The 247,843-nt window shown below is 42.1% G+C and overlaps 3 protein-coding genes and 2 long non-coding RNA genes across 13 annotated transcripts; 3 read left to right on the top strand and 2 right to left on the bottom strand.

The window, feature by feature from the left end:
* Positions 1-52,659: 52,659 nt before the first annotated feature.
* On the bottom strand, positions 52,660-61,279 carry MAPK13 (mitogen-activated protein kinase 13). Of its 3 annotated transcripts, XM_086706693.1 has the most exons (15): positions 61,027-61,279; positions 59,958-60,164; positions 59,858-59,890; positions 59,754-59,764; positions 59,130-59,175; positions 58,943-59,038; positions 55,923-56,031; positions 55,698-55,727; positions 55,262-55,309; positions 55,031-55,145; positions 54,816-54,887; positions 53,917-53,996; positions 53,571-53,649; positions 53,284-53,460; positions 52,660-53,000 (listed from the first exon to the last, which is right to left on the bottom strand). In XM_086706693.1, exons 1-15 carry the CDS (start codon positions 61,143-61,145, stop codon positions 52,918-52,920), a joined length of 1,305 nt encoding a protein of 434 aa, XP_086562819.1. In that variant the 5' UTR covers positions 61,146-61,279; the 3' UTR covers positions 52,660-52,917. The 3 variants fall into 3 exon arrangements, with proteins under 3 accessions (XP_086562819.1, XP_086562817.1, XP_086562818.1); XM_086706691.1 differs by lacking the exons at positions 59,130-59,175; positions 59,754-59,764; positions 59,858-59,890 and having other exon boundaries at positions 58,980-59,038; positions 60,035-60,164; positions 61,027-61,255; XM_086706692.1 differs by lacking the exons at positions 55,698-55,727; positions 59,130-59,175; positions 59,754-59,764; positions 59,858-59,890 and having other exon boundaries at positions 58,980-59,038; positions 60,035-60,164; positions 61,027-61,257.
* A 1,169-nt stretch (positions 61,280-62,448) lies between these two features.
* Positions 62,449-67,340, top strand: LOC112862045 (uncharacterized). Of its 3 annotated transcripts, none has more exons than XR_015251197.1 (4): positions 62,449-62,717; positions 64,049-64,360; positions 64,698-64,993; positions 67,061-67,340. It is a non-coding gene; the product is annotated as an uncharacterized LOC112862045 (long non-coding RNA). The 3 variants fall into 3 exon arrangements; XR_015251196.1 differs by having other exon boundaries at positions 64,000-64,360; XR_015251198.1 differs by having other exon boundaries at positions 62,451-62,717; positions 64,164-64,360.
* A 4,972-nt stretch (positions 67,341-72,312) lies between these two features.
* LOC147580909 (uncharacterized) lies at positions 72,313-74,825 on the top strand. Its single transcript, XR_015251195.1, has 3 exons — positions 72,313-72,422; positions 72,965-73,180; positions 74,162-74,825. It is a non-coding gene; the product is annotated as an uncharacterized LOC147580909 (long non-coding RNA).
* A 5,074-nt stretch (positions 74,826-79,899) lies between these two features.
* Positions 79,900-156,619, bottom strand: MAPK14 (mitogen-activated protein kinase 14). Of its 3 annotated transcripts, none has more exons than XM_086706689.1 (12): positions 156,093-156,613; positions 131,002-131,131; positions 123,544-123,602; positions 109,136-109,247; positions 108,378-108,407; positions 108,001-108,048; positions 106,477-106,591; positions 105,833-105,904; positions 88,555-88,634; positions 86,133-86,211; positions 83,141-83,314; positions 79,900-82,324 (listed from the first exon to the last, which is right to left on the bottom strand). In XM_086706689.1, the coding sequence occupies exons 1-12, from the start codon at positions 156,206-156,208 to the stop codon at positions 82,257-82,259; spliced, it is 1,083 nt and encodes a 360-aa protein (XP_086562815.1). In that variant the 5' UTR covers positions 156,209-156,613; the 3' UTR covers positions 79,900-82,256. The 3 variants fall into 3 exon arrangements, with proteins under 3 accessions (XP_086562815.1, XP_086562814.1, XP_086562816.1); XM_086706688.1 differs by lacking the exon at positions 88,555-88,634 and adding an exon at positions 92,650-92,729 and having other exon boundaries at positions 156,093-156,612; XM_086706690.1 differs by lacking the exons at positions 79,900-82,324; positions 83,141-83,314; positions 86,133-86,211; positions 88,555-88,634 and adding exons at positions 88,767-89,609; positions 92,650-92,729 and having other exon boundaries at positions 156,093-156,619.
* A 52-nt stretch (positions 156,620-156,671) lies between these two features.
* Positions 156,672-242,142, top strand: SLC26A8 (solute carrier family 26 member 8). 3 transcript variants are annotated; one of them, XM_086706687.1, is made up of 20 exons: positions 156,672-156,992; positions 169,081-169,267; positions 175,623-175,762; positions 187,443-187,559; positions 189,246-189,427; positions 196,965-197,129; positions 197,832-197,981; positions 204,075-204,157; positions 214,961-215,108; positions 216,401-216,514; positions 222,015-222,092; positions 224,618-224,737; positions 225,859-225,965; positions 226,047-226,116; positions 226,550-226,642; positions 226,758-226,889; positions 230,852-231,223; positions 235,056-235,110; positions 235,207-235,391; positions 241,306-242,142. In XM_086706687.1, the coding sequence occupies exons 2-20, from the start codon at positions 169,083-169,085 to the stop codon at positions 241,765-241,767; spliced, it is 2,958 nt and encodes a 985-aa protein (XP_086562813.1). In that variant the 5' UTR covers positions 156,672-156,992; positions 169,081-169,082; the 3' UTR covers positions 241,768-242,142. The 3 variants fall into 3 exon arrangements, with proteins under 3 accessions (XP_086562813.1, XP_025781528.2, XP_086562811.1); XM_025925743.2 differs by lacking the exon at positions 156,672-156,992 and adding an exon at positions 158,968-159,098 and having other exon boundaries at positions 224,618-224,713; XM_086706685.1 differs by lacking the exon at positions 156,672-156,992 and adding an exon at positions 158,968-159,098.
* The last annotated feature ends 5,701 nt before the right edge of the window (positions 242,143-247,843 follow it).

The raw sequence follows: 247,843 nt of genomic DNA, 5'->3' as shown, positions 1-247,843 counted from the left end.
TGGGTTTCACACTGTCAGCAGAGAGCCCGATGCGGGGCTTGAACTCACGAACCGTGAGATCATGACCTGAGCTGAAGTTAAGACTCTCAACCTACTGAGCCAACCAGGCACCCCAATTTCCATCTTTTAGCAAAAGAGCCAACCTTGCAAGTAGCCATTTATTTGGTATAATTTTACAAAGAGAGGGAAAATACACAAAAACATGGCACCTCCTGAGCCAGGACCTGTTTTTTACAAGATCCTCCCCTAGGTGATACATACATGTAATGGTTTAAGTGTCAATTTGACTGGGCTAAGGGATGCCAAAGAGCTGGTAAAACATCATTCCTGGGTGTGTTTGTGAGGGTATTTCCAGAAGATTAGCATTTGAATCAGTAGGCTGAGTAAAGATCATCTTCACCAGTGTGAATGGGCATCATCCAATCTGTTGACGATTTGAATCAGACAGAAAGGTAGAGGAAGGTCAAATTTACTCTCTGCTTGAACTGGGACATCGTTTCTCCTGTTCTCGGATATTGGTGCTCCTGGTTACCGGGCCTTTGGACTTGGACTGAATTATACCACTGGTTCTCCAGCTTGCAGATGACAAGTTATGGGACTTATTGGCCTCCATAATTGCTTGAACCAATTCCTATGATATCTCCTCTCTGCATATACATATATATGTATACACACATATTATTTCTCTGGAGAACCCTGACTAATACAATATGCAAATCAAAGTTAAGCAAGAAATTAGAGCATATTAGAGAATTCAGGAATAAAGTGTTTTAAGGTTCTTGAATTGTCTGGGAAAAGAGAAGAGTTCAAGGATTTAATATCAGCCTTTGATTAGTTAAGAATACTAGTAACATAACATGATTTCAAAGTGCAAAATCTATAGTCACAGAAAGATTGGTAGCTGCCCACAGGTGAAAGAGATGACTGACTGACTATAAAGGGGCATGAGGGAACTTCTGGAAATAATGGAAACAATATGTAAGTTGATTGTGGTGATGAGAAACATTTGTCAAAAGTCTTTGAACTGCTGAATAGCTGTAGCTTATAGAAATTGTACCACAATTAAGTTGATAAAAAAATACCTGTTGTCATTTTTTTAGACTAATCATTAAGAGAATGAAAAAAAGAGGACATAACTCACAAACTAGTGGAGAGGAAAAAAGGAATAGTAAAAGACTCAACCAACCAAAAAGAAAACAAGGAAAAGGAACATAGTAAAGGTGAAACAAGCAATGAAATAAAGGGATAAATTTCTGGGAAAGTTTAATGATGGGTGGTTAGAATGTGTGGATTAAACACATATATTTATCCCCCAAACTTCACTACTATGTTAGTAAAGGATTTAAAAAAAAAAAAAAAAGTCCACAAGAACAAAGAGTATGGGGAAATAGCAGATGAGAATTACCAATAAAATTCTGGAGAATGAAAGTAGATGAATATCAGAGAAAGCTAAAACAAGTCTGCAAAGAGAGCCAGTAAAAACCTGATTCACATTAGACCACTAGAAAGGCTTAAAAGTAGGAGACTGTAGATACTTCTGAAGGAAGGGTGGGTGGGGGTGGTAACTGGGAGAATAGACCTGAAGGTAGAATTGGCTGAAAAATCTGTTAAAATGGGCAGTTAGATGTTGCCAGATCTCCACACTACTCCTTGGAGATGTACTATCCCAGTATCATCTCGAGAAATTGAACTAAAGAGATCTGGACTTGGGGACACCAGTTACCAATGATGGCAGGGACGAAATGCCATTTTGAAAATGGGAATTCAAATGAAACTCTACATGCTGAATGGTGAGATAGCCCGTTCCCCACTCTCATTTCTCTTCTTGGAGCTGATAAAGAGGAAGGAGGTAGCTGGTACAAATTGCTGGGACTGGTGATCCAGAAGGGGGCTGAAAAAAAAAATCCCATGAAAAAATTTTAACCAGCCCATTTTTTCAGTGGCGAATTGGAAAAAAAAAAAATGTTTTCATGAGATCAAAATCCTCAGTGGCCCTGCCCTTTTCTCCCCTCGTATTTCAGAACACTGGAAACCAAGTTTATATTAGAGCCACGCTACTCAGATATTATCCAAGAACCAGTAGTATTGACATCCCCTGGAAGGTGGTTAGAAATACAGACTCTCTGGGCCCCACTCCAGACTTAACAAACCAAAATCTGCATTTAACAAGATTCCTCCTAGGTGATTCATGTGCATATTAAAGTTTGAAGGGGCGCCTGGGTGGCGCAGTCGGTTAAGCGTCCGACTTCAGCCAGGTCACGATCTCGCGGTCCGTGGGTTCGAGCCCCGCGTCGGGCTCTGGGCTGATGGCTCAGAGCCTGGAGCCTGTTTCCGACTCTGTGTCTCCCTCTCTCTCTGCCCCTCCCCCGTTCATGCTCTGTCTCTCTCTGTCCCAAAAATAAATAAACGTTGAAAAAAAAAATTTTTTTAAAGTTTGAAAAGCCATGGATTAGAGGATATTAGAGAATTTCAGGATTCCTCTATGAAAGTAGGGATGGAGGAACATCTCTAATAAAAAAAAATCCAGCTTGCCACTTTGGCCTTGTACTGAAGCCCATCAGATATCAAGTGCTGCCTCACCCTACCACAACACACACAATTTTAAACAGCCCTTTTTGTTTAAACCTCTTAAAATTGAATAGACAGTTGAGAACCAATAGATGAGAAAAATCTCTTGAAAGAGCCCAAAACAAAGGAAGAGAGGGAAACAGTCAATGTAGAGAACCAAGAAATCTTGACAAACAAAAAAATCTCTTAGCCTCAGAGAGTAACATCCATGGAATGGGAACATGGTATTGTTAGGGAGAGAGAGACAAAAAAGAAAATAAAAGGAAAGTCTGAAAAATATGAAAGATTTTTGAAGATATAAAGGGAGATTTGAAAGGTGAAGTTCAGGAAGTCTCCCAGAGAGAAGAAAGAAATAGAAATGTAAACAGAAAAGAGAATTTGAAGATGAATTCAGGAAGCCCAACATCCTATTTATAGTAATTCTAGAAAGAGAAATGAGGAATTTTCCCAGAAAGGAAGGTAGTGAGTTTTCAGAATGAAGACTCCCCAGTTCTCTGGTACAATGAATGCAAAAATACCTAAACGAAGAACACCAGTGCTATAAAAAGGGAGTATCCTAAAAGCTTCTGGAGAGAAAAGACAGGTCACATAGAAAGGACTGGGAATCAGAATGATATCAAGCTAGAAGCCAACAGAATAACCCTTTCAAATGCCGAGAGGACATTGTTTTCCAGGTAGAAGTCTATGCCTAGCCAAAATATCAATCAAGTGTACAAATAGTGTAAAGACATTCTCAGACATGCAAGTTCTCACTTAACTATTCTTTCTCAGGAAGCAACTGGAAGACACTTTCTTAATTTTTTTTTTAATGTTTATTTTGGGGGGGGGGCAGAGAGAGAGAGAGAGAGATAGGGAGACACAGAATCTGAAGCAGGCTCCAGGCTCTGAGCTCTCAGTGCAGAACCCAACACGGGGCTCAACCCCACGAGCCCAACTATGAGATCATGACCTGAGTGGAAATCAGACGCTCAACCAGGCACCCCTGGAAGACACTTTTCCACAAAAATGATGGAGAAAATAATAAAGAAAAATCCAAGTCATGGGATCTATAAAATAGAATCCAATTCAAGAAAGAAACAAAAGGCAACCCCAGGATTATGGTGAAGGGAAGTCCTGGGAAGAATTGTGCATCACGCCTAGAGTACAACCATTGGAGTTGTAGGGCAGAGGGAGGACTCAAAAACAGTTGGACTGGATAGATTACCAGAAGCATTTGACCATATGGCGGGAGGTTTTTCAGTACTGATGGAGAGTTTAGAGATGAATTTAATAATGAAAACTTTAAAATAGACACTTACTGGGGCACCTAGTGGCTCAGTCGGTTCAACATCTGACTCTTACTTTTGGCTCAGGTCATGATGCCAGGGTCCCAGGATTGAGCACTGCATCAGGCTCTGCACTGAGCATGGAGCCTGCTTAAGAATATCTCTCTCTGTCGCTCTGCCCCACGTGCACGTGCACTCTCTAATTAATTAAATAAATAATATTTATTAATAAACAGGCACTAAATCCTGGAAAGACAACTCACATGAAAAAGAAGTATAATTTCAGTTGAGCCAATGTGGCTCACTTGCAAACATTTATATAATTATAATAATGAGGGGCGCCTGGGTGACTCAGTTGGTTAGGCGACTGACTTTGGCTCAGGTCATGATCTCGCAGTTTGTGAGTTGGAGCCCCGTGTTGGGCTCTGTGCCGACAGCTCAGAGCCTGGAGCCTACTTCAGATTCTGTTCTCCCCCTCTCTCTACCCCTCCCCTGCTCATGCTCTGTGTCTCTCTGTCTCTCAATAATAATAAATAAACGTTAAAAAATTGAAAAAAAATAATAATGAAAACAGAATAGAGATTTAGCTAACAATTGTAGTAATTGTTTTGGGAATATGAGGTAAGTGGTAGGAGATATAAGAGGGCTATTTAAATCCTCATTGTCTATAGTTGAAAGATAATAATGTATAAAATTGAAAGAGCAAGAACTAACAGTAAATGCATGCTATTTAGAAATGAAAAATAAGAGTTTGAAATTGCTGCTTTTGAATTGGGAGAGCAGGAGTTGGGGTGAAGCAGGGATCTCTGGTTTTATTTTGAAGCCTTGTAGTATTACTTGACTTTTTATAACGATGTGATTTCAGGGGTGCCTGGGTGGCTCAGTCAATTAAGTGTCTGACTCTTGATTTTGGCTCAGGTTGTGATCCCAGGGCTGTGGGATCAAGCCCCACATTGGGCTCCATGCTGAGCATGGAGACTGCTTAAGATTCTGTGTCTCTCCTCTCCCTCTGCCCCTCTCCCACTTGTGTGCATGTGCTTGCTCGCTCTCAAAAAATAAAAATTAAAAGAAACACTACGTAATTTCATAGATGTTAATATGAAATATATTTAAAGATAAATGATATTATTCCAGAACTAAGTAAATGAATTGACAAGAGGCTATAATAAATTAGCTTTCTAATTCAATATGGCAGAAAGAATGCACATTGTGCAGAAAAGGGCTAGCATAGCAGGCTTGACAGCCATCCTTTGAAAGGCCTGCTTACTAGGTTGGCCCATGGCTGACATCTGGGATTTCGTGACGGTTCTTACCACCCTAACTGATAAGAGTGACTCACTGTGCTTAAACTATTTGTGCAAACAATATAGTTGATGCTAAACATCTGCTTCCTTCTGGAAGTCTGGAATTTGAGTACATTCCAGAAGGCAGAAGGTGCCTGTGTGACCAGGCACCTGATAAAAACCCTGGGCAGTGTTTCTAATGAGCTTTGCTTGTAAACAACACTTGCTTGACATGTTGATGCAACTCTGTGCTGAGGGAAATAGTGTCCTGTGTTACTCCGCCGGGCAAGGACTCATGGAAGCTCCGGCCTGGTTTCCTCCAGACTTAACCCCATGTGTCTTTCCTCTTTGCTGATTTTGCTCTGTATCCCTTTTCTAATTAATTAAATAAATAATATTTATTAATAAATAAACAGGCACTTACTAAATCCAGGAAAGACAACTCACATGAAAAAAGAAATATTTCAGTTGAGCCAATGTGGCTCATATTATGTGGCTCAATAAATAAATCACAGCCATAAATACAGCTGCATGGTGAATCCTATGATTCCTCCTAGCCAATCATTTAATTTGGGGGTGGTCTTGAGGACCCCTAACACATATTTTATTCCAAATACCAACTAATACTATAGCATAATTACAGGACGTGTGCAAGCAACAAACCCCCAAATCTAGCCATTTTCAGGCAAGAAGAAAATGTATTGGAAGGGTCTAAGGAGGGCTCACAATTGACAGGATGACTGGAGGACAAGTTAGACATCGAATACAATCTAGCCAGGTCATTGCCACCGCTGCCTGTATTGTAAACAGTATCTTAAATATTTTTCTGTTAGTTGCTGGTATTGGAAAGACAATGTATTCTTGCATATTCATCTTATGTTTAGCCACCTTGCTAACCTTGCTTATAATTTCTAATATTTGGTATGTTCTTAAGGATTTTCTCTTTAGATAATTCTATTATCTAAAAGTTTTAATCTTCTCTTTTCAAAAACTAGGCTCTGTCTGTCTGTCTTACCGACCTTCAGCACAATGTTGGCCAGAAGCAATGATCATAGAATCCTTGTCTTTTTACTCAGTGTAGAGAATCCTTCTGAAGTTTCCCCATGAAGAATGGTATTTGCTTTAGGTCTATGTTAAATACCCTTTAACAGATTAAGAAAGATCATTTCTATTGATAGCATGCTAAGTGTTCTTTTATCATGATGAGTGTTGAATTTTATCAAATGCTTTTTCTGTATCTATTAAGATGATAATTGGTTTTCTCCAGTACTGTTAATGTGAAGAATTGGTTCTCTAATAACAAACCATTCTTGTATCCCTGGAATTGCCTGACTTTGCCATTATTTATTACCTGTTTTATACATCACTGATTTGATTTGCTAATACTTTAATATATTTTGCATCTAGGTTCACTAGTGAGATTGGCTGTAATATGATTGCTTTGGGAATTAAGCTTTATTAACCTCATACGATGAATTGGGAATATTTCCTCTTTTTCTGTTTTCTGGAAGAGTTTATATAAGATTGAAATGAATTGTTTCTTGAAAAGTTGGTAGAATTTGCCTAGTAAACTATTTAATCCTGATGGTTTCTTTGTAAGAAATTTTAACTATCCTCAGTTTCTTTAATGGGCATAGGATTATATGAGATTTTCATTTCTTGAGTTGTATTTTTCTAGGATTTTCTTCATCTAAGTTTTGCAAAGTATTATCTTCAAATCTCTGCTGCATCTGTAATTATGTCCCCCTTTGCATTACTAATAATATTTTCTTCTCTCTCACTCCCCCCTTTTGTGAATTTTATTAGTTTTTTCCACCTAGATTATCAGCGTTTGGCTTTGTTAATTCTCTGTATTTTTCTTTCTTGATGCTCTTCATTTTTATTTGCTTCTTTCCATTTTCTTTGGGTTTATTATTTTTCTAATTAAGTTAGGTGTCTAGCTCTTTCCTTTTCCAACGTTCTTCATTTCTAATATAAACATTCAAGGCTATAAATTTACCTTGAATTATCACTATTGTTTGTTTCTCAAGTCTTGATTCATAGCATTTTTGTTATTGCTCAGTTCTAAATATTTTTTACACTTCTATTATGATTTCATCTTGGACCCAAGGGCTGTTTTTCGTGTGTGTGTGTGTTTAATTAAATTTTTTATTTTGAGATAATTGTAGATTCATATGCAATTATAAGAAATAATACAAAGAGATTCCATGTACACGTTACCCAGTTTCCTCCCAGTTGAGAATATCACAACCGGGATATTGATCTTGATGAGAATTCAGCTATTAATCTTACTGAGGCTTCCTTATATGTGATAAATCACTTCTCTCTTGCTACTTTCAAGGTTCTCTCTGTCCTTGGTTTTCAACAGTTTAAATTTTGATGTGTCTAGGTGTGTATCTCTTTGAGTTTATCTAACTTAGAGTGTATTGAGCTCCTTGGATATGTGGATTAATGGCTTACACCCAGTCCAGAAAGCTTTTGGCCATTACTTCTTCAAATATTTCTCTCTCTCCTCTCCGTCTGGGACCTCCATTATGTGTGTGTGTGTGTGTGTGTGTGTGTGTGTGTGTGTGTGTGTGTGCACATTTCATGGTGTTTCATAGGTCTCTGACACTCTGTTCCTTTTCTTTATTCATTGTTCTTTCTATTCTTCAGACTGGAGAATCGACTGACCTGTCTTCAAGTTTGCTGATTCCTCTTTCTGCCAGCTTGAATCTGTAGTTGTGCCCCTCTAGCAAATTTTTTTATTTCAGTTATTGTACTTTCCAATTCCAGAATTTCTCTTTGGTTCTTTTGTAATTCTGTCTCTTTACTGATGTTCTGAGACATTCTCATACTTTCCTTTAGTTCTTTAGACATGATTTCCTTTGGTTCTTTGAACATGTTTATAATAACTGATGTAAAGTCTTTGTCTAGCAAAGTCTATCCATCTGGGCTTCCTGAGAAACAGTTTCTATTAACTGCTTCCTCCCCCTCTCCCTTCATATATGTCATATTTTCCTGTTACTTATCATGTCTCATAAGTTTTTGTTGAAAACTAGACATTTTAAATAATATAATGTGGCAACCCTGGAAATCAGATTCCCTTCACTTCCCAGAGTGTGTTGGTGTTGCTGTTTATTGTTTGTTGCTGCTGCTGCTCTTTGTTTAGTGATTTTCCTGAACCAATTCTGTAAAGTCTATTCTTTGTCATATGTGGCTACTATAATCTCTGCTTGGTTAGCTTAGTGAACAGGTAATGAATGGACAGACACTTCCTTACATGCCATTCATTAATAAGTTTCCCAGCCTTTGCCAAAGGTGTGTGTGTGTGTGTGTGTGTGTGTGTGTGTGTGTGTGTGTGTGTGTGTTAGGGTGTATCTTCAACACTCTAGCACACTGTGGACAACTCTTTAGTCTTTACTTCCTGTTTGTGCAAAGCCTCAAGGTCTGCCAATGGTGAGAGAAATTAAGTCTTCTCAGGCCTTTCCTAGGCAAGCACACAGTCCTACACTTGCATATGCTCTTCTAGATTTCCAGGAATATGTCAGAACTTTTCAAAGATAGCCATAGATATCCTACTCCCAAATTTTTCCTTTTAGGTTTTTGTCTACTTCTTTGCCCCACCCAATTGTTATCACCTAGAGCACCAGAGATGTTAAACAATTGCCACTGATTGTTTTCCATAAATGTTCCAGGGAAAAGGACATTCACCCTGAGTAAAATATGAGTCAGTTCAAATAAACACAAGTCCTGAGAGTGGTGCTTTACCTGGAACTGCGAGACAGGTCAAATAATGACTATCTTTGAGGACGGGACCTTTGAGAAGCTCCAAAACCTCTTTTGTCCCCTCTAGTGATTACCAGCCGCCTGGTTTTCATGGATAACATGATTGCTGGGCTGTTGGTTTCCAATGCCACTGTGAAACTGAGAGAGGGATAGGAACAGAGCAAGTTAAAATGCCACAAAGTTCTCTTGTTTACTGAGATTCAGCCATTTTTCATGAATAAATACTCAGATTGTTCTGAGCTTTTGGTTAATTTCTAGAGTTCTGAAAATGTTGACTTTGATCATTTTTACCTGTGCTTTCATTGCTTTTATGAAGAAGCAAATTTTTGATAGTCCTTACTCCACCATTTTTAAAGTGGCTCTTATCATACTGACTTTGATACAGTCAAGATAAAGAACTGTTCATCACCACAAGGATCCCTTATGTTGTCCTTTAATAGCCACACCTATTTCCTTCCCAAGTAACCCTCTTAAAATCCTGGCAACCACTAATCTGTTCTTTATTTCTGTAATTTTTTATCTGTAGAATGTTTTGTAAATGGAATTCTACATTATATAATATTTGGGGATTGGCTTTTTTCACTGAACATAATTCTCTGGAGATTCATCCAGATTGTTGCCTTTATCAATAATTTGTTCCATATCATTGCTAAGTAATAATCCATGATATGGATATATCACAGTTTGCTTAACCATTCACCCATCGAAGGACATTTGAATTGTTTCCAGTTTGGGGCCTTTGTGGATAAAGTGCTATGAACATTTGTGTGCAGGTTATTATGTGATATGTCTTTATTTCTCTGGGATAGATGCCCAAGAGTGCAATTGCTGAGTCATATGGTAATTGCATGTTTCGTGTTTTTAATAAGCTGCCAATCTAGAAGACATAAAAAAATAGATATTCCATGCTCATGGATTAAAAGAACTAATATTGTTAAAATGTCCATACTATGCCAAGCAATTAACAGATTTAATGTAATCATTATCAAAGTTCCAATAGCATTTTTCACAGAAAATAGAACAATCCTAAAATCTGTATGGAACCACCAAAGATCCTGAATAGCCAAAGCAATCTTGAGAGGCATCACACTCTTTTATTTCAAACCATATACAAACTATAATCAAACAGTATGGTATGGTATGGTACAGTATGGTATTGGCATAAAACAGACACATAGGTCAATGGAACAAAAGAAAGAGCCCAGAATAAACACACACATAGATGGTCAACTAATTCGTGACACATGAGCCAAGCATATACAATCGAGAAAAGGCAGTCTCTTCAATAAATAGTGCTGGGAAAACAGGACAGCCATATCCAAAAGAATAAAACTGGACCACTATCTTACACTATGCACAAAAATTAACTCAAAATATATTAAAGACCTGAACATAAGACCCTGAAACCATAAAACTCTCAGAAGAAAACATAGGCAGTAATGTCCTTGACATTGGTCTTGGCAATGAGTTTTTGGATCTGACTCTGAAAGCAAAACTAAATAAGCGGGACTACATCAAACTAAAAAGCTGTAGCACAGCAAGGGAAACCAATAAAATGAAAAACAATCAGCTGAATGGACGAAAATATTTGCAAATCATATATCTGATAAGGGACTAATATGCAATATGCATTAAGAACTCATACAACTCAATAACAAAATTTTAAAATAGGCAGAAGATCAAAAGAAATATAGATGGCCAAAAGACACATGAAAAGGTGTTTAACACCACTAATAGTCAAGGAAATGCAAATCAAAACCACAAAGAGATATGGAGACATTACTTGATATCGTTTAGAATGGCTAGTATCAAAAAGCCAAGAAATAACAAGTGCTGACAAGGATGTGGAGAAAAGAGAATATTTATGCCCTGTTGGTGCAGGCACAATGGGAAACAAAATGGAAATTCCTCAAAACATTAAAAATAGAACTACCAAACATTTTTTTAAAAAATGGGGCGCTTCAGTGGCTCAGTTGGTTAAGTGTCCAGCTTCAGGTCAGGTCATGATCTCATGGTTCATGAGTTCAAGCCCCACTACCGGCTTTCTGCTGTCAGCGTGGAGCCTGCTTCAGGTCCTCTGTCTCCCTCTCTCTCTCTGCCCCTCCACAGCTTGTGTGCTTTCTCTCACAGAAATAAAATAAACATTAAAAAATAAATTTTAAAAATTAAAAAAATAAAATAAATTTAAAAATAGAACTACCATGTGATCCATTTCTGAATGTAGTCAAAGGGAATGAAAACAACTTGAAAAGATATCTTCACCTCCATGTTCATTGCAGTATTATTTACAATAGTCAAGGCATGAAAACAACCTGAGTGTCCATTCAGTGGATGAATGGATAAAGAAAACACAATGGAATATTATTCAGCAATAAAAAAAGAATGAAATCTTACTATTTGCAACAACATGGATGAACCATGACAGCATTATGCTAAGTGAAATAAGTCAGACAAAGAAAGACAAATACTGTATGATATTATTTACATGTGAAACCTACCAACTCATAGATACAGAGAATAGGTAAGTAGTTGCCAGAGGTGGAGGTTGGGGTGGGGTGAAGGAGCTCAAAAGGTACAAACTTCCAGATATAAAATAAATAAGTCCTGAGGATGTAATACATAGCATGGTGACTCCAGTTAATAATACTGTATTTTATATTTGAAAGATGCTAAGCTAAGAGGGTAGATCTTAAAAGTTCTTATCACAAGAAAAAAAATTTTATAACTGTGTATGGTGAGAGATGTTAACTTATTGTGGTGATCATTTTACAAAATATATACATATATCAAATCATTATGTTGCACACCTGAGACTGATATAATATTCTATGTTAATTGTATCTCAAATTAAAACAAAGGTTTCCCCAGTGACTTATTTTTCACCCTGCAAAGCAGATACTAGATCAGGAGAGAGTTGCCATCACAATATGAGATTTATTCAAAATTGGTGAGGATATAAGAAAAATGTATCTGTTATATACTTTTAAGTCAAAGTTATGTTCTTCCTGAACAAAAATTTTTCTAACTCTTTGAGTAGGGATGCATTATTTATTTTCATTCTCGTTCACTGACAGCTATGAATTTTCCTTTCAGCTTTAGCTATATCCCTCAGGCTCTAATATATGGTTTTCTAGAAATTCTGTAATATCAGTTTTGAGTTTCTCTTTGACTAAAAGATTGCCTAAGAGAGTGTTTTTAAGTTGCCAGGAAGAAGCTTTTGTTTTCAGATTTTATTGTTAATTCCTACATTTGAATTCAGAGAATGCAGTTTGTGTTATCTTTACTTTTGAGAATTCAGTGAGCTTTAGTGTGTGTGTGTGTTTTGATAAGTACCCATGGTCTCTTGAAAAGAAAGTATATTCTCAATATGAGAGTATAAATTATGTGCACACACTAGGTGTGAATGTGTGTGTGTGTGTGTGTGTGTGTTAGCTTTGTTTTTATTCATAGGGATCTTACAAATACTGAAAAGAATGAATTAAAGTATCATCCTGCTAGTGTATTTCTTCCTATATCTCCTGACAGGTCTGCCTTATTAATTTGATTATTGTATTATTACATAGATATTCAGAATTGTATCTATACTGTGAACTGTGCCTTTTAGAATTATGGAGCAATCTTCTTTGCCTCATTTGATTCTTTTTTAATGCCTAAATTCCACCTTTCTGACATTAAGAGCAAGACCCCACTTTTCAAAAATTTGCATCTACCTCTTATATTTTTAAAATGTGCCTTTTGTATATTTTCCCTTTCTGAATTATTGTTTGGGTAAAGAATTTTCTTTTCATGGATGATTTAAGCTCATTTATATTTGTTGATATGATGGGTATATTTGGTTTGAATTATCATGTATTTTATATTATATTTTTCTATTTAAATCTTTCAGTATGTTCACTATGCTTTGCTTTTTGTCATATGGCTCTTCTGATATTTAGAGAGGTTTTCATTTTTGTTTCATTGTTCCTTTTTATGATTATAATTTGATATAATAGCCTTAATTCTCTATTTCTTTAGATAGTATAAATTACCTACTATGACATATTAAAATCAGTGTTTTTGTCTTCTTTCCCATTGCCCTCCTTTTCTTCTACTGTCCAATGTTAGTTATAAAAAAATACCTTTCTTTGTGTTTACCTTTGAAATGTGAAATATGGTTCTACTTCTGTCACTTGATTTGCCAACTCTGAATGGGATTATTGGACCCCAAGATGTTCCAGACGAGGCAGTTATTCAATGTAATATATTTTCCATCTTCTTTTTCCCCTCCCTTCCCTTCCCATTTTTTGTTTGTCCTACCATTTCTGTGTCATCAGACCATATTACATCACATACTGATTTGCCATCCTGATCGCAACATTTATTTTAATCTTATTCCAATGATTATATATTAGGTTAAATGTTCATCACCACACTGTAGTCATAGTCTTTGCAATCATCTTTTAGTTGGCTGAAGTTTAACCTTTAGATGTTTTCTTTTTAACGTTTTTTTTTTTTTTAATTTATTTTTGAGACAGGGAGAGACAGAGCATGAACAGGGGAGGGTCAGAGAGAGGGAGACACAGAATCTGAAACAGGCTCCAGGCTCTGAGCTGTCGGCACAGAGTCCGACGCGGGGCTCGAACTCACGGACCGCGAGATCGTGACCTGAGCCGAAGTCGGCCGTTTAACTGACTGAGCCACCCAGGCGCCCCTAGATGTTTTCTTAAGGAGAGCTCGGGGGAACAATATCCCCTTAGTTTTTGTGTGTCTGTAGTCTTTATACTTGAAAGACAGCCCAGCCCAGCTGGATGGTAAATCCCTGGCTCACATTTTAAGTATCTTTCAGGTATTGCCCTACATTCTCCTGGCACCAAGTATTGCTTTGAAGAAATCTGAAGTCAGTCTGAACGTTTTCTTCTATAAGTGACTTTATTTTGGCCAGTGGGGGTGGGGGGGGTGGGGGGGCGGGGAAGATAACCTGGCTGCCCAAACATTTCTTTGTTTTTATGATCCAGTGATTTTACTAAGACATATTTGAATCTGTTTTCCCTGTTACATGGTGTGTATTTTGATTTGAAAAGAACATCCAGGGGTGCCCGGGTGGCTCAGTTGGTTAAGCGTAGGACTCTTGGTTTCAGCTCAGGTCACGATTTCTTGGTTCTTGGGTTCCAGCCATGCGTGGAGCCCCACATTGGTTTCTGTGCTGACAGCAGAGAGCCTGCTTGGGATTCTCTCTCCCTCTCTGTCTGTCCCTCCCTGACTTGCGCTTGCATTCTCTCTCTCTCCCTCTCTCTCTCTCAAAAAAAATTTAAAAAAACGTTAAAAAAAAAAAAAAAGAACATCCAAATCTTCTGTATGATTTCAGGAAAGATCTTTACATCTATATCTTAAAAAAGTTCTCGAACTATATCATAAATACTTAAATGTCCATTGGTTTGGTTTTCTTCTTCAGGGATTCCAGTTATGTGTGGGGTCCTGTCTCCTTTGCCTGTCTTCTGCTCCCATCATTTTCTCTCTCATCCTACACTGCCCAATACAGTAGCCACTAGCCCCATGTGGTCATTTAATTAATTAGAATTAAATGAAGTTAAGAATTCAGTTCCTTGGCCTCACTGCTCACATTTCACATGCTCCATAGCCACACATGGCTAGAGGCTACCACAATGAACACCTTTATTTCCACTGCATTTTGTTTTTTTCTTTTCACTTTTGTCCTCTATGTCCCTTACTGTATTTTGTATCATGTCTATTCTCCCTTGGGCCCTTACTAACTACATACTGAATTCAAAGATGGTTTATTTTTTCCTCTTCTACTTCTTTCTTAAGTTTGGCCAATTTATATTCCATCTCCTGTTTTCTTGCTGTCTCTTCCTTGGTTTCTTGCATTTCTGCTATGAAACCTTTCTTCATTGAGGCAGTTACTTATTTTGTTTTGGTTTGGTTATAATTAACTTTTGATCTGAATTTTAATCTGTTCTTTGTTGGTTTTCATCTCTTTTGCTATCCCTTCCCACCTTTTTTCTTACAGTATTTTTGTAATGAGGATGTGCCAGTTCCCTTTTTGTTATGCTTTATGCAATGAGTTGGATTTTTTTGGCCCAGCCATTGGCAGGAGGCTCCTTCGATGGGTGTATTATGTGGGCATTTTCTGAGATCTGCCACCTCTGTGTCATTTTTCTGTTCTCCCTTCATCTTTATTGTACTTCCAACCATACAGTTTCTGACCAGTTGCTTTCTGCCTACTGGTTTCCAGCTCTCGTGGTGTGTAAAAGATGTTGGTTGCTCATTTCAAGGTGAGTGTTCTTTACCCACAGGAAATGTAGTATTACTAATATTTTCTGAGATCTGTCACCTCTGGCCTCTTTCTGTTCATTTAATCTCCTGTAGTGTCTATTGTACTTGATCTCCATGTAGTTTCTGTAATGCTTTTGGCAGCATTTATGCCTTTTTGAGTATACATATGATATCTGTCACTCAGTCTTGCTGAAAATGGAGTTACTGGTTTTTAATGCCGCATATATCTTGTAGTTAATACAAGACATATATATTTTTTTTAATGTTTATTTATTTTTGAGAGAGAGAGAAAGGCCCAGAGTGTGAGCAGGTGAGTGGCAGAGAGAGAGAGATACACACGCAGAATCTGAAGCAGGATCCAGGCTCTGAGCTCCAGGCTCTGCACAGAGCCTGATGCAGAGCTCGAACCCATGAACTGCAAGGTCATGACCTGAGCCAGAGTCAGACACTTAACTGACTGAGCCACCTAGGCGCCCCATGCAAGACATCTGTAAGAAGAGAAATTGCTCTCACCAATCCCTTCTTACCACAAGTCTTGACCTTTTATTAACTCTATGCATTAGACATTTTCTTTTTTTTAACTTTATTTATTTTGAGAGAGAGCACGGGTGGGGGAAGGGCAGAGAGAATAAGAGAGAGAGAATCCCAAGCGGGCTCTGTACTGCCAGCACAGAGTCCAATGTGGGCCTCAAACCCATGAAGTCAAGAGATCATGACCTGAGCCAAAACCAAGTCAGTCGCTTAACTGAGCTACCTAGGTGCTCCTGTATTAGACATTTTCATTATTATCATTTTACAAAGTGTTTGTTCAGATTGGCCTACACATTTACAATTCTTTTTAGCCTTCAGTTATTTCTTGCATCTGAGAACTTCTTACTGGGATTATTTTCCCTCTTCCTGAACTATACCCATATCTAATGTGTAATTTTAGGTTGATATTTGCTCTCAGCTCTTTGGAAACTATTCCAGTATTTTAGAATTTGCTGTTGCTATTGAGAAGTCTGCTCTTAGTTTGTTTTACTTTGTAGGTAATCGGCCTGTTCTCTTTATCTGCCTTGAAAACCTTCTCTTTGTCTTTGATGTTCTGAATTTTACTATACTGTGTTTAGGTGTTCTTTAAAAAAAAAAACAAAAACTGTAATGCATAGTACATTCTGCATCCTAGATCTAAAGACTCATGTCTTTCATCTGGTCTGTAAAATTCTCAGTGATTACTTTTCCAAACATTGCTTCTCTCCAGTCCCTTTAATCTCTTCTTCTGTGGCTTATTAGATGATATTAGACTTTCTCATTCTTTCCCCCATATCCCTTAAACTGTCTTTCTGAGTTTTTCCAACATCTTAGCTCTCTGTGCTCCATTTTGGGTCTTTTGCTGTTCACTCATAGTGTGATTGTATTTTTATTGCTTTAAGTATTTCATACATTTAAAAATATTCTATGCCAAGTGAAAGATGCCAGATGCAAAGGGGAGCATGGTGCACAAGTCCCTAGATGACGTTCTATAAAAGACAAAAGTTTAGGTTCAAAGGTCAGATTAGTGGTTGCCAAGGGCTGGGTGTTGGGGAAGAAAATTGACTTCAAAGAGGCATGAGGGAACTTTAGAGCTAAAAAAAATATTTGATATCTTGATTGTGGTTGTGGTTATATGACTGTACACTTGTCAAAATTCATTGAGCTATATACCTAAGAAAGGATGAATTTTACTATACTAAATTATACCTCAATAAACCTGATATTTAAATATCAGATATTAGATTTCAATATCGTATAATTAACTACTACTTACATGCCAAATATAAATAGTGGAAGTGGAGGAGAGGAAGACGAAAATTTATTGAAATCTATAAACATTTATGCAACAAGGAAAGAAATATGTGTAGAGGCGACAGTCTTTATTCTGTAATGACTTATGAGGATGTAGTTGGTATTTGTGACTTTCACCCACTATAATTTGAGCTATGCTCCCTTTGCCTTCACAGAGGTACTCAATGAGTTGGGGTTTCTTACCATAATCACAAGGGATCTGAGCCCTTGATAATTCTGTTCTTATGGGGACATGGTATTCTTCCATTAATTTTTCCATTGGATGTGGTAGTGTAAGACCTGCTCCAGAACCACATATCTGAGTTCTGTTAAGATTCTTCCATGCCCACTTTGAAGCTGAAGTATTTTTCCCCCTTGATAGACAAGATTATTCAGGATCAGTCACCCCAGGTAACATTATGGCCTCCTTTTTTGCCTAGTCATTTGTGGTATAAAAGCCCAAAATGACCAGCAGCAGAAACATTATTTTTTCCCTTACGGAAGCAGCAATCTCTCGTATGCCCAAAGCCCAAAGCAGCAGATCCCCAAGTCATGGAGAAGAGAAGCAATTATTTGACTTAATCACAAAAGCCACTATCTCACTTTTACTTCATAGTTTTCATACTTGCATATCCTAATTATAGGAGAAGCGGTGCTATAGATACATTGGTTCATGATTCTGAACATATAATACTTCCTGCAGGCCAGATCCCAACTTCATGAGGTGTTGTCCCATTTGGAAGCTTAACTGGATCTTCAGTAGGCCTATCCACTGTCCTGTAAGGCAATTTGCTGGTCTAAGCATGGAGGAGTATTAGTGACATACTCATACCCCTTAACGTGTCTTCAGAAATGGCTGGAGCCTAATCCTATATATTCTACTTCTTCTAGCTAATGATAAAGTGTTGCTTAGAATGTCCAACTTTGTAGCTAGATGGCTCAGATAACTCCCAGTGGGCAGCTTCAATATGTACACCAACATTTGGGCTCCCCAAGTACCCAGGAGCACAACAAGAGCAGTTTCTCAAAATGAAAAGAGTTACTTGTCTGACAGGTCATAGTTTTGCTCCATGACTCTAGGGGCTTCTGCTCAGATTCCTACTGAGGCCTGCCGTAAACTCCACATGGCTTTCTCATCTGCCACCCATTCATGGAACATTTTTGGATACATTGGGTCATAAAGTCTAAGTGAAAGAATTCTCTGCCTCTTCACTGGGGTTTTTCAATATATACGTCAAGTAAGACTTGAGTATATTGTCCACCTTCTTCCATCCCAGGGACACATCAGAATGTTTTTAACTACAAGAAAAACTCTAATTCAAACTGTCTTCAATGATAAGAAATGCTACAATCTGACATAAATTGAAAGTTGGGGCGCCTGGGTGGCGCAGTCGGTTAAGCGTCCGACTTCAACCAGGTCACGATCTCACGGTCCGTGAGTTCGAGCCCCGCGTCGGGCTCTGGGCTGATGGCTCAGAACCTGGAGCCTGTTTCCGATTCTGTGTCTCCCTCTCTCTCTGCCCCTCGCCCGTTCATGCTCTGTCTCTCTCTGTCCCAAAAATAAATAAACGTTGAAAAAAAAAAAAAAAAGAAAGTCTATAGAGGTCGGGTGAGTTGTGAGTCATAGGGTGTGAGTCAGTGGGGTTCCTTATGATCAGCACTCAGTACTATCATCACAGAGGTTCTTTCTGTTGCTCTACTTTCCATCCCTCTGTATGGTGGCCTTGCTCAGGCTGGCTTCCCTCAAGTTCACAAAGTGGTTACAGGAATTTGTGTGTCACATCCAGACATAAAGTCCACAGGAAGAAGAAATCTTCCCTCCTCTCCTCTTCCTGTGTTGGGGTAGGTGTCTTACTTTAGGACTAAAGAGACATTTTCCAAAACCTTCCAGTAGAATTCCCTTCATAGCTCCTTCTCCAGAATTGACATGTCCTAAACCAATCAGTGGCAAAGGGAATAAGAGTACCATGATTGACTTAGAGATTTGGGGTGGAATAGATGTTAGAAAATCAAACACCATGACAAATACAGACTCAAAGTAAACACCTCTAAGCTCTCTTGTAGCTTATTTGGGTAACAATACTCACTATTTGGGTAACAATACCCACTTTGCCTCTGATGGTAAAGTGCCACTGTGTGACCTCTGCCACCCTGGAAGCTCCCAACCCCATTAAAATTAGATATTCCATCTCATTTCTATGTTCCAGCAGCATAGGTGGCTTCCAGAGAAGAGATGTTAAAGTGCTTTTCAAAAATGGTGACACTCCTTCATCAACGTCTTAACTCTTTGGTGAAGAGAATACTTCTGGGCTGTCTCAGGGCCCATAATTGTATGTACATGGTGGTGATGGTGGTATTTACATAAATTGTTCCAAGCTTTCTGTCTCCCTAAGTCTTGAAGTTTCTTTTAATGCATTATTTCAAGAAACTTCTGGCACCTGAATTTGGTGTGGTCCATTGTTAAATGGAGGCCATTGTCAATCTGGGTTTTGGTTAACCAGCTGAGCAAATTATTATAACTATTCTCAGCTGCCAGCACAATGAATTTAAAATCTTCAGTAAGGACACCAACATCAATAAATTCAGTCCCAATCTAAAATTACATTCCTCCTAACTTGGTGGGTAGACACAGAATCCAGTCCTGCTATAAATCAGCAAAATCTCTATAATTATTTTTTGTGTATAGGCTACCTTCTCCAAGATTTGACTTGAATTTTTCTCTCCCAGAGCATGCCCACATCTGACTCTAGTTATAGAGGACTGTCCTTCTCTTGCAAGGGAAGGGAGTAGATGTGTTTTCAAGCAAGAGAGGACAGCTTCATCAGATAAGGGGAAAGAGATTGTTTTAATGAGTATAAGAGTAGACGTGAACATAAGAAGCTAAATATAGGAAGGCAATTGACAGTCCCTTCCACCAATTCCTAGCACAAAGAGCACAGAATAATTCTCTAAAAAGAACTGAAGACAAAGGCAAGAGGGATCTAGGGTAGCTAGTGCGATTTTGGCACCTCAAGTAAAGCCCTCCTCATTCTGAAATTTGAGAACTTCATTCAAAACAAGATCCCAACATTTTACCCAAAGAAGTGCAGGCCTTCCATGTGTATGGCCCTCATTGAGCTGTTCTCTTTTGTATTTTTATAACATGAACAGAAAACCAAAAATCACCCAACATTGAGGAAGGCCTATAGCATGAACGTGGAAAGCCAAGATAAAAATATATATATAGAAAAAACATCTGTTGACAGGGGTGTCTGGGTGGCTCAGTTGGTTAAGTGTCCAACCCTTGATCTCAACTCAGATCTTGATCTTGGGATTGTGAGTTCAAGCCCTGCACTGGGCTCCATGCTGGGTGTGGAACCTACTTTAAAAAACAAAACAAAACAAAAAAATACCCACATCTGACAACAGAGACAATTTAAGAAATAGGGTAGAAACAATAATAGCAACAACAGGTAATTAATAGTCCCAAAGATACAGGGTTTTTTTTGTGTGTGTGTGTTTTTTTTTTACAAAAACAAGTTATAATACTATGAAGAAAAAGAACAAGTAAAGAATCTTGAAAATCAGAAATATGATTGCTGGATTTAGGAATATGATGATAGCATCATAGTATTTTTTTTTTCATTTATTTTTTTTCAATGTTTATTTTTGAGAGAGAAAGCGTGAGCAGGGGAGGGGCAGAAAGAGAGGGGGACAGAGGATCCGAAGTGGGCTCTGCGCAGATAGCAGTGAGCCTGATGCGGGGCTCAAACTCACAAATAATGAGATCATGACCTGAGCCGAAGCTGGATGCTCAACTGAGTGAGCTACCCAGGTACCTCAATACTTTTTTTTAAATTAAAGCTTTTTTTGTGGTGTAATTGAATTAAACTGTACATTGTAAAGTATAAATTATAAATTTTGACTTATGTATATACCCATGAAACCATCACCACAATCGAAATAATGAACATATCCATCACCTCCAATAGTTAGGTGAGACCAATTTGTAATTCCTTTCTGTTATTCCCCTGTCTCCCCTTCCAGAAAACCTATGGTACATAAATGGAATGATACAGTATGTACTCCTTTATGTCTGGTTTCTTTCATTTAGCATAACTATTTTAAGATTTATCTTGTGGTATGTATCAAATAGTCATTTGATTGCTGAATAGTATACCTTTATGTGGATATACCACAGTTTGTTTACCTTTCACTTGTGGATGGACATTGGATTATTTCAACTTTTTAAAAATGTTTATTTATTTGTTATTTTGAGAGACAGAGTGAGAGAGAGGGAGGGAGGGGCAGAGAGAGGGAGACAGAGGACCCAAAACAGGTTCTTCTCCCTGTCAGTGCAGAGTCTAATGCGGGGCTCAAACTAACAAACCATGAGATCGTGGCCTGAGCCAAAGTCAAATGCTTTGCTGACTGAGCCGCCCAGGTGACCTGGATTATTTTAATTTTTTAAACATTACAAATAAAGTTGTTATGAACACTTGAGAACAAGTTTTTATGGGCATATATTTCCTTTCTCTTGAGTAAATTCCTAGGAGTGGAATGGCCAGATCATATAGCAGATTTATGTTTAACTTTTTCTTTTTAATATTTATTTTTTGAAGGAGAGAGACAGAGTGAAAGTGGGGGAGGGGAAGAGAGAGAGAGAGGGAGACATAGAATCTGAAGCAGGCTCCAGGCTCTGAGCTGTCAGCACAGCGCCCAATGTGGGACTCGAATTGTGAACTGTGAGAGCATGATGTGAGCAAAAGTCAGATACTTAACTGGCTGAGCCACTCAGGCATCCCAGATTTATGTTTAACTTTTTAAGAAACTGTCAAATAGTTTTCAAAAGTGGTTTTTACATTCCCACCAGCAGTGTGTTAGAGTTCCAGTGATTCTACGTCTTCACCAATTCTTGATATAGCAAGTCTTTTTAAAGCAGCTTTATTATTTTTTTTTAATGTTTGTTTATTTTGAGAGAGAGAGAGAGAGAGAACACACGTGTGCTCACATGCACATGAGCAAGCTGGGGAGGGCAGAGGAAGAGGGAGAGAGAGAATCCCAAGCAGGCTCTGTGCTGCCAGCATAGGGCCCAATGCAGGGCTCAATCCCACAAACCATGAGGTCATGACCTGAGCCAAAGTCAAGAGTCGGACGCTTAACTGGCTGAGCCACCCAGGCACCCCTAAAGCATTTTTATTGAGTTATAACTTACATAGCATAAAATTTACCCACCTAAAGTATACAAGTTAATGATTTTTAGAATATTCAGAGTTGTGAAACCATCACCACTAATTTTCAAATATTTTCATCACCGCCCAAAAGCCTCATATCCATTAGCAGTCACTCCCTACTCTCCACACACACCCCCGTTTTAGGCAACTACTAATCTACTTTCTGTCTCTAGGTCTGTCTATTTTGGACACTTCATATGAATTGAATTATATAATATGTGGTGTTTTGTGACTGGCTTCCTTTACTTAGCATAATGTTTTCAAGGTTTATCCACATTATAGCATGTATAATATTTCATTCCTCTTTTTAACATTTTTGAACTCTGAAATAGTTATAGATTCACAGGTATTTGCAAAGATGGTACAGAGAGACAGGTGTCTTGTACTCTTTACCCAGTTACTCCCAATGGTTACATCTTAACTAATGATAGTACAATATCAAAACCAGGAATTTGACATTGGTACCCATTGTGTGCATTACCTTTTTTTTTTAAGTTTATTTATTTATTTGAGAGAGACAGAGACAGCGTGAGAGGGAGAGAGAGCATCCAAGGAGGTTCTTCACTGCCAGTGCAGAGCCCAGTGCAGGGCTCCACATGGGGCTCAAACTCATGAAACCACGAGATCATGATGGGAGCGGAAACCGAGTCACATACTTAACTGAATGAGCCACCAGGTGCCCCTATGCATTATCTTGTCATATGTGTAGATTCATATAACTGCCATACACTCAAAGTACAGAGCTACTTCATCACAAAGATCTTCCTTGTCCCTCCTATCACCCCTAACCAGTGGCAACCACTAATCTATTTTCCATCTCTTTAATTTTGTCATTCCAAGAATGTTATGTAAATGGAATCACACAATATGTGACATCTTAAGATATCATAATGAATTTCCCCTAGTGTTAAAAAAAACAAGTACAACTAGATAGTGAAACCAAAACCTTGTGGGTAATACTTATTGTAAAATTAAATGGCAAACCCCAAAATAACAGAGCTAGGGGTCAAAACAACAGCACCAAACCTGCCCAGTATCATCATATGTGTGAGAGGAAGCAGAGGGAATAATGGTGTGTCTGGAGGGCCTTAGAAAAGGAGAATCCCAAAATAGCCCAAGGAAGTATTACTGGAAAATGAAACAGGAATTCTGAGAACAGCAGCAGAAACCTGAGTTTTGCTCACTCCAGTAGCTTGTGAGTGCAAGGCTATCCCCCAGGAAAATCTAAGGGTGCTGGAGAATTCTATAACTATACATTCGTGAGATTGACCACGCAGGACCACCATACTGAGGAGAAACTACAGAGTGGAATCACAGTTGAGCAGAACAGGGACAATATAAGTAGCAAAGGAAACATAAAGGCAAAATAAAATTTGAGGGGGTAAGGGGAGGAGAGAGAGAACCAGGAAATCCCAGAAAGTAAGCTGCCATTTTTTTTAACACTACACAAAAACAGAAAAGAGAACTCTGCTAGTTTAGAAAAGCTGTTCTGGCCACACCTCCTTTTAAAAGTCCAGGGAGGGGCGCCTGGGTGGCTCAGTCGGTTTAGCATCCGACTTCAGCTCAGGTCACGATCTCATAGTCCGTGAGTTTGAGCCCCGCGTCGGGCTCTGGGCTGATGGCTCAGAGCCTGGAGCCTGCTTCCAGTTCTGTGTCTCCCTCTCTCTCTGCCCCTCCCCCGTTCATGCTCTGTCTCTCTCTGTTTCAAAAATAAATAAACGTTAAAAAAAAATAAAAAAAATATATAAAAGTCCAGGGAAACCAGCTCATATAAAAATGAGCAACAGAAGGAATAAGGTATGGATGACTGTTTTTAATATTTCTATTCAACATAGTGTTGGAAGTTCGGGCCAGAGCAACTAGCCAAGAAAAAGAAATAAAAGCATCCAAATTGCAAAAGAAGAAGTAAAACTGGGGCACCTGGGTGGCTCAGTTGGTTAAGTGTCTGACTCTTGGTTTCAGCTCAGGTCATGATCTCATGGTTCATGGGTTCAAGCCCTGCATTGGGCTCTGCAATGGCAGCATGGAGCCTGCTTGAGATTCTCTCTCTCTCCCTTTCTTTCAGCCCCTTCCCTCTCTCTTTCTCTCAAAATAAATAAATAAATAAATATTTTTAAAAAGAGAGAAGAAAGAAGTAAAAGTTATCTGTTTGCAGATAATTGGTCTTATATGTAGAAAACCCTAAAGATTACACACACACACACTCTGTTGCAACTAATAAATTTAGCAAAGTAAGAGTATACAAAGTCAACACACAAAAATCAGTTGCTTCTCTATACATTAACAACAATCTGAAAAGAAAATTACAGAAAAAAATGTTCATTTACAGTAGTATCAAAAACAACAAATGCTTAGGAATTAACCAAGGAAGCAAAATACATTGAAAACTATAAAATATTGCTGAAAGAGTAAAGAAGACATAAATAAATGGAACAAAATAAAAAGGCAGTCCACAGAATGGGAGAGATTAATAGCTAGAATATATAGAAAACTCCTAAAACTCAACAACAAAAACAACCCAACTCAAAAATGGACCAAGGACTTGAATAGACATATCTCCAAAGAAGATATACAAATGGCCAATATGCACATGAAAAGATGCTTAGCATCACTAACCATTAGGAAAATGCAAATCAAAACCACAGTGAGAGACCACGTACACCCATTATGATAACTACTATCTAAAAAACAGAAAGGTGAAGATGTGGAGAAATTGGAAACTTTGTGCACTGTTGGTTGGAATGTAATGGTATAGCTGCTGTGAAAAATAGCGTGGCAGTTCCTCAAGTAATTAAACATTGAATTACCATATGATGCAGCAATTCCACTTCTGACATAACCAAAATAATTCAAAGCAGAGTCTCAATGAAATATTTGTGCACCCATGTTAATAGCAGCATTTTTCACAGTAGCTGGAAGAGCTAACACATGCCAGGAGAGGCCAAACAGTAGATCAAAGCTATAACATATTAATTAATTAATTTATTTATTTATTTATTAATACGAAATTTATTGTCAAATTGGTTTCCATACAACACCCAGTGCTCATCCCAACAGGTACCCTCCTCAATGCCCATCACCCACTTTCCCCTCCCTCCCTCCCCCCATCAACCCTCAGTTTATTCTCAGTTTTTAAGAGTCTCTTATGGTTTGGCTCCCTCCCTCTCTTTTTTTTTCTTTCCCCTCCCCCATGGTCTTCTGTTAAGTTTCTCAGGATCCACGTAAGAGTGAAAACATACGGTATCTGTCCTTCTCTGTATGACTTACTTCACTTAGCATTACACTCTGCAGTTCCATCCACATTGCTACAAAAGGCCATATTGCATTCTTTCTCATTGCCAAGTAGTATTCCATTGTGTATATAAACCACAATTTCTTTATCCATTCATCAGATGATAGACATTTAGGCTCTTTCCATAATTTGGCTATTGTTGAAAATGATGCTATAAACATTGGGGTACAATTACCCCCATGCATCAGCACTCCTGTCCCTTGGGTAAATTCCTAGCAGTGCTATAGCTGGTTCATAGGGTAGATCTAGTTTTAATTTTTTGAGGAACCTCCACACTGTTTTCCAGAGTGGCTACACCAGTTTGCATTCCCACCAACAGTGCAAGAGGGTTCCTGTTTCTCCACATCCTCTCCAGCATCTACGGTCTTCTGATTTGTTCATTTTAGCCACTCAGACTGGCGTGAGGTGGTATCTCAGTGTGGTTTTGATTTGTATTTCCCTGATGAGGAGTGATGTTGAGCATCTTTTCATGTGCGTGTTGGCCATCTTGATGTCTTCTTTAGAGAAGTGTCTGCTCATGTTTTCTGCCCATTTCTTCACTGGATTATTTGTTTTTCGGGTGTGGAGTTTGGTGAGTTCTTTATAGATTTTAGATACTAGCCCTTTGTCTAATATGTCATTTGCAAATATCTTTTCCCATTCTGTGGGTTGCCTTTTAGTTTTGTTGATTGTTTCCTTTACAGTGCAAAAGCTTTTTATCTTCATGAGGTCCCAATAGTTCATTTTTGCTTTTAATTCCCTTGCCTTTGGAGATGTGTGAAGTAAGAAATTGCTGCGGCTGAGGTCAGAGAGGTTTTTTCCTGCTTTCTCCTCTAGGGTTTTGATGGTTTCCTGTCTTACATTCAGGTTCTGTATCCATTTTGAGTTTATTTTTGTGAATGATGTAAGAACATTCTTCTGCATGTTGCTGTCCAGTTCTCCCAGCACCATTTGTTAAAAAGACTGTCTTTTTTCCATTGGATAGTCTTTCCTGCTTTGTCAAAGATTAGTTGGCCATACATTTGTGGGTCCAATTCTGGAGTCTCTATTCTATTCCATTGGCCTATGTGTCCGTTTTTGTGCCAATACCATACTGTCTTGATGATTACAGCTTTGTAGTAGAGGCTCAAGTCTGGGATTGTGGTGCCTCCCGCTTTGGTCTTCTTCTTCAACATTACTTTGGCTATTCGGGGTCTAATTTGATAACATATTATTTTAAAACAAGCTAAAAGATATTAAAATAAAATAAAATAGTCCATTAAAAAACCCTAAATCAGGATTACAAAAACTCAGGATAAAGTGACAGAGTTCAGGAAGTAATTCAAAATAATTCATTCCATAAACAAAAGTCTAATTAAAAGAAACACAGTAGTGAAAAAACACAACAGATGAAGCTTTAATAATGATAAAAGGTGAAATGAAAGAAAATTTTAAGACTAAATGAAGAAAAAGTTAAAAAAATTTTTGAGAGAAATAGCAAATATTGAGGAAAGGCAAAGAAGAACCAACATACATGTAATAGAAGTGCTGGGTTATTGTTTTTTTAATTAGAGGATGACAAATACTAAAACTATAACTCAACAAAACATCCCAGACACTAATTTTTTTAAAGATTTAAAACTACATTTTGAGGGGCGCCTGGGTGGCTCCATCGGGTGGGCATCTGACTTCAGCTGGGGTCATGATCTTGTGGTTTGTGAGTTTGAGCCTCCCATCAGACTCTGTGTTGACATCTTGGAGCCTGGAGCCTGCTTCGGATTCTGTGTCTTCCCGTCTCTCAGCCCCTCCCATGCTCATGCTCTGTCTCTCTCTGTCTCTCAATAATAAATAAACATTAAAAAAATTTTTTTAAACTACATTTTGAAAAAGCCAACTTCTCCATCATCATCTCTTACCTCTTCCAACCCTTACATTCTGTGTTGCAGCTTGCTGTGTTTTCTGAAATTCCTGAAGTGTGCTTTATTATCATGCCACCGCTCAGACCAGTCCTCTGCCTACAATATCTTTCCCTGTTTTCTCACCTCTCACACTACAATGTGTCCTTCAACTCAATTCCAATATCCTTATCTCCATAATGTATTACCTGAATCCTCTTTTCCTACCTCATCCCCAGTTCTCAATTATATGCCCTCCTTTGTGCTTTTATAACAACTGGTAAAAGTGTCAGGTCTATATGCACCATATTTTAACACACACACACACACACAAAACTGTAGTCATGTCTGCACTGACTATGTCCATTCCCTGCCCTCTGAACTATAAGTGTTTCAGGGCACAACATGTCATTATTTCTCCTTAGAGCCTCTTTTTTTTTTTTTTTTTTTAATTTTTTTTTCAACGTTTTTTTTTTTTATTTATTTTTGGGACAGAGAGAGACAGAGCATGAACGGGGGAGGGGCAGAGAGAGAGGGAGACACAGAATCGGAAACAGGCTCCAGGCTCCGAGCCATCAGCCCAGAGCCTGACGCGGGGCTCGAACTCACGGACTGCGAGATCGTGACCTGGCTGAAGTCGGACGCTTAACCGACTGCGCCACCCAGGTGCCCCTAGAGCCTCTTTTAAAAAAATTTTTTTTAAATGTTTATTTACTTCTGAGACAGAGAGACAGAGCACGAGCAAGGGAGGGGCAGAGAGAGAGAGGAAGACACAGAATCCCAAGCAGGCTCCGAGCTCTGAGCTGTCAGCACAGAGCCCAACGTGAGGCTCGAACTCACAGACCACAAGATCATGACCTGAGCCAAAGCCAGACGCTCAACCGACTGAGCCACCCAGGCGCCCCTAGATCCTCTTTATCTGGCACAATATATGGCAGTCTGTCACTGTTAAATAAACAAAACAGGATGGATTTTGTGTAAGTGACTAGTACAGAGACAAAATAGCCCAGCTATCCCATTTGTTAAAGAGACAAAGAGAAGCATCAGCCTACAATATTTATATGGCCAGTATCATTATATTAAGAACATTTTTTGCTCTAATCTAGCAAATAGTAATACCGTGACAACATTTTCTCAGAAAAAAAGTCCTCAGTAAAAGACAAAAGTGTGATAATAAATACGAACTTCCCAAAAATAGTGAAGGAAAAAGTATGCGTAAGCCAAAAAAGAAAAAAAAAAGGTATTTAAAAAAATACTTGGCACTGATATTTCATCAAAGGTTTCCACTCCCTGTGTTGGAACCTCTATCCTCTGATTAAAAAGGAACTGATCAAGTGAGCCAGAGATAACATGGATGAGCCTCTTCCTACTAGTCAGTGGTAGTTCATCTCAAAAATGGCTGAAAGACTCTCATATCTCATGCCTTTGTATTGTGAGTGCCTTTTTCATGTGCCTTTTAAAAAAAATTTTTTTTTTAACATTTATTTATTTTTGGGACAGAGAGAGACAAAGTATGAATGGGGGAGGGGCAGAGAGAGAGGGAGACAGAATCGGAAACAGGCTCCAGGCTCTGAGCCATCAGCCCAGAGCCTGACGCGGGGCTCGAACTCACGGACCGCGAGATCGTGACCTGAGCCGAAGTCGGACGCTCAACCGACTAAGCCACCCAGGCGCCCCTTCATGTGCCTTTTAATGAAGAAGGAGCTAGATATTGATATTCATAGTCATTTAGGTACAAACAAGGTGATAGAACAGACAAATCCATTGTCTGGGGTTGTTCCCATAAGCAATGCCACACTAGGGTACACACAAAAGAGCCTGGGGAAGCTGGAGAGACTTATTTGTAATCCAGACTATGTACTTACATTTTTTGGCAAGCATTTCTGTTTATTGCTGCTGGGAAAAAAAATGATTGATGCTCAGCAAGGCTGAAATCGGTTAAAAGATAAAAATAAAGTTATCTATCTTTGTCCACCTGAGTCATGACTATAATTTTCAAATGTGGTACAATAGGGTGATGTTTCCTTTGGTCCAAGATTCTTCTTGCACAATAATTCATATCTCACTAAAGCAATTTCTTTTTTTTATTTTTAATTTTATTTATTATTTGAGAAAGGGAGAGAGAAGGAAGGAGAGAGATGGAGGGAGAGGGAGAGAAAGGGAGGGAGAGGAAGAGAGAGAAGCCCAAACAGGCTCTGCACTGCACAGAGCCCAACTGGGGGCTCAAACTCACGAACCATGGGATCATGACCTGAGCTGAATTCAAGAGTTGGACGCTTAACCAACTGAGTCACCCAGGCACCCCTCAGTAAGGCGATTTCTTAAGAGAATAATCAGTTATGACAGAGCTGTTTTCTCATCATTAGTAAGTAATAGCTTAGGGTCCATAATTCTCACACCTTTATTGATACTATTTTCCTCACTTAGTATTTGCTCATATTATAATTCATTTGCTAATGTTCTGACCAGTTATACAGCTTCTCAACGCCTTCCTGCAGCTTGTCCCCTCTTGCTTGGTACATCACCTAATGTCATCTCTAAACTCACTTAACTTTGCACTCCTTGTCCAAGATTTATGAAAAATAACAAATACGATTATATCTGCATTTGTTCCTAGGAAATCACACTCAACTTCTCCATCTAAAGAACTCTCCATTCACCCTTGCCCACTATCTCCACCGTTTTAGTCTACATTTGCTCTCTCATTATTTGAGTCAAAATACCTTTAAAATTTAACTCGTACAGCTAGGCATTTCCTCATAAAGTTAAACATAGAACTATCATATTATCCAGCAATTCTACTCCTAGTTATGTACCCAAAAGAATTGAAAACAGATACTCAAACAAATGTTTATACGCCAGTGTTCATAGCAGCCCTATTCACAATAGTCAAAAGGCAGAAATAACCTAAATGCCCATTGGTGGGTAAATGGATACACAAACTGTGGTGTATACATACAATGGAATATTATTCAGTCATGAAAAGAAATGACTTAGCGATACATGCTATAACACGGATGTACCTTAAAAGCATTAAGCTAAGTCAATGAAGCCAGACACAAAAGGTCACATATTGTATGATTCTACTTATGTGAGTGTCTATAATAGGTAAATCTATAGAAAGCTTGGGGTTGCCAGGGGCAAGAGGTAGGAAGGAATGGGGAGCAATTGCTTAGTGGATATGGGGTTTATTTTGGAGTAATGAAATGTTTTGGACCTTGATAAAGGGAGTGGTTGTACAACACTGTACTAAAAGCCACTGAATTTTTCACTTTAAAACGTTTAGCTTTCTGTTATGTGAATTTTACCCACCCCCCCAAAAAAATCCTCTTTGCAAATCTTAACTGTATCTCAGAGATGTTCTCTAAAACTTCAACAAAGAATATTCTTTCATGAGGGGCTCCTGGGTGGTTCAGTCGGTTAAGCATACGACTTTAGCTCAGGTCATGATCTCACGGTTCATGAGTTCGAGTCCCACGTTGGACTCTGTACTGAACGCTCAGAGCCCGGAGCCTGTTTCAGATCCTTGCTCTCTGCCCCTCCCCCACTCATGTTCTGCCTTTCAGTCTCTCAAAAATAAATGTGTTTTTTTTTTAAAGATTTTTTTTTCAACATTTATTTATTTTTGGGACAGAGAGAGACAGAGCATGAACGGGGGAGGGGCAGAGAGAGAGGGAGACACAGAATCGGAAACAGGCTCCAGGCTCCGAGCCATCAGCCCAGAGCCTGACGTGGGGCTCGAACTCACGGACCGCGAGATCGTGACCTGGCTGAAGTAGGACGCTTAACCGACTGCGCCACCCAGGCGCCCCTAAAAACAATTTTTAAAAAAATGTTCTTTCGTGAGACCACATCTGGCTGTGCACTGGTGGTGTGGAGCCTGCTTGGGATTCTCTTTCTCCCTCTGTCTTTGCCCCTCCCCTGCTCATGCTCTCTCTCTCTAAATAAACATTAAAATAATAATAATAATAATAATAATAATAATAATAGAATGAACTAAGGAATATAAATAACCGGAAAGAAGAAAAATTTATGATTATTTTAAATGGTATAATTGTTCCAACTGGAAAACCTAGGGGAAACCATTTAAAAAGTACAATACATAGTAAGAGACTTTACTCAGGTGACTGGATGCAAAATTAATATTCAGGAATCAGTGGGTTAATGGAAGAAAAGTTTTACTTACAATTGCAACCAAAAAGACAACATTTCAAGAAATAAGTTTAACAAAAAATGTGCCATTTACTGAGTGACACAAAAGAAGGCTTGGACAAATAGGCATACCTATCATATCTTCTGGATTTCATTTTTTCCAAAATAATAATATGCAATATTTTGGTGAGTATTTAAAGTTAAAGGCACTTGGCACAGCATACTAAGTGATACAAAGCATACTAAGTGATGTGATACACACTTTCCCAAGTTTGGATTAGCAGTATGTGTCAGTGGGTAAACTATACATTTTGTGTAGCAAAGGGGAGAATAAGAACATATAATAGCATTGGGGAGGGTTGCATTAGGAAAACTTGGGAAATCTTCACAATAAAACGGTAGGTACGGAGTGGATCCAAAAAAAAAAAAAACCACCCTTCTAGAACTAACAAATAAATTTGAAAAATCTCTGCTAATTCGAGAGATGACCTTTTATTGATACTGTAATTAGTCAATAAAATTTGACATTTAAAACGGTTCACTGTAATCTCCAACGCCGTAAGAGTTGAGACACCACGAGACCAGTGGGTTTTGGCCTCAGCTTGTCACTCACACTCAGAAAGCACAATATGTTCGTGATTACAGGCCGAAGATTACTAGCTTTGGGACAAGACACAGAGCAGAGAAGACAGCACTATGAACAGCCAACCCTTCACAGACACGTGTGACACCAGTGGGAGATTCAGTGGCTCCAGTTGCTTCACGGCATGTGTCTTAGTCATGAGGAGTGACAAGAGCTGTATGCATATGGGGCACATTAGATCAGGGAAGCCATGGTGCCAAGGGTCCGCCAGCCTATATGTCCTCCCAGTCACATAGCTCCTGGAGGGAGTGTGTGCAGTTCACATTCTTTAGTGCACCACACTGCAATCTTCAATCACCAGTGAGACAGGAAACAACAACCAGAGGCCACACGAATCCCAGGTGTCCTTGGATGAGTAGTCAGCACAGAGCAACTCCAGCAAGATGGTCCTTTCTCTCTACTGGATAATCACTTCACTCGCTGATGGAAGAAGTTCCACTCAAGGTCAGACTTGTCCCTCAGCTGGAGGAAAAAAGTGACTCACCCTTTCCTTCCAGGTACTTCTCAGTGGACTCTGAAGTCTTTCCCCCTTAGACTCCCACGTGTCTTGAGTGGCATGATAGCACGACCAGTGCTTTTTGAGACTTGAGCAAATGGTTGAGGGAAATGCCAACCCGTAATATGGATGAGAAATGGTTACCAGGCACTTGGTCAACTGACAATGAAGCCAAACACAAACAAGGAACAAAAGGAAACAAAAATTAACGTATAGTGATTATGTTGCCCTTTATAACTTGGCTGGTGACCTCATTATGAGACCTAGTCTCTCAGGTCCTGTCCGTGTGGAGCTGCAATTATTTTGCTGTTAACTGTTACTAACTTTGATAATTCCCTTTAGTTAATGTTGAAGATTTGGGTTCTTTGTTTTCCTCGTTATCCTTTTCAGGGCTAAAGTCAAACATAAATTTAGACCCTGTTTCTCTTAGAAGGTTTAGAGTAGGCACCTTCTTTGTCTGAAGTAGTCCTTCTAAGCTATAACCATACCACCACCTACCCAGTTGTTCTCCTGAGGCACATTTTGTCCTGTGTGGTTTTCTCTTTAGCGTATCTCCTCTGAGTTTGATGTTTATAGCCTAGGCCTACAGCATGAACTCTGTTGTGGGTTAAATTGTGTTCCCCAAAATGAGATGTTGACATCCTAATCCCCGATACCTGTGACTGTGACCTTATATGGAGAAAGGTCTTTGAAGACATAATTAGTAAGATGAGGTTGTGCTGGAACAGGTTAGGCCCTAAACCCAATGACTGGTATGCTTAGAAGGAGGACTTTTGGAGACACACAGAGGAAAGATGGTCATGTGAAGACGGGGGCAGAAGCTTAGAAAGAGGCCAGGAAGGATTCTTCTTTGCCCAGAGTCTTCAGAGGGAGCACAGACCACCCTGCTAACCTCTCAATTTCAGATTTTTTGGCCTCCAGAACTGTGAGAAAACAAATTTCTGTTGTTTAAACGCACCCAGTTTGTGTAAATTTGTCACAACAGCCCTTTGGAAACTAACACATACCCTTTGTCTCAGTTTGTTTAAATTGAACATGTAAGACAGACATCCTGTGAATGGTTTAGTTGGTTATCTGTATAAGAAGCATGCTTAGGGGCGCCTGGGTGGCGCAGTCGGTTAAGCGTCCGACTTCAGCCAGGTCACGATCTCGCGGTCCGTGAGTTCGAGCCCCGCGTCAGGCTCTGGGCTGATGGCTCAGAGCCTGGAGCCTGTTTCCGATTCTGTGTCTCCCTCTCTCTCTGCCCCTCCCCCGTTCATGCTCTGTCTCTCTCTGTCCCAAAAATAAATAAACGTTGAAAAAAAATTTTTTTTTTAAAAAAGATGCATGCTTAATCAGGGGCACTGGGATGGCTCAGTCAGCTTAGAAGCTGATTCTTGATTTTAGCTAAGGTTATAATCTCGCGGTTTGTGAGTTGGAGCCCTGAACTGGGCTCTGCACTGAAAGCATCGGGCCTGCTTGGGATTCTCTGTTTCCCTCTCTCTCTCTCTCTGCCCCTGCCACGCACGTTCGCCTGTGCTCTCTCTCTCCCTCTCAAATAAATGAACATTAAAAAAATAATAATTAATGAAAAATTAAAAAAAAGAAAAAGAAGCATGCTTAATCAGAACTGGCAGTCATTTATAAAACCACTTACCGACCAAGTCTCTGAAACACATTTCCTCTTATTGTTTCTGAATGAAAAATAAAGGTATGATTGTTAGAACCTTTAGGAATTCAAATTACTCAGTTACCAAAAAGGCAAATAAGAAGAAATGAGTTAGGTTTTCTTTTCTGATATAAGAGATATTGTCAGTTTAAATTCTGTAACTGAAACCTTTTCTTACAGGCATTTTCTTGCTAAAGCTGCAAGGAAGATCAATAAAGAAGGCTGTTAATTAACAAGGGGGCACTGCATTTAAATTTAGATCAAACAGGCTGGAATTACAAAGTTTGGGAAATGTTTGTTCTTTTATCTCCTGAGGCAGGTTCTGGAAACTAGCAAATGCTACCTCCTTATCATTTGCTTTCCTCCCTTTTTTGACCTCTGTGGCAATGTTTTGAGGATTTAAAGAGTGGAATGATGGTTTCCAAAACTCAAAGAACACAGCTGTGAGACCAGAGACACTAGAAAACTGAAAAAATACTGAGCCTTGGGGCACCTGGATGGCTCAGTCAGTTAAAGCATCCAACTCTTGATCTTGGCTCAGGTCATGATCTCATGGTCTTGAGATCAAGCCCCACATCAAGCTGTGTGCTGATCGTACGGAGTTGCTTGGGATTCTCTCTCTCTCTCTCTCTCTCTCGCCCGCCCCCTCTCTCTTTGCTGTCTCTGTCAAAATAAATAAATAGAAACTTAAAAAATAGTTGACTTGGGAGATGATTACCCATGAGGGAAGAAAACTGGTACCTGAGCAATGAGAGATTCAGAAATATGACTGCTAAAATAGGAACAACTAGAAGGAAGAGCTCAGAAATATCTGAGTCAAAAACAAAAGTAAATTATACTGTGAAGAATGAAAAGCCAAACATTTTAATTTTTTTTTTCAACGTTTTTTATTTATTTTTGGGACAGAGAGAAACAGAGCATGAACGGGGGAGGGGCAGAGAGAGGGAGACACAGCATCGGAAACAGGCTCCAGGCTCCGAGCCATCAGCCCAGAGCCCGACGCGGGGCTCGAACTCACGGACCGCGAGATCGTGACCTGGCTGAAGTCGGACGCTTAACCGACTGCGCCACCCAGGCGCCCCAAAAAAAAGCCAAACATTTTAAATCAGACACGTGTGTAATATAGGAGAACATCTAGATGACCTTGGGTTTGGCAATGAGTTTTTAGATACAGCACATAGAGTGTGATCCATGGGAAAAGAGATAGGTAAGTTGGGCTACATTAAAATTAAAAACTTCTGCTCCACGTGGAACCTGCTTAGGAATCTCTGTCTCCCTTTGCTCCTCTCCCCTGCTCACATGCACACACTCTCCCAAATTAAAAAAAAAAAAAAAAAAAAAAATGCATCTAACTGAAGAACATGAAGAGTGAATCCTAACGTAAACTATGGGCTTTGGTTAATAAGAGTATATCAATATTGGCTCATTGATTGTAACAAATATACTAAAAGATGTCAATAATAGGGGAAACTTTGTGGGGAGGGAGAGAGGGAATATGTGGAACCCTCTGTACTTTCAGCTCAACTCTGCTATAAACCTAAAACTGCTCTAAAATATTAAGTCAATCTTCAAGAATCATTAGCACGTGTTCTTTGACACAATGCAGCTGAGGTAGAAATGCATAGGGGTACCTGGGTGGCTCGGTCGGTTGAGCGTCCACCTCTTGATTTTGGTTCATGATCCCAGAGTTGTGGGATCAAGCCCCACGTCAGGCTTTGTGCTGGGCATAGAGCCTGCTTAGGATTCTCTCTGTCTCTTTCCCTCTGCCCTTCTCCACCCCTTGTACTGTCTCTTTCTAACAACAACAAAAATTAGAAATGCCTGACAGAAGGATACATTTCAAATGTCAGATGTTTGGAATGTAAAAACTTATTATAACTAGCCCCAAAAGAAATCATAATGAAGATTTGAAAAAAAAATTGAATAATAATAATCAAGATATCATGTGTCAAATCTTATGGAATACAGCTGAGAAGTGAATTCATGGCCTTAAACATGTATATTAGCAAAGGAGAAAAATTGAAAATTAATGAGCTAAGCATCCAATTTAAGAAGTTGGAAGAGAACAATAAAACCTAAAAAAAGAATGAAAGCTAAGAATAGAAATGAACTTTTTAAAAAGAAAACACAAAATAAATATATAGCAGATCAACAAAGCCAAAAGTTGATTTCACAAAAAGAAAGACTAGTAAAGTAAAAAAGCTCAGGCAAAATTGAGAGAGTGAGCAACAAAATGCCAAGAGCAATATTAAGAAAGAAAAGAGATACATAACTACAGATAGAGCAGAGATTTTTTAAATCCTAAGAGAATACTATGAAAATATTTATGCTGATATATTAAAATCTTAGATTATATATAATACATATAGCTTCTTATAAAATACATAGTATAATTTCTTACAGAATTGCAATTTACCAAAACTAATTGACAAACACTATCCATTTGTTGCCTCTTCGACAACCATATTTGTGTGCACACACACATGCACGCATGCATGCACAGAACTCCAATTTATTTACATAGCAGGTAAAGATTCCTTGATCTCAGAAAAGATCAGTCCCAACGCCCACTGCTGTCCCAAATGAAAAGACAACGTTTCTCAGCCTGGCCCTGTTTGGATCCACACGGTGCCTAGAGGTGCTGTACTCAATTTGAGAACGCAAAGTGACAAGCCAGCAGCTGAAGATAAGGAAGTGAGGACGTGGAAGGAGACTGTGTCCTTGAGTATCTACACCAGCCTGCAAATATCTCCTCTGCACTCTGGTTGTGCGAGGCAGAAGGATGAGAGGGACTTGTTACGTAGGCCACTGTTAGGTTGTGGGTTGCTTACTGCCAAAAGCATCTGTAACACTATGACACAACACAAACCAGAAAATCTGAATGAACCTATAACCAAGAAAATCAAGTCAGTTGTTAAATGCCCAAATGGTTTAATAATCATTTCTTCCAGACATTTAAAGAACATATCCATCTTTCCTTCCTTCCTTCCTTCCTTCCTTCCTTCCTTCCTTCCTTCTTCCTCTTTCTTCTTCTTTCTTTCTTTCTTTCTTTCTTTCTTTCTTTCTTTCTTCTTTCTTTCTTTCTTTCTTTCTCTCTTCCTTTCTCTCTTTCATAACCTCTACCCCCAATGTGGGGCTCAAACTTATGACCCCAAGACAGAGAGTCACATGCTCTATCTTCTGAGCCAGCCAGGTGCCCCTCATTTTATTCTAATACAGATATATAACCCTTCCAGAGAGAGAGAAAGAACTCTCAAAGTCATTTTATAGATTAAAAGAACTTTATCATTAATCAAATGAAGCTAGTGGGGGAGAGGAAAATGGCACACCAATTTCACTAATAAACATAGTACATGTGTGTGTATGTGTTATGACCAAGAAGAATTTATCATGGGAATCTGAAGATAGGTTAATCTTGGAAAATCTGTTAATATATTTAGCATATTAACAGATTTAAAGGGGGAAAAAACATAATTTTTATAGAAGAAGGATTCAATACCATTTAACATAGGTCAGCTTCCTTCACCTGATAAAGTGTATGTACCAAAAATCAGTAAATATTCATACTTTTTTTTTTTTTTTGGAGGCAGGCAAAAGTTTATCAGAATATAAGATTAGAAAGGAAGAATAGTAGGAAAGCTCTTTTTTCAGAGAGGGGACATCCAAAAACAAATGCCTGAGGACTATAGGCCAGGGTCTTTGTTTTATACGGTTCTGTCAGCCCTTCCCCCTTGTCCCTTCTCAGGGGCTATTGGCTTGATGGTTCTAGGTGCTGGTTGTCCATTCCTGATTGGCTCATTTCCATTGTATGAGGCGTGGTCTATGGCCATACCTAGGTCTTTTGTCAAATTCCTGAGGGGGAACCTGAGGGGGAGTAGATGGGCTTTGTTAAGTTCTTAAGAGGAACCTTATGCCTAAGGGGGCTTGCTCTGGTCAGACACTCCCAGCATGGTTCCAAAATAGGTGTTTTTCCCACCTGGGGACCTCAGGCCCTGATCTTTCCCTCTCTGCCTAGGGAAACCTATCTTCCCCTATCACATTGCCCCCTCTGAACTGGTGACTCCTAACTGCCGAGTAAACGTTCGTACTTAACCACAACATTAAGTATTTTTGAAGTGCCTCCTTTGTGTTTTTTTTAGTTTATTTATTTTGAGAGAGAGAGCGTGTGCACATGAGTGTGCCAGTGGGGAGGGGCAGAGAGAGAGGGAGAGAGAGAATCCCAGCAGGCTCTGCGCTGACAGTGCAGACCCCCAACTCAGGGCTCAAACCCACAAACCCATTAGATCACGACCTGGGCCGAAACCAAGAGTCAGACGCTTAACTGACTGAGCCACCCAGCCGCCCCTGAAGTGCTTCCTTTAAAACAAGGCAAGGTTGCCCGCTATCTCCTCTTCCACTTAGCATCATATGAGGCTGTTTGAATTGATGTGTAGGGAAGGAGGCAAAGGAAACCAGTGGTCCTGGTAGGGTAAGTGGGATAAAAGCAGTCTGAGTTCTTCATTTGCTTCCCAGTTGTCTTAGGACAATTGCCAATCATAAGACAACTGGAGGTAATTGCTCAGTTGGTATAAATTTTTAAAAATTCAGGTTCACTCTTCTTTCATGTTCAATATTCTATTAAGTATTTAGTAAACTGTTTACTAAACAGTCTATTTAGTAAACTGTTTACTAAACAGTCTATTTAGTAAACTGTTCACTTCGGGTACTAAGCTTTTTAATTCTGGAATTGCCATTTGGTTCTTTCTTAGTTTTTCCTTCTCTGTTGAATCTGCCCATCTGTTCATTCATTATGATTATATTTTTTTAAGCCACTTTGAAATCTTCACCTACTAATTAAATAATCTGAGTTATCTGAGGATGGTTTCTTTACTTTAAAAATTTTTTTTAATGTTTATTTTTGAGAGAGAGAAAGAGAGAGCGGTTGGGGGAGGGCTGTGAGAGGGGGGCAGAGGATCTGAAGTGGGCTGTGTCACTGACAACAGCAAGTCTTATGTGGGGCTCAAACCCACAAATGGTGTGAACATGAGTTAGATGCTTAACCTACGTAATCACCCCGGTGCCCCTTTGAGGTTTGGCTTCTATTGACCAGTTTCTGTGGCATTCACATTTCCCTGCCTATTTGCAAGTTTAGTGGAGTTTTTAAAAAAATCTTTTAATACTGGGCATGGTAAATGAGACATTGTAGAAAATCAAGATTCTAATATCTTCCTCTAGAGAGTGTTTATTTTTAGTAGGCAGTTAACTTGATAGGCATATAATTCCAAATTCTGTGTTCTCTGAGATGGGCAGCACCGAAATTTCTACCTTGTTTGTTCAACTTCCAGTTATTTATTTACTTTTTTTTTTTTTTTTCTAGTTGTTTTCTGCTAGGGTCCTTAGAGTATCCCCTGCACATGCACAGATCAGGAGTCAGCCAAGTGTTTGGCCAAGTTTTATATGAACTTTTAAAAGGCCTCTATGAGGGACACCTGGCTGGCTTAGTAGGTAGAGCATGTGACTCATGATCTGAGGGTCGTGAGTTCAAGCCCCACATTGGACCTACAGCTTACTTTAGATAAATAAAGAGAGAGGGAGAGATAATAGATAAATAGGAAGCCTCTGTGAATTCTTCCTTTCTTGGATTTCTCTTCCTTCCTATTCTCTGACTTGTCGAACAAGTAAGACTAGCAAATTTATGCTTGAATTCTGGCCATCACATGCTACATATTCTACACAGTGCCTTCAGGCAAAAATTTTTATAATCGCAAATCTTACTCACTGCCCCTCCCTTCTACCAATGGTTGGCTCTCCACCAGTCTCTTCCTGTTTATGTTCTCTCTAGTCCCTTCAAATTGTGTGTTTTAAAAAATTTTTGGGGCGCCTGGGTGGCTCAGTCGGTTGGGCGTCCGACTTCAGCTCAGGTCATGATCTCGTGGTCCGTGAGTTTGAGCCCTGCGTCGGGCTCTGGGCTGATGGCTCAGAGCCTGGAGCCTGCTTCCGATTCTGTGTCTCCCTCTCTCTCTGCCCCTCCCCCGTTCATGCTCTGTCTCTCTGTCTCAAAAATAAATAAAACGTTAAAAAAAATTTTTTTTTAAATTTTGTCCAGAGTCTATCATTATTAAAATACAATACAGGCTAGTTGACCACTATTGAGAAAAAAACAAAAAACCTTCAACTTTGGTTTTAAAACACTCAAGGAAAGGGGTGCCTGGGTGGCTCAGTCGGTTGAGCATCTGACTTTGGCTCAGGTCATGGTTTCATGGTTCCTGAGTTGGAGTGCTGTGTTGGGCTCGCTGCTGTCAGTGCGGATCCTCTGTCCTGCCCTCCACCCCTCCCCCACTCACTCTTTCAAAAATAAATAAAACATTTTGAAAAAAACCACTCAAGTGAAGATGTTGACTTGTCTGAAATTCACAGGGATGATAAAAAGTAGCAATATGCATCTAGTATTCACTGACATATTGATGGTGTTTAAAACCATGAGAAGAGAAGGGACCACTAAAAGGTGAGCATAAACAGGAAAGGGACCAAGAATAGAAAGAGAGAGGTTTGGGGGTTTGGGGGTTTTTGTTTTGTTTTGTTTTTTGTTTTTTATTAAATAGTTAATGTAATCCTCTTGAAATTAGCAGTAATTACAGATGCCATTTATTGAACCTGGCACTGAGGTGTTCCATGCATGTCACTGAATTCATCCAACAGTATCACAAGACAAAAAAACTGAGGCTGACAAGGGAAGTGCACGCAAAGAGGAACTTTAGGAAGAGATGAGCAGAAAGGAACATTAAGAATGGATGAGAACAGCAGAGTGAAGGAAACTGCTGAGGCAGAGCACAGTTTACAGGTAAAGGAAAGCCTTGGGGAAGTTTTTTAAACCCTCAGACACCCAGTTTCCACATGTGTGAAATGGGAATAATAATTACCTTGCAATTAGTGTGAAAATTAGAAATAATATGGGGATACCTGGGTGACTCAGTCAGTTAAACATCAGACTCTTGATTTCGACTCAGGTCATGATCTCATGGTTTGTGAGATCGAGCCCCACGGCACGCTCTATACTGACAGCGTGGAGCCTGCTTGGGATTCTCTCTCTCTCTCTTTCTCTCTCTCTCTCTCTGCCCCTCCCGCACTTGTGCTTTCTCTCTCTCACAAAAGTACCCAAAACACTGCACCTAGAAAACATGCAATAATGGAATAGCTATAAGGCCTAGGAATGTTATTTATTGTATTTAGCCCTATTCTGTCATCCAAATAGAATGAAGGTCCCCCCAAATCCTTACTAGGTGTGGGTGCACATAGGAGTGGAAAAGACTGAAGAGCAACAAGGGTGAAGGCGGACAGGAGAGGAAGGGCCTTCAGGGTGTGCATCCAACGTGGACTTTGTGGCATGACCAGCATCCAAATGGAAGAAGTGAAAAATGTTTCCCAAGACCTCTAGGACCCCATTCGTTTGCATGATCAGTGAGTGGGCTCACCTCCTGGCTGTGGACAATATCTCCGGATCCTTTCAAGGATATGGGCTCAAGCCACATGAAAGGAAGAAAATCTACCAATCAAGTCAAAGGTAAAGCTTTTGCCATTTATTATTACTATTAATTATTTTATTTTATTATTTTATTTATTATGTGAAGTATAAAGCTACATCAATGAGTCCATGCTGATGTCGATAAATTGCTGAATAAGTCTCCCATACAGAAGGACTCCAAATAGGTTTTTTAGATAGTCTCTCCTCAAGAAAGTGGAGCATAACTGCCCCTCCTGAAGCGTGGGCTGTACTTAGTTGCTTCCAAAAGGAATAGCATGAAAAGGGCGGGGATGTAACTTCACAGTGGAGAAATCTGGCAAACACAACCTCAGCTAGGCAATCAAGCTTGACATCAACAGTGATAAATCATATTGATAGTATGTGTGTTGATACAATGTAATAAGAACGGCATTTTACCCCCTTGGCCTTCATCCCCAAAGCACATGAACCCGGGTAGGAGAACATTGACAAACCCCAACTGAGAGACATTTTACAAACTACTTGACCAGTGCACTTCCAAACTGTTCAAATCACTGAAAACAAGAGAAGTTTGAGAAAATGTCCCAGCCAAGAGGAGCCTCGGGAGACATGTGGCATCCTGGATGGGACTCTCGAACAGCAAAGAGCATTAGGTAAAACTAAGGAAACCTGAATGAAATATGGACTTTAGTTAATAATATATCAATATCGGGGGCACCTAGCTGGCTCAGTCAGTGGAGCATGTGACCCTTGATCTCTGGGTTGCAAGTGCGAGCCCCATGGTGGGTGTCGAGATTACTTAAAAAATAAAAATCTTAGGGGCACCTGGGTGGCTCAGTCGGTTAAGTGTCTGACTTCAGCTCAGGTCATAACCTCGTGGTTCATGGGTTCAAGCCCCGCATCAGGCTCTGTGGTGACAGCTTGGAGCCTGGAGCCTGCTTCAGATTCTATGTCTCCCTCTCTCTGCTCCTCCCCTGCTTGCACTCTGTCTCTCAAAAATAAACACTAAAAATTTAAAAAATCAAAAATAAAATAAAAACAAAAATAATATATCAATATTGGTTGATTGGTTTTGACAAATGTACCATACTAACGTAAGATAATAATAACAGGGAAAGTGGGATCCAGGTATATGGGAATTCTCTGTACCCTCTTTGCAGCTTTTTTGTAAATTTAAAACTGTTCTGTAATTAAAAGTTTATTTTATATTTATATATATATATATATACATTAAAAAATTTTTGTAATGTTTATTTTTGCGAGAGACAGAGACAGAGTGCAAGTGGAGGAGGACAGAGAGAGAGGCAGACACAGAATCTGAAGCAGGATCCAGGCTCTGAGCTGTCAGCACAGAGCCTGATGCAGGTCTTGAACTCATGAACAGCGAGATCATGATCTGAGCCGAAGTTGGACACTCAACCAACTGAGCCACCCAGGCGCCCTATGTATACATACTTTTACAAGTAAAACACATATATAGATATAATACACACACACACACACACACACACTTTTTTTTTTCCCTTTCTCTCTTTCTTTTTTTTTCAAGTACAGCTTGACACAGGACACAAAGAATGTTTTTTGGAATCATTTTATTCCTGACTCTGGAGGAGGTGGCTGAAGTCCTGGTTTCACTGTAAAAACACAGGAAACAGTGGGGGACAAGTGTGGACAAAGGCATGTGGATTCCTGGACAAGCAGAAGGGGGTGCCAATTAGTTGGAACAATGGAAAATGTCAGAGAGAGGCAGAGAGACCATATCTCATCCCACCTACTTTTTTTAAAATTTATGTTTATTCATTTCTGAAAGACAGAGAGAGACAGAGCACAAGCAGGGGTGGGGCGGAGAGAGAGGGGGACCCAGAATCCGAAGCAGGCTCCAGGCTCTGAGCTGTCAGCACAGAGCCCGACATGGGACTCAAACTCACAAACCGCGAGATCATGACCTGAGCCTAAGAAGGACACTCAACCGACTGAGCCACCAGGCACCCCGAATCCCACCTACTTTTAAAAACTCATGCCTACTCTGAACCTAGTAGAAGAAGTAGTCCAACGCTGGGTAACACTAGCTTAAAAAATGAAAGGAAGGAAGGGAGGGAGGGAGGGAGGGAGGAGAAGAAAAATAGAGAAAAAGAAGAGGGAGAGAGAGAGAGAGAAAGAATTTCCTTTTTAAAAATAACTCTCATTTAAAACAACTTTCTGGAATGTTAGCAGTATTTCACAATGCAGACATCTCAGTTTGGCAGCTTGATTGATTTCCTGATTTCCAGGAAAACTGAGCTGTCATCTGGTCCCTACTAGGCTGCGTACCCTCATGAATATGCAGTTCTTACAAAATGTGAAATGGTTGCTGAAGAAGAGAAACTTAATTCTTTCTGACATATCGCTCCAAGCCCTCCATTGTCTCAAAGAGAAAGAAAACCAGTAAAAAAACTTTCCTCCTTTCCACATAAAGGAGAGGGTGAAGAATTCGTGACGATCCGTTTCCCTGGGCGTCTTCCCACGCACCAGAGGTTCTGGACCCCTCTGTTGGGTGACGAGTCAGATGGGAACAGTGCACCTGCATGGTTTTGTGTGATACCTACTCAACCGAAAGCCGGAGAGCAGCAGCCATGGCTTCTGTTCCCTGGAAGCCCGAGAGCACTGACTGCCATCAGCATGTGTTTCGAGCACCTCCTGGTACAACCATAACAACGGTGGAAAAGACTAACATTTACTGTGCACTCTGTATGCACTCACCTCTCACCAGTCCTGCACGGTGCACTCTTCTATTATTCCATTTCAGACAAAGAAACACAAGGCTCAGAGAAGTATCCTGCCCCACACACCTGGTATGATGGTTAATTTTATGGGTCAACTTGGCTAGGCAATGTGCTCAGTTATTTGGTTAAACACGAGTCTAGATGACGCTGTGAAGAATTTTTATTTTTTTTATTAAATTTTTACTTGTTTATTTGTTTTTTAAGTAATCTCTACACCCAATGTGGGGCTTGAACACACAACTGAACTCCATCAACTGAGCCAGCTAAGCACTCCTGCTTCAACGAATTTTTGAATATGAATAACATTTACAATCAGTGGACTTAAAAATTTTTTTAATGTTTATTTTTGAGAGAGAGAGAGAGAGACAGAGTGCAAGTGGGGCAGGGGCAGAGAGAGAGGGAGACACAGAATGTGAAGCAGGCTCCCGACTCTGAGCTGTCAGCACAGAGCCCGATATGGGGCTTGAACCCCTGAACCATTGGCTCATGTCCTGAGCCAAAGTCAGACGCTTAACCGACTGAGCCACCCAGGCTCCCCAACAACCAGTGACTTTTTTTTTTATTTTTTTTTAACGTTTATTTATTTTTGAGACAGAGAGAGACAGAGCATGAACAGGGGAGGAGCAGAGAGAGAGGGAGACACAGAATCTGAAACAGGCTCCAGGCTCTGAGCTGTCAGCACAGAGCCCGACGCGAGGCTCGAACTCACGGACCGTGAGATCATGACCTGAGCCGAAGTTGGACGCTTAACCGACCAAGCCACCCAGGTGCCCCAAGTGACTTTAAATAAAAGCAGATTACCTCCCATAACGTGGGTGGACCTCATCCAAACAGTTGAAGGTCATCAGAGCAAAAGCCGAGGTTTCCCGAAGAAAAAGGAATTCGGCCTCATGAGTGTAATATAAAACTCCTGCCTGAATTTCTAGCTTGCCAGCCTGCCCTACAGATTTCAAACTTGCCAACACCACCCCCTCCCCGGGCAAGTGAGCCAGTTCTTTAAATTCCACTCTTTTTCTCTTAACCCCAAGGCTTTTTGTCTGCAAAGCCCCTGTTCTGCCCTCCACACAATGCAGCCTCCCAGACCCCAGAGTCATAAGATAAGCCAAGAGTGACCGGGACGTAGTCTCTTGAGGACCTACTGAAGGAGGATTTGATGAGATCAGGTGAGTGAAGAAAAGTGCTGTTCCTTTCTTTTTTTTCTTTAATTATAGTGTTGTAATTTTATTATTATTATTTTTTAAGTTTATTTACTTTGAGAGAGTGCCTGCATGTGCTCACACACATATGCTCAGGGGAGGGGGAGAGAGAGAGAGGGAGAGAGAGAATCCCAAGCAGAGCTCGACACAGGGCTCAATCTCATTGAACTGAGAGATCACTTGATCGCTTGATCAAGTCAAGAGTTGGATGCTTAACTGACTGAGTCACCCAGGCACCCCGGAAGTGCTGCTTCTGAGAAGGAGGAAGGGAAGATGTCAGGAAGATGGGGTGAGCAAGGAGAAAAGAGGATGTGGTAGAAAAAAATCACACTTAATGCTCAGTGAGCGCTTCTTATGTGTCAGACACTGTCTTGAATGCTTTCCTTATATTAATTTCATTTTTGGGGTATGGAAACAGACGCCCAAGATCACACGGCTGGTTAAAGGCAGGCAGCGCACGTCCAGAGCCCAAAACTTAACCAGTGTTGTGCACAGGGAAAGAACGGGGATAGAAAGAGGCACCGCTCTTCTGATGGGGGCTAAAAAAGAAGAGGCCGGACGAAGTTAGAGCTTCTAAAGCCAAGGCCCTGTTCTATTGGGCTGGGCTCCTCCTCAGAATTAACACAAAAGTTCTGGGATCTTCTGGACCCCACGACACAAAGAAAACATCTCTGATAATCCATCTGTGCCTAAAACCACTGTGATGGTGCACTAGTTAAGAATGTGTGACCTACACGTAGGAGAATCTCTCTGAGTGATGGTGCCTTCGGCTACAAAGTTATGTAGGTATTTCATATAATAAGAAGCCTGGAGGCAGGCAGTCCCTGGAGTGGTGTCATCAGCTTCCTGATGTCTCCAAGAAATCAGGACCTTGGCATCCTTACATTTTATCATCCTCAGTGTATGGACTTTTTAGCCTTGGGCTTGTTTCCTCGTGGTTACAGAATGGCTGCCAGAGCTGCAGAGCTCACAAAACCATCTTCAGGGCAGATGGCAGGTACACACCACCTAGATCTCCTTCCCAGACTTCCCCTAAGTCCTCTTGGGCAGAACTGAGTCCTAAGCCCACAAGCAGCAGAGAGAATTAGCTCCTTTGGTGTAGAACAATCATGGGTCACCATCTGGGGCTGGGGGAGAGGCCCATGTTTCCGTGCAGGTTGCAGCCTGAACAAAATGTGGGTTCTTGAAAGAAGAAGGGAGGGTGGCTGATGGATAGGAAACCAACTGTGTCTGTCACAGAAGTCCCCTGTCCCAGTCCACAGGGCTCTTTCAGGTCCATGGTTCTGATGCCACAGGACACACTTGTCACACAGGAATTTCAGCCAAGACTAGGAGCCCTGGGCTCCCAAGCATACTCAGCAGCCTCCTCTTGAGTTTTGCAAGGGTGTTGACAGGGAGCTGGTCACAGTCTCAAAAGAATATCGGGACCAACAGGCCCACTACTTCTCATACCTACTCACCTCCCAACCTGTTCTCTTCCCAGAATCCTAGCAAAATATTCTCAAAGATGAGACCTTGGGGATAACAGAGAAATAAATGCCTTTCTCACAGCTTCCTCTGTCGGCCAGTTAACACAAACCCATCTCTAGGCTTGGCTGTCTTCATGCCTGTGGTGGTTGGGGGGACAGGGACAGCAATGCAGTTCTCAATAAGTCACCACACCACTGTCACAGTGGAAAGAACAGTAAATGGTAGGTAGGAGGCCTGGGCCCCATCTCTACTCTGGAACCCAATGTCTTCATCACTAAAATTGTTTAGAGGAAATGCGGTAAAGTTGGGATGGGAGAATTCCATGCAGTTTGCAAACTAGTTATGGAGGCCTCAGCAAATTCCCGAGCAAAATGCCCCAGTCAGACTTTTCCTACTGGACTGTGAGGTTAGGAGACACAGGGAAATGGGGAGGGGGGTGTAATATGTGTTGTAGGCTTCCAGGTGCAGATGTGAAAGTTTCCAATCCAGCTCTGTGATTACACAAGACGGAGGACGGGGTGAGAGGGAGGGGGTGCGGGTGGTGGTGGGGCTGGGGGATCAGTTAAGAAATAGCAGAGGTTGGGGCGCCTGGGTGGCTCAGTGGGTTAAGTGTCTGACTTCGGCTTAGGTCATGATCTTACAGTTTGGTTTGTGAGTTTGAGCCCCACATCAGACTCTTTGCTGCCAGCACAGAGCCTGCTTCAGATCCCTGTCCCTTCTCTCTGTCCCTTCCCTGCTCACTCTCTCTCTCTCTCTCTAAAATAAACACACACACACAAAAAAAAAAGAAATAGCAGAGGATATGTAAAGTCACATTTTAGGGGTAGCTGGGTGGCTCAGTCAGTTATGCATCTGACTGCAGCTCAGTACAGGATCTCGCGGTCCGTGAGTTCGAGCCCCACATGGGGCTCTGTGCTGACAGCTCAGAGTCTGGAGCCTGCTTCACATTCTGTGTCTCCCTCTCTCTCTGCCCCTCCCCTGCCCTCTCTCTCTCTCTCTCGCTCCCTCAAAACTAAATACACATTGGGGGTGCCTGGGTGGCTCAGTCAGCTACGCGTCTGACTTCGGCTCAGGTCATGATCTCACAGTTCGTGAGTTTGAGCCGCGCATCGGACTCTGTGCTGACAGCTCAGCCTGGAGCCTGCTTTCCGATTCTGTTGTCTCCCTCTCTTTCTGCCCCTCCCCCATTCATGCTCTCTCTCCGTCTCAAAAGTAAACATTAAAAAAATTTTTTTTAAAAAGTCACATTTTAGTTTCTATAGCAAGTGTTCTTCACTGGGCCCACCAATCACAGACTGCACCCTGTAATTCAGACTCCGTGAACTTGGGTTGAAAAATATTACGATTTTCCTGCCACTTGCTGCCATGTCCTCGGTTCTGAACAGAGGCTGCAGACTGAGGTCATATGAGCAGCATCGATAGGAAGCACAGAGCTTTTCATTCCCCTCTACAGTTGCTTCGGTTATCTTGAAACATCGTTCATGCTCATTTCGACTTCAGATTTGTGGTTTATCAGGCTCACGGCTAGATCTTGTTATTTAATGCGTTAATAAAGAAACCCATGAATTACAACATCACACATTTAAATGTTTTCACAACTGTATTTCAACATAACTGGCTTCTGCTGTAATCCTGTGTATTTCAATTTATGTTTATGAAAATATTGTTTTGAGAAGGGATCCAAGGCACAGAAAATGGTTAGGAGCCCCCCACCCAGAGGTGCCTTGTTGTCACTGGCCCAGAGTGAGGGCAGAGGTGCCACATCTGCAGGAGGGATTAGATGGGAATTCCCAGGAAATCTCCGGGTAGGGGACCAGGGGTGAGGCCTCCATGGTGACATCTCACTGAGATCTTCGATTTGGTTGAATGGTGTCGGGTCTCTGCTGCCCGTTGTGAAAAGGGAGAAAGTCACTAGCTTCTTACCTTAAATCACAGGAGGATTTAGGGAGGATCACAGAGCCCCGAGCTCACTGTGGATTAGAGGGAGGGGGGCACCCCAGCACTAGTGCTTAGGGAATTGTTTCAACTGAATTTAACGACACAAAAGCCTAGAGTGGGGAGAACAGGCGGGAAGACATTCCTCCCTCCTCAGAAGTGAGTTTCCCACACCCTGGTAGGGAACCAAAGCTATCTCTCTGTGCCGGGGGAAAGCTGATCCCTTCCCCTTTCAAACAAGCCTGCAGCCCCTCAGGCACTGGGTCATTCACCCACCGGGCTCTTCCCGGCAGGGAGAGTTCCAGCCTCCCATCAGCTGCCCTTCGCTGGGAACAGCGCCACCCCTAACACACCAGGCAAGCCCTGGCCTGGGTGACACCGGTGGCCGGGCCCCGGCTGTAGGCCCCAGTGGCCTTGGGAGAAGAGCTGCACATTGACAAGGACACCCTTCCTTTCACAGGAGGAGATCCAGCGTGCTGTTACTGAACTGTCTCCAGTCCCTGAGTTCGGCTTCCCTATCTCTGTCAGGAAATTTCAAGCTTCCCTGCCTATCGCAGGCAAATCCCAGCCTTGTCCACCAACAGGAGGGACACAGAGACTCGTCAGAGGTCCTGCAGGCCGATTCTGAGAGTAGCTGAGCCCAGTCCCCCAGCCATCCTATAATAATTGGACTCGTTTCCTGTCCCTCCAGCCATGTGCCTGATAGGCGAGGCCAGAATCCATGAACCCCTTCCCACTGCCCGGCATTGTCACCTCCCTTTGGAGAAACTTCCCGGGTTTGAGAGGATTGTAGGGAAGGGGTTGAAGGGACACACAGAAGTTTAATTCTGGGCTGGGGAGGGACTGGAGGGACACTGGGATGATGGGCAAAGGCCTGGGAGTTTGAAAGCCTAGAAATTTTCGGGGGAGCAACTCTAAGATGCAGGCCAGGGCCACCTGCTTCTGCTTCCTGCTTTGTTCTCTGCCCTTGATACTATGCAGTCTGGTGGGGGCAGAGACACAATCGGCAGGACCCTGGGACGACATGTGCCCATTCACAGATAGCTGTCCCAAGCGGGGCTCACAGTGTGCTATGGGGAGGGGAGGCAGAACCACACGGACTGTAACAGACCGTAGCTACCGCCCACAGAGGGCCTGGGGCAGAGGGAGGAAAGCACCCATTCTCTTAGGGAGGATTACGGAGAACTTCTTCTCCCATCCAAGTACTAACCAGGCCCGACCCTGCTTACCTTCCGAGACCAGATGAGATCCGGCGCGTTCAGGGTGGTACGGCCTTCGATGGAGAACTCCCTTCTCGATGGCGGCCTGAGGCAGAGTCTCGAAGGCTAAGGAGGATTTTCCTAAGTGAGGAGGGGGGCGAAGGACCTCCTAGGCAGAGGCTCTGCAAGAAGCTCCAGGCCCACCTGGGGAGCAGTCCTGGGACTTGTGCCCTGGGCTTCACTGCGCACATGGGGGCTGTGTGTGTGATGGCTCTCAGGAGATGGGGTCTTGTGGTTAAGGACATTTGGCAAGTTCAGGGTTAACGTTGAGCAGACCTCTTTACTGAAGGGCTTGTCAGAACCTTTAACCTGTTCATGTGCAGAGTGAGCCCCGTGGTGTATCCCAGGACTGGTGGTCTGGCAGGTCACGCTGGGGGGAGGAAAATAGGCAGGAGGAGTGCATGATGCTCGGTAGGATGCAAGGGGCTTTGAATGCCAGGCCAAGGACACTGGACTGTGTCCTTGGGACCGGTGAGGAGTCTCAGAAGGCTGAAAGATTTAACTGAGGGATTTTGACGCAGGGGACTCGGGGCAGTTTAGTACCCAGCAAGGTGAGGGCTGTGGCAGGACATGGCCAGCCCCTCTCTCCTTGACGGCAGGTTCACCCTGTGGGAGAGGAAGCAGAATCCATGGACATAGGCAGAGAAGTTCAGAGAGGCAGGCTAGAAGGTACAGAAGGCTGAGCCACCATTGAATCCAAGGGTGGGTGAAGTGTCTTGGGCCCAGTGGTCAAGGCTGCTCGGTTCAAATCCGGACCCCCCTACTCCCTGGCTGTGGGTATCAGACCCTATCTCCCTGGGACCTCAAGCTTTTTGCTTCTCTTTTTTTTTAAAGTAGACACTGTTTCTTTAGAGCAATTTTAGGTTTGCAGAAAACTCATTCCAAAGTACAGAAAGTTCTATGTACTCCCTCCCCAATACTCCTCCCGCCCCTGCCTCACAGTTACCCTATTATTAACAGGTTGCATCAGTGTGGTCCATTTGTTACAAGTGAGGAACCAATACTGCTACATTATTATTAACTAAAGTCTATGGTTTATTTGAGGGTTCACCCTGTGGTGTTCAGTTCTGCTGGTTTTCACTAACGCATGATGTGATGTGTCCACCATTATAGTCTCAGAACAGTTTCACCCCCCTAAAAGTGCCCCGGGCCTCAGTCTTCACTTCTGTAAGTGAGTGTGTGAAGCCCATGTAAGTCCCCGGTTGCAGGCCTCTTGACAAATGGTACTGAACCCAACGAAATGTCTTTCTAAATAAGGTCTGGCGTCCATCAGAATCCCTGGGCATGGGTCACGGAGGTCTTCATTTAAATGTTCTCAGGTCTCAGCTTCAGACCTGCTAAATCAGAGTGTCTGGGGTAGGGCCCAGGAATCTGCATTTAACCCCAGGCCCCAGGGCTGGAACAAGGCCAGGCTCCTGGCTCCTTCCCTGTGCGTGGGAATTTGTTCTTGCCAAAGCTCTTCAAATGTAAACAGAAAAATCCTATCCACTGTCAGGTTAAAGCTCAGGAGAGATGTATCATTCCCAAGAGGAGGCCGGAGTGGAACAGTTTTCCAGAAAGCCCGGAAAAAGCCCGTTTCTGCCTTCTGCAGCTCCCAGTCAGCAAGCCTGCTATTGTTTCGTATCTTGATTGCTTATCACTCACCCAAAATAACCTGCATGTAATGTCTCACCAGCTGCAGCTCTCTGCAACTCCCTTAATTTAGCAGCCAAACACGTCTGGCTCGGCAACAGAGCTCGGGGCCCACGAAGGAGCCCCTCCCTCGTGGCCATCGGTAGTGGGTCCAGTAGTGTCCTCCCTGAATCCATGTCCATCCAGAACCTCAGAATGTGACCTTATTTGAAAACAGGGTCTCGGTAGATGTAATTAGCAAGGACCGAGATGAGATCAGACAGGATTAGGGTGAGCCCTAAATTCAATCACTGGTGTTCTTATAAGAACAGGCGAGGCCAGACAGATACGCGGAGGGCAACAGGCCACGTGAAGACAGGGGCAGAGACTGGAGTGATGTAACTGCAAGCCAAGGAACACCAACGGTTCCAGAAGCCACCAGCAGCTGAAGAGAAGCAAGGCAGGATTCTGCTCTGAATCTTCAGAGGGAACATGGCCCCTCTGACACCTTGATTTCAGACTTCCTGCGAGCAGAGCTGTGAGGGCATAAAGTCCTGCTGTTTTAGGCCATCCGGTTTGTGGGGATTTGTCACAGCAGCCTTAGCGAACGAATAAGCCGTCACTGCCCAGACCCCCTGCCCTGGCTCAGTCCGCCCCTCAGCCCGAAGGAAGGACCCCACACATAGGCAATTCTCCAGACTGGCATTTTAATGTGGCTGGTTGTGATCAGAACTGTTTTCTCCCAGCCAACATCCCTGAATTCTGCATGTACTAGGCCTGTTTCCTACCACAAGGACAAGGGCCCTGTGTCCTCCGCCTGGAAGGCTATAATCCAAGAAGAGCTGAAACTGTAGTAGTGACAAACAGACATCGGTCCCAGGGGCAGTGTCTGGCAGGTGGTGCTGGGTTGTGGTCCCTGGGCTCAGCTAAGGGTGAGGCTGGGCAGGTCACTGCAGCTTCATGCCACACCGGCGCCGTGAGTCCTTCCGGGCAATGGGGCTGAAGTTCACAATCTCCTTGTAGATGTGCTCTGAGAAACACAGGGTGGCCCGAGGTGTGAGGTGGATGGGGGGGCGGGGGCGGGTGCCCAGAGCAAAAGAGAGGCCCCCTCCCCGGATGTAACATGGAGCAGAAGTCAGCTAAGGGAGTAAGAAATGCACACAGGAGACAATATCTGCTCAGAGAGAAGGAGGTGTTGATAGTGATCCAGGAGGGCGGTGGGGCCGCCAGAGGCCACGCATGGAAACCGTGGAGGCAAAGGAGAGAGAGGCTGCAGGCAGAGAGAGGACGAACCCGAGGCCCCCAGCTCTTACGCTTCCATTCATCCACTGTGAGTTTCTCATGTTCTAAGGAGTCATCAAATGGCTGCGGGGCCTCTGTCTCCTCCTCTGGGTCTCGGAAGGGTTCAAAGAAGGGGTGGGCGAGGGCCTGCGAGGCCGTCAGACGCTTGTCCACATCCAGCTCCAACATCTTCTCTAGCAGGTCTGTGGCTGCAGCGACAGAACACTCATCTCACATCCCAGGCCTGGGAGAGCCCGCCCGCTGGGACAGACGTCAGAGGCCCGTCAGAGACCGGTGGAAGGCAGGGCCCAAGACTCACCCTGGGGGCTGGCCCGTGGGAAGAGCTGAGAGAAATCCTTCTTGGGGCTCTGTGGCAGGGACTGGATGTAGGATTTGGCCTGGAAGACAGAGAAGCACTGAGTAATCTCCACCTGTCAGCCCCTCGGGCTCAGGACTTGGGGTACAGAGCAGGGGGGACCCCAGAAACGCCCTGGAACTGGGCTGAAGGCTCAGGCCAAAGCCCAAAGTGGGATGAAGGCAAGAGCATCTGCCAGGGCAAAAAGGAGGCAACGGGGGAGCCCTTCTTCCCAAAGGCCCACGGCCCACGTGACCCCTGGTTAGCCAAGTGCACAGCCGAGGCCAGTCTAGACCCATTTGCCACTCACTGCTTTGTCATTCAACTTCTGCACAAACTCTGCACCCGGCACCCCGGTCACTTTCAGGATCTGGGACAGCTGGTCCAGGTCTTGGCAGTGGGTTAAGGCTCCGCCTCACTCTCTGCTGGTAGATCTGAGGCTGCCCTTCCCGCCGCCCTTCCGTCACTCCCACCCAGGCCCCGGGGCAATGAGCCAGGCTCCAGACGTGCCTTCCTTCCAGGGAGGACACAGGTCTCTGGAAGGCTTCCCACCCACCAGGCTGGGTTAAGAGTCCTTCGCCACAAATGTTCCTGGATACGACCCCTTTCCAGCTCCCGTCCCGCCCAGCCACCTTCATCCCCTTCTTCATCACCGTCCCCCCTGCCGCACACTGAGTTCGGCAGTGCAGACTCCACATATTCTCCTCCTGCACAGCACACAGGGGCTCAATTAGTGTGTGTGATGCCAAAGCATGATGTATTTTCTACATGGTGCCGGAATGACAGGTGGTGCTTTTCATCAATTCCCTTACCTGCATTTTAAAATTGTTCTAGAGTCGGAGGGCACCCGGGTGGCTCAGTCAGTTAAGCATTTGACTTTTGATTTCAGCTCAGGTCATGATCTTGTGGTTCATGAGCTCAAGCCCTGCATCAGGCTCTGCACTCTCAGTGCAAAGCCTGCTTGGGATTCTCTCTCTCTCTCTCTCTCCCTCTCTCTCTCTCTCTCTGTCTCCCTCTCTGCCCCTCCCCTGCTCTCTCTCTCTCTCAAAAATAAATAAATAAGCATTAAAAATAAAATAATACAGTTGTTCTAGAGTGAGCAGGTACCACTTCTGCAAAAACAACAAAAAAAAGAGGGATTAAAGTAATAAAGTGTCTGTTGAAGGAATGAATCCCTGGATGGAGGTGGGCTTTTCCAGCAAAGGATACAATCTTTCCCCTTGAACAGAGTTTTCCCGGTCAGCATCTCTGCCATGATACAGCCCACAGACCAGATGTCCACTGCAGAGGGAGGGAGGAAGCATCACCTGGACCAGCTGACCAGGACCCGGCAGTCAGTCGACCCAAAGGAACTACAAAGGCCCTGGAGAAGCTTCCAGAGAAGATCCCCAGCCCCTGCCACCCCCGAGCAGCTGGCCACTGACCAGTCTGGTTGTAGTGCATCCAGCTGAGGATCACCTCAGGGGCCCGGTACCAGCGGGTCACCACATAGCCGGTCATCTCAGCATCTGCGTGCCGGGCCAGCCCAAAATCCAAGATCTATGACTCGCGGGACAGAGGGACAAAGAGTTGCTGCAGACAGTCCTGGAGCAGCTTTTGGGGGCTCCCAGGGGAGAGGGGCCCACCCCAACCCGCCCCAGCCCACGCCCACTCACCTTCAGCTCACAGTCCTCGTTTACGGCCAGGTTGCCCGGCTTCAGGTCCTAGATGAGAGGAGAGAGGAAGCACTGGGCCAAGAGGCAGAGATGGGAGCCTGCCCCCGCCCCTCCCTGGGTGTTGGTCTCCTCGTGTGTAAAATGACGGCTGCACCAGGTGTCCTCCTGGGCCCATCCAGCTCTAAGATCCTCCTGATTCCTGGGGCCTGAAACAGCTCAAGGCTTGCTTCATTTGCAGCACCCAGAAAGTTCCCCAGAACACAACGTTCTTCTGAGCAGGCCTTCCTGGGCCAAGGCTGGGGGGGAAATATCCACACGCCAGGTTCCAGAGGACTCTCGCCTCCCCACTCCTTTCCTCCTCCCCGGCTGTGGAGAATCCTTCCATGGTGCGGAGGGTGGAGGGGCCTCTGAGCACCGGAGCAGAGAGAGCACTCACCCTGTGGACGACCCCAGCTGAGTGGATGTACTGCGTGAGAGAGAGGGAGAGAGTGCGAAGGGTGAGTCCGGCACCCGGCTTCCACACCAGGTGGTTCAGGCTGGCTCCAAACCTCCTCTTCCCTGTCACAGGGTGCTCTCCCAGCCCCCAAGTCCTGGTGTTCTCCAAACCTCAGGTGTCAACACCAAGGCGCCCCCCTCGGTCACCTTCCGGGCCCCCACGCACCTTAAGACCCTTGAGCATCTGATACACCAGGTACTGGATCTTGTCCTCACTGAACTCCATCCCCATGATCTTCTGCAGGTCTGTCTGCATGAAGGGCATCACCAGGTAGCTGCAAGGCACGAGAGCTTCTTGACAGTCCCCAGTCCCGCCCGGCCCCAGGCCTGAGATCACAGGAGGTGCAAAGGAGCTGGGGCAGAGCACAGGCCTTAGAGGTGGCCTCCGTGTGCAAGAACCAGCCCCCGCCATAGCCAGCCGGACCTCCACACGGGCCTCTTGGCTTCTGGCCCCCAGCCTGGCCACGGTGGCCACCCAGCTGGCAGAGCTCAGGGTAAGCATTCTAGCTGGAGCGTGCTCAGGAAAACCAAATGGAGCTGTGTTCCCTCTCTTCAAAGGTGCCCTCGCCTTGCCCCCTTCCACGCCCCACAGAAAGCCACAGCTGTGACTTAGAAACATCTGCCAGAGTTCCCCTCTGCTTCTGTTCAAATACTTTTTCCCCCAGAGGGTCATGCCCAGCTGGGAGAACTCCACAAACAACCAAGGATGTGTGCCCTTCCAAGAAGGAAATAATAAAACATTTTATTTTTATTATTATAGAAGGGCAGAAGAAGGAAGAAGGAGTAGCTGAGCCATTGTACCTTCCTGTGGGATTGCAAAACAGGTCAAGGTCAGCAAAATATAGCTGTTGCTCAAGGTAGTAACAGCAACGTCCAGAACAAAAGATGATTTAAAAAGGAATATCAAAGGGGTGCCTGGGTGGCTCAGTCAGTTAAGCATCCGACTCTTGATTTCTACTCAGGTCATGATCTCCCGATTTGTGAGATCGAGCCCTGCATCGGGTTCTGCGCTGACAGCACAGAGCCTGCTTGGGATTCTCTTCCTCTGCTCCTCCCCAGCTTGCGCGCTCTCTCTCTCTCTCTCTCTCTCTCTCTCTCAAAATAAATAAATAAACTTAAAAACAATTTTTAAAAAGGAATATTAAAAAAAAAAAAAAAAAAGGATGTGATGAAGGCCATCTCTATGAGCCTGTGATTTTCTGAAACTTTCTTTTACCTGATCATCCGCCCTCCCCCATGGGGGACCCTGCTTCATGCACAGTCCCCTCCCCAGTGTTGTCTTTCACCTCTACATGGACCCTGGTTCTTTCTTCTCTGGTGACAAACTTGAAGTCTCACCATGCTAGAACCACCTTCCCTTGACTTGGTTCTTCAAATAACTACCCTTTCTCCCTCCTTCCCTCCCCAGCCAAACTTCTAGAAAGAGTGGTCCACACCTCTTGACCCTCTGCCTTAACTTCCAATCCCTTAACAATCTGGTGTCTGCTTCAGCCCCTCCGAAACGGCTCAGATCAAGATCACCAATGACCGCCCCCCTCCCCACACACACACCTGTGGCTCCCTTTCTTCCTATTGGACCTCTTGCAGTCTGACACCTCCTCAAGATTCTCTGTTGATCTCTTAATCAACAGTATTATACCATGTTCTACCCTAGCCCAGACCTTCCTGGGCTCCAGATGTGTTTGCAACTGCTGATTAAACACTGGAACGTTCATAGGCTCCTCAAAAGTAGTGTCCAAAATGGAGTTCGTTCTTTCTCCCAACGTCTGTTCTTCCTCCACTTTGTATTTCAAGCAGGAGCCTGGCATCTTGACCTACACCCCCCTCTCCCAGCCACTGCGTCCCAACAGATAGGGCCTTTTGACAGGTCTCAGGTCTGCTCTTTGGCATCCCATCACCTCTGCCTTATTTAGATCAAGGTCTGGGTCTGGGACACTACTCTCCAGGCTCTCTCTCCCGCCACAGTGCACCCCAAAATCTTATCTGACCACATCACCCCAATGTTCAAATCCTCCCTGGACTTGAGGCTGCCTGTGGGATCAAGTGTGGACTCTTCCCTTGACCAAACCAGCCACTGGCCTTCACTAGCCACAGTGAACTTATCAACATCGCCCCAACGGTCCAGTCTCTTTCATGCACCATGGCCTTTGTCCATGCAGTTCCTTCTGCCCGGAATGCTTTTGGCACCTTTACTGCAGGCAAACATCTACTCACCCTTTGGGGTTGAGTTCAAGCTTCCTCTGTGAAGCCCCCTGAGGCAGCATACAGTCCCAGCACTTGACCATACATAGAGCACCGACCACACTACTGTGAGTATTCATTTAGAGACTACACCCCCACCCTTCCTGGTGGGCTGGTCCACTTTAAATTCCCCACGTTAAGCCCAGCAGCTGGCTTTATAGGAAAAAAACTCCATTCGGAATCACCGCATTAAATTTAAAACAAAAGCATCCTAACAAAAAGACCTTCAGCTGCATTTGAAATAGGGTCAGTTCAGAGAGCCTGGGTGGCCCAGTCGGTTGAGCATCTATATGACTCTTGATTTCGGCTCAGGTCATGATCCCACAGTTCGTGAGTTTGAGCCCCGCGTGGGGCTCTACAAGGACAGCATGAAGCCTGCTTGGGATTCTCTCTCTCTCCTCTCTCTGCCCCTCCTCCTGCTTTTGCTCTCTCTCTCTCAAAAATAAATAAGTAAACTTAAAAAAAAGAAAGAAAGATTGGGAAAAAAAGAAAGACTCCATCTTCCTAAAGATTCCTACGTTTTAGACCAGGCACTGGTCTAAATTTTCTGGTTCTATGTGACTGTCAAACACCCCGTCAGCCAGAGGCAGCCAAGCCTTCCCGCTCCTCGCTCCATGCCCAGACCCACACCTGGGACCCCACAGAATGGCGAGGTAAGCCAGTGCAGATCCTGTGAGGACTGGCAAGGAGGTCTTGGTTGTATTAAAGCGGGTAGTAAGCGAAGCCGACAAGCAGACAGCTCTGTGTCAGTCAAGAACCCCGCTAAGCCCCTCCCACCTCTTCCTGCCTGCCTTTCTCTCCACCCTTGGCTGGATCCAGACAGAATCCAGACAGAATCACGCATTAGTGGACGGCCCAAAGGGACTAGCAGGACAGGAAGCCCCCCTACCCAGAAGAGAGAAATCTGGACTCTCCCCCAGCTTGCTCCCAAGGGGCAAGTAAGGCCTGCAGATGCCCCGGAACCCAGTGCAGCCCAACTCACAAGTCATGGAAGCCGCGCAGGGAGGAGGCTGGGGTGAAGACATCCAGGAGTCCGATGACCTGGGGAGAAGGTTGTCAGTGAGGCTGGGCAGCCACCACAGCCCTCTCTCCCCCCAGCCCCGGGGCCCCAGCCATGCCTATGACCACCAGCCCTTTCCTAATACACCGTCTCCAGCAGGAGGCAGGCTCCCGGCCTTCTCAGAAGCAGTAAAAAGGGGCAGAAGAGGAATCCAGGAGCAAGATCACCTGTGGCTGGGGGCCATGGGGAGGGGCTGGCTGAAGAGCAACGGGGCTTAAAACGTGCCCAATGTTTTGAAATCATTATTTTAAATGTTCACCCTCCAACCTAGGTATCCTGTTCCAAAGCCCAGTTGCTAGGCCCAGAGCTGGGTGACTAGCTTTCCCAGCTGCTTCTGTCAGACAAGATGCTCTCATAATTCTGCACTGAGGCCCCAGAGCGTAGGTTCAAGTCCCAGCTCTGCCACTGACTAACCATATGACCTCTTAGTCTTTCTGTGCCTCAGTTTCCTCTTCTGTACCTGGGAGTAATAGTACTTAACTCTTGTAATACGGTGAGGATTAACAAATCAGCTTCTGCAAAGCTCCGAGAAGAGCACTTGGCACACAGTAGGTGCTCAACTGTCTGTGGTTATTGTTGTTATTATCAGGGCCACGTGTGCAAATACATTAACCGGGATGGGGGGCACCACAGCTCTGAGACCTCAGAACAAACGACAAAGCGCCTCTGTGCCCATGCAACAGTATGTTTGTGCACCTTGCAAAGCTCTCTTTTGCTCCACTGCCAAAACTACCCTTTGCACCCTTCCTGGGAAGTAGGCAGGGCAGGTCCTGGCGCCTCGCTTTAATGAGGTGAGGAACAAGAGTGGGAGGGGCAGGGAGGAGAGTCCCCTTCTCCTGGCCCTGTCCTGAGCTCCCTGCACCCCTCAGGCCGGCGCCCTCCCCCCCCCCCCACACACACACAGGGAGGGACCTGGTCAGGACCCCTCCCTGGCTCCCCCTCCCCCTCTCCGGAGCAGCCCCCAGGCCCAGCCCTACATTCTCATGCTGCATGTGCTTCAGCAGGCGCAGCTCTCGGTAGGCCCGCTTGGCAAAGATCTCCGACTGGAAGGGCCGGCTCAGCTTCTTGATGGCCACCTTCTCCCCTGACCGCTTGTCGATGGCGGAGCTGTAGGGCACAGACAGGTGAGCGGGCTGTGGCTCTCCTGCCCAGCAGCCCCCACTCCACATCCCGGGTGGAATCTCCCAGGTCACTCGGGGGAGTCCAGGCCATCCACCCCCCCCCCCAAAAATCCCTCCTGGCCAGGGGGCTAGGCTGGGAGGCATGGAGCCCGCGACCCCCCCCCCCCGGGGACATGGGGGAGCAGCCTCAGGTACAGTGACAGGTCAGGGGTGTCAGAGGGGACCGGCAGTAACTGACAGGGGTGCACGGAGCCTGGCGATACACAAGTTAATGCCAACAGGATCCAGAACCTGGAGGGAAGCTCACTCTTTGCAACTTGGCAAGTCACTTCTCCCTCTTTGGGCCTCAGTGTGCCCACTTGTAACATCAGGGATTCACCTGGATGAACTCCGGGGTCCCCTATAAGGTTCAAGTCCTGGAGAACCAGACCCAGTCCTAATTCAATCCACAGAGACCCCGCAAAGTGAGAAAAGTGAGATGGCGCCTGTAGTGGCCTCAGGCCAGCCTCTGCCAGCCTCTGCCAGCCTGAGGCTTCTTGCTCGTACTCCGCTGCCCAGTCGCCTCCTCCCAGCTCCAAGCGCTGGGCTCAGGAAGAGCCCCTGCGAGGGCCTTCCAAGCCCGCAGGGACTCTGGGCCTTGGGGTCCTCGCTCAAGGCGGTTGGGCGAGCGGCCCCGAGGGCCCAGCGGCGGAGGGGACCCCCAAGGCGGGTCTGGGAAGGGAGGCACTGGCCCGGCTTGTCCGGGAGGCTCCACCTGCGTCCCCGTGCCTATGCGCCCGCCACGTGTCCGGCCCGACGCCCCGCGCCCCCCGCGCCCCCCTGCGGCGCGCAGGCCCGGGGGGTCTCACCACACGGCGCCATAGGCCCCGCTGCCTACGTGCGTCGGCGACACGTAGGTCTTGGGCAGCTCCCAGGCGGTCTTGTTGACGTCCTGCTTGTAGAAGCCCTTTTTCCGGGTGAAGCTCATCCCGGGCACCCAATCTCGGTGGCCCCGGCGCGGCGCCTGCGTTCGCGGCCCGCCAGGCTCCCGGCACCCGGCCCCCGCTCGCGGTCACGGCCCGGCCCGCCCCGCCGCCAGCTCCTCCCCCGCGCGAGGGCGGGGTCCCGGCTCGCCCAGGTGCGCGGTGCAAGGCCACGCCCGGGCCTGCCCGACGGCCCAGGCGGTGTGGGGACGCGGCGGGAGACCCAGCCGGGGCGGCAGGTGCGCTGCCCTGCAGAGACGGCGGGGGGCGGTGCAGGGGCGGCGCTGGCTACCTGGTGGACCCCAGGGCGTCCCGCGTAGGGCGGAGCGGGACACCACAGGGCCCCCTAGGTCCTTCCAGCCCGGGACTTGGCAGGAAGATCTGCCTGGGGCTGGTGAAGACAATTTTGGAAAAGCAAAACCAAACCCCACAACTTTTTGATTGTGGAAAGTTTCAAAAATGCACGAAAGTAGAATAGCCCAGTGCTTCTCACATTTGAACGAATCCCCTGGGAATTTTATTTTATTAAAATACAGTTTCTGATTCAGTTGATCTGGGGTGGAGCCAAGATTCTGAATTTCTAACCCGCTCCCAGGCTCCGGGGCTCTCTGGACGGCACTTCGTCGGTGAGGTTCTAGTGAACCTGAATGACCCCAATCCTTCAGCTGCAACAATGATATCAACTCTTAGTCAATTTTGTTTTCCATCATTTTGAAGCAAAACTAGGCCTTATATAATTTCACCCATAAATATTTTTTGTATTTCTAAAAGATAAAAACTACTCTTTAAAAAAAATGTTGTTATTTTTGAGAGAGAGAGAGAGACAGAGTGTGTGTGTGGGGGGGGAGCTCCAGAGAGAGAGGGAGACACAGAATCCGAATCAGGCTCTCAGCAGGCTCCCAGCTGTCAGCTCAGAGCCAGATGTGGGGCTCGAACCCACAAACCCTGAGATCAGGACCTGAGCTGAAGTCAGAGGCTTAACCACCTGAGCCACCACGTGCCCCTAAAAGTTAAGGACTACTCTTAAAACATAACCACAATATCATTTTTAAGCTTAAAATTAACAACGGGAATTCTGTAGCATCAACTATCCAGTCCAGGCTCAAATTTCCAGTTGGACAGTTTTTTGTGACTTCCTACTGCCCCATGAGGGCAATGATAAGCCAGGGCCTTCTGCCACCTGTGTCTGGTGGCTCATGAAGCCTGAAGAAGATTCTGTGCTGGAATTAAAGCACGGAGGCCTCCCAGGAAGCGGGGGTGGCGGGGTGGGCAGAGAATAACCACAAGAGGTCCACATGCCTGACTTATCTTAAACTGCACTGGTCTGGGGAAGGGGTGGGGACCTCTTCTTCCATGTTGTCAAAAGGAGAGAGGGTGACTTGGAGAAGGAAAGCAACTTGCTTGTGGCCTACAGCAAGCTGGGGGTCCTCACTAGGGAGTCTGCAGGCCCCAAATCCTGTGCCACAGTCCCTCCCACAGAGTTGTGCAAGTTATGCAGCATCGGGCACGGTCTGGAAAACCACCGCAGGGTGAGGACCGTGCAGAGATCCCACTGAAGTGCCCAACAGGCATTGCAGGTAAGGAATCTGCCTTATTCATGTCCGGCACACGGTAGGAGATTGAAAACTGTAGTGAGAATTAAACGGAATGGAAAAATCAGCCCATTCGAAGTGAAAAGATATTTACTGAACACTTGTGTTTGCCATGTGCCAGTCATTATTCTAAGTGTTTTACGTAGACAACTCCCTTAACCCTGGTAAGAGGTCTGTGAGTCAGTACGATTATTATCCTCATGATAGAGATGAGGAACCCGAGGTACAGAGAGGTTAAGTAACTCGCTGAAGGTTGCACAGCCGGCAAGGGGCAGAGCTGGGTTGAAGAAGTGAGCACAGGGGCACCTGGTTAAGTGTCCCATTTTTGATTTCCGGTCAGGCCATGATCTCACGAGTTCGTGGGTTCGGGCCCCACATCAGGCTCTGTGCTGACAGAAGAGATCCTGCTTGGGATTCTTCCTCTCTCTGCCCCTCCCTGGCTTGAGCTGTGCCTCTCAAAATGAATCAATAAAAAGTTAAAAAAAAAAAAAAAGAAGTGAGCTATGGTTCTAGAGGCTATGTTCTCAGCTCCAAGTCTATGCAGCGTCTCGGGGTTGAGAGGCCTTGCTTCTTAAAGGAGATGGTCTGCATTCTAAATCATCCCCCTCACTCACATCGTGAGGACATGTCTACTGATCAAACCATGTCTTCCTCCGCACATCCCGTACTAGGGTGTCCGGCATATTCCCCACCCTCCCTGCCCCATCCTCTGCTCTGGCCCTGAGACCCTGTGGGAGGAAAAGGGAAGGGGCTGTGTGCCTGGGAGGGCTGCCAGGGGAAGGCACCCTGACGCTGAGGCTGGGGTGACATCCTGGAAGCCAGAGCTCAGGACTGGGCGCAGGCAAGACAGAATTTTCCGGGGGACCGAGATTTCCTTCTGGGTTGAGGATCCAGTTCCCCGGGGTGGGGACAAGGCTTCTGACTCTCCCGTATGTGTCAATCACCTGAGCGTGACAGAGGTGAGCCCAGAAAGGTGAGGAACACCGGGGCTCCTGCCCAGGTGGGCACAACCCCACGAGGGCGCGAGCTGGCCACTCAGGCTGTGGCTCTGGGTGCCTCTGAAGCAATGGTCGGGAAGTGACTCAGGCCTCAGACTGATGACACTGACCCCCGCCCCCTCGGGCCCCAGCTGGGCCTGTGTTTACTCAGCAGCCGGGCGGCCTCGGACAGAAATGCCTTGGAGGATCCAGGCTGGGAAGTCACACGTGGGAGAGCAGTCACAGGGGGTGACTGAGGATGTCCTGGGTGCTCCCTCCTGCCGCCCCAGGGCTCTCTTCTCTTTCAGCCCCAAGACCCCCCTGCTCTTCTCCTCCCAGATGCTTGGCCCTGTGTTGTCATGTTAGTTTCTGCCTTCTCGAGGCCGAGGCAAGGGCGTTAGGAAAACAACTTTGGAACGTGACCTGGCTTTCCACCCTGACTCTGCACTACCAGCTGTGTGGCCCTGGGCAGAGCCACCGCCCCTGTCTGGGTCTCAGTGCCCTCCTTGTAAAGCAGAAGTGAAAGGAAAGCAGGGCAAACATATCTGAAGAGTCCTGGGAGTGTATCATCCCACATGCCCGACCAGGTGGGGACCGTCGGCGCCTCCAGCCAGAGATCACTCGAAACATACCTGGGAGTGAACAAGCCAGGTCTGTTACTCGTCACAGTGAGGAACGTACACCAGGGGAACCACGGGGTGTCTTGGTAGCAGGGTGCTGGAAAGGACTCGCTATAATGTTTGGGTTTGTGTTGGGCGATTGGTGGAGGGTTTCGGGAAGCAGGACTTTGATCTGGATTAGAGGCTGTCGGGAAGTGGAGGTGACTCTGTGATTGGGGATCTTACAGCTTACCTCGGAGGAGGGCCAGCTAGAAAGAGGAGAGAACTTGGTCACCGGTAGAGAAGTAGTCTTTACTCGGATTAGCTGCCCGGGGGATGTTTGGTCGTTTTTGTGGCCTGGACGCTATTCACGTTTTGTCTGTTTTCAGACGTGATTCCGGAGTGCTCTTGTGTTTGTCTCGGTCCATCACGGTGGCGGATGGCCCTGTCCGTGTTCAGCGGGAGCCACACCAGGGCCTGGCTGACAGGGCCAGGCAGCTCCCGGATGTCACGGCTGCTTTGCTTTGTCGGGATGCTATCGTTCCCCCTAGGACAGATGGAGAGACCGGGGCACCTCTTGGCCAGAGTCCCACAAGACCAAGAAGGTGGTGGATGGGGTCTTCAAACCTGTTGTCCTGCTCCAGAGTCTGCACGTTTCACCACCAACTAGGAGGCCCAACACCAGGCAAGCACCTGTGCAGTGGCTGTCGCTGTGGTGTGGTCTCCCAGTGACGCTGTGAGCCTCCGGAGGGCAGGGGCATGGGTTTTGGGGGGATTGGTGACTGGTTTCTTAGAATGGAGACAAAGCCTCATGGGACATTGAGGCTGGCTGCCCGTGTCCCCTATCCTGGCCACCCAGACTCCATCTTGCCTCAGGCATACGGCCACTCAAATACTAGAGCCCCCTTTGTCCCAAACACAGGGCCGATGACTCAAACCCTCACCACAGCTGGCCAGAAGACCTCTACGAAATGAGAAACCATGATGGGCCTGCGGCTCCTGCCGGGATGAAACAGCAGGGGGCCCCAGAGCTCTGGTTCCAGCTTTGGGAGATTCCCCTGCTCCTTAGGGACTTCCAAAACTCCACGAAACAATCAAAATGGAGACAAAGTAGGGAATTGCAGAGGGAAGGCCACGCTTGAGGGCTGCCCTGAGGCTTGTTAGCTTAGCTAGCCTTGGACAAGTTAGCCTCTCTGAGCCTCAGTTTCCTCATCCGTAAAACAGGGCTGGTAACAAGACCCACCTCACGGGACGTCACGAGGACTAAAAGACATGCTGGGAGAAGTGTCTAATTCAGTGGCTGGCACATGGTTGGTGGCCCCCCAGACGCTCCTTCCCCAGTGTCGTCCAGCTTTGCCTCCCGGTGCCAGACCCACACTGCTCCACCCCAGCCCCCACCCCCTGCCCCAGAAGCCACTCCCTAGGTGGCTTCTGCTCCCATCCTACTCGCTTATCATGCTTTTATTATTAATTTTAAGTGTTTATTTATTTTTGAGAGAGAGAGAGGGAGGGAGAGGCAGAGAGCGAGGGAGACAGAGTATGTGTGCTGACAGCAGAGAGCTCAGCTTGGGGCTCAAACTCATTAACCGTGAGATAATGACCTGAGCAGAAGTCGGACCCTTAACTGAGCCACCCAGGCTCTGCCTTTGATTATTTTTTAATGTTTGTATTTAAATTCCAGTCAGTTAACATACAGTGTACTACTAGTTTCAGGTGTAAAATATAGTGATCCAGCAGTTTCATGCAACACCCAGGGCTCAGCACAAGTGGCCTCCTTAACCCCCATCACCTGTTTCACCCATCCCCCCACCCACCTGCCCTCTGGAAACCATCAATTTGTTCTCTGTAGTTGAGAGTCTGTTTCTTGGTCCCCGCCCCCTCCCTCTTCTTTTTAACCCAGCCCCAGGACACATTGGCCCATCCACTCAGTGTTTATTGCCTGCCAGATACTGATCCAGGTTCTGGGCACGTGGCCAAAAAGTAACAGATAAAGATCCCCCCCGTGGCGTGGAGCTGACATTCTAGGGGGGAAGCAGAGGGAAAACCAATGAACAAATTCTAGCGTCAGGTTGAACCACATAAAACTGCTGATATTTGACCATTTCATGGGATTCAAGCAAATGTAATGTCAGGTAGCGGTAAGCACTGTGAAGAAAATACTGCCGAGTAAGGATACAAAGAGGGACAGTGGTGCTCTTTCGGGCAGGGAGTCAGGGAAGGTCCGTCTGAGGAGGCGATAGGTGAGCAACACCTGAATGTACGGAGGAGTGAGCCGTGCACATCTCCTGCCTGCCTTCGAAACTTTTCCCCTGTGCTCCCCCATCCGGCGCTACCCTGGCCACGCCCTTCCCTCAGCGTCCCCGAAGATGGGTGAGACCAGCTCACAACACCTGGGAGCAGCTCACTGGCCCCATCTGGGTACTGGGCCATCTTCCCCAGCACCTCTTCCTCTTCTGGGGGGCTGGGCACACTCAGGGCCTGAGCAGAACATCCATCTCAAGAACAGGACATCGGTTCCCCCTTCTCACTGGTGCCCCTCAACTGAATGAGCCTTTTTCCCAGCCACCTTCGCTCTGACGTGGTCCCCTCCCTGCCCTCAGTTTTAGCACCCCCTGGTGGAGTGCGGGGTTGGGGACAGCTCTGCTGGAGTGGCACCTCCCAGCTGGCCTTCTTGGGACCCGGAAGGTGAACTTCGCCTCCTTACACCATACACCCTTCCACTCGACCCCAACACCTGTCTTTCTTTATCCAGCCTGCACCCTTGACCCAATCCTGTGAAGATGTGGCCTGGGGCCAGCCTGGTGAGACACTCCAAGGATCCTGAGGACACTTCTCCATTCGATCTGCATTGTCCTTTGTGGTGCTCATCATAATCTCATTTAATCCACACTGTCCTCCATTGAAATGTCCGCCTCCACCACCGGACAAATGAGTCCTTGGGTCGGCAGTATCTTGGTCACTGCTGAGACCCCGGCCCTGTGCCTACTCCACAGTAAGTGCTCAATAAACACCTAGTGAATAAACAAACCAAAGATTTTCGTCTCTTGTGGGTTCAAGAGGCAATGACCGGAATGTGGTTTGAAGACCCAAAAGGTGGAAGTGAGGAAGCAACAGTAGGGGGACCCTGCTTGAAATCAGGTCCCCCGTGAAGTGTCTGGAACGTGTGGTCTCTGTTTGGTTGGACATGATCTATCCTGAAGGGGTTTTGGCTCTGCACTGTGAATTTCACTGCTCTCTGAGGCAAGGCCTAGGGGCTCTATGCTTGTGTGACCCTCCAGCTCCTACATGTGGTGGTAAAAGGCTTTTGATTAAGAACCAGGGTACACAACCTGACCTTGGGGACCTCTTCTCTCACCAACAATCTGCACCAAACTTCTATTGTAAAGCAGTCCCCTCACCCCCTACGGTCTTCACTGCTCCCACTGACCCTGTCGAGAAGCCAGACCCTCTACCCTTTGGAATTGCCCTTCCTTCCTGATCTTGAAAGTTCAGCTCTAAGCTCACCTCTTCCAGGGGGTGTTCAAGAGTGAACTCTAGACCTGCTTGCCTCCGTACCCCACTGTATACCCTTCCTACCCCCGTGACCCTGGCTTCCCCATGCCACACACACCCAGGCTTTGTGATGACCACAGTGTCTTTGGGTATACTCCTGGGAGCCAGTGGAGAGGTCGACAAGGACCAGGAGGCAGAGGTGGGTTTGAATCCTGGGTCAACACTTACAGGCTGTTTGACCTCGAGCGGGTGAATGCATGTCTCTGAGCTTCCTCATCGGTAAGATTGGAGAGCAACGCCCACTTAGCCAGGGCACGCAGGAGGATTTGATGAGACTCTGGTTTCCTGTTTGCTCCCTCTCATCCTTCAGGACTGCTCACATGTCCCCTCCTCTGAGTGTCCTCCTTGACCCCATTGCAAGCCATGCCCCACCTGCTTTCCCGGCCTCATTTTCCTTGAAGACCTTCTATAGCTCTCAATTCACTCGTTTATCATCCGTCTGCCTCCACTGGAACATCAGGGCTACGGGAATAGGGGTTTTGATGATTTTGCCCATTGCTGAATCCCAAGTTCCTAGAATAGTGCCCTGCATACAGTCGCTGGCTGAATGGCGGGTACATAGTGGGGGTTTTCAGCAGAAGCTGCTATTATTACTGTGCAACTCTGTCTTCTCTGTTTGCAACTGACAGGTTGGCCGAACTTACCTTCGGGCCTGGGGCAGTCCCAGCTCAACGATCTGCCAAACTGGGGTAATGGGGTCACCGTCCTGCCTGGGTCCCTGTGTGCCCTGCTTTGGGCAGAGGAGGCTGTGTGCCCTGGAGGCCATCTCGACAACCTGCCCTTCCAGGGCAGAGGCCACTGGGCCCGCCTGCTCCACCCCTTCTGTGTAAACATCCAACACTAGGACACATGAATCATCTCCAGGAAACCCACAACCCTTGTCAGGGTCAAAGAAAGCCAGATAAGACTAGTAGGACTACCTGCCATGACAGAAGTTTGGGCTCTGGTTCCAGTTCTGCTTCTTTGGGTTCTTTGGTTCTATTTTTTGTACTTAACAAATATTGATAGAGCATGAATTACTTGCCAAAAACTGTTCCAAGAGCTTTATCCATATGTAACTCATTCGGTCCCCTTAAGAACCTTAAGAGATGGGTTAATAATACCCTCCATTTTGTATATGAAAAACATGAGGCACAGAGAGGCAAAGTGACTCACCCAAGGTCACACAGCTGGTAAGGAACAGAGCCAAGGGTCAAGTCTGGGGCCGTCTCAACCGTCCGCGCTGGTAACCACTGTGCTGAAGTGCACTGGACAGCGCCCCTGAAGGCCCAGCCTTTGCCTTTTAGGAATCTGAATTTACAATCCCAGATGGCGCCTCCATTGTTTGGCCACGCACTTATCTTCCTAAAGGTTCCGTTTGGCTTCCCTAAACAAGAATCTCCTTTCCTATCCTCCCTATCTAATCCCTGGATCTCCTTTGTTTCTAGAAGGAAACAGCCAGTGCTAGAAAACTGGCACGGGGTGGAGGTGGGAGGAGGGGAGGAGGGGGGAGCCCCAGTGCCTAGTGCTTACTGATTTGTGGCGTAATCCTTCCATCACGGCCAAATTCAAGCCACCAACGTGATGTCGCCGAACACGGACTCAAGAAGAGGTGCATGACGTCAGCTGTCGAGAGCCACAACCAGCGGGCCCCAGCGCTGTCGGCAAAGATGCGGCAACAGGGGCAGGTGGGATGCGCGGCACGAACCCCCAGCTGGGCCGCTGGGCCCAGGCTCTGCGCTGCTCCCTGGCCTGTGCCTCCCAGGCCCTCCCGGGACCCTCGCACTTCGGTGAGGCCGCCCTCCCTCGCCCAGGGCGGGATCTGGCTTCGGTCGCCCGCCCGCCCAGCGGGCCAGCGGCCCAGCGCAGGTGTGACCGGCAGCCCCGCTGTGGTTGGTCCTCCTGGTTACAGCAGCCTTTCATCCGCGACACTCCCCACCCCGGGTAGCTCCCTCTTGCCTCCGGGGGGGGGAAAAAGTTAAAACTCCTTAGCCTGTTGGACAAAGCTTGCCGCTTGCCGTCATCCGGGCCCTGCCTTTCTGGCTAATCCGATCCTCCATGGCATCGGGGCGCAGACGACGTGCCTTACTCATGCCTGGCACCATACCTTTGCCTGAGCTGTTGCCTTCCTGGAATGCCAATCTTTCTGGAATGCCCATCTTCTGCTTTTCCAAGGGTGGGGAGGGACCCTCGTGCCTCAAGGCCTGGCTCAGTAGCACTTCCGGGGGCTGGCTTTGCTTGGCCGCTCCCACCCAAGTGCGTTCTCCTCTTCTGACTCCTGTAGGACACAGCAGGCTGTGAGAACTTGAACTGTCAGTTGACATTCGAACCAGACTAAACTGCCTGTCTTGAGGCTATGAGTGTTTTATTTCTCTCTGTCCCTCCGAACCTACTGAGCAATGTGTCGTAAAGCCTTAATCCATTCCACTGAATTTTACCGAGCGCCTATCAAGGACGGTGAAGATACACGGACAAATGTCACAGCCTCTGTCCTCAAGAAACTCATACCCTCGTGAAGGAGGCAGAGCAAAACAGGAAATGAGAACACACTGTCACCTGCAGGTGGGAATGTAAATTGGTACAAGCTTTTAGGAGGACGTTGAACAACCCCTTAGATGTAAGGGTTGAAAACGTGCGTCTCCTTTATCCTGGGGATTCCGTAGCTATCAATTTAGTCGACATAGAACGGACAAGGGGGCACATACTTATCAGTGTTGTTTATCATCTGTAGCAATAAAGAGAACTTTCCAGCATCGTGAGAAAAAAAGGAAAAAAGGGCCTGGACGGATTGTTCCAGATTTGCAGAGTGGGTGTGCATTATTCCCATATGTGATTTTTTACTTGTGCTATATATGTATCTGTAAAAATATCAAACTGGATCATGCTGCAACTTCCCTTTTCACTCAAGATTGGTGGCGAGATCTGCCCATGTTGATTCAGACTAGCTCGAGATTTCTCAACCTCGGCACCAGCGGCACTTGGGGCCTGGTAATTCTTTTGGGGGGGGGGGGGCGGGGGGGAGGAGGCGCTGTCCAGCGCATCATAGCAGCAACCCTGGCATCTACCCACTAGACGCCAGCAGCTCACCCCTCACCCCCAAGTGGCGACAACCAAAAATGCCTCCGGACCCTGCCCCACGTCAGACAGACAAAACCTGGGAGGAGGCAGAGAGTCCTTCTAGTACATTTGCTCTCACCGCTGTGTAGGATTTTGCCGTAGGAACATACCGCCGCTTATTTTAAGCAATCTCTACACCCAACGTGGGGCTCGAACTCACAACCCCGAGATCAAGAGTCGCACGTTCCACCGACGGAGCCAGCCAGGCGCCCCCCCCCCCCCCCCCGTTTGTCTGTTTTTTTCTATTACACATAGTGCTGAGTGAAGAGGCCCCCGTATTCATTTCCTTGAGCCCAGTGGGGAAGTTTCTCCAGAACAATGACCTAGAAGCAGATGCGGAGTTATAAGGTATATATGCAGCTTCTACCCTTGCTAAGTCCTGCCAAACTTCTTCCAACGTGTGCAAGTTTTACTTACAGCCTTGGTGTAGTCGAATGCATTAGCCCTTTCCTTTATGATTTCTGGGGTCTGTGACATGCTTCGAAAGCCCTTCTCCATTCAGATCTTTGGTTTGTCTGGAAGTGATTACAGCTAATGGAGGAAAGTAACTGTCCAGTTGTCTCGACACCATTTACTGACACAGATGACTGACTGACATGCGTCACCTCTGTAGAATGTGTTTTTACAGATTTAGAAAATCTTCTAGAAGTGAAACCACCCTGTCAACAGCTCTTATTTCTGGGAAGTGGGATAATGGGCGCTAGGTAGCTGCATTTAAAATTTTGTCAACAGGGACACCTGGGCGGCTCAGGCGGTTAAGCGTCCGACTGCTGATTTCGGCTCAGGTCATGATCTGACACGGTTCGTGGGACCGAGCCCCGCGTCGGGCTCCTCGGTGCCAGCGCGGAGACTGCCTGGGATTCTCTCTCCCTCTCTGTCCCTCTCGTGCTCACACACTCCCCCACCCTCATAAATAAAAAAAAATAATAAACGGGGGGCGCCTGGGTGGCGCAGTCGGTTGGGCGTCCGACTTCAGCCAGGTCACGATCTCGCGGTCTGGGAGTTCGAGCCCCGCGTCGGGCTTTGGGCTGATGGCTCAGAGTCTGGAGCCTGTTTCCGATTCTGTGTCTCCCTCTCTCTCTGCCCCTCCCCCGTTCATGCTCTGTCTCTCTCTGTCCCAAAAATAAATAAACGTTGAAAAAAAATTTTTTTTTTTTAAATAAAAAATAAAAAAAATAAATAAACGGAAAAAAAAACAAAAAATGGTCAACAGGGAAACAGGTTTCATGGTCACAAAAGAATAGTGGTAGTTAGAAAATGTCGTGTGCGACTGGTGTGCTTGGTGCAAGTAGGAAACGGCTGGAGGGGTCACGTGACTGGAGGCTGGGGAGAGGCCCCGCGCGCGCCCGCGCGCACGCGCACTGGGGTGTTTCCTAACTGGGGAACGGGTGGGACTCGTCAGCGGCAGAACAGCCTCCAGATGGGAACACGCCTCACCGCAAGCATCTGTCAGCAGTCATTACCAGGTAGTCACTGCCTCTGGCACTGGACAGAGCTGCGGGTGTGGGTTTTCGGTACGGGGCCCATGGCCTGTGTCATACCCGAGCCACGGCCGAGGGGAAACGGGTCCTCGTGTCACGGCGGCGGATGCTGGCTTTACACCTCACAGCCGGAAACAGATGACTGCATCGGCAGCCCCGCCCGCCAGGTGGAGCCCGCTGACCAGGTCGGGGACACACAGGCCTAGGACTCCCATGAGAAAGTCGCACGGCGTCGGCCGCGCGCCCGGGAGGGGGAGCAGGAGGTGCACCCGGCCCAGAAACGGCCACCAGCAATGAGCCCTCAGACGTGCTGTTCTTGGGGTGCCAGGGGGGTGGTACTGGCGTCGCCCGCGACTGTCTTCTTCCGCATTAGTATGTTACCTCCAAGAGGGCACGACTGTGACTTTTAGTCTTTCTCGTGTTCCCAGTGCCTGACCCAACAGATGTCTGTGAAATTGAATGAGGGTGCGAGATACCACAATGACTTCCAACTTCCCCTTCTTTCTCCCTGATATTTTCATTTGAAGGTGGCAGATGGATGGGGAAACAGTAGGAAGTTTCTGGATCATGGCCATCAGCCACCTTCAATCATCTTTTGATTCTCGTTCCAATTCATTAAACCGCGGTGCCTCCGACTCGGGTCATACAGCAAGATGCAGCCAAGAGAATCAAGAGTCCATTTATCCTGAAACTTGTCCGTTCCTGAGCTGGAAACTTCCACACCGCACCGTTTCTTAGGGCAGGTAATCTTGTGCATATTTAGTATCTTTCTTTTGATGGTCTTTGCTCGGAAAGACTTGATTATACAAACAGGAAGCAGAGGACAAGATGATTTGCAAGCGATTAAAAGATGATAGTCATTCAGTGACTCAGTCAATAAAGATCGGCCGCCTGTTGTGTGTCAGGCACCATGCTAGGTGATGGGACACAGTCGCAAATAAGATGGCTTGTGCCCTTGAGGACGTACAGCCCCGAACTAACATTTATTGAGCGTTTAATGTATGCCATTGAGTATTTAACGTGCCTTAACTCATTTTATCCTCACCACAACCCTCTGAGGTAGGTTCCGAAAGATGAAGTAATTTACTCAAGATCGTACCACTTGGAGATAGAGTGGCTGGGCCTCGGACCCACGCAGACTGTTTCCAGAGCCTGTGTCCTTGACCTTTGCAGGTTTTTGCTCTCGAGCGGGTGATACAAACATCAGGCCATGACAAAACAATGTGACAAAACATGGCCAGGGCCACCACAGATCAATGCAGACACACACAAGTGGCACCCAGAAGGGACCGCTAATCCAAGCTGGGGGATGGCCAGGGAAGGTTTGCAGAGGGAGTGGTTATGGGTAGCCAGCCTGGAGGAGTGAAGAACGAGGCAGGGGGTTCTACACAGAGGGAACGCCATGCACAAAGACCAGAGGACACAAGGCTAAAACACATGGTGGCATTCTACGAAGAGTACCGCCTTAGCGAGGGAGGGAGAAGTGACAGCTGGGGACAGAAGCACTGAAGGGGGGCACAGGTAGCTGCATGCAGCTCGTCCTCGGACCCACTTCTCTCCCGAGCGCTGGAGGTACCTTTCCATCGCAGGTGAGCAAGAAGGCAAGGGAGAGAGGACTGGGGCCTGGGAGATGCTCAGGGTGCCCTGAGTGAGGTAAGGCACCAAGTGCCTGGCTGTGGCTGCCGTGGACACTGGTGTCCTTTTCACTCCTCTCCTCTTTTCAGCCAGCAAGTCCTTAGGGAAACTATGCAGAAGGAATACAGTTTTGATTTTCTTTCGGGAACCAGGAGGGGTGTGTCTAATGTCAATGCTGCAAAACTGTGGAGGCTGGGGTCCTTCAATGGCGATTTTTGATTTTTGAATCCAGCGTCAGCAGCCACGTGACTTGGGATGAGGCTCTGAGACATTACTTGTAGAGACTATACAAGTAAGGATATCAATTGCTTAGCATACAGGAGGGGTCGGTAACTGCTTTTTAGCAGGGAAGGCGGGGAACCGACAGGGGAGAAGAGGAAGTCAGATCATCGACAAGGAGGTTTCGCTGCTTAAGGCTCTACAGCCCTTGAGTCATTTCTATGTCAGCCGTTCTCAAAGGGTGACCTTTGGAAGCCGTTGCAGTCATTTTTGGTTGTTGCAACGACCAGAGCTTTCTGATACGTAGCGCACAGGAGGCATCATGCAGGGTGAGATTCTCAACGAGAATTGCTTCATATGACAAAATACATCCTGCCGGACATTCACAGGGGTGGAAAAACCTATTTAGGGCTATCTGAGCCTAGGCTGTAACTTGACTTTATGTGTAAAACACAGGCTCGTTGGTTTTTCTGTTTGGTGGTTTTTTGTGTATGTACTTAAAATTTCCAGGATCACAACTGAGTATATGAAAAAAGATTATACTTGTTTCATTTGAAATTTTACCAACAGTTGTCCCCCAATTTCAGAAAGTCACATGACCGACAGCAGTCCATCATGGCATTTGAGTTGCCAAGACAACACGACACAGTGGTCACATTCAACATGATTCTAGGTTTAGGAGCAAGTACCTAACTGTTTCTGTATGTCTTTTATTTATTTATTTTCTTTTTAAAAATTTTATTTTTGGAGAGAGAGAGACAGGGCGTGAGCAGGGGAGGGTTCGAGAGAGAGGGAGACACAGAATCCGAAGCAGGCTCCAGGCCCTGAGCTGTCAGCCCAGAGCCCGACACGGGGCTTGAACTCATGAGCCGTGAGATCATTACATGAGCCTAAGTCAGAATCTTCACTGACTGAGCCAACCCAGGTGCCCCTGCTTCAGTATGTCTCTTATGTGGTTATGCTTGAGCATTAGCGTATTGAAGTGTATCTTTTTTCTGTATCCATCATTTATATCAGATCATTCTATCTGCTTTGAAATCGTGTGTGTGTGTGTGTGTGTGTGTGTGTGTGTGCGTTGTCTATGAATTTCACTTCAGGATCATAAGAAGAATGTCTCAAGATATTAGTTAAGCATGTTGGATCTGATAAAGACTTGAGAACCACTGTTCTTTGCGAAGGGGCCAGGTTGGCCCTGTAGTTTTACATCTTCTTTGTGCCCACCGTCAAACGACACTCAAAAGGTGGTGGTGTATATATATTTTCTTCATTGCAAAATTGGACTTAAGGTTACTTCCTTACTTCATTGCTTAATGACTTCTACATGAAGCACATTCTCCCAACTGAACTGATCAAGAAGTTTTGCAGTACAACAGTGTCCTGCTGGCGATGGGTACTCAGGCCACAGCCCCTGGCCTCAATAATAGGAGTTTTCCAGAAACTTCCCTGGAGCTAGGCCCTGGACTATCTCGTCCAGGAAGCTCTCCTCCCAGGTAGCTTCAGAAGCTCACACTGCAGGGGCGCCCGGATGGCTTGGTCAGTTAAGCACTGACTTCTGCTCAGGTCATGATCTCGCGGTTCATGGGTTCAAGCCCCACGTCGGGCTCTGTGCTCACAGCTCAGAACCTGGAGCCTGCTTTGGATTCTGTGTCTCCTCTCTCTCTGCCCCTCACCCCTCCCCCTCAAAAATAAAATAAACATAAAAAAAAAAAAAAAAAGAAAAGCTCACACTGTGGGGAGGACACTCCCACACTCACTCTAATAGAACAGCCTCAATGCCCAAGGTCAGTTCAAGAGAGATGCAAACTAACCAGTATCTTGAGTGTCCACAGCATACTGGGCACAGAGGTTTGTTATTTTGTTCATTTACAAATCTTCAGTCACCTGAAAACTAAAAGCTATTATCCCAGCATCACATACCTGACAAAAGCTTGAGTCAGGATTTGAACCTGAGATTTATGGCTTCAAAACCCAGTATTGCTTTCCACTGTGACCCACATCTGCCTAAGAAAATCTTGCAGTCGTACCCCAGTTTAACTAATACATTTTCTGGCTGTGGCAATGGCCCAAAAGCTTCTGAACAAAGAATAATTGTATCCACTCAACACCCACTTCCTTTTTCTTTTTTTGAGAAATGGAATAGCCTTAATCCAGTATCAAGCCTACCTTCTTCTGAACTATCCTTTTCTCCAAAAAAGATCTACTCCAGTTTTTAAAAAGCCCTTTCCTACATTGAGAATAGGTTAGTAGGTGTTAACCTTCAATTATTTCTTCAAGAAAAGGGTCTTTGTGGGTCGCCTGGGTGGCTGAGTCGGTTAAGTGTCCGACTTTGGCTCAGGTTGTGATCTCACGGTTCATGGGTTGGAGCCCCACATTGGGCTCTCTGCTGTCAGCACGGAGCCCACTTCGGATCCTCCCTCTCCCTCTCTCTGCCCCTCCTCTGCTCATTCTCTCTCTCTCTCTCTCAAAAATAAAGAAAGAAAAAAGGAAAGGCTCTTTGTTATTCTGCAAGACTAGAGGTGTCCCAGCTTTATTATTATTTATTTTTGTTTGTTTTGTTTTAAAGTAAGCTCCAAGTATGGGGCGCCTGGGTGGCTCAGTCGGTTAAGTGTCCAACTTCAGCTCAGGTCATGATCTCACAGTTCGTGAGTTCGAGCCCCGCGTTGAGCCCTGTGCTGACAGCTCGGAGCCTGGAGCCTGCTTCACATTGTGTCTCCCTCTCTCTCTGCCCCTCCCCCGCTTATTCTCTCTCTCTCTCTCTCTCTCTCTCTCTCTCTCTCTCAAAAATAAATAAAACGTTAAAAAAAAAATAAAGCAAGCTCCAAGCCCAATGTGGGGCTTTGACTCACAGCCCCAGATCAAAGAGCCACATGATCTACTGACTTAGCCAGTCAGGTTCCCGAGGTGTCTCAGCGTTAGACCAGCGGTTCTTAACCAGGGATGATTTCGCACCAGTGGACATTTGGCAATGTCTGGAGACATTTCTGGCTGTCATAACTGGGAGAGAAGGGAGTATGCATGCAACTGTCATGATGTGAGCAGAAGTCAGGGATGCTGCTTGACAACCTACAGCGCGCAGGTCTGCCTCGACAAGTAACAATGTGACCCCGGATGCCAATAGTGTCAAAAACTGAAAAATCCTGCTTCAGATCCCCCCAATACACTAGGGAAGAAACTACCCAGGGCTCTCAGCTGGGGGCAGAATCCGGCTACACAGGAGTGGTGGTGTTATGCTTGTCAAGAGGCCCCACAGCTGGGTGCAGCCCCTTTCCACCCTGTGTTCTCCTGTCTTGGAAAGTTGGGCTCTGACCCTGGCAAAACTGAAATTGGGGGATGGATCTCCAGGTCTCTCACACACACACACACACACACACACACACACACACACACATCGTTCTTCTGTTTGCCACTTACTTTCTCTCGCTCCTAATATATCCTGCACATGTACCCGTCTCCATATATGGTTTTCCACTGTAAGATGGCCATGTTATTCAAGTTCTCATTGGCAGAAATGTCAACATTTTGCTATCGCAAAGAACAAGACCCCGAGTGACCTTTTATTTTTTCATTCGTGCACTTGTGAGAAGTGTGTTAAGTCCAAAGCATATGTTGAGACATATCTGTATTATTAAAAAGGTCTTCATTTGCATTTTTGGTAGCTAAGTCCTCCTAGCTATCAGATCGTACAGAGAAGTGAAGGTCATCACACAAGCACATTCAACTAGTTAACGGACTACTTGGAAAATTTGTCCCTTTTTGCTTCATAAGCCTCTGAACCCAGAGTGTCTATCCTACCCATTCTAGTCTTGTTAGTCTCTAATTACGTTGTACGCATATGACCAATGACACAAATATGAGGCAGATTAACTGCAGCAAGTAAACCTTGCAAAAATGGTAGATTTGATAAACTTGATAAATAACGCTCGAAAACTGCTTAGATCTCAAAAACGTGGATCTGGCGGACTCCGACCAGCCAACAAAAAGGGAAAAGTAATAAAGTGATCACCAAGAGAGACTTAGAGAAAAGAACAATGTATCAAAAGATTGAGGTCTTTAGGAAAACTGAGGAAGCCTCAAATATTCTTGCCCAAATTCCCCCTCTGATTGCGCTGCAAAAATCAAAATGGGAAGGATACCGCAGGCTGTTAAAGACGGTGTCACGTGAGAAACATTTTGTTCTTTGTTCATGACAAAAGCCTATCTGAAATTATGAATATGCTTTTACAGTTCTGCTCCGTTTTCATGATCGTCCCAAACAGACTTCCTCTGTCCTCCAATCCCCACCACGTACTAGGAGATTCTGGTCCCCATTTTCAGTGGGTTCACTTTAGGGAGCTCTCTCTGGTGTCCATTCTCTTGAGCCACCAGGCAGCACCCACTCAGAAGCCTAGGAGGAAGGCTGAGTCACAGCACTCGTGCCTGGTATGCGAAGGCAAAATATTTCCTGCAACTGTCTGATCCTTGCAGGGGCTTATATATCACGTGTGACAACTGGGTCCCTTTCCTTTTACCCTCTTAAGAAGCGGATGAGGACAGGATGAAACAAAGAGTCTGTGCTCACTTTGCCTTCTGCCATTATTCCCAGCTGCCAGCCTGGGACCACACACCGCGGGACAGAACACCCGGCCGCAGGCTCTCGATATCCTCGCCGGCTGGGCCTCGACAATCCAGCCTGGGACACCTGTCAGCATTCCTCGGCCACTGAGAAAGGAAGCACACGGACACAGGCCCTGAAAACAGCCGCGAGACCTCGCGGACCTTTAATCCTGTGGTGCAAGTCACTTGTTTTGAGGAATACTGTCAGGGGTCATAAGATAAATGAGTCATAAAACAGATTGCTTAAAAATCTATAAACAATATACGTATATAGGTACACATGCAACCTTCTCTCTGGCAATTTCCAAATGAAAATATACTTTCTACAGATAGAATGTCAAAGCTGAAAAGAACCCAAACAACTACTTAAACAAACTTCATTTTACACATGAGGAGACTGAAGTCCTAGGCCAGGGGTCGGCAAACTTTTTCTGTAAAGGGCCAGAAAGTGAATTGTTTAGACTCTGTAAGCTGTATGGGCTCTGCTGCAACGACTCAACTTTGTCACTGCAGCACAAAAGCAGCCATAGAAAATACATAAATGTGTGACTGTGTTCTGATAAAATGTTACTTACAGACATTGAAATTTGAATCTTATATTATTTTTCACACGCTACAAAAATACTGTTCTTTTGATCCCAACCACTTAAAAATGTAAAAACCATTTTTAGTGGGCTATACAGAGACAGGCGGTAGACTGGATCTGGCTCTGGGGTCATACTTTGCGGACCCCTGTCCTGGGCTACTCTGACACCCAAGTGTAGTAATACAGAGCCTGCTGTGTTATACCTTATTTGCGATTTGCTCTATCCGTCCCATCAGTGACTCAGATCTGCTTCACCATAAAGTGGACAACTAAGGACCTCTGTAAGTGTTTTCTAAATTTCAGGAGTAATATTAAGATCTATCAGAAACGTACGCCAGGCCACAATGGAAAGAACATCGATATGATGCCATATTGTGCACTAAATAAAATGCAATCAACATAAAAATATAAGAAACTTGAGAAACTCACTAAATTTGAAAAATAGGCTTTATTTTAACCAGTGGTATTGTATGACATCCTATACGGCATAACTGATTACAGCCAAGTTCATGAATACAAATACAATAGCAGTTTCCCTCATTCTCTCTTTTGCTTTCTGTTCAGAGAAATCAGGAGATGGGAGCCTGATGCTCAGAAACCAACGAGCTGTTCCATAGGCTCCGGCCGAGTCCAGGCTCCTGGAGCATATTCAGACTCCTAACACATACACAATCACATGTGCAAAGACCTTTATGAAAAATACTCAGAGCAGTATTTCTTCAGGAAATCACACTAGCATTTACAATCAGACACGGCCGATAAAATTCATCTTGTTGTGGATTGTGAGGATTTGAACTGCACATAAAGGAGATGAGGCCTTTGTGTCCATTTTTCTTTAAAGAGGGGGAGAATCTCAGGTGAGGTGCGGTCACCCATCAGCCTGCCTCCTTCCTTCTCGCTCCACAGCTGACTCAGGGGAGCTCCCCGTCCCTCCGGAGGGCATGCGCCACGGCACTGCGATACAGAAATGGATACACCTTGTCCCAAATACAAGATTTTGTCGCACCACCAACAGTGGAAGTGGCTTTACGCTTTCTTATTTCACAAAAGGTTTAAATACGTGGGCCCTTAGGGGGCACAAGATGCCTGAAATTCAGAAAATTAAGGAAGCAACTCTTCTCTACCCCTGAGAATATTTCATCTTTATGAAGTTGAAAATACAAAATATTAGAATAATTTGCCCTTTCTCCCCATCAAATGGAATCACATTCTCAAAGGATTCCTGCAATATACAAAATTCTGAAACAAAATTTTTTTCTCCCCAAACCAAGACCAAGATTTCAATGTTAAGCTGCCAAGAAGACCCTCTCCCAAAGACGGGTGGAAAAGACACCTCGTTACTTCTCTAATAACCACGTTTAGACAAAGATAGCAAAAGGAGTTTCTGGCCTCATGAGTTTTTATTTTTCACTTTGATTTTCAGCATTTCTTAGCATTGGCTATTGGGAGTGAAGAGAACAATTTGTTTTTCAAAGTCTGAGATATTCCCGGGAAGAGCCCTGATCTTTCCCGTGACGGTTCCCTATAAATAGTTTGTCAAAAACCAGACGGCAAGAGTGAAAATGCTATCCACCCATCTGTTCCATTTCTTCATAGTTTTCACATCAAAAGCACCTAGAGTATCAATTGTGTTCAACACAAAATAGCACTGGGACTGGAGAGAGGATGTCACCTGCCCGTGGCATCGGCCGAGGTGACGTGGGCTCTGAACTACCCAAGAAGTCTTCACCGGCAAACCTGCCAGGCACCAGGGCCTCCCGAAGAGAACAGACAAGCAGCTGTGCATGCTCAAATAGCAAGACGTGCAAAACACATCATCACTCTGCTAGGAATAAAGAGCACACAGGAAGTACACTGACAGCAAGAACCGGCTTCTGCCTGCTGGGGCCGATATGCGTGAGACCTTGGCACTGAAGGTCGGGGGCGAGCAGAGAGAGGGCAACACCTGGGGGGGTGAGGGGGAGAGAAGCACACACACACACGCATGCTCGCACATGCACACACGATGCCTCCAGGGGCTCCCTGGTTACTTTGGGTTCACGAGTGGCCGTCCAACAACCTGACTACTTGCCTGGCTCAGAATGTTCATCTGCCGCGCTCTCGAACTGCCTACACTTTCTTCTCTCCTTTTAAGGCACAAGCATATTTACAGTTTCAGACATACCTGCTGAGTTCTGAGACTCATATTAAGCAAAGTCAATCACAGACTAGTGCACAGAAGCCAGTTGGTCCTTTTCGGCTGCGTGTGTCGCTGAGGGACGGCTTCTGAAGCAGCCAGAAAGTGTGAGCCCCTTCTCTGTGCCACTGTGGGATGCAGGCGCGTCTACCCCCCACCGCAAGGCGGGGCCACAGGAGAGGCCAAAATGGCAAAAGCATGGCTGGGATCTGGGACGTTTAATATTTTTTACTTTGCATTTGACAAACCCTAACCAGAGGGCAGCTCTCGCCTGCCTGAGCTGACTCTCACAAAGAGCAAGCAGTGGCTGCCACAGAGCTTCTGGAACCCCACATGAAGTCACTGTGATCATAGTTTGCTCATATTCTCTTACCCCCCACCCCCACCCCCCACAGAGACAGACACACACATGCACACGCACAGGAGCGCACACATACACACGCACACACACGTACACACACACACACACACACACGCACGCACACACACACCCCTTCCACCATGGAGGAAATCTTTGCAACAAGAGGCACTTGAATGATATTTGGAGAGTTCCCATGAAAAGGCCTTCCCCTCACAGTGAAGTGGGATCAACAAAACAGAAACCAGGTGCTCAGGATTCCATCTCTTCTTGGTCAAGGGGTGGGGGCACAAAGCTGATGACTTCATCGTAGGTCAGGCCTGGAAATTGGGAAGGAAAAGTAGGATGTGAGGGTTCAGATGATTCTCTTTGCTGGCAAGCACTCGAAGCTTCTAAGTTCGAGATCCTTCCTCCCCGTGCAGGCTAATGGTTTGATGGGTGACTTCAAAGAACCGCCTCATTGCTTATGTGCGCTATCCTAATGGAACGTGTGATTACACGGCAGTTCAGTGATACACGTGAAAGAACTATTTTTACTTATATGTTTTATTCCTCAGTGTCTCCTCTTTAAAGTTCTCTGGAGCAGGAATAACAGAGCACTCCTGCAAGCTACAGCAACAGGTAATTTTGGCTTGGGGATTTAACTGGAGTTCTGAATGTGTGTTTTATGGAAAGACTTTGAGATTGGACATAGAGGAGACATAGGCTCCATTTCTGGCTGTGTCCCTAACTAGGTCTAAGGTAACAGACAAGATAAAAACTCTCCATCAATTGTAAAACTATAATTCTATAGTTCTATCAACTGTAAAACTATAAAAATACCTTATTCCCTACTTAGAGAGATGTTGTAAATGCAGATTCTGAGAACCTCAAAGCTCTATACAGATGTGAGGGGTTGTGTGCAAAATCAGACCAGACAGAAGCACCTCAAAGGTCCAGAGAGTATCATCTACAACAGACAGTTGCCATCAGGGAAACATATCCGTTCTGCATCAAAGACACTAGTGACAAGTTTTAACAAGTTGGTTATAACCAGAAATTCTATTTTCCCACAGCTTTTGGTTAGTGGCTTACCTAAGAAAGATTTTTAAATCTAAGTCCTCACACTAGATGTTAATCCTGCTCTTATGACTTACTCTTCCATTCATCTATAAGGAGGTCCCTGCTTTCAAAGGACTGATCATAAGGATCAGCCACTGGTTCATCATCAGGATCATGGTACTGGGCAAAGTAGGCGTGTGCAAGTGCTTGGGCCGCTGTGATTCTCTTGTCTGAGTCCAGTACAAGCATCTTCTCCAGCAAGTCCACCGCTATCAGTACATGGATTGGAAGGAAAAAAAAGAGTTTTTAACAAGGTAGCAAAAAATTATGCTTTATTAAGCAAACACACAATTTTGACTCTTCATAATAAACAAAAGAATTCTCCTCCCAAATGTCTGCTCTAGGATACATTATCCCTCTTCTTCGTGTGTGTGTGTGTGTGTGTGTATATCGTGCTTTTTAAGAATACATTACTAAAGAGCGATTTTTAAAAATAACGGAGATTCTGTTTGAACAAGCTTTTGTGGAACGCCAATGTCAAACTGCTACCACTGTAGTCAAACCGTGTCAAAATGAAAGCCTATAACCAAAGTAATCAGGAAAAGGTAAGCAGCCTGATTTTTGTTTTTTTATTTTTTTGTCTGCTTGCACTGTTTATTTACTGACATAAGGCAATAAGTATCCATTAAAAAGATCTTCAAACAATGAACAAATTGAGGGTTTTACATGGGTGTGTGGGCGAGACATGGTATTTGGATAAAGGAAATAAAATTTTCACTATGAAAAATTTCAGTGTACAAAACAATAGTACAGTGAATACTCATATGCCCACCACCACCCATATCCAACAATTAAGATAATCTAGGGGCGCCTGGGTGACTCAGTCGGTTAAGCATCCGACTTCAGCTCAGATCATAATCTTGCAGTCTGTGAGTTCGAGCCCCACGTCAGGCTCGGTGCTGACAGCTCAGAGCCTGGAGCCTGCTTTGGATTCTGTGTCTCCCTCTCACTCTGCCCCTCCCCTGTTCAAGCTCTCTTTCTCTCTCTCAAAAATAAATAAACATTTTAAAAAGTTTTTAAAAAAAACAAGAAAACATTATCTATCTACTTAACTGTGTTTTCTGCTGGACCATTTTAAAATAAAATGATAGGCATGGTACTTTACCCCTAAATATTTCAGCATAAAGACATCTTTCTATATAGTCACAAAACGATCATATCTGACAAACAGATAATTCTCAAATATCATCTAAAATCCAGCTTATGTTAACATTTCTCCAGTTATCCTAAAGTTGTCTTTTATACGTAGTTTGTTCAAACCAAGATCCAGTTAAGGGTCACGCACTGCATTTGACTGGGTTTCCTAGGGTGAAAGAAAAGTACCAGGTGCTAATAACCAATACCTTGATGAGGAATAAGGTTGGGGCAAGAAAAAGATTCGTCTAAGATCTTGACAGATACAGATATACACACCACATCAAAGGGCAATTTAAGTTTTAATTCATGTTTTGAGAATGCCAGTTAAACATGATGCCAGTGACTGACAAAATACAGCTGTCACTATTTACATCGTTGGTGTACTCCTGCTCAGTTAATATGCTGGGCACAAGTTCATGGTCAGTAACAACATGTTCTGTCTGCAAGAAGAAACTCTTTGTATGACATCACTGTTTGGCAGTGAGCTATGAGGCATGTTTAAATCCTGACAAGTGCAGTGCTGAACACCAGATGGCCCAAAGCCTCCATTCAACTCATTTGCAGTCTGTATTGCTAGGTGGTATCCAGTTCTTTTGAGAATATTTAAATTCATGATTCCAGAGAAGGATGGATGTGACCTAAATAAACTGCTGGGACACACACATACCTCCCCCCTTCTCTAAAAAAGTGAGTTAACAAGTCTCTTTGAGTTGGCTAAGAGGAAGTCAAACAGTGAGCACTGCCAGGTCTGAAACATGAACTGATAGGATGAAAATACATTCAGAACAGGATGACAGACAAGAAAGCTACCAGCATACAACATGATTTCCCAACATCCTAGCGTATTTGCGACTCAAAGAGAGCTTCTCACAGATCCTTGAACTGGATACTACAGCTCAAATAAATCATACAAAGCCAACGGGAGCGTACCAGGGCAGATGCAAATCTCAACCGACCGCACAGAATTCTGTATACCCCTGATGAGTCTGTGGACTCATTTTTGGATGTGAGAGTGGCCCAGCTGAGGTCTGGCACGCTTACGATCTCCAAGGCTGACACAGGCTCACCCAGAACTGCCCAACTTTTCAAAAAAGTGAGCATCTCTGCTATTGTAAGAATTATCACAGTAACACTGAAATCACTCACAACAATCACTATGGAAGAAGTACTTAAAACAGTAAAGCCACTCAGCCTTCACTACAACCTGAAGAGGAAGTCGTGATTATCAGCCCTCGGAGGATAAAACTAAATGGGAAGTGCAGCTGCTGGGACCCATAAGGAGAGGGAGGACCCACTGAGAGATTCCAAAACATCCCACAGCCTTGCACATATAACATGTGACATATAACACACACAACACAATCTTCAGAAAAGAGAGAAGGTTGATTATACTATTATCATAGCATTGCCCCCTCCCTGTCATAGGAAGGCCCTGATCTGATTTTTCTGTGTCTGCCGTTAAAAAGCACTGTCCACTACACAGTCCTTGAATCAGGGAATTAGAGGCTCAGGCTATGACACTTTTAGAGGCCAACCAAAGCATCTATTAGCCCTAGCTTTAAGGAATAAAGCAACTCCCCCCCTTTTTTTTTTTAATGTTTTATTTATTTTTGAGAGAGCGTGCACACACACACAAGTAGGGGAGGGGCAGAGAGAGGGAGACAGACGATCCAAAGCAAGCTCTACACTGTCAGCCCAGAGCCCGATGTGGGGCTTGAATTCACAAACCGTGAGATCATGACTTGAGCTGAAGTCGGATGCTTAGCTGATGGAGCCACCCAGGTGCCCCAGTGGTACCCTATTTAATCAAAAGGAAAAACTCTTCTTCAGATCCCCAATTTATGTCATAAACAAGTCAATATCCTTGAGATGAGGATACGATCAACTTACCCAAGGGATTGGCACCAATAAATACATTTGCAAAGTTCATTTTCGGCATCTGGGTCAAAGACTGAATGTAGTTTCTTGCCTGTAAAAATAAAAGGTTTTCAAAATGGCTTTGTTCAATAATGTTACTGCTCCCGGAGTCTCAGTCCTGCCAAGGAACAAGTGTTAACTGACAAAATCTGCTAGCTTCGGTATTTATGACTGTCTTTGATATTCAGTTAAAGACTTCTCTTTTACTGCCTTATGTATGATCATCACCTTTGTTTATTCTGGTTATCTCTCACAGTTACATTTCAAGTGAATGAGAATGCTAACCAATTAAGTTCCCTTTTAATAGCTTTCTGATCAAAGGATCAGAAGTTTAAAAAAAAAAAAAAAAAAGAGGCCAGGAGATCTAAGAAGTTCCCCTTTCTGAAACAGCCTTCCTAGAAAGCTAAAATTAGCACAGGGATTGGTACTCCTAAGGAAAGTCTAGGACTAGCAGTCTTCTGATGGTGCCGATCTCAGTAGGTACTCTTGGTACATAAAAAGGATATTCATGTTAAACCTTGCTAACAAAGTAATCTTGGTAACAAGAAAGTAAACATAAGCCTAGTATATTATTCTAAGAGTCTTGAACACATTTAAAAAACACTAATTATTAAGAGTAACAAACAACAGTGGGTTATAAGTTACACGGCTTGTGCGGAAATCTTTCCCCTACCACTTAGAAGGTACATCTTTTGGGGCTAGTCCTCAGCTAACACATCAGTGACCTCATCTGCAAAATATTAGTATTAGATATTAGTATTTGGCTTGCCTGTAACATACAGTCACTGTGATACTCAAGTACGATAAAAGTTTATGAAAGAGCTTCAAACTAAAATTCTGACACAAACATTTATATTACCAATATAGTTGTTATTAGTTTGGTCCCTACGGTGGAACAGGCTTGAGTTTGTATCTTGAGTTTATCACTTTGGGTAAGTCACTTACTCTCTTTAAGTCTTGAGTTCCTCTTCTGTAAAATGAGATTAACAATGCTGACCTCACCAGGCTGCAGTGAGGATTAGAGATAATAAGCCAGCACTTCCTCAGCACAGTGCTTGGTTCAGAGTGATGGCTCAATAGACATTAACTGCCAACACTGTTGCCTTTAGAAAGTTTGCTCTCATTCACTAAGGGTGTTTCAACTTCACAAGTTCTGAATTTCACCCTAAGGAACTTAAGGCACCAAATATTATTCAGGACTGATAGCTCTACCGAGGCAAGCCAAAAACTGGTCTTGAGAATAATCATATAAATACAAATGTAACTCATAAATGTGTACTTCAGAGATTAGGTATTAAACTATGTCTATGGACATCCCTGTTTCAAAAAGTAAACCCCACTCACTATCAGTCCATCTGAGATAAAATTTCTTTTATCTTAACCACTTCCTTAAAATTCCTGTTTTAACAAGGCTCAACACTAAACGTATGTGTGTACGCTGTATGTGTGTAAAAATGTACACGCACACACAACCTTAGAAAAAGTTCTGGTTGCGAGGGTAACTTCACCTTCTTAGTCATTGTATGTGGCGCAAGTAGAAGTCCGCTTTGAAAAGCCGTTGAGTCCGATTTGAAAAGAACTCGACTGTCCACATGGCTGTAATCCCTTCCTACTTGAGCGTAAAGATAAAAGGATGAAGGGAAAACAGAGGCAAGAGAGACCTGTCTGTCTCATGCAGGGAACAGTCATCCCTCTAATAAGATTTTTTAAAAAAAGGTAAATTTCAAGACTGAAATATAGCTGAAATAGAAACAAAGCTGCTGGGAAGGGCCTCTGGATGCCAACCTGGCTCCCAAAAGCATTAAAGGCGCCTTAGAAAGAAGTGCCCCAATCACCTCTGATAAGAAAGCTAGCATTAGATTAAGTAGTAAGAACTGGTCAAGAAGACACCTTATGCTGTATCAGTGTTCATATTTATTCCATATTATTTACATATTTTCTTTTAAATACAGTACTTATTAGTGTTGGATATTATACTGATTTTTTGTATTTTAAAGGAATAATACTCTTTTGCTCATTATAAAAAATTGACGAATAGACCATCCTAATGGTCCTCAGTTAAATACACTTCCAGCCTAAAGCCATCAGATGGTAACATACCCTAACTAGGAACACACAACAGTCTCTTAAGCACTAAATTCATAAAACCCAAATATAGAAGTAATATCATTTTCTATTTACAAGCCTGTAAGTTATATTCTCAATCCATAGGATTGGATGACATTTTATCCCAAATGTCAACATCTTGCAACAGCACACGGGCAGTCATCAGTAGCCTTCAAGGCACATGCAAAAGCACTCAGTGACATTAAAAACTGTGTTGATTATACAGTGGCAATAAAATGAAATGTGGCCTTCTGAATTGGATATCCCTATACAGTCTGTTTGTTCTCACCTCATGGCTTGGCATCCTGTTAATGAGATAAGCAGGGGGGGTCCCCGTCAGACGCATAATCTGCTGAAGCTGGTTAATATCTTAGATGCCTAGTCAAGGGCATTGTTAAACATACGGTGCAAAAAAATAACTTTCAACTCAAGTTTTTAAGAAGGCCAAAAAAGCCACCCCAAAACAAAGGAAAAACCCACCCACTCATTCCCCCCACCCCCACCCCAGGCCAGAGCCCAAGGCTGTATGTTAAGGCACACTTCTATGAATGGCATGAGAGTTATTAGGCATGCAGCCAGTGACTGGCCATGCAGATAAGAAAAATTGCTTTTCTTTCATTTTAGCATCATCTTTAACATGAAATATTTTAGGCTCCCTGGAAAGAGACTGCCCTGTGATCCAGGATGCCAGCCAGAGAACTGTTTTCAACAGGATGGCCCAAACCTGTTTGCTTGGGGATGGGGGGGGGGCGGGCGGGGGGGAGGTAAATGGAGAGGATTCAGAAAATTTTGATTTGGCTCTGGAGAAAATAAAACTTTCAATATATCCATTCAAGGAAGAGGTTAAATTTTTGTGGCACAGGTTCTGGTGACTCTCCAAGGCACCACCCCTCCAATCGTAAGACATGGCCGGGTGTGTGAGCTGATAAGCAATGCCAAGTTTCAAAGACATTAGTCGTGGTACATTTATAACATGCCACAAACACACAGTTTGTGTGTTATCACAAACACACAAACACACAGGAAGAAACAGGAGACACGGGGGAAAGTTAGAAGCCAATGGCAAGGACGGAACAGAAGTCACAGGCCACTGATGGTGTTCTAGCAAGCCTCAGTGATTTCCTCCACAAGTCTCTAACAGGTGGACAGGCTGACTCCACTTCATAAACAGCCGGGAGGGAGCCTACAAAACAGTCTGCCGGGACCGAACCATGAGGTCTTCTGTAGGTACGCGCGCGTATGTAAGCGGCACTCCAAACTTTCCTCTTCGTGCTGTCCCATCAGCTTTAACACAATTCCCCCGCCTCCAAAGTGCTGTAAGAACTGCCAGTTTATCATGTGTTCCTATTAAAGGAGAAGTGATGGGATTTTGAAAATCAACACAATTCAATAAAAATGGTCTTGTATTCCCTTTCTTCTTAAACCTTTCGTTCCCCGCTGCGGCTGGCGTGGCATCTTCAGTGAGCACCCTGGTCAAGTAATTACATTTCTTTGTGGCTCCCTTCAGTAAGTTTTCACCTTAACTCCTCCTCAGAGCTCCAATGCCCTAGGGGTCGGATGACGTGTGTAAGGCTGGCCATCAGGAGAGGGCTGGGGCCACATGCTCCACCCCGCCTGTCACATTCTATTTCACACCGGCCCAAAGACAGGCCAGCAGATTCAAAAGGTGGCATGAAGTCGTTTTAACTTTCTCTCAACAAAGTTTAGATTTACCTTTAAGCAAGTTATATAACGAACGTTACTTTGCATGCCAAGAAATGTAACCACAGGGGGCCCGCTAAGTAAACCCCCCCCCCCCCCCCCCCCCGCAATAGTGGAACACCAGTTGGGTTTTAAAATCTTAAAATCCTGCCACCTCTCTGGTCTTTCTTGTGAACAACACTTGGCCTGTGCGTTTTCTGTCTTTGTTTCCTTTAGTCAAATAGGTTCTTCTACCCCCTTCCTGTCAGGAGGTTAGGAAGAATAGATTTCTAGAGAAAAATGTGAGTCAGTGAAAGGGCTTTTGCTTTTTTAGTATGAGATTTTTTTTGCTCTTTCACTGATTACTATAGGTGTTGGGTCACTAACCAAAAAACTCTCTCCTCAGCCATCCACCATGACCCATTTTATCCCCTTTTCTCCCAGCACATCCCAACTTGTTCTCAATCAGCCCACCCATTATTGCATTTTCTTACAATGTCTTATTATTTATTGATTGAATTTCTACCTCAGTGATGACATCGCTACCTCACTATTCTTCACGAGTGATGAAAATAGCTATTGGCTTTCTTTTTTTATTGCATTCCTTCACTAATGAATTTTCCTTTTCATTTCTAATACCTTTACACAGGTTTCCTCACCTGGCTTTGTTATTTACACAGCATGTATCCTACACATCATGTGCTTTTAAAATAAACTGGTACTTGGGGAGGATCACTGACATCAAATTAATCTTGTCTACCGTTTTGAAAGTTTAAAACCCCTTTTATTTACTCGCCATAACCATGTAGGAAAAAAAAAACAACTGTCTTATTCCTGTACTCAATACAATATTATTTGAGTGCGTTCTATATTCTGGTACTCCATTTTATTATGCCCAACTCTAGAGCTATTTAAATGTATAATATATCCTATTTCACCGAAGATAAAGGTGATCTCATTATTAGTTTGGGCACTTGATGTTGTTTCTTTCTTAACAATAAATGATGGATTAATAATAGGTAAATACTATATTACCCATGCTTTTTCTTTTAGAAATTCTTATGACTAACAGCACACACCTATAAGGTGGATGGTTGGGGTGGGAGACACGACTAAGCAGGAGCTGCTAACAGCCTTTCCCAGACAGGGAATGAATTTACTATCTTAGTCTCATTAGTACTATCAGTAAACAAACTGAACTTCCTCCCAACCCCGCTCCCTTGCCCCCGTGTTTTCTCTATTACCGGTTTTTCTCAGCAAATGCATTTAAAACAATAAGGCACCATCCTCACTACGCAGCATCTCGTATCTTCTTTGATTCATTCTATCCAGCTTCTGCACTTCATAAAGCAAAAGAAAACACTCCTTTGGGTTAACACTGTGGTCAGTAACTCTGACAATGACTTTCAAAATAGTGTGCAATCGCATGAGATTCAAGTTTAGAGATCATGTTATCAGAACATCTGATATCTATGCTCAGCTCTGCCAAGTGACTCAGTGCATGACTCAGGCAAGTCACAGCTTTTCTGTGCTTTTCCTTCTTCTTCTTAAATAAATAAATGAAACAAAATAATAGAGCCAGCACAGTCTCTTACATCCCTCAGAGTAGAAATTGATAAACACACTGGACTTTGTGGTCTTTTAAAGGAATGTACCGGAAACATACCAGATGACAATATTCTTTATTTTGTAAGGGAGACGATGAACCATTCAAACTCACCTGCTCAAGCCTGCCTCCAGCTACCCAGCAGTCCTTCCAATTGGGCAAAGGGACCCCGTTAGTCAGAATGCTGGGACGAGAATTCAGGAAGGCACGACTGGAGCTTGGCTCCACAGCTCTTTTTCCCTTTTAGTCAACTGCCTGGCGGCAGACAGAGGAGAAAAGGGAGAAAGGCTGAGCTTTCATGATCTCTCTCTTATCTCTGGCCCTAGAAAATGACCAACAGCAGGAAATCGGAGCCAAAGCAAGCCAGAGTCACATTCCCACGGCTTCTCTCTAAACCCCTGCTTGGAGGCAGGAAAGCATTAGCTCTAAAGCTTTTTCTCAGGTTATTTGACTTGTAATTACAAAGGCAGGCTGTGGGAGGAAGGATTTACAAGCCAACTCCAGTGGATGTGAAGTACTAGGACTGGTCTGGAGACAGGGTGGAGAGATGGCCCTGCTGAGAATAGACAACTTATACAAGATGTAGAGTTGTCGATTCTAAAACAATAAAAAGCAGGAATTTCTGGAAAAGGGCAGTAGCGTGCACCCAATGCACACTTCATCCTTGTGGTGATGAAGCTAGACTAGTACATGGTGAAGCTCATGCTCTGAGAGCAAGCACTAACCAGAATATAAAAAGAGCTCAGGTATATGTGACACTGCTGAGGAAAATGATGTCAGGGCTTGGTAACAGAGACCAATTTTCCATTGATCTCTTGGAATGAGTTAGAATCTCAAATCATTTACTGGGACACGACTGCTCAATACCAGCTCTCATGATCTATGTATGTACTCCAACAGAGAACGAAACACATGCACGTGAGCAAATGTGTACACACACACACACACACACACACACACACACACTTATACTTCATCCTGGAAGTCAGCACAAAAGGGCACACGTGCTTACAAACATACCCAGGTCAAAGTACAGATTGAGGGAAGCGGCAGAGGCTCCCAACACGGCAGATAATTACAATCAAAGCATCAACTCACAGACTCTGAGGAGATTTTCTTCAAAAGATCAGCCCCTGGGGTTCCAACGAGTCTTAAAATGAGCTTCAACTGATCAATATCTAATGGTGGACTATAAAGGAAAATGTTGGGACAAAATAAAAATAAAAAACACAAACGACAACAAAACAAACAAACAAAATACCCCAATAACAAAAAGTGAAAACCCCCAGCCAAGCCAAAATGGTGAATTAACCTAGATCAGGGTTTCCATGGATGGTCACTTCAAGTAGAACATGTTCCTCCTGTGCAAAGACTCAAAATACTACCACTCACACCCCCAATTTATATTCATTCCGGGTATCTGTCAGCATTACCTATCAGTAAAATGAAGCGACTTTAGCTGGGTCAAAGACAGCAGGTGACGGCACAAAAGCTTCACTCAGTCCACACCTAACCTCTTTGCCTTCCACCAAAGCGTCAGAAGCCAGTTGAGCAGAAAGCACTGGTAAGCAGAGTGCTACACGAACAGAAAGAGCAGCAGAGCATAGGAGCTAGGGCTGGCCAAGCTCCCCTGGGAATCCTCCCCCGAAAGGCTTGACCCAAGGAGCTTGTAATAGGACAGGAGCCTGCGACTACCCCAGGGCCTAACACCACTTGAGCATGCCCTCTGGGAAACCTCTCCCTCTGCAACGGCTAGAGCAGGCAGAGAGGAGCCGTGAGTGATAGTTGGCCAGCAGAGGGCCCCACTCCCCCACTGCATCCGCGTGTTCTTCAGGAGCGCCATCATGAAGCAGAACAGGAGAGTTTTCCATCTCACAAGCGCAGTGACAAACCTCACACATCCCAGAGGCTCTACACAATAGGCTACAACGTCCAAACCCTTATTCGGGTAGCCAACTCTTCCGCGTATGTGCATATATTAACCAGAAGACAGAAACTGTTCGTTTGTTCTTATTGCCTTTAGTCTGGCCCAAAAAGGAAGTTAAAAGGGGAGAGAAAAAAATTATATAAAGTAAGCTTTTAATATTCTCTACGAAAGTGTGAGAGTTTATCCACGTCTCTACTGACATTCGGGGAAAAGGAGGGGAGGATGACTGTCTTCTGGTGCCTATCACACATCCTGTCAGGTTGTTGGCATATTAGATCCTTCTCAACCTCAGATCTCACTTCCTCAGAGAGGACTCTCCCACATTCTAAATAAGAAAGCCCCTTCTTCCTTGTATTCTCTACCCTAGCACAATGCTTGCAAACGTCAATCTATAATTACTTCGTTTGCTTTCTGTCACCTCTGCTGATCTGTATGTAGCTCCATGAGGGCACGGGCCACCCTGACTGCCACCTATCCCCCCGTGCTTAGCCTGCCATCTGCTACATGGTGGGCACTCGAAATATCTGAGGAGATCTTCTCCTCAGGAAGCAGGAAGGAAAGGAGGATGGAAGAAAATATTTCTGTTTATGATTACACATATAAAGGTAATACGGTGTAACTTAAAATAATGGCTTCTGCAAACCACAGTTGCCTAAGTTACAGGAATTACTTACGCAATATCACTGGCATCTTGCCCTGTTCTTCCCCGTCCCCACCCCCACCCAAGAAACTGGCTTAAATGGAAGAACATTCTAGACAGGAGTCCGCAAACCCCAGTCTGCTGCCTGTTTTGAAAATAAAGTTTTATTGGAACACAGCCATGCCCATTCGTTTATGTACTGTCTGTAACTGCTTTCACCCTACACAGCAGAATTGAGTAGTTACAACAGAAACCATATGGTCCTCAAACCCTAAAATATTTACTATCTGGCTCTTTAAGAAAAGGTTTGCCAAACCCCAGCCTAGACCCAAACAATTTGTGTTCTGTAGAAAACCAGGTTAAATTAGAAACAAGTCCACTCACAGAAATCATTTCTAAATTAAATATAGTAGAGAACTTTGTCATCTGCAAATGGCAAAAATCAATGTGTTCTGGAGGTTAAAATTTCAATACTGACTCTTAGTTCAAAGTGCTGACAAGAAAAAAAAAAACTAAAGCATGCAATAATGGGGACAGAGAGAGGGGGATGGACGAATATGGTCTTGCTTTAAAACAATCAAATTAAGGGGCGCCTGGGTGGTTCAAGTGAGCATCCGATTTCCACTCAGGTCATGGCCTCACGGCTTGTGAGTTCGAGCCCCGTGTTGGGCTCTGTGCTGACAGCTCAGAGCCTGGAGCCTGCTTTAGATTCTGTGTCCCTCTCTTGTGCTGCTCCTCCCCCACTCATGCCCTGTCTCTCTCTCTCTCAAGAATGAATAGAAAAACATTAAAAAATAAATAAAATAATAAAATTAGCTATATGACAACAGAATTTAGTACAGGATCCCCTCTGCCCATTTTAATTGATTCAGTTTACAAGTATTAAGTCCCTTCACACTCTTCAGGAACAAATTTAACTGGGTAGCTCTCCCACAACACAAAGTATATCATATATGAAAACCAACTAGACTACTTCAACTCTTTTTTTTTTTTTTTTTTTAATTTTTTTTCAACGTTTTTATTTATTTTTGGGACAGAGAGAGACACGGAGCATGAACGGGGGAGGGGCAGAGAGAGAGGGAGACACAGAATCGGAAACAGGCTCCAGGCTCTAAGCCATCCGCCCAGAGCCCGACGCGGGGCTCGAACTCACGGACCGCGAGATCGTGACCTGGCTGAAGTCGGACGCTTAACCGACTGCGCCACCCAGGCGCCCCTAGACTACTTCAACTCTTAAACAGGTAGTTTTACAATATATGTGTCAAAATTAATCTCGGGAAATAAAACTGTTGAGATTGGTACTCTTGTTTAAGAGACTTCTGACTACTGAAATGAGAGTCAAGTTTTACACTCCCTTCAGGGAAGCCAGAAGACTCTGGGCTGAGTTTCTTAACCGCCCTACCTTCACCTCATCATACCTGAAGAGTGTGGCACTCCCACTAGTCACAGAGGCTCACGACAGCAATGAGCTGGGGGCCCCATGTCTCTGCCAGTATAAAACAATCACACGTCTGAAGAATAAAGCCCGAATTCCTAGCCCCTCATGGCCCTCCCTGACTTGGCATCAAGCTTCTTTTCTGACTGCCTCAGACGGTTTGCTTCAACGCACACCAAATATTCTAGGCAACTCTAAGCTTCCACCTTCTTATTTATGCAAGTCATACGCAGGAATATCCTCCATTCTCCCCTCCTATCAAGTCTTTTCTTATTTATTCTACAAAGTCCTACTCAAACAAGAACTGTGCTGTGAAGTCTTTCTGGACATCTTAAGTTCGAATTACTTTACTTCTTCTCAATACCTTATTTGTACCTCTATTATGGCATTTTTATCACTGTCTTATTTTATAATGAGAGAGTAGACATTTGTTCTGGTAACTCCTATAACTCACTTTCCACGGAGTATGATCACTCTGGTTTGGGGGACAGGTACTATCTCATCCCCAGCACCTTCCACAGTGTAGTTTGATAAATATTGGTTGGCTTGAAAAGACTAGTTGTAATATGCTTTCTAACTCAGCTCCAGCCCTCTGCCTTGCCCTAAAAAGCCTATAATGACCATACTCGATGGAAAGTCTAAATACAAAAAGTAGTCCAGAAAAGTTGCTTCACTTAATATCAGGCCTAACAAAGCCCTCAAACCTTCCAACTGAAGTGTCTACACCATGAAGAGTACGCAAGTATAATGCCATGAGTGTGTAAGGGCTATGGGCAAAGAGAGTGGCTACAGCATGATAGCCAATACTTGGGAGATTAGTAAGCACACAATGCAAAACAAGAATCTACTTAGTAGCTAAAAGCACTTGTAAGAGGGAAGTCAAAGCATGCAGACCTCAGAAGAAATCACCATAGGTTCTCCAAGAGCTGGCAAATCCATTGAAATACAGGTCAGTCTTCCAATAGTACCAGCTACTGTAAGGCCACTACAATTTGTCCAGGCAGTTAAGGCCAGAAGGTGCTTCAAGCAGCTACATAAGCAGAGCAAAGCAAAATTTATCACATAATGACAATTAGTTATCTCCACAACAAGCCATCCTTCATAATTGGTTTAACCCTCTTTTTCCCCCCTAGATAGAAGAAATTTTTCCTGTTAGGTAAACAGGTGTTTCAGTTATAATGATCAAATTGTCAAAATTCAAATCATAAATGTCTTGGTCCTTTCTAAAACAACCACTGAGGCCCAAGATTACTCTTTAGGTTCTCTGTAACAAAAGTAATAGGTAGAATGAATAGATGAGGAAATCAACCTAAGGTTAATGGGGTAATCAGAAGGAAAATAAAAAACCCAATATTCTATTCACCTCTAAGTGTTCTAGACAAAGCCAGAACATTAATGTCTGGAGGGTGGAAAACCTTCCTGAGACAGACAGGATGGACTAGAAGAAGACTTAGGCCTACTTTCTTCTCTTCTTGGTTGTCAAAATAGTCATTTTCACTGTCACACACACTAAAATTCTTAAGGTACTTTAGGTTTGTGGACACACGTGAAAATTCCAACGTTTTCTGGGAAAATATATTGTCAAGTTGGAGAAGAAAAGGCAAATAATGCAGTAAAATTTTTTTTCTTCTTTGGCATTTATTAGGACCTTGCTTTCAGTGTCTAAAGTGAAACTTTTTTTTTTTTTTTTTAAGAGAGAGAGAGAGAGCGAGCACGTGAGTTGGGGAGAAGGGAGAGGACGAGAGAGATAAAAATCTTAAACAGGTTCCATGCTCAGCACAGAGCCGACACAGGGGCTCGATCCCACAACGCTGGGATCATGATCTGAGCCAAAATCAAGAGTCAGATGCTCAACCAACTAAGCTACCCAGGCACCCCATGAAACTGCTTTAAAATGAGAGAGAATAGGGGCACCTGGCTGGCTCAGTCAGTGGAGCATGCCGCCCTTGATCTCGGGCTTGTGAGTTTCAGCCCATGCTGGGGGTAGAGATTATTTATTATTTTTTAATTAAAAAAATAGTAAAATGAGAGAATATTTGAAACTAGTGACTACAAGTGAGGGGTAGACATGACAGCAAGGGGTACATCAGAAATTTTTTACTGGCGTGTTTTAGCCCATAATCTGGGAGCTGTGAACATAGATGTTCATTATGTTATTGTTTTTTTTGTATTTCACAAAATGTTTGAAAAAAAATCAAAAGAAATAAATAAAGTAGAATTAAGGAGCAAATTTAATACACTAAGGAAATTCATATGGAGTAAGGCAGCAGCTAATGGCAAGTAGATTATAACTCAACAGCCCCATTATCCTCTGGTTAATATCTTAAAGGTACCCCTTCTATTAAGATGAAAGAAGGAGGGGCACCTGGGTGGCTCAGTCAGTTAAGCATTCGACTTCAACTCAGGTCATGATCTCACCGTTTGTGGGTTCGAGCCCTGCACCAGGCTCTGTGCTGACAGTGTGGAGCCTGGAGCCTGCTTCAGATTCTGTGTCTCCCACTCTCTCTCTGCCCCTCCCCTGCTTACACTCTGTTTCTCTCTCTCAAAAATAAAAACACATTAAAAACATTTTTTTAATGAAAGAAGGAAAAAAAAGTTTTACACATGAAGGAAATACGTTTGATTACTTAGGAAAGGAAAATGACAGCAAACAAACACTGTGGTCTCCAGAAGAGGAAACAGTATTTGATGTGTAACAGGGCTCTGAAACTCATTTTCTCTCTTCCTTACGCTACAGACTATTAAGTATCGGTAATACCATTTTCTAACTGGCCACTCTTCTCAAAACCAATGGCATTTGAAATAGGCTAGCACTATGCCTGAAGGGACATTCTGTACCCTCACTATCTTCTAATGTGAAGTTCACCAGCTGTGTCCACCTGATATACCTAGTTGACTGGACTTCTAAGGCAAGGCTTCATTCTTTAAAAAAATAATCCTGTTTTTGAGCTAGATGGAAAAAGTGTTCTACAAAGTCATAAATGAGAATAGCTTCAAACCTAACAATATATACTTAGTTTTAAGACAAAAATTAGTATTTCTTACACCTTTAGGGGAACTCCAAGGATTATTAACAACCAGTACTAAAAGCATCTCTCAAGGAGGAGACTAATCACAAAAAAATGAGAAAAAGGTAGAATACAAAGAAGACTTACAGAGATCTAAAACTGCATTGTCCAATGCAATACCAGTAATCACATGAGATTAACTAAATTTCAGTGTAATCTAAATAAAATCTAATAAGATTTGAAATTCAGATTTAAGACTCATAAAACTATGAATCCAAAGGAACTTCTCTGAAGTGATACTTCCTTGACATGATAAAGAGCATTTATGGAAAATACACAGTTAAAATCATAGTCACCGGAGAAAGGCTGAGAAACTTCCCTCTAAGATAAGAACAAAACAAGGATGCTCACTTCACCACTGCTATTCAACATTATACTGGAAGTTCTAGCCAGAACAACTGGAAAGGAAGAATTAAAACCATCTCTATTTGCAGATGATAGGATCCTATAGATAGAAAAACCAAAGAATCTGCAAGAAACCTACTAGAGCTAATAAACAAATTGAGTAAAGACGCAGTGCACAAAGTCAACAAGAATCAGTTTTGTTTCTTCACACCAATAACAAACAACCTGAAAAAGAAATTAAGAAAGCAATTCCATTTACAATAGCATCTAAAAGAATAAAATACCTCGGAATAAATTTAGCCATGAAGGTGAAAGATTTGTCCCATGAAAATGATAAATCGTTGCTGAAAGACATTAAGAACTGAAAAATGGAAAGACATCTCGTGTTCATGGATAGGAAGACTTAATATTGTTAAGATGTCAGTATTATCCAAAGTGATCTAAAAATTCAATGCAACTGCTATCAAAATTCCAACAGCCTTTCAGGGTACCTAGGTGGCTCAGTTAAGCATCCAACTCTGTTTTTTTATGTTTTACTTATTTTTGAGAGACAGAGAGAGAGAGAGACAGAGAGACAGAGACAGAGACAGAGACAGGGAGCGAGCAGGGGAGGGGCAGAAAGAAGGAGACACAGAATCTGAAGCAGGCTCTAGGATCTGAGCTCCAAGCACACAGATATTCCTCCACAGAAGATATACAAATGGCCAATAAACACAGGAAAAGATGTTCAACATTACTGGTCATTAGGGAAATACAAATTAAAATCACAAAGAGATCATGACTTAAGTCGAGGTCAGATGCTTAACCGATGCTACCCAGGCGCCTCATCCGACCTTGATTTTGGCTCAGGTCATATCACAGTTTGTAGGACTGATGGAGCCTGGTGCCTGGCTCTGTGCTGACAGCCTGGAGCCTGCTTGGGATTCTCTCTCTCCCTCTCTCAGTCCCTCCCCTGCTTGTGCATGTGCACACACTTTCTCTCAAAATAAATACATAAACGTTAAAAATACATATTAAAAAAAATTCCAACAGCCTTTCCTACAGAAATGGAAAAGCCCATCTTCAAATTCATATAGGATTACAAAAGAGCCTGAAAAGCCAAAAAAAACAAAAAAACAAACAAAAACCCCCAGCCATTTAACAGTGAGAACAAAATTGAAGGACTCACACTTCCTGAATTCAAAACTTACTATTAAGCTATAGGAATCAAAACAGTGTGGTACTGTTATATAAGCATAGATATACAGACAAATGGATTAGAATTAGCCTTGGAGAGAAATGCCAAGCCTATTCAGTGGGGAAAGGATAGTCTCTTCAACAAATGGTTCTGGGACAACTGGGTTTCCATATGCAAAAGAATAAGTTGGACCTCAAACCTGACATCATATACAAAAATTTACTCAAAATGGATCAAAGACCTAGGTATGAGAGAAACACATACAACTCTTAGTAGAAAACATAGTAAATCTTCACAACCTTGAATTTGGTAATACATTCTTAGATATAACATGAGCAACAAAAGGAAAAAATAGATGAATTGGAGCTTCATCAGAATCAAAACTTCAGTGCATCAAAGGACATTATCAAGAGGGGCGCCTTGGTGGCTCCAGTTTGTTGAGCGTCTGACTTTGGCTCAGGTCATGATCTCACAGCTTGTGGGTTCGAGCCCTGCATTGGGCTCTGTGCTGACAGCTCAGAGGCTGGAGCCTACTTTGGATTCTGTGTCTCCCTCTCTCCCCTCCCCGCCTCCCCCGCTCATGCTCTGTCTCTCTCTGTTTCTCAAAAATAAACATTAAAAAAAAATTTTTTTTAAAGAAGGACCTTATCAAGAAAGTGAACACACTACCCACAGAATGGGAGAAAATACTTGCAAATCACATATCTAATAAAGGTTTAATATCCAGAATATATAAAGAACTAAAAACTCAACAACAAAAAGACAACCCAATTAAAAGATGGGTGAAGAACTTGAACAGACATTCCTCCATAGGAGATATACAAATGGCCAATAAACACAGGAAAAGATGCTCAACATTATCAGTCATTAGGGAAATACAAATTAAAACCACAAAGAGATACCACTTCATACCTATGAGGATGGCTATAATTTAAAAAAAAAGAAGAGGGTGCCTGGGTGGCTCAGTCGGTTAAGCGTCCGTCTTCAGCTCAGGTCATGATCTCACAGTCCGTGAGTTCGGGCCCCGAGTCGGGCTCTGTGCTGACAGCTCAGAGCTTGGAGCCTGCTTTGGATTCTGTGTCTCCCTCTCTCTCTGCCCCTCCCCTGCTCATGCTCTGTCTCTCCCTGTCTCAAAAATAAATAAAAACATTAAAAAAAATTTTTTTTTTAAAAAAAGAAGAAAAGAATAAGTGTCGGTGAAGACACGGAGAAATGCTCCTACATCATTGGTGGGCATGTAAAATGGTACAGCTGCTGTGGAAAACAGTTTGATAGCTCGTCAAAAAAGTAAACGTAGAATTACCACAGGACCCAACAATTCCACTCCTAGATATATATACCCAAAAGAACTGAAAGCAGGGCCTCAAACAGAGAGCTATATGCCAATGTTCATTGCAGCACTATTCACAATTGCCAGAGGTGGAAATAACCCAAGTGTCAACGAAAAGATGAGTGCATACACATACAGCGGAATACACACAAAACGGAACGGAGTCCTGATAACATGCTGCAACACAGATGAACCTTGAAAACATTATGGCTAAGGGAAATAATCAAGAAAAAGAACAAATATTGTGTGATTCCACTTATATGAAATATCTAGAATAAGCCAATGGAGGAAGTTGAAGAGAGGAAACCAGAGGCTGTGGGAAGGAAGAATGGGGGTTATTGTTCAATGGGTACAGTTTCCGTTGGGGTGATGAAGATGTTTTGGAAATAAGATAGTGGTGATGGCTGCACAACTTTGTAAGTATAGTTAGTGCCAGTGGATTGTGTATTTAAAAATGGTTAAGATGGTAAATTTTATGTTATGCGTTTTTTTACCACAATAAGAAAAAGGTAAAATGGCAAATTTTATGTTAATACCTTTTACCACAAAAATATTTTTAATTCAGTTTCTACGTTTCACTAGCCACACTGTAAGTGCTCAATAGCCACATGTCACTGGTGGCTACCAACCAGTGCACAGCCCAAACAGAAAACATTCACAACACCACAGACAATTCTATTAGATAGTTCTTATCTAGAAGCTAAAACCACCAGTTTTTTTGATGTTTATTTTTTTTTGAGACAGAGAGAGAGAGATATACTGTGAGTGGGGGAGGGGCAGAGAGAGAGGGAGACACAGAATCCGAAGCAGGCTCCAGGCTCTGAGCTGTCAGCACAGAGCCCGACACGGGGCTCAAACTCGTGAACCCCAAGATCATGACCTGAGCCAAGTTGGCCGCTTAACGGACTGAGCCACCTACGCACCCCTAAAACCACCAGTTCTAGATGAGAATAATATGATTAATATGTGAGGAAAACAGGGAGAAAACTGCACTCAACAGAAGAGCAGTTCTAGAGGCTGCCTCAGCATTCAGTTGCATTTAAAAAGCATAAATAAGCAGTGGCTGCACATCTTGCCGGGCAAAGAAAGAATGTGTGGGGCCAGCACATCCTCCAAAGGAGAAAGAAAAAGAAAAACTTAAGAAAAAGAAAAAGAAAAATTTTAAGAAAAAGAAAAAGAAAAAAGAAAAGAAAAAGAAAAATTTGGGGAATAGGTAACAAATAAAACAACGTAAAGAAACCGTGACCTGAGTCATAAGTGATAGTTTTGGATCTATCTTCTCTGGGTCTTGGTTTCCTCACATGTATAAAAAACAGGGGGTTCAATTAGATGTTTTCTAATATCCTTCCAGGCCCCCAAGTGGATAAGTCTAAATTATTAACTTTCTCATCTCATTGGTACCTTTAAAAAAAAATGAGGGGGCGCCAGGGTGGCTCAGTCGGTTAAGCATCTGACTCTTGATTTCGACTCAGGTCGTGATCTCACAGCTCGTGGGATCGAGCCCTGTGTTGGGCTCTGCGCTGACAGCATGGAGCCTGCTTGGGATTCTCTCTCCCTCTGCCCCTCCCTCTCTTTCTCTCTCTCTCAAAATAAGTAAATAAACTTTAAAAAAAAAAATGAGGAAAGACTGCCTAACTAATTTTTTTAGGATCAGCCTGAAAGGGTAAGAGTAAAATTCAACTGGGCTAAACTCTAGTTGTGCTCAACACCTGCTGCACATTGGCAACAACCGGGGACTTAAAACATACGTCAAAGCCTGTGCTTGGACCCCACACCAACTTTAGTTGAGTCTGTGAGGTGGTGCCCTGGCACTTGGGAGTTTTTAAAAGCTCCCCGAAGTATTCTGATGAAAATGAGAGTTAAGAACCACTATGCTAGAATGCACATAACTGTACACTTCAGGCAAGAAAAAGTCCTAGAAAACGTTTTCCTCTCTCCTTGTCCGGCCACCAAATCTACATCCACACAGCTGGCAACTGACAGGATAGGGGTGGTATGTATTGCAAATACAAATCCTCTGAATTTGACTTTTATGATCCAGTAGAATATGTCTGAAAAAGAGCCAAGTACAAAAGAAATGGCGTATTACTAAAATAGGAATTTTGAAATGAATTTCCATGTATTAAAAAAAAAGCCCATGGTAAAAAGCCTAAATGCTAGGTTTTCTATCTAAAGCTCACAGAAGGAAACGAAGTATGCACAAAAAGGGAAGACTTCTGGGGCGCCTGGGTGGCTTGGTCAGTTAAGCGTCCAACACTTGATTTCAGCTCAGATCAGGATCTCACAGTCATGAGATCGAGCCTCACGTCAGGCTCCACACTGACAGCACGGAGCCTGCTTGGGATTCTCTCTCCCTCTGCTCCTACCCTGCTTGCACACATGTGCACACACTCTGTCTCTGTCTCTAAAATAAGAAAAAATAAAGGGAAGATGTCTTACAGGTTGAAAGTTAGCATTCTAAAAGAGTCAAGCCATCAGGGAGTAAGTAAGTCTGTGAGATAAAACCATAGGGCACAATTGCTTTAAAACCTTTCTACCAGTAGCCCGCCAAGGGGATCCATCCTTTACTACTTGTCACACAATTTAAATAAAACAAACAAACAAAAACTTTTAATGATTCACAGGCAGACAGTAAAGTGGGAAGGTAAAGGGAAAAAGTATTTCCCAAAAGTCAGTAATGAAGATGATGGCTAACATTTCCTGCCAGGCTCTAACTACTTTCCAGATACTGTCTCACTGAATTCTCACAACTGCCTTGTAAAGTACATACTATTAGCATTTTATGGTTAAGGAAATCGAGAGACAGAGGTTAGAAAACACACAGCGGGGAGTGTAAGAGGCAGGATCGAAACCCAGGAAGTCTGATTCCAGAGTATGTGTTCTCAAACAGTACACCCTACTGTCTCTCTCCACTACTCTGCATGTCAATGCAGGCACGCGTGTCCAAAGCTGACCGCAGGTAAATAAAGAAGAGGAAGGGGAGGGAGGAATGGAGAAATGCATCAGAGTAGTGTGCTTGGGAAGAGAGACATTAGTCTGCTGGATGGGGCCTCTGAGGAAAAGGGGAATTAAAAATCTCCCTAATTCTCTTAGCTTGGACTATAATGTATATACCACATTTCTAAGATGCAGATATAAGGTGAATGAAACAAACACTAGGTATTTAAACCAAGAATCCGGGACCGAGGAGCAGTAAGGTGAGTTCAGTACAGGGAGACAGAACTCTATCAATGCAGAAATAGTCAGGGAAATACACAACTTTGCCTGAGGGACAGAAACTTTTCAGTTCATTAGGAAAGCACATTTTTCTTCAGCGGAAGATAGATAGAACATGTGGAGAGATAGCATGAACATTCACAGTCACCACAAAAGTATATCCCAAACTGTAAGCAAGTAAACGGACATTCTGGTATAAATTCAATGAGTTTGCTTAGGTGAGGGTCTGTTAAAACAGTTTTTAGGTCTCTAAGCATGATAGAACACATTCATAGCATGACTGCAGCATTTTTAAAGCCCAGCCAAACCCACTATAGGCTAGTCAGATGAATTTTACAAAAATCTTCAAACCTAATTCTAGACACATATTTCAACATTCTTTCTCACTTGAACATCTTCCCCAAGTGAAAGTAATGGGACTTCTAACAAACCACATTTGGATGATACTACTTCTAAAGCATGAAATGGGCATACAGCAGAAGGGAAAGGGCCTAAAATAAAAGGGCCATGGTAAACCATGGGCTAGATGGTAAATCTGGCAGTAAATTAAGGTTTGGCTACAATCTAGATAAAAACAAAATTGTGCTGGAAAAAAAAATTTGTGCCATCACATGGCAGGATGCCCTTATCATGTCTTCCTTTTATTATTTGTTGTTAAACAACAAGTATAAAGAGAGTCAGCAGGTGCATCATTATAGGGATGAAATATAATCTTTTTAACATGTAAATCAAACATAAAAGCTAAAGACACCCCTGATTTATAAATGGGTGTCTTGCTCTCATTAAGTGTTTGTACAAGTAGACTAAACCAGTCATTGAGATCTGGAGCCTCTCAGGAATACGCTCAGGTTGCAGAACTGCTGTGGGAAGATTAATGTAATAAAGAACTCACTGCAAAAGATGACAGGTGAAAGATATAAAGAGTTCCCCAGCTTGTGAGGAATTTTTCCAACTCACAAGTAAAATTGAAGGCACTTTGTTGGCAAAGCAAGACACTTAGCCAGAGGGCAGATCTCATAACGCATGTCTCAACTATATAAGCAAGTAACTGAGAGCTTCCCTAGAGATAGGTAAAAATGATATACTTCCATGGACACTGGAATACAGATAAGAAACAAGAATCCAAAACTTTTTAAAGGATACGGTCTGTACCAGGAAACAACGTTCTTCCAGTCAACAGCTCGGCCATTATGCATCCCACTGACCAAATATCAACTGGCAAAATTAAAGAGAAAAGGGCATACAATGTCACTGTTATCATACCTGACCACAAATGGAACTATAACTAGAAGTGAAATACTCAAATTAATATTTAAGACATTTGAGGTCCACGATTCATGCTCATCTTTATGGAAGTTAGCTTATTAAGACCTTCACCCCACTAAAGGGCTTCATAGGTAGGATGTCAAAACATAATTAAGGCAAAGAGAAATAAGCTGTTCACAAAGGGGTAGAGACTCTTATTGGTGGAAATGGTGGATTCTCCCAAGTCATGTTGAGAGGTTACAATTATGAACCTATTGTCTTCAGATAGAAGTACTCACAGAATACGCTGGAAGTCTAAATAAATAAAAACTCAACTGCTAAATCATAAAGTTTGAAAGCTGTGTACAACACCACCCCCCTTCTCTATCTGAGCAACTGAAATATTTTCTGTCGACTTTAAAAGGATTACTGATGGAAAAAAAAGATGCTTCCTCCCATTCCCACTACCTCCGCTTCTGAGAATCCCAAATATGCTCAACATGCTGACCAAGAAGGTGCTAAATAACCAATAAAAGCAATACCTGTCTGGTTGTAATGCATCCAGTTCAGCATGATCTCAGGAGCCCTGTACCACCTAGTGGCCACATAGCCTGTCATTTCATCATCTGTATGTCGAGCCAGTCCAAAATCCAAGATCTAAGGGAGAGAAGAGAAATCAGGCACTGGAACAGTCAGGATCCTAAGTCTCAGAAGGCAGGAGGGAAAAAACTCTACTGCCTCAGAAACGGGAAGAACAATACAGCACTTTCATAAACATACTTCCAAGTCTATGTTTGGAATGCATGATAAACACAGCAATTTAAAAAACGAAATTACGGGGCGCCTGGGTGGCGCAGTCGGTTAAGCGTCCGACTTCAGCCAGGTCACGATCTCGCGGTCCGTGAGTTCGAGCCCCGCGTCGGGCTCTGGGCTGACAGCTCAGAGCCTGGAGCATGTTTCCGATTCTGTGTCTCCCTCTCTCTCTGCCCCTCCCCCGTTCATGCTCTGTCTCTCTCTGTCCCAAAAATAAATAAACGTTGGAAAAAAATAAAAAAATAAAAAAATAAAAAATGAAATTACAAAAAGCAAAACAAAAATGTTACTCCAGGCATTTACCCAAGAGCAATGAAAACATACAGCCACACAAGGGCTTGCATATGAATATTCATAGCAGCTTTACACAGCCCCAAACTGGAATTGAAGCAAAGGTCTATCAACAGGTAGATGGATAGACAAATCGTGGCATATTCACAAAATGAATATTGTGTTCAATATTTTGTGAATATTGAATTCACAAAAATTCAGCAACAAAAAGGAATGAACTACTGATATGACACAGATCTCAAAAATATTATACTAAGCAAAAATCAGATACACACACACAAATACTGTATGATTCCATTCATGTGAAATTCCAGAAAAAAATAAATCTGTTCTATGGTGTCAGCAATTAGATCAGTGGTCCAGGATTAGGGGTAGAGGAGTAGGGAGTGGCTCGGAAGGAGCATAAGTCAACTTCTGGAAGTGAAAAAGTATTCTTTATTTTAATTGTGTTGGTGGTTAAATGGATACATAAATTTATCAAGTGTGCACTTAAAATGATTCTTTTTATTACATTTAATTATGTTTAAAAGATTGATTAAAAATGAGAAAAAATATTCTAAAGCTGCTTGCTCTCTATATATTTATATTTATCCCCTATTTGAATTATTTTGAATGAGTGGCTTTTGCCATTCTTATCTTAGGAAACTAATCTAGTAATTATCTCTTCAGGATTGCTTACTTAATATTCAGACTATGATTTTCCTTTATTATAACTAACAAATTAAATTTCTAATGTAACTTTATTTTAGAATGAAAATACGACACCTGATGCCACCTTCAATATCCTTTAAACTAAGACTTATTAAGTCTGTGATTCAAACTCTGATATTTCTAAGGAAAATATGAATTTTCAGACAAAAAGTCATGATTTTATAAACCCATTTACTACATAAGTCTGCCTGGTTAGTCAAACATGTAATTACAAGTGGAAACAAACAATTCCCACTGTTTCTTCATCTTACCTTCAGCTCACAGTCTTCATTCACAGCTAGATTACTAGGTTTCAGGTCCTAGGAAGCAAGTCCAGAGAGGCCATGATCAACTCTATGATTCATGCTAGGTTTTCTCCCCACAGGTAATGATGAAGATCCAAACATAAAAGTAAGACTTTATTCAGCTATAAATGATCTCCATCTATAGTCAGTCACTACCTAGTCCTAATTAGCCTTATATAGTAAAAACCACACACATTTCTTTAATCAGTTTAAACTTAGAGTAAAGTTATAATCCATAGTTCAATGGCTAAAATAAGCTTAGACTAGGATCTTGGCCACATGCCGGTCCTCTCCACTTCAGCGCTCCCTCCCCAAATAATGCCATCAAAATCATAATACATTACCCTGTGAATTATGTCAGCTGAATGTATATACTGTGAAAGAGAAAAAAGTCAGTTAAATCAAAAAGTTATCTCCAACCTCTTATGGCCATATGACATAGTTAAAGTATATTTTCATGAATCAGTAAGAACTACTAGTATTAAAAAGTAGCATTAGAAATGAGAACAAGTAATTATTAGTAATCTGAACATTTATCATAACTATGATTTCTATACTATCAACTCTATTCATAGAGTTGAAGTATAAGTGAAACAGCTTTCAACCTATTTTCTCGCTAGTGCTCTGGAGCTCACTACGGACTCAAAGCTGCTAAATGTCAATGTCAAAGGTGCTTTAATTTTAAAACATTACTTATCTGCCCTTCCCACAAACAAATTAGCATCCTAGAGGAGGTTTTTAAAGTTTCAACATGACTCTGACCAGACATTAGATTAGATCAAGAGATTATGACTACTCTTTAGAAGGAAGAATGAAGAGTCCTGAGCTCTCAGACATACATACTGAAATATCTATTATGGGTGGAATGATATGATGTCTGGACTTGTCTTAAAAGAATCCAGGGCTTGGGGAATACAACAGAAACAAGATTGGCCATATGTTGGTAGCTGTGGTCATTGAGTAAACGCAGGGGTTCATTACAGTATAATTGTACTTGTGATTTTATGTTTGAAATTTTCCATAAGAAAGGGTTTTTTTTTTTTTTTTTTCTTTCTTCTTCTTCTTTCTCTTAAGCCTTGAGATGGAGAAAGGGAGACTATACCTTGAGACCTCGGAGAATCTGGTAGATAAGGAACTGAACATGGTCATCCGTAAGCTTTTGACATTTCACAATGTTGTTCAGATCTGCTCCCATGAGATGGGTCACCAGATACCTAGAAATTAATGGAGAGTTACACAATAATCCAGAACCCCTGTGAAAGCTCTTAATTTCATAAGACTTCTAGAGGTATTTAATAAGGCAATTGCCTAAAAGGCAATCTACTGAATAGAAGATATCTGCAAATGATATATCTGATAAAGGGTTAGTATCTAAAACATATAAAGCACTGATACAACTGAACACACCAAAAGCAAATAATCCAATTAAAAAATGGGCAGAAGATATGAACAGACATTTCCCCAAAGAAGACATACAGATGGCCAATAGACACAGGAAAAGATGCTCAACATCACTCATTATCAGGGAAATGAAAATCAAAATCACAATGAGATACCACCTATGACTGTCAGAATGGCTGGAATAAAAAATTCAAGAAACAGGTGCTGGTGAGGATGTAGAGAAAAAGGAACCCTCATGCACTACTGGTAGGAATGCAAACTGGTGCAGCTGCTGTGGAAAACAGTATGGAGGTTCCTCAAAAAATTAAAAATAGAACTATCATATGTCCAGTAATCACACTATTGGGTATTTACCCTCAAAATACAAAAACACTAATTCAAAGGGATACATGCACCCCTTTGTTTATAGCAGCATTATTTACATCAGCCAAGGTATGGAAGCAGCCCAAGTGTCCATCAACTGATGAATACAGATGTGGTATATATATACACAGTGTAATATTTCATATACTATATGTGGTATATACATAGTGCAACGACATAGAGCTAGAAAGTATAATGCTAAGCAAAATAAGTCGGTCTAAGAAAGACAAATACCATATAGTTTCACTCATATGTGGAACTTAAGAAAACAAATGAATAAAGGAAAAAGAGAGAGAGAGAGAGAGAGAGAGAGAGAGAGACAAACCAAGAAACAGACTCTTAACTACAGAGAACAAACTGATGGTTACCAGAGGGGAGGTGGGTAGGGGGATTGATGAAATAGGTGATAGGGATAAAAGAGTACAGTTATCATGATGCACAAAAGAGAAGAGGAGAGGAGAGGAGAGGAGAGGAGAGGAGAGGAGAGGAGAGGAGAGGAGAGAAGAGAAGAGAAGAGAAGGGAAGGGAAGGCAAGGCAGTAAGTATGACAGTGACAGCTAACAACTTAGTAAATACATGGGGGGGCTCATTACCCCTATTCTAACTTTACCACCTTCCATCTAGTTTTCTAAAAATTTCTATAATCCTTCTTACTAGATGTATCTTTTCCTAGGTTCTCTGAAGAAAGAGACAAGAAAAAAGCAAAGATGAAGATCAGAATGATGTATGTGTCAATATCAGTTTTTTAAAAAAAATGTTGCAAGAGAAATACACAGTGCAACTAAATACATGGCCATGATAAAGTATCTTGATTTTTAAATCTATCATTGTTATTTTCACCTCATTATAAACCAAGTTGTAGGCACTAAAATAGGAATATTTTTAAATTTTCAAATTATAATTCTTTTTCAGGATTCACTGGTAAAAGGATATTGTTCACTGACAATATTCCTGCATTTACTTTAAAGGAAGGAGGAATATTATCTATAAAGCAAAGTGGGGCATTCCAGAAGCTCTCCTCACAGGTGTGGTCCTGGTTATTAACCTTACATGGAAAGATTAGGGAAACGATTACATTCAAGTCCAACAGGTTCACCACAAATATTCTAGATGCAATGCCTTACCCACTCATTACTGTATTACACAGCTATGGGAACATAAAAACCAGATCAGTAGTAAAAAGGCTGGATTTTTAAAAATCAAATTAGGTTTTCTCTGCTGTGTAAGAATCACTACTCGTTCCTGAGGCTGAATAATAATGTGTACCAGTTGAGCTATTACAAATGCTTTCGTTTCATTTCTATGTTTATATTTTATAAATTTAGAGGAAAAGACACTAGGACAGTACATTTAAATCTATTAATGCGTTATATAAATATGTGCATGATCTCTCTTCATACACACACACACCCCACCCCACATCACACCACATCACACATTACATTGTTACTTTCTCTCCTTAAAGAGGAACTGAATTTTTCTCCTGTTTCGTAATTTCCCTTTTGGGCGGATATGGTCAGTTCCCAATTTCACAAAGATCAAAAGAACTTAGCCTAGATATAAAAGTAAGACTTTAGCATTTCATATTTTTAAAGGTTGCACAATTACACGTCCTTGAGGAAAGGGCAGGCTCTAAATGTAATTTAAAGAGTGAATTGGGGGGCGCCTGGGTGGCGCAGTAGGTTAAGCATCCGACTTCAGCCAGGTCACGATCTCGCGGTCCGTGAGTTCGAGCCCCGCGTCGGGCTCTGGGCTGATGGCTCAGAGCCTGGAGCCTGTTTCCGATTCTGTGTCTCCCTCTCTCTCTGCCCCTCCCCCGTTCATGCTCTGTCTCTCTCTGTCCCAAAAATAAATAAATGTTAAAATAAAATAAAATAAAATAAAATAAAGAGTGAATTGGACTTTTTGAAAGGCTTCATTAAAGGTAGTTCTCTTTTAAGAGATGTTCCAAGCTCAACATAACAACCAAATGTAGTCAGTGCTTGCTCTGTGTCAAGCGCTGTGTATCATGCCTGTGTCTCATGTATTCTTCCCGACAACTCTATAAGGTAAGTCTCATTAGCCTTGCCATTTCACTGATAAGGAAACAGAACAAGGATATGTAACTTGCTCAAGGTTAAAACAGTGATAATATCAAGGGTTGAATCAAAAACTGTTTGCTCTCAGGACCATGGTCTTTTTTTTTTTTTTTTAACTTTTTTTTTAATGTTTATTTTTGAGAGAGAGAGAGAGAGCTAGCATAAGCAGGGGAGGGGCAGAGAGAGAGGGAGACACGGAATCCGAAGCAGGCCCCAGGCTCTGGGCTGTCAGCACAGAGCCCGATGAGGGGCTTAAACCCACGAACCGTAAGATCATGACGTGAGCTGAAGTCAGATGCTTAACCAACTAAGCCACCCAGGCGCCCAGGACCATGGTCTTAATCACAGCACATACTGCTTCCAAATTCTTCCATTTGACCTCAAATGTAAGTCAAAAGAATGATCTTCTTTAAAAAAAAAAAGTTTTCTAAGTGTCACAATAATCAGGGAAGCAGTATCTCTAGATAATTTCCATAATAATTCTCAATTAAGTAATTTGACAGTAAGTATCAAAGTAAGTAACTTTGATACTTACTATCAAAGTTAATCTTTACTGAAAGAAGAAAGTTGGCAAAAGCCTAGCAATATTCCATCTTAATCACAGTCACTGTATTTTTTTAGCCCCAACTAACACATAATCTGACAAATATGAGAATGTTATCAATAACTGGTTAATATTTTGAAATCAGGACTTCTCCCAGAAGATCAAGTATAATGGTTGCCATATGCATAATATCAATTATGACAAAATGTAAGGCTCAGGTTGAGGAAGAGAGAATCCAATTTCTATTTTATAAGTGTTTTGCAAAGAATTACATTTTATGACTTTGGATAGAACAAGGATTATTCTCTCGATTTTAAAAAATAATTTTAAGGAGAAAAGGTAAACAAAGAGAACATTGTTCTACATGATTCCACTTAGAATCTCCCTTGAAATAAAACCTAAAAATCTTAACTCTCTAATAAGCCTGTTCTAGTTCACAAAGATGTTAAGCAGTATTATCAAAACAACCATAGTAATTTCAAATATAACTATTGCGTTTAAATGGTTACCAGTGACTTAAGAAATCCTATACAGCCAGGGGTGCCTGGATGGCTCAGCTGGTTAAGTGTCCGACTTCGGCTCAGGCCATGATCTCATGGTTCGTGAGTTCAAGCCCCGCGTCTGAGCTGACAGCTCAGAGCCTGGAGCCTGCTCGAGATTCTGTGTCTCCCTCTCTCTCTGACCCTCCCCTGCTCACACTCTGTCTGTCTCTCTCTCTCTCAAAAATAAATAAACATTAAGAAAAAAAATTTTTTTAAGAAATCCTATATAGCCAGAAGACCACTGAGTGCACAGCCTGAGAGACAAAGAGCATGCTTTTAATTAGAATATTCCACCACTGTCCCCATCAGAAACCACATCTATTTTATCAGTAAAATTTCCAGGCAGAGGGTGAGACTGTCAAAACATTAAATTAATGAGTCTATATAGTAATAACTATCATGCATTGCTGCCAGGCTACAATTAAATAAACTAAAAAGCATTCATGGCAGAAATGTCTTGCAGGGAGTAACCTAATCACTGTATGTTGTTTCCACGAATCCCAAAGACTAATTCACAACAACCAATTGTCAAATTCCAGCTCATCATATACTGAAAGGTTTCAAAAATAAACCTTCCAACAGTGGACAAAAGCAAGCATCATGCAAAGTTACTCAATGTTTATGGAAGAGGTATGAACTTTTAAAACGGTGAACAAGGGAGAAGAAAATGTAGATGAACACATTTTGAATAAGTCTATTCCAAAAGGAGCATTCATGGATAACCACATTTCTACAGCATTTGTCTCTGGAAAGGAAATTTAGTTACATTTTGGTAAAGACATGACTAGTATTGTCAGTGTTCATAATACCTCAAATAAATTAACAGAGGTTTGACTTGAGAAAGCCGGAATGCTATCTAGTTGTCATCTTTTTTTTCTCTCTGTTTATTTTTAAGCTAGAAAGGAAAATCAAATGTAGAACAATTCTGATGGACTTTTCAAGGAAATTAACTACCACAGATTTGGGGCCCAAGCCTCGTCTGGATTCCAAAATACATGGTTTCCTCAACCCTAATTGGACAAAGAAATAAGTTGAAAGTTTTTTTTTTCCATAAAAGGAATATTTGACAAAATTAAAGACATTTATTTAGGGTAAGAGAGATATTTTTCTCAAATAACAAGATGAGTTATAGATACCCTATTTCAAGAATTTATAACTCACCCAGTCACAAAGAATGAGGACCATATAACCATCTCTCTCTTTAAATGAGAACCTAGGGCACAAGTGGTATGGAGTGGTAAAAATTATGATAAATCTTAAATTCAAATGACAAGTTCCTTTTGGCTACAGAGTGAGACAGGGATACCACACAGCCTTAGACTGTGCAATCTGTAAAGACACTGATAAAGTGACTACTTCATAGACGAAGATGGACAATGTGCTCTTGAACTTACAAGGGACCCCCCCCCCCCCCGCATGTGACAGGGAGAGGAAAGAACATATTTTAGCATCATAGGCAGTTGCCTTTACACCTAAAGAAAGGCTATCAAGATGAATGTTTGAGCAGTTCTCCATAATGGTCTACATTTCAGCTCTGTGTCCTCAACACCCTCTATCTCCAGCTCAAAAAGCCCCCTGCTTAACAGAGGTTAACCGTATCCAGAAGGCTCTGGAAGAGGTCTGCTGGGCAGCAGGGTTGCTGCTGTTGATAAGAGGCCCCGCGTTGGCCTGGAGACCAGGAGCCGAAATAATGACCAGAAACAAAGATCCACTGGTGTGTCAGCCAAGCAGGATGCTCGACCAGTCAGCTTCCTCCCTCCCTGCTGAACGGTTCTGAGGGCTCCCTATCGCAGCCGCAGGCCACTAGAGCAGACAGATAATGTAGGCCAGAATGACCAGGCCTAGGATGGCAAAGAACATTAGGATGAAAATACCCAGCATGATGGAGCCCTTGGCCAAGGAGGCCTTTGGATTCTGGGCAAATTGAGCTGTGAGCATAGAGGCTGCAGCCAGTGGAGAGCCATGGGTCCCTCTCTTCCCTTCCTAGTGCTCCCATCTTTAAAAATGAATTCAGTAATTAACAGAAACCCATGGAGGAGGGGAAGGAAAAAAAAAAGAAAAAAAAAAAGAGGTTAGAGTGGGAGAGAGAGCCAAAGCATAAGAGACTCTTAAAAACTGAGAACAAACTGAGGGTTGAGGGGGGTGGGGGGTGGGAGGGAGGGAAGGGTAGGTGATGGGCATTGAAGAGGGCATCTTTTGGGATGAGCACTGGGTGTTGTATGGAAACTAATTTGACAATAAATTTCATATAATAAAAAATTTTAAAAATGCACTTAAAAAAATGAATTAAGTAAATCGGACTTTATTAGTCTAAAGGCTGAAAAGACAATTTCATGGCCTGATTCAAATCTTGTTCTTCACTTTCCTTGGAAGACGGTCTCCCTTAAATTAAATCAAACATAAAGAGCACAAATCACCATCTCTCAAAGTGATCATAAGTAAAAGTTACTGTACCAGCAAAAAGGCAGAACTCTACATTAAGAGGTTTTCAGTACTCTCAACAGTGCCCCATTTTAGAACTTCACTTATTAAGCACTTCTTGGATAACACCCAATTGTCAAGACTCCTCCCCTACCACCTTTCTTTTTAAAGCATGATACAATCAGAAAAAATCTTCATAGAAAAAAAAAATCTCTCTTATATCTATAGATTGGCATGTCTACTACTGTTAGTCCTATTTGATAAAGCAATCATCACAAGGCAAAAAAATATTTCCATATTTAAACAAAGTATTTAAAATAATCACAGAGATTGACAATTTGTAACCACAAGCCTCTGAAATACATCCAGTGATCCTTGGGACTCATTACAATCTATTTGCAACACAGCAGCGGAGTAATTTTTTAAAAATAAAAATCAGATCATATCACTTCTCTCCTTTTCATTTAGAATAAAGATAAAAACCCCCTCAATGGCCGAATAAAACCTTACATAATCCAGCACCCTGTTCCCAAATATCTCTCTGACCTCATCATCTACTTCTCTCCCCTGTTCCATTCAGCTCCACACTGGCCTCCTTACTCCAGGCACAGAGACCCCTTGCTGAAATTCCAATTCAGCATGGAGTCCTCTATCTCAGGACCTTTGCACTGGCTATTCTTGCTGCTTAGAATGCTCTCCTGCCTGGAATGCTCTTCCCCCAGAATATCCGTGAGTCTAATTCCTCTACTCCTTCAAATGTTTGCTCCAAAATTCACCTTCGCAATGAGAAGGTCATTGGCCACTGCATCTCACACCCTGCCCTCACACTCCTAAATTCCCCTATGTTACCTTTTCTTTTTGTCCACAGCATTACTGCCTGCTAATACACTAAATTATTTTTATGCTCATGGTTTATTGTTATCTATCTGTACAATGCTCAAGGAGGACAAAATTATTTTTGTTCCCTGTAGTATCTATAGAAACTAGAACAGTATCTGGTAGATAGTAGGCACTAAATTACTACTGAACAGAATCTAATGACTCAGGACAATGCATATAGAATTACTAGTAGGACCAAGCAAGATACATCTCATTAAAATACTCATGCCAAAGATCTTATCTGGTAAGCAGACCAGATGGTTTTAATGTAAGGAGTAAAAGTACCATTTAGCAGCCATGTAGACAGCTTAGCCAGCTTATTTCACAACAAACTATTCTCCTCATTTAAAGCAAAGATTACTGAGAGGTGACTTCTAAATTATCTGCATCAATCAACCTGGACTCAATATTTTACTATATGGTCTACATTACAGGATAAAAACAAAAAGCTAGTCAAAAGAGAATATACTGAGCATACTACCAGAAAATTAGATCATCAGCCAGTTGTAAACAAGACAGCACAAGGTTATTTCTTCAATCACTCCACCAACAAATATTAATTGTTGAGCACTGGGGATGCAATGATGAAAAAGAGAGTTACAGAATTTAGATGAGAGGAAGGCATTTATGAATATAAACTCCTAAGAAAGCATGATTAGAGCTATAAAATATCAAGGTGCTAGAGAACACACAAAAGAGGGCCCCAACCCGGACTTAGGAAGGAGTTAATTGAAGGGAAAGATTTATTTTTTATTTTATTTTTTATTTAAAAAAAAATTTTTTTTAAATTTATTTTTGAGACAGAGCATGGGCAGGGGAGGGGCAGAAAGAGAGGGAGACACAGAATCTGAAGCAGGCTCCAGGCTCTGAGCTGTCAGCACAGAGCCCGACGCAGGGCTCGAACTCACGGACTATGAGATCATGACCTGAGCTGAGGTCGGACGCTTAACCCATTGAGCCACCCAGGCACCCCGGGAAAGATTTATTGAAGGACCCAAACTCTAAGCCAGACCCTGAAGCTTCTTTACCTTTTTAAATTAGCTCATCTGAGAAAAGGGGGACATCTTATTGACCATATCAGACAAAAACTCAATGGTATTAAATGTAAGTCACTGAAGACAGCTACAAGGAGTTTCACCAACTCTCTACCCTCGGCAGGTCGGCAGCAGACCTGCGAAGGAAGTAAGTTGCAAATATACCGTTGATACAGTTAACTCCTTCATCTTTCTCCCAGACGGCTTCTCTTCCTGCATTACCTATCTTAGGCGCTCAGCCTATTTTCAAAGAATGAAAGTATTTCTGTAAGCCCAAACAATGAGGCTGGGTATTTCTTTCACAGTGATGGAGGAAAGCATTACTTCCGAGCAGATAGTGCTTATTTGCTAAATTAGGAAAACAACTCTTCTCTGCCACAAAAGCCAATCAATCATAATTTACTCACACAGTTTTTATCCAAATACAAAACAAAAATCAATGCTTATCTATCAACTCCTTTAACATTCTCCATTCAATCAAATCTCTTTTTCTGTACACTTGACACGTTTTCTTCATTTCTTTGACTGTCTGGAATAAATTTCAACCTCTAAGCCCCATCGATATTTACCTGTTTCTTCAGACCCAATTATTACTTTGTTTAGAGGCTTTCCTCTACTGAGTTTCTCCTGTGTCTTGACACCCTGTATGTTGCTTCAACATTAGAAATTTGACTTGGTCCTTGAGTTATTTTAGGTAAACATTTATGTTTTGTCTCATTACAAACAGGCACCACATACAACTGGAAGGCCTTCAGTTGTGACATCTTACACAGAACCAATCATAGTATCTACCCAGTAAGAAAGGCTGGCAGACTTTCAAATAATAATCATAGCCCTGGATCAAGAAAAATGTCATTAGAAATACATTTAGAAAAAAAAAAAAAAAGAAATACATTTAGAGCCAAAAGACCTGAGTTGTATGCAATTTCATATGTAGTATTACAGAATTCAGTTCTCTCGACCACAGTTTCCTCATCTGAAACCTCTAAGTGCTAAAGATTCGACTATCTCTCTGCCCCTCCCCCACTCGTGCCCTGTCTCTCTGTCTCAAAAATAAACAAAACATAAAAAAAAAAAACAACTTTAAAGATTCAACAAGGAAGAAAACAAACTCCCTACTCTACTAGACCGTGCAAGCCAGAGGGAGAAGAGACACAATCACAAATGTAGGATGGCAACATCTGCTAAGAACAACGTGGAGTAAGGTGTAGACACGGACGGTGGTAGGCTGAAGCTATGCTAGTGAGGGGAAAAAGAGCTTCTGGTGAAGAGACCTTTGAGTGGGTCCTGAAAGAAACGAAGGAGCCAGTCATGTGGATATGTGGGGAGGGTGTTCAGGCCAACATTAGAAACCAGGATAAAGGTCCCACTGGGAATGTGGATGTCCATATTCAAGCAAGAACACAGAGGCCAGAGTGGATGGATGCAGAGAGTGGGTGGGAAGAATATTAGATGTGGTCAGGGAGTGCAGAGGAACAAATCATGTAGGATCTTCCAGAACCTACCACACTGCCTATGGTTTATTAAAAATTTTCTTCTCTCCTATGAGGAGTCTCAACTCAATCATCAGAGATCATGCTTATCTTTATTTACTGTTACATTCCTCAGAAACTAGTACCGTGCCTAGCATAGGATAGGTGTTCAAATACTGAATGAAATCAGATTAAATGTAATCCAGAAACTCTCTTTACCAATGCACTATGCTCAGCAGCTTTTATTTACAATGAGACGTAAAAAAGCTACGCTTGTTAGGGGTCCCTGGGTGGCTCAGTCGGTTAAGCATCAGACTTCAGCTCAGGTCATGATTTCATGGTCCATGACTTTAACCCCGAGTTGGGTTCTGTGCTGACAGCTCAGAGCCTGGAGCCTGCTTCAGATTCTGTATCTCCCTCTCTCTCTGCCCCTCCCGTGTTCATGCTCTGTCTCTGTCTCAAAAACAAACGTTAAAAAAATTTTTAAAAAGAAAAAAGCTACACTTGTTAGATGAATAGTCATTTTTATCAAGTTTAACTCTACACAAGGTGATAATTTGCACACTGGTTTTCACTGAAACAATGGTTGCTGGCTGACCCTGTTGTAAGGTCTTCTGCTAGATCACAGCAGATTCTAAAACCCCACTTCTATTTCCTCTTCAAGAACTAAGCAGAGATAAGGAACTCAGGTATAAGAAACCTGCAATGTGAAGGTGTAAAAAACAAAAAATGCAAAAAGCAGTAGAAAATTCCACTTACCATGACAATTCAGCTTTCCTGAAATTTGAGGAAATAGTTCCCACTAAGAGTCCAAAGACTCTTCATTGCCTATAAGCTTGATTAGAGAACTGACATCCCCAAGAAAAGGCAATATTGTTGCACAAAGTTGCAGCTTTCTCTAGCGGTTAGGTTCTAATCAAGCATTAAATGGCCAGTGCCATTTAAAATTTCTGGATTTCTGGGGTGCCTGTGTGGCTTAGTTGGTTAAGAGACTGACTCTTGACTTCAGCTCAGGTCATGATCTCACGGTTGTGAGACTGAGCCCCGTACAGGGCTCCACGCTGAGGGTGGAGCCTGCTTGGGATTCTCTCCCTCTCTCCTTGTGCCTGTCTCCCTCACTCATGTGCTCTCTCTCTCTCTCAAAATAAGTAAATAAACACTTTAAAAAATAATTTCTTTGGATTTCTATTGGGAACTAAATATTTGAAGCATGCATATGCATATATATGCCACCTCCCAGCAAACATTACCATCAAGAAGCCAAGAGAAATGTCCAGATGATTTTCAGTCACCAAACTACAAAATTTTGCCATCTGTATAACCACATCATATGGCAGTCAAGAACAGCTTCATATATTCATCTTTTTTTTTTTTTTTTAGTTTTTTTTTTTCAACGTTTATTTATTTTTGGGACAGAGAGAGACAGAGCATGAACGGGGGAGGGGCAGAGAGAGAGGGAGACACAGAATCGGAAACAGGCTCCAGGCTCCGAGCCATCAGCCCAGAGCCTGACGCGGGGCTCAAACCCACGGACCGCGAGATCATGACCTGGCTGAAGTTGGACGCTTAACCGACTGCACCACCCAGGCGCCCCCATGTATTCATCTTTTAACTCCACATTTTCCAAACAATCTCTCTCTCTGTTAGATTCACATTGTTCCTAATGACCAAAACTCACTACCTATTGTTCCTTTCTCAAAAGTTATGTTCTCACAGGGGCGCCTGGCTGGCTCAGTCAGTAGATCATGTGACTCTTGATCTCAGGATTCTGAGTTCAAGCCCCATGTTGGGGGCAGAAATTACTTCAAAATAAAGTTTAAATTTAAAAAAGTACATAGTCTTGGGGCGCCTGGATGGCTCGGTTGGTTAAGCATCCAACTTCGGCTCAGGTCATGATCTCGCGGCTTGTAGGTTCAAGCCCCATGTCCAGCTCTGTGCTGACAGCTCTGAGCCTGGAGCCTGCTTCTGATTCTGTCTCCTTCTCTCTCTGCCCCTCCCCCACTTTTGCTGTCTCTATTAAAAATAAACGTAATAAAAAAAAATTTTTTTAAATAAAAAAGTATATAGTCTTACAAATGAAGTATGCACAATGCTTAGTAACCAAGAAGTTACAAATTCAGGAAAATTGTATTTGAATTGTATGATAAATGAAAAATGCTAACTGCAACATAAAGGCACAAATACACATAACACATGATTAAAATTCAACTGTAAATATGAAAAGTAACTAGAGATTTTATTAATTAGCACAAAAAATTCATGTTCAAAATTACAGCCTACTCTAAACCTGGCAGGCTACAGAACCACTCTAGCCTTTAGCGCGTCTGATTTGGCCAGAATAGTGGGTTTTAATCCGTCTGCTTTGTTTTAATGTGAATTTGACTACTTTAAGGAAGTACAGTACCAGTATTTTGTTTTACCACACACACCCCCACTCCCAGTTGTATAATGCTGAGCCTCATTTATGTTAGTTGGCCCTAGAAGTATTTAAATTTGCAAACCTTGCAATTAATTGCAGGCGAAGATGTTTGGTCTCTTATGCAAATTCTGAAATGACTTTGGAAAACTCTGAAATAACCACAGTCCTGGACAAGCACTAATTTTTTTCAGTGATACAAACATTATAGAAAAATAAACAATGAAATATTTTCTTCAGGCAACCTTAGGTTCACCATTCTGTTTTCCGAGATTCTCCAGTATCAAAAAAGCTTCAGAAGTCAACCACCCCAATTTTCATCATTTGCCTATTAGGTTTAATTAGAGAACCACTGGGGGCCCGGGGAGGCAACGTGACTAGTCCAAGGTCCTATAGCCAATTCGTATCTTGATTACAAATGGGTTTTAAATTTACTTCCTTCCCCCAGTAAGATTTTGATTTGTCAAGGGCAAAGAGTAGTGTTTTCCATTATTTTGAGGCTTTTTCTAACACTCTGCTCAGCAAATATTCAATAAGTGGTACTGAGATTTCCTCCTAAGAGATAAACTCAATTCTTGTTTATAAATCCAGTAAAACCTTGGTTTGTGAGCATAATTCTTTCTGGAAACAAGCTTATAATCCAAAGCACTTGTATATCAAAGGGAATTTCAAGAACCATTGGCTCAGTTGTGATCATGTGATGTTTGGCATCATGTACTATTTGTATTGCAAGACATTGCTCGTTTATCAAGTTAAAATGTATTAGAAATGTTTACTTGTCTTGCAAAACACTCGCAGAACAAGTTACTTGCAATCCAAGGTTTTACTGTAATCAGAAACTGGGGCACCTGGGTGGCTCAGTCAGTTAAGTATCCGACTCTTGGTTTTGGCTCATGTCATGATCTTGTGGTTCATGACTTTGAGCCCTGAGTTGGGCTCTGTGCTAACAGCACAGAGCCCGCTTGGGATTCTCTCTCTCTCTCTCTCTCTGCCCCTCCCCTACTTGTGCTTGCTCTCTCTCTCTCGAAATAAACTTAAAAAAAAAAAAAAATCAGAACCCAACTTACACAACGTTCTGTGTCAATTATATTTCAATAAAGCTGGAATTTAAGGTGTTACTTCTCTCTTACGGCATAGTGTATCTGTGAATTAGGGATGGGAGGGAGGTGTGCTAATTCAGATACTGGGAAAGCTACAGTAGATTGTTCCATGCATAAGAACACCTGCTGGAATCTATCTTGAACTCATACTGTGCAACCTGGGCATGTGAGGTCATTAATTCCCCACAGAGGAACCCTTGCCAATGGGGTCAGGGGCCAGGGGATAAATGTTCCCCATCTGAGGTACATTCAAACTGCTTCCTAGAAGATTCTGGCAGTTTTCAGCCCGACTGCCACAGTAGTGACCTCCTAAATAAATAAGCTTGTAGCAGCTTTCTCTCCTGCTTCATTTTCCCAAGCCCCTACTACTGGTTTCTGAGAATCTCAGGGTCTGTTTTCCAGGGTGGGTCGCAGGCTTGACACAATAGAGATGGTCACAACTGGGAGAATCAGCACAATTCATCAGCTTTCTCAACACGTGAGGTCCACCCCTTGTCCCAGGACAGAAATCCAGTTCTTCAAAGAAGAGTGTGCAAGTCTAGTATCATTTCCACACGTAAGTGGGACAAAAAAGAGAGAAGAACTTGTATAAAACCAGGTCCTGGTTTTTTTATGTAAATTCAGTGATGCAAATTTAATGATGTAACGTGGAAAGGCGTCTCTTTAAGAACTGGGACAGGCAATGTGAGAACAAAAGTCATAGTCAAAACTCCCTATGGGGCGCCTGGGTGGCGCAGTCGGTTAAGCGTCCGACTTCAGCCAGGTCACGATCTCGCGGTCCGTGAGTTCGAGCCCCGCGTCAGGCTCTGGGCTGATGGCTCAGAGCCTGGAGCCTGTTTCCGATTCTGTGTCCCCCTCTCTCTCTGCCCCTCCCCCGTTCATGCTCTGTCTCTCTCTGTCCCAAAAATAAATAAACGTTGAAAAAAAAAAAATTAAAAAAAAAAAAAAAAAAACTCCCTATACTCCTTTCCATGGAACTCTGCAAGGACTCACTACTGAATCTTCACAATGTGCCTTAAAATGATGAAGATACTATTATGTAGGTGACCCTTGAACAAAGCAGGAGTTTGGGCACCGACCCCTCCCATGCAGATTTACACCACACATAATATACCATCTCTGTATTCATCCCCATCCCCTAGAAGAGCTGGATGACAGGAATAAAGAATCTTTTGAAGTCTGTGTACTGCTAAACAGGAATAGAAATAGACTGCCACTCATCATCTAGCTAAGGAAGGCAAATGCGAAAGGTTCACTCACACATCATTGAATTCCTCCAGAGACCTTGCAGGTGTAAAAACATCCAACAGACCAATCACCTATGAGAAAACAGAAAAATCAGACAGTAAATAAATATAGAACCATAGTACCCATCAAGCTTAGTCATTTTAATAGGAACGAATTTCAAATCCTACCATCTCAGTTCAATAACACCACAACATCATACATTTAACTACAACTTATTTTTTACCCATATTATGGTTTTGATTTTTACTTGTTAACATCATTTCCCATAACATATTTTACCACTAAAAACTTCATCTCTTTAGAATTTGCTCACATTTAGCCACTTGTAAATAAGAAGCAAAAAGATTTAGGGCTCTTGACTCACATATGCACTAATAGACTAATGATTAACAAGCAGAAAAAGGTCAGACTTCTAGAACTATTATTACAGTATCATGTTTCTTTTTTTTTAATGTTTATTTACTTATTTATTTTGAGAAAGAGAGAGAGAGCGAGTATGCATGCAAGTGGGGGAGGGGCAGAGAAAGAGGAAGAGAATCACAAAGGTTCTGCACTATCAGCACAGAGCCCAACACGGTGCTCAATCTCACAAACCATGAGATCATAACCCGAGCAGAGATCAAGAGTAGGACACTTAACCAACTAAGCCACACAGGTGCCCCAGCATCATGTATCTTTTTTAAACGTATTATCATTCCATGAAAATTTTCCAGATGTCGTCTTCAAGACTGATATTTTTGAGCTCCAAAATATTCTCTTAGTATATAATCTTGGTATTATTCTTACAATAGTCTTAAAATTCAGATACTTTTCTTAATCATCATCAGGTATTTGGATCAGAAAATTTAAAAATTTTTTCAAAAGGCTATCTTTATGGAAGGATAAAGCGAAAACTACTTAATACTCAGTAATCCATGGTCTTTGAGCAGTTTTTCTGGTCGTGGAGTTATACTGATCAATCCATTTATACCACCACCATTCCCCAACCACCATCAGTTACTTCTAAAACAAGAGTTAAGAATATCTGGAAATGATCCTGAGAAACTTAACAGGAACCCATGGGGGAGGGGAAGGAAAAAAAAAAAAAGAGAGAGGTTAGAGGGGGAGAGAGCCAAAGCATAAGAGACTCTTAAAAAATGAGAACGAGGGGCGCCTGGGTGGCGCAGTCGGTTAAGCGTCCGACTTCAGCCAGGTCATGATCTCGCGGTCCGTGGGTTCGAGCCCCGCGTCAGGCTCTGGGCTGATGGCTCGGAGCCTGGAGCCTGTTTCCGATTCTGTGTCTCCCTCTCTCTCTGCCCCTCCCCCGTTCATGCTCTGTCTCTCTCTGTCCCAAAAATAAATAAACGTTGAAAAAAAAAAAAAATGAGAACCAACTGAGGGCTGAAGTGGGGTGGGAGGGAGGGGAGTGGAGGGTGGGTGATGGGTATTGAAGAGGGTATCTTTTGGGATGACCACTGGGTGTTGTATGGAAACCAATTTGACAATAAATTTCATAGATTAAAAAAAAAAAAAGAATATCTGGAAATGAAACAAATGAAAGCCAAATGGCCTTCATGAAAATTGACCCATGACAGTGGCCTCATTAGCATGTTGCTCTAACCAATCAAGCTAAACAAACAGCTCTGAAAGTAAAATACACCAATGCTCAAAACCTTATCATGAAAAAGCACACTTTTAATTAGAATGTTACTCCACTCATTCAACTATCAGGCTTTTAAAAGCAATTTCAATTATATAGCCTGAACCCAAAAGGGAAAGGCCTTGGAAGTCAAGGAGAATAGCTTTCCAAAACTTTACATCTTATTCCAAAGGAAAGGTACCTGTAAGACCATTAGCCAGACAACTGTATACAAGAAAACCAAAACTGGGATGTCTGGGTGGCTCAGATGATTACATGTCCAACTCTTGATTTCGGCTCAGGTCATGACCTTGCAGTTTGTGAGATCGAGCCCCACATTGGCTCGTTGTTGACAGCACAGAGCCTGCTTGGGATTCTCTCTCTCCCCCTCTCTCTGCCCCTTCCTGCTCATGCTTTCTCTCTTTCTCAAAATAAATAAATAAACTTAAAAAAAAAAAAAGGAAAACCAAAATTACTTATAACTGTACTACCCATTATAACTATCATTAACATTTTGAGATATTTCCTTTGATTTTTCTGATATATGTAAAATAAGTTCGGGTTATATTCTGCATACAGTTTTATATCCTGCCTTGTCACTATATAATGACTATTCTCATATCTTCAAATATATTTCATGCTCTACCATTTGTATATACCGTTAATTAACCAATTTCCTATCTTTGGACATTTAAGGAACACTGCAACTGTGCATGTACACGTGTACGTAATATATATTTTGCACATCTTGTATTTCCTTCCAGAAAATAAATTTCAACAAATAGAATTACAGCATCAAAGGATACTGATATATTTAAGGATCTTAGTATTGTCAAATTGTCCTACATAAAGCTGAGGTCAATTTACATTCCCACCAATAGTGTATCTGTGACCTTGTAACAGCTCTGAATCGTGCTTTAAGTCACATCATTTTCTTTTACCTTCTCCATCTAAACCATAACTGTTTTTCTTGAGCCTGATATACTCCTGGCTTAAGATCTTTGGTCTTTTGATTACTCTGCCCATCCCCACTTGTACTTTAGGTAACTGAGATCTAGAAGTCGATTTCGTTCAACTGTTCCAATATTTTTTAATCATTGATTCTTATTACGTGAGATGCTCCATCTCCCCAATGACAGGAAAAGTTTAAAACAATTTACATTGTTTTACATTATTTCAATTGTGATTGTGAAAATCCTCAAATTAAAGTAAAATTAAAACACTAGGTGTCAATTTACATAGGATTTTTCATGTAAGAGTTACCTCAAAGATAGTAAAACAATGTAAGTCCAAAATATTTTCAAATAAAGCTCCAACTTCAATTTGAAAACACAACAAGCATTTTGGAATCAAACAGCTGTAAGTCTGAACTCCACAGTCAGTTTGTGATTTCCTGGATCCATGAACTTATGTCTTTTTCATTCCAATAACCCCAGCACTTGGAATACTGTCTGGCACATAGCACCTCAAGTAATATTTGTTAAATAAATGAAAGAAAGGAATCCTCTCTGAGCCTCATTTTCCTCATATGAAAGAGAGGGGGATGCGTATTTTTATCCCATTGTGAGGAAGATTAAAGAGACAGTGTAACTGAAGGTGCCTAGCACAAAGGACTGACCCTCTGTGGATTACCAAATTAAGTGGTGATCACAGTCCTTAGAGTTTATAAAGAATTACAAAATACAAATCACAGAAACAATCTGAAGCAGCTACTTCCAGTAACGAAATCTGAGATACAAAGCTAATCTAAATTATTCAAATGACTAAGAAGCATGCCTGCAAGAAGCACAATAAACTGATTTGGAAAAAATAACAGCACAAGCATGTTAGCAAACAGTCTATCAAATTTTAATTTCTTTAAAAGGACACATCTTATGAGATTAAAACTACCCATGTTACATCAAAGTATCTTTAATTTTTTGTGGGCTTTTACATTAATTACATTACATTAATTGTATTTATGGAGTACTCACGAAAAGGAAAATACTATAAAACGAGTTTCCCAGCATTAAACTGGGGAACTTGGGGGAACATTCCATAATCTATTCACTTCTCAATTCTTATTTTGCTAAATGTTTGTTTGTTTGTTTATTGATTTTGAGAGAGAGAGAGAGCACGAGTGGGGTAGAGGCAGAGAGAGAGGGAGAGAGGATCCCTGCTCAGCACGGAGCCCAACAAGGAGCTCTATCCCACACTGTGAGATCATGATATGAGCCAAAATCAAGAGTTGGATGCTGAGCCAACTGAGCCACCCAGGTGCCCCTATTTCCCATTTCTTGAATGGAAATTTCCTTTTAATTCAAGTTATATTTTAGCCTGTTTCTTTACTCCTGCTTTCAGACACCCAAAAGTAACCCAGGAATCAATTATTTAGAAAAGACATTTACAATACAAATAATCACCAAATGTCCCTGATGACTGTCCTACAACAGTCAAAAACTGATGGACAGAAGTGATACATTTTTACCAAATTGGCACACACTCAAGAGAAAGCCCACTTTAACTCAGAAACCAACAATATTTAATATCTTTAACACAAGTGCACCAAAACAATGACCGGATCTACCACGGTAAGGTAGATCCCAAATAAAAATTTTTAAAGGATTCCTTGAATAGTTTTAAATTTCAAAATGCACAGATCTCCAGGCCCTTAACTCCAGGCAATCTTTACAGTACCTACCCAGATGGCAAAAAGCTGCAGCTGGCAAGATGCTCCCCTTTCATGTTTCCTTAGAGCAGGTGTTAATGAGATCAAGGTCGCAAGTTCAATCAGGAATGCACCAGGTAACTTTGTTCAAAGAATAACTCTTATAGGCACAGAGGATATTCTCCCTAGCTCATTCCCCTTTACCCATCTGGTAAATGTGTGTCTGCCATTCGTTATCACTAATAAAAGAAATAAACTCAAGATGACATATTGATTCTGAGTCCAGCATTTTTGGGGAAAAGATCACATGTGCATTTGGCACCTAGAAATTACATTTGTTACCAATACTTAATATTGTCAAGAGTTTTAAGCTGCTACTGTTTTTGGAGGCCTGGTGTTTTTGGAGGTACCGTGGCCCAAAAGAGTCATTTACTTATTTATTTTACAGATTTTATTTTTAAGTAATATCTACACCCAATGTGGGGCTCAAATTCACAACCCGGAGATCAAGAGTCACATGCTCTACTGACTGGGCCAGGCAGGCAACCCCCAAAAAAGTCATTTAAGAAAAAGAAAGAGGAAGAGAAAGAGGAAGATGAAGGAGAGGAACTCCTCTAAAAATCCTCGATTAAACTTACTTGGAAACCTTGGCTCTTCCCTGGGTAAAACTACTTTTACACTGTCAGTTCCTAAGGGTTTGTAGAATAGGCTGAAGTTCAGGAATTTTTCTACATGGAGTCAAAGTCTGTTAGCCCCTTCCCATTCCTCCTTCAAATACTTGCCAACAGAAGAGAGAACTCTGAAACGTTCAGCCATGTGCCTTCTTTTGTTCAAAACCAAATCACCAATACTTAAGTACAGGTGCTCTACATTCATACTGCTAAAACCCAAACATGTTACCATAAAAAGACCAACTGCTATTAAGCAAGCTGCTTATACAACACCTTGTGTAGATTAAAATCCTAATACTATCAGTCCTCTTTTTTAAAAGATTCTTTTAGCCTCTCCTAAATTAGAACAATTATATCCCATCACTGTGGCCTTTTCGTTTCTACAGAGTGACCCAAATGTAACCAGCCTAATATCATATAAGACACATTTTGAAGTGTCTCATTACAGAAAACTAAAGCACAAAAAACTAAATAAGGCTGTTTCTTATGACCAGTAGAAAAGCCAAGGCATGGATTCAGATAACCCAAAAGAATCCCTGCCCTAAACATTGGCTTAAATGGTCTATGAAGCGAGGCAGAACAATAAAGTATGGCACTGGTAATCTAAACCAGATGTTCGTAAATGAGTGCTGGCAACATCGGTGGGATCCCAAGGCCTCCTGAAAGTGCTTTGGGGTTCCATAAATGTTTGGCTTGTACTCCATTTTCAAAGTATTCTTTATTTAAAAGCTATGATAATGTCTTTGTCACATTTATTAATGTGTAATGAAAAACAGCATACACACTCAACTGTGTTAAAAACCAAATGTAAACGCATCAGTTAAGCTGCCAGGCCACCTTGATTTTATGCAGACCCTGGAAGAGAGCTTCTCCTGCTGGCTTTTTCCATGTATATCAACTTCTTGTAAACATGTCACTGATTGGGAAGGCTGCAGCTCTGCACGGAACTGTTTAAAAACTCAGGTTTGCACATGGATGCTCATGCACACTATACCCAGGAATAGAAGTTACCTGTGGAGAACAACTTGCTCAATAGGATGCAATTAAAACAAACTATGAAAATAAATAAGAAGCTAAAGCTGTAATTACAAGAGCATCCATAATCCAATTCCAAATTTAAGTCTCAATGTTCCCAATGTAGAAGAAATTTGTACCTTGGGAAGCAAATGTATGTTAATAAAGGATCACATCTCTGTAATTTTTTTCTTACCATGGGAAAAAAATTCAATTATTAAGACAGAAAAGGTCTGAATAGCCAAGTAATAAATTTACAGATTTTGAATTTTTTTCTACACCATAACAATCCATAGGGTCAAATGATTCTAAAATCTCTATCGCCACTGTTTCTACAATGCTACAAATTTTACAGATCCTTTCGTACACAGACACATAAATTCTTTTAAACTTGATTTTGAGGGGCGCCTGGGTGGCGCAGTCGGTTAAGCGTCCGACTTCAGCCAGGTCACGATCTCGCGGTCCGTGGGTTCGAGCCCCGCGTCAGGCTCTGGGCTGATGGCTCGGAGCCTGGAGCCTGTTTCCGATTCTGTGTCTCCCTCTCTCTGTGCCCCTCCCCCGTTCATGCTCTGTCTCTCTCTGTCCCAAAAATAAATAAACATTGAAAAAAAAAAAAAAATTTAAAAAAAAAAAAAAAAAACTTGATTTTGAAATTTAGGAAAGTAAGTATCTTCAATCGATTGTTTTTTTTTCTCTTTCAGCTAACATTGCAATTGCATCCCTTTATTTACTGCATTGGGGTTTTTACGTTTATTTATTTGTTTTGAAAGACAGAGTGTGTGTATGTGTGTGCACTCGTGCCAGTGAGCAGAGCAGGGGTGGGGCACAGAGAGAGGAAGAGAACCCCAAGCAGGCTCTGTGCTGTCACAAGCAGGCAAGCACAGAGCCCTACTCAGGGCTCAATCTCACGGAACATGAGATCATGACCTGAGCTGAAACCAAGAGTCGGATGCTCAACCGACAGAGCCACCCAAATGCCCCCACGGTATTAGGATTTTCTAGGATTTTAGGATTTTTTGCAGTATGGCATTGCTTTCAAATTCCCAAACTGACAGAAAGGAAAAAGTTACATTTAACTTAAATGATGTCTTTGTCACATTTATTAAAATGCCTGAATTTGGAAAAGCTGTCTTGAAAAAGATTAAAAAGGAAAATTATAATATTAAATTATCCATAAAATAACAGCCACCTTTGAAAGGACATTCAGTGAGCCTAACACATGCTGCCTCAAACTTCCCCACCGAAATAATCCATAATAACATAAAATAGCCTTGGACTCCCATATTTGGACACTACAGCCTGAAGTAAATGTAGTAAAGAATGCAAATTTGTTTAATCTTTTCTCTCAAAAATCCTTTCATTAAAAAAGTCTGTTCAATGCAGTGGCCACTACACCCCAGTATGAGGCGCGGTCCACAGCGTGATGCGTTCTAATGTACGCCCATTTGCAGCAATTAAAACACAACTTTTTCCAGTTTATTCAACAGCAGCATTTATTCTTCCTTGAATGAATAACTTACATTTTCATGTTTCATATGTTTAAGTAACCGCAGTTCTCTGTAGGTCCTTTTGGCATGAATGATGGACTGAAACGGTCTGGAGAGCTTCTTCACTGCCACACGTAACCCAGTTTTTGTGTCAAAGGCAGCACTAAGGAAAAAAAAAAAACACAGGAAAAATTCATCATTAAATGTGCTTTAAATATTTCAAAATCAGTATTTATAAGGCTTTTCCTTTTTCAGATTAAATGGGTCTACACAAAGATACATAAAAAGTATAAAATATAAACATAAAAACTAAAACAACCTATAACCCCACTATCCAAAGTAATCTGTTAATTATGGTGTTTCCTTCTCATCTTTTTTTTGATGCATCTAAATCAGGGATCAGAAAATTTTTTCTATGAAGGACCAGATAGTAAATATTTTAGACTCTGGGAGGCTTAGGGTCTTTGTTACAACTCCTCAACAACTCTGTGGTCATAGAAAGCAGCTAGACAATAAATTTAAAAATGGATGTAGTTGTGTCCCAGTTAACTTGAAAATAAGCAGCCACTTCATCTACATGAGCCAATAGACTGATATATAAAGAGCTGGACTCTGTCTTCTCTGATGTAGCCTTCACTGTCACCTTGCCACCAAATACTGCCTGACCAGAGAGGAGGGCTTGGGATGCTTTCAGGGCAATGAGTTGGCACAACAATTTCCTGAGCATCTACAAAGTATCTGCCACTTTTTAGAAGCTTAGATGTAGTAAGGAACAGGTCAACAAATCTCAGCCCTCAGGGGATGGGGGTAGGGAAGAACAGGATAATAAAAATAATTTCAAATAGTGATGAATGTTAGGACTAAATAAAACAGAATGGGACAAATGAAGACAGCCAGTGGGGTTTTGCTACTTTAGCTAGAATGTCTGAGGAAGTACATTTGAGCTGAGACGACTGAATGATGAGAAAGCAATAGCCATATAAAGGTATAGGGAAAAAGAACGTCAAACAGAAAAAAACAACAACAGTATTATTAATATTTATGGAGTCTTTATCATATACCAGAAACTATTCTAGGCCCTTTACATTAATTTTTAAAATTAAAATTAAAATAATTTTTAATCCCTAACACCCCTACAAAGTGAATGCTATTATCATTCCCCCAGTCAGAAATTTGGAAACTGAAGCACGGAGAGATTAAGCAACTTGACCATGATCACAAAGCTAGAAAGTGGCAGGAGCAGAGAATCTGGATCCACAGCTCATGCTATTAACCACTTTGCCATGCTGCCTCTCAGAAGAACTAGTGCAAACAAAGGAAAAAAGAAACAGTGGTAGAAAAACTATGGCGTGCTGGAGGGCATAAAGATGGCCTGTGTAGGTGGGACACAGGGAGCAAGGGGAGAGTAGAAAAGAATGAGGTCAGAGGCATGGGCAGAGGCTAGATCATGTAGGACAACTACAGCAAGAATCCTGATGTGTATTTTAATTATTTTTAGAGACTGGGCTAATCCAATCATGCCGCATCCTCCTGTTTATCTCAGCCTCTAATGGGCATCCAAGACTTTGGGATCATCTACCATGACCAAACTCTTTCCCATGTGACTCTGTACTTGTTCCAGAAGTTCCCCTCCCTTCACTCCCAAATCCTTACACTATGTCCTTACTCTTCAACTCCCAATTTGTTATCAACTCCTGTAAATCTTCAACCCCTTTTCTGAGCCTTCCCTCCAACTCTTTGATTTAATTGAAACTAGGCTCTACCTTGAAGACACTACTTGTCTTACAGCCCTGCCCTTAGCGGGCACATCCCAGGTACCTCAAAGCTAGCAGGTGGGGCAGATGTCCTCCTTGCCAACCATGCCTACTTCCAGCCTCTAATTCTCCATTAGTTCCATTCTCCCTGCTGCTATAATCCACTGACCTGGAATTTTCCATTATTTACCAAAAAGTTAGTTCCTATCTCAAAGTCTCTCTCCACCCTCAACATCTGTCATCATTCTTGGCAACTTCAACATCCAGGTGGAAGGCACATCCAACATCCCGGCCTCTCGGTTTCCTGACCTCTCCAGGAAACTCCACCTCGTCCAGCCACCTCCATGGTCACACCCTGGACCTCTGTCTCCACCAAAAGCTGCCCTGCCTACACAATTTTGAATGCCAGCACCCGTTTTCCATCACAAACCTTCTTTGCCTTTCAGTTTACTTCTAGTTTAATTGTATCCTGACTACAACAATTTGTGGACCTCATCGTCACTGCCTGATTCGACCCTTCAAGCCCTCTCCCATCTTCATTTTCCTTCTCGCCTGGCTTAGATTGCATGTTCCCTTGTGTGTTTGCCTCTCTCTCCTATACTCACCTGGATAAAGTCTGACTTTGGGTGATCTCAACTATTTTTATTTCCCTTGTCTGAATCCAAGAACAAATTGTGGTTGAAGAAAAAAAAAATGGACAATCATACAGACTGGTTTCATTCTTAATTTCTGGCCTTACCCTCAAATAAGGCTCTCAAAACTGCCACTTTTTTTTTTTTAAGAATTTTTTTTTTAAGTTTACTCATTTTTTTTTTTTTTTTAACGTTTATTTATTTTTGGGACAGAGAGAGACAGAGCATGAACGGGGGAGGGGCAGAGAGAGAGGGACACACAGAATCGGAAACAGGCTCCAGGCTCTGAGCCATCAGCCCAGAGCCTGACGCGGGGCTCGAACTCAAAGACCGCGAGATCGTGACCTGGCTGAAGTCGGACGCTTAACCGACTGCGCCACCCAGGCGCCCCTAGTTTACTCATTTATTTTGAGAGAAAGAACATGAGCAGGGAAGGGGCGGAGAAAGAGGGAGAGAGAGAAAGGAAGAGAGAGAACCCCTAGTAGGCTCTGCACTGTCAGTGCAGAACGCAACACGGGGCTTGAACTCATGAACCGTGAGATCATGACCTGAGCTGAAACCAAGAGCTGGACACTCAACCGAACCACCCAAGTGCCCTAAAACTGCCATTTTTTTTCCCCTAGGAAGTCCATTTTCTTACTCAAAGTCATCATTTGACACTGTCACTCTCTTCAAACCTCTAATTCACTCTCTTCCCTCAAAGTTGTCCTTGGCTTCATTGGGAAAATAGAAACCATCAAAGGGAAGCTCCATCTGCCTCCTGGGTAAGTCTACAAACCCACCTGCAGTTGGACCTATCTTCTCTGCTTTGTCTCTTGCTCTAACTAAGAACACATGTCCTTTCTTACAAAAATCCAAGACCTCTCACTTTGGAGCCATCTCCCTCCTCCTTTCAAGTTCTTTACTCCTTCATTCCTTTTCTCTCTCCATTCTGAGCTTCTGCCTATCTTTTGGATCATTCTCATCAACATAAATATGCTCTAGTTATTTCCCACCCTCAACAAACAAACAAAAACTTAACCTTGAAAGCTCCTCACTACAGTTAATGTTCTCCAAGGGTTCTCAAAGTATGGTTCCTAGATCAGTAGCATTCGTGTCACCTGGGAACTTGTAAGAAATGCACATTCTCAGGTGTCACCCTAGACCTACTGAATTGGATGGAAACCCTGAAGTGGGTCCAGCAATCTGTATTTTATGAAGCCCGCCACATAACTCTAACCCACAGTGAAGTCTTTACCTCTGCCATTCCACAGACCAGCAACACTGGCATTATGTGGGAGCTCTTTAGAAATGCAGAATCTCAGCCCTTAAAGTAGAATCTACATTTTGACAAGATCTCCAGGTAATTCATGTGTATCTTAAGGTGTGAGTCATTTCCTTGGCTCCCATTCTTTCCTCAACCCATTACACTGAAACCGTTCTTCTCGGGTCATTAATGACCTGTTACCAAATCCAACTGCCACTTTTCTGGATTAGAAATTGACACGGTTAACACTTCCCCTTTCTCTAAACACTCTCCATTCTGGAGTCCGTATCAGCACATTCTACTGGTTTTCTGTGACCTCTATGGCAACTCCCTCTCTGTCCTCATTGCATGTGGTTCCTCTACTTGAACTCTGTTAGTTCCTCAGGGCATGGCACTAGGGCCTCTTCTCTCTCCTACATTCTTCTGGATAATCTCATCTATGTCCAAGACTTAAATGCCATCTTATATTGAAAACTCCCAAATCTCTCACTGAAATCCCTTCTCTGAGCCTGACTGCCTTCCTAACATCTCCATATGAAAAACACATAAGCACCTTAAAGCTTAGCAAGTTCAAAACACCTATAACTATTCCTCTCCTTGTCTCTTATATTTCAATAAATGGACTTTCCATCCAATTGCTCAAGTCAGACATCTGAGTATCACTTGTTTTCTCCCTTTCCTCCAGCTCCAGCCTCCTGGTCCCCATCCAAACCTATCAGCAAGTCTTGTAGTTTCCCATCTCCAAAATACATCTCTAATTCAACTTCTCTCCATTGCACTGCTAACATACTAGTCCAAATCATCCTCGTCACCAGCCTGCCTTCTTCTGCTGGTCTCCCTACCTCCTGTTTTGTGACATTCTTTTTCTTTTTTTTAATTTTTTTTTAACATTTATTTATTTTTGAGACAGAGAGAGGCAGAGCATGAATGGGGGAGGGTCAGAGAGAGGGAGACACAGAATCTGAAACAGGCTTCAGGCTCTGAGCTGTCAGCACAGAGCCTGACACAGGGCTCGAACTCACGGACCGTGAGATCATGACCTGAGCCGAAGTTGGACGCTTAACCGACTGAGCCACCCAGGCGCCCCTGTTTTGTTACATTCTAATACACTCACCACAAGCATCCAATTCAATCTTTTAAAAATATAAATTAGATGACACTACCCATTGCTTTCAAATCCTTCAAGAAATTTCCTTGGTACATAAAATAAAATGCAAGTTTCCTATCATAGCCTACAAGGCTCAGATGACCTGACCACCAATGACCACTCTAACCTGCTCCTGCATGACTCTTTCCTTTCCCCCAGCCACTATGTTTTGAACATGCTGGCTCCTTTTAGTTCCTTCAACTCTTCAGACAGGCTGTTTCTGGTTCCTGAGCTGCTCTTCTCTCCCACCTCCACTCTACCCTACAGCCAAATCCTTCTTCTTCAAGCATTGGTTTAAATAGCCATCCCCCTCAGAGATGTATCAACAGGTCTGTTATTCTCTGTCACAACACCCTCCTTCTTGTTTCCTTCCTTATCCTACAAAAAGGGAGGGGGTGTTCTCTTCTCTCCCACTCCTGTTCCTACAAACCCATAAAATAATAACTTCTTCCCTCTTGGAAGTACCAAGTCAACTTATCCTCTTCTCTAAACCCCTCAATGGCTCTTGTGAGACAGAAAATGGCCCCTGCTATGTGACCCATCCTCCTCAACTCTCCACCTCAGTTTGCCTGCCCACCTGTAGGCTGAACATGTTCTCTCCTCCACTGATAAGCCCTTGGGGACCTCCTGGAGCAAGGAATGTCATCAGGTTTCTGGCTGACCTGCCTATGACTGAATGTGCAAGTTCAACTCAGTAGGGAAAAAATAAGAAGGCTACTTGAGCTGCCTGTCCAAGCTGTTCTCCATGCCAGCTTTACAGTAATAAAGTACATATTTTCATCTCTATTTGACTCCTGTATCTATTCAGCAAAAGGTAGGCTAGGATTAATCAGTACCCTATCCCAATAATCACAATTTATTACTGTATGTTTATTTACCACCCAGCAGGGTGGTTAAATAAGGGCTAGGGCTTTGGTATTAGACAATCTGGATTTCAATTCAAATTCTGTCACTTAGTAGCTATATAATCTTGAGAAAGTTAATTAAATTCTCTCGGGCTTATATATAAAATGAGGATAAGGTACGTATCTAATAAAGAGAATGCTCGTTAAGATTAAATGTGATAACTTTTGTAGTAGCTTTAGCAGAAGGGCCTGGCCTGTAGTAAAGCTTAATTATTAGACATTAATAATGTCTGCCTTTCCCATTCATCATAAGCACCTGGAGGGCAGTCACTGTCTTCTGGTTTATCACTTCTGTATTGCACAGTACTTAGCATAATGCCCGGCAGGGGCACACTCTCAAAATATGCTTAACAAAAGCATGAAAGAGTATTTTGTAATGCAGTTATCTGAAACATGAAAGAAAAATCTTCAACTTTATTATTTGGCTCTCAATTTTTACAAATTCAGTAGCATCCAGGGGCACCCAGCTGGCTCAGTCGGTGGAGCGTGCGACTTATGATCTCGGGTTGTAATTTCGAGCCCCATGTAGGGTGTAGAATTACTTAAAATAAAATCTTAAAAGAAAAATAAATTCAATAGCATCCAACAAGAAACTGATAGTAATGTTAAAAACATACAATCATTGAGTGCTTTGTTATTGCAAGATACTGTTTTTAGATCTTTACATAAATGAACATCTTTATCAAAAAGACATCATTATTGGGGCGCCCGGGTGGCTCATTTGGTTGAGCGTCCAACTCTTGGTTTTGGCTCAGGTCATGATCCCAGGGTCAGGGGATCAAGCCCAGCGTTGGGCTCCCTGCTGAGCATGGAGCCTGCCTGGGATTCTCTCTCTCTGCCCCTTTCCTCAGCTGGTGCATGCTCTCACTCTCTTAAAAGAAAAAGACATTATTATTATTATTTCCATTGTACAGATGAGAAAACTGAGGCACAAAGCGATTAAACAATGTACCCACAGTATGGACAGAAAATGGCAGAGCTGAGATTCAGATTCAACTGGTATGTTTTCAAGCACGAACTCTTAATGGATACCATTGAATGACTCCTTAATGGATCTCCGTATGGAACTCTTAAAGAATAATCAAGTTCAACTTTGCCAACAGTTCAGTCCATTTTAAATATATCCTAATTATATGAACTCTGCTTTTCTAAAATGCTTCCTACTATAATTAATTGCATTTCATATGGACAAAGTATTTCTTGTAATTTTACATTGAACTCAGGATAGCATTAATAAGCATTTCAGAAGAAAAAACTTTCACTCTGGATGCATTACTTTATGTAGGGGAAGTTTCTCAATCCCTAAAGTTCTAACTACTCCCTGTGAATTTAGGACACTGATGGAGTCAATGATGTGGTTTCTTACAAATACCAAAGTATCACTTCCTGAGTATTTGCTGAAATATCTCCTTCACGAGAGCTTTATGGATATAAAAGAAACACTAAACATAGTACCTGATATCACAGAACTTGCCATCTGAGATTATGAAACATACATGAAAGCAAAGAACGCCCAACAACACAGTGTAACTATACACAGTTGACCACGTTTCTACAAAGTGGGTTCAAAAATATATACATTGAGTATACAAATTTATATATAGTGGCGTCCAGCTGGCTCAGTCGCAAGAGCATGTGACTCTTCATCTCAAAGTTGTGAGTTCCAGCCTCACGTGAGGTGTAGAGATTACTTAAATAAAACTTAAAAAAAAAATGTACTTATGGGGTGCCTGCGTGTCTCAGTTGGTTAAACGTCTTGATTTTGGCTCAGGTCACAATCTCAGGGTCGTGAGATCGAGCCCAGTGTGGGTTAATATTCTCTCTCTGCCCCTCCTCCCTCCACTCTTTCTGCCCCTCTCCTGCTCTCACTCTCTCACTTGTGTGTTCTCTCTCTCTAAAAAAATTAGATTAAATAAAAATAACACTCACACTCTCACTTGTGTGTTCTCTCTAAAAAAATTAGATTAAATAAAAATAATAAAAATTACATATAATATATAAATTGGGTTCAAAATATGCAAATGTTTACTGCAGCCTGTTCACAAGAACAAAACCAGAAATGACCTTAATGTCCAACGACAGAGAATTTAGATTATGGCACATTCTCCCATATATTGTAGCCATTAACAAGAATCTCCACGGAGTACTAACATGTACATGTTATATTATTGATGGGAAGAAACAACTTTCAGAAGTAAAGAATGAGCCTATCTGTGGAAAAAAAAGTGTACTTGTACATGTATATATACATGTGCAGACAAGAAATATCTAAAATATTCAGAATTTTAACATTTTTACTTATTTATATTTTTCTATCCTCTGATTTTTTTAAAAAATGAGCTTATATCTTTTAATAAGGTCATTAGTGAATTACAAGCATAAGTCATCTATATTGTTCTATTAACCTAAAATAAAAAAATAGGTACTAACTTTAATAAAGCCACTATTAACATTGTATCTCCTTCAAATGATACTTACATAGCTATACTCACAGAACATAAATTTGTATCCTCTGTTCGTAAGCCATAAGCATTTTCCATTTTACTAAACAATAATTTACAGTAATTTCCTTAAATATCTGCACCACAATCTACTTAACTATTCTCTTTATTGATGGGCATTATAGCCATTCTATTCATTCACATACACAAATACTATAAAAACTACTACAATGGACATCTTAATTCATACTGCTTCATCAATAATTGCATGATTTCCCTAGAACAAATAATTTTTACTTCAAAGGACATGCACTTACACTTTTTAAAACATAATATGCTTACAAAAGAGAACAAGCAGGAATTGTTCAGAGAAACTGCTTTCTGTTTGTCAGTTAAGCAGAATCCCTATAGCAAAGCTACTGAAACAAGGAATATACGACCCATCCCCAACACCACCGCTTTAAGCATTTAACTGCTCTGACCTAGCCTCCCGTTACTATCACTAATCAAAACAATGTTTGGAGAGAGGAGAAATCACTCATTTCATCCTAAATTGAACACTGTAATCACCCAAAGCAGAAATTAACAATTTCTTAATCACCTAATAAAACCAATTAAATACCCAAAGGAAAGAAATTCAAATTTACTGAATACCTGACCATGTCACATACTATCTGGGAAATGTTTAATCCTTATAATAACTTTTTGAGATAGTTATATTTACTTTCCAAAATAAGAAACTGATGGTCAGAAATATTAACAACTCACCCAAGGTCATGTAACTCATACACAGTGGGATTCAAACCTGGATTGGTCTAATTTCAGTGTTCACTCTTTTTCCAGAATGCCAAACTGCCCAGGATTAAGGGCAACCCAAGGAGCAGCTACTGGCTTTGCCTTTATGATAATGATTCACTTACTAGTATTACCAGTTGGGCCTCTTAATCACATTTTTTAAATTAGAGCTACAAATAAAAACCTTGTTTTCATGAACAACATCATAAAATGGAATTATCTTTACAATGGTGAGGTTCCCCAAACTAAAACTCAGGATACACTGCTTAATAAGTTTTTCCTCCAACTGTGAATTCACATAAAGTCTCCCAAAGTTCTAAAATTAACTCACATTTTATAAAGTTATTCACGTGGTAAAGAAAAAATTAAAGAAAAAAATGTAAAACTCATTGAAAGAAGTTATGTCACAGTCACTCATCTGCTATGAATCCAGTGCATAGGATATAATATTCATTAAATAAAACTGAATGGTTAAGTACACATTCATATTTGCCTCCTCCCTCCCTGAAAAAAACTGGCTTACTAGATTCTTAATATATCCTAATATAATTGTTTAACTTCTAAACTTATTTATCCTACTTTATTCCACAATGGATTTAAAGCAGCCTGGAACTGTATATACATAATTTGAAATGACAGTGATTACAGGAGAATAAACTCTGGACGGATGAGGTTAATATACAAATGTATATTATGAGAGGCGCCTGGGTGGCTGTTACGTCCCACTTCAGCCTAGGTCTTGATCCTGCAGTTTGTGAGTTCAAGCCCCGCATCGGGCTCTGTGCTGACAGCTCAGAGCCTGGAGGCTGCTTGGGATTCTGTGTCTCCCTCTCTCTCTGCCCCTCCTCCAATCATGCTTTCTCTCAAAAATAACCATTTAAAAAATTGAAAAAAAAAATGTATATTGTGAGGTCCTTTCTAAATACCCATTAGAGGTGGGTCTCAATTTTGGCTCTGAGTCCACTAAAGCCATCACACAACAAGAGAACACAACCAGTTAAGACATGAGTCACAGGAACCATATAATAAAAACAAACTGGGTACTCAGGAGAACTGAGAAAGGCATAATTATTCCTGTAGTAAAACCAGAGAAAAGTTCCTCCTGTGTATGTTTATGAAGGAGACACTGTATAATGTGGTAAAAATGTCCTAATCAACATTCTTACACAAATATAATAGTGGGTTTCTGATGGTTCTTTTCTTAGAGTATTCATCAGTGGAGACTTTCATAAAGCCAACATACAGTTCATTATTAGCAAAGGTGGGTGGAGAGTACATAATAGCATGGCACTCTGCTCTCTGACGGACTTAATCAAAGAGGAACTCTTAAGTGTGTTTAGAAAAAAAGAGAGTAAGTTCCATGTTCCTCAGAATCCTCCAAAGAGGATTTTCACCAACTGAGCTTTTGATAGGTTTAGAGACACAGGTTTTGTTTCTGCTCCGTGGCTGGCACCCAGCTTGCAGATTTTGTGTAGCAAAGTAGAGGCAGATCAACACACTCTCCCAGCCAGGTGAGCTGCTAGGTAGAGGAAGAGAGACAGCCCCTTAAGAAAGGCCGAGGACAAGTGCCCACACTCACAGAGTGACAAATGACAGCACCAAGTCTTTCCTCAAAAAACAATTGGGGTTTTCCGCAAACAGAATGAAGAATGAGCAATCACCTGACAAGTCTCTGAGTAATCTGTGGGGATCAGAAGTGGTTTTACAGTTTCTTTCAATGGTCATAGATGACTTCACTAATCCCTGAATGATGTTAATGAGAAAAAAATGAACCCTCAATCATGGTTAAAAAGACAAACACAATTTTATTTTTGGAAATTAATGAAAAATTTAAATATATTAAAATTTGTAGTTACAATGAATTAACAAATTCTCATTAGTGCATTAATTAAAATACCTAAGGGGAGAGGTACCTGGGTGGCTCAAGGGGTTAAGCATCAACTAGATTTGGGCTCAGGTCATGATCTCATGGTTCATGGGATCCAGCCCCACGCCTGGCTCTGTGCTGACATGAAGCCTGCTTGGGATTTTTTCTCTCTCTCTCTGCCCCTCCCCTGCTCATGTGCATGTGCGCTCTGTCTCAAAATAAATAGACTTTAATGTGTATCTAAGGGGAAAGAAATAGTTTGCAAAAACATGACATCTCTTCTCCCAATCATACAGTTTGAGGCTTTTTTCCAATTGAATTCAGGTTAATTGATAACAGCCTTTAAAATGTGCCTTTTAAATAACTAAGTAATTTATACTACTAACTTGGGAACTTTCTCTTTACCTAGAACACCTGATACAAATTTCAATATACAGCATACTGGAAATCTTTTTGGGCACACATCTCCCTCTATTACAGAAATCCACTTTTCCTTTCTTCTAAATTCAGGCAAATGTGCAAGTATCCCTGTAGTTTTCTATTTTTACGCTCTACCCCTCCATTTTGGAAATAATGTCATGAAAATAAGGCAAATTTATGCAAAAACTAGAACTCAAGTTTTGATTTAGGAACCTCAAAAAATATTCAGAGAAGCAAGAAACTTAAAACGGACTTTTAAAACTTATAACATTTGAAATATTGTTAGTTTTTTTTTTATTTTTTTTAATATCTTCACTAACTCTCAAATACTTTTTCTAAATAACACTTTGATTTTTTTTAAAAAAATCACAAAATTATTTGACTATTTGCAACTATATATGGTACTTTTAAGTGGAATTTAGTTTCTTACAATAACACTTTCATACTTATGGGCAGAACAACAGATGTTATTAACACAATTGTTACAAGTATGTACAACATGACCAGTTCTCTAGCTTTTCAGTTTTAAATATTCCTCTCAAAGAAACTCAAAACACAAATAACATATAAAAAACCCTATCAAACGGATTAGTACCCTGAATGGAAAAAGGAATTTAATTGACCACATAACTCGCCTTACATAACTATTAAGAACTTTTATGCAAATTCAGTATTTTCATGAAAATCTCATTCAGGGGCGCCTGGGTGGCGCAGTCGGTTAAGCGTCCGACTTCAGCCAGGTCACGATCTCGCGGTCCATGAGTTCGAGCCCCGCATCGGGCTCTGGGCTGATGGCTCAGAGCCTGGAGCCTGTTTCTGATTCTGTGTCTCCCTCTCTCTCTGCCCCTCCCCCGTTCATGCTCTGTCTCTCTCTGTCCCAAAAAAATAAATAAACGTTAAAAAAAAAAAATTTAAAAAAATAAAAAAAAAGAAAATCTCATTCAGATAGGAAAATGTATTTGTGACAGGATTTATCAGGGACACTAGTTATGTGGCTGGAATTCAGGGCATGACAACATATATGCGAGATACTTGCCACTCCTGATTGGCCCAATTCTTGCTGCAAAACTTCTAAGCAACTGGAGCAAAAATGTTTTTCACAATTGCTTCAATTTTTATTAGCCTGATGAAAACTAAAATTCAAACAATGCAGAAATTCACTTAGACGTGCAGTCTAAAAATCCAAACTGGGGTGCCTGAGTGGCTCAGTTTGTTAAACATTGGACTCAGGATTTCGGCTCAGGTCATGATCTCAAGGTGGTGAGATCGAGCCCCACCCACTGCTCTGGGTGCAGAGCCTAAGGTTCTCTCTCTCTCTCTCTCTCTCTCCTGTTGTCCCTCCCCTGCTCATTCCCCCTCCCCTTCTAAAAAACAACAAAACAAAAACAAAACAAGAAAGAAAATAAAATGATTTTTGTAAGATATTTCTTCATTGAAGCTTTAAAAGTCACAGTGGAGGGATGTCTACGTGGCTCAATCAGTTAAGCCTCCAACTCTTGATTTTGGCTCAGGTCATGATCTCATGGTTCCTGAGATTGAGCCCCACATTAGACTCTGTGCTGACAGCACAGAGCCTAGTTGGGATTCTCTCTCTTTCTCAAAATAAACAAATAAACTTTATAAATAAGTAAATAAATGCCACAGTGGTGTCTGTTACCATATTTTTTTTACTTTATTTTTTATTTTAGAGAGAGAGACAGTACAAGCAGGGAAGGGGCAGAGAGAGAGGGAGAGAAAGAATCACAAGCAGGCTCCATGCTCAGCGCAGAGCCCGACGTGGGGCTCAATCCCACCAACCTGGGATCATGACCTGAGCTGAAACCAAGAGCCCAACGCTCCACCAACTGAGCCACTCAGGTGCCCCTGTTAACGTATTTTTTTTATTGCAAATGCAAAATGATACATATGCATCAAGAACAATAGTTACCTCATGTTGATTACAAAAATATTATATGTGGATTATTTTATTACATGTGGCATTATTTTCCCAAGCCTCATTAGAATGTTGTCACCATGGGTTTATCTTCTCTACTTTTGTGTTTGAAAACTTCAGTAAGAAACGTTTTGAAGTTATCATTAAATAATTTTTATTATTTTTTTTATTTTTTTTTTTTTAACAATTTTTTTTTTCAACGTTTATTTATTTTTGGGACAGAGAGAGACAGAACATGAACGGGGAAGGGGCAGAGAGAGAGGGAGACAGAGAATCGGAAACAGGCTCCAGGCTCCGAGCCATCAGCCCAGAGCCTGACGCGGGGCTCGAACTCACGGACCGCGAGATCGTGACCTGGCTGAAGTCGGACGCCTAACTGACTGCGCCACCCAGGCGCCCCAATCATTAAATAATTTTTAACTGCATGCAAGCAAATATGAAATAAACTAACCATGTTACATTGTAACTATTTAGTATTACAATCAATGAACTTTGCTTTGCTACTACAATTAAAAGGCTTTTACAGTAATAGTGCTGATAGGCTTCATATCCAGAAAAGCACCCTTACAAGTATATGCTATGAACATGAGTATCTATAGATGCATGTAACAGGCATTAACGTGCCTTCACAATTTTTGGTTTGCTTAGTCTGTGACTCTCCATCTTATATGACATATATTTTACAGTAACATTTAATGTATTACCCCCAAATTTGGTGGCTTAAACAAGATTTATTATCTCACAGTTTTTGTGAGCCAGGAATTGGGGAGCAGGATGCTGAGTGGTTCTGGCTCATAGTCTCTCATGAGGGTGCAGTCAGGATGTTGGCCTTAGTTGGCTACAGTCATCTGAAGGCTTGACCGAGGCTGGAAGCGCCACTTCCAGGATGGCTGCCTTACATGGCTTTGGCAGGCCTCAGTTCTTCGCAATGTGGGCTTCTCTTCAGGACTGCTTGGGTGTCTTCTCAGCATAGCTGCTGGCTGTCCCTGAAGTGGTGGTTCTCAACAGAAGGCAGTTTTCCCCCAGGGGATATTGGATAATGGCTGGGTCATTTTTGCCTATTACACCTGAGGGGGGGGGGGGCAGTGTTGAGGGGGCTGGGGAGGGGGGTGCTATTGGCATCTCTATATGGGTAGAGGCCAGGGATACTGCTAAACATCCCTCACAGCAAAGAGTTATCTGGCCCAAAATGTCAATGGTGCTGAAGTTGAAAAACTGCTCTAGAGAAACTCATTTCAGAGAAACGTTCAGAGAAAAGAGCAAGATGGGGGCCACATATCTTTTATGACCTACCCTTAGAAATCACACTCCATCATTACTACACATTCCATATATTAGAACAGTGAGTCAGTAAGTCCAACCTTCACTGAGGGTGAAGATTATGAGCTCCACCTCTGTAAAGGAGAAGCATCAAATAATTTATGGTCATATTTTTAAATCACTAAACATAGTGACTTGATTTTTTTAAACAAAATATTGGAATTTTCGAGATATCTCAGTTACTTTTGGGAATATTGTATTACTTAAGAATCTTTTTACTGCCCAAGGAAAATCACTGGAATTCCATTTAACAAAGCTACTTTTCATCCTAGTGAATGGTCTCTGCGGGATTTTGATGCTCTAATCTCAAAATTTTCTATTAAGCATAAACGTATGCGGTGTGATACAGAGAAAAGTAAACTAGTAGTCGAAAGATCTGAGTTCTAGTTTTGGTTCTGGCACTTCCTAGCAGGTGATCTCAGACAAAGTTTCTACAAGCCTGTTCCCAAATCAATAAAATGGGGGTATCACCAGCTCTCTTTATCTCACAATGCTGTTTTGAGGTTCAAATAAGATTATGTGACTACTTTACGAACTATAAAAGATAGTTTTAAATGTTTTAAGTGGAGGGGTGCCTGGGTGGCTCAGTCAGTTGAGCGTCCGACTTCGGCTCAGGTCATGATCTCACAGCTCGTGAGTTCAAGCCCCCCGTCGGGCTCTGTGCTGACAGCTCAGAGCCTGGAGCCTGCTTCAGATTCTGTGTCTCCCTCTCTCTCTCTGTCCCTAACCCACCTGCATTCTGTCTCTCTCTCTCAAAAATAAATAAACATTAAAAAAAATTTAAATGTTTTAAGTTGAAATAACATGCTATTATAAAATAGTTTCACAATCAGCTTCCAGCATGGGGTTTAACACATAGTAGATTCTCAATATGTATTTTTAGATCTCTTATTCTCAAATCTGAGGTTGAGTAAACCTCTGAGATAACAGTAAAATAGAGAAATTAAAATATAATTGAGGGACCAAATCCTTGTTGTCATGATATGGATAACTAAAGTATAGTTTCCTCAAGTTAAAATATACATTATTCAGCAATTAGATAGGATCTAAGACTACAATCAGCAACATAATGTAGCCAATATTTTAGACACTGAACTAAAACAAAAAACAAAAAATCCCTTTATTATTTGTTTCCAAACCTAAACCATGAAGGAGAGCAGAAGCTATAGGTGATCTGTGTATCCTCCAGTACCTGGAACATAATGCAAGATTAATAAATACATACCAAAACAGGTAGTTCTTGACCTCAAGAAACTGAGAAATCTAGCTGGGGAGTCAGAATAAATACTCACATAAACAAATCACTGAAGACTTTTAAAAGCAATACATTTGCTTCTTCCAATCCATTCTACACACTCCAGTCAGTATCAATTTTAAAACACTTTTCTCTCGCTACTTTACAACTCAAGAAACTTTAACAGCCCTCCACGGCCTAGAAAAATGCAACTGCCTTAGCCCTACTCCAGACCTAGTTCTTCATTTCTGGGTGTAGGACCCAAGTGCCTACAAATGATTCGGAAGTACAACCAGAATCTACAAAACCTCCACAAATGATTCTGAAGTACAACCGGAATGAGAACCACAACTGGGTTCACCCTACCTGAGATATTCTTGCTGTCAAGCTAGTCCATCTCATAGCTAATTCTCTTAGTTATGTTTTCTGTTACCTTAAAACATTCCCTTTCCTCCTCTCCAAATATTACCCATCTTTCAAAATAATCTTCAAATGCTTTTTCTTCCATGAAACCACTCAAACTACAAAAGCCCACAATGCACCCATACCTCTAGACACATCAATACCTTTTTTATATACACAGTTCACTTATATTTTATGTCTACTTCTTTTAACATTGATGGACATTTAACACTAATGGATGACCAACAGATTTTCTTCACTACAGTAAATCTAAAACATAAACGAATACATATACACACACATTTCTAACTCTCAAAATCATGCTGCCTTAATATTAGTTACAGAAACCTTCAGGTACTTGACTCATACGATTGCAGTTTTCATGAGCACTGTCATTTATCAGTGCCAATGAAAGCTTCCTTCAAACATCACCTCCATATCTCTTAGGATGAACCATATAAGCTTATAACATCAATCTATTCGTAGGGTAGTTAGTGCCACATTTGAGATCATCCTCAAGCAGTGTGTAGAAAAATTATCAAGGGAAAGCATGAAACATTACATTTCAATGGACTTGAAATCCAAAGGGTTAGATATTTCTGAGATAAGGTTTGGAAATACAAATATGGACATACAAGTGTATGAGCAAGGCTACTGTTAAGATTGTATCAGATGATAAATTCAAAAAGAATATGCACAGAAAGTATAGTTTTTCTATCTTTTTGGAGGTGGAAGGTTCAAGTTATCCTATCTAGTTTTTCCTCAGGGCTAATCAATCCAAATATGTAGGGTTATATAAGTAGGTCTCAACAAAGGGTGATTTGTCCCCAGGGGACATATGGCAACGTCTAGAGACATTTTTGGTTGTCACAACTGGAGGTTGCTACTGGCATCTAACAAGTAGGGTACAGGGATGCTGCTAAACATCCTACAATGCCTAAGAGCCCCCCACCAACAAAAAAAAATTATCTCACCCAAAATGTCAATAGGTTGAGTAACCCTAGGTTATGTTATATTTGGAAATGTAAACACAGCTTGATAGATGTTCATGAAACGGTCTGTTTTCTTAATTTGCTATTTTCCTCCCTTTGGTTCCCTTTAGCATCGATATCGTTTAACTTATTGAGATTGCTAACCTCAAAGGAGATCATTCAAAGCATAAAGAAGGCACTTAGGACGCTAAACTAGGAATAGAAAATGAAGCAAGACAAACGTATAATGTCAAGAAAACTATTAGAAGTTTATCAATATAAGATGTCAACATTGATATTTCACTTCGATTTAATGCTAAAATCATTAGGAAGCCTAATTTTATTACACCAAATGAGGAAGATAACTAAGATTTTCCGAGCATTTGGTAGCCTGGAGCAGAAAACGTAAATAGAAACTATTATGCAAAAGTCTAAGTTCAAGAGGCTCAAGTTAGCTAAAGCCCTACATGGATATCACAGAAGAGGGGGGTAAAAAAAAAAGAAAGAAATAGCTCTTGGAGATATTAAGAATAAAGCATTTATTTCTGGGGATAAAGTTCTTTTTCCCACAGGAATGAGGAAATACAAAAAAGAAGAATTCGATATTACACTTGCATAACCCAGACACTTCAGGCTGAATGTCACAGGACAGACTAAGGGCATGATTAAGGGCACCATCCCAAGTGGAAGTACAGGACTGGGTTAAGAATCTAAAGGACCTTTACCCTCACAGTCCCTTGCTTCCCCTAAAACACAGCCTCCCTGAGCCCTAGGCAGATCAAAAGAAGAAGTTCTGACCTATTGTGGGCACGTGCTGATGTCATCACTTTCTAGATCTGAATCATCAGATGAAAAGGCTTCTCTGACACAGATTTCCAATACATATCCTTACACAAAGTTGCCCTAGATATAAAAAGTGACCAGTATATCACTGGAGTCAAGAGAGACACAAAAGAATCTAAAAGAAAATTTCAAGGGAAGCAGTAGAAACCCAAACGTAGATATGAGATGGCAACTTAAGTGAAAGAATGCAGAATAGAACAGCTACAGAGGACATCCAAAGCAATCTCTGAGGAACCAATGTAAACGTGTCCCTTTTAGACTGATATGTTCAAAAGCAGGCACCCTTCCTGCTTTTTCAGTTTTTTTTTTTTTTATCTTTATAAACACAACACCTAACACAGTGCTTAGCACTGCCAATATTGAATTAATGAATTCAAGAAAACAAAGGGGACATTTGGTATGCTTTTTTGCCTTTTTTTTTTTTTTTTTTTTTTGTGGCATGCTTGTGTGTTGTGTGATGCCTACACTCTGGACCATAAGCCTGCAAAAGCAACCAATGCATACTTGTGGGCAGACTGACAGTAAAACACACATACTCACATACCTTCCTTCATGTCACAGGCACAGTGACAATACCACCAAGGCCTAGAGGTTTTGAGGAAAACAAGGAAATCTGTAACAACATCATTCAAAGTAACAGGAGCCAACGTGTTCAGGGTCTAAAGTTACTCAGACAGCAGCTAGACAAAATAAACATTTGTTCTATTACCTTTTTGTTATGTTGCCATGGGAATCTGTGTTTAGGAACACTTATTTTCCACAACTAGATGATAGAGCAGTAAAAGGGGGATAGCTCCCGTGAAAGAGGAGAGAAGCCTGTATCTATAAAGGCAAGGAAGACAATAAATCCTATGGGGTTTTGTAAGGTCACATACATGCAGGATCTTTCAATCTATTCAAATTAATCGATCTATTTCAATTTATTCAAGTTAACAGAGACGGCTTTGGAGCCTCACAGCTAAAACATTAGTAACAGGTAACAGTCATTGGGGGAAGGTGGAGGAATGTAAAGCAGATGCAGAGCCAAATAAAACAAAAAATAAATGAGATCTGCAATGTTGAAGGCAGGTAAAAATGTCTTTTAAAATATGACCCAATAGTACGGAAAAACCTAGAAGCCCAAAGAAGTTAGAAAACATTCAACCTGCCAGCAGGCTAATCTTCTTTTGTCAGCAGAAGTCTAGAGCTAATCTCTTTGCTCCCTTCCTTTTGGCAACAGAAACCTGAAAAAGTGAAATAAGCCCATGTTATTTAAAGAGCTGGACTGGAATACCCTGAATTTCTAGGGCCCAACAGAAGTACTGGCTCCGGTACTCAGAGCCTTCTGGAATGACAGTTGTGCGCATGGGTTGGGGCAATGCACCAACTCATCGGACTCCCCCATTCTACCCTGAAGTATTATTAGCACCTCTAATGGGTGCTAACAGTTCTTACAAAAGTTCTTAAAAGGCCAAGTAAGGTCCTTCATGATCCCTGTGCATCTGCAGCCCCTCCACCCTCTTCTACTACTATTTGGCCCCTGGTTCATTCAGTGCTAGCCAGACTGGTCTCCTAGCTATTCTGGACAAAGAGGCCGTTGCCTCAGAGCCTTTGCAACTCCTGATCCTTCAGCCTGGAATGTTCTTCCCTCCACACCCAAGTCCAACCAGTGTTCTAGATCACTTCCTGCAGGTCTTTGCTCAACTGTCACTTCATCATCCAGGCCCATCCTGACTATCCTGCTTAAAAGTGCAACACAGCCATCCCAGTAATTCCTCTCCTTACCTTGCTTCATTTCCCCCACAGCACCAACCATCTGACATACTAAAAATTTTTTTAAATTTATTATCTACGTCTACTTTCATCCCTCTTAGAATATAATTTCTTATGGGCACAAATTTTTCTCTGATTGTTCATACTCCATTTCCAACACCTGAAGAACGACCCATACATAGTAGACGCTCAGGGTATCAGTATAACACACAGTCCTATCCTCAAGGAACCCATCTTTCTTTCCCTTTGCTTTCACAATCCTTACAATACTCCAAAGTTCAGATAGTGGCACTAAAATCTATCCATTTGTCCATAGTCAAAACTTAGGGGTCACCCTAGACTCCTCTCTTCTATACTCTTTCTCCCCCACCTTCCACCTAGGAGCCAACAACTCAGAATCCAAGACCCATTTGTCAAAAGTGCAGAATTTACAGACCACCATTTTCCTCATTCTTAAAAATAAATTCTTAACAGGAAATGCTGGAAAACCAGCTAATTTTATAAATCTTTAACACAAATGCACTTAATTTATGAAAATCCCTGAAAGCTTTATTTACAAAAAAATTTTTCAAGTTTAAATAGTTCTTTTTTTGTTTTTGTTTTCTGTTTGTTTGTTTCTCTTGTCCTGAAAAAACATGTGCGTGACTTCTAACTACATGGCAACCATGAGAGGAAATCCCTAGGTTCCAGGTCAGGGAAACTCACTTTACAATGAGGTTTTTATTGAGCATTACAGTAATGATACCTCTTAGATAGGAACAAATCAATACAAAATTTCACAGTAAAAAGCAAAAATCTAATGTATTTTCAAAAGCCTGGATAAGCAACTATTTCTATAATATCCTATAGTTATATAACACAAATATGTACAGATAGCCCCAACTTTACAAAATGCACATTGAAGAATTCCAAACCAACAGGATTCATAAATTCAGGAAATAACTATTTGCACTAATAGTTACTTGGGGAAAAAAATGTAATCTGGGCAATGAGTTCATTTTTGGTCTATCAATTCTGAGGAAGAGGGGTAACTTTAATAAGTTAGGTCACTATCCCTCAGATTACCTAGGCAATGATGGTGGTGGGATTGGAGCTGTACAGTCACAGCTCTATTGCAAGTGACTCAGCAATCCTTCTTCACAAAAGAAGAGGGAAGGACAAACAGCACAAGAGAAGATGTCATCACACAACCTCAGCAGCTTACATGTAGAGGAAAGACGACTTCTAAAGTGTCGAAACCCTAGAACCAAATCCAAGGTACCACTGGCAAGCAAGCCATTTCCTTCAACGGATGAATCTCGTTCTTCACCTATATAACTAGGTTAATAACACCAGACTTCAGAGAGCAGGTGAAGACTGAACGATAATGCTCTGAGTGAAAATACTTTATAGTGTAAAATCCCATACAAATGTCAATTTATACTAAAGTGAGAGTGATCTAGCCCAGTGAATTTTTCCACCTTTGGATCCTAAGCCTCAGGGGCTCAATGCCATGTGCACTGTTGCCCATGAAAGGCCAAAGTCAACACACAGATCACCTCTGAAGCTGAGCTAGAGGGAAATCAAAAACAGAGTACTCTTCAGTATCAAGAAATTAAACTGGTGGAACTGAAAAGCCAGAGATTCAGAATACTCTTATTTAAAAATGGGAGCCAGCAGAAAAGCATCAGTTAAAAAAAAAAAAAAAAGGATTCAATAAATAAAATACGACTTTATAACAAACTTGACTGAATTCTTTCTTAAAAGTCTTTATATATAAATAATATAAATATTTGCCACTATCTTTAAATATTTATTGGTTGGTACTGGCAACATGCAGCCAATCACCTTGCTTTTGGTTACAAACAAAAGCAAACGGGAAGAAAGATCAGCATGGGCCTATTATCACCACTAGAAAAATAAACGGCATGCCCCCCTTACTGATCAGGAGTCAAGAAAGTCATCTTTGCATAGTCAACAATGATGTATATTCATTTATTTGTGCCCTGGCTCATCCTAAAAGAAAAAAAAAAGAAGATTAAAAATGGTGAATGGCTAGTAACACTAAAACTTAGCTTTGTTTATTTTTATTATATTTATGTATATACAATCTTGTTCCACAAAGCATTTAGGAAGTTGGATTTGATATCTTAGTAAATTTTGCCATCCTCTTACTAAAAATCTTGTATGTGCTTTATATACTGATGATAAATATAAACCACAAAGCAAAATGCCTAGAACATAGTAAGCAATCCATACAATGTAGTTATTATTCGCATTAGGCTATAAGCTCTCCGAGGGAATGGATTACCTTGTTCTGTCTTGTTCAGGGCTCTATCTCAAGAAACCTAGCCCGTTACCTAATCCGTAGTTGGTATCCAATATTGTTGAATAAACAACTGAATATGACTTAAGAGTAATTCTCAACTCTCGCCTATTTTATGGCTGCCAGTGCTCCACCTCCTCTAATCAACAGCAAAGGTCTGGAAAAACCATACCCAAAGGAAAGGCATTTAAGTTCCTGTTTATATTTCCTTAAACTCACCACAAAGAGTCCCCCCTTCTGTCTCCAAACCAGAAAATCAATGCTTCGCAACAATGTATTCTTAAACGATTTTGCTTCATTTCCCCTCACTGACAATGCACAAAGTTCCTTAAAACTTCAAGACTTGGTTTAGTTCCCTTTACCCCCTAAAAAGGAAAGGCATATTTATAAAACCTTATCAACTCTCAATTGCTAGTCTGATTCCTTGATCTTTGATTCACAGTTGGTTATCATACAGGCTGCTACTTGCTTTTTTACTATATACTTAGTACAAATTAAAATAATGAAAATAGGCTTAATATAAGAAAACTTTTTAACTTATACATCAAAGCGTATCACACTTCAGGAGCAATCAAATTAGGAAACTGACACATATTTTAGTGAGGCTGCATTCCTTAAAACACTTTCAGAGATTCTTTTTTGGAACAGACTTCAGATCCAGTTCTACGAGTCACACAAGAAATTCTGTCATTACTTTACAGTTACAACTCCTATTTGACCTAAAACAGTATCATCAACTTGAATGCCTAATCTTTTTCACCAGACGTGAGTACAAACTCTCTTATTTGGATTCAGTTTGATTTTGTTATTCCCTAAAGTCAAATCTGCTCCCAAAGGATGAAGGTAGTGAAAAATAACACAGGCTCCAGAAAGGATACTAAAAGAAATTAAAGAAAAAAAAAAATGTTTTCTGCAACACCCGAAAAACTGCTAATTGAAAGAAACTCTTCAAGTAACTCTGAATAAGAGAACACTTACTTGTAAATCCAAATTTTGATATTTTCAATCCAAAATCAGTTACATTTATTTACAGTCAATTGTCACATAGTATCAGATGTATATTCCTCCACCAATATACCATAGGCTACACTTCCAATCCCTTGGGGAAATACTACTAAAAAACAATGCAAGCTCTGCCCCCCTGTAAAAACACTTAAGAAACTTAACAGTGGAGGTCTCTGAGGAAAGGAATAGCATGGTTGGAGAACAAGAAAGGAAATGAGACTTTTCACTAAATATCCTTTTACACAATGTGAATGTATTACCTATTTTTAAAAATCTGTTTAACAAAGTACTTCAAAGTGTCAGAAACTGCAGGCTTCTGTAAGCCAGAAAGAATAGTACTAAAGAAATGTAAAGGTCATTTTAATGACACTTTACTGTAAATCTGGATCTCTAGTTCCAGTGCAAAGCTGTTCATACCAACAACAGGAAAACTGCAAGCAGTTCTTTTGAAGTTCACTAAACTCCCCATAGTTAAGATATTCTGCTTTACCATTCCATTAAAGTTTAAGCATCATTGGAAACAAAAACTTGGTACTATAAAAATTAACGTGTCAATTCAAGAATGAAAAATAGAGGTAAAATAATCAGCTATTAAAGGAGCCACAATCCAAATACATCTTTGAAAATGAGCAATAACACACACACATATATGTGTATATGTAGTAAAATGTTGCAAATTCCCTTAAAATGTAAACTGTCGCACTATAAAAATGGGGAAAGATGTCAAGCATGGTACCATCAGCAACTTAACTCAAGCAGCTTGAACTAGAAAATGCAATATGATCTGTTGCTTGACACAGTTGCACAATCTCAATTACCCAGAAGATTCTACCAAACAGGAAATTCATAATGTGACTTTAAGAAACACAGGAATCACAAAGATTAACACGTCCAAAAGCCTGGAGTTTGTTCCAAAACAAAAAAAAATAATTTTATAAAGGCCCTTTTCAAATGATGCATGCGCATGAATACATGAATTACTCTCAGATCAGCAGCTCTCAAGACACAGCAAATCTAAACTACAGTGTATAAAACCTAAGTTAGTGAAACATTTCGGATCCAGAAGTTTTATATCAATTTCACTTAAAACACACAATGTGAATGAAAGCTGAGATGTGTCTCTTCCTTCCTCTGGGTTACATTCCATATCCTTATGAAAACCATGGTGTACCTCACGCTACAAATGGAGACAAGTTCCCTGCTAACTCTCTAAGGGACTTTGAAAACAGTTATTCGCAAGATGTCTTGCAATTAAAAAAACACATTTACAATACCTCCCAGCATTGTCAACAACTTTTTGATCTCGAGCGCGTCCAACGGATCTGAATCTCACTTGCTCCAAAGGAGAAAACTGTTTTGTCAAACAATACCTAAATGAGCAGCGGTATGTGACTAATCAGTGAGGCCGCCAGTTTCTCAAGCTGCAGTATTCTTGCAGGCACTACCACCCACCCCCACTCTGCGAAAAGGAAATACGCTTTCAGCCGAATCGGAAACACACCACTCAAGCTGGCACTGGGCTCGCCGAGATAAAGTCGGTATTTCGGGCTCTATGGGTCGCTGCTGATTCAAGTGCGAATTCAAAAAGAATGCTTCTCAAAAGGAGATTTCGAAAGAGGTTTGCAAAAGAAGCCGGGACAGAACGCCCTTCGTCGTCAGTTTTGTTCAGACGACCGCGCTCTCCCGGTCGAGCTTTGCCCTTCTGCTTCTCCCCGCAGCTCCCAGGGCTTGTCGTCTGCTTAGAGGGCACGCTCGGCGCCCAAAGCGGGAGCACCTCCGGAGAGGGTCTTTCTGCTCCATGCGGGCAGGGAGACCCCCGAAGAGACACCCCCGCCTCCAGGCCAGCCCCCGGAACAGAACCCCACCCCCCACCCCCAGCCGACAGGCGCAGGGTGCGAGCCAGGGCCGAGCTCCGGCACCACCGCCCGCCGAAGACCTGCATCTTGCACACAACTGACCACCTACCTGGGGGTGCAGAGTGAGGGGTGCAAGGGGTACAGGGAGTGCAGGACAAGGGTCGAAGGGCAGCGATGCCCTCCCCCAAGGAAAATTCCTGCCGCTTGGTGCATCGCTGAGCTGTGGGGGCAGGCCTGGCTCTGGGGCATTGAGGGCCACCCAGCCCCACCGCAGCCCCAGGCCGGGTGACACTCACCACACGGAGCCATAGGCACCGGAGCCCACCGGGGACAGGTTCTGGTAACGCTCCGGCACCTCCCAGATTGTCTTGTTCAGCTCCTGCCGGTAGAACGTGGGCCTCTCCTGAGACATCTTCCAGCGGCGGCCGCGGGGCTAGGAGGTGGCCCTAAGGGGCCCCGCCTGCGCCCGCACCGGCTCCCCGGCCCTCGTCGCCCGCCTGGCCGGGCGGGGACCCGGCGCTGGCAGGCGGCGCAGGTGCGGCAGACGCGACCCCGCCGAGTCCCGCGCCCGCGCGGCCCCTGTCAGCCGCAGCTGCTGGAAGCGCCTCAGCGACGGGGAGTGAGCCCGGCTGAGGGCCAGGGCACGCTCCGGGGCTCGAGGCTGCGACCACCACGCTCCCCCTGCACCCTCTCCCCCACCGGGCCGACTCTAGACTGCGCCGCGGGAGTACCGCTCCAGCTGCAGCGCCCGCTGAGGTTCCAGTGGTCGCGGTTCCAGAGCCAGCGAACAGGAGCCTCTGGCCGTAATCTCGCGAGAACAGCTCCCGGGACTCTCAGCGAGTCGAGATTTTACCCAATATGGAACCCGCCCACGGGAGGGGGTTGACGACGGGAGAGGATGGGAGGAGTACTTCTCGCGAGAAAAGAGCAACAGCTGGCGACCAGAGGCAGGAACTCTCCGGGACTGTTCTTAAGGGCGCGAAGGCGGACCCGGGTAGGAGGGATAAGTGGGCAACACATGCCGCGTGCGCCCCACCGTGGTCACCGGGGCGAATGCCTGGCTCGGTGCTGGAGAGCGACAGTGACTAATAGGGTGTCGGGAAAAATACCGAAAGATCTTTGAACTGCGGGTAGTCACCAACAGCCGAGCATCTGCTCAGTGGAACCCTTAATTTCCAAGAAATACATTTAAAAAGGTAGGTTCTGGCCAGAAAGCCGTTGTATTCCATCCGTTCAAGGACATATGGCTTAATTCTTCGGAATTATGACGAAAACTGTCCCCAAAGCAAATATTAGCCCTGCATGAAGGCTGAGGTTTTTCCACTCTCTTAGTGGTTCTTAAACTTCTATGTGCAGAAGAATCGTTTCGGGTGCTTAAAAATGCAGAGTCCCAGGACGCACAGGGAGTCTAAGAGTATAGGGTCGGTGAAGGCGCCAAGAAAGCGCATCTTTACAATATGCCCCAGGCAGTTCTGATTCAGGAAAAGTCTCCAGTATCTCCCTTTGAGAAGGATTTCTGAAATCATTACTCTGAGGATTTGAAACCGAGCCCTGCTCTGAAGAGCTTCCAGCGAAGATGATTTTAAGCATTTGATTCACTCCTCTCAGATTAAGGAGTAACAAGGCGAAGATTACACTCTTTTATGAAAGTGTCGCATTAGGCAAGTCAATTGACCTTTCTTGACCGTAGTTCCAGTTTCTGCAAAAAAAAAATTCCTGCCTTACGTTCCCACCTAACGGGGTCATTTGTAAAGCTGAACAAGATAATAAAGTGTGAATGGGCAAGGTATTATAACCCCATACCTACCCCCCCCCCCCCCCCCCCACTGTTACCATCCTATTCCTTTGTTAAAGTTTGTTCCAATCTCTCTTAGAAATAACTAGATCCAATCCAGGACACTTCTCAACACTTCCCATGATTATTCTCTTTGGTGTTATGCTTCCCTTGGAGTGCTCAGATTTTCCTTATCTTGTCGCAGCATCTAGCACAGTGCCTAGAACATAATAGGTACCTCATAAATATTTATTGAACAAATTATGAATAATGAGCATGATCTCACTTAGGAGGTGGTGCAGGATCCTTAGTTCTCCTCAAAGAAAACAAAAACCAGAGTCACGGATGATTTGTGGAAAGCCTTTCTTGGGGGGATTCAGTGTGGCTTAGCCTGGATTCTCTTGCCTAGGAGGACATGCTGCTTGAAAATGTCCCAGGACAACCTGCAGGTTAGGGAGCTTTCCAAGAAAGAATGAAGGCTGAAGGAGGAAATGACAGCAAAAATGTCACTGAAATAAAATGGCAAGTGGGAGTGGAAAGTCAAGGAGATGAATGGACGATGGAATCCTACGGAATTCATATAATTACCCAACAAATTGGGATGGTGAGGTGAGAGTGACTGAAAGGGTAAAGATTCAGGAGGCAATCCATTCACTCACTCCTTCAACAAATCTGTACTGAATGCCTCCTAGGTGCAGGGCACTTCCGATTAATGGGGATCCGCAAACATGCTGCCTACATGGAGTTTACAGTAACAGCAGGGCAATCATCCAATCGTTCAACACAAATTTATTGAGCACTTACTGCATCTACCACATTGTTTAGGCACGGATAATACAGCAGTTAATGAACGAGATGAAATTCCCCGCCCTTATGGGGGTGACAATTTACAAAAAGGAATAGGTCCAGTGAGTGATGCGTTACACACTAACACAGTAATCGAGCCAAGTGCAAAACTGCAAAGGGGCCAAGCAGGAATACAAGGCATAGTTAGAGACGGTGACAGGGACTGAGTAAACTTCAGAGGGTTAAAGGGCAGGGAGCAGAGCAAGAGACCTGGGCTGGAGAGTGTCCTTCCGTGGGAGGAGCCAGGCTAATGATGGCAGAGAGCTAGGGTTGGAGACCTGGGTGACCTTATTATAGCCTCAGTTTTCCTTGTGTGTCTTCCGACCTGACAAGGTCGTCGCGTGATTTAAGTGAATTACTGTGTGCGGCGTGCGGGGCACGAGGGCTGGCATCAAGAGGGCCCCCAATCAAGAGCAGTCAAACCCCAAAGCAAGTGGAGGCCTGGGTGGCACAGATTGAAGGGCTTCCCTGGCCCCAGGAGCCCCCGCTCGGGGCTCCGCACCGTAGCTGCCCTTGCTCTCCTTCCTCGCTCCCCTCTCTGGTGCCCCGCCCGCCAGAACGCCCTCGGGTTCGGCCGCAACGGCTCGGGAACTGCCGGCGTCCGCGTCTACAGCGCCGCCAGCCAGGCCGCAGCTGCGTCGGACCTCAGCGTCCGCTCCCGCGTCCCCGCCGGGAGACCCAGGTGGAGCCGTGGCAGAGAGCCGCCCGGGGCCGGGGGCTGCAGGGTGGAGCCGGGCGCGGGCGTCCGGGTGCGGGGCACCAGCCCCGGTTGCCCTCCGAAGTCCCGGGGCGGGGGCTGCGTCAGTGGCCGGCAGGGCCCGGCGCGTCGCGGGCGCTCGGTGTTTGTGGCATGAATGAATGACGGTATCCCTGAGAGCTTATCTCTCAGAGGTATCTTCTCTGCTTGTGAAAGGCCGCCGAACCGCAAGGACAGGGGGCGATGCATGCGATTTGCAATCGGAGCCTTTCAAACTCTTTGGTCCGAGTTGCCAGAAGCCCCAGAACTGGGCTGCAGCCTGATCCTCTCGCTACCACCGTCTGTCTCCTCCTGCGGCCCCACTGCCCAGGCGCGCCTTCTTCTTTCAGACCTCACCGCTCTGTTCATTTTGTTCTTTGGGACTGCGCCCCCACTCCCGCCTGCCATGGCTCCCTTCTCTTTCTCTCAACTCCTACTGATGTATCAGTGCCCCCCTGTGAAGCCTTCTCCAACATCCTCACCCTGACCATGAGTTTCTCTCCAACACACCCCACTGGTCGCATCGAAGGTAGTTGTGTATGCTTTGGATGGCTGTCGACCCAGTCCCCAAGGCTCTTCATCCCCAGCCACCAGACAGCATAACTGAAGGATCCTAAAAGCAGTGCACTCCGCTTGTGCCTTTGCTATATCCCAAATACATTCCCTATAAAAATGGAGGTAGTAACGGGCAAAGGGCTGTTGTTTCTGATGAAATTACAAATGCTTATTTGAAATTTTGGAAGTGGATATTACCTTACCATGATTATAGAGAATATAGGAAAGATGACAGTATGAGGCGAAAGATATTCTTGCAACTAAACTAAGGTTCAGGATTTCACATCTATCAGTCAGGTTAATAGTCAGAAATTTGGGTTGCATTTAAGTTTTTGATTATTGGCCTTTAAAATACTTTCAGCATAGGGGTGCCTGGGTGGCGCAGTCGGTTAAGCGTCCAACTTCAGCCAGGTCACGATCTCGCGGTCCGTGAGTTTGAGCCCCGCGTCAGGCTCTGGGCTGATGGCTCGGAGCCTGGAGCCTGTTTCCGATTCTGTGTCTCCCTCTCTCTCTGCCCCTCCCCCGTTCATGCTCTGTCTCTCTCTGTCCCCCCCCCCCAAAAAAAAAAACCGTTGGAAAAAAAATACTTTCAGCATATTATGTAAATGAATCAACAGATGGTTGATAGACAGGGGTAGTTTGGGGGATGCAGGGGCTAGGTCAAATGTGCCTTTTTTATTTTTTAATGTTTATTTATTTTTTGAGACAGAGAGAGAGTGCAAGCGGGCAGGAGCAGAGAGAGGGGCAGAGCATCCAAAGCAGACCCTGTACTGACAGCAGCTAGCCCCATGTGGGACCCAAACTTGTGAACTGTGAGATCATAACCTGAGGGAAAGTCCGACATTCAACCGACTGAATCACTCAGGTATCCCAAAAGTGCCTGTTTTTTAAAAAACATTTTAAAAAATGTTTATTTGTTTTTGAAGGGGAGAGAGAGAGAGAGAGAGAGAGAGAGAGAGAGAGACAGCATGAGCGGGGGAGGGGCAGTGAGAGAGGGAGACACAGAACTTGAAGCAGGCTCCAGGCTCTGAGCGGTCAGCACAGAGCCCGACGTGGGGCTTGAACTCATGAACTGTGAAATCATGACCTGAGCCAAAGTGGGACGCTTAATCGACTGAGCCACCCAGGTGCCCCCTTTTTAACATTTTTTTTTTGAGCTTATTTATTTTTGAAGGAGAGAGAGACAGTAAAAGTGCCTGTTTTTAACAATGCCCCCAAATTGAGCATGGGAAGACTAACCAAATAAATGATAAATAAATAATTGGCTACATTTACAGCAGTCCTCACACTTTATTGTGTAGCAGAATCACCTGGAGGTTTCTTAAACCAACTGCTGGCCCATCCGCAGAGTTTCTGATTAATTAGGTCTTGCTAGGTGGGACCTGAGAATTTGCATTTCTAACATGTTCCCAGATTATGCTGATGCTATTTGTGTGGGCACCAAGTGTGGGCTACACAGATGAAAATAATTTGTTGGTAGTGAAGCCAGATGCCCAGAATCACGTTTGTAGAAAAAGAAAATGAAACCCTAGGAACTTCAGACCCATAGTCCACCCACCTGAATATTTTGTCTGATGTCAAGAAGCATCAGTGAATTGTTTTCTAAGCAGACACTTAGCTTCAAGATTATGGGTGGAACTTAGCATGTTATTGATCACACCATGTGCAAAGACCCGTCACACTGATGCCCTCAGGAGTCAGCAACAGAGACCCCCTCTTGCATTGTGTCTCAGCTGAAAGGTCATTCCCATCAGTGTACTTTGATAACTTTTTTCTGAAATGCACCACCTTCTCCACACCAAACTGCATCTGCCACTTGTAAATAGGAGCTTCTTATCATCAGAAGTGTCCTGCTAATGCATGAAAATCAACCAGTAGGGTTCCTATGAAATCAAGAAAGACATGATGGAGCTGCACAAAGTCTGGAGATGACTAAACAAAACAAAACAAAACAAAAAAAACAATAAGGAATCATGTGTTTTATCTTTATCATGTGATGAGTTCTTTAAAGACAGCTTTCCTCCTGTCCCTCCTAACCAGCCTCGCTGTGGTCCCTCCCATGAGTGATGACTTTATTACTTTCCCCCTAAGCTACAGTAATAATAATGGTCTCCAACTGGACTTTCTGCCTCAGTCTCTTTCATTTCCAGCACTGTCCAATAGAACTTTCTATGATGATGGAAATGTTTTATACCCACACTATTCATATTCAGTATGGTAGCCTCTGCCCCATGTGGCTGCTGAGCACTTGAACTGTAGCCAGTGCAACTGAAAAACTGAAGCTTTCATTTCATTTTATTTTAATTAAGTTAAATTTAAATAGCCACAGGTAGCCAGTGGCTACCATGCTAGATAGTATAGCTCTAGACCATACCACTGACACTTTGTCTTGCCAAAAAGCACTTCTCTGTGTATATTACTAGTCCTGCTCAAACACTTTCTTTTTTGTCATGATAAGTGTACTCTTTGATCCCTATCACCAGTTTCACACATCCCCACAACCCCCTCCCCTCTAGTAACCATCAGTTTTTTCTCTACAGTTAAAAATCTGTTTCTTGGTTTCTCTCTCTTTTTCCTTTGCTCATTTGTTTTCTAACTTCCACATATGAGTAAGATCATATGTCTTTCTCTGACTGACTTATTTGGCTTAGCATTATACTCTCTAGCTCCATCCATGTTGTTGCAAATGGCAAGATTTAATTATTTTTCATGGCTGAATATATATATACACACACACACACACACACACACACACACACACCACATATATATTTCATGGCTGCATACACACACACACACACACACACACACACACACACACATCTTCATTCATTCACCTATTGACGGATACTTGGGCTGCTTCAGTAGTTTGACTATTGCAAATAATGCTGCAATAAACAGAGGGGTGCATATATCCCTTTGAATTAGTGTTTTTGTATTTTGGGGAAATGCCCAGTAATGCAATAGTGGTTCTATTTTTAATGTTTTAAGGAACCTCCATACTGTTTCCATAGTGGCTGCACCAGTTTGCATTCCCACCAACATCCCTTTTTCTCCACATCCTTGCCAGCATTTGCTGTTTCTTATGTTTTTGATTTTGACCATTCTGACAGGTATGAGTGATATCTCATTGTGTTTTGATTTGCATTTCCCTGATATTAAGTGATGACAAAGATCTTTTCATGTGTCTGTTGGTCATCTGGATATTTTCTTTGGAGAAATGTCTGTTCATGTCTTCTGACCATTTTTAATTGTATTACTTATCTTTGGGGTATTGAGTTGTATCCCTTCTTTATATATTTCAGATACTAATCTTTTTTCAGATATGTGATTTGCAACTATCTTCTCCCATTCCGTAGGTTGCCTTTTAGTTTTGTTGATTGTTTCCTTTGCTGTCCAGAAACTTTATTTTGATGTAGTCCCAATAATTGTTTTTGCTTTTATTTCCTTTGCCTCAGGAGGCGTAGCTAGAAAAATGTTGCTACAGTCAATGTCAGAGAAATTACTGCCTGTGTTCTCTTCAAGGATTTTTATAGCTTCAAGTCTTGCATTTAGGTCTTTAATTCATTTTGAGGGTTTTTTTAAAAAAAAAAGTTTATTTATTTATTTTGAGGGAAAGAGAGAGTGAGAGAGCATGTGTGTGAGTGGGGAGGGGCAGAGAGAGAAAGAGAGAGAGAATCCTAAGCAGCCTCTGCGTTGTCAGCACAGAGCCCTATGTGGGGCTCCATCATACGAACTGTGAGAGCATGACCTGAATTGAAATCAAGAGTCAGATGCTTAACCGAGAGCCACCCAGGCACCCCTTGAGTTTATTTTTGAGTATGGTGTAAGAAAGCGTCCAGTTTCATTCTTTTGCATGTTGCTGTCCAGCCTTCCTGGCACCATTTGTGGAAAAGACTTTTTCTCACTGTGTATTTATTCCTCCTTTGTCAAAGATTAATTGACCATGTAATTGTGGGTTTATTTCTGGGTTTTCTATTCTAGTGTATTGACCTTTGTGTCTGTTTTTGTGCCGGTACCATACAGTTTTAATTACTATCACTTTGTAATATAACTTGATGTCTGGAATTGTTATACCTCTGGTTTTGTTTTCCTTATTCAAGATTGCTTTGTCTATTTGGTGTCTTTTGTGGTTCCATACAAATATTAAGATTGTTCTAATTCTGGGAAAAATGCTGTTTCAAATTCTAAGTAGCTAAAATATCTGGGTTCAACCCAGCATTTTAGGCCCTCCAGGAATAGGCCTCAATCTACCTTTTTGGGCTTGACACTGACTTTACTCCATCTACTAAATCACCTGCTTTATATTATCTCTGTAATTTTATCTTATTTTCTTCCTGAAATACCTGATTCTTCTCCCTGCCCCCGGTTTAGACAGTGCAGAGCTCAAATCATATCCCCTCTCCCCCAGAAGGCCTTTCTCATCCCCCTAGGTTGGAATTATTAACCCCACTCTGTAGGTCACATGGTATTTGGATGTAGCATTTTTTGGAGCCAAAAAGATGGAGTTCAGGTTTGGCTCTGCTATTTGACTCTGAGAAACTAAAACTAAACTCATCAGTAAAATGGGTACAATCAGTATGAGGAAAATAGTACCTCTCTTGAGAGGATGTGTGTGAAGAACCTGCCAAATAGCAGGGCAGCAATAAATGTTAATACCTGTCTTTCCCACTTCTAAACTCTTACAACACTATATTTTGGGATTTGTATTCTACTAAACTACAGAGTCTTTGTTCTTTTGTATCCCCAGAGCCTAGCATTCAGCAAATGTTTGTGGGATACTAAACTAATTGACCACAGATGAAATAGTAGGTGAATTCTGAAGTCACAAGTGAAGGCCAAGAGGGACACCTGGGTGGCTCAGTCAGTTAAGTGTCCGACTTCAGCTCAGGTCATGATCTCATGGTCCGTGAGTTCAAGCCCCGCATCAGGCTCCATGCTGACAGCTGGGGGCCTAGAGCCTGCTTCAGATTCTGTGTCTCCCTCTCACTCTCTGCCCCTCCCCTGCTTGTGCTCGCTCTCTCTCTCTCTCTCTCTCTCTCTCAAAAATAAATGAACATTAAAAAAATGTTTTAAATAAAGGAAGGCCAAGAGTACATATGGTAGAAATTTATAAAATTGTGAAAATAAAAGCAGACAGACCTATCCAAACTTAGTCTGGTAGATGGGGGCTACCTCTCAAAATATCAGTGATGTAGATTGAAGACAATAAAATGAAATCTTACTTTCTGTAAGTGAACTAGTGGGATACAATACCTCCAAAGGGTGTGACAACAGAATATATATATACTTTAGCATGGAAAGAGAGAGAAATTCTTGGGGGATAAAGCTCTTGGTGCAAAGGTCACACCCTGATGGTCCATTGGCTGATTTCTGGCCTGCAGAGGTGTTTTGTTCAATGGGATATGTAAAGTGATGGACAACATTTCCAAGTCAGAAGACCTCAGATAAAAATCTGAGATAAAAAATTATGGCTTCACTTGAAAAAGATCCAATCTGTGGGTACCTGGATGACTCAGTCAGTTAAGCATCTGACTTCGGTTCAGGTCATGATCTCACAGTTCCTGAGTTCCAGCCCCGAGGTGGGCTCTGTGCTGACAGCCTGGAGCCTGCTTCAGATTCGGTGTCTCCCTCTCTCTGCCCCTCCCTCTGCTCAGTCTCTCTCTCCTTCAAAAATAAATAAACATAAAAAAACTTTTTTAGGGGCGCCTGGGTGACTCAGTCGGTTAAGCGTCCGACTTTGGCTCAGGTCATGATCTCGTGGTCCGTGAGTTCGAGCCCCGCGTCAGGCTCTGTGCTGACCGCTCAGAGCCTGGAGCCTGTTTCAGATTCTGTGTTTCCCTCTCTCTGACCCTCCCCCATTCATGCTCTGTCTCTCTCTGTCTCAAAAATAAATAAACGTTAAAAAAAATTTTTTTTTAAATTTTCTTTAAATAAAGAAAGGAAGAAAAAGATCTGATCTGGTCATGCTGGGCCCCACGTGACCCATGCCAGCTGGAAATGAGTAGCCTTTGGTGCCTCTGTCAGCTCCAGTGTCCCCCCACCCCACCCTTCACCCAGTACCTCGATGGGCATATATAGCCTGCTTCATGCCAACCCTACCTTAGTGCCATTTTCAGGAACAAAATGCTGGATTCAAGACCCTGGACCCAACCCAGGATGGCAGTTTTTATCATCTCATTATACTCAGCAGGTTACTGGGCTCTCTCAGTTGCCAGGAACAGATACATTCCAGTAAAGGAAGCTTGTTGTAAGATTACATAGGAAGGGGCGCCTGGGTGGCTCAGCTGGTTAAGTGTCTGACTTCATCTCAGGTCATGACCTCACAGTTTGTAGCTTCAAGCCCTGCACTTGTCTCTCTGCTGTCAGCAAAGAGCCTGCTTCAGATCCTCTGTCCCCACCCCTTCGTCCCCTCTCCCATTCACACTTTTTTGTTCTCTCTTTCTCAAAACTAAACGTTAAAAAAAATATTACATGGGAAAAGTAAGGAAGACTGAATGAATATTCCTACAGGTGGGGGAAAGAAAGGGAAAAATATTGCTTGTTTTAATGTACAGTTCTGTTTCTTTCTGTAAAAGACACAAATTACTAATTCTCTTTTGTTTTTTAATTTTTTTAAAATTTACATCCAAATTAGTTAGCATCTAGTGCAACAATGATTTCAGGAGTAGATTCCTTAGTGCCCCTCACCCATTTAGCCCATCGCCCCTGCCACAACCCCTCCAGTAACCCTCTGTTTGTTCTCCATATTTAAGAATCTATTATGTTTTGTCCCCCTCCCTGTTTTTATATTATTTTTGTTTCCCTTCCCCTATGTTATCTGTTTTGTCTCTTAAAGTCTTCATATGAGTGAATTAATATGGTTTGTGTCTTTCTCTGACTAACTAATTTCACTTAGCATAATACCCTCCAGTTCCATCCACGTAGTTGCAAATGGCAAGATTTATTCTTTTTGATTGCCGAGTAATACTCCATTGTATATATATACCACATCTTCTTTATTCATTCATTCATCCATTGGTGGACATTTGGGCTCTTTCCATACTTTGCCTATTGTTGATAGTGCTGCTATAAACATAAGGGTGCATGTGTCCCTTCTAAACAGCACACCTGTATCCCTTGGATAAATGCCTAGTAGTGCAATTGCTGGGTCATAGGGTAGTTCTATTTTTAGTTTTTTGAGGAACCTCCCTACTGTTTTCCAGAGTGGCTGCACCAGCTTGCATTCCTACAAATTACTAATTCTCTTAAGTGACACATTGTAAAATAGCTCTTCCATCCTCTTTTATATTCCCCAACCACATTCTCACTTTATTGAATTGTGATCTTTAATTCACAGGACTGGCTATACAACACACAACTGCTACCCAGTGCTTTGAAAGTAAAAATACAATATTGGACTATGGCCCAATCAGTTCACTTTTCAAAAATCTCGGTTTTATCACCTATAAAATGGGGATAACAGCAATATTAGGATTGTTGTGGAAATTACATGAAATAACTCATGAAAAAAATTGAGGGCAATGCTTGGTATATAACAAGTGCTCTATAAATATTGGTGATGATGATGATGATGATAAATGAGCATTCTGAAGGAAAACAACATTGCCGACACATTAAACTTGTTTTCAGTTTCACCTATAAAAGAACTACTTGGGTAATCTACATATTTGGAGTATCTTATAGCTATGTGATATGTGTGTGTGTGTGTGTGTGTGTGTGTGTGTGTGTATACACACTTTTCCATATTTATGTGGGAAGCAATTTAGAGTTTATGCTTTTTTTATTATTCAAGAACATAGGTGATCAAGAATGATTGGGGCACCTGTGTGACTCAGTCAGTTGAGCATCTGACTGTTGATTTCAGCTCAGGTCATGATCTCATGGATCATGGGTTCAAGCCCCATGTCAAGTTCTGCACTGACAGTGGGGAGCCTGCTTGGAATTCTCTCTCTCTCTCTCTCTCTTCTCTCGATTTGTCTCTCTCTCTCTCAAAATAAATAAATAAAAACTTCAACAAGACTGTACTTTCTTCCACAAATGAATCTATAGCTATCCTCAGTAACTCCTCCTTCTCATTTTCTTTTTTTTTTTTTTAAATATTTGTTTTTGAGAGAGAGACGGAAGGAGAGAGAGGGAAGGAGAGGGAGAGAGAGGGAGAGAGTGCAAGCACAGGAGGGGCAGAGAGAGAGGGAGATAGAGAGCCCCAAGCAGGTTCCAGACTGTCAGCACAGAGATGGACACAGGGCTTGAACCCATGAACCATGAGATCATAGTCTGACCCAAAAGTCAAGAGTCAGACGCTTAACTGACTGAGCCAATCAGGGGTCCCTCCTCATTTTCTTAAAAGAACAGGATGGAAAAAAAAAGAGCAGGATGATATAGATTTGTTTTTTAAGTTTTTATTATTTATTTTTGAGAGAAAGGGGTGGGGGAGGGGCAGAGAGAGAGGGGGACAGAGGATCTGAAGTTGGCCCTGCACAGACAGCAAAGAGCCCGATGCCAGGATCAAACTCATGAATTGTAAGATCATGTCCCAAGAACCAAAGGCACATACTTAACCCACTGAGCCACCCAGGTGCCCCAGGATGATATAGATTTTTAAAGCTTGATGTGACCCTTTGAGACTGTGTGTTCCAACCATGTTATTTTATGCATGAAACTGAAGGAAACTGAAACTCAGTTTCTGAGAAACTTAAGCCCAATCATACCATTAGTTAGAAAAACAGCCAAGGCTGGAACCCCAGTCTCCTGATACCCTGTGCAATGTTTTTTTCTGCTACACTGTGGTGCCACTAACTGGGTACTTGACAGTCATTTAAGAAACAGCAATCTTAAGTATCAGGCACTATTCTGGCACCTGTGGACACAACCATGAAAAAAGCCCTGCCTCTTGGGTTTAGACGAATGGACAAACATTGAATCAGGTCCTGACAAGTGCTATGAAGAAAAGGAAAGGATAAAGGGAAGACGTTGTATTGACCAGTTAATCTTTAGTATTTTTGGTGAAAATTGGAGGTGATACTGACTTTTACCTCTTAATCACTTCCCCACAACATAGCAACATAACTGAATGTAAAGAAAACTAGGCTTCCCAGCAAGACACTTGGGCCTTAGCCCCAATTCTAATTATTAAACAACCAAGGCTGTTTAACCTTCTGTGTTTCTCCATTTGGAAAATGAGATTAATATATGCCTTGAATTTTTTTTATAGGGTGGTTTTGAGTATAAAATTGTACAAGAGAAAGTTTCGCAAAACAGCACTGTTATGCAAATGTAAAATATCATTATGTGGAAATTTTATTTCCATAACAGTGTACTGAGAATCTAGATTTTTTAATTTTTTTTTTTTTATCTCTTTCCACTCAACCAGAAATGATGCAACCAGAGAAAGGCTTCCAGGGTTTTGGCTCTAAACGTAAGCAAAATTCTTTTGCCTATGACGTCCAGCGAGATGTGTACAATGAGGAGACCTTTCAACAAGACCACAGGAGGAAGAGCGTTTCCTCTGGGAACTTGGATATTGACATCACTACCTTCAGACACCACATCCAGTGCCGGTGGGTGTGTGGGGTCATTCAACTGCCTCCAGGCTGTCAGCACCAAAACTCTATTCCTCTGGTGATGACTTCTGTCTTCTTCCTCTGAACTCCTGTCATCAGAACCCTTAGTTTACTGTGTAATTTTTCTTCAGTCACTTGTTTGTGGTTTGTCTTGTAGCACCCTCTTCATTATAAATTTCTTGGGCATAAAGACCTTGGATGCCCCCCCACAGCATCTAGGGATGATATTTAATAAATACATTGTTCGGTTAACCACTATTACCAGTTTCCTAACAAGAAGCAACTGGGATGGACTAATTAATGGTAGCAGAATGGGATCCTTCTAACCTCATAGCCAGTGGTGCCCACCAAGTCCTTGTAGTCGTTACAACATAGGACTTACCCCCCTGATACCCAGTGTGACTGTGTAGGTCCGAAGTTGAGGGGCTCTTAACCTGTTTTTGTGCTGCGAGCCTTTTAGCAATCTAGTAAAGCTTATGAACATCTTTTCAGAATAATTTTTTTTTTTTACTTTTAAAAATTGTGGTAAAACATGTATCACGTAAAATTGGCCGTTTTAACCCATTTGAAATGTACAAATCAGCAGCATTAATGACATTTCATGATGTTGTGCAACCATCACCACTGTTTTCAAAACTTTTTCATCATCCCAAACAGAAACTTTGCACCCATTAAGCAATAATTCCCCATTTCTCCCTCACCCTACCCCTTGGTAACCTCTCCTCTATGTTCCATCGCTGTGCCTCTTCTAGATATTTCCTTTTCTTATTTAAGTTTATTTTGAGACAGCGAGAGAGAGAACACCGGCAGGGGAGGGGCAGAGAGAGGGAAAGAGACAGAGAGAGAGAGAGAGAGAGAGAGAGAGAGAGAGAGAGAGAGACTCCCAAGCAGGCTCTGCGCTGTCAGCACAGAGCCCGACGTGGGCTCGAACTCACAAACTGTGAGATCATGAGCTGAAATCAAGAGTCAGATGCTTAACAGACTGAGCCACACAGGCCCCCTTGATATTTCATTTAAGTGTAATCACACGATTTTTGTCTTTCATGTCTGGTTTGTTTCACTTAGCATAATGTTTTCAAAGTTTATCTATGTTGTAACCTGATCAGTACTTCATTTCATTTTATGGCTGATGATATCCCATTGTGTGTATATATCACATTTTGTTTATCTGTTCATCTGTTGATGGACACTTGGGTTGTTTCCACTTTGGGGCTATTGTGAATAATGCTGCTGTGAATATTGGCATAGGAGTATCTGTTGGAGAACTTGTTGCCAACTCTTTAAGGTGTATACCTGAGAGTAGAATTGTTGGATCATATGGTGACTCTATGTTTAATTTTTTGAGAAACTACCAAACTTTTTCACATAGTACACCATTGTACATTCACACTGGCAATGTACAAGTGTTCCAATTGCTCTGTGTCCTCTTCAACTTGTGTTATTTTCCATTTTTAAAAAATACAGTCATCCTACTAGACATGAAGCGATATCTCATTGTGGGGTTTTGTTTTGTTTTTTGAATTTTCCCGATAACTAAATGTGTTGAACATCTCTTCATGTGTTTATTGGTCATTTGTATATCTTCTTTGAGGAAATGTCTATTTACTTCTTTTGCTCTTTTTAAAATTAGATTGCCTTTTTGTTGTTGAGTTGTAGTAGTTCTCTATATATCTTGGATATTAAACCCTTATCAGATATATATTTTGCAAATGTTTTCTCCCATTTTGTGGATTGTCTTTCTGTGGATTGATAGTGTCTTTTGTGCACAACAGTTTTTAATTTTAATGAAATCTGATTTATCTATTTTTTTGGTTTTGTTGCCCGTGATTTTTGTGTCATAGTTAAGAAACTATTGTGAAATCCAAGATTATGAAGATCTTCCTCTATCTTTTCTTCTAAGAGTTTTATAGTTTTAGCTCTTAAATTTAGATTGTTTTCCATTTTGAGTTAATTTTGTATATGGTATAAAGTAAGGGCCCGACTTCATTCTTTCCATGTGGATATTCCGTTTTCCCAACACCTTTGTTGAAGAGACGACAGTTCTTTCCCCCACTGAATGATCTTGGCCAGAATTTTTTTTTTTAACGTTTATTCATTATTGAGAGACAGAGAGACACAGAACATGAGCAGGGGAGGGGCCGAGAGATGGAGAGACACAGAATCTGAAGCAACCTCCAGGCTCTGAGCTGTCAGCACAGAGCCCGATTCGGGGCTCGAACCCACAAACAGCGAGATCATGACCTGAGCCAAAGTTGAACCCTCAACAGACTGAGCCACCCAGGCACCCCCAGAATATTTTTTAATGCATAAAATACATAGGATTATAAAGGAAACCAGTTGAAATACAGTTCTCAGAATAGAAAAAATACCACTATTATGTTATTTAATAATGTGGATCTAATAACTGCCATAATTTCAAAGTAGTGATGAAATAAATGATGTTTTATGATCTCTGCAGCAATTTTAGTGTAATATGAAAATATTGTGATTTATATTAGTGACAAAGTCAGGTTCTGCTGATACTATAGTGGTTTGCTGTCAATGTTCATAATTGAAGGAAATGCTAAATTTCAGTTAGAAGGTAATGAAAACAAAGATATAATTTTTCCTAAGTTTGTAAACCTCTACAAATTCTATCTATAGACCCCTTGGGGGCCCATAGACCTCAGGTTAAGGACCCTTTGTGACCTATATCATAATATTAGCCCTAATTATTCAAGTTGTTCTCACCCATACTTGGGATTTTCAGTCCCTCTCATCCCTTGATTTATCACTACTATTGGCATGTGTTGGGTGACAAAAAAGAAAGGCCTCCATGCAGCCCAATTGTAGACCTTCCTTATTGAGGCCTTCTCCTTTGTCCATATCCTGCCTTTTGCAAGTTGTAGTCTCGGAGACCCTCCCTAGTCCTACATCATTACCCTCATGTTCTTTGCTCCTGATGGGTCAGAGGTCATATGTCAAAGAAGGAGTTTGGGGGCACATTGGCTTTGTCTCTACAAAATAAGAGTCTTTTCCTGACTTATACTTCATCACAAAAATGTATGACCAAAGAGGCATGGGTGGCTCAGTCAGTTGAGCTCTTACTTTCGGCTCAGGTCATGATCTCAGAGTTTGAGTTCAAGCTCCCCATTGAGCTCTGTGCTGACAGTGCAGCTGGCTTGATCTCTTGCTCTCTCTCTCTTGCTCTCTCTCTCTCTCTCCCACACACACACAATAAATAAATATTTTTAAAAATTTTTTAAATACAAATTTTTTTTTAAAGTTTCAATCAAAGAAATTTCAGCCTAACTCCCCTCCACCTGCCCTATCCTTAGGCACTTAAATCTGATCAATTCTGCCTCCCATGGGCTTTTGTCACAGTTCTTACTCCCTACTTCTAAAATGTACAGTTATATCCACTTCTGGATTTTAACGTGAAAGGTGGCACAGCTCCGTGGTTAAGAGCAAGACTCAGAGGCCAGATTGCCTGGTTTTGAATCCCAATTCTGCTGCTTCCCAACTGTGTGACATTAGGTAAGCTATCCAACCCTACTTTGCCTCAGTTTCCTCATCTATAAAAATGAGGATGATACTAGCGGCTACTTGATAAGGGGATTGTGAGGATTTAAAGAGTATTTGTAAGGCACCTACCAAATAGAAAACACTATATGGGTGGGGGTTTTTAGTTTTAAAAAAATCTTTGAACTCTACCTCTTCTACAGAAAACCTCATGTCTTTCCTCATTTTCTCCCTTTTTATTAGCAACCACAAATACTCCCTTTCTTGTCAAAATGTCCCCTGTGCTTTCACAATGACTCTTAACATTCCTCACTTTAATGATGCCTTAAGTCAAATCCAGGTTCATGTTGAAATGCTTATACTGTTTCCCCCACTGGCTTTAATTCCTATTCCTCTAGCTCCTTCCTTGATTTTTTTCAGTTTTAGAGCCTTGTCATTCGAGGTCCACTGTATTTTTTTTTTCCATGCTAATGAGCTTTGATGACTCTGCCTACAGTGGCTTGTCTTCTGCCAAGTGGCATATGGAGAGAAGGAGAGACTGGATTGGATGAAGAAACAAATTGTCCCAGTGACACGCTCTGCTCTCCCCTTTGGGGGCTATAATTGGAGAGAGCACACTGTGTGCACCTGCCTAACATCCAGGGACTCTCATAAAAATAGCAATGTGATGTTCCTTCCAAACCAATGGTCTTGTTCCTGGCTCCCAAACAGAATTCAATAGCTGTCAGTAGGAATTGTGGTGGTAATAGAGTGTACAGAACACGGAAGTAGAAATCAGAAGACCTGGTGGTTTATAGCCCCAGCTCTGCCCACACTACTGCGACCTTGGAAAAGTCACTTACACTTACTTGGTCTTAATTACCTTAGGGAAAGTAAGGCTCATAGTTGTGGGAATCAAACATGTGAAATTCTTTCTAAGCACACATTTTAGCCTTGCATACATTAAAGTTATATTTGTTAGTATAGTCAAATCTCAGCTATCCAACTATAGTGCACACATGGAAAACCTTCATACGTTTTGCTTTCAGCCCACACTAAAATATAAGCAGCAAAAAGCAATTTAAAACTAAATTAGTTTTGGGGCGCCTGGGTGGCTCAGGTGGTTAAGCATCTGATTTCGGCTCAGGTCATGATCTCCTGGTTCATGAGTTAGAGCCCTGTGCCGGGCTCTGTGCTGACAGCTCAGAGCCTGGAGCCTGCTTCAGATTCTGTGTCCCCCTCTTTCTGTGTCCCTTCCCTGCTCACCCTCTGTCTGTCTCTCTCTCTCAAAAATAAATAAACTGGCTGATTGATTAGCTGAGTGACTGATTGATTTACAATGATTCTGCTGTTTTAGATGATCTAAGTATTAGGGGTGCCTGAGCGGCTCAGTTGGTTAACCATCTGACTCTTGAGCTCAGCTCGGGTCTTAGGGTCATGAGTTCAAGCCCTGTGTTGGGTTCTGGGCTGAGCATGAAGCCTACTTTAAAAAAAGTATTTCCAGGGAGATAGATTAATAAATTTATTTTAAAAATAAATAAAGGGCTTCTGGTGGCTCAGTCTGTTAAGCATCTGACTCTTGATTTTAGCTCAAGTCATGATTTCATTGTTCCTGAGATCAAGCCCTGCATCAGGCTCGACACTGATGGTGCGGAGCCTACTTGGGATTCTCTTTTTCTTCTCTCCGCCCCTCCCCCACACTCTCTCCCTGTCTCTCAAAATAAATAAATAAACATTTAAAAATAAATAAGTAAAATAAAAGTTAAAGTGGGTTTTCTCAATCTCAGCATCATTAACATTTTGGACCAGAACATTGTTTCCTGTGGGGGGTTGTCCTATGCACTGAAGGATGTTTAGCAACATCCCTGGCCTCTACTCACTACTTACCAATAGCACCCCCTCCCTGAGTTGTTGACAATAAAAAATGTCTCCAGACATTGCCAAATGACCCCTGAATAACAAAATTGTTTCTGATTGATGTCCACTAGGTTAAAGGATAATAAAGCTTTATTTTAATGCCTTTTCTTTACATAGCTAACTCCTAAAGCACAGGATCCATCCACTACATTTTCTTCTTCTTCTTCTTCTTCTTTAATATTTACTTATTTTTGAGAGACAGAGAGAGAGAGAGGTGGGGGAATAGGCAGAGAGAAAGGCAGACAGAGGATCTGAAGCAGGCTCTGTACTGACAGCACACAGGATGTGGGGCTTGAACTCACAAACCACGAGATCATGACCTCCACCAAAATCTGACACTTAACCAACTGAGCCACCCAGGCACCCCTCCATTGCCTATATTTTCTATAAATTTCGACATACTACAGATCAAAGCCAAATAGAGTTAATTTTCAGTAAAAAAAAAAAAAAGCATATGGAATGACACGGATGTGTTAATTGCCCCTGGTTTCCATCAATATCACATCTCAAAACACTGTGCTTATCAAGAGAAAGCAATAACAGTCCATTTTTCTACTAGAAAGTTTCTAGGTTTAATTCTTTCCAAACATCCTGTTTTGTATGCTAGACTATAAGGCTGAGTTCTTATCATATGTATGGCATTTGGTTCCCAACCAGAGGCAATTTTGTCCCCGAGGGAACATTTGGCAATGTTTAGAGACATTTTTTTGCTTGTCACGAGTTGGGGAGGGCATGCTATTGGCATCTGGTGGGTAGAGGCCCAAGGATGCTGCTAAACATCCTGCAGTGCACGGGACGGTCCCACAACAAAGAGTCATCTAGTCTGGCTTGTCAGAACATCATCAGTGCTGACAAGAAACTCTGCTGTATGGGAAGAACGACGCACTGTGCCTTTTCTTGGCTATGCAGGCTTTTTCTTCGGAAAACCGAATCAAGTCTCTGTTCTTTCTCGCAGCTGCTCATGGCACAAGTTCCTAAGATGCATGCTAACGATCTTTCCCTTCCTGGAGTGGATGTGTTTGTACCGATTCAAGGATTGGCTTCTCGGAGACCTACTTGCCGGTATAAGTGTTGGCCTTGTGCAAGTTCCCCAAGGTAAGGAAGATACAAGGCCTTTTCACCCACAACCTGTCAGGCCTTGTCTGCTTACCCAGATTAAACAATTTACTTTGCTAGGTGAATAGAAAAAAAAAAAAAAAAATAGGTGAGTTCCACTCACATTATTATCATTTCTTCCCTTACCAGCCAGATTTCTAACTCTTCCAGCATGGTTCCAAAAGACTCAGTTTAGAGCTATAAATACCTTCCAGAGTATTTGCAATGCCCATTCAATGGTCATTTTTTTGTTTTGTTTTGTTTTGTTTTTTTGGTTTTTTTGCTTGACTAGTTATTTCATGTTCACACAGCTACAATAGACCTCAGTGGGCATTAGTTTTTCTTAAGAAGGTGGAGGATAAGTATGGGAGCTATCTGGGTTTTAGAAGCCTCGTTTCCCAAATAGAACCAACATCTCTTGTCATTCTCTTATCTGTTGCTTCCAGAGTCCCACAAATGGCATGCCCCATTACAAGAGTTATTGTGCTCCAAGAAGCCCAAAGCTAGGGATTCCCACTGGGTATTTATTGTTCTGGACCAGTCTTCTTGGTCCAGGTATAGTAGACTAATTGGGCTCATTTTTACCGTAACCAGCGTTAGCTGGGAACACAGCTGACATTCCACCATTACCAGGTTTCCAAAGAAACAACTGGAAAGTGAACCCAACATCCAATTTATCCACAGAGAAAGTGAAAAGATTGTATTCATTCTTTACTCCGAGTACCACGCAATTCCCTACGTAGTATTGTTTAAATACTATTTCTCTACTTTTCTGGAGCCAGCCAGGTGGGATTGAATCCTGTGATCATACAGGTTGTGCAAAGCACAAAGAGGCCAAGCAAAGGAGCAAGTGGTAGGTACCGGACATCCAAATGTGGCACGAGGCTGATCATTGAAGAAAAGGGATCCCTTTTAATTAAAAAAAATTTTTTTAAACATTTATTTATTTTTGAGAGACAGAGCATGAGCAGGGGAGGGACAGAGAGAGAGGGAGACACAGAATCCGAAGCAGGCTCCAGGCTCTGAGCTATCAGCACAGAGCTTGACACAGGGTTTGAACCCACGAACCGTGAGATCATGACCTGAGCTGAAGTCTGACACTTAACTGACTGAGCCACCCAGGTGCCCCCCAAAGGGATCCCTTTTTAAATAATTAATTACCCTGCAGCAAAATTGGCTTTTTTCCTGTTGGTGTTCAGTTCTATAAATTTAAACACATGTATGGATTTCTGTAACTACCACCACAGTGAAGATCCAGAACAGTTCCATCAGCCCCCAAATGCCCTTATGCCACCTCTTTTAGTCACATCCTCCCCTGGCAACCACTAATCTGTTCTCTATCACCATAGTTTTGCCTTTTTGAGAATATCATGTAAATGGATTCATGCAGTATATAACTCTTAAAGGCTGGCTTCTTGAATTCAGCCTAATGTCTTTGAAATTGATGCAAACTGTAATATGCATCAATAGCTTGTTCCTTTTCATTGCTGAGTAATAGTCCATAGGAATGGCTGGACTGAGTAACAGTCCATAGGATGGTTTGTTTATTTATTCACTTATTGATAGATATTTTGTTTCCAGTTTTTGGTTGTCAAAAATAAAGTTGCCATGGACATTCAGGTACAGGTGGTTTTTTAAAAATGTTTACTTATTTATTTTGTGGGGGGCGGGGGAAGGAGCAGAGAGAGAGAATCAGAGAATCCCAAGCATGCTCCATGCTGTCAGCACAGAGGCTGACTAGGAGCTCAATCTCACGAACCGAGATCATGACCTGAGCCGACATCAAGAAACTGATGCTTAACTGACTGAGCCATCCAGGCACCCCAGGTACAGGTTTTTATGTAAACACAGCTCTCGTCTCTCTAAGGTGATATGGTTGGTCATGTGGTAGGTGTGTGTTTAACTTTATAAGAAACTGCCAGTCTATGTACCTGAGTGGCTGTACCTGCCCTTTTACATTCCGACCAGCAAGGTATGAGAATTCTAGTTCCTCCACACCCTTCATTTTATATTGTCTGTATTTTTTATTTATTTCCACCACCACAAGGATCCCTCATGTTGCCCTTTACTTTTAAGGTTGTTGTTTTTTGGGGTTTTTTTGTTTTTGTTTTTGTTTTATTTTTTGAGAGACAGACTGCGAGCGGGGGAGAGGGGCAAAGGGAGAGAGAGAGAGACAGAGAGAGAGAAAGACTCTTAAGCAGGCTCTGAGCTCAATGCAGAGCCCAATGCAAGGCCCGATCCTACAACCTTGGGATCATGACCCCGAGCCAAAATCAATTGTCAGATGCTCAACCAACTGAGCCATCCAGGCGCCCCTCATGTTGCCCTTCTATAGTTACCCCCACTTACCCCTTGCCCCCATCCCCTCCTTAACCCTGGAAACCACTAAACTGTTCTTTTCTAGAATGTTGTCATTTTGAGACAGTTACATAAATAGGGTCATATAGTATGTAACTCTTTGAGATTGCCTTCCCCCTCCCCCCATCTTAATTCTCTGGAGATTCATCTAGGTTGTTGTATGTATCAATAGTTTATTCCTTTTTTTTATTGCTGAGTAGTATTCCATGGTATGGATGCACCACAGTTTATTTAAAAATTTTTAATGTTTATTTATTTTTGATAGAGAGACAGAGACAGAGACAGAGTGTGAGGGTGGGAGGGAGACACAGAATCCGTAGCAGGCTCCAGGCTCTGAGCTGTCAGACACAGAGCTTGATGCAGGGCTAGAACCCACAAACTATGGATCATGACCTGAGCCAAAGTTGGACACTTAACTGATGAGCCACCCAGGCACCCCGCACCACATCTTATTTAAACATTTACCCTTAAAGTACATCTGGATCATTTTCAAATTTTTGGCTATTACAAATATAGCTGCTATGAAACATTTGTGTGTAGGTTAATGAACACAGTCTTCTTTTCTCTGGGATAATCGTCCAGGAGCACAATTATGGGATTGTACGGTAGTTACAGGTTTAGAGTTTTAAGTAATTGCCAAGCTATTTTCTAGAATGGTTGTATCATTTTATGTTCCTACCAGCAATCTCTGATACAGTTGCTCTGCATGCCCACTAGCATTTGTCACTACTTTTTATTTTAGCCATTTTAGCAGGGATGTGGTGAGGTCTCTTGTGGTTTCAGTTTGCATTTCCCTAATGGCCAATGATGGTTAACATCTTTTCATATGCTAATTTACTCACCTAAATATTTTAATGAAATGGCTCTTGTCTTTTGCTCATGTTCTAATTGGATTGTTTGCATTTTCACTGTTGAGTTTCAAGAGTTATTCATAGTCTAGATACTAGTCCTTTGTCTTTTGTGTTTTGGAGATAATTTCTCCCAATCTGTAGCCTGTCTTTTCAGAGTATTTACAGAGCAAAATTCTCGATTTTGATGAGGACTAGTTTTTAGTATTTTTTCTTGTAGCCATTAAAAGAGGTATATAGTGAGATCTCATTGTGGTTTTAATTTGTATTTCCCTAATGGCCGATGGGGTTGAACATCTTTTCATGTTCTTATTCACCATCCTCATAATCTCTTCGGTGAAGTGCCTGTTCAAGTCCTTTGCCCATTTTTTAATTCAAAAAAAAAAATTCTGTTTTCTTATTGTTAATTTTTGAGACTTCTTTATGTATTCTAGATACCAATCTTTTGTCATACATACAATTTGCAAATATTTTTTCTCGGTGTGTAGCTTATCTTTTTTTTCTCTTGAGAGTGTCTTTGACAGGACAAAAGGTTTTAATTTTAATAAGTCCAGTTTATCCATTTCTTTCCTTTTATGGATTGTGATTTTCCTACTGTATGTAAGAACTTTACACCTAATCCCCAGGTCACAAAGATTTTCTTTTATGTTTTTTTCTAAAAGACTTATAGCTTTATGTTTTACATTTAGATCCATGATCCATTTTGAGTTAATCTTTACATAAAGTGTGAAGTTTAGGTCAAGCTTTAGTTTTTGTTGTGTTTTCAACATGATTTTTAAAGACTATCCTTAATTGAATTGTTTTTGCACTTTTGTCAAAGATCAAAGAGCCATATTTTTGTATGTCTATTTCTGGACTTTCTATTCTGTCCCATTGATCTACTTGTCTATCCCTTTACCAATATCATGTCTTGATTATTCTATCTTTATAATGAGTCTTAAAATTGGATAGTGTGATCCTTCCAATTTTGTTCTTTTTCAAAGCTATTTTAGCTATTCTATATAACTTTTAGAATCAGCTTGTTTAACCTACCAAAAAACCCTACGGAGATTTTGATAGCTGCTACATTAAGTCCATAGATCACTTTGGGGATAATTGATGTCTTTATTATATTGAGTTTCCAGTTCATGGTCACATTATGTCTCTCCATTTACTTTCGTTTTCCTTGATTTCTTTCATTAGCATTTGGAGTTTTCAGCATACAGATCCTGTCCATGTTCTGTTAGAATTAGACCTGAGTGTTTCATTTTGGAGATACTGTGCGTGGCAATTAAAAACATGTTTGGTTTCCAATTATTCATTGTTTGCATATAGAAATACAATTGATTTGTCTATTCACCTTGTATCCTGTAACTCATTTATTAGTTCCAAGAATCTTTTGTAGATTCCTTGGGACTTACTACATTGATAATCTTGTCATCTGTAAATAGGGACAGTTGTGTTTCTTTCTAATCTGAATGGCTTTTATGACTTTCTCTTGCTTATTGTACTGACTAAGACTTATATGTACTCTGTTGAATAAGAGTGGTGAGAATAGATATTTTTGACATGTTGCTGATCTTCGGACGGAAAACATTCAATCTCTCACCATTAAGTATGATGTTAGCTGTAGGATTTTTGTAGATGCCCTTTATTAGGTGGAGGAACTTTCCATTCTATTCTAGTTCACTGAGAATTTTTATCATGAGTGGATGTTGTATTTTGTCAAATGCTTTTTCTGCATTATTGATATGACCATGTGATTTTTCTCTTTAGACCATTAATATGGTAGATTACATTGATATTTAAATATTGAATTAGCCTTGCATTCCTGGAATAAAGGAGTACCTTTTCAAATTTCTATGTGGCGGCTATAAACCAAAATGATCCATTCGTGTGAGTACCTTCACTTCCAGGAAAATATCAGAAACTCTCTAGAGCATTCCTGTGGGGCTGCAATGAGAGACCTGAACTCTTGGCACTGATTCTCTAACTGTGAGCCTTCTACCCACTGCCACTTATGAAAGGTCCTTTATTTATGGTCAAAGTTGTGGACATCTCATTGCTAAATTACCAAATCATCAGTGTAATTTCATACCAAAAGGCATTAGGACATATAAGTATACCTAGTACCCAGCACAGTATTTAGCACATAGTGGGTACTCAAGATCTTTGTGGAATAATAATAATCACATGACTATATAAATGCATGAATCTGAGCAACTCTTGCTAACTGGCTGAGAGATTGTGTATTATTTTAAGTAGTGTGAATAATGGAATAATCTGTAGTGTAAATAATTCAAAAGTTTTACTTACACTTGAATAGGTAGTACCTGACATTTAATAATTTTCTCAAATGAAACAAAAGTACTACACGGTGAAGAACTTATTTAAAAAGTGCTAGGGGTGCCTGGCTGGCTCAGTTGGTAGAGCATGTGACTCTTGATCTTGGGGTTGTGAGTTTGAGCCCCATGTTAGGTGTAGAGATTACTTAAAAATAAAATCTTTTAGGGGGCACCTAGGTGGCCCACTTGGTTAAGTGTCTGACTCTTGAGTTCAGCTCAGGTTATGATCTCACAGTTTGTGGGTTCAAGCCCCATGTCGGGCTCTGCACTGACAGTGCAGATCTTGGCTTGGGATTCTCTCTCTCCCCCTCTCTCTGCTCCTCCCTTGCCTCTACTGTCTCTCAAAATAAATAAATACACTTAAAAAAATAAAATCTTTTTAAAAATTAAATACATAGATAGATAGATAAAAACTGCTAGATCTTCCTCATAGTAGAATTCCAATTTATAAATGTAAAAGAAAATACAAAATCACCATTCAGGAAACACCACAGTAATAATTGTCATGATAAAGTCCACTAACTGATTTTAAATTAGTGGGTGAAAGTTTGCAAACTATGTAGAGATCTGCATAGTTTCAAAGTATCTTCCTAAAGATATTTGTTAACTACTCCACTACTCTGCATTAGAGAATCTGGGAGAAACAACTTGAAACAACCAATGCTATATCACCAACAGTAAGGCATTTAGAGATCATGAATCCTGTGATATGATGCACTAAGAAGGACACAACAGATGAGGTCTGTAGCATTCTCGCCCAAAATGTGTAACCTTAGTACACTCATGAGGAAACCTAAGACTACCCCGAAATGAGAGGCATTTGACAAAATAACTGATCTATTAATACTCTTTCAAAGCGTCAAAGTCCAGAAAGACAAAGCCTGTGGAACTATTACAGATTGCAGGGTAAGGAGAAATAACAACTAAATAGAATGTGGGACTCTGGATAGAGTCGTGGAACAGAAAAAGGAAATTAGTGAGAAAACGGTGATGAGATTCAAATTAAGTCTTTAGTTAATTTGTAATGTTAATTCCCTGATTCTGATAATTATACCAAGACTATAAAAAATGTTAACATCAAGAGATGCTAGGTAAGGGATATATGGAAACTCCGTATTATTTTTGTAACTTTCCTGTAAGTCTAAAACTAGCTCAAAATTTAAAAAAATGTTAAAGTGTTGGAAAGTTTGGAAACTTGGTTTCCCTTTATTTCTCCACAGCCTAAGCTTACCTGAGACTAGATCACTTTAGTTCTCAGGCACTTACCAAGTAATTCTCTTACTTCCTTGTATTGGTAAATTATTTGAAACCCTACATTTCAAAAGGCTTTCTGTTTATGCTATATGTTGCTTATCAAGAGTAAATAGGAGCTATTCAACATTATACTGGAATTCATAGTGTATTAAAGTAAGAAAAAGAAATATAAGGTGTAAGGATTGTAAAGGAAGAAATAAAACTTCATTATTCATAGATGATAATTTTTAATGAAGAAAACAATCTACAAATAAATTAATAGAATTAATGAGATTTTGTCAAGGTTGCTGGATCCAAGATCAACATATAAAAATCAATTATATTCCTATATACCTGCAGGAAACAAGAAGTGAAATTTTTAAAAAGATGCCATTTACCAAAGCGTAATAAATATGAAGTAAATTATAATGAAACTAAGAAAAGATGTGTAATACCCATTTAGAGAAATTATACAACTTTACCGAGTAATATTAATTAATTAAGTTAATGGAAATTAATTGAAATATAACATGTTCATGGGTTAGAAGATTGAATATTTAGGGGTGCCTGGGTGGGTCAGTTGGTTAAGTGTCTGACTTTGGCTCAGGTCATGATCTCACTGCTCATGAGTTTGAGCCCTGCATCGGGCTCTGTGCTGACAGCTTGGAGCCTGGAGCCTGCTTCAGATTCTGTCTCAGTCTCTCTGCCACTCCCCTGCTCACACTCTGTCTGTCTGTCTGTCTCTGTTTCTCAAATATAAAATAAAACCTAAAAAAAAGAAGACTCAATATGTAAAGATCTCAGCTCTCTCAAAATAAGTTTGATAGATTCATTATAATTTTAATGTAAATCCATTTTGTAATGGAACATTTTAAGAAGATTCTAAGATGTATATGTAAATGCAAAAGCCAAGTATGGTCAAATTCTTTGGAGAAAAGCAACATGGGAGGACTTGCTCCTCCAATTATCAAGACTTAGTATAAAGTTATAATATTTAAGATAATGTTCATTAAAAGTGGACAGAATAAACAAACACTCATATATGCATATATTGGAATACACAGAAGAAACATGGGCAGTCTCAAGCAACTCACCCCAACATGGAAGTCTCTCATATACATAATACGGAGCAAAAGAGCAGAAATAAAAATTGTATTCAGTGTAATAACTCCATCTGTACACTAGTGGTAAAACTATAAAGAAAAGCAAAGAAAGTATTGTCACAAAAATCAAAATAATGAATACTTTTGTGGGGATAGATGGAATTGTAATCAAATACTGGGGTGGTGATAACAAAGGTGTTTGTTTTATAAGTATTTATTCAGCTCAACATCTGTTTTAATGCACTTTATGTATGTGCATTATATTTCACAATAAAAATAGGCCATTACTAACACCAAAATTATTACTAAACTAATTACTACAAGATAGTAAAGCTGTGGTATTGCAGAAATAGACTATTAGACCAATGGAACAGAAAAGACACACACATGTATATTAGCTTATATCAGATGTGTCACTATAGAAAAATACTTTAAAAATTATTTATTTATTTATTTATTTATTTATTTATTTATTTATTTATTTAGAGAATCTCAAGCAGGCTCAATAACATCAGTGCAGAGGCCGATGGAGGGTCTAGAACTCATGAACCATGAAATCATGACCTGATCTGAAACCAAGAGTCAGGCACCTAACTGACCGAGCCACCCAGGTGCCCCTAGAAATAAACTTTTTGATGAATGATACAAAACAACCTGATACTTATATGAAAAAACAATTTTTAAATTTTTTTTCAACGTTTTTTATTTATTTTTGGGACAGAGAGAGACAGAGCATGAACGGGGGAGGGGCAGAGAGAGAGGGAGACACAGAATCGGAAACAGGCTCCAGGCTCTGAGCCATCAGCCCAGAGCCCGACGCGGGGCTCGAACTCACGGACCGCGAGATCGTGACCTGGCTGAAGTCGGACGCTTAACCGACTGCGCCACCCAGGCGCCCCGAAAAAACAATTTTTAGATCTCTACTCCACGCCATATACAAAAACCTCCTCCTGGTACATTAAAGACCTAAATGTGAAAGGTAAAATAATAAAGATTTTTTTAGAATTATTTAGGAGGATGTCTTCACGATCTTGAAGCAGAAAATAATTTCTTAAACAAGATATAAGAAGCACTCACCTGAAAGGAAAAGATTAATAAATTAAGTAAAAGTGTTGTTCACTCAAAGATACATAAAGATTGAAAAGCGAACCACAGAATCAGAGAGATATTTGTTACACATACACCCAACAAAGGATTCAAATCTGTAATATATATACTCCCACATATCTGTAAGGAAACAATGCAATGAGATTGATCAATATTATTGACAACCCATGTAGTGAAAAGTGAAATTTAAATGAGTTACATGCTAACTCATACACACTGAAATTTAAAATCTGACAGTATCATATGCTAACACAGTTGCAGTTGATGGGAGCTGTCACACAATGCTGGTGGGAGTGTAAATTATAAAGCCATTTGGAAAACAGTTTGGCTTTTTTTAAAGGTTTATTTATTTTGAGAGAAAGAGTCAGAGAGAGAGAGAGAGAGAGAGGAGTGGGACAGGAGCAGAGAGAGTGAGAGGGAGAGAGAGAGAATTCCAAGCAGGCTCCATGCTGTCAGCACAGAGCCTGACATGGGGCTCGATCTCAAGAACCATGAGATCATGACCTGAGTAGAGATCAGGAGTTGGACGCTTAACTGGCTGAGCCACCCGGTGCCCCAGCAAATGCTTTTTTTTTTAAAGATCACCCCAGGGGGCGCCTGGGTGGCGCAGTCGGTTAAGCGTCCGACTTCAGCCAGGTCACGATCTCGCGCTCCGTGAGTTCGAGCCCCGCGTCAGGCTCTGGGCTGATGGCTCAGAGCTTGGAGCCTGTTTCCGATTCTGTGTCTCCCTCTCTCTCTGCCCCTCCCCCGTTCATGCTCTGTCTCTCTCTGTCCCAAAAATAAATAAAAACGTTAAAAAAAAAAATTAAAAAAAAAAAATAAAGATCACCCCAAAACCCACCATATCTTTGGCTTATGGTTTCTCACGTGCTTGTAGTCAAGCTGTCAGTCATCTCAAGGCTCTACTGAGGCTGGAGGATCAGCCTTCAGGCTCCCTCATGTGCTTCTCACCTTGGGGGCCTCTCCATCAGTGCTTGAGTACCCTCACATCATGACAGCTGGCAGGGCCGACGACATGCGGAACCCCTAGTTCAAAAATTATTCAGAATTTCAAAATAGTCATAGAGTGTTAAGCCAAGTGTGGAGCCTTCTGAGCCCGTGTAATTGCATTGGTCACACCCCTTTGAAGCCAAGTCTGGCAACTGGTGACCTGGATGAAAGAGACAGAGAGTCAGAGAGCAACCAAGACAGAGGCCACAGTCTTCTTGCAACCTACTCTCAGAAGTGACACCCTACCATTTTTGTTGTAGTCTGTTTATTAGATGTAAGTTACTAGGTCCATCTCACACTGAGGGGGTGGGGGTCACACAAAAAGCATGGATACCAATGAGCAAATCATCTTAAGGGCTGTCTACTGCAACAACTATTTATGAGATAAGCAGGGAAATTTGAACACTGACTATTATTAATTGCTTAGGTATAATGATGGTATTGTAGTTAAATTAAAAGAGGGTTTGCTTTTGGGGCACCTGGCTGGCTCAGTCAGTAAGAGCATGAGACTCTTGATCTCAGGGTCATGAGTTTGAGCTCCTTGTTGGGCATAAAGATTACTTTAAAAAAAAAAAAAAAAAGAGGGTTTTCTTTTAAAGATATATACTGAAATATCTGCAGATGACATAATTTGATGTCTTGGATTTGCTTCAAACTAATATGGAGTGGGAGAGGAGTGAGGGAATAGAGGAGACAAGACTGGCCATGAGATGACCACTGTTGAAGCCGGTGATGGGTACATGGGAGTTCATTATACTCTATTTTTGTATGTGTTTGACCTTCTACACACACACACACACACACACACACACACACACAGAGCCTTGTTTTGTCTAAGACACTAAATCAGCTCACTAAACTCATAACTGAATTCAGATGAGCACACCGTATGATGTAAGTTGAAGATAGGCCCTCAGGGCAGGAGCTGTGGGCTTGAGACACCAAAGGATGCCACCATGCATGTTAATCCATTTGCTTCAAAACTTCCAAATTCTCATGGTGCTTCTTAAAAAGTAGGGGCACCTGGGTGGCTCAGTCGGTTAAGTGTACAACTTCGGCTCAGGTCATGATCTTGTGGTTCGTGGGTTCAAGCTCCATGTCAGGCTCTCTGCTGTCAGTGCAAAGCCCACTTCGATTCCTCTGTCCCCCTCTCTCTCTACCCGTCCCCCACTCTGAAAAATAAATAAACTTTAAAAAAAGAAAAGAAAAGAAAGTAAGTATAGAAGAAGGAGCTGAAAGAAGAGACTGGAGTGATTGGCATATGGAAGAGAGACAACACATACCAAATTGGAATCATGTCAGTTAAGTGGGATCCTTGCCTCGCTCTCCAGCTTTATTTCCAGTCCTAGAGGATTCCCAGGGTCTTCTGCTAACTAGACTAGGGGTGGAATGGGGCTGCTTCTGAGCTGTTGGAATTAGAGGTCTTATTGTTATGATGTCTGTTTTCCATGATTAGCATGAAGACCTTGAAGTGAAGGGTGTTTAAGCCTCTGATTTAGAATTGAGGTGTAAATAGCATGTAGTAGAAGTAGAAGCTAGGAATCAAAGGAGATAATAAAGGTGCTAATTAAGAGCCGTATAGCCAGACATATTGTTCCCACATTCTGTCAGCTACATACTGGATTGTTTTTATTTTAAATATTCTTTACAGTTTTTATTCAGGGTGGCTTTTAAAAGCCAGCCTACCTTTTCTTACTTAAATTATCTTGTTTTTCAGCCCTGACGTTTAGTTTGCTGGCAAGGCAGCTGATTCCTCCTCTCAATGTCTGTTACGCAGCTTTCTGTTCTTCAGTAATTTATGTCATTTTTGGATCGTGTCATCAAATGTCCATTGGTGAGTTCAGCACTGGAACCACAGGAGGTGGATAGAGTCTCTGTCTTAATCGTTTCCTTATTGCCAAGAACCCAAATTAAAACTGTGTTTCAGGTACAAAAAAATGGAGGCAGAAGATGGACATTCTATCCATTTCAGTGTTCAGATTTTAGAGACTGAACACTTCCAGGGTGTCATTATTAATGCCACCTCCAGACAAATCGGCCGGCGAGCTGTTTCCCAAAGGAATTAAGTGGCAGGAGGTACTTCCCTTGGTGAAATTACCACACGTTTGAAATCTGACTGCCCTCAACCTGGAAGATTCAGAGGCAATTTTGCCAATATTCCTAGAGTGCATCCATCTTTCATCTGGACCTGTAATAACCAGTCCGTGGCCTACTTTCTAATAGTTGTGTTAGCTTATAATTTACAGTAAGAAAATGCTGTCACAGTAATCAAAGCATTCAAATCCAAGGATAAGCAGGTCCCTTCCCTGAGTCAAAAGTCCGTCTCCTAATTTATATTTAGAAATAATTGTTACAGGCACCACACTGGTTGAAGGTCATAGAAGCAGCACATTTTCTTCGCCTAGGTAAACTGGCATAGAAATCAAATACAAAACGCCCAATAATGTTGGAAGGGCATTGCCAACAGCTGCTTAGTGAAGTGCCTTTTCCTGACCTTCCCCACTGAACGACTGACCACCCAGGCAACCTTGACCATTTTGACTGACACACTTTTTCTCCGGATGTGTTTATATATTCAGGCTGGTTACCATCCCATCGTCCTAGATGCAGAGTGCTACCCTGCCTTTTTTAAGGACAATATCCCACGTCTTTACTAAAATCCATTATGTGTTGATTTTACATTTGGACACTGAGAGGACACTTTTATTGCCATATTTCCAGGCTCCTGGGGCACACTGCAATCATTTCCAAATACAGATAATAAGGCACTTAGAGTTTTATTTCTGTTAGGTAGTTTAAAGGTAAGATTTGCCTTTGTTCCCATATGTCGATGCGAGGACTAAATGAAATTATGTTTGAAACAGGTTAAGCTCAGTGTCATTTTGCACCTAGTAAATCCTTCATAAGTGTTAGGTGTTATTTTTTTCTTCTTATTATTATTGATTAGCTTTGTTTTCTGATCCTCTCACCACCATCTCACTTTTTACTGTCTCTAAGACCAGGTAAAGTGGCTGAGCCTGATATGCAATTTCCCCTTGATCCCACTCCATATGCCCACTTGCAGAGAGGGTAATATGTGGACACCAAGATCTAAATGCTAGGAGTTGGTCACAGCATGTGGAACCAGAGTTCTTTCCTCTGCTCTTTCTTACTTCTCAGTGGCCACTTTCAAAAGAGAAAAGTTCTTGAGATCAGAGGCAAAACAACATCAGACCATACCTTCCTTCTGTCCACTATGTCAGTTTACCTGCATTTAAAACTTCAGTGGGGCGCCTGGGTGGCTTAGTCGGCTGAGGGTCCGACTCAGGTTCAAGTCATGATCTCGCAGTCCATGAGTTCAAGCCCCATGTTGGGCTCTGTGCTGACAGCTCAGAACCTGGAGCCTGCTTCGGATTCTGTGTCTCCCTCTCTCTCTGCCCCTTCCCTGCTCACAGTCTCTCTCTCTCTCTCTCTTAAAAAATAAACACTAAAAATTTTTGTTTTAAACTTCTCTTTTCTGCCTAAACACCTTCTTTCATAGGTTCCTACTTCCTTGTGAGTGCTCTGATGATCAATGTCCTGAGATTGTACCCGTTCAACAGTGGCCACCTGATTCTGGGGGCTTTCATCAAGGATGACTTTTCTAAGCCCTCCTTCTTTGAGGACTATAATAGATCCTTGAGTGTGGTGGCATCCACAACTTTTCTGACTGGGATTATTCAGGTAGGATCTGAGTCTCTGAACCCCTGAAATAAACAAAGGAGCTACAAACAGACCTCTTCCTTTTGTTGGTCCTGTTATCCATTGCGATGTATGTGAGACTTTAGTGATTTATTTGGGGGAAGCCTATGGGATGTGTAGATACACTCTCCTCAGTGACGAAAATTCTTCCTCCTCCACCCACCACTGATTCAGGATGAGATACTGAACAGTCTCATCAGTCCTTTCCATAAAGCTAAAGAAGGGCTCCAGGGACTATGGTCTAGAGTCCTATTCACGATTTTACGTTTAAAAAAAAATTCTTTTGGGGTGCTTGGGTGGCTCAGTCGGTTGAGCGTCTGACTTCAGCTCAGGTCATGATCTTGCGGCTTGTGGGTTTGAGCCCTGCATCAGGCTCTGTGCTGACAGCTTGGAGCCTGGAGCCTGCTTCAGATTCTGTGTCTCCCTGTCTCTCTGCTCCTCCCTGTTCATGTTCTGTCTGTTTGTCTCTCTCTCAAAAATAAATAAACATTAAAAAAAAATTTTTTTTAATTCTTTGTATTTTTTCAACAAGAATAGCACTTGTAGGCTTACATACTATATCTTGGGTTAAGTAAGCATTAGAGTCAGACCTGGAGTTCTTTTCTTCAATGACAGAAGCACAGTTAAAGGACAATAATATCAATGACTTATTAAAATATCGAAACTTATTTTTGGCATGTCTTTGATTCTCTGTGAGAATTTACCATCTAAAGCTTCATCCATTGACCTAAAGTCACATATGCTAGCTTTATTTCTCTTTCTTCTCAACCAATCAATCCTCTGTCTAGCTAATTTTTGCTGATCTCTCCTGAGACCATCTTTTATTAGGTAAGGATTTATTGGGAACCTACATCAGGCTACCAGAGTGAGCTGACTCCGACCCTGATACCAGCTATATAACTTACCTAAATCACCTTACCTTTATGAGCCTTGGTTTCCTCGTGTATAAAATGGAAATAATAACATTTGCAGGACTCTTAGGATTAAATGAGAAAATACATGTAAAGCACTCAGCTCAGAGCCTGTCACATAGTAAGCATCAATATGTTATAATTACTGGGCACAGAAATATGAATTTGGTACTTTGACAGAGATCAAAAATAAAAACGTAAATATAATTCCTGTGGTTAAAAAATTCAGTCTTGTAAGAGAAGACAAACTAATGGGCAGTCAGCACCCTCAAAAATAAACATTAAAACTCATTTGTTTTTGAGTCAGTACCTCAAAAATAAATAAACATTAAAAGAAATTTTTTTTTAATTGGGGCACCTGGGTGGCTCAATTGGTTGAGCGTCTGACTTCGGCTCAGGTCATTATCTCGCAGTCCGTGAGTTCAAGCCCCGCGTCGGGCTCTGTGCTGACAGCTCAGAGCCTGGAGCCTGCTTCAGATTCTGTATCTCCCTCTTTCTCCACCCCTCCCCTGCTCGCGTCTGTCTCTCTCTCTCTCTGTCTCAAAAATAAATAAACATTAAAAAAATTTTTAATAAAGGAGGAGACATTCCATTTCCAGGAAGATGAAATCGATATACTTTTCCCTATTCCTCCTGCTAAGTACAATTAAAAACCTTGGAACATTATACTAATAAAGCAAACATAAGAACACTCTGAAAAGTGGAGAGAAGAGGGCAAACTGACTCAGAACCACCGGACCCAAGGAATAACACAGTGATGAATTCCCTGGGCTTTCTTTTTGCCTTGTATATTTCAGACTTGGTGCTGAAGAAGCCAGAAACCCAAAATGCTAATAGGTGAAGACAAAGAAAAATAGGAAGAGAAAAAAAAAAAAAAAAAAAGCCCTAACAGATGTCTGTTCTTTATAGCCACAGCACCAAGAAGAGGCTAGCAAGACTGAAAAGTTATTTTACATAATAACTACTATACTCCAGACAAACACCAAGAAAAAAACAAAACAAAACTGTGGTATCAGCCCCCTCATACCAGCAAAGGCCAACTGAAGAGCCCAGACCATATCACTCTTACCCACCTGTAATAAGGTGCCCACCCACTCCCAACTGGGGGTTGTCAGAGAAGGCCAAATAAGGAGTCAACACTTGCACTCCCATTAGGCAGTAATGAGACACTCTTTCCACCCTTTGCTGGGGTGGTGTCAGAGATGGCCTCATAGAGGGGACAACCCTCTCTGCTGCAGTGTCCATGGAGGCCAAGTGGGAAGAAGTAAAGACATTCCTGTCTCTTCCAGCCAGGATAATATGAGCAGAGGGCTAGTGGGGAGCCAGAACTCCCACCCCTGCCCAACAATAATGAGGAGTCCCCACTGCCTCAGCAGTCAGTGGAAACTGAGGGGAGAACCTGGGCTTCTACATCTATAGGCAGTAACAAGATGGCACCTGCCCCTTCCCCTGCCAGCACTTTGTCAAAATAATCTAGCTAAAACAGAATATTTAAATAAGATCTAGCATCTTCTAGCACAGTGCCCAAAATGTCTACAATTGAACTGAAAATTACTTGTCATATCAAGAACCAGGAAAATCTCAACTTGAACGAAAAAAGACAGTGAAAAGATGCCAATACTATGATGACAGAGATGTTAGAATCCTCTGGCAAAGATTTTAAAGCAGCCATCCTAAACATGCTTCAGTGAGCAATAATGAACATTCCTGAAACAAGTGAGAAAATAGAAACTCTCAGCAAATAAACAAAGTGTGAAGAAGCAAATGGAAATTTTAGAGCTGAGAAATACAATAACCAAAATTCAAAATGGAAAGAATGGACTCAATAGGAGGATAGAGGAGACAGAGGAAAGAATGAATGAATTCAAAGAAAGAGCAATAGAAATCATCCAACCTGAACAACCGAGAGAAAGTAGACAGGAAAAAGAAATGAACAAAACCTCAGAGGCAAGTAGGGTGATAATGATATACCTAATATACCTAATATTGGTATCACAAGAGTCCCAGAAAGAGAGGAGAAAAAAGATGGGGCTGAATTACTTGAAGAAATAACAGCTGAAAACTCCTGAAATTCGGCAAAAGACATAATCCTACAGATTCAAAAAGCTGAGAAATTTTCAAAAACTAAATCCATAGAAATACACACTAAGACGAATCATAGTCAATATTCTGAAAACTAAAGACAATGAAAACAATCTTGAAAGCAGTGAGAGAAACACTTTACCTATGGGGCAGGGGGGTGGACAACTCATATGACAGCAGATTTCTTATCCATAGAGTCCAGAAGGAAGTTGCACAATATTTTCCATTTGCTGAAGAAAAGAACTGTCAATCCAAAATCCTATACCCAGTGAAAATATCCTTCAAGAATAAAAGGGAAATCAAGACATTCTCAGATGAAGAAAAACTAAGAGAATTTGCTACCAGCAGACCTACCCTAAGAGAAAAGCTAAAGAAAGTTCTCTAAACAGAAAGGAAATGATAAAAGAAAGAATCTTGGAACCACTGGAAGGAAGAAAGAACAATGGAAAGAGTAAAAATATGGATGAATATGATAGATTTTCCTTGTCATCCTGTGCTTTCTAAATTATGTTTGATGGTTGAGGTGAAATTACAACACTGATGTGATTCAAAATGTATATGACAGGAATATTTAAAACAATTACCATTGACCTTTGAACAACATGAGTTTGAACCACACAGGTCTGCTTATATGCAGTCTTTAAAAGATAAATATAGTGCAGTACTATAAATGTATTTTCTCTTCCTTATGATTTTCTTAACATTTCCTTTTCTCTAGCCTACTTTATTGTAATAATATAGTATGTAATACACATAACATACCAAGTATGTGTTTATCAGTTATTTATGTTATTGGTAAAGTTTCCAGTCAACAGTAGGCTAATAGGGGTTATGTTTTTGGGGGGGCGCCTGGCTGGCTCAGTAGGTGGGACATATGACTCTTGATCTTGGGATTGTGAGTTCAAGCTCCATGTTGGGTGTAGAGATTACTTACAGTTAAATCTTTTTTAAAAAGGAGTTAAGGGACACCTGGGTGGCTCGGTCGGTTGAGTGTCCAACTTCAGCTCAGGTCATGATCTCATGGCTTATGAGTTCAAGCCCCACATTGGGCTCTGTGCTGACAGCTCAGAGCCTAGAGCCTGCTTCTGATTTTGTGTCTCCCTCTCTCTCGGCTCCTCCCCTGCTCATGCTCTGTCTCTCCTTCAAAAATAAATAGATATTTTTTTTAATTTAATAAAAAAATTTAAAAAGGAGTTAAGCTTTTGGGGAATCAAAGTTATACATGGATTTTCAACTGTGTGTTTTGAGGGGAGGGTTGGTGCCCCTAACCTCTGTGGTATTCAGGATCAACTGTAGTTCTGCAAGATGCTACTATTAGGGCAAACTGAGTAAAGAGTACACCAGATCTCTCTGTACTGTTTCTTACAACTGCATGTCAAACTACACTTATCTAAAATAAAAAGTTTAAATTTAAAAAAGAAATCTGCACCAGATAATAATGTTTAACATTTAAGGCTACGTGCTAGTCACTGTTCAAAACACTTTACATTAATCATCTCATCTGATCCTTACGACTCCTTGTATGAATGTAGGTATTACTATGACCCTATTTTAAGGGAACAAAGGTACAGAGAGGTTAAGAGAATTGCCCAAGGTCACACAGCCAGTAAGATCCCAACTGGGAATTAGACTGATGGTTGTCTACCTCCAGAATCCACACTTCAGATAATTTTAAAGTTCAAGCTAATATTACTAAAAGTGAAGTGTTTTGTGTCAAAAGAATATAAAGTACAGGAATAACCTTTAGTTGGTTGGAGTTGTCTGTGAAGGAAACAACCACATATTGAGACTTTTCTTCATTCACTGAAACTTTAGTACTTTCTTTTTTTTTTTTTTTTAATGCTTATTTATTTATTTTGAAAGAGGGAAAGTACATGCATATGAGCTAGGGGAGGGGCAGAGAGAGAAGAGAGAGAGAACCCCAAGCAGGCTCCATGCTGTCAGGAGGGAGCCTGACTCACGGCTGGATCCCATGAACCGTGAGATCATGACCTGAGTAGAAATCAAGAGTTGGACACTCAACCAACTGAGCCACCCAGGTGCCCCTAGTACCTGCTTTCTATAAGAATAGCAGATAGGTTTCATGTCCTAGGCCAACTCTGACTGACTGACATTGGCTGCCTAGAAAATTATATTAACACAGATTCTGATGCTACATCACAGCTGAGCAAGAAAGAGTTTTATAGATATTTGCCACTTACATGGTGGAAGGAAGAAATGGTATTAAAAATGAGCGATAATGTATTTGTATTTGTCACTATTCTCAGATTTGAGCTAAGTGTTTTACATGTCTTATGCAATGTAATTCATTCAAAACACTGCATGTTGAGTATTACTCACTTTTTATAGATGGGGAAACAGGCTCAGAGAGTTTAGTTAACTTGTCCAAGCTCACACAGCTAGTGAGTGGCAGAGCCAGGATTGAAAGCCAAGGTCTTCATCCCTAGGAATCATGCTCTTTTCACCACATCTCCTGAAGAAGAGGAATTTTCCTGAGCTCTTGAAAGAGATGATGGACATGGATTGGCAGAAATGGAAAAAAAAAATTTCTGTGCACAAGCACAGAAACAGAAATCACACAAAAGACAAGAAGCTAACTGGTCCGACCAGAGTAGTGGTGCCTACTGGGCAGTAATGACCAGACATTCTAGAGACCCAGTGTCCAACTGACTGAAAGCTTGGAAACAAAAAGCTTTTAAAGTTAGAAGATTGGTTCTTCCAAGTTTTTTTTCTGAGGTCCCAGTGCAGTGGCAGATGAAATGCGAACAGTAGTAGGTTCAACACTTGTTTATCTTTACCCATTTTCGTCACTAGGCTCTGTAAGTTTTCTTAACCTGCCTTCTTAAGGGAATTGGAGCTCACCCTCTGTCCATCAATTTTCCTTTTTTTTTTTAAGTTTATTTATTTATTTTGAGAGAGAGAGAGAGCACGAACGCAAGCAGGGCAGAGAGAGAGGGAGAGAGAGAGAATCTCAAGCAGTCTCCATGTGGTCAGAGCAGAGCCTGACTTGAGGCTCGATCTCACGAACCACGAGTTCATGACCTGAGCCAAAATCAAGAGCCGATGCTTAACCAACTGAGCCACCCAGGCAGCCCTGTCCATCAGTTTTCTCATTGTTTTTTATTATAAAAAATGGGGGGTGCCTGGTTGGCTAAGTCAGTAGAGCATGCAACTCTTGATCTTAGGGTCTTGAGTTCAATCCCCATGTTGGGCATGGAGCCTACTTGAAGAAAAAAAAAAAGGTAGATTGCAAAAGTCTCAAGTAATAAAAAAAAATGCATACATTTTAAAGTATTGCCCCAACTTTTAATTCCATTCCCCAAAGGTAACTTCTTTTTTTTTTTTTAAGTTTATTTATTTATTTTGAGAGGACAGAGACAGAGTGAGTGCGGGAGGGGCAGAGAGAGAGGGAGGGAGAGAGAATCCAAAGCAGGTTGTGTGCCAATGCAGAGTCCAACATGGGGCTTGAACTCACCAAATAGTGAGATCGTGTTCTGAGCGGAAACCAAGAGTTGGTTTCCAGCCTGACTGAGCTACCCAGGCGCCCCTAAAGATAACTTCTGATAATAGTTTGGGGTGTAACCTTTTAGATTCTTTATATATTTAGAAATACAAATATATAAGACACATATATAATTTATATATTATATATGTATAAGTACATATAAAATACTTTGTTATAACATTATATTTAATATGTAATATATGATACAATATGTTTATAACTTATTATATATAATATATACTATATATATACTATAATATAGTACTTTACATGTACATATGCATGTATAACATCTAAATCATTTATTATATACACTGAACTTAATAGAAACTAAATTTGTCTTCAGGATTACATATAATATAATCTATTATAATACATGTATATATAATATATTTCAGGATTACATATATACATATTTACATTATACATACATTATATACATTATACATCTATACATATACATACATACTATATGTATACATAATATATATATTATACATATATACCTATATTATAATAGATTATATTATATGTAATCCTGAAGACAAATTCAGTTTAATCATTCTTAGTAAAGACAAAAGTCGAAGGCCAAGAAGTTTGAGCTGGAGTTTTTTAAATTGTCTTTTCCTTTGTGAAAAGCCACATTCCTCACTGGGATGTTAACATCTCCTTAAAGGGGCTATCAAAGCTTGCAACAAAAGGGGCTTTAAAAAGGCAAAAGCTTGTTCTGATCACTTGGTCACTGTTAATGTCACATTGATAAGGTCACTAGATTCTGGGGCAAGAACTTTAGCTTAAGTGCTCCTGAAGAAAGAAGTGTGGTCTAGTACCTGTACAGAGCTGCTGAATCGACACCAAGGACTTCCTTGTATCTTCAATTATCAGTTGATGAGAAAAAGAGAGAAGTTTATCCAAGGGGCCTAACTGAACTTTTTTGTTGGAAGCCCCCTGGAGAGTGCCTAATTGACGCCATTGTGGGTTGCCTCTCACTGTGGTTTTCTTTCATCTGAACCTTCTACAGCTATCAATGGGCTTGTTAGGTTTCGGCTTCATTGCCACTTACCTTCCGGAAGCGGCAATCAGCGCTTACCTGGCGGCCACGGCACTACACATTATTCTGTCCCAGCTGACTTGCATCTTCGGGATTGTGATTAGCTTCCACTCTGGTCCCATCTCCTTCTTCTATGTGAGTAATTTCTACCTTCACCCAGAGATACCAGTGCCCTCCCCTTGCCTCCAAAAGGAAGTGGACCCGAGTGGAGAGACTGCTGCATAGGGAGCAGAGCCAACACCGTCCTAGACATAATCTCAGCTCTTCTAGATTTACAGTCTGAATTAATTGCAGATGCCGGTTGGACCATGTTGCATACAGTTATAATTTAACATGTTCTCAGTTCATTACCATTTTGCCCAGCCCTTTTAAACAAACACGATTTGCATTAAACTTTGGTTTTTAGAATACTGTAATCTATCATAATTCTTCCCATTACATGCCTCATAACAGACATGTATTCTAAAATATCTAAAGAACACAAAATGGCTAAGTAGTCCCTTAAAAGAACGGTGTAGGAGTCACTCTAAAGAGCATATATGGTCTAGAAAAAATAGTAAAGAATAGGCTGTAAACAGAACTCCTGGGTCCTTTTCCATTGTACTGAAACACATAAAGTGTATTCTCTCCTTATTGGGCATTATTATATTTTAATATCTCTTTTTCAACTTAAAAAAATGTATATCCTCCCATTTCCCTTCACTGTGCTAGTAATGCTCATAACGACCTTTGTGCCTAAGGATTTCTTTTTGAACTAATCTTGAGGGAGTGTCGCCTTCTAGATTTAGGCAATTCTCATACCCCTTTCTAAGCCTCTGTAATTTTGTTTTCTTTCAGAACATAGTTAACTACTGTGTAACTCTCCCAAAAGCTAATTCTACGAGCATCCTACTATTTCTAACTGCTGTTGTAGCCCTGAGAAGCAACAAATGTATCAAAATGTCCTTCAATCAGTATCCCATCGAGTTTCCCATGGAAGTTTTTCTGGTAGGTGTTTTGATGCCCCCAATTCACGGTTTAGATCATTTAAAATGCCTACTTTCTAAAAAAAATTTTTTTAATTAAAAGCAAGCAACCTAGGAAGGGAGAGATCAGAGGATCTCTCTATACTATAGGAGTACTCTATACTATATACTATATACTATAGTATATACTATATACTATATAGTACTCTATACTATAGTATAGGATCTATACTATAAAAATGATGTTTAAAAAACATATGTTAAATTGTGACAAAGCAGAATATATTTAATTTTAAGTACTAGCTTTTATTTGTAAAACATGCTTATTTTTATTTTTCAACAAATTTCTTATTTTTTAAGTTGATTTATTTATTTTGAGAGAGAGTGTGTGTGTGCAAAAGCAGGGGAGGGACAGAGAGAGATGGAGACAGAGAATCCCAAGTGGGCTCTACACTGACAGCAATGCCCCGTGTGGGTCTTGAACCCACAAACCATGAGATCATGATCTGAGCCAAAATCAAGAGTTGGATGCTTAGTGACTGAGCCACCCAGGTGCCCCAAACATGCTTTTTTTTTTTTTTTTTTTTAACGTTTTTATTTATTTATGGGACAGACAGAGACAGAGCATGAACGGGGGAGGGGCAGAGAGAGAGGGAGACACAGAATCGGAAACAGGCTCCAGGCTCCGAGCCATCAGCCCAGAGCCTGACGCGGGGCTTGAACTCACAGACCGTGAGATCGTGACCTGGCTGAAGTCAGACGCTTAACCGACTGCGCCACCCAGGCGCCCTAAACATGCTTATTTTTAAAGTATTTTTCTCCATTGCTTCTTTTTCATACTATTTCATAAGTAGTTTTTTTTTTTTCCTTATGAAAGCAATCCAGGCTCATTTTAGCAATTTTGAAAAACATAAGAAAAAAATAGAAGAAAAGAAAGTCCTGTGGCTGCACCTCCCGAAATCAACTACAGTTAATAATTTGGGGTTTTCATTTATTCACTGTTTCCTTCTTTCAAATATATGACAGGCTTATGCTCAGTGTTGGTGAATTTCCATCTTCTTCTATGTAGAATTTTGTTTCTATTTTACTTTTTTTTTATTTTTTAAGTAATCTCTATCCCCAATGTGGGGCTCAAACTCACAACCTTGAGATCAAGAGTCACATATTCCGCTGATTGAGCAAGCCCATGCCCTTGTTTCTTATGTATGTATGTATGTATGTATGTATGTATGTATGTATGTATGTTTATTTATTGGGACACCTGGGTGGCTCAGTCAGTTAAGCATCTGACTCTTGATTTCGGCTCAGGTCATGATCTCACGGTTCATGAGTTTGAGCCCCGTATCAGGCTCTGTGCTGGCAGTGCAGAGCCTGCTTGGGATTCTCCCTCTCTCCCTCTGTCTCTGTGCCTCCCCTACTTGTGTTCTCTCTCTCTCAAAATAAATAAATACACTTTAAAAAGTAAATACTTATTTTTGAGAGAGAATGCACGGGCTGGGGAGAGGCAGAGTGAGGGAGAGAGAGGAGAGGGGCAGAGAGAGGGGGACAGAGGATCCGAAGTGAGCCCTATGCTGACAGCAGAGGGCTTGAACCCACGTACGGAAAGATTATGACCTGAACTGAAGTCAGATGCTCAACCAACTAAGCCACCCAGGCACCCTTGTTTCTATTTTAATAGTGTTGTGATCATTCTGTTATTCAGCCTCCTTTAATCCTCACTATGCTACAGTAGAGAAATTGAGGGAGATGAGATGTCAAATGGATTGCCTAGTCCGTGTCACTAGTAAGTGGCAGAGCTGGGGCTCACCACTATCTAATAGCAATATTTCTTCTTTCTTTTAAATTGTTTTTTTAATGTTTATTTTTGAGAGAGAGAAAGAGACAGAGCATGAGCAGGGGAGGGGCAGAGAGACAGGGAGACACAGAACCCGAAGCAGGCTCCAGGCTCTGAGCTGTCAGCACAGAGCCTGACGCGGGGCTTGAACTCATGAACTGCGACATCAAGACCTGAGCTGAAGCTGGACGCTTAATCGACTGAGCCACCCAGGCGCCCCTCTTCTTTCTTTTAAAAAAGTCCACTGATAAAATTAATCTTTTGCAATTATGATTAACATTTTTACAATGATAAAGACATTTTCATAAATAAAGCTCAGGTTTTTAAAGTCAGCATTTCTCATATTAGGATCACTGAGTGCTTGGGTGTCCATGAGAATTAATTCCTCCTTAAGAAGTGTCCTGTTGCAGAGATCCCAAAAGTTCACCAAACGTCCATGTATTCCCGTCTATTTCCCAGGTGCCCCGTAGTTAGGCAGAACCATGTGACTTTGGGGCCAAAGCATAGGAGAAAGGGTGTGAGTCCCCATGTTCTTTCTTTCCCTGGTGTGATAATCATAGGACTGTATGTTAAAATAATATAGTCCCCCAGGTGGAATTAGCCTGGATCCCTGAGGCACTATTTGCAAAGAGGTTGCCCTGGAGAGACACTGACCCACAACACTCTGTGAGGGCAAAAAAATAACACTAAGATCTCATGGTTTGTATGTTACCACAGCATAACCTATTCTATACTAAATAATCCAGGTCTATACTCTGCATGATTGAAAGAGGATGGGAATTGCTTTGGAAATTGAGACCAAGCTCTATCTCATAACTGTCGTCTACTGCTTGGAGACGTGCATATTCTTCCTTCCTTGGAATAGTTGAAAAGCTATTAATTCACAAAGTCCAGAAACGGAAAGATTACTTTTGTAGGAGACTTTCCCAATCACTGTGCAAAAATAATGGTGCCCTAGAGCCCAGGGGACAATGTGCACATGGAATATGAGGAGCAGGGTCACAGGCAACCTCTCCTTTTCACGGAACCCAGCTCAGCTCTGGCACCCTTGAGCAAATATTCCCAGTACCACAGCTGAGGCTTTGGAGTCACCAGCAGATGGCATCTGTGACGCAGATATGAGTCCTCTCTCTCTCTCTCTCTCTCTCTCTCTCTCTTTAATTTCAGCTTTATTGAGGTATAATTGACATCTAAAGTGGTAAGAGATTTAAAGCGTACATCGTGGTGATCGCACGTGCATATATATTGTGAAAGGATTCACCCATCTAGTTAATGGACACTTCCATCACCTCACGTATTTATCTTGCGTGTGTGTGCATCTGTGCTGAGAGAACATTTACGTTCGACTCTTAGCCAATTTGTTTTTTTAAAGTTTATTTATTTTGAGAGAGAGAGAGAGAATCCCAAGCAGGCTCCACACTTTGATGTGGGGCTCGCACCCCCGAACCTCTCGAGATCGTAACCTGAACGTTTAACTAACTGACTGAGCCACTCAGGTGCCCCCCTACCGTTAGCAAATTTCAATTATACAGTGCAATGTTAGCAACTATTGTCACCATACTTTCCACTAGATCCTCAGACCTTATTCATCTTAAACCTGAATGTTTCTACGCTTTTATCAAACTTTCCCCATTTCCCCCACCCACAGCTCCTGGCAACCACTTTTCTACTTTCTGTTTCTATGAGTGTGGCTGCTTTGTTTTTGTTTTTACTTATTTATTTTTTAAATGTGTATTTATTCTTGAGAAAGCCCAAGTGGGGGAGGGACAGAGAGCGAGGGGGACAGAGGATCCAAAGCTGGCTCTGCACTGACAGGCAGCAAGCTCGATACAGGGCTCGAACTCACGAACTGTGAGATCATGACCTGAGCCAAAGTCAGACGCTTAACCAACTAAGCGCCCTGTTTTTGTTTTTAGATTGCACATATAAGGGATACCATACAGTATTTGTCTTTCTCTGTCTGGCTTATTTCATTTAGCATAATACCCTCCAAATTCATCCATGTTGTCACAAATCAAACCCCTCTCTCTCTCTTTTTTTTTTTTTTTTTTTATCTTAGAGAGAGTGTGATTGCGGAGGGGCTCAGAGGGAGAGAGAGAGAGAGAGATTGAGAATTTTAAACAGGCTCCACGCTCAGCGTGGAGCCCAACGCAGGGCTTGGTCCCACCACCCTGGGATCATGACCTGAGCTAAAATCAAGAATCGGATGCTCAACTGACTGAGCCACCCAGGTGCCCCAAATCAACCCTCTCTTGAGAGACAGCAACAGCAGGAATCATAGTGACATTCCTTCAAGCAGCCTCAAAGGCAATGAATGTTAAGTTACGAGGAAAGGCAATGAGTATAGAGGGTGCTGTGGTTGACTATGGCTGACAGACTAGTTTGTGAGCCACAGTTAAGACATTCCTTTGGGGAACGCTGTAAATGATTAGGATGCACCGTGGAGTCAGGTGGGGGAGGAAACTGAGGTCCAGCAGTAAAAGTCAGTGGAGACTTAGAATTGTTGCAGTTGAGGGACGCCTGGGTGGCTCAGTCGGTTAAGCGGCTGACTTCGGCTCAGGTCATGATCTCGCGGTCCATGGGTTCGAGCCCCGCGTCGGGCTCTGTGCTGACAGCTCGGAGCCTGGAGCCTGTTTCAGGTTCTGTGTCTCCCTCTTTCCCTGACCCTCCCCCATTCATGCTCTGTCTCTCTCTGTTTCAAAAATGAATAAACGTTTAAAAAATTTAAAAAAAAAACATTAAAAAAAAAGAATTGTTGCAGTTGAGACCTTAAACTTTTTTGTGACCTACTTTATACTCAAAGGTTACCAAAGCCTGCAATGCATTCCGTATACTTATGTCAAGTCAAGTGATTGGGAACACTTTCTGCCAAGGAGCAAGGGTTAGAGATATCATTTCGAACTGGGGAAAGACCTCCATGTTTCCCCTGGCAGTGAAGAAAATGGGAGAGGGAGGGTGAGAGCTGTTCTGCCTGAGGGTATAAAAAGCTTCTTACAGCACCCACCAAGACACTACTGTCTGGATGTGCTGGAGGAAGAACACCCACCAGTCTGTCCTTAACACAGTAGCGTCAAACAGTAAGGGAAAGTTTCAAGGCAATATCTGGGACCCAGGTAGAATACACTGATAAATAATTCAAGAATCCTATAGCTATAAGAGATGATGCATATTTTAGGTTCATAATTTACATATATGTATATGTGTGTGTATTTGTGGATGTGTTTATGTAAGTTGTACGGCAAACACCAAGAAAGCATCAAAATAGCTGTCTTTGGGTGATTTGTTTCTGCTTTTTAATTTTTCATATTTTCTCTGTGTTCCTTTATAAGCCAATACTACCTTACATCGGAAATAAAAGAGTTCCTTGGCCAGTGTGTACACTTCCTGTCCCTTAACTAGGTAAAGAACAAAACTCTTCTCTGACTCAGGCTATGATCCAGATTCTTCTTTCCATTCCGATCTGTAGGGTTCCCCGGTGTTTTCATCAGATCACAGCATCACAGGCAAACCAATTGCGATCCTGCTTGCTGTCTGGTTGAACTTGCAGAGCAGATTTATGTGTTGGTAGGGAAAATGGGGTAAAGCAGCTCCATATTTATTATTCTAAGACCTAGGTGTTGAGTTCTACCGTCACTGGCTTGATTTGCTTTGGTGTGAGGTCTCTATAAGGTGTCACAGCTGCTGGGTTGTCTATTTTCCTGCTTGTTGAAATGGAAGGGAGACTTGCCATTTTAGGAGGAAATGAAAGGGGGATTAAAAAAAAAAAAGGCAAGTAATTGCTTTGCTGAAGACTTTTTCTTTGTGCTGTCAAACGCTGCTCCATTATTTATTATTAAGGGTTAGTGGGTTAGTCAGTAATGATTCTCAGTATACCTCAACAATCCCCCAACGGATTCTTTATATTGACACAGAGTACCTAGATCTAAAAACTTTCACACCTGAGGCCTTTGTGTAGCTATTACCTGAAAACATGTTTATATTGGGTCCAGATGTTTAAGGTTGGTGAGGACATCCATTTGTTCCCATTGTTATGTCAGAGACCAAGGCTGAATTTGCTTTTCATTCCGGCTACAGTGCTAACAAGAGGTTCGGGAACCAAGAGCCAGAGAGGATTTCTGCCATGCCTGCTCCACGGACCTGGCCTGACTCTCTCTCCAACCTTCATGTGTAGGGAGTGCCACATATCTCATTCCCTGTCTTGCCAGAGGCTATAAGCTCTACTCCTAGAAGCAAAACATAGTATTTAGATGATCATATGCATTTTTTTTTTAACCCCTACAGATTCTTGGCTTCACTGCATTTGCAAACAAGATAAGCATAGCCACAGAAACCAGCAGGATGCTCATCGATATGATTCCTTATAGGTCAGTAACTCCACTTTTCAGGATTACTTTTCCCTATGTGTTAACCTTCGCTTAGCCTCTGACCAGACAGCCTGATTGATGGTCTCCACTAGCAGTCAAATTTGGGTAATGGGCTCAAATTCATTTTAGAATACAGAAGCTCATGAAGGAGGATGGGCTAAGACAACCCTGTGTTTTGTCTTTGCTCAGCCTCTTAACTCTCATAGTTGAGCCAGTCTCCTTACACAAGGAAACTGTTGGATGTGCTGGAAACCAGAGAGATTCACGAAGTTTTTTCCGCAGTACATCATGAGCCTTCTCAACCTCTGTACCCATCTAACTAACCCTCAAGGATGGGACAAGAGATGCCTCTTTTCCTGGCCTCTCTCCTGGAGCTCAGTGCTCAGGAGATGAGTGTTCCTTTCTGTCTTCACCCACTTAGACTGAATCGGGGTCCTTAAACATTTTCTTACTTGGTGTAGGAAGCTATCTTCGAGTAGTCTGGCATATGCAGTTCTTAAGGACTTGCGATTAATTTACATTATAATTCTTACCGGTGACTATGCGTCACTCTTGCTTCTGTTAAGAAAGTTTAATTTCCGGGGCGCCTGGGTGGCGCAGTCGGTTAAGCGTCCGACTTCAGCCAGGTCACGATCTCGCGGTCTGTGAGTTCGAGCCCCGCGTCGGGCTCTGGGCTGATGGCTCAGAGCCTGGAGCCTGTTTCCGATTCTGTGTCTCCCTCTCTCTCTGCCCCTCGCCCGTTCATGCTCTGTCTCTCTCTGTCCCAAAAATAAATAAATGTTGAAAAAAAAAATTAAAAAAAAAAAAAAAAAAGAAAGTTTAATTTCCGTAACCCTGATCAGATGCGAGCGCTGGATCCTAACCACTCGACCAACAGGGAACACCTCGTAACCTTGATCGGATGAATCACTTTGGCTAAGGAAGGAGCTACGCTGCAGTTTCTCCACCCACAGGCAGGCTCTGGAAGAGCATCGTTCATTTCCTAAGGCTGTTCAGTAAGGAATACTGCAGAGTCCGCGAGTCTGGCAGACTCCAGGATAACACAACGTAGGCTACTTTGATGAAAGCAGATTGGATTAGTCTCATGTCCTACCAGTTAGTTCTCCGTGAAATCTGATGATGACTAAGTCACTTGAAATTCTGTTCAATTAAAAAAAAAATGTGGGGGCGCCTGGGTGGCGCAGTCGGTTAAGCGTCCGACTTCAGCCAGGTCACGATCTCGCGGTCTGTGAGTTCGAGCCCCGCGTCGGGCTCTGGGCTGATGGCTCGGAGCCTGGAGCCTGTTTCCGATTCTGTGTCTCCCTCTCTCTCTGCCCCTCCCCCGTTCATGCTCTGTCTCTCTCTGTCCCAAAAATAAATAAACATTGAAAAAAAAAAATTAAAAAAAAAAAAAATGTGAGCAGACCACCGAGGCACCAGGAAGTGCAATGGTAAATAAGACTGAAAAAAATAACAATAACAACAATAAGACCGATGTTTTGCATAATTATTTTATTTCATTTGCACCTCACAGCAGTACTCCTTTTTATGGCTGAGGAAACTGAGGCTTACCAAATTTAAATTACTTGTCCGTGATCACAGTCGGTCAAGGGCAGAGCTACTTTTGAACCCATTTCTCTTTAATTCCAAAATTTATGATTATAATCACTCTATCATACACACTCAGTATGCTTCTGTTATTGATGACTTAACAACCACACAGTCAACTTTTGCTTATGTTTTATCCTAAGATTCAGAGTATAGATAGACAAGTGAGCATTTCAAAATGTAATTTTAGGTATTGCTTTGAACTTCCCTTTTTTTTATTGTAATGTATAACCATTTATACACTTTATTTTTTTAATTTTATTTTTTATTTTTTCAAATTTACATCCAAATTAGTTAGTATATAGTGCAACAATGATTTCAGGAATAGATTCCTTAGTGCCCCTTACCCATTTAGCCCATCCCCCTCCCACCACCCCTCCAGCAACCCTCAGTTTGTTCTCCATATTTATGAGTCTCTTCTGTTTTGTCCCCCTCCCTGTGTTATATTATTTTTGTTTCCCTTCCCCTATGTTATCTGTTTTGTCTCTTAAAGTCTTCATATGAGTGAATTAATATGGTTTGTGTCTTTCTCTGACTAATGTCACTTAACATAATACCCTCCAGTTCCATCCACATAGTTGCAAATGACAAGATTGCATTCTTTTTGATTGCTGAGTAATACTCCATTGTATATATATACCACATCTTCTTTATCCATTCATCCATCGATGGACATTTGGGCTCTTTCCATACTTTGGCTACTGTTGATAGTGCTGCTATAAACATGGGGGTGCATGTGTCCCTTCTAAACAGCACACCTGTATCCCGTGGGTAAATGCCTAGTGGTGCAATTGCTGGGTCATAGGGTAGTTCTATTTTTAGTTTTCTGAGGAACCTCCATACTGTTTTCCAGAGTAGCTACACCAGCTTGCATTCCCATAAACTTCCCTTTTTATTATGTATTTATCCAAAGTTGCTAAAGATTAGAAAAATTGAACAATTTAAGTTAGTTCTTTCTGTGTCCGTGTCCGCTTTTAACCTAAGCTAAGAAAGAATTAAATGTGAGAGAACATCAAAAAGAAAAAAACATAAATATTTAAGGTTTACTAACATAGATTTAGGCAATAGATTTCATTTACGGTATACTTCTTTGGGACAGCCACAGTATATATTTTTTTAAGTTTATTTATTTATTTTGAGGGGGGGAGGGGCAGAGAGAAGGAGAGAGAGAATCCCAAGCAGGCTCTGCACTGTCAGTGCAGAGGGGCTAGAACTCAAAAACCGTGAGATCATGACCTGAGCTGAAATCAAGAGTCAGACGCTTAACCGACTGAGCCACCCAGGTGCTCCTGGGACAGCCACATTCTTTTTTTTTTTTTTTTTTTTTTTTTTGTGGGGGGGGGGGAACAGCCACATTCTTAACTAACTTCTTAAAAGAACATAAAGGGGAAATTTAACAAAAGGTTAAATATCTAACTGCCTTTGAGTATTTAGTTATATTTCTAACTAGCTCATTACCTGGAAAACACCCAGGTGCTTGTAAGTTATAAGTATATAATAAAGAGGGAACTAACATAGACATAGTTAAATGGTGAAGGGAAAGATATTCAAAAATAGGAATTTAGATTCCTGTACATAATAATGGTATGAAATAGGAAAACAGGAGGAGATAGTGCTTTGAGTACTTTAAGTGATGCTTCCTACTTTAAGGAAAATGAAATTAAAAATGCATAAACTAATAAATTTTAATTAGATAAAGGATTAAAAATACATCACAAAATTTATTTTAAAATAATTTTTCCAAGTGGTATGTAATACATCGCTCATTTTACTGAATTTAGATTTTACACAAAACTTTAGAAGTCAATTTTGAGTCATAAAACTGTGTCTTGTTGAAATGATAAAAATAATCAAAAGAATAAACATTTCAAATAGTAAATCTCATCTAAAACACTTAGAAGATTTTTTTTTTACTTAGAAAATAAACCTAGAGGTATAGAAACCAAAGCATATTTGTGCTTCCAAACTCAGTTTAAAGGATTATTCTATGAATCTATGGGAAAATAACACTGGCCCCCAAATCGTGAAAATTTCTTTTCCTTTTTTTAGTCTGTTAATGTCATGATTTATTTTTGAGTGTTAAACCAACATTTCATCCTTAGATAAACCTCACTTGGTAATCGTGTATTATCATTTTATATATTGATTCACAAAGATGTTGTTAAGAATTTTTGCATTCATGTATATGAAGAATATTGTCCTGAGAGTTTTCTTTTCTTGTAATATCTGCATCTGGCTTTAGTATCAGAGTATTGTAGACATCATAAAAGGAATTGGGGTGTATTCTCTTGTCTTTAATTTCTGGAAGAGTTTCTATAGAATTGGCATTATTTATTTCTAAAATATTTGGTAGAATTCATCAGTGAAAATATTTAGGCCTGCCTGGAGTTTTCATTGTGGGAAGGTTCTTAACCAAAAATTTAATTTTTTTTCTACAAATTTAATTTTTTAATAGTCTATTAAGTACAATTATTATTAAATTACATAAGCATTGTCTATAATTCAGGTTATCTATTTCTTCTTGAGAGTACTGTTAGTTTTTGTGACTCACAGAATTTTTTTTAATGTTTATTTATTTATGTATTTTGAGACAGAGAGAGAGCATGAGCCTGTATGAGCAAGGGAGGGTCAGAGAGAGAGGGAGAGAGAGAATCCTAAGCAGCCTGCCTGCTGTCAGCACAGAGCCCAGTGAGGGGTTTGATCTCACAAACCATGAGATCATGACCTGAGCTGAAATCAAGAGTCAGATGCTTAACAGACTGAGCCACCCAGGCTCCCTGGTGATTGAACAAATTTGCCCATTTAATCTAAGTTGTCAAATATATTGGTAAAAAGTTATTTATGTTCTCTTACTATCTTGTTTTAGTAAACAGCATTATTAATATATAATTTATATACCATAAAATTCACCATTTTAAAGTGTACACTTTTGTGGATTTTAGTATATGCTCAAAGTGGTACAACCATCATCACCATCTAATTTCAAAATATTTTATCACCCCCAAAAAGAAACCCTGTCCCATTTGTCCCTCTCCTTAGCCCTTGGCTACTACTTTATCTACTTTTTTTTTTCTTTTATTTTAAGTAAACTCCACACCACATGTGGGACTTGAACTCACAACCCCAAATTCAAGAGTCACATGTTCTACCTACTGAGCCAGCCAGGTGCCACTCAATCTATTTTCTACCTAAGGATTTGCCTATTCTGGAATCATAAAATATGTGGCCTTTTGACTCTGGCCTCCTTCACTGAGCATAATGTTCTCAAGATCCATCCATATTGTACCATGGATCATTCCTACTTATGGCTGAACAGTATACTTATGGTATATATGGATATACCACATTTTGTTAATCAGTTCATCAGTTGATGGACATTTCAGTTATTTCCAGCTTTTGGTTATTATGAGTAGTGCTCCTATGAACATTCAGGTGCCAAGTTTTTCTTTGAGTACCTGTTTTCTTTCCTTTTGAAGATATACCTAGAAGTAGATTTGCTGAGTCATATGGTAACTCTATGTTGAACTTGTTGAGGAGTTACCAAACTACCCTCCACACTGCACCATTTACTTTCCTGCCAATAATGCACAAAGGTTCCAATTTGCTCCTTCTGGTCACAAAGGTGCAGACAACAAGGTGAGCAGTCATTGTTGTTGCACCTCACTCCCACTGTTTCAAGTCCCTCCCCCTCTGGCAAAAGTGACTTCCAAGGGATTTAAAGGACTGGCACCCCATTTTTTCTTCTTCATTTTTTTTCTTTTTCTCCCCTTTTGGAAGTCATACATTAAAGATTAGGACATTAAAAAATACCTGCACTTACAGGGAAAATTAGAAAATAACCACACATGCCTGGAGAAAGGAACAGGCTCAGAAAAGACCTGAGAAAACCTTAAGTTTAACGTTTTCTTCAACTGAAGTCTTATCCTTGACACAAAAACAGCCAACAACAACAATAACAAAAAACAACAAACCCTAGGAACGGGGAGAATCTGATTTCCAGAGGTACTACATTATTAGATTCAAATATCCAATGTTCAACAAAAATGTCAAGGCAGATAAAGGAACAGGAAGTATGGCTCATTAAAATGAAAACAACAACAACAGAAATTGTCCTGAAAAAGACTTGATGGCAGATCTACTAGACAAAGACTTGAAAACAATTGTCTTAAAGATACTTAAAGAACTAAAGGAAAATGTAGAGAAAGTAAAGAAAACAATGTATGAACAAAATGGAAATATCAAAAAAGAAATAGCAAACTTAAAAGAAACCAAAAAGAAGTTATGGGGCTTAGAAGCACAATAACTGAAAGGAAAAATTCACTAGAGAGATTCAAAAGCAGATTTGAACAGTCAGAAGGAAAAATCAGTGAACTTGAGGATAAGATAATGGAAATTATTGAGTCTAAGGAACAGAAGGAAAAAAGATTAGAGAAAAATGAACAGAATTTTAGGGACTTATGGGACACCATCAGGCAGAGCAACACACACTCAGTGGGAGACTCAGAAGGAGAAGAGAGAAAGAAAGGGATGAGAACAACATTTGAAGAAATAATGGCTGAAAACTTCCCAAACTTGATTTAAAAACATGAGTGTAAACGTGTAACTCTAACAAATTCCTAGTAAGAGGAACTCAAAGAGACCCATACCTAGATATATAATCAAACTTCAAAAGACAAAGAGAATCTTGAAAAGGAAAAGAGAAGTGACTCTTACATAAGGGCTTATCAATAAAGTAATGAGAGACTTCTCGTCAGAAACTCTGGAGGCCAGAATGCAGTGGGCCAACAAAGTGCTAAAAGAAAAAAAAAAAAAAACCATCAACCAAGAATCCTATATCCAGCAAAATTTTCCTTCAAAAGTAAAAAAGTTAAATCATTCTCAGATAAATAAAAGCTAAGCGAGTTTATTACCACTGGACCTGCCTTGGAAGATATACTCAAGGGAGTTCTTCAGGGTAAAATGAAAGGATAATTTACAGTAACTTAAAGCTGTATGGAGAAATAAAGGTCTCAGTATAGGTAAATATTGGAAAATTATAAAAGCTAGTATTATTAACAATGGTTTGTAATTCAACATTTTATTTTTTACATAATTTAAGAGACCAGTGCATTTAAAAAAATCACTAGTTTATGTTTTGAGGTATACAATGTATAAAGGTATAATTTTGTGACATCAGTAACAGAAAAGGGTATGAATAGAGCTGTAAAGGAGCAGAGTTTTTGTACATTATTGAAGCTAAGCTGGTGTAAATTCAAACTAGAGTGTTATAACTTTAGGATGTTAAATGTAACCCCCATGGTGACCACAAAGAAAATAGTTATAGAATATATACAAAAGGAAATTAGAAAGGAATTTAAACATTTCACTACAAAAAAAATCAACTAAACACAAAAGAAGATAATAATGCAGGAAATGAAGGACATATAAAACTATAAGACGTATAGAAAACAAATAGCAAAATAACAGAAGTCCCTTCATATCAGTAATTACTTTAAATGTAAATGGATTAAACTCTCCAGTCAAAAGAGAGATTGGAAGATTGGATAAAACACATCATCCAACTATATGCTATCTGTAAGAGACTCTTGATTTCAGCGTCTGACTCTTGATTTCAGCTCAGGTCATGATCTTACAGTTGGTGGGCTCAAGCCCTGTGTCAGGCTCTCCACTGACAGCACAGAGCCCGCTTGGGATTCTCTCTCTCCCCTCTCTCTCTGCTCCTCCCTTGCTCTCTCTCTCTTGCTTTCTCTCTCTCTCTCAAAATAAATAAATAAACATTTAAAAAAAAGAGAGAGAAGTGCTTTAGATCCACAGACACAAATAGATTAAAAGTGAAAGAATGAGAAAAGATATGGTAACCAAAAGAGAACAGAAGTGGGTATACAAATATAAGACAAAGCAGGCTTTAAGTTTAAAAAGTTTACAAGAGACAAAGAAGGACATTATATGTTATAAACAAACCAATTATTTGTATGCTATAAATAATCCAATAATTATTAAGCAGTTATGAACATTTACACAGCTAATGACAAACGGTCAAAATACATGAAGCAAAAAAGGACAGAATTGAAGGAAGAAATAGACAGTTCTACAATAACAGTTGGTGACTTCAATACCCCACTCTCAGTAATAGATAGAACACCCCGGCAGAAGATAAGTAAGGAGACAGGTCCTAACCAACACATAATAGACCAATCAGATCTAACAGACATACACAGAACATTGTACTGAACAACAGCATACATATTCTTCTCAAGTGCACATGGGCTACTTTCCAGGATAGACCACACATTAGGTCACAGATTAAGTCTCAATAGATTTAAAAATTAAAAAAAAATTTTTTTAATGTTTTATTTTTGAGAGAGAGAGAGAGAGAGAGAGAGAGAGAGAGAGAGGGAGAGAGCATGAATGGGGGAGGGGCAGAGAGAAAGGGAGACATAGAATCCAAAGCAGGCTCCAGGCTGTCAGCATAGAGCCTGACGCGGGGCTTGAACCCATGAACCCCAAGATCATGACCTGAACCGAAGTTGGACAATTAACTGACTGAGCCACCCAGGTGCCCCTAAAAAAATTTTTTTAAAGATTTTATTATTAAGCAATCTCTATCTATACCCAATGTGGGGCTTGAATTCACAACCTGGGGATCAAGAATCACATGCTCCATTGACTGAGCCAGCCAGGGGCCCTAAGTCTCAATAGATTATAAAAGATAGATATTGTACAAAGTATTTTCTCTGACCACGATGAGATGAAGTTAGAAATCAATAACAAAAGTAAAACATGAAAATTCACAAATTTGTGGAAATTAACACACTCTTAATCAATAGATCAATGAAGTCACAGGAGAAGTTAGAAAATACAGAGATACATGGAAACAAAAACACAACATACCACAACATACAATACACAAAAAACAGTGCCAAGGGGTAAATTTATAGCCATAAATGCTTGCATTTTAAAAATAAACCAACAAGCAAGGTCTCAAATCAACAACCCAACTTTACAACTCAAGGAAGTAGAAAAATAAGAATGAACTAAACCTAAAGCTAGCAGAAGGAAGGAAACAAAGGTAAGAGCGGAAATAGATGAAATAGAGAATAGAAAGACAATAGAGGAAATCAATGAAACCAAGTCGGTTCATTAAAAAAATCAACACAACTGACAAACCTTTAGCTAGATGCTCTAAGACAAAAAGGGAAAAGATCAAATCAGAAATTAAAATGAGGATATTACTACCAATTCTACAGAAATAAAGATAACTACAGAATAAAGATGACTATAACAGAGTACTATTACTGTGTGCCAACAAATTTGATAACCTAGATGAAATGGAAAGTTCCTAGAAACACAAAATCTACCAAGACTAAATCATGAAGAAAAAAAAGTCTGAATAGACCTATAACTAGTAAGGATTGAACCAGTTATCAAAAATATCCTGACAAAGAAAAATCCTGACCCTGATGGTTTCATTGGCGAATTCTACCAAGCATTAAAGAACTGTTCAAACTTTTCCAAAATATTGAAGAGGAGGAAACTCTTTCCAACACATTCTATGAGGCCAGCATTACCCTGATACCAAAGCCAGACAAAAACACTACAAGAAAAGAAAACTTAGGAACATTGATGATCAGTGATACAAAAATCTTCACAAATATAAGCACATGATAAGACACAATATTACTAATTATTTGGGAAATGCAAACTGAAACTATAGTGAGATACTACCTCATCCCCATTAGGATGGCTACTGTGTATGTGCATACGCACACACATACACATACATATATATGCGCATATATACATATACCTATACCAGTGTGTGTGTGTGCATCTAAGACAGAAAATAACAAAAGTTGGTGAGGATGTAGATTTCTTTGTGCACTATTAGTAGAAATATAAAATGGTACAGCCACTGTGGAAAGCAATATGGTGGTTCCTCAAAAAATTAAACAGAATTACCAGATGATCCAGCAATTCTACTTCTGGATATATACCCCACAAAATTGAAAGCAGGGTCTTGAATAGATATTCATGAACCCATGCTCATAGCAGCATTATTCACAATAACTAAAATGTGGAAGAATTCATAATTCAACGATGAATGGATAAGCAAAATATATATACATATCATTCAGCCTTGAAAAGGAAGGAAATTCTGACATATGCTACAACATGGTTGACCTTGAGGACTTTATGCTGAGTGGACTAAACCAGTCACAAGAAGACAAACCCTGTATGATTCCACTTACATGAGGTGCTTAGGGTAGTCCAAATCATCAAGACAGAAGGGAGAATGGTAGTTGCCAGGGCTGGAGGAGGAGGAAATGGAGAGTTATTGGTTAACTGGATTAATAGGGTTTCAGTTTTACAAGGTGAAAAGAGTGACAGCGTGGATGGTGGAGACGGTTGCGCGTTCCGAGTGTATTTAACACCACTGGAGGGCACACTTAAAAATGGATAAGATGGTGGATTTCTTGCAATGCATATGTACCACACTGAAAAGAAATGAGGGGGAGAAAACTATAGGGGGGAAGGTGTAAGTAGAATTGGAAGTAATTTATATAAAAGAGGTAAAGATGTAAAAAATGTACATAAAATTATACCCTAAAAGATTTGAGTGTGAATAGAAGGGGATTCATTGGGGTTTTGGCTCCAAACCATCTTATATGTGGTATCTGCCTGTTGTTTATCCACTGGTATGGTCTCTAACAGTGTAGGTGGGGCCATTTTCTGTCAGTCTTTGTGGTTTGCCTATCCTATTTGTTGCTATTGCTACATGGCAAGAATGTCGAACTGGAAGATAGCAAGTGTTCTCTCAGTGGCTTTTGTAACCTGGCTGGGTTTCCCGGCAGTTTGGGCAGGCTGCTGCCTCAGTACTCTTCTATCTTTTGTTGTTATTACCTTTTTTTTTTTTGAGAGAGAGACAGTGCGTGCATGCCAGCAGGGGAGGGGCAGAGAGAGAGGGAGAATCTGAAGCGGGCTGCAGGCTCAGGACGGAGCCCAACGCAGGGCTCCATCTCACAACCCTGAGATCATGATCTGAGCCGAAATTAAGAGGCCGAAGACGCTCAACTCACTGAGCCAGCCCGGCGCCCCTCTTATTGTTAGTTTCAAAAAAGGGTCAGGCCTGCCTGCCCCACATGATAAGGCTGGAGTGGGGAAGGAGCCAATAAATGGTTCCTGCTTTCTAGGAATAATTCCACCATTTTATTCCAGCTTCCTGTTTCCTGTGATGCCAGATTTGAACATTCTTCCTGAATTAATTTTAGAAGCCTTCTCCTTAGCTTTAGTGAGCTCCTCTCTGCTGGTATTTGTGGGCAAGAAGGTTGCCAGTCGCCATAACTACCGTGTTAATTCCAACCAGGTGAGATGAGAGGCATTTCTGTTATTTCCTCTGACCCTTAAGTCTTTGTTCTCCAATCTGAGCCTCCTGTCAACATGAAGATTGAATTTTTTTTAATGTTTATCTTTGAGAGAGACAGAGCATGAGTGGGGGAGGGGCAGAGAGAGAGGGAGACACAGAATCCGAAACAGGCTCCAGGCTCTGAGCCCCCTGCCCCCATGTGGGGCTCGAATCCATGAACCGTGAGATCATGACCTAAGCCAAAGTCTGACGCTTAGCTTAACCACTTAACAGACTGAGCCACCCAGGTGCCCCAAGACTGCATTCTTTTGTAACTAGAGAGTCAGTGAGACCAAAATTTGAATTATAATTACCAAAGGATTTTTGAGAAGCATGGCACACTTAACTTTGAAGCCACTTAAATTAACATGAGTGTTATTCGCCCAGAACAGCTATGGTGTGGGGAGGCAAGAAGATAACATATGGCATCATGTTGTTAAGCTAGCAGAATTCCTGTCCTCTTAATTTCATCCTCCTTTCCAAGTTCTTAGGAGTCAACCACATACCGAGGTGCGATAAGAAATGCTAGGGAATATCAAAGCCAGGCTACTAGCATAATTAAATTGGTCTCCCAGAAACAGTCCTTGGTGTGTGTGTTTTTTTTTTTGTTTTTTTATCTCCCAACTATTCTGAGTTTGGCCCTTTTCCTAGAACTCAAAAGAGAAATGTGGAAGAAAGAGTTGTCCCACTTTGATTTTAAGATAGTGTGGAAGGAAGGGAGAAAAATTAGTATTATGTTTCCTCCTGTCATCCGAAGTCCCAGTGAAAGGGAATAATAAGACAAAAATTTCATTTCTCACTTTGAAAAAGTGCTTTTCTTAGGATGGGTAGCTAAAATGAAGATTCAAGTTAATCCGGAAATCAGATTTGCCATCCTTTTGTTCTTTGTAAGAGTATTTCCGGGGCGCCTGCGTGGCACAGCTGGTTAAGCGTCTGACTTCAGCTCAGGTCATGATCCCGCAGTTGGCAAGGTGCAACCCCATGTTCGGTGCCACTCTGACAGCTCAGAGCCTGGAGCCTGCTTCACATTCTGTGTCCTTCCCTCTCTCTACCCCTCCCCTGCTCGTGCTCTCTCACACTGTCTCTCTCAAAAATAAACATTTTTTTAAAAACGAAATATTTCTGTGTTGTTTGAAGTGAAGTAAACAATCCTGTCTTCGTACATAGGAAATGGATGGTGTGTCTTTAGATCAAACCCAAGTCTGCCTTCTTCAACAAACAGCGGGCCTAACACGTTTGCCATGTCTTTCCAGGATTTAATAGCCATCGGCCTCTGCAATGTCGTCAGCTCATTTTTCAGATCTTGCGTGTTTACTGGTGCTGTTGTCAGGACTATTATCCAAGATAAGTCTGGAGGAAGACAACAGGTATGTTGAAATAGAATCTTCTTCCTAATATAAAAGCATATTTATATCTATTCACATGTATATTCCCAGAAGGGGATTTTCTTAGTTTAATCATGTTGCTGCTTTAATGTTATGTTTGTTAGGCAAGATCTCTTGGAGGAACCTGGATTTCACACTTGCCTAATTTTTTGCTTAGATTTTTTTTTTGTCTTAAAAGCTATTTGTCAACGTTGAACTCGAAAGTCATTTTCTATAGAAATATTATTCTATTTTAGTGGTTTCTATGGATTAGTCTGTAGAAACCTATTTTCCATGTAGCATACCCCCAAAGAATAGTATTTCAGGTAAACTAACCATCACCTATTAACATTGCTTTCTATGGAAGGGTATATTCCCGGTCCTAGTCTGGGGAAGTAATAATACAACTCTCCCCATCCTAGCTCCAGAACTAGAAACTTCCCTAGCTTCCTCAAGGGGCATGACAAGAGCCTTTCATGAGAGAGAGTAAGGCCTTTGTCTAGATGAGCCTAGAGACTTTATGACCGTTCTGCCTTTGAATATGAGAAAATTATCCAAGTCAGATTTTCTTCAGGTGCTCCGAATTAGTAAACTAAATGTGTGGGGCAGAGGGGAGAGGGAGAGGGAGAAGAAGAGGGAGAGGGAGAATGCCAGCCGAGAAGGCTCTAAAGGTGAACTCTGTCTAATTGCAGGCATGATATTTTATAAGTCCAATGTTCACAGGTTCTGAACTAACTAGATTAAAGTTCCAGCTCTACAACATGGGATATGTCCCAGCTCAGCTATGTAGCATGATGAAATGTCAAAGAACTCTCAGAATCAAAACTGGAGTAAGCCCAGGGAATGGGTTAGGACTCAGAAGGCAGAGAAATAACAACAGAGGTCAACAAGAAGCTTAGGCCACAGACATGTGGTAGAAAGGTACAGCGATGGTCAGAAACGGAAGTGTCAGACGAATGGACACTAAATTTGCATTGGGGTGGGGGGGAAGACAAAGTGTCCCAGTCCATAGGTAAATAGAGGTGAAATATAAGGTGAAAGCCAATAAAAGTCAGAAGGGGCGGGATCTTGGGTCTAGAGTAAGATCGTGTCCTATCACTTCACGTGGACTGAGTTTTGTCATAAAGCTTCTGCCAGACATGCTGGCCTTGAAGGTATACCTCTTTTCCACTCCCGTTTGATGGAAAGAAGGAACTTGGGCTATGGAGAAAAGAAGAATATTCTGTGCAAGTGTGCAAAAACATTGACATCCATACGAGAGGATTTCATGATAAGAAGTAGAAATGGTGTTCCCAGATATTAGTCCCCACTAACTTTTTAAGGTTTATTTATTTTTGACAGAGAGAGAGAGAGAGAGAGAGAGAGAGAGACAAAGCATGAGTGGGGGAGGGGCAGAGAGAGAGAGGGAGACACAGAATCTGAAGCAGGCTCCAGGCTCTGAGCTGTCAGCACAGAGCCCGACGGGGGGCTCGAACTCAGAGACCGCGAGATCATGACCTGAGCCGAAGTCGGACGCTCAACCGACTGAGCCACCCAGGCGCCCCAGTCCCCACTAACTTTGACAACATGCTTCGTTTATTTGGTATATAAGCATGACATACATTTGGGGAGAAAAAAAGGCACACAGGTGGAAAAAATTAAATCACACGGCAAGTAACATTAAGTGCAGAATAAGCCTCATAAATAAAAAGTGCCATAAATATTACAAGAAGGAGAATGAGGGAGGAAGTGGATTTTCATGGATTATTGAAAGAGGGTTAGGAGATGTAGAGATAGCTGGAAGGAAGAAGGGCTTCAGTTCAGCCTCAGAGTTGCCTTTAGCCTGTCAGACAAAGTGCCTGCTTCAAAGGCAGCCTGTGGCTCTCATTCTGTTTTCTGCTGCTACACTGTTCTCCTGTGCAGCACATTCCCCTACCAATGATATGTCCCTGCGGGGCTGTGACACTTCACGTTGGGGCATTCTTCTAGGAATGCTGGTTAAGTCCTTCCCTGAGAGCCTGGTAAATCGGGTAAATCGCCAGTTTAAGCAGAGAACGCTGCTGGCCCCCAGCCCTGGAGGCATTGGAGCTACCCAGCCTCCACCCTTCCGATTTGGACAAGCAGAGGCCCCTGAGATTCATTTTGTCTTCTTCATCTCACAGCGGCCGATGCTCTCTCTATCTCTTCTCTCGGGGGATTTTTGAGTCACTTTGCCTGAGAACACCCTCGCTTCTTCAAAGTTCCTCAGGACTATAGGAAAGAGAAGCAAGGGGCTGCCTGTGTACCTCTCAGACCTGACCTGCCACCAAGGGCCACTTTATTATTTTTTTTTAATCTGGCACAAATACAAACTGTGTATGTATACCTGGATTTCATAATTCTCCTTGTCTAGAACCCACTGGCCTTCACTGGTTGCAGCAAAACCTATTGACTCTTGCTGCCATAGCCTGGGCCTGCCGTGTTGGCAGGCCATGACAGAGAGGATGTGAAGAGCCCCAGACCCATGGCCAGATGGACTGTCCCCCACTCTGTCTTCTGGCTCATCTAGTTCTAACCACTGGGTTTCTCTGTTCTCCACAACTGGGTTCCTTTCCTTATTCCCTGCTTTCCAAGGACTGGCTGTCTTGCCATGTCCCCAGACTCTCAGAACTGCTTAAAAAATTAATTATTATGAAAGAAAGAGGGGTGCCTGGGTGGCTCAGTCAGTTAAGTGTCTGGCTTAGGCTCAGGTGAGGATCTCATGGTTCATGAGTTCGAGCTCCAAGTCAGGCTCTGTGCTGACAGCTCAGAGCCTGGAGCCTGCTTTAGATTCTGTGTCTCCCCCTCTCTCTGCCCTCCCCCCTCTCCCCCTGCCAAATAAATAAAACATTTTTTTTATTAAAAAAGAAAAGAAAGATTATAAAAGAAAGATATGTGTTGTATTCTTTTTAGAGGGAGCAAACAGGACAGTGGAGAGAGCCTAGGTTTCAGAGTTAGCCGGTCAGGTAGATTGAATCCTGACTCAGTGGTTCCTAGATGTGTGTGTGTGACCTTGGACTTTTGCTTTTTGAGGCTCTAGTCCTCATTTGGAAAATGGGAATAAAGATAACTTTTTGGTTATGAGAATTAAATTAGGTGACAATAGTGCCTATCATAGTGCCTGTCACTTAAGAGTTCAAAAATCACAGCTTCTACCCTAGCTCCCTAGGGCCCCGGCCAGTGCTTGGCAATCTACAACACTTCTGCTTCATGGAACCCACTACGTATGAAGTAATTGGTGTCTGAGGGTCTGCATGTCCACAGTGGCTGTGGTTTACGGGAACTCACATTGCCTTGAATTCCCAAAGAGAAGGCAGAGTCCCCGTTTTTCTTCAAGAAAGCCTGGGAAAGTGATGGAAATGAGAACGGAATAGCAAAATATGCACGAGTTGTAAACTTCTCCATGTTTGCTGTCTGTAGACCCTGTTCAGACACAGAGGCTGAGATTCGGAGAGCCATCAAGCATCCTCCTAAGGCACAATGCCACCGAGGATTGCCCTGTGGTCCCAAAGCCCACTCCTCTTGTGTGCACAGCCCGGGGAGACACACAGTTATGGGCAGACCTCCCAACCCTGTCTCAGCCGCAAGTTTTATGGGATTCACTGTCCAGTTTGTACTCATTTATTTATTTAAGTTTTATTTAGTTAAGTAACTCTTCACCCCGCATGGAGCTGAACTCACAACCCCAAGATTAAGAGTCACATGCTCTTCTGACTGAGCCAGCCAGGCACCCACCCCTGTACTCATTTAAATCTAGGTTTAATGCAGCTTATATTAGCATCTGCATGTCTTTGTTTCTTTAAATCAGAAGAATGTGGAGAAAAGAAGTGGTAGGTCGAGCCTACCCAGGGACAGGGACGCAAAACACAAAACAACACACCAACAAAGAAGAAGTGATAGGAAGATAGGTGAAGGAAGAAGTGATAGGAAGTCCTGGTGTATTTTCCTGTGCTGATCGAAGTAGTTTTTCTATAGAGCCAACAAAGACCACCTAAAGCAAGACCCTCAGATTAGATCCAACAACAGGTTGATGTGTACATTGGCTGAAGGAGTTTATGGCCTCAGTTACTTGTTTCAGTTCCACGGGGTATAAAATGCTTGCCCTTAGGACTTCCTGACTTTCTGTTGTAGTGGTCCATTTTCCTAAATCCCCCTTTCTGTACTACCATCACCTGGTGTCAACTATGAAGCAGCTGGGACGGGGAAAGAAGGAAGTAGGAAATTGATTTCATCGCTGTTAGTTTCAGTGGTGCATTTATATGCAAATTGCAGTGCGCAGTGAGAGGGAATCCAGTAGGAAGGGTTTTTCTTTTTTCCTTTTTTTTCACACCTAAGAAATAAAGAGAAAAATGGGAGAATCACTGCTGAACAGTCACTTAATAGTTTAGCTTTGAGGGACTCCCTCAGCTCCTGCTTGTATATGCCATTGTTCTGATTTGTGGTTAGTTTTATTCTCCCACACACACATCCCCCAGTGCAGTGGGAGATTATACTGCTTTCCATCAGTTTTTATTTTTAGGGGCTTAACCAATGGAAACGTACCCATAGAGGATGTATTGAGTTCAAGACTATGTCCAGAGAGCCTTGAGACCGTAACTTAGCTTGCTCTCTGTATCTGCCAATCAGAACCACTGCTTGCCAAGCAACGCTGAGCCCAGAGTCATCAACCCAGCCAGCGTAGGACCCAGAGCTGCTATTTGCAGCCCTGGCTCACATTTGTACCCTTTTTTATGGCAATGAAGCAGAGAAAAACTGAAGTAGGGAAATCAGAAATGATTATCGTTGCATTTTTAAGATAAAACGCTACCGAGGGGCGCCTGGATGGCTCAGTGGCTTAAGTGTCTGACTTTTGATTTCGGCTCAGGTCATGATCTCACCGTTCGTGGGATCAGGCCCCATATTGGACCCTGAACCGATAGCACGGAGCCTGCTTGGGATTCTCTCTCTCCCTCTCTCCCTCTCTCTGCCCCTCCCCCCGTCTCAATATAAATAAATCAACATTTTTAAAAAATGAAACACCACTGAAACTGTTAAATGGGAAGCTATCCAAGCTCCAAACAGGAGAGCGAGGAGGGAGATATTTACTGACATGAAAAGTGGACTGGTTGGGATTTTAGGGCTGAAGTGACGAGTCTACTAAGGCTTTTCTAGACTGTTCCAGGAGGAGTTAAAGTTGTGAGGGAAGGCAAGCCGGACTTTAGGAGACTCCAGATGCACAGCACAATGCTATGGCAATAAAGATCCAAATACCTGAGACAGCTTGGCACTTTGCAGAAAGCATTCACGCATTCATTCGACAAATATTGATTGAGTACCTAGTATGTGTTTAGCACTTTGACAAGACCTGAAAATATCAGTTCAGTGAAAATGCACTTGTGCTGGATGGTGACATTCAACTCCTTTTAAGCAAAAAATGACACGCTTCTCACCATGCATAAGGCATCAGTTGCAGACAGGGACCAATACGTTCCCGATGGTCTCTCTCCAACTGGCTCTGTCTCCTCAGTTTGCATCTCTGGTAGGCGCTGGTGTGATGTTGCTCCTGATGGTCAAAGTGGGACCCTTTTTCTACGAACTGCCAAATGTAAGTAGAACTGATAAAGAACGTGGAGTAGCGAAAAGACCAGATCTCCCCACTGCGTCTTGGTGGGGCATTCACCTTGTTCCCAGCAGTCGCCCCACCCTAGCTCTCATCCTTTGCCTTTAAATTAATAGCAACCACTTCACAGGAGTGGTGAGTAAATAAGATAATATTTCTAATATAAACAGAATGGTGTTGAGCTAGTTATACATGCTCAAGAAATATTAGATAATATAATTATTCTCATTTTCGCTGACCTTCATTTTATGGCTTACGCTAGAAAGTAAGCTGTATAAGTAAAGATTCAGTTAAAGATGACCAAAATAGACTTCAGATGCCAGAACGCCCCTCACCGACTCAGGCTTGGAAACTCATTGTGTATGCATGCCATCTGTTTCCCAAGCCGTTTCCAGAAGGCCTTGTTCTGCATTCATATGAACTCGGTTGCCCTGTGACAGTCTCTCTGCCTTGTGGTTGGTTCACAACACTAGAAAGCAGGGGTCTGAAAGTTGAGTTTTAACTCTGCTCAGCAAAGCCACCTCTGTGCACTTCTATACTTCTGTGCCATTTCTTCCCTTTGTGAGAGACTGATGACCTTGCATTTAGAGGTGCATTAATTATTGGCTATAATCAATTTGTTCTCTGTCACCATATAGATCACTGCTCAGTCACCATGACGTCCTTTTAAATTTCCTTAATGTTCCCGTTAGCCATTTTTAGATAGTGCTGAGGGAGGTGGAAGGAAGGAGGTTTCATTACTGGGGTAGCAGCTTGGTGACACAGTGAAGTGGCCGTCCCTGAAGCCAGAGTGGTGGTAAATGTTAGCCCCATCCTTTTGAATATCTCCATCCTGCCCGGTGAATAGTCAGGTTTCTGAAGAGCAGGACTGCCTCAAGGCTGTTGCTGCCTTCTGCTCTTGTGATTCGGAGACCTTGGAGCCCAGCCCCAGAATCTATGCACAGAAGGTGGGATCAAGCTTGTATTCATCACACAAGCTGTCTTCTGATGCCCAGCAGAAGTCATCTCCAGAATTTAGTTTACATAGCACCTTTGGTGCCATCACTCTGAAAGTCTGTCTTCGGAGGGCCACTCACTAATTTACTCTGAACGGTGATTTTTTTTTTTTTTCTCTACAGCTGGAAGAATCAGAATTTTTAAAAATTGCAAACATATAAAAATCTGTCAGGGGGTCCCCCCGGGGTGGCTCAGTCAGTTAAGTGTCCGACTCTGGCTCAGGTCACGATCTCACAGTTTATGCGTTCGAGCCCCACACGGGGCTCTCTGCTGTTGGCGAAGAGCCCACTTTGGATCCTCTGTCTCCCTCTCTGCCTCTCTCTCTCTCTTTCTCTCTCTCTCTCAAAAATAAATAAACATTTTTTAAAAAAGGCTAAAAATCTGTCAGAATCCACTAAGGGCACTCCTTTATTATCAATACATTAGAGACAGAACAGCCCTTGCTTTTGGCTAACCATGCTATGTCACATTATTTTTATACCATTTTCTGGGTGGGAAAATGTGAACACCATCTGATCAGTGGGATATCTGAATAGCTTTAATAATGGGGCTCTGTGAGTATTCAACTATGAATGAGCCCTTCATCCTTGAGAGATTATGGACCCCTTGTTACAAAATCCTTATTGGAGTAATTGCTGGAGCATCCTGGCCAGGATCTCAACGGGTCGGCAAGGGGACCAACACAGTGTGAAGGTTCACATTCAGAAAGGCAAAATTTTTATTGTGTATGACTTTGTGAAAGGATCTTTTCTTCTTCACACTCTCTACTCTTCTTGCAAGAACCTCGTGAGGTTGAGTTCCTTTCCCTTCCCACCGCATCTTCCTGCAATGCGCAGAGCATGTGGAGATTCTTGACTGAGGATGAAGATAGGAGAGAAGTGATTCCTTCTGACTTCATCCTTGCCCTTCCCTCCTCTGCTGACCTGGTCACCAAGCCACCTCAGAAAACCAGAGTAACCTGCCATTCCTGGTGGCAGGATCAGTCTAATGCCCAGGCAGAGCATATACAGAAGAGATAGCTAGAAAAAGGCTGAGAAATGTGACCCTCATGCAGGGACTTCATGAAAACAAGAAAATGTTTCTTAGAGTAGGTGAGAGTCTGCTTTATCTTTCATTTTTATTTATCATTTTTTAATGTTTGTTTATTTTTGAGTGAGGGAAAGAGAGAGCACAAACGGGGGAGGGGGAGAGAGAAAGAGGGAGACACAGAATCTGAAGCAGGCTCCAGGCTCCGAGCTGTCAGCCCCGAGCCCCCCACACAGGGCCCAACCCCATAAACTGTGGAGCCGAAGTCAGATGCTTAATCGACTTGCCACCCAGGTGCCCCCAGATTCTGCTTTGAGGTCCTGGTGATTTTTTACATTTCTGAGTGGCAAGGGTGACTTTTTGTGGTACCTTTGTGAAGATTTGGGAGTTTTACCTCCCCACCCCCACCCCTCCCCACCCCAAATTTTCTCCAAAGGGAAAATGAAACAGGACTTACCTTCCCCCCCCCCCCGCCCCGCCCCCCGCAGGCTGTGCTGGCTGGTATTATTCTGAGCAACATCTTCCCCTACCTTGAAACCATTTACAACGTACCCAATCTGTGGAGGCAGAACCAGTATGACTGTGTGAGTACAGATGCGCTGGCTGAGGTAGGGGAGGACAGGGGGGAAGGTCAGAAAAAGGGCGCGAGAACAAACACAGAGATCAGGGTGAAGTACCCTAGCAATTCTTCGACATCTGATACTCAAGCCTAAAAAAAGAAAAAATGGGTGCATGGAATGCTGAAATGTCATTCCAACTATGCAAAATTAAATGAAAAGGACAGAAGTGGCCACAGTTAGGTATGAATCTAGTAAAAAGGGTTTGCCACACATTAAGTAGTCGAACGACTTTTAATCCAGTCAGTGTGATTGCATGCCAGGATAGGAGAGACAAATCCTGCTATGAGAAGGCGGTGTCTTGAGAGGCAGAGCTGCTGGAGAACCCTGCTCCCATCTAGAGCACAAAACTGGGGACACAAAGGGGAAACAGCCAAAAATAAAATATGGGGGATATAATACGATGAAAGGAGAGGAACCCCATAGAGGCAAAGAGAAATGAAAGGGGGTAGTTTTCGGATCCAGGTCCCTGAGGAGCTAAGAGGGTATGTGGTCCAGTGCACAGGTACCACTTCTAGGAAGAGGGGTAGCCCTTCCAGCAGGACTGGAGACAGGGAGGGAGAATGACATGGGGACAGTAACTAACAAGTAGCAGGTGGCGGGGGGGGGGGGAGCAAATATTCAAGGGAGGTTTAGCCTATCCACACTATGAAGATGAAAGTCAAGTGGCTTGCTGAGAGCGATGGAGAAGGTGGTGAGGTAAGGGGCCAAAAAGGATGTTAAAGATTCCCAATAGCCACAAAAGGTCTTAAAATAGCAACTACTATTTGGTGAGTGCTCTGTGTTGCTTTGGGGATGATATTTTTAATGACAAAAAAAAAAAAAAGCCTATAAAGTAGATTTTGTCATCCCTATTTTGCACATGAGGTTTCAAGAGAGAATTGAAGAGAGAAGTGATCAAGGACACCTGCAAGAATGGCTAGGCAGCGTTGGGACCCAATCATTTGTGAAGGCGACGGCCCAGAGGGCTGTGCAGTTTGTTCTCTGCACCCTGGGTTTCGGGAGGGAGCGGGAAGGAGAAGATGGGTTGAGAGATACAACTGATCTTCCCACTTGTGCTTATGGTCATGGTCTTCCCTTCCCCTTCTTCCTTCCCCCCGCTTCTCCATAAGATTATCTGGATGGTTACTTTCGTATCTGCGATTTTCCTGGGACTGGATGTGGGACTACTCTTTTCACTAGCCTTTGCCTTCTTCATCGTCGCTGTTCGGTCACACAGGTACTTTGTCTCAGGGGATAGGAGGCTGGCTGTGGCGAGGTAAGGCAACTATGACCTGAAAGCACATATGTTTCCTTTCAGAACTAAGATTTTCCTCCTGGGTCAGATCCCTAACACCAACATCTATAGAAGCTTCAATGACTATCGGGAGGTAAGATCCCCGATCAGTCCCGCTCCTTTGCCCAAAGGATGGTCTGGACCAGGCCTGCTGCTTGGTTTTTCTACAACAATCCCTCTGCTGTCGTTGTTTGCTAACCTACGGACGCATGTTTGCAGAGGCGGGGAAAGTGATGCCGGACAGCGGAGGTGGGGAACTTAAGTAGGTAGATCCTCAGAGTGCTGCAGTCAGTTAAGGATCATGTCCTTGGTGGGGAGGGGCGGTGGGGAAGGCCAAGAAAAAGAAAAGAACAAATGGAAGGCGGAGAAGAAAGCAGGAAAAGCAGGGGGTGAAAATGACAGGGAAGAATTTGCTAATCCTGGCTTCTTAGGAAGAAGAATCCAGATTCTCTAGGGAGTTCTAGAGACGCTTTCTTATTCTACAAAAGAGCTGAGAAGTTTCCCTCCACTTCACATTTGTCTTGCAGGTTAAAAACATTCCTGGGGTGAAAATCTTCCAGTGCCGCAACTCCATTACATTCGTCAATGTTGATCAGCTAAAGCACAAGCTATTAAAAGAGGTGGTGGCTTCCTCCCCTGCCTTTCTCCACCTGCTCCCCTCCCCCGCCCCCTCCCCAGGGACACCCCCTCTTCCTTCCCCCACTCACCATCTGGCCTCTCTCTTACATCTCTCAGGTTGAAATGGTAGGGGTGCCTCTTAAAGAAGAAGAAGTGTTCCACCTGTTTAATCAAAATGAAGACAGCTCACAGGAAGAAAAGATCTGTCAGTGTTTCTGCAACTGTGACGAACAGGAGCCACCACCCAGGGTTGGAAACCTCTTTTCCTTTCTGCATTTTTCTCCACATTTTATAAAGAAGTGCACTGGTAGTTGAAGAAGAAGTAAGGAAAGAAAATCAAAACCCCCTCAGGGGCTTTGACTCTTAGATGGACCATGGGTAACTGGAAATCAGAGATTCCTACCCAGCAATGAAGGCACGGTCCCCTTTTGAGATGTAGATCTTGACCTTAGTAGGTAGGAGGAGATGTTGGGGTCGCTACTCAATGGCCAGTGACTGACCTGAGCACAGAGAGCACAGTTTGCCTACTGAGATGGACGGTAATACCCTAGTTATACCTATTTCCCTGACTGTCACCTGCCTGGCTTTCGATTTCTGAAAACAAGTGGCTGAAAGATTGTTTTCCAGTTCCAACAAAAGCAGCAGAGTTAAGGTGGCTGCCCTTCTCAAGGACGTGCCAGGGTCTCCTGATGTCTGCCTGTGACCGAGGAAATGGTGGTGGGGGGTGGAGGGCGGGTAAGCGAAGATGGAAACTTCACACCATCTGAAGGCTATTTTGGCTGATGAATTATAAAGTGCTCATTATTTCCAATTCAGACTTGATCTAAATTAAATTAATTCCCTTCATCTAATATTTATTTCCTTTCCCCTCAGCGGGGCTGCTCATTTCTAGCTTTGGGGGCCTTTCACCCAGCCTATACTTATACCCTGGAGGGGCAGCTCTATCTACACACACACACACACACACACACACACACACACATTTACTCCCCCACCACAAACATCTCCTGTCCCCCTCCTCATGTTGGCCCTTCCAAACGCCAAGCACCCACTCTCCTTCCCATACACCCTAGTGGAGTGTAGGCTCTACTGAACTCCCTGAAAACACCAACTTTCCAGCCAAGAGGATGAAATTAACACTGTATCAAATTTTTGTTCAGTATCCACACTGCACTGAGCATTGTAGAGGATGTTTACAGGACATCAGCAAATACACGTCAGAGCAGAATAGGATCACAAAGCATTTGAGTTTCTACCCTGTGCCCAGAACTGTGATGCAATGAAAAAAGAAAATGAATTTTAAGGGTCTCTGCCCTTAAGTAGCTCTGTTTTCTTTTTCTTTTTTCTTGTGGCAAAAAGACATATAACATAAAACTTACCATGGTAACTATTTTTAAGTGTACAGTCAGTAGTGTTAAATATATTCCCATTGTTGTGTAAGCATCACTACCACCTACCTCCAGAATTTTTTCATCTTGCAAAACTGGAGCTCTGTACCCGTTAAACAAGAGCTCCCCGTTTCCTCCTCCCCGCCCCCCACCCCCTGCCCAGCCCCTGGCTACCACCGCTCTACCTTCTGTCTCTATGAATTTGACTATTCCAGATACCTCATTAAGTGGAATCATACGGTATTTGTCTTTTTGTGACTGGCTTACTTCACTTAGTATAATGTCCTCAAGGTTCATCCAGGCTGCCCTTTTTAATTTTATTTATTTATTTATTTATTTATTCATTCATTCATTCATTTTTAATTGTTTTAATGTTTGTTTATTTCGAGAGAGAGAAAGAGAGAGTGAGCGTGAGCAGGGAAGGGGCAGAGAGAAAGGGAGACAGAGAATTCAAAGCAAGCTCTGCACGGTCAGTGCAGAGCCTGACGCGGGGCTGGAACTCACGAACTGTGAGATCATGACCTGAGCCAAAATCAAGAGTTGGACGCTCAAGCGATGGAGCCACCCAGGCACCCCCAGGTTGTCCTTTTTTAAAAAGGACATTTGTCCTTCAAAACATTGACAAAAGTAGACACAAGTATGAGCCTCTGTGTACCCACCATCCACTTTAAGATTGATCAGTTCATGGACAACTTTGTTTCATCTCTACACCCACTCAGAGAGTTATTTTGTAGCAATTCATGAAATTTTTTTAAAAGATTTTATTTTTGAGTGATCTGTGCACCCAACATGGGGCTCGAACTCACAACCCCGAGATCGAGAGTTGCACACTCCACTCACTGAGCTAGCCAGGCGCCCCAGTTCATGGAATTGTAAATCAAACTAGGGAGATGACTCTCTGTTAATGTGACCTACACGGCTATTATTGTATTTTGTCAATCCTATGCTCCATGTTTTTTCACATCTCTGAAATTTGGATTCAGTGCACAGCTGATGGCATGCCACAGTTTAATTTGCAGTGATTTCTTTTCTTTCTTGATAATATAGAAAGTACTGGGACGTCTTAAAATTGATGAAGTAGGAGAGTAAACCATTCCACACAGTATCTGTCACGTTCAAAACTGTGTCTTTAGATTTTAACAACTCTAAGTAAAGATTTTAACAATCCTAAAGAGAGATCAGCATGAGTTCGAGAAGTCAGGAAACAACTTCTTGATAGCAACGGGCTTGAGCTAGGCAGGAGAGAGAAATTTGGATTTAGGTCAGATAGGAAAAAAGAGGACTCCCCGTCTGTGGACGGACTTGAACAAAGACGCTGAGGTAGAAACAACTATGAGGTCCTCAACAGCAAGAGGCCTGGAAAGTAAGTTCAGGCAGACACTTTCTGCACGAGTGGATCATGAAAGTCTTTGAAGGACAAGAGTGTAGAGTGGATGAAGGAGAGAAAAGGGAGGCTCTCAGAGGTCTCCTTCTGCCTGAAGGATCTTGCATCTCCCTGTCACTGTGCCTGTCCTCCAGAGGCCTGGCCTCAGTGACTCTGAAGCCTTAAGGAACACCCCTGTCCTTTGAACCGTAACTTATTATCTGTGCATACCACTTTTTTTTCTGTTATGCAAAATATACTACCTCGTACGGTTTTTACCTTAATGTTTTTGTACTTGTTTAAATGTGTATTTATTTATTTTGAGTGGGGGGAGGTACAGGCAGAGGGAGAGAATCCCAGACAGGCTCCGTGCTGTCAGCACAGAGCCTGATGCAGGGTTTGAACCCACGAATCGCGAGCTCATGAGCCGAAAGCAAGAGTCAGTTAGGGGTGCCTGGGTGGCTCAGTCAGTTAAGCGCCCGACTCTTGATTTTGGCTCAGGTCATGATCTCACCATTGCTGAGTTCGAGCCCTGCATCGGGCTCTGCACTGACCATGCAGAGTGTGCTTGGGATTCATTCTCTCCCCTCTCTCTCTGCCCCTACCCCACTTGCTCTCTCTCTCTCTCTCTCAAAATAAATTTAAAAACTTTAAAAAATTGTTTAAAAAAAAAAAAGCAAGAGTCAGATGCTTAACCAACTGAGCCACCCAGATGCCCCCCCCCAATTTTTGTATTTAAAAAAAATTTTTATAAGCAATATAATAAGCACAATATCGCCCAGACTGTACCACTCTAGCAAGTGCCTCATGGTTTTTGTCCATCTCTGTTGTTGTTGATGCTTTGAACGGACACGTGCCCTCTCCCCACGTAGAAGGTGGGACGCGTAGTCATTACCTGTGACTGCAAAGTGGGCATTCACCTCTTCCCTGCCATTGTATTCCCGGTGCTTGGTGCTGTCCTTAAGCCACGGCAGGCTCTCCAGGCCTATTAGGATGAAAAGAGTGAAAGGGAAAAATAGGCCCGCGCGAGTAATTTCTGTCTTCTTAAGGAAGCCTGATGAAAGATGGAAGTGTTGAGAAAAGGGACTGATGGAAGAAACCCTTCAAACAAACTCTTAGTAGGCACCAAGACAAACTAGAGCCCAGGGATGAGGGGAAGGAATAAACCAAAGATTATCTTAAGTCTGGCTCACGGGACAATGAAAGCATCATCGGTACGCAGAGGAAAGTTGGGAGGGCAATGCCATGAGCGGCCAGGATATGGCAAGATGAATGCGGCTTTTTCGGTCACGAGCGTGAAGTGACAGTGAGGTGTCCAAGCGAAATCCAAGCACCTGGTCTGTGGGGAGGTTTCCTGAGGGAGAGGGAGGTGAGTCAGGAGACAGAAATGGCATCATTGCAGGTACTTGTAGCCCCTGCTCGAGCCTCCTCACGGTCCTCCCCTAACTCTGTTGCCCCAGGTTGTCTACGCAGAACGATTTGAAAGTAGACAGGACCGCGACTCATCCTCCATTAACCTGATCCGCTGCTCGCATTTCGACAGCATGAACATGTGCCAATCCGTGTCCCATGAGGAAGTACCGTACAGCGTATCTTCCACGACTTACAGAAATCAAGGGCAAAGCTACGAGGACGTGGACAAAGTTTGGGTTTCTAATGACCCCCGTAGAAACAGCTTGATGCCACTGCCTGACGCTGTGGAAACCCAAGAGAGGAACAGGTCACTCCTTCCCTTCTCGGATACCTCTCATCTACCCAGCATCCACACCATTATCCTGGATTTCTCCATGGTACATTTCGTGGATTCACGGGCTTCAGTGTCCTTAAGACAAGTAAGTACTGAGCAGGCTTTCACAAGAGCTCTGATCCCCTCCTACCACTGCCCGCCCCCCCCCCCTCACCAGCCCCGACCCTGATCGAATCCTCTGAGTCACTGATCAGCTGCTATGTGACCCCAGGGCCACTAGAAACTTGGACACTAAAGATAGTTTAAGGTCAACCGGAATGAAAAGGAAAGAAACCAACCTTGTTTTTTGAACTGGGGTTGGCTCCGTAAGCAAGGCATGTCACTTCTCAAAAAATCCAGAATGGAAAACAGCTATCTGTGCCACACCCAGCAACTCCCAGGATCTCCTGGGAGTTCACTGCACATCTTTTCAATAGGTCTGAATGCTACAGGAGAAAAAAAGCACACCAAGAATTCTCACTCTTCATCTGCTCTGAGGTAGACATTGTAAAACACTCTCAGATGTGAAGACATGATAAAATGGCCCTGGCAAGCCTGGGGCTGCCCAGTCCGGAACCTACAGGATCTCCCCCAGTTCCCTCCTCATTGCCTGCATCATTGGGTGCAAAGGGCAGGGAAGACGTTTCCTTCAGAAGCCGTATCCCTGAGTCCCGGCTTCTCTCCTACTCTCTGATTTCTCTTGACAATTTTCATTCCTCTCCTTCTTATACAGCCTGGACAGTTTAGGTGCACAGCTAACTGTATCGGTTTTTATTGTTGATGTCTTCTAAGTACTGTATCTGCCTTTCAGCCAGCTTATCTCAGTTTACAGCCCTCTGCCTCACTCTTGCTCCTTTTGGTGGTGGCTCAGGTTTAAACATCCTGAACACCCACTTCCTGGACGCTGACTGCACCCACTTGTTTTGTTTTGTTTTGTTTTGTTCTGTTTTGTTTTGTTTTGTTTTTTGAAACCTGCTCCTTTGGTTGACTTTCCTTCTTTTATCCTCTTTTATCAAACTTTATTCCTATTTTATCCTATTCTTTTATCCTATTTTATCAAACTTTGTTCCTAAGGAAATATGATTCTGTCTTAAGTGAGTCCAGTTCCTCTTTGGTTTGAGGCAACAGGAAGCTTCTCGTAGCAGAAAGAACTCTGGTTGGCACTCTGTGGGTGTGTACTCTGTCCTGGGTTTGCTACTGTTCACTGTCCATCAGACCTGAGGTAATTTACTAAATTGCACCGGGCCTTCGTTTGCTCATCTATAAAACGAGAGACCTGGAAGGGGGGCACCTGGGTGGCTCAGTCGGTTGAGCATCCAACTTTGATTGGATTCAGGTCACGATCTCGCGGTTCATGAATTCGAGCCCCACATCAGGCTCGCTGCTGTCAGCCTGTCAGTGCAGAGCCCGCCTCAGATCCTCTGTCCCCCTCTCTCTGCCCCTCTTGCTTGTGTTCTCCCAAAAACAAATAAATATGTAAAAGGTAAATACATAAAACGAGACTTGGAAGAGATGAACGTTAAGGGCTTTCCCATCCAAGACATCCTCTTCTCCACCCCATTTGCAGATTCAGTTCTACTTGGTGATGTCTCAACTTTTGGACTTCTCCATCTCAGGGTGTACTGCTGGGGTGCGTTCTCTTCTCCCATTCTCACTTGGTAGTTACTGCTTTAGATGTCATTAAACCTACATTATCAAATGCCTGCTACATGGCAGACTGAGTTGGGCACATTCATATACACTATTTCATTTAATTCTCCCACTATCCCTGAGAAGCAAGTCATATTCCCCCTTAGGAGTTCTAGGCTCACAGCTAGTAAGCGGCCTGCCCAGCATGGGGACTCAAAGCATCTGACTTTATACCGTTCTTCCTCCTGTTCTGTAGTAAGAGTGGTGCTATTCTGTCTCTCCCCTCTTGCTTTCCTTTTTTTGTGGAGGCACCATATGTTCTGGTCCTTGGCATAACCCATCCACACCTGGCCTGTGTTAATGACTTTCTACTCCAGCCCAATGTAGAGGCAATGTAGACACCTTTACTTTACAGCCTTCAGAGATTCGAGGTGCACTTTCTCACCTTAAAGTTACACATTTCTTCATTCCTTCTGTAATTGTTCTTCTTTTTTTAAAAAGATTTAAATATTTATTTGTTTTTGAGAAAGAGCATAAGCAGGGGAGGGGAAGAGAGAGAGAGAAGGGGACAGAGGATCCAAAGCGGGGGCTTGGATGTGGGGCTTGAACTCACAAACCGTGAGATCATGACCTGAGCCGAAGTCGGACACTTAACGGACTGAGCCCCCAGGCGCCCCACCGTTCTCTAATTGTTTTATACAGCCCAATTGGAGGAAATCATTTTTTTTTGTTTACTTTAACTTTGAAAACTTAAATTTACTGAAAAAAAAATCCCAGCAGTCATTCTTATTAGAGACAATCATGCAATTTAAGCTTCTTCCTAATTCATGAAATGTCACTCTCCCATTGCTTGTCATTTAGAGTATGTCCAGAGGCACTTGGGTGGCTCAGTCGGTTAAGTGTCCATCTCTTGATTTCAGCTCAGGTCAGGATCTCATAGTTGTGAGATGGAGACTCGCATGGAGCTTCATGCTGGGTGTGGAGCTTGCTTAAGATTCTCTCTCTCTCTCTCTCTCTCTCTCTCCCTCTGCCAATAAACAAACAAACAAACAAATAAAGTATGTCCATAGTGGCTCTTTATCAAATGACCATGATCAAGAATGATTTTCTTGTTTCCTCTTGATAAAAGAAGTATCAGGTTTTTGTGTTTTGGTTTTGTTTTGTTTTGGTTTTGTTTTGTTGAGAAAGAGAGAGAGCATGGGCAGAGGAGAGGGGCAGAGATAGAGAGAGATAGAGAGAGAGAGAGTCACAAGCAGGCACCACGCCCACATGGAGCCCAATGTGGGGCTTGATCTCAAGACCATGAGATCATGACCTGGACTGAAGTCAAGAGTCGGATGCTCAATCAACTGAGCCACCTAAGTGCCCCAAGTGGAGTCTGCTTTATTTGTGTCTTTTGATATTTTAACTCCTTGCTCAGGGTTGGAGTCTATTCAATCTGAGAGTGTTAAGGTCAACATGGACTTTAAAAGTTATCGCACCAGAGCAGATATACTGGCTGAAGTAAACTTGAGGTCAGTATCTGATGTTTACTGATCTGCTACTCCTAAATATCTGCTGTTTTACTAAAGTTAAATGCAACTTTGCAGAGAAGTTCCAGATATGACCTTCAGGACTCCTGAATTCCATTCTCTACAATATCACTTGACCAGCTCTGAGCCTCGTTTTCCTCCTCTGCTCAGCGAACTCCAGGAAGAAGGGGGTCACATGCATACACTAAACAATAATACCAAGAACGGCTGTTCATGAAGGCTGTCCATTGTGTTCCCATCATACCCATGCCTGTCTCTCTTCTAGCACTGTCCTCAGTAGCATTCTCTCTCTCTCTCTCTCTCTCTCTCTCTCTCTCTCTCTCTTTTAAGTTTATGTATTTATTTGGAAGGGGCGGGGCAGAGAGAGAGGGACAGAGCCTGACACTGGGCTCGATCTCGTGAATCATGAGATCATGACCCGAGCCTAAATCAAGAGTCAGATACTTAAACAACTGAGCCACCCAGGCTCCCCAGAAGCATTACCTCTTTATGGGAACTGTTTCCCCGCCCCTGCCCCCCAGAGACCATGGGCAACACTCCCTCTCACTCCCCACCTCACATGAGACCATCTGATTCTCTTTTGTATTCCTAGCACTTTAGACATTTCCTGGCATATGGAAGTCCACGCATCAAATGTTTATAGAGCTGAACTGGAATGCAGAGGTACCTATACCCAGACAAGTGAATGGCCAAAGGGGTATTAAAACTCCTCTAATTAGAAGGCTCTTTTGTAGTGCGTGTGAAGATCACTAACGCTGATTTGCTCTCTCCCCACAGATGTGCAACGCTTTCCAAAATGCCAACATTTTGGTGCTCTTTTCAGGGTGTCACAGTGAGTATCCTTCACCCTATGAGAGGACTGTTTGTACCCTGGGTGCTGTCCTCCTCAGGCGTCTGACCCTGTGGATGTTCTGGGTTTGGTTTGCAGCTTCTGTGGTCAAGGCATTTGAGAAGAATGATTTCTTTGACGCTGGCATCACCAAGGCCCAGCTCTTCCTCACCCTCCACGATGCCGTGCTATTTGCCTTGTCAAGGAAGTTTCCAGAGTCCTCCGAGTTAAGCGTGGATGAATCCGAGACAGTGATACAGGAAGCCTACTCAGAAAGAGACAAGGTTGGATGATGTGAAGCATCACGGTGTGGGGCGAGCAGTGGGGAGACACCTGATTAAGTAGAGATGAGCAATGTCCAGGAAAGGCTTTTGAGTATGGCTGGGCCAGACTTTGAGATGTTGAAGTGCTCCCTTATCAGTTGGTAAATAACAGTGGACCTGAATCCCAAGTTCCCCCACTGCCGTGGCATCTGGGTGGCATCTTTCCCAACTGAAGAGAGGGTTACCCAACCCAGCAGAGGTCTCAAGGATTCTTTTATAGCAAGCTTGATTAGTGCCAGTGCCATCCCAAATTCCCGAATATTTTAAATATCTCCACCAGCTATACCTTTAGAATCCATGCCTATACCACCCTTGGGATGAAAAATAGAACTAATGAACTCACAGAGGTAAAGATCTGCCAGTTTAACACTTTGGCTATTATTTACATTGTGAGTAATATATAAGATTTACTCAACCTGAAAAATGCAAAGGAGAATGATACATAAGCCAGAACTTTTAGCTGTCTATTAATACTAAGTAAAGGCCTGGGCCAACTGCAGTGTTTTTATTTGATTTTTATTTTTTTAAGTTTATTTATTTTTGAGAGAGAGAGAGAGAGAGAGAGAGAGAGAGAGAGAGAGAATGAGTGGGGGAAGGGCAGAGAGCAAGGAGGACACAGGATATGAAGCGGGCTCCAAGCTGTCAGCACAGAGCCTGAAGTGGGACTTGAACTCACAAACCATGAGATCACGACCTGAGCTGAAGTCGGCAGCTTAACTGACTGAGCCACCCAGGTGTCCCCCTACTTCAGTGTTTTTAAATCAGAGTCTGTGAAGGTTAAATGTGCCCCCCCCCCCAAAGAAAAGGAAATTAAAACACAGATGGGCATCAAACATTATCTAACAACTAGAAATTTTTTTTTTAACCTATATTTTTGAGAGAGAGAGAGAGAGACAGAGTGCAAGCGGGGGGCGGGGAGGCAGAGAGAGAGGAAGACATAGAATCTGAAGAAGGCTCAGGGCTCTGAGCTGTCAGCACAGATCCCAACGCGGGGTTGAACTCACGAACCAAACTGTAAGATCATGACCAGAGCTGAGGTTGGACGCTCAACCAACTGAGCCACCCAGGCACCCCTAGAAATTATTTTGTAATTAAATCCTTGATTCTTTGACTTATTACATTTTAATCATGTTTGAATTTTTTATGACAAGAGAAGTATTACCAGAGCAATAAAGTGTGGATTTTTTTTGAAAAGTTTAAGTAAAGTAAAAGATATCCAAGCTTGTAAAACATGGCCTTTTTCTTTCTTCTTCTTTTTAACGTAATGTATTTCCCTTGCTTATTGAGAATTCTCACAGGTTATGTGCCTCCACTTATCCAGAGCAACTTTTTCCTCAATGGACATATTTTTTTCTATTCTGCTCTATAGTCCACTCCCGTCTATAAAATCATAGAGTCACAAAACCTTTCAGTTGGAAGAAATCTCAGAGCTTCTTAGGCCCATTCCCACCTGGAGTAACCATTCTTTTAACAACATGTCTGGCCAGCGGTCCCTCTGCTTATGTTTGGAGATTTCCTGTGGTTCTCAAACGTTAGTATGCGTCTGAGTCACCAAAATCTGCTGTTAAAACACTGACTGCTGGGCCCTCTCTGTAGCCCCATCTCCCCTAAATTTCTGATTCAATGGGTCTGGGGTAGGGTCTGAGAATTTGCATTGCTAACAAGTACTGGGTAATACTGATGCTAACAATACAGAAACTACACTTTGAGAACCACTGCCTTAGAGATTCAATGTGCATTTTTTACTATCAAAGTCTAGTGTGCCCGGCAATCTTTGGGTGTGTGCCAGACATTGTATTTAGAAAATGTTTATAAAAATACTCTGAGATCCAGGATGATGTTTTTCTTCTGGAAAGAACTTCATTGTTTTGCCAAGTCCCTGGAGGCACTAGCAATCCAGGGTAACTGATCTGATTTTAGGACTCAAGGTGTTCTAGGCCATCCAGATGACCCAGAGCCCAGCTGCAGTCTCTGGGAAGGTATGCCACAGACCCTCCCTTGGCAGACCCTAGAATGCAATTTTGGCAACCTTAAGCCCTTAAAGCTGTCAAAAGCACTGTTCTCTGCATATATGTGCCACTTCGAGATCATCACATACCTTCTACAAAAGTGGTCCCAAATGCCAGACTCACCTCTATAGATTTTCACCTTTTCCAAATCTTCATTATAATCTTGTTAGCTTTATGGTATCTTCAACCAGAAGTTTTAAAATATTTTATTCAGGGGCACCTGGGTGGCTTAGTCAATTAAGTGTCCAACTCTTGGTTTTGGCTCAGGCCATGAACTCATGGTTTATGAGTTTGAGTCTCACATCAGGCTCTGCAGTGACAGTGTGGAGCCTGCTTGGGATTCTCTCACTCTCCCTCTCTCTCTGCCCCTCTTGTGTGTGTGCGTGCGCGCGCTCTCTCTCTCTCTCTCTCTCTCTCAAAATAAATAAATAAACTTTAAAAAATAAATAAAAATAAAATATTTTACCCAGCTCTCCTGGCTGTCCTCAGTAGGAGGGTGGGTCTGAATTATGTAGTCTGCCTTTTCTATAAGTGAAAGTTTCTCTGTTTTATTTATAAATTATGATACACTTGACAGATTTATGTTACATATGACATTGCCTTTCCCATATTAACCTTTCTTATTTTCTGTTTGCCTTTTGTTTAGAATGTCATTCTCACTTAGGAAGTAAACTAATCATTTATGTTTTCTTCTAGATTTTAATGTTTTAAGTGTTTATATATTATGCTTTTTAATCTAGGTAAGATGTATTTCAGTGTATGGGGTTAAAGAATAATCTTTTATTTTTTATCTGTACAGCTAACAATTCTGAGAAAACTCATCTATTGAATAAGCTTTCTTTCCTCTGCTGATTTGAAATGCTATTTTCATAAAATATTACATTATTATGAAAACTGAAGTCTATTTATAGCATAGTTTTTGTTTCATTGTTGTTAATAGCTTTAATATAGATTTATAACACATTTACTGTTTGGTTTGAAGTCTACTTCAAAATTTGCTAAATCATTCTCACCAATTTATTCTTCCAAGCAAATTTTTGAATCTTTTGTTAGCATCCCCCCACAAAAAATCCCATTGGAATTCTCATTACAATTGCATTAGAAATATAAAATAAATTGAGAATTGATATCTTTCCAGTATTTGTTCATCTTATTGAAGAACATGAGCTGTCTTTGTATTTATTCAGTCTTTTTTTTTTTTAAGTTTACTTATTTATTTTGAGAGATAGTGAATTCCAGAGGGGCAGAGAGTGAGGGAAAGAAAGAGCATCCCAAGCAGGCTCCACACTGTCAGCACAGAGCCTGATGCGGGGCTTGGAAGTCACAAGCTGTGAGATGGCGACCTGAGCTGAAATAGGAGTCGGAGGCTTAACGGACTGAGCCACTCAGGCACCCCATTCAGTCTTTTAAATGTTGCATTCATAGTAAGGTTTTGTGACTTTCTTTCCTTTTTTTTTTCTTTTTTTTTAAGTTTATTTATTTATTTATTTAGAGAGAGAGAGAGAGAGAGAGAGAGCATGCGCAGGAGAGGCAGAGTGAGAGGGAGAGAGAGGATCCCAAGCAGGCTCTGTCAGTGCAAAGAGCCTGATGCGGGGCTCAAACCTATGAACCTGTGAAATTATGACCTGAGTCAGACACTCAACCATCCAGAGCCACCCAGGTGTCCCTGTGACTTTCTTTGTATAGACAAATCCTAGATACTTTATACTTTGTTTTACATATGTATTGCTTTTTGAAATTAACATTCTTTTTTAATTATATTTTCTACCTGGCAATTGCCAGCCTGTGATAAACCTACTGATTTGTATAAAATTATTTGGCTACATTTGTGAATCCTTTTACCAGACCTAAAAGGTTTCATTGGTAATTCTCTTGAGCTTTCCAGATTGAAAAAAAATATTTTCTACAAATAATATAAATACCTTATTTTCCAGTTGTCAAAATTCTTATCTCAGTATCATATATTATAGCATTAGCTACATCTCCCAGAACAATGTAAGTACTAGTGGGTGGTCTTGTCTTACTCCTGAATTTTATGAGACAAACTTCTTATGCATTTCTATTAAGGTGGTAACAGTTGGCTTAAGATAGACATTATATTTACTGTGTTTTTTAAAAAAAAAAAGTATTTTTTTCTGGGGCGCCTGGGTGGCGCAGTCGGTTAAGCGTCCGACTTCAGCCAGCTCACGATCTCGCGGTCCGTGAGTTCAAGCCCCGTGTCAGGCTCTGGGCTGATAGCTCAGAGCCTGGAGCCTGTTTCCGATTCTGTGTCTCCCTCTCTGTCTGCCCCTCCCCCGTTCATGCTCTGTCTCTCTCTGTCCCAAAAATAAATAAACGTTGAAAAAAAAATTTAAAAAAAAAAAAAAGTATTTTTCTAGTTTACTAACATTCTTTTTTTTTTTTATTTTTTTTTCAACGTTTATTATTTATTTTTGGGACAGAGAGAGACAGAGCATGAACGGGGGAGGGGCAGACAGAGAGGGAGACACAGAATCGGAAACAGGCTCCAGGCTCTGAGCCATCAGCCCAGAGCCTGACGCAGGGCTCGAACCCACGGACCGTGAGATCGTGACCTGGCTGAAGTCGGACGCTTAACTGACTGCGCCACCCAGGCGCCCCAAGTTTACTAACATTCTTATTAGGACTTACATTAAGACTTCGTATTGAATATGTCAAATTTTTTTCTAGCATTTAAACTAGGGAAGCCTAGGAGAGGAGCAAGTTCTACTACAGATGTATTGCATTCAAGATGCCTGTTAAACATCCAAGTGGAAATGTCAGAATGGCAGTGGGTACCTGAACAAACAGATCAGGGGAAGGGTTATGATCAAAAAGTCACTGGCACATAGATGATAATGAAAATTATGGGACTAAATAAAATTGCCTATGGAAGGAGTGTAGATGCAGAAGAGAAGCCCTGAGGCTTGCCAACATTTAGAAATCCAAAAGAAATAGAGGAGACAACAAGGAGACCAGAAAGAAGCAACCAGGGAGGAAAGAGGAAAAGCCAAAGAGTATTGTGTGACAGAAGAGAGAAAACTATTTCAGGAGAGGTGAAAGTTGATAATTCTATGGAATGCTGCTGTAAAACTGATTGACCAAGCCTATGGGGCATCTGCTAGGTGATAGGCTCAGTCACTGGTACTGGGGATATCAAAAACCAGGCACTGCCCCACCTCAAAGAGCTTAGAGTCTAATAGGGGAAATAGATCTATAAATTACAAAAAGCAATACATTACTGGCACTATGACAGAAGTGTGAGTGAAGTATAGATGAAACACAAAGGAAGCTGAGATCCTGGTTGATCGTCTTTGATCTGAATCTGGAATGATGAATAAGTGTATGTGGATAAGATGGAGAAGGACAAGGCAGGCATGGGGAACAGCATGAGCAAAGGTAAGCAGAAGTCAGGCATCTTTAGTTAACTTTATGGCCAGAGTAGTGGTGGGGACCACAGACATAGGTAAAGCTAAAGAAGATGACAAGAAGCCAGGTCACGAAGGGCCTTACATGCCCTGCCAAGAATCACACATGGGGTTGGAAAGACAAGTAAGATCAAGAAGACAAGATGTTTCAGAATGCTATCAAGACCACTGCTGTTTTAATGGTTGACCATGAAACCCAGGCTAGCTAGAAAAGCCAAAGAAATCAGAAGTTATGGATTGACAGACCCTGAAGAATAGTGAGTAACTGAGGAACCAGAGGTTGCAAAGATGAAAAGCAGATGTGGCCAGGAAGATTTCCTATTTTGCCAGGAACTCATGATTTCTTGGTGTCTTAAGTCCTTTTGTATTCTGAAATTCCTTGACTGTTCAAAAGCTAAATTAAGTTGTAAATTTTAACCCATCTAATTATGTGTATTTTAGAATGGAGAGCCAAGACATGAAATGACCGGCAATCTTCTAGAAGTCTCTAAAAACGCAAATCCAGACTACATCATGATGCAGGAACCGATAACAAAGGAGGAGTTGGAGCTAGACCTGGAGCTGGAGCCCACAGTGGAATCAGAACAAGAGACTGGACTAGATCTCGAGCTGGACCTGACTCATGGGATGGAGCCTGAGTCAGAGCTAGAGCCTGAATCTGAGCTAGAGCCTGAGTTAGAGCCTGAGTTGGAGCCTGAGCCCGAGCCCGAGGCTGAGCTCGAGGCTGAGCTCAAACCCAGGCCAAGGGCTCACACTTATCCTTGGCAGCAGTACTGGTCTCTGTATCCGTCTACACTTCCCAGATCTCCAGTTCAGGCTCGGCGTGGGACACCGTCAGTTGAGAGGAGGCGTCAACATATGAATTTATATTCACCCAAGGACAATAATACTGAAGACTGTTAGGAAATGAACTGGGAATAAGGAGTCAGATTCCCTTGGCAAACCCTCCCCACCTAAATGGGGTCACTTGGTCAGAAGACCTAGACTAGTTACAAACTAGCAATACTTGATTTGGGACTCCTTCATCTGCTGGCCTCTTCCTTGCTCAACATGGATCTCACTCCCAGATCACAATGCTAAACACCAAGAGTTATCTCTGAATTCCCTATCTAGGCTTACCTCATCTCACCATCAGCAGATATTCTAATAAAGGATTTCCTTCTTTGCACACCCCATACTCTGGGGGTTTTGTCCAAGCATCTCTAACTTACTCCTCTCATCTCCGTTCCCTTTCTCCAAAGAGATGAGACTCAAATAAAATATACAACTCTAGTTACATTTGGACACTTCCTGCATCTTTCCCTTCTCTATAGTCTATATGCCTAAAGAAAGGTTGGGTGGGAGAAATTCCAGAAGTGGGTGGACATGGTGAAGAAGATATAAGCAAGAAAAAGAAAAACTGGGTGGCATTTGTATTTTATATGCAAGGTATCTTCATTACACTGGTGGTGGAAATGGGGAAGTAGATAGGTTAAGTTAAGCCGGCCTGCAAGGCTTATAATCTAAAGAACTGTTACACTGAAAACACTTTTGTCATCACTCCAAGAGCAGGATGTTTTCCTAGTCCTACCACTGTTTCAGAAGACTAGTCAGCTGTACCAACTGATGAGAAGGTTAGCTCTATAGAGCTCTATTTGTTACCCAGATTCATATTCACCACTGTTTCGTCCTTACAAGTTTTTAAGATACAAGCAATCTAGAATCTGTATTCTTGGTGGACCAAACTTGGAGTCTATGACAGACACAACCTCTTAGGAACTGGAAAAGTCAGTCATTACTAGTTTGGTCCAAATCCATTTTAAAAATTTCCCCCTCCCCCGTTAAAAAATACCTAGTATTAAGCTACAAGCAAAAGATAAATATAGACCCCTGGGCAAAGGTTTATGGAATCCTGAATTTTATTTTCCACTCAATAAACAAGACTCCTCTTGCTTGGATACTTAATTTCTCTCATCCGTTGGGTTAAAGAAATTCTTATTAAAATATGTCTCTTATCACAGAGATGATATGTGCAATCACTTAGTCTACAAACATTCACTAAGCATCTGCTCCACACACACCCCAAACAGTGCAGTAGATAGAACAATATTAGCCCTACTTTACACGTATAAACTGAGGCTCGGATAAGTTTTGTAACTAGCCCGAGGTCATATACAACTGTACCCTAAAAGAGGTGGAGCCCAAGTCACAGGCTTCCTTTGTTCATGCTTACATTATACATTTATTGAACTCCTACTGTGTGCCAGGAACTGTCCCAGGTGCTGAAGATACAAGATGAACAGAAGAGACGACAAAAATGATTATAAATTGTGATAAGTACCTTGAAGGTAAAATATAAGAAAGTCTACAGGCATACATTAGGAGGGCCTGAACCTACCTCAGGTGTCAAAGAAGTTCTCCCTACAACAATGACCTATGACCTGGCACCTGAAGGATGAGTAGAAGTTAGACCTAAAGCAAGTTCCAATGACTGCTAGGAGGGCAGAGACAAATGGGAAACCAAGAGTGGTGACCATGGGTAGGCACAAAATCTGAGTACCCAGGAACACAGCTAGGTGTAACCTTATGGTAATTGCTATGGCACCAAGGGCTCAATCAGAAACTGGGTCAGACCCAGAATGAATTGTCAAGGTGGCAAGGCCAGGCACAGTAATTTGTCAAGACCAAGAAAGTATTTCACACTTAAAACAGGAGACTAGAAATATTTGGAGAGCCCAGTTTCTGTGGACTGCCTCCCTCTCACACCAGCCGCCTTCTATTCCTGCATTCCCATCAGAGGAAGGCCTTTAAATACAGAATGAATTGGCTTCTGACACTTGACTAGCAAGTGGTAGAGTTTAAACTCTGGTGCTTTCTGCTGCAACTACAACATAGCTAAATCTTGGCATTGGTGCATGACATCAGAAAGACCCAACTAGATGCTTGGACTACAGGCTATCTTTAAAGAATATGCTACTATAAACCCATAACATCCAGCCTTCCCCAAAGTAATAACATAAATACAAATGGTTAATTGATTGTAATTACTACAGCATTAAAGAAAACATAAAGTAACAATTCAAGGGCTGAGTCTTCTTCCAAAATGCGAATCACCTGAGATTCTAAGAGATTTCAAATTCTATAAAATACTACGGTTTTGGTTGCTTAGCCCACTTTTCATAGCATGGTCATCATTGCAGCCTTTATCATCAGTGAGAGACTGGAGAAAAATGCTAAAAACTGAAAAACCAGTACAGATTGGATCTGAAAGTGTCTTAGCACAAATTTTTCTCCATTACTGAAAAAAGAAAAACAAACCTCAAAGCATCTCATGTTCGATAGTAAATGGGGCTTGCGGTGTGATTTTTAAATATGAAGAACTAAGTAGAATCACTAGACCTGCAGAACAGTAGGTCTGGAAAAGAAACTGGTCAAAAGTAACATTAGGTATCTGTGTCTAAATATGTTAAATATCGCAAAGCCTAACAAATTGTAACATGAGTCTCATACATATCTGATTTAGACGATATGTAGATGAGACATTGGACTTAGACCTTCGGGGTTCATGACATGTGAGAAAGACAAGAACTTGGGGGGGGGGCAGAAGCGGAATGCTATGGTCTGAATATATCCCCCCCAATATTGTATGTTTAAATCCTAATCCCCAAGGTGGAGGTATTAGAAGGTGGGGCCATTGGGAGGTGATTAGGTCACCCTTATTATTAATTACTAATGGGATTAGTGTCCTTATAAAAGGCCTCAGAGACAGCCCTCCTACTTTCCACCCCCTCTTGCCTTCCAAAGCAAGAAGATGATCATCTGTGAATCAGGAAGTGGGTTCTCCCTAGATGCCAAATCTGCCAGCACTCTGGTCTTGGACTTCCCAGCCTCCAGAGCCAGGAGAAATAAATTTCTGTTGTTTATAAGCCAGTAACCTGCAGTATCTTGTTATAGGCACCCAATTGAACTAAGACATCATAGTCTGAGGATAAAATAATGAATAAAGTATGATTTCTGCCCTCATACAGCTCCCAAACTACAAACAGGCATTGCAGGAGGGAGTGTCACAGACTCCTAAATGAAAAGGTGACAGTGAGAGGTACAGTACTATGGAAATGTAGATGAGAGGAGGGGTTAGAAAGAATGTAGATCCGGGGAAACAGTTACTGAGAAGAAATGATATTGGAGCTGGGCATTAAGAATATGTAGAAATTGCCAACTATTTTTCAATTAAAACGTTTGTTTGAGGGATGCCTGGCTAGCTCAGTTGGTTGAGCGTCCGACTCTTGATTTCAGCTCGGGTCATGATCTCACAGTTGTAAGATCGAGCCCTGCATTGGGCTCCACACTGAGCCTGGAGCCTGCTTAAGATTCTCTATTTGTGCCCCTCCCCTCCTTGTGCATGCACTCTCTGTCTAAAAAAAAAAAAAAAAAAAAAAAAAAAAAAGGTGTATTTGAAAAAAGAATACATAGGAATTATACAATAAAAAAGGTTTCATAACCTATGAAATAATCTTGCCAAAAAAAAAATTGAACCTGAATATTGTCAACCCTGTGGGTCTCACTACCAGATTATAGGAAATACAGGGGTCAGAAGAACATGTTAAATGATACTAAGTAGAGGCAATCAGTGGAATCTAAAAAACTCAACAGGACAGGGGCGCCTGGGTGGCTCAGTCCGTTAAGCGGCCGACTTTGGCTCAGGTCATGATCTTGCGGTCCGTGAGTTCGAGCCCCGCGTCGGGCTCTGTGCTGACAGCTCAGAGCCTGGAGCCTGTTTCAGATTCTGTGTGTGTCTCTCTCTCTCTCTGCCCCTCCCATGCTCACACTCCTCTCTCTGTGTCTCTCTGTCTCTCTCTCAAAAATAAATTATTAAAAAAAAAAAAACCCTAAGCAAAATAGGAAGAAAACCAAGCTTAAAAGCAACCAGAGAAAAAACACACATACTTGCAAAACAACAATAACACTTATTGCTGACTTTTTAACAGAACTTATGGAGACCCGAAGACCAAAGGGTGATATCTTTTAAGTTCTGAAAGAAGTGAAAAATCTGCTGACCTGAAATTCTGTAACCAGTGAAAATATCCTCTAAAAATAAAAATGAAATAAAGATTTTTAACAAATTAAGAGAATTCATTACCTACACTTCACTCTACAAGAAATGTTAAAGAAAGTTCTTTAGGCTGGAGTGCCTGGCGGGCTCAATTGGTAAAGTGTGCAACTCTTGATCTCGGGTTGTGAGTTCCAGCCCCATGTTGGGTGTGGAGATTGCTTAGAAATAAAATCTTTAAAAAAAATAATAAAAAAAATTCTTCAGGCTGAAGGAAAATTACTCTAGGGGGAAGTTCAGAACTGTAAAAAGGAATGAAGAGCATTGGAAGGGTTAAATATGTGGATACATATAAAAGAATATGGATTGTAATCATTTAAAGCAACAATAACTATATCGTGTGCAGTTTATAACATGTTAAAAGTGTAGGACTACAAAAATGCAAAAAGCAAAATGGTAAATGGAGATAAACTGTTCACAAAGTGGTAAAGAACTAATTTAAGGTAGAAGAAACTTTTAAAATAATAATGCAGGAGCACCTGGGTGGCTCAGTGGGTTGAGCGTCCGACTTCGGCTCAGGTCATGATCTCACGGTCTGTGAGTTCGAGTCCCACGTCGGGCTCTGTGCTGACAGCTCGGAACCTGGAGCCTGCTTCGGATTCTGTGTCTCCCTCTCTCTCTGCCCCTCCCCTGCTCGTGCTCTGTCTCTCTCTGTCTCAAAAATAAACAAAAACATTTTTAAAAATTTAAAAATATAAAATAATAATGCAAAGAAGGTATAACTAAAAATTAATAGAGGAGAGGGGCACTTGAGGGGCGTCGGGCTCTGTGCTGACAGCATGGAGCCTGGAGCCTGCTTCAGATTCTATGTCTCCCTCTCTCTCTACGCCTCCCTCACTCGTGGTCTGTCTCTGTCGCTCTCAAAAATAAACATTAAAATTTTTTTTTGATGAATAAAGGAGATAAATGGAATAATGAAAACACTTCATGAATCCAAAGGAATACTGGAATAAGAAAACAACATATAGGACAAGTAGAAAAGAAATTCCAAGATGGCAATCAAACTCAACTATATCCATAACTAAATAAATTAAGTATTCTAATTAAGATACCGACTTTTGGGGGGCACCTGGGTGGCTCAGTCGGTTAAGTGGCCAACTCTTGACTTCGGCTCAGGTCATGATCTCACGGCTTCTGGGTTTGTGAGCATCGGGCTCTGCATTCACTGAGCGAAGCATGCTCCGGATCCTCTGTCTCCTTCTTTCTGGCCCTCTCCTGCTTGCTAGCGCTCTCTTGAAAAAATAAATAAATAAACGTTAAAAAAAAAAAGTTTACAGATAACAGACTTTTTTGGATGGATGTTTTAAAAAGACCCAACTATCTATTTATGAGAGACACAATGTAAATATGAATATGCAAATATATACACAGTAGAAGGAAGGAAAAATACAACAAGCGAATAGCAACCAAAAGAAAGCTGCAGTGGCAATGTTAATATCAGACAAAGTAGAGCATAAAACAGAAAATATTCCTAAAGGTTAAAGGTTTCACAGTGATGAAAGGGTCAATGAAACAGGACAACATAACAATCCTAACTTTGCCTGCGGGTAATAACATAGTTTCAAAATACATAAAGCTGACTCAGTAGAGCATGTGACTCTTGATCTCAGAGCTGTGAGTTCAAGCCCCACTCTGGGAGTAGAACTTACCTAAAAATAAAATAAACAAACAAAATACATAACGCAAAATGACAAAAATAAGAGGAGAAAGAGACAAATCTCAGAGCACAGTTGGAGATTTTTAACACAATTCTCTCAGTACAGAAACAAAGGATTCTAAAGGCCTTGTATTTTTCAGGAGGAAGACAGAGATCGTGATTAGTGCCATATTTCAGATTAAATACGTGTAGCGGGGGTGCCTGGGTGGCTCCGTCAGTTGCGTGTCTGACTC

This window comes from Puma concolor, chromosome B2, assembly GCF_028749965.1.
Source record: "Puma concolor isolate L17-30 chromosome B2, mPumCon1.1.hap2, whole genome shotgun sequence".
NCBI lineage: Eukaryota > Metazoa > Chordata > Mammalia > Carnivora > Felidae > Puma > Puma concolor.
This window is presented reverse-complemented; position numbering and strand designations above follow the sequence as displayed.

Bases quoted from the DNA above. Each gene is read 5' to 3' on its own strand.
- MAPK13 (XM_086706693.1), bottom strand. From the start codon at position 61,145: ATGAGCTTCACCCGGAAAAAGGGCTTCTACAAGCAGGACGTCAACAAG. The intron at 60,165-61,026 runs GTGAGACCCCCC...TGTGCCCTACAG, and splicing joins GGGGCCTATGGCGCCGTGTG to CTCCGCCATCGACAAGCGGT. The intron at 53,461-53,570 runs GTGAGTCTTGGG...CTGTCGCTGCAG, and splicing joins CCCACGGGCCAGCCCCCAGG to CCACAGACCTGCTAGAGAAG.
- MAPK14 (XM_086706689.1), bottom strand. From the start codon at position 156,208: ATGTCTCAGGAGAGGCCCACGTTCTACCGGCAGGAGCTGAACAAGACA. The intron at 109,248-123,543 runs GTGAGTGAACCT...ATTAATTTCTAG, and splicing joins CTGGAGGAATTCAATGATGT to GTATCTGGTGACCCATCTCA. The intron at 108,408-109,135 runs GTATAGTCTCCC...TCTCTTTCACAG, and splicing joins AGATTCTCCGAGGTCTCAAG to TATATACATTCAGCTGACAT.
- SLC26A8 (XM_086706687.1), top strand. From the start codon at position 169,083: ATGATGCAACCAGAGAAAGGCTTCCAGGGTTTTGGCTCTAAACGTAAG. The intron at 189,428-196,964 runs GTAGGATCTGAG...AACCTTCTACAG, and splicing joins TTCTGACTGGGATTATTCAG to CTATCAATGGGCTTGTTAGG. The intron at 224,738-225,858 runs GTAGGGGAGGAC...CTTCTCCATAAG, and splicing joins GTACAGATGCGCTGGCTGAG to ATTATCTGGATGGTTACTTT.